General features: G+C 36.9%; 9 protein-coding genes across 10 annotated transcripts; 1 reads left to right on the forward strand and 8 right to left on the reverse strand.

The window, feature by feature from the left end:
- Positions 1-3,010: 3,010 nt before the first annotated feature.
- On the forward strand, positions 3,011-132,320 carry LOC131437897 (neuropeptide-like precursor 1). 2 transcript variants are annotated; one of them, XM_058607550.1, is made up of 5 exons: positions 3,011-3,843; positions 95,131-95,842; positions 103,219-103,458; positions 103,899-104,178; positions 118,246-132,320. In XM_058607550.1, the coding sequence occupies exons 1-5, from the start codon at positions 3,766-3,768 to the stop codon at positions 118,679-118,681; spliced, it is 1,746 nt and encodes a 581-aa protein (XP_058463533.1). In that variant the 5' UTR covers positions 3,011-3,765; the 3' UTR covers positions 118,682-132,320. The 2 variants fall into 2 exon arrangements, with proteins under 2 accessions (XP_058463533.1, XP_058463534.1); XM_058607551.1 differs by having other exon boundaries at positions 103,899-104,188; positions 118,246-118,683.
- Positions 132,321-135,570: 3,250 nt separating this feature from the next.
- LOC131438633 (uncharacterized) lies at positions 135,571-138,818 on the reverse strand. The gene is made up of 2 exons (XM_058608770.1): positions 138,489-138,818; positions 135,571-138,161 (listed from the first exon to the last, which is right to left on the reverse strand). Exons 1-2 carry the CDS (start codon positions 138,540-138,542, stop codon positions 137,685-137,687), a joined length of 531 nt encoding a protein of 176 aa, XP_058464753.1. The 5' UTR covers positions 138,543-138,818; the 3' UTR covers positions 135,571-137,684.
- Positions 138,819-164,294: 25,476 nt separating this feature from the next.
- On the reverse strand, positions 164,295-165,423 carry LOC131436443 (uncharacterized). The gene is made up of 4 exons (XM_058605164.1): positions 165,214-165,423; positions 164,962-165,127; positions 164,520-164,902; positions 164,295-164,456 (listed from the first exon to the last, which is right to left on the reverse strand). The coding sequence occupies exons 1-4, from the start codon at positions 165,391-165,393 to the stop codon at positions 164,355-164,357; spliced, it is 831 nt and encodes a 276-aa protein (XP_058461147.1). The 5' UTR covers positions 165,394-165,423; the 3' UTR covers positions 164,295-164,354.
- Positions 165,424-177,609: 12,186 nt separating this feature from the next.
- On the reverse strand, positions 177,610-178,738 carry LOC131437053 (uncharacterized). Its single transcript, XM_058606102.1, has 4 exons — positions 178,529-178,738; positions 178,277-178,442; positions 177,835-178,217; positions 177,610-177,771 (listed from the first exon to the last, which is right to left on the reverse strand). The coding sequence occupies exons 1-4, from the start codon at positions 178,706-178,708 to the stop codon at positions 177,664-177,666; spliced, it is 837 nt and encodes a 278-aa protein (XP_058462085.1). The 5' UTR covers positions 178,709-178,738; the 3' UTR covers positions 177,610-177,663.
- An 11,980-nt stretch (positions 178,739-190,718) lies between these two features.
- On the reverse strand, positions 190,719-191,970 carry LOC131438941 (uncharacterized). The gene is made up of 4 exons (XM_058609355.1): positions 191,752-191,970; positions 191,511-191,676; positions 191,082-191,452; positions 190,719-191,020 (listed from the first exon to the last, which is right to left on the reverse strand). The coding sequence occupies exons 1-4, from the start codon at positions 191,926-191,928 to the stop codon at positions 190,895-190,897; spliced, it is 840 nt and encodes a 279-aa protein (XP_058465338.1). The 5' UTR covers positions 191,929-191,970; the 3' UTR covers positions 190,719-190,894.
- A 29,940-nt stretch (positions 191,971-221,910) lies between these two features.
- Positions 221,911-233,012, reverse strand: LOC131433856 (uncharacterized). The gene is made up of 2 exons (XM_058600462.1): positions 232,962-233,012; positions 221,911-222,726 (listed from the first exon to the last, which is right to left on the reverse strand). The coding sequence occupies exons 1-2, from the start codon at positions 233,010-233,012 to the stop codon at positions 221,911-221,913; spliced, it is 867 nt and encodes a 288-aa protein (XP_058456445.1).
- A 6,990-nt stretch (positions 233,013-240,002) lies between these two features.
- On the reverse strand, positions 240,003-241,050 carry LOC131438872 (peritrophin-48-like). Its single transcript, XM_058609243.1, has 2 exons — positions 240,689-241,050; positions 240,003-240,631 (listed from the first exon to the last, which is right to left on the reverse strand). Exons 1-2 carry the CDS (start codon positions 241,020-241,022, stop codon positions 240,195-240,197), a joined length of 771 nt encoding a protein of 256 aa, XP_058465226.1. The 5' UTR covers positions 241,023-241,050; the 3' UTR covers positions 240,003-240,194.
- A 24,452-nt stretch (positions 241,051-265,502) lies between these two features.
- LOC131436961 (uncharacterized) lies at positions 265,503-266,436 on the reverse strand. The gene is made up of 2 exons (XM_058605969.1): positions 266,073-266,436; positions 265,503-266,017 (listed from the first exon to the last, which is right to left on the reverse strand). The coding sequence occupies exons 1-2, from the start codon at positions 266,404-266,406 to the stop codon at positions 265,563-265,565; spliced, it is 789 nt and encodes a 262-aa protein (XP_058461952.1). The 5' UTR covers positions 266,407-266,436; the 3' UTR covers positions 265,503-265,562.
- Positions 266,437-276,663: 10,227 nt separating this feature from the next.
- LOC131439067 (uncharacterized) lies at positions 276,664-277,666 on the reverse strand. The gene is made up of 2 exons (XM_058609609.1): positions 277,326-277,666; positions 276,664-277,266 (listed from the first exon to the last, which is right to left on the reverse strand). The coding sequence occupies exons 1-2, from the start codon at positions 277,410-277,412 to the stop codon at positions 276,874-276,876; spliced, it is 480 nt and encodes a 159-aa protein (XP_058465592.1). The 5' UTR covers positions 277,413-277,666; the 3' UTR covers positions 276,664-276,873.
- Positions 277,667-288,358: the final 10,692 nt, after the last annotated feature.

Raw genomic sequence — 288,358 nt, forward strand, 5'->3', positions numbered from 1 at the left:
TCAACCAATAGCCAGCCCTCTTACTTCAAATTGAAATGATAAAAAACCTGAAATAGTTATCAGATCATGAACAGTACATACAAGAAAAATGTTTTTTTCTTTAATGTAATTTATTGCTGCTAATCGTATGAAAACAGTGTTTAGAGTAGATTACCTAATAAATACCGAAATACTATTATGATATTCTAGGAAACTGGTAGTAATATGTTTTATTAAATTGTAATCGTTGAGACCATTTGGTCGAAACATTAAAGTAAACGAAGAAAAACTAATGTATATTGCCTTATGAAATAATCGTATTTATGAAAAAGTATGACGGAATTCGTAAACGATTTTTTTATGGAAATTCTATTGATCACAGATTTTCCAGGTTGTCGTTTGAAAGTAAAAAGGAATCCGATATAAAACATAGGAGCTGTTGTTATTTATTAAAAACCTTCTTTAATCCACCTTGTGGTGTAATGATGCCTTTCTCATATTACTTATGTTTTCAAAAACATCTCTAGATTCTGTCAAGATTTTTTTTTTAAAAACATGAATAAAATCAAAAACTACCATCGCCTTTACAATTTGTAAACATTTATGTCAAGTTAATATAGATTTGAATGTGGCAGCCCTGCACGCTATACAAAATTGAACAAAGCACGCTGTGTGCTAGGCGGGTACGTTTTCTTTTTCTTCCGTACAACCACGTTCCGATGCGTACCGATTTTGCATCATTTTGTATGACAGCTTGATAGTTTTGATACTCATAGCCCTATAATTTCAGAACTGGAAGTCAGATCTGGATAAAATTGCACAGTATCTTTAGGACACTGCGAACTTTAATTTGAATCATGATTATGATTTACTTCTAAGTAGATAAGTATACATAAATAATTATTTTAGATGAACGAATATCTTGACTTCATCTAGAGCTGTTTGAATTCAAACTGATCTGTTAAGTTAAATTCATCATAAAACCGGATAATAGAAAATTGGCAGGAACGCACAACTAAAACTTTTGTAGCTTGAATCAAATATATCATTTGTTGAAATAAAAACAAACTTTACTGGTTTTTAAAGCAACAATACTTACAATATCAATTGAGATTCGGTTTTGTCACAAATCGTTGAGTTTTGCCCAAATTAGATTATTTGCACAAAATTTTTTTCTCTGCGTGTATGAGAGCTATGCCAAAAATGGGTAGCAAGCCATCTGACTTTACATACTCTGTTTTGGATGAAACTTGTTACACCTTTGAATGGACTTTCTTCACGTCTTTGTAATTTAATTCAATGACCGTTAGTAAATCAATTGGAAACAATGAAAACGATGAACAGTGGTAAAAAGTTGTATGTTTTTTGAATAATTCTAAAAATACCCAAAAGAATAAGACTAAAAGAAATCTTTTACATTTTTAGCAATATTTATATTTTAAACTAGTTAGGAAACCCAATATATGACAAATATATTATTTGTGTCTTCCTAAAAATGGATAAACTACATCTGAATCAATTTACAAGCATTTAAAAAAATTCGGGTACGACTACATCAAGAAGTTTTAAAATCATATTCTGTGTCGGACGTTTTTTTCATCAAAAACTTTCAGTTTTTGTATACACCTTTTAACTGTTTTAGCTGTAGCTACGTTATTTAAAAAAACTGTTTTAATCCACCTAGTGATGTAATGCTACCTTTCTCATATAACTCGTTTTCTCCCCGAAATACTACAATTAAAAAATGTTTAGAAAAGAGATTTGAAGATTTTTATTGCATAATACTACTACATTGATATACTACATTTGAATTGAGGTTAGTGAGAATCTATTCAATCATAAATTTAAGAACACTTTTATTTCAGATAATTCTACGCTGAGTTATCGTGTTCACCGCGCAACGTGAAAAGAGGTTTTGGGGAATGCTCTGTTATCGCCTTATTTTCCGATATTAATATATGGAAATTTGACTAAAAATTCTTTTAATGATGCTTTATAATGTAAAAAAAGTTTGAATAAATTTGCTTAAGCTGTTTCTCCGTAATAAATTACAAAAAAAGTGTTTTTTTTTTAATTTAAATTATCTATCACTCTCCCCCTTAATTCTCTCACAGCCGGTTGAACCGATTTCCACAAACTTAGACTCAAATGGAACCTTTTGTTCATATGCACCTTTCACCGTCGGGTGTCTAAAATTTCAAGTCGTCATTTAGAGCGACATTGAACAAAAGGAAATTTTTTTCTAAATTTGGCTCAAAACTGGCTGTTATGCTAAACGAACTTTCTGGTTCTTATTCAAGATTCAAAGGAAAGTAGTTTCAATTTTTTTAGTAATATGGATGAAAATATAAGTGATTGGAAAGAGGCTTCATTACACCACTAGGTGGCCTAAAACTTTTGTTTTCCCAACATATCTAAAACATTTTCAAGAAGATATAAAATTCAATAATTATTTTTCTTCAACAATTTAAAAAAAAATCCAGAAACAACTTTAGAAACCAACCTTTGCATTTCGCAAAGAAACAAACAATCACTTACTAAGAGTGCTAGATTCATTATCTGTTAAAGTCATGTAAGTCACTAATAGCTATTTAAACAAAAAAAATTCCCAGCTAGATTCTCCAAGATAGATCAGATTTTTAATCAAAAATTCCAAAAAGCTAGAACTTCACTACGTGAAGATCTAGTATACCTTAGTCATATTTCTGGTACGGGTCCGGCAGCAACATGCGATTTTTGTTTGAATAGCAGCATCATTCTTTGTGGTACATAATTCCATGGAGCACAACCAAGTGAAAGCTTCGAAACAACGAAGGAAAGCTTTCCATCGTCACCAATACCATCTGTCACCGCGACGATCCTGGGAAACATCGTTCCTGAATGGAAGCACCTCTTCGGGCCGTCGGAAACTCGAACGGTCATGCGCACGCATCGTTTTCATTCATATCGTAGCGGCTGGTCGACACGGGCCCATCGAGCAGTCGAATAGCTATAAAAAGGATTGCACTTGTTCGCCACACTTCAGGCGATTCCTGTCAGGAGACTGAGCAACAAGCGGTAGTGATTACACTGGACTACATCCTGAGATACTATCCTATACCACAACGACCCCGCAGCTTTCCCCGCATCCTAATAAGAGTGACTAGCAAAGTGCAGAAGCGATGCAAGAAGTTTTTCCCGTTTTTCATGAGTGCTAGCGAACCGTGAAGAAGAGAAGGCATTTTAACCCGGCTTAAAGCTAGCGGGAGTGATTGCAAAACGTGACCGAGGATTAATTGTGACAAAATTTATGGTTGATTCAACTGAAAGCACGCTGGGCTAGTGGGAAACGGAAAGCTTCCTCCAAGAAGAAATTTGATTGAATTTTCCTCTCCCAGGGTGGTGTGCGTGCGCCTTTTGACTGCAGGGAAAGAAAAAGTGAGCACACGTAGTGTGTGATTGAATAGGGAAGCACAGCCAAAGGGAAACAAACCCCTTTCAGGACGAAGGGCAACTAGTGTACTGAATATAACCACCGAGTGTGCTTGCGGGGGCGGTGTTATTTTTATCAAAGTCAAAGCACAACATAGAAACCTGTTAACATAGCGCGCTGTCACTAGCTTGAGCATAGTGGCATTTTCTGATTGAAGCATATATCTAGTGGCCACGCTGGTATCTCCGGTGGTGTTTGTGTGATCTGGTGCGAAGGATACGGGGAAGATTATCGCGAAAACGACAACAAGTGGTGCGGACGTTTCCCAGAAAATACCGAAGATAAAAATAGCTACTTGCATCGCAGCCGACAACATGGGGAACTTTGGGATTCTTTTGCCGCCAAAATTGATTCTGAGGATTTCGATGCTGCTCTTCTTGGTCGTTCATGATGTGAGTATCGGTTTTTGTGCACATATACTTGTGACATTTGGGTAGGGTTTGAGTGGTAGCTTTTCTTTAGTAACTTTTAATGGTTAGATAAGTTTTGGAGTTGGTTTGCGAATTTGACTTGGTGCCAACTTGGTGAATGAGCTCTTTATATGAACTTAAGGTTAACAACTTTTCCCTATCAATAGAAACGAGTTCGCAATTTACTTGACTGATTTCTATAAGATTTATTTTGAAGTAGTAATTTTCCTAAAGAGTGGCCCAGCGATTGCTTATGGATGGCTGTTATTTGTTTTTTTTTATTTTCTTTAAATAAATATTTGTTGAAATATGAATGAAATTAAAATTATTAAGATTTAAATTGGGTGTTCAGCCACAAGGAGTGACTTTTTAGCCCTATTATATACATGATTTAGATATTATCATTCCGCAATTCTGTGATTTTTATGTAGGGAAAATTGCAAACCTATTTGTATTGTGTAGCGGGAAAAAAAATTATTAGGTGACATTACATCTAATGGTTCTATTTTTGTGAGTCTCTGTAACTCATTTGTACTAAACCAGGGAGGACGCTTCAAAATCATTTTCAGAATTTTATTCTGAATGCTTTGAAGCGTTTTCTTCGTGGTGGACCAACATCTTGACCAAATTGGTACTGCATAAAGCATGGCTGGTCTGAAAATTTATTTATTAATTAATGATTTGCTTTTTAGACTGAGCTTAGAATTTCTGTTCATAAGAGGATATAAACATTTAATATATTTATTACACTTTGCCTGAATTCCTTCAATGTGATCCTTGAAAGTGAGTTTTTTGTCATACGTTAAACCTAAGTATTTTGCTTGATCAGACTATGTTAACTCCATTTTGTGATTATTGTTTGGTTTAAGAAAAGGAGCTCTTGGTTTATGAGGAAAGATAATTAATTGCGTTTTTGCTGCATTTGGTTTAATTTTCCATTTTGACAGATAATCACTGAAAATATTTAAGCTTCTTTGTAGGTGACTGCAGATCACTCTTAGATTTCTACTTGTGGCTAACAGACTTGTGCGTCACAGAATAGCGATTTCTGACAATCGACGGGTAGATTGGGAAGATCAGAAGTGAATTACAACTCCAGTGTATAACCCAGAAGATTTATTTGCTTTTGTCATGTTCGTTACTCTTACAAGTTGATGAGTAGTTGAATGTTCATGACGAAACCCAAACTGCTCTGGTAAAAAAATTGAATTCTTATTTATATGAGTCATCATTCTCAACAAGCTAATTTTTTCAAAAAGTTTACTGATTGAAGAAAATAAACTAATTGGTCGATAACTTGATGTTTCTGCTGGCTTTTTATCAGGTTTGAGGATGGGAATTACTTTAGCGTTTTTCCATCTTTTTGGGAAGTAAGCTAATGAAAAACACTTGTTGAAAATTTTAACCAGGAGTCTCAATGCAACATCGGGAAGATTTTTAATAAGAATATTAAAAATTCCATCATTACCAGGAGCTTTCATGTTTTTGAGTTTCCTAATAATTGATTTAATTTCGTCAAAATTCGTCTCAATAATGTCATCTTGTAATAACACTTGAGTTGAAATATGATCATATTTCAGTGAGACTTTATTTTCAATGGGACTCACAACGTTTAAATTAAAATTGTGGACACTCTCGAACTGCTGAGCAAGTTTTTGAGTTTTTTCGCCATTTGTAAGAAGTATTTGATTTCCTTCCTTGAGAGCAGGAATTGGTTTCTGAGGTTTCTTAAGAACCTTAAAAGTTTCCAGAAAGGTTTAGAATATGGTTTAATTTGTTCAACTTCTTTAGCGAAATTTTTATTTCGCAAAAGAGTAAATCTATGTTTATTTTCTTTTTGTAAATTCTTAACTGTTTTTCAATACAGGATCACGAGAACGTTGATATTGTCGTCGACGAACATTCTTCAACCGAATGAGCAGTTGAAGATTGTCATCGATGATAGGAGAATTTAATTTAGTTTGAGCTTTGGGAACTGAAAGATTTCTAGCTTCGATAACGTAATCATTCAAATTATCAATTGCTGTGTCGATGTCCGCAGAATTTTCTAAAATAATTTCATGATCCACATGATTTTAATGTGACATCTGTAATCCAATCAGCTCTATGATAGTTGAATATACAGGGTGATTTTTTAAGAGCTTGAGAACTTTTTTAAACAATAAAACGCATAAAATTTGCAAAATCTCATCGGTTCTTTATTTTAAACGTTAGATTGGTACATGACATTTACTTTTTGAAGATAATTTCATTTAAATGTTGACCGCGGCTGCGTCTTAGGTGGTCCATTCGGAAAGTCCAATTTTGGGCAACTTTTTCGAGCATTTCGGCCGGAATAGCCCGAATTTCTTCGGAAATGTTGTCTTCCAAAGCTGGAATAGTTACTGGCTTATTTCTGTAGACTTTAGACTTGACGTAGCCCCACAAAAAATAGTCTAAAGGCGTCAAATCGCATGATCTTGGTGGCCAACTTACCGGTCCATTTCTTGAGATGAATTGTTCTCCGAAGTTTTCCCTCAAAATGGCCATAGAATCGCGAGCTGTGTGGCATGTAGCGCCATCTTGTTGAAACCACATGTCAACCAAGTTCAGTTCTTCCATTTTTGGCAACAAAAAGTTTGTTAGCATCGAACGATAGCGATCGCCATTCACTGTAACGTTGCGTCCAACAGCATCTTTGAAAAAGTACGGTCCAATGATTCCACCAGCGTACAAACCACACCAAACAGTGCATTTTTCGGGATGCATGGGCAGTTCTTGAACGGCTTCTGGTTGCTCTTCACTCCAAATGCGGCAATTTTGCTTATTTACGTAGCCATTCAACCAGAAATGAGCCTCATCGCTGAACAAAATTTGTCGATAAAAAAGCGGATTTTCTGCCAACTTTTCTAGGGCCCATTCACTGATTTGCAAGCGTTGCTCGTTAGTAAGTCTATTCATGATGAAATGTCAGAGCATACTGAGCAAATAATAATGCATGAAAATCATAACCTCAAAAAATCTGAGCAAATACTAATGCATGAAAATCCTAACCTCAAAAAAATCACCTTTTAGAACTAATTGGATTAATTATAGCTTCGTTGGAAAGTCTGAATGATACAGGAAGATGACCTGAGTCAAAGTTAGCATGTGTAATCGGTTCACTACAAATGTGACTTTGATCTGTTAGCACCAGATCAATTGTAGACGGGTTTTTCACGGAAGAGAAACAAGTCGGATTACTGGGATGAAGAACTGTGAAGTAACCAGCTGTGAGTTGATTATGAAGTATTTTACCATTACTGTTATTTTGCCTACAATTCCCTTGGACATGCTTAGCATTTAAGTCCCCTATTACGAAAAATTTCGGTCGATATCTTGTGAGTTTTTGCAATCGTATTTAATGAAATTTAATTTTTCACCGGTGCATTAGAATGACAAATATTCCCCAGAGATGAAATAAATTCCATGAATGGTTTCAACTTCGATTCCCAAGCTTTCAATAACTTTAGTATTGAAAGAAGGTAAAATTCGATGTTTAATTTGCCGTTGGACAAAAATGGCAACTCCACCACCCATTCCAGTAAACCTGTCAAATCGATGAACCACATAATGTGGATTACTTTTCAATTTGACATTTGGTTTAAGAAAAGTTTCTGTCACAACGGCAAAATGAATTTTGTGAACTTTGAGAAAATTATAAAATTCATCTTCACTCGATTTTAAGGATCGAACATTCCAATTTAAAATATTCAAATAATTATTTAACATCACTGTTAAATTTTCAATTCATTATAATATAATTTGCGAATTGCCATCCGATTTAAAATGCTTCAAAAAGTGATGAAGTCGAATTCATTCGGATGATCATTTGAAAAAGTAGGTAGGTAGATCATTCTATTTTCAGTTATTTCGCCTAAATCAACTTCATTTAAAGAAGCGAATGGCATCGAAGGAATATTCGTAGGTAGACTGCCATTAGAAGATGATATGGCCGATCTACCTATTAAAAAATTGTTTTCGTTAGAAGATGAACTGCAAGGCGGTCCTGTGTTTTGATTATTTACATTACAAGAAATAGGTGGTAGATTTCTACCTGATATACTAGCATAACTGACATTAGAAGAAGATGATGACGAGGTCGATCTACCTGTCAATAAATTGTTTTCGTTAGAAGACGAATTGGCAGGCGTACCTGTTTTTTGTTTTAAATTCGAAGAAATCAGTGCCTTAGAAGAATTGAGCGTGGCATTTGTAACGGTTTTTTGATTTTCAGGTATGTTCTGTAAATTTAAGGTCGTTTATTTGACTTGTTGTCTAAGCGAACGAGCGCTTAGAAATTTTTTCCCTGGCAGGACATTTCAAATAATTGGATTTATGATTTCCATCACACTTAGAACATGAAAATTTATCAATGGTTTCATTGATTGGCGATTTACCACAATTCAAACACCGTATATTCATATGACAGTTTTTGGTACCATGGCCGAAGCCTAGACAATGACGACATTGCGTTAAGTTTTGCAATACCATTATGCCGTTTATAATGTTCCCAATGAATTTTAATGTAGGAAATGAAACGTACTTTTTCTAAAGTTTTCAAATTGTTTACATCACTTCGATTGAAGTGTATTAGGAAAAGTTCATGGGAAATTCCACAGCGTGGTTTAGAAGTACAATTCGTTCTTTTTTCATAAGTATTACAAAAACCAAGCAATTTTTTCAGTTCATTTTTAATTTCATCAGTACTTTGATCATTTGATAAGCCTTTCAAGACAGCCTTGAAGGGTCTATTTGTTTTTATGTCATATGAATAAAATTTATGAAGTTTCTCCGACAAATATCGGATAAGACGTTCGTAATCTTCTAATCCTCGACATTCTCCTCTTCGTCCGATTTGAAATGAGATTTTTACTTCCGGGAGAAAAGTAGAAAGCTCAGCACGGAATGCTTTGAAGTCGGAAATCATCACCGTCACTGGAGGCGTAGATTGTTGTTTCTTCCCAGAACGACAAGCGTCCATTTTGGGAATTTTCTTCTATGTCGCTACAATCCGATTCAGGAAGAATACCGTAAATATTGTTAGACGGCATAGGATCAACGGAAAGGAGGTCCGTTCGTTGTCTTTTATTTTTTCATTCAGATTGGATAAGATTGTCAATGTTGTTAGAAAAATTTTGAATACCGGATTGGGATTTCTTCCGTATTGTATTATTTTTAACCTAAGGCTTGTTGCCTTACCGAATGGACGCAGGCATTTTTGAAGAATATAAATTAACTTGGCTAAATTAGTCTTCGAACAAACTCCTAGTTTGGTTAAGTATTGATCAAGATAGATTTTGTGGTAGTCTTAATAAAGACTGATTAGTTCGAAGAATAGTTCCTTGAATAGCTAGCCTAAAGAGAGGCTGATTAATTTCTTATCTTGAAAAAAAAAAACTGATTATATTAGAATATCACTCTTTGTATAGCCTCAGGTAGCCTTGAAAAAGACTGAAGCCTTGAATCAATGAAACTCTAGGTAGCCAGAAAAATTTTCCAGGAACCAAGAGCTATTTGCTGCGGTGCGAACGACTGCTCAACACCGACTGATTTCTATTAGATGATTTTGTAATATCATTGTTGTAGTAAACTTCAAAAAGAAGGAATCTATAATTGTTAGACGGGATGCATTTTTTGCATAATTTTATACTGGGTTGACTGGGTTGAAAAAATATTGCAAAACGAATATAGTTTTTTTATTGCAAAGTTGTTAATGAATGTTATCAAGCACTATTCTCTACATCCTTTTCAGCTGGTACAAACATTTATTCATTTCAAATTCATAATGCTTTCATATTTGCGATCGAAATACTAAATGTTATATAGCATTAGCAGGTTTGTCATTTAAAAGATAATAAATTGTATAGCAGAGGTTAAATTCGCAAGCTATGATTCAACATTCAATTTGGATCAGAAAACTGACTTCCAATTCACGGGATCATAAGTAAAATCCAATCGATAAAATAAACGTACTAATCAAGTTATGAAAATAATGATGAAAAATAAAAAAATAAACAATTTTCAAAAGACGTTTCTAAAAATGCGGGAAAAAATGCTCAATGAACTTAGTTTTATATCTCTTTACCTTCTAGTTAACAAGAAACCGAATCTTACCTACAATACTAAAATTATTTAGTTAAACGGAGAAGCACCAACTTGAAAAGATCCAATCAGGCAAATTAGAATCACCAAGGGAGTTCTCGGGATAGTAGAAGCGCACTTGTTAATATGAACAGCTTAACTGACGGAACTAATCCATTTCTTTATTATTTTGCTTTCGATAGTCATCGTAAGCCGTGCTGCCAGTGAGCAGGACTTTTAAACAACTCTTTCCCCTTTTAAAAGTGTTTCTAATTATCAAAGGTATGAATCAAAACAAAAACCGTTTGCTTATTACAAATCAATTTCTAAGTGATGTGAATAATATAACATATCGAGTTTTGATCTTTCAGAAATATAAGTAATCATGTACAGCCATAGCCGTTTTTTTTCTTTTCGTTCGCCTTAGTCTGTGTTCCGAACCCATTAAGGTTTCTACAATCTTTCTTTTCCTCGTAAAGTTGCTTTAATCTTTTCTGATGTGGTTGTTTCGGAAAATCCCGGTTAAGTCACGTAAAAGTCGAAAAAAAAACGTTTTCTTTCGGCACGTCAGGAAAGACGTGGTACTTCGATAACAAAATAATAAGTGTCTTGGAAGGACCATTAACTTTACGTCTGCTAAGCGGCTTAAGTTGAACTGAATAATGTATAAGCCCTAAGAAAGGTTTCAGTTCACTAACATTTTTGGGGTTGCCTTTGCGTTTGTGACAGTTGATATTTTGTCATTGCAAGGAAATAACTCTTTATTATTAATAATATGCCCAAGATATTCCTATTCCTTCACAGAAAATTTACACTTTTCTCAGTTAACTTTCATGTTTGCCTTCTGCAATCTTTCTAAAACTATAAAAAAAACTTGACTAAAACAATCTTCTAGGTCTTTAACTCATATAAAAACGTCATCTAAATAACAACCAACCCCTTCGAGGCCTTTCAATATCTGATCCATAACTTTTTGAAAAATTGATGCGCTCGAAGACGCTCCTTGAGGTAATCTATTGTAAGTATACAATCCCTTGATTGTGTTAATCACCATAAAATGTTTAGACTTCTAAGATAAACTTAATTGGGTATATGCCCCCTCCAAGTTTGCAAATAAATCTTGCATCACTGGTAGGGGATATAAATTAGTGATATATTTATTGATCGATAATTTACAATCTCTCTCCAGTCTTATATCGATAGTTTTCTTCATAACAATAATGACTAATTGGTGAAATAACTTTTTGTTCCTCTTGTTTGTGTAAAAAATTTATAACTTTTTCTTTCAGGAACATCATATGCTTTTTAAATATCGGTGTGTTTACCTTTAGTATTAAAATTGCTTCAAACCCTTTGATTGGCAATGAAAAATCTTTCTTGAAAACATCTGTAAATTTAGTTTTGATTTCTTCTACCATGGCGAACTTTTGATTATTTACCCTATTAATAACTTTTTCATTTGAATTTGAAAAGAGCACTGGAGCCTGGGCTGAATGAATCCACCACATATACTGTCCTTTTTTTTAAATACTTCAAAGCGAAACAATTTTTTACTATTATATTTACCAAAAGCGCAAGCCGTGTTGGAATAATCTGGTCTTGCCCTATTATTCCATTTGTAATATTTTGAATCATATTTTGCAGTGTTGCCATAAAAGTATTTGATTCGGTTTCTAAACCCTAGTCTATCTATAAGTGGACCTTTCAATGTACTATCACTTGGATTATATTTGTTTTAGACTGAATAGACTTATACGCCCGCAAACGATTCTATACATTCAATGTTAAGAAATGTTACCAAGAGTCGGCATCTTAGCGTCATTACCAAGATCTAAAATTTTACATTTGATCCCGCAATTACCTAACCTAAGTAGCAATAATTTTTTCTGTCGATTCTAATGTCAGATTCTCTTCATTAAGCAGACGTTGCTGTAAAGCCTTATCACTTAACCCTGCTACTATTCTATATCTGATTGCGGCACTTTTGTGATCCCCGAAAGTGCAAAATTCCGCCTGTGATTTGACAGACAGAATAAAGTCTTCAACCGATTTGTCCAATTGTAGTGATCTTTTGTGGAATTTGAATCTTTGCATTAGATTTGATTCCACCTTGTCTAGCCTAGCTTTTAATTTTGTTACTACCACCAAGGGTAATGAAATGTGTTTTTTGCGTTCTCAGCAACACCATTTATCATAGAATAAAAGCCTAATCTCTCCTCCAAATCGGAAAAAGGATGACTCACCACTTTACTAAGGTATTATTCCTCTAATCCAAGTGCAGTCTATATCCGCCAGTAAAAGGAATTGTTCCGCAATTTTTGCGACCTCCGACAACAATTAGTCGTCCACAGTATCAAGGAGAGTTGTTCAATTGTTCAGCTTAATTGTTTCGTATCACAGCACCGAAAATAAAACATAAAAAAGGATAATAATGATAGGTACAGTTACAAGGTTTAATCACACTCAAAATAGCGTTCATTATGTTGAAAGGCTGGAATAGTATCACCTGCACAAAAAAAAAACAAAATTAAGATGAATGAAGGTGACGCTACCGAGAACAAAAGAGCTCTAAATATTCTTTCTGGTTCGAATTCCTCGTCGCCAGTTTTTATATCTTTTGCTTTCTAGTTAACCAGAAACCGAATCTGACCTACAACAATGCTGAAATAATTCAGCTAAACAGAAAAGCACTAACTCGAAAAGATCCAGTCAGCCAAATTAGAATCATCAAGAGAGTTCTCAAGAAAGTAGAAGCGTACTTTTATTATTTTGCTTTCGATAGCCATCGTAGGCCGTGCTGCCAGTAAGCATCGGATCTGTTTTTTCTAGTTCGAAGAGGCGAATGACCTTAAAACATCTACAATCGAAACAAAAAGAAAACATTATTATACAATGAGAGCACTTATTTGAAATACCATTGAACTCCAATACTATCACACCCGTCACAATACGAAGTGTAACAGACGCGTAGCTAATAAAAGACAATTTTATTGACCCAAAATAGACGAAAATGACGAGAAATAAATGTCACTTTTAGCTCCTCTCTCACGAAATCGTTGTTCAGTTAACGACGAAAGCGCAACAGTAGTTTCAAAATTGTGTTCTTCCATTCATTTACCCTTTCAGTCATTTTTGGTATTCTGAACAAACTGATAATGATAGAAAAATAATCACAATGATTTTCACCTGTTGGTGCTCGTATCTACTACATGGAATGAAAAGTCCCGGGCCTTGATAAATCTTTTTTTTTCAAATGGCATCAAAATGTTAGAGGATCGATGGATCAAGTGTATCGCTCTAGATGGAGATTATACTGAAGAATAAAAAAGTTTTTACGGTAAAAAATCGACTTTTTCTTTGTTAGACAAAACTTCTCATTTCATGTAGTATAGTAGTTTTGGTTTCCAAGGAGGTTGATTGATTGTGCGAATTTCTCAAACCAAACTTGCATACTTGTAACAAAACAGTTATAAGGCGGAACACACGAGAGCAAAAAAGGCGGGTGGGTAATGTCAGAGACATAACTGGATGTCGTGAATACGAAAACAACTGACATGTTCCTTAATACTTCCGAATATCAATTAGTTGATTAATTGTATGAATTATGCAAGCATTCCCCTTTTTCACATTTTTCGCAAAAACAAAAAAGGCTTCACTTGATCTCGATTACTGTGAATTTCACACAGCGAAAAGTGCACAAATCTATAAAAACTGTTCTAGATTTGCACTAAACTGAGGATATTTACCTTCGATTTGCGAATAACAAATCCTAATAGTTCTTTAGAACACTTTTAGAGCCCTTAGAACGGCTGATTTTGTGTAATGCTCTCCACCGTTGTTTTTTCACCAATGCTAATGACTGGCAGCTGTGACGTAATCACTCTTGTCGAAAGCGAAACTAGTTGTGCAGACAACACAAAACACATCTGCTCGCAGTGGCGATAGAATCCAAACTGATATCGTTTGTGGCTTTTTCACTAATGGGCGGTCCTAACGGTTATAAAAATAGCCGCATACCGAATTTTAATGTCGATTATTTCATTTCGGATTTGCATAATTTATTGAAAGAAACTATCAGAGTGCTGTAGGGATTCGTTTCTAGCATTCAGAAGGACCAAATTGAGGAACAAACTATGATATTCACCACTTTTCGAAACATTTTTCTCGAACGATTTGTTGTAAAGCAGCAGCTATTTTGTTCTCTTCCTCAGAACGCGTTCTGATTGGCTGGTATTGACATGGGTCAAATGAGACAGGTTTTTCAATAGTACACTATTGAAAAACCTGTCTCATTTGAAATTGAAATACTTCAATGATGTTGCTATACACGTTTCAGTTGAAAAATTTCGATTCTATTGGTAGTTAGATTATATAAATCCTTTAACAGATCACTGAGCTATGAGCTTTAAGAATATGATAAAGGCAAACGCGCCTTATGAATTATCTTCGATACTCGTTTATACCAAACATTTCAGAAAAGTTTAATTTTGAATTATTTGAGATTATGTCACCAAACTGTAAATTCTATCATAAAATTGTGATTATATTTCCGATGGCATGTAGCAAAAATTATGTTGATTCGTTAGGTACAACAATAGATATTCACGATAAAAAACTTATCACTCTCTCAGAGGGTAAATTTTGAAAAGGCACCCCATAGTAAAGTAAGTATTCACGACAAAATTACGGGGTTATTCACATCCTTCCTCAGTGCATCGGTTTTATCGATACACTGAGGAAGGATGTAAATAACATACCGAAATACGTATCTGTATTATAACATTTAATACACTTTTGTGAAAATAGTGACTATTAATGTATTCAACGGAAATCTGGACATCAATATCTATAAAGACTGTCCCAGAAAGTATGGACGCGACCAAAAACCGCTGTCATCTCGCAATGGGTCAGAATCTGTTAATTTTTATGGCTGCGTCCTGTTGTTTACACGCTTCTCTAACCATTTGTGCAGTTGTTTATTCGTTTTCATTAGTTTGTTTTGAAATGCGTGGAATTTCAACATAACAAGGTTGAAAATTGTGTACAAATGGTGCACAGAACGCGGACTGTCACTGAGAAAGATAGCAAAAATTGAAGGAGTAAGTGAAAAAGCCGTGCGAAATGCAATCAGAAAGTTCGGTGAGGATAACACCTTTGAGGATAAACCGAAAACGGGTCGAAAAAAAGGTCCTGCTAACCCTCAGTTGGATAAACGTATACTGAAGGCGTTGGATCAAAAGGAGCGATTCTTGCTGGAAATTTGAACTGCATAATCATGAACGACGAAACCTACGTAAAACTCGATTACAAATCCCTGCCTAGACCACAATATTATACGGTGCGAGAAGGGCAAGTGTTAAACCAGTCCGAGACATCGATTGAAGTCGAAAAATTTGGTAAGAAAGCTATGGTCTGGCAAGCAATTTGTAGCTGCGGTAAAATGTCGAAACCGGTAAAATTTGTAGTCTAATTTTATCGGTATATCGAATAAAATTTGAATATCTAACACTTGTGAATTGCCAGGTTCTCTTTGTTTACTTTTTCTTTCGTGAATTACAGGATTGATTTTATATTTGAAGCTTAACTCTTCGCATAAGTTACAAACCAAAACCATAAACTTTCGATTGATATTGAAAACTTTGAAATTTCAATAACAGCTTCGTAATAATCGAAGGAGAAGACTCTCATTTGCAGTTAGGCCCTTTTTGTCGTGGGACTATCGATTTCGTCATTTAACGACCCAACATTTAATTTTCATAGATTTGATTCTATTTCCGTTATTTTGTTATTTAGAATATGTTGTTGGACATAAGAGTTGATGAAAAAAGTTTTTTCTTTTCTTTATAGATATTTTTCCACTTTCTAGGAAAATCAATTATACCGCACTGTTGTTGAATATCTTCTAGAAAGTAAACTGAGCAACGTACATTTTTTAATAAACAAAATGAGAGAAATGGCAAAAGTTCATGTGGTAGAATTCATCAAAAACTTCCTCTTGTTGTACATTAAACTGAAAGACCAATGGTTCCGGGATTTTCTTTCGAATTAAATTTCATGCTTTTCATCACTGGAAGCAACTTTTGTAGTTTTGGTTATCAAACTGTACAAACTGACCTGACCGAACTGAAAATTCTAATTTCCGTTCCATTCATCATGGTCCGAAAGAGATTCTTGCGTAGATCACTATCCTCTATGCTCTACTGCATCATGTTGTGTTCGTTAACGTGAAACTTGATGCTTCAGAAAAGTTGTGTTCATCTGCATTTTGCATCCGCTGCTGGTTTCCAATAGGATAAATAAGCTAGGGAATTTACGTCGAGTAGATACTGTGTGGTATGGCAAACAGCGTGGGTGGATTCGTTGGTAGTTTCACAATTCACCCCAAAATAGTGTGCAGGTGCAGTTCTGTAGCCGTTGTTGAATGTACAAATCCTACATCAGACGAACGAGCGAAAACAGCCTGACGTTTGCGGATGTTGTGTTTCAATTGGATTGCTCTATCGCATCTGTTGCGGGAATTTGGTTTGTACCTTGGGGACGATGGTGTGAAAAAGGTCTTCAGGCAAAATTTACGCAAAACCGCTCGGAATGTCGTAATGTTTAATTTTAGTGTATTTATCTTTGTTAGTTTCTCAACACAATATTAACTATTGATGCTCGTTTGAACTTCAAATTTAATCGCTAGATTATATTTCAAATTTGACTAACAAAACGAACATCTTCATTATGGTGTAATGCTGAAAACTCTAACATAACTTCTGGAAGAACGTTGTACTCCATCTTCTCAGTTGAATAAATCTTTCGAAGTCGCTGTAGTCATTTATTCTCAAGGAAACACTGAAGTCTGCCTATGTCACTAGCTTTTAAGACGTCAACGTCAACGCCAGTTGGTATTTGTGAAATTCTGAATCTTTGATACGATAAAGTTTGCAAATATAAACACGATTTACAAAGCAAAGTGAAATAGCGTCGATGGTATATTGTTTGTTCGTGTGTGTATCTTACTGTCCTATTGTTTAAATTTCCTAGCCTCAAAGGGGAGAGAGAATTTTGTCAGCAACGCTTTCTCTGAAAACGAACATTAAAATGAAACCATTTACCTATAATATACTGCAATATTTATGCGATGTTAAAGCGCGTGCTATTTCCACACAAAGTTATTATATAAGGTGATTTTTTAAGAGCTTGAGAACTTTTTTAAACAATAAAACGCATAAAATTTGCAAAATCTCATCGGTTCTTTATTTTAAACGTTAGATTGGTACATGACATTTACTTTTTGAAGATAATTTCATTTAAATGTTGACCGCGGCTGCGTCTTAGGTGGTCCATTCGGAAAATCCGCTTTTTTATCGACAAATTTTGTTCAGCGATGAGGCTCATTTCTGGTTGAATGGCTACGTAAATAAGCAAAATTGCCGCATTTGGAGTGAAGAGCAACCAGAAGCCGTTCAAGAACTGCCCATGCATCCCGAAAAATGCACTGTTTGGTGTGGTTTGTACGCTGGTGGAATCATTGGACCGTATTTTTTCAAAGATGCTGTTGGACGCAACGTTACAGTGAATGGCGATCGCTATCGTTCGATGCTAACAAACTTTTTGTTGCCAAAAATGGAAGAACTGAACTTGGTTGACATGTGGTTTCAACAAGATGGCGCTACATGCCACACAGCTCGCGATTCTATGGCCATTTTGAGGGAAAACTTCGGAGAACAATTCATCTCAAGAAATGGACCGGTAAGTTGGCCACCAAGATCATGCGATTTGACGCCTTTAGACTATTTTTTGTGGGGCTACGTCAAGTCTAAAGTCTACAGAAATAAGCCAGTAACTATTCCAGCTTTGGAAGACAACATTTCCGAAGAAATTCGGGCTATTCCGGCCGAAATGCTCGAAAAAGTTGCCCAAAATTGGACTTTCCGAATGGACCACCTAAGACGCAGCCGCGGTCAACATTTAAATGAAATTATCTTCAAAAAGTAAATGTCATGTACCAATCTAACGTTTAAAATAAAGAACCGATGAGATTTTGCAAATTTTATGCGTTTTATTGTTTAAAAAAGTTCTCAAGCTCTTAAAAAATCACCCTTTATTACGCGTATGGTATTGAAACGAAAAAATTTCTCATGGAATGTCCAACATATTAGAGTTCAATGGCAACAGCTTGAGATGGTATTGTCTTGGAAAGATGTGGGATGCTAAATTCTACCTAACTTGTGGTATTGAAGTTTGTGGGTAACCATAATCTGAGCTAGTGATCATACCACAATCACTTTCGCTTCAATGCTTCTAATTGTCTTCTTGATTATGTAAATACTGTGGAGGATTTTCAGCTGCCATTCATTTTAGCGATTACTATTTCTTACATCACCGTCTGTATTGAATTTTTGTGGCCTGGCAAGATCGTCGAAAGGGACTGGGGCCCAAAAGGAGATTATCTTTTTCTGAAATGGACCAGTCTAGAGGACGTGTGGAATCCGGCGACAATAAAGTAGATAAGTGGATCCACCAGGTTCCTGCTTCCATGTTGTAAAAGACCACAATTGCAGAAGTTTCTCTTTACCCTGCTCTCAGTTACCAGAACACGTTTTTGCTAAACTATCACGTCGTTTAACAAAGTGTTTTTATTTGTTCAAGAGAAATATTTCTTTATTTCTTGTTTATTCCTTCGAGTTTTTAAGAATAGTCTAATCTGGAAAAAATATTTTTCTACTTCCATGTTATTTCTCGTTCTTCAAAACGAAAGGTTGTCGAGAGTTCAATTCAAACGCGTTTTCCATCGCTTATCCTCATCTGGTGATTGGTTAGAAAAGCTTTCATTGAAAGTGTTCCGCTTAGTTATTTGTTGTGCTCTTTAGTTCACACGCTTCATTTATTATCGTAAATTTTTTATTTAGTTTTCTAATGCATACTCTAAGTAATCTGGAAGATGGTGAGCCCAATGTGTCCGCGTCTTTTGTCTCGTTTTCGGATATGGCAATCCGTCAGCCATAAATATATTTCACTAGAAAATTGTGCGTATAATTTCATTGATCTAGCACACATATCAGCTCATTAAATTGTCTGTTTTTGTGCTTTGTATGGTATTTGCCTGACCAATTATGAATCTTTCTTAGAGAAATAAGGAGTGTATCCAAAATAAGCTATCTACAAATTTTTCTTTCAAATTATGATAAAAAACGATATTTTATTCAAACTAGAAATTGATCCTTTATTGTACGAGGTTAAACTTGAGCATAATGAAAACCGGATGAAATTTAAGTTATTCCTTCACGAATTGTCGAACTTTTGATCGAACGCTCTTCATCAAGTTCCGGACAAGTGTTGCATCGCATTTTTTGGACGCTTGATCCCAAATTTTTTTTAACTCTTGCATGTTCCCAGCTGCCTTACCAGTCTTCTTGAAGACCCTTTTCCCGATTGCCCAGGGTCGAAGCTGATCGCAATTTGATGGATTGAAATTTTTCTCAACGAAATGTATAACCTTTTCCGCAAGCCAACTGAGAGTGGTTTTGGCATAGTGAGCCGACGCTAAATCCGGCTAAAACAGTAGAGGTGTACTATGATTGCTATATAAAGGCAGTAATCTCTTCTGGAGACACTCAGATCGATAGATTTCTGCATTTTTAGTTCCGGTAGTGTAAAAAATGGTTTACTTTCAACCACAGGAATATATTGAATACAATTTCCGGGCCCTTGTTGCGGCTCGCTTCTTCTGTTCTACACTTTATTTCGAGATTTTCTGCTTCTTGTAGGTCTTCAGATGATTTCGTCTCTTGATACGCTGGATCATTCCGACACTCGTTCCTGCTTTTTTAGCCAAATCACGTATTGAAATTGATTTGTTCTTCATGATTAGGGATACCACTTTCTGGTCCAGTTCCGGGTTGGAAGAACCGGGTTTTCTGCCTCTTCCTGGTAGCTCATCCAAAGAATAGTGTTCTCAAAACTAATTAATGATGGTTTTAACACTGGCATGGTGAATTCCAAACCGCTTCGCCAATTTTCGCATAGTAATACCCTTCTCACTTAGCCATGTGTCTAGTACCTTAATTTTCACTTCCTTTTCAATATGCGACATTTTGAAACGCAGAATTTCAACCACACAAACAAGTAAACAAACGAAAGCTGACAGCCAAGATCACAGCATGCTGTGATCTTAGCATAAAAAACCATCACAAATACATGCGTACAAATGTATGTGAAGAGCTTATTTCCGATACACTCCCAATGAATTGTATAGTCTGAGTAGGATATCAGATCCTTCGAATGCTCAAAGCTGAATTCTTCTTGGTTCAGATGCCTAGGTTGTCTTTTTTAGTTTTTAGATAAAATAGTTAGACTGAACCGTTTAAAACAAAAAAAATCCCTTGAACTCCACCATGAAGAAGTTTTAACTATTTCGTTATAATACCAACGTAATAATGACAGACAGATACTAGTATTTCGACTGCTATTTGCATTCATCCTTAGTATGTCTGTTTAGAAGTCTGTTTGAATAAAACGTACTGTGCTGTTTCTTTTATTTTAGTGTAAGTAAATAAATACAGGTAACTGCTTATGTGCTTCCTATGTGTATTTTATGTGCAAGTTGAAGAGTCAGGAATATTTGATGCCTTGGTTATGATTTAATAAAGACATTGAATTGTTTTATGACCTTTTAGGCGAAATGGCTTTTGGCGAAATGGCATTCGGCGAAGTAACCCATTCGGCGAAATGTCATTCGACGAAATAACCCTTTCGGTGAAATGGCTTTCGGCGAATCGGCTTTCGGCGAATCGGCTTTCGGCGAATCGGCTTTCGGCGAATCGGCTTTCGGCGAATCGGCTTTCGGCGAAATGACTTTCGACGACATGACCCTGATCCAAATAATCTCATTAGGTTTTCTCATCGATGGTTTGACCGATTTCCACAAACTTAGATTCAAAGGTGAAAGGTCTTACGGTCCAATACGAAATTCCTGAATTTCATCCAGATCCAACTTCCGGTTCCGGAGTTATAGGGTAAAGTGTATTAAATATACACCGTCACTTGAAGTGGCGAAACAGAAACCGTAAAAAAATTTCTAAACTCGATTCGGAACTACACCAATCGATAGCCATTAACAGCGATTCCGGCTATTCTGGATCCCGGTTTTCGATTAACGACGGGAGATAATAGCGATAGCCTCAAAAAGGGATTTTACTCACTTTTCACTTGCAGAACCGATATTGCTAATCTCAGGGTCAAATGAAAGGTCTTATGGTCCTACCAAAAATTACTGCATATTTTGAGATTCAACAAAAATTTATACCGTCGTTTAGAGTACGATGGCAAAGTCGTATAAAAACTTCCAAATTTAAATAAAAACTAATAGAGTGTGTACGTCATGCTAGTTGGTGGCCGTACGAACCGACTTCGATTATATCTGTTATCGGGTTCTTGTGCTGCAAGTACCTATAATAGTGAACCCACTTTCTTTTTCTTTAGGATTACCTAAGCGATCAAAGCACTGTTTCATTCTGTAGGTTATACTAGTTAATGCACAAACAATCCCTTGGTTTTCTTCAAAAATCGAAGAGAAATACTTTGATTAGAATACCATAGCATTATATATATATATAACGTAACGGCTCCTTATTTCATCTGAGCTCCTATTTCCATCTCAACCCTTCACGTCATTACGTGAAAACTATTTTACAATCTACCTGCACTAAACTGTTAAATGTTTCCAATGACTATAAAAGCTATTGGCACACTTTCCCATTGGAAGAAATGGCTGTAAATTTTTCAGTGGTCTTTTTTTTATTTAAAATAAACTCACTTTTCAATTTAGGACACATTTTCGTCTCAAGATTTACAGTTCGTCATGTTTCTGAATATCTACTAATCGATTCGTCTCAAAACATGATCACTATTTCGCAAAATTACACTACCATTGAATGCTGGATGACTTCATAATTAGTAATGTCCACTTGCCACTTGTTTAATTAACGATTAAAAACTTCAAAAATTACCCGACAAGTAATAACAGTCTTCAAAAATATGAGATGAAAGTTTTTCACTCAGTTCATTTGATTGCGCTTTGTTTTCATCTCTTTTGGTTTCGCAAAGTTGCCAAGTTATCTCATAATGTTACAAAACAAAAATTGTTTTTCTTCTTCAAATTATCATTAAAAAGTATGAAGTGTGTGTGTGTGTTTCATCGCCTGTGCGCAGAGATGCCAGATATTTTCTTCTAAAATAGGTATTGATTTGCATAAAATGTCTATATCTGTTTTCACTAATAAAATGATGTTAAACGATAGTTCTTTATATCTCCGTAATTCATTGCCCCACTCACTAGAATATTCAACGAGGAAAGAATCCGTGCAATCAAACACTAATAGATACTCAGAGAGAAAAGTTTAATTTTTTTCTTCTCACTTTTTATGAACCTGTACAAATCTGTATTAAATTTAGGAATTCTGTATAAAATCTGTACTTTGATTTAAATCAGTATGCGAACGCAAAAATCTATACAATACAGATAAATCTGTATAAATTGCATCTCTGGCTCTGCATTTTGTTTTTAGAAGGGCTTATGCCTAAATAGTAACAATTCCTTTTTTGTTTTTAGTTCACCAAATTATCTTTATAGTATAATTTTAAATTTAAAACGAAAAATTGCCCAAAATGACGTTGAAATGATTTCAAACTGGTGCTAAGAATATCGTGTGTTGTCTCATAGTTGGCATTAGGCCGTTTTTAGGAAGAATTATGACATTTTGAACCTGTCCTGTCGTTCCTGTCGCCATTGTTAATTGATAGGATGAATAAAGGACCAACGATTGAGATGAAATTAGGAGCAGAGTAGTGAACGAATCATGAGTGTTTTAGCTGTTGTATGAATGTTAGTTAAATTTTCAAGAAATGTAAATCAATTCTCAACTGGAAGCAAGGCGAATGAAGCAGCAATATGAAATAGTTATAGTGTTTTTTGTGGCTAAATCGGGGGTTTGAGGCGGCGTCCTTACAAATGTGATGAGATAGGGAGCCCTTACCCTACAAGTTCTGCTACCTTTGATCTGAAATGGTATGGTAAACCATTTTCAAATTCTGTAGAGGCTTTCACTATTTCTGCGATGTGCTCTGTGAACCGAATTCCCAAAGTCCTCTTCGTCTGTCCAATATATTTTTTTCGCAATGAAAACACGAGATTTAATATATTTCGGTTTTTCTCAAATTGACTGTATGATCTTTTGTAGATCCTAGTACAGTTTTTAATTGGTAGTTATTACTACTGAAATCCAAGCCAAACTTTTTCAGTTTGGCTATGAGCGAATGTGAAACATCTCGGTAGAAATCTATTGAAATTCTCTTTCAATTGCATAGGGTAAAATGAAGAAGATGAAATTATGGTTTCCTTAGACGTAACCGCTGTTTTTGCAAGTGTACCTGCAAAACATTTTATCAATTCATTAGAAGATATGGTACTTGAACAACATGGCAACAGTTTATGGGATAACAAAGTGACAGCTCACCTCAACCTCACCTTTGCATGGATGTAAACTACTTCAAATTCAGAAGGTAATTTTATATACAATAGCGAATTGTTCATAGAAAATCTTAGAAAAACAGGGATTATTACCTAATCGCTGGTGGAGATACATTAATGATATTTTCTGCATCATCAAATGTGATAATTTAACAATTTTTGGAAACTATTAACAACCTTTATAAATTATAACAACCCACTTGGTTGTCCATAGCGATCAATTCAATCTTCGATAAAAAAATGTCGACTGTTGAAAAACCAATCACTTACGACATTATTCAAATCAACAGAAAATTTTTGCGACTTTGGGAATGGTTGGGTTTGCTTACTTGTAAATTATAATACTTTAAACAAATAACTTTTCAAACCCGCGTTTCTCTCAAATATCATATAGGGGAGACCGGGGCTGGTTAACCGAGTTTTGCTTTCAGAATTGCTGTACTCTTTCTGGTGCGGCACGGTTTGCTCTGTCAGCATATATGTGATTTTTTTCTTTCCTAAACAAAAATTATGGAAATAGTTATTAGCCATCAAATGCGGAGAAAATAATCGGCAAACCAATCCCATGAGCTCGGGTAGGTTGGCCGAGTTTAAAAAAAAATGTGAAACACATCAAATGCATCAATGGAAAACGTTTATCAGTGAAAAAAAAAATGACATGCACCATTTTTTGTTATGCAGGTACGTAAAAACTCCATTCCTTAGTTTTTAATCTTTTTAACTATTTTGTACTTAGCTTCGGAAGCATTAGTGAACTTTTTCGATTTCACTTTCACCTTTTCCTCCACCAGCTTACGCGCTTATGCTTGGATTCATTTTACTCCTCCTTCAATGCTCATTTTATTGGAGAATTGGTCAAATTTCGGATCAATTGGCGATTTTCGACCTCTGAATCAGTTCACACACTCGACTTGGAGAGAGGTCTGGCGTTATTAGGATGGACTATACCTACAGCGGATTCTATACTGAAGGACGAGTTTCGAGTTCCGGTTTAGATCAAATGCTAAAAGTTTTGATGGCATTTAATTCATACAATATTATAACCGTCTTTTCTATCTACAATTTCCAACTTCTAATAATTTTAATCTATTATTTCTATTTTTTAATAATTTAAATTTCTTTTCACTTTCATTATTTTATTTTTTCTTATAATCATCAATATTGTTATTATTACATCCAATTCCGTCCGAAAAAAGGGTAATATTTTAGGAATATCCAAGTGTACTTTGCTCTAAGCTAAAATTACAACTCAGTCAACCAACCCCACACAAAACTCGGCCAACCTGCCCCAATGAATCTTTTCGAGAACAATCACGATTAACAAACATAACTTTTCTTTACGTTTAGTCTTAGACTCGTCAGTGCAGAGCAGTTCAAATTGAACTGCTTAATGCAAACCCAAACAGTTCAACTTGATCCGCTAAGCAGACGTAACGTTAACGCTATTTGCGAACCACTTTTTAATTGGCACCGAAGTACCATGTCTTTGCTGACGTGCCGAACGAAAACGTTTATTTCGGTTAATACTGGCCGATTTAGGTATGGCCATTTAGGAGTTAACCTAAGTTTGTGCTTAGGGCGTTTTTACTTTTCTTTACGCTGGAAACCGATATGACATTTTGTAAAGTTTTGAATACCCTTTCCAATGCTTGCACGTTCTCGAAAATCGGATATAAATCCGCGTCACACGTATTACTTTACAAAACAGAAATTTACTCACAAGCACCGAAAAAAGAAAAAAAAACCGTGCTCCTCCATAAACGACAACATAAAAACATCTGAAATTGCGTGGGTACGTGGGTACTCCACCAAAATTGCTATAGATGTCACCACTGCGTATATAATTGTGCATAATTTGATAGATTGAGTTTCCATCTACAAGTTCTTATCGGTTATTGTGTATTTGGAAAGCATTATATTTTGTTACGTTCACTTGTTGGGACCGATATAAAGTAGTCGTCGCCATAACTGATATGATTATTTCATCTCTACTTCCCTAATCGGGAGTGCACCAGCTTTTCATATGAACGTCGCATTGGTTAGATGAGACTATTTTCAAAAGCGTAAAATAAACCAAAAAGAGTTGTAAGAATCTTTTCATATCCAATTTGCAGGAAAAGTTTTTTGCTCATCTCCAATTACCGCAGTCAGTAACAATGACGCCATCACAGCGACAGTAATTAGGGTATACCCAACTTCCAGGCGCTGGTTTTCATTACTGCCGCCCACGGTTCTGAAATTAATGTCTTGGACAGTAAACTTGTCGGCACGCTGCTAGTGGACCATTTGAAAATATTCTTGATAAGAAAATTGTTGGTTGGCTGTGTTAAGGAGCTTTAAGAATGAAATGTTCCAATAGTTTTCGAAACGCTGATTTTTTTTTCTTTTTTCGGTTCCAACTGAAACACCGCCGAAGTCATCTTGTAGCCCTCGATTGACCGCCCGTTGGGTGGCCACCGAACTGTTACCAACTAACGATATGGGTTGTTCGGTCGGCTACTATACTATAGATTCAACTATAGACGCTGCTGCATTGTAACAACAGTGAGAATTTAAAGTCGGCTTGCTACAGACACGGCTCTGGAGTCGGGACATATTTCCAGCAGTCAGTGGCAAGAGCGATAATTAATGACTTCATTTGAGTATGAGAAAATGGTTCCTTTTGGTGTGCGAAATTAAATTCTCTACGTCCGGCACGGTTGCCAGAATCGAACCATAATTGGATTTTTGTTTTGACCATGCGTGTATTCCACAATTTATGGAGAGCGTGAAAGTTAAAGTTAACATAAACCATCAGATGATTTTCTTTGTAAAGTGCCGATTTCGTGATCTGCTAGAGATCTAATATAGAAGAACTAATTATGGGTAGTATTCTGCCTGAACATGGTTGATAATGTTGGTTTGAGGCTTGATTGCCGGATCAGAGATCATCATCATGACTAGAATAGTTGAAGGAGAACGCGTGAATGTCGAGTGTAATCAATTGCGAAAAGCAGCGGTCCCAAAGCAGAAACAAGAAGTAAAATATTAGACATTGGAAAAAAACTTAAATTGACTTCCAATACGAATGAGGCCATTGCCTTTAATGAACATCCACCTATTAAGCAATTCCACAGCAAATGACCGATTTTTTTTGAAATGTTGTTCTTGTATTCTTCGATTTGGCTCAAATTTTGTATAAGCGTTATTTATGGCCAAACCAAGCAATTTGCATCATCAATTTGCTCTTTTTGTTCTAGCCTTACTTTTGAGATGGAACTAAGCAAACATCCCTTATAAATTTTGAATAATATATGTTCCAGAAACGAAGGGTCCGTTCGATTTGGTGTCTTCTGCATTGTTTTAGGTAATTATAAGGACTATGTAAAAAACGTTAGAAGCGCTGAAAAAGAACACTTAAAATTCTAATATCTCTAATTGCTTTTGAATATTATTCATTAAGATGTTCCTTGGTATTTACATACTCTAATGTCACTGCTCTTTATGATTCAAGAACTTAATTTGAGTGTCATGTCTGTTTGTAGGTGCTATGAACTTATGAACGAAGTAAAAATCAGTTTCATTAAGGCTGTACAATGCGCGCTCAGATTTTTCGCGGTAAATTGGATGACTTCTTTAGAATTTTGAATGGGTGGTATTTTACAACTACCCAGAAGGGTCGCCGAGAGAAAAATCGGGCCCGGGGGACTGCAATATTATGGGCCCCTCAACATAAGAACTGAAAAACATTGTGAGCATGGGAATATCATCAAATCAAGGAATTTTTATAATTCACTGGACAAATTTGTTTCGATTTTGAATTTGTAATGTAGAGTGAAAAAGCAATTTTGAATATTCTAATTTCCGGGCCCCCCTGTAAAAGTACGGGCCTGGGAGGATTCCTTCTTTTCTCCCTTCGCTCTCGGAGACCCTGCCACCCAGCTACCCATACTATCTGCCGGGTCTGTATCCGTATCCGAAATGTATAAATTTCTGGAAATTTCGCTCGTTTCTGGATACATTAAACTTCCTAGTAAACGGAACTATTAGGAACCAAACGAAGACACGTACAACATATTAATAGCTAATACTATGTCGAGAAATAAGTTACAAAATTAGACCCTTGATTGGCCACTCGAAAAGAAAGTTTTTGGAACTGGGTGATCCATTGGGAACGACGAAGGAATGGAATCATTTGATTAAATTTTTAGAACCCCCGGGTTATAATAGGTTAAACGCGATCAGTCTAACCTTCACTCTTACGAATCAGTGTGTAGTATCAGATTTACATTAGTACGTAACTGGAAACAGGAATCCAATGATAAAACACTGCAGCATGTGCTGTTGAAAGGATTTAAAAACATAATCGAGTCTAGCAGCAGAAGCGGTCGAAGGGAAGGAAGAGAGCTAGTTAGCAGCGTTAATGGGATATCGTGGTTAGCTTCGAATATAATACTGACGTTAGGACAGTCTGTGCATTTAGCTAATGGCTTTGATAAATGGTACCTATCGAAATTACCTTTTTTGGTGAGTTTTCCTGGAGTATAATTTATTCCAATCACAGTACAATCAGTCATTAAACCTGACCCTGGATAAGCTATCTAGAATTTTGATTAAAGAAATACATTAGTGTTAAAGGCACATAACCATGTGGAAGGAGTTCGTTAACTCGCAGTTCACAAAAAACTGCTACATGAAAACTTAGCAGTTGGCCATCACTTGTGTTGATTGATTGTGTTGTGTTGAGTTCTAATGCAACGCCTTTTTTGCTTGCACTCTCAAACCGCTGTAACTCGAAAACTGTTACTTGTACAAAAGTGGAGTCCAAACTGTAGGGAATCAATAGGGCACTTTTATAAAAAAATACTATTGGAAGACTAACCGAAAAACGTGCTTAATCCACCTAGCAGTGAGATGATACCTTTTTTTATCAATCCGCATGTGTTTTTTTCATGAATATTCTTCGGTTTTAATGACCGTCGTTTTAAGCTGCAATTTGACATTTTAATCACTCATTACTCTATCTAAAAAGGGTACAATCGATTAAACTTTTCATGATATGTCGAAGTAAGTTCCACTTTAGAATTTACGGTAATTTAAGGTACTTCCAGAGCCGGTATTCAGGAACCAGCATAAATTAAACCGATTCGTATGGCCATATGACAAATAAATTGCAATAGTTTTGAGTCCAACTTTCAAGCTTTTCGGGATTATCATCTTCTATATCGGTTTGAATTTTAAAAATTCATTCTCCTGTAATTCCTGAATCGGAAGTCAGCATTGGATAAAATTAATTAATGTTGTGTGGGACTATAAGTTTATTTTAATTTGAATTTTTTTCTGCAATTCGATTTGGCTTTATTTGAGAAAACGATTGAGCTTTGAGAAACGATTCGATACTGGAGCCGGAATTCGAAAATCGGTGTAGCCGAAGTCAGACAAATTCACCTGATTAGTTTACATTTGTTTCAATATGTTTAAAAATCAGTATAGACATCTTTGAGAAATCGTAGTACGAGTTAAATTGTTGGGTGCCTTCCGAATCGAAAACTGAATACCACTAAAACTGAAATAAGTTTATTTGGTTGTCGACTATTCAAATCAGCAAATCTTAGATGATTCTTAGATATCATTTGAATCTTAGATCGGTTCAGCCATCTACGAGGAAAATAAGTTACACAATTTTAATTTCGTTTCACATGTCCTCCTGTAGCTCCGAAACCAGAGGTCGGAACCAAACGTAATTCTGGAACCTTGTTTGGGAGCATACGAAAATTGAGTGAAAATATTTGTCACACACGCATTTGCTGATCTCGACGAACTGATTTAAATGGTATATGGGTGTTTTGCTCTTCCAGCATTTATTGCTGTAAGCAGTTTAAATCAATATAATTATGAAATTGTTCAGAATTCGGAAGTACTACCATCTTTCCAATATGTCATATTCGAACGATTATGTTGCCAAAAACGAACCGTGCTAAAATCAGCCCGAGGCAAAATGTCATGAAAAAGGATGCTGTACACAGTCTTTTTGGTACTTAGAAACAATTGTATGTAACAGTATAAAAATCGTGTTTTACGTTGCTCCCAAGCCTTTCTTTGCCATACAGCGCTCAAAACTCCTACTGCTGGAATATGGGGGAAAAGTCGCTTACACAAAAATTTCGATATCTTCGTTAAAAATGGACGGATTTTAACAATCTAGGGCTTGTTGGATAGCTATTACCGTGCGGAATCTAAGTCTGAAAACATATTTTGTTTTCAAGGTCAATTGTGACAGATACTGTCAAAAAACTGAAAATTTTGACATAAAACTTCGTATAACTCAAAAAGTAAACATCCGATCTCAAAACCATTCAATAGCGTTCTGGGTGACGGGGAGACCTTTCATTTGCGACTAGTTTGATCAAAATCGGTCCAGCCATCTCTGAGATCTCGACCTCTTAGTTGACAACACACATACAGACACACACACATACACACACACAGACATTTGCTCAGTTCGTCGAGCTGAATCGATTGGTATATGACATTTCGAATTTTTCGAAAGTTTGAGCGAATTCTATACCTATTTTGTATATATATATAAAAAACGTGCTTAATCCACCTATCAGTGAGATGATACCTTTTTTTATCAATCCGCATGTGTTTTTTTCATGAATATTCTTCGGTTTTCATGACATTATTTTAATGACCGTCGTTTTAAGCTGCAATTTGACATTTTAATCACTCATTACTCTATCTAAAAAGGTTACAATCGATCAAACTTTTCATGATATGTCGAAGTGAGTTCCACTTTAGATTTTACGGTAATTTAAGGTACTTCCAGAGCCGGTATTCAGGAACCAGCATAAACCAAACCGATTCGTATGGCCATATGACGAATAAATTGCAATAGTTTTGAGTCCAACTTTCAAGCTTTTCGGGATTATCATCTTCTATATCGATTTGAATTTTAAAAATTCAACCTCCTGTAATTCCAGAATCGGAAGTCAGCATTGAATAAAATTAATTAATTTTGTGTGGGACTATAAGTTTATTTTAATTTGAATTTTTTTCTGCAATTCGATTTGGCTTTATTTGAGAAAACGATTGAGCTTTGAGAAACGATTCGATACTGGAGCCGGAATTCGAAAATCGGTGTAGCCGAAGTCAGACAAATTCACCTGATTAGTTTACATTTGTTTCAATATGTTTAAAAATCAGTATAGACATCTTTGAGAAATCGTAGTACGAGTTAAATTGTTGGGTGCCTTCCGAATCGAAAACTGAATACCACTAAAACTGAAATAAGTTTATTTGGTTGTCGACTATTAAAATCAGCAAATCTTAGATGATTCTTAGATATCATTTGAATCTTAGATCGGTTCAGCCATCTACGAGGAAAATAAGTTACACAATTTTAATTTCGTTTCACATATCATCCTGTAGTTCCGGAACCAGAAGTCGGATCCAAACATAATTCAGGAACCTTGTTTAGGAGCATACGAATTTTCATATGAATCTGAGTTTGTAGAAAACGGTTGAGTCATCTTTGAAAATAAGGTAAAAAATTGAGTGAAATTATTTGTCACATACGCATTTGCTGATCTCGACGAACTGATTCAAATGGTATATGGGTGTTTTGCTCTTCCAGCATTTATTGCTGTAAGCAGTTTAAATCAATATAATTATGAAATTGTTCAGAATTCGGAAGTACTACCATCTTTCCAATATGTCATATTCGAACGATTATGTTGCCAAAAACGAACCGTGCTAAAATTGGTCCGAGGCAAAATGTAATGAAAAATAATTCTGTTCACAGTCTTTTTGGTACTTAGAAACTATTGTATGTAACAGTATAAAAAATCGTGTTTTACGTTGCTCCCAAGCCTTTCTTTGCCATACAGCGCTCAGAACTTCTACTGCTGGAATATGGGGGAAAAGTCGCTTACACAAAAAATTCGATATCTCCGTTAAAAATGGACGGATTTTAACAATCTATGGCTTGTTGGATAGCTATTACCGTGCGGAATCTAAGTCTGAAAACATATTCTGTTTTCAAGGTCAATTATGACAGACACTGTCAAAAAACTGAAAATTTTGACATAAAACTTCGGATAACTCAAAAAGTAAACATCCGATCTCAAAACCATTCAATAGCGTTCTGGGTGACGGGGAGACCTTTCATTTGCGACTAGTTTGATCAAAATCGGTCCAGCCATCTCTGAGATCTCGACCTCTTAGTTGACAACACACATACAGACACACACACATACACACACACACACACAGACATTTGCTCAGTTCGTCGAGCTTAATCGATTGGTATATGACATTCGGCCCTCCGGGCCTCGGAAATTTTTTCGAAAGTTTCAGCGAATTCTATACCTATTATTTATATATATAGAAAAAGGTAAAAAGGTAAAACGAAACGATCTCGGTAGATAATATGTTACGTTCAAATTATTTGAAACTCCGCATGCCATGTTCGAAAGTAGAACGCTTATGTGTTGACGGTTGTCAACACGAATAAATTATATATATTATTTATCGAAATCCTGATTCTCGACGACGCCAAGCTTCGTGATATTTTGATGCTATAATAATTCTATCTAGACGTGATATACGTTAGGAACAGTTCAAATTTCAGTTCAGTTCGAGTCAATCGAGTACCGCGAAACATGATATCCAATACAATTATCTTATAAGAATAATCTACAAAATTGGAAATGACCGAAATTTCTAACGAGATACTGGTTTGTTTTTTAACTTATGGTTTTTGTTTTTCTATCTCTAGGCACCCAGTTGCCGAGAGAGAAACATGCAGTTATTTTGATTGAAGATCAATTAGTCCTAAACTGAGAGGCTATGATAATGATAAAATAAGACGATAGTTAACTTATTGGAATTTATATTTGATTGTTTTCGCATTTTATTATGTTTTGAGCTCCTGTCTCATAACTGGCAGTCATAGTACATACCTAGACAGTTCAACTAATTCAATCAAAGGCAACCAAGACGTCCGAACCAAGAAGAATTTAGACTTGGCCATTCGAATGACCCGACACTTACTTAGACTATATACAAAGCATTAAAACAGCATATTTAGTTAGACGACATGTAAGCTAGATCAATAAAATTACATAAAATTACATGAAATATTCGAAAACCAGATGAAGGATGAGGACAAATCGGGCTCATCACCACTTAGACGACCTTGAATATCCATTGGAAAAAATAAATTTAAAATTCAAGTTAGTAATAGAAGCGTGTGCAATAAAGAAAACTACAAGCAACTAAGTGGTACACATTCTTCGGAAGTTCCGCTAGCGAATAAGAATAAACGAAGAGGAACGCACATTAATAGAGCTCATCGCAAGCTATACTTACGAGAAAACCGTTTTTAATCGACCTAGTGGTATAATGATGCCATTCTCATATTATTTATATTACCAAAAACATCACAAGAAGATTGTGTCAAGAATTTTTTTCCAACTTGAATAAAATCAAAAACTTTCTGTGGGTATAAACTACCGTAACCTATTGTAAACAGTAATATAGATTTGAATGTGACAACCCTGCACGCTATACAAAATTGAACAGAGCACGCTGTATGCTAGACTGTGGTGTTTTCTTCTTCCGTACCAGCACGTACCGATGCGTACCGGCACTCAACGCGCTATAATTTCAGTAGTCGGATCTGGATGAAATTGTGTAGTCACTTTTAGGACAGTGAGAGCTTAAATTGGAATCATAATTTGTGAAAATCGGTTTAACCGTTGCGGAGAAATCGAAGTGAGTTCCGTTTTTTAAGTTTTTCTGCACTATTCTCGGTGCTTTCGCAATCGGAAACCGGGGGCTAGTAGTCCCAAAGTAGATTTATATATCGACTAACTAATAAGGTCTGCCAACTAGATGAATTTACCAGTAAGTTTTATAAAAAATTGCACCTCGTTTCGCCATCATATTCATGAAAATGAAAATTTTTCACTTATAGCTTTGAAATACCGGAATCGGAAGGCGGATCTGGATAAGCTTTTCGGGTACTATTTGAAGAATTTCAAGACCTTTTATTTGCATTTTAGTTTGTTAAAAATTGGTTGAGAAATTTCCGAAAAAATTGAGTGCACATTTTCTCATAGATTTGCACATATTACCTTGTAATATCGGAACTACAAGTCAGATAAAGATAAAATTCAATAGCAAGTGATGGGACTATTAGACCTTTCATTTGATTCTAAGTTTGTGGAAATCGGTTCAACCATCTCTGAGAAAAGTGAGTAACAATTTTTTTTTGATTTTGTGGTGCATATCACCCTGCAATTCCGGAATCGGAAGTCGTAGCGGAGTTAAATTCAATAACCGTCTTTGGGACTATAAGACCTTTCATTTGAATCTGAGTTTTGAAAATCGGTTCTGCCATCTCTGAGAAAATTGTGCTGAGAGAAACAAATGCATATTGTCGGTTGCGCCACTTATACCAATATGTCTCCAGGTCCAGAAGTGACAGCTATTTGATCTTCGAACTTGATGCACAACCCAATTGTAGCTTTCAAATGATTCTAAGTTCATTAAAACCGATTATGCCATTTCTGGGAAAATTGTACGGCGTGACAATCTTTGAAAAAGGTACATAAACCTACACATATACATGTTCCGATCTCATCGGTTTGAGTCGAGCTAGGCATCTCCGGAGCTTCGATTAAAAGTAATTTGTAAAACTTTCAGTTTATTTTCACCATTGCAGTGCATATTGTGTTCGAGTTCACAATCGTCACTGAATCAGTGTTCTGTTGAATTTGTTTCCGTAGATATAGGACTGTAAGTGAGTGCCGTGGTGAGCAAGTACAGCGAAGCATGCTTGGTTTCTTCTAGTCAATTGGACTATCTCTTCATGTGTTTTCATATGCAGGGTAGTTAAACTGGCAAAACAATTGGTATGTCGATGCCTTTCACACAGCCCACCTGGATTCGATTCTCAATCCTGCACATAGGATCAGAAAGTTTTTCTGACCCGAAAAGGCGAATGACCATATTGATTTCTCAATATGTATGATTATCAGAGTGTCTGATTGATTTCCTACAACAATTGTGGATTTAACTAAACTTCAGGAATATCTAAAGAATTTTGGTTTCGTTCAAATATTGACTATAATAATTCCGGTTTGATGCAACAAATGTTTTTTTAATAACCAATCCGTTATAAGTTTAAAATATTGTGTATTGGTTTGAAACAAGTATTTTTTGGTTTAATAGGTAGCCAATCTTGCTGTTGCTTCAAACAATCGCGATTTTCCTTCGTGTTGGAAATTATTTTACGATTTTTAAGTTACATAGATTTGAAGAAAGTGCATCTGCCCTTTTGAAAATTCAGTCCGGAGTCGAATTGGTTAATCTGCCTTGCAAAACAAATGGTTTGCTTGTCTGAAGACGTGTGTCAAGTTTCATCTAATGACCTGTCACCTATTTTTGGAATTGCTCTTTTGCCGAACTCACTAACACCAGCACCGTTCAGAGGGAACCCAACTCAATTCCGTAAAAAATTATGTATTTGAAGAAACGAATCTGGGTTTGCTTTCGGGTTTTCAAATAGAACCGACATAAAGAATCGCCACGACCTAACTGACAAATTAAACTTAGCTTTGGAATAAATCTGCATGATGCAGTATCATTCCCAAGTTTGAACCGAGTTTGTCCTAGTGGCCCCTTGCGTAATCTGTGCATGGAGGCTGAACATTATGTAGGCTGACAGATAAACTTGGAAAGAAAAAAAAAATCATTCGCGGTAACTGAAAGCACGTTTTGCACTCACTCCTCGGAAGGGGAAATATATGACACCGTTAAGGGAATTTTCTGTTTTGCGGCACTTGTAACCACTCAAGAAAAGTTTGCAGCACACTATCTCACATCAACATGCGCAAACACGAAAGCCACCACCTTGTCTCTAGGCAACTACGAGAAAGCAGCGCGGATAATTATATTAGTCGAGATTAATCTCCCTTCGTCCGTCTGAGCGTCGTGTTTTTCGCACTTGGTAGCAGTTTGAGATGCAGCAGACAAAGTTTGGTTGAATTGCTTCTCGTTCAAATTAATATTAGGACGGTTTTGAGGGGGTGCGGTAGGCGAAAAGGTTCAAATGATTGCTAAAAGTTTCTTCGACAGAAGATGGATCCTCGAGATTCCAGCGAACCATTAGTATTCATGCAAAAAGTTACTTCCAGGTGGCAGGTGAAATGGTTTACGTTCATTATTCGTTCGCAGTTTATTGTGAAGTGAGCTTTCTAGTAGAGCAGTCTTATTGAAATGAAAATACACTTTGAATAGCAAACAGCGACGAAGTTTCAAGATACGGTTTTAATGATGGTATCGTTCCGTATCGGATTCGAAGAAAATGTTTAGAAAGTATCTGTTGGAGCTAACTTTTCAACCATCTTAACCGTTTATAAGACGAGGGATTTAATTGGTTAGTGAAACTAATCAGCGCAGGATGAGTGCCACTCTTATCTATAATGCCTTTGTTTTGCATTTATACACATATGACTAATTTGCACCTAACGTCATTTTATTGACAACAAAGTATTTTTTTCTCAAAAACGTTGAAGCAAGATCGTTTTCTGGTTCATCACTTCATCGTAATCAGGGTTAGGGGTAAGAATGTTTGAAACCCGACTGGTGAGATTCAAATCTTCATATTTGAATAAAAAATTAGAAGGATCAGCCCCATTGGGTTGCTCGAGCTATTGATGTGGAGCATGACTACTAAAAATTTGAATGACTCATAATTTCTATAAAACAGTTCAATCAGTCGTCATAATACTCAATTATCGATAAAGACTGTCCCAGAAAGTATGGACGCAACCAAAAACCGCTGCCATTTCGCAATGGTTCAGAATCTGTCAATTTTTATGACTGCGTTCTGTTGTTTACACTCTTCTCTAACCACTTGTGCAGTTGTTTATTCGTTTTCATTAGTCTGTTTCGAAATGCGTGGACTTTCAGCAGAACAACGTCGAAAAATTGTGTACAAATGGTGCACAGAACGCGGACTGTCACTGAGAAAGATAGCAAACATGGAAGGAGTAAGTGAAAAAATCGTGCGAAATGCAATCAGGAAGTTCGGAGAGGATAACACCTTTGAGGATAAACCAAAAACGGGTCGAAAAAAAAGTCCTGCTAACCCTCAGTTGGATAAACGTATACTAGAGGCGTTCGAGCAAAAGAAGTAGGTTTCAGTTCGGGATGTGGCCAAAAAAGTGGGCACTTCGAAGTAAAATGTTCTTCGTGCTAAAGAACGTTTGAATCTTCTAACCTATAAGAAGCAGAAACAACCAAAACGTAGTCCGAAACAAGAAGCATCGATCAGGCCGAGGGTTCGAAAGCTGTACAATACGATTCTTGCTGAAAATTTGAACTGCATAATCATGGACGACGAAACCTACGTGAAACTCGATTACAAATCCTTGCGGGACCACAATATTATACGGTGCGATAAGGGCAAGTGTTAAACCAGTCCGACACATCGATTGAAGTCGAAAAATTTGGTATGAAAGCTATGGTCTGGCAAGCAATTTGTAGCTGCGGTAAGATTTCGAAACCCTTCATCACCACTGCTTCAATGATCAGCGAAATATACATCAAGGAATGTTTATAAAAACGACTTCTACCAATGATTCGAAGCCAGAAGGATCCTGTTGTTTTCTGGCTAGATCTTGCTTTTTGCCACTACTCGAAATCAACGGTAGAATGGTATATTACCAAAAATGTTACTTTCGTCCCAAAAGACATGAATCCACCAAATTGCCCACAACTTCGACCAATTGAGGAATTTTGGGCATTGACGAAGGTACATCTTAGGAAACATGTCTCGGCAGCCAAAACCATTCAACAGTTCGAAAAAGATTGGAAAAAAGTGTCAAAACTTGTCGCCAAGAAGTCTATACGGAATTGTTGTAGTCTAATATTATCAGTATATCGAATAAAATTTGAATATCTAACACTTGTGAATTATTTACAGCGAAATCAAAGTGCGTCCATACTTTCTGGGACAGCCTTTAGTTGCATATCGATCTGTACGAGCGTCACAAAGCAAACTATTCTGTTTGCATATTGCTTAAGACGGTCAAGTGAGTCATTCAATTTATAATCAAAATACTCTTATAATTTATTTTCTCGTATATTGCGAAATTGTTCATTCTTCGTTACAGATCAAAACCTTTGACATGATGACAATACTTCACCTACCTGATTCAAACATGATATCATTCTATAAAAGAACTGAATAATATTCAAACATGATCTTTATTAAATGGAATTAAACATGGCTTGTAAGATATTCACCAAAACTATCTAATTTGTGAAGTGCATATCTTATCATATCATTACATAAGTGAATAATATTTTACCGTTTCTCGAGAATTTTGGAAAGAAGTATAGATACTTTTTGTCCACGCTTTGCGAGTGGATATCAATAATTTTGCTTAAAATCTTAAATTCGGTTTATGGTTATTCTTTCAAATCGCTATACAATTTGTATTTTCAAGAAGAGTTTGACAAGTGAGTTATTGAAATTATTGACATATTAATTCCCAAATTAGATTTAGAAATCATAGATGACTGTTGCGACCAGGGCGGGACACGTATTGAATTCTGATAGCAGATCTATACTCGATGTTTCAGTTGGGTGTTGATCAGCTTCAACTGTATAATTTTATTTTATTATTCGAAATCAATGCTACATTATTGTACCTACAATTTTGAGTATTTTATCTAGCCTTGGCGCTTTGGTTTCAAACCGATAATATAAACACTCTCAAACTCAATTTGCTGGTAATGTTTCTAACGATATGTTCCTGATTCAATCAAAGGAGAAAGTATAATGAGAAATATTTGCTAGTGTGATTCGTATAATATAAACTGTCACTGTTCACAACCTTTTGGCGCTACTTTATTTCTAGGGTGACCAAGAGCGATTATTGTGACAACATCCTCCGCCCCGTAACACAGCGTGATAAAGTTGTGTTACAATACTATTATTGTCGCGGTACTTGTGAAGGTCTTGGTGTCTGGTGTAGTAAAGGATGATGTAGAAATTCACATTTTTCTATACCACATCTTCTCGAAAACTGGCACGTCCTACTGTTATGTTGATTCAGACAGCATCTACACAACCTCAGCTCTCCAACTAAATTCCAGCGGCATTCTACGTCGAAGGATTTGAAAGCATCACATTCTCCGACATGGTGATTTCCTCGATGACAAATTAAACAGCTTTTCTCATCAGATGTCAAACCTTCTGTATTACTGGTAGAATCAAAGCATGTGACTTGACTAGCAGCTTCGACTATGGATTGCATATAATTGCTCAACGAAATTAGTGAGATCCGTTTATGTTTTTGTTTTTGACGTGCCCATTCTAGTTTAATATTTCCCGGAAGCTTCTCTTCTAGCTCCTGTAAAAGGGTTGGGTTAGAAAGATGATCATTTTGGTCCATGGCTATAAGATGATCGCATAAATTTTGTATCGATATTCCATAATCAATCAAGCTCTGCAGGTTATCCATGGATGGGGCAGCAACTCTACGAACCTTCTCTAATAATGTGTTAATAATTAGTATTGGGCGACCAAATATCATCTGAAGTGTTTCTATTGCACGAGGAACAAGTTCGGGAAGTAACAGTCTACTGCGAACATAATCTAAAGCTCTTCCTTTCAAACTGTTTTGTAGGCGAACTAAGTTTTCGGCATTTGTAAATCCACAGGCCTTAGTGGACATTTTATACTGACTATAAAATAATGGCCAATCCTCTGGATAGCCGTTGAATGGAGGCAAATCGTTCGTTAACACTTGGCGAGATGCTATTTGTTGCACTGTGAGTGGAGTGTGTTGTTGTTCCAACGTCACGCTTCCGGAAACACTGGCCGCATACTCAAATGGTTCTGGTGGCAAAACCGAATCAGATCGGTTCGATTCATAAACATCTTCTTTTTCTTCTTCCGAATGCCTTATATTATGCAACGGATGATTACCCTGCAGTTGCGATTTCATGATATTATATTTCCTATTTGCAATGGATACTTCTAAAGCTTCCCTATCAGCAATAGCAGTCAAACGAATCCGTCTTATATCTTGCAAATAGTCTAAATAAAGTTTCATTTCTATTGAGGTTAAACACGATTTACCGCACTCGCCTGCTTCGGGTTGAAATAAAGCACTGTTTCGCACAAATCCGTTATCGTCGAGATTGCCTGGATAGTTATTATTCTTTTGTTGGTTGCTCATTCTGCCTCGCATGCGGCTAACACGGTTAATATATCAAAATTTTGAAGTGTTGCGACCAGGGCGGGACACGTATTGAATTCTGATAGCAGATCTATACTCGATGTTTCAGTTGGGTGTTGATCAGCTTCAACTGTATAATTTTATTTTATTATTCGAAATCAATGCTACATTATTGTACCTACAATTTTGAGTATTTTATCTAGCCTTGGCGCTTTGGTTTCAAACCGATAATATAAACACTCTCAAACTCAATTTGCTGGTAATGTTTCTAACGATATGTTCCTGATTCAATCAAAGGAGAAAGTATAATGAGAAATATTTGCTAGTGTGATTCGTATAATATAAACTGTCACTGTTCACAACCTTTTGGCGCTACTTTATTTCTAGGGTGACCAAGAGCGATTATTGTGACAACAATGACTAAAAACGATTTGTTGTTTATTTTTCAATTTATGAATAAATTTGAGCATTGCATTTCTTTGTTTAATCGGTCTCGTCTCCTGCACATAATCGTACCGTTATAATTATGGAAGTGAAATATTGAAAGTTTGCAAAATTCACACAATCAATCAACTACTACGTGTCATTGTTGATATTCGAATATGTGGAAAAATGATGTCAGTTTTATTCGTATTCACGTCATTCAGTTATGTGTCTGACATTACCCTCTCGCCTTTGTTTTATCACCATTTCTCGTTTTTTCGGAGCCGAAGATCCAGGCGAGTATAGTCGATGTCAGTTTGCATTTTCATCAGCTAACTAAATCAATAAACTAAAACAGTTTTCAGGCATATTACGTCGCCGCTTGAAATTTTCAATGCGCATCGCCCTATAATTCCTGAACCGGAAGTCGAATCCGAAACAACTTCAACAATAGCCTATGCGATCGTCAAACCTTCTATGTGATCTAGTTGGTTTGTGAACGGTAGTATTTTATCTTTGAAAAATAAAAATTAGTTTCGTTTAGGAGATTTTAACCACTATTTATGGTATAACAGAAATCGCTTCGTTTGATCACAAACTAACAGGACCTCTAGATACGAGTAGATTTACGCTTAGCTTTCGGGATTTTTTTTATATGTTTTGCAGCGTCATTTCAAATTAAGGTTTAAAAATTTTTCATTCTTCACACAGGAATTCCGGAACCGAGATTCGGATAAAATTGCACAACAATTTATGAGAATATAATACCATTAATTAAAAACTAAGCTTGAGAAAATCGTTTCTGCAAATTCTGAAGAATTAAATCGAGTTCTTTTTTGAAGTTTTTTACCACTGCTCCCAAATTTCCGAAACTGCAAGTCAGACCGGATAAAGTTCAGGAATTTTTCGTGGAATTGTGTGAACTTTCATTAGAATCTAAATTTAAGAAAATCGCTTCTGCCAAATTCAAAACACGTTTCTGTCACATACATGCACACACACGCACAGAGACAGAGAGATTCTGCGATCTCGACGAACTGAGTAGAATGGTATATGACAATCGGTCCTCCGGGTCTCGGATAAAAAGTTTACTGTGATTGTATTGCCTTTATATATTAGAAAAGCAAAAGTAGTAAAAAATATAATTAAAAAAAAATTAGTTTTCATCAAAAACTTGAGATTTTAAAAGTATCTAAAAAGTGTTTTTGCCCTAGGAAACCGAGGTGAATACGTCCCGATTTTTTGAAGCATTCATTCGAAATGTTGTATTTTTGAATAAAACTTAAGTTTTTTGCTTTTCAATTACTTAACAGACGGCTGCCTACAGAAAATAATAAGTGACATTGCTGACAAATCGACATATGAAAAAACATGAGGAATTGAGATCATATTCAAAATTGAACATTTTCGAAGAAATGAAACTTCGAAAGTCAGCTAGAATAGTCTTTCAGTTTATATTTGTTATGAAGTGAAGCGGTGATCTGCTTAGTTTTACCTGGGGGAAGAAAGATTATTCTGAATTTACGAAAAAATACACCCCAGAGGTGCCAATATATTTTGTAAGTTCGCTCAATTTCATTGGCATAACCACAACAAAGGCGAGGCAATCGACATTGTGGTTAGAACGATATAAATAAAACCAGATTGTTTTGACGTCCTGGAGTCTCAACATCTTAGTGTTGCAGTCGGATAAAAGGTATCTACAGTTTTCGTTTCTCGTTGCTTATATAGGGTAAGATTTCCGTACAATGATTTCTGTACAACGCTGTACGCTTACAACGATGAGGTGACAGACATGTTTTGCGCACAGAATGAATATACAGTGAAACGAAACAACTCAAAACTTATCTCATTGCCGTTTCAACCTTCCGAGCGAACAGACGTGCTTTTGTTAACTGCGAAACGCTGAAAACCAGTGCCGTGTGTGATAAAGCGATCGGACAATCGACATTGTACCGTTATTGTATAATAGACAATGGTGCTCGTTCTGCTGAGAGGTTTTCATACATAATACAATAGTGCAGTGTATAGACTTTGAATAGTGAACATTTGGAGTAGTGTCGTGACCCGGTGCTGTGTGCTTTTTTTCCTCTTAGAGGTTTTTTGCACACAGATACAACAACAATTCAACCAACGCGTGGCCCCAGCGGCCGAGTTTTGTAGCACACCGATTAGCCAAGGCCAGGCATTGGTGGCTATTCATTATTAAGCTAAGTATCATTCTCTTTCCCTTTTTTTCTGTCCTTGAAATTATCTGGTGGTATCCCAGATTTCTAACCCGTGCGGATACAATTCCGTGCCATGACAAACCCTGTGAAACAAAACCCTGACCCACCAGATGATAAAATGGAGACAACTGTCGATAGCAAAACTCGCATTAAGAGCTATCCCGACGGACTTGCACTCCCGGCCGGACCGTACACGGTTTATTTCCGGCCCAAATTAAATGGAAAAAAATTAAATTGTCTCCATATATCGCGAGAGCTGACGAAGCGATACTCTACTGTCAAGAGTATTGACAAAGTACGCCCGGACAAGCTTAGGGTCTCGTTAACCAGCTCAAAACAGGCTAACGAGATCGTCCAGGGTGAGCTTTTTACGCGGGAATACCGTGTGTACATCCCAGCTCGTGAAGTCGAAATTGACGGCGTTGTCACCGATGCCAGTTTGACTTGCGATGACGTTCTTAAGTACGGGATGGGTTGCTTTAAAAACCCCCTACTTAAGAACGTAAAGATACTGGATTGCAAGCGATTACATTCAGTGTCGATCGCGGGGGATGGTACCAAATCATACCCCCAATCAGACTCGTATCGGGTGACATTCGCTGGCTCGGCTTTACCTAACTACGTCCTCCTGGACCGAGTTCGCCTCCCTGTTCGTCTCTATGTTCCACGTATCATGAACTGCACCAACTGCAAGCAACTGGGACACACAGCGTCCCATTGCAGCAATAAGCCCCGTTGTGCTAATTGTGGGGAGGCTCATGCGGATGGCTCCTGCGGTAAGGGTACTGCAAAGTGTCTTTACTGTAAGGAGGGTTCGCATGACCTGATGGCATGTCCCGCGTACAAAGTGCGCAAGGATGGTTTGAAACGTTCCCTGAAGGAACACTCCAAGCGTTCCTTTGCTGACATGCTCAAGAGTGCCACCCCCCTAAGCAATCAACGAACATCTATACCTGCTTGTCAACTGACGAGAGCGAGTTTGACGACCCATTAGAAGGTACATCTTCAGCGGCCCCTCATAGCTATAGGAAAAGAGTAAACAAATCCTCTCCTAAGCTCCCTAGTAAGGGTACGAAGTTGTCTTCCGATGGGCCTCCAACATTTATGTTTAGAAGTAGTGGAGACAAAGCTCCGAAGCAAACAGTTCCTGGTCTCGGAAAACTCAATTCTGAGAAGGAATTCCCACCACTTCCCGGGACACCAAAATCCCCAAGTGCCCCTGAAAACCCAACAGAGAACCAGCTGGGTGCTGGGCTCATAAAATTCTCTGATGTTGTGGACTGGATTTTTAACACCTTCAATATTTCTGATCCTCTTAAAAGCCTGTTTATGGCTTTGATACCTACAGTTAGAACTTTTTTGAAGCAGTTGACTGCAAAATGGCCCCTTCCTTCAGCGATCGTATCCTTCGATGGCTAACTCATCCACCGAGGTCACGGATTCAACCACTGTTTTACAGTGGAATTGTAGAAGTATCATCCCAAAAATAGATTCTTTTAAAATTCTTGTTAATAATCTGAAATGTGACGCATTTGCATTGTGCGAAACTTGGCTAACTTCTGATGTTTCCCTGAACTTCCACGATTTTAACATTGTTCGCCTGGATCGAGACGATCCCTACGGAGGAGTATTTTTGGGGATCAAAAAGTGCTATTCCTTCTATCGAATTAACCTCCCATCGATACCAGGTATTGAAGTTGTCGCATGTCACGTCACAATGAAAGGCAAGGACCTTTGCATTGCTTCCATCTACATTCCCCCTAGAGCCTCAGTTGGGTACCACTGGCTCAGCAGTATCATGCAACTTCTTCCCTCACCGACGTTAGTTTTAGGAGACTTTAACTCTCACGGTGCGGGATGGGGTTGTCTTCATGATGACAACAGATCAACCGCGATCTATGATCTTTGCGATAACTTCAATATGACTATTTTGAATACCGGAGAAATGACACGGATTCCCGCACCACCAGCAAGACCAAGCGCGCTGGATTTATCCTTATGCTCGACCTCGCTACGGTTGGATTGCACGTGGAAGGTGATCCCCGATCCCCACGGTAGCGACCATCTACCTATCGTAGTTTCAATCGCCTACGGATTAAGACCATCGGAGACAATCAATGTTTCGTATGACCTCACACGAAATATTGATTGGAAATACTACGCAAATTCGATATCTGAGAAACTAGAATCAACACAAGAACTTCCTCCGGAGGAAGAGTACACGTTGTTGGCTGGCTTGATTCTCGACACCGCGACTCAAGCTCAGACGAAACGTGTACCTGGCGCGAAAACCAACATCCGTCCTCCTAACCTGTGGTGGGACAAAGAGTGCTCATCACTCAACGCGGAAAGATCTTTAGCGTTCAAAAAGTTCAGAAAAAATGGAACACCCGATAATTATCGGAATTACGCGGCGTTAGACAAGCAAATGAAGAACTTAGTCAAAGCAAAGAAACTTGGTTATTGGCGACGGTTTGTTGAAGGATTATCAAAAGAAACATCGATGAGCACTCTTTGGAACACAGCCCGACGAATGCGCAACCAAAACGCCACGAATGAAAGCGAGGAATATTCCAACCGCTGGATATTCGATTTCGCTAAAAAAGTATGCCCAGACTCTGTTCCGGAACAGAAGACCACCCGCGCCGCGACATCAAATACAAACGAAACACCGTTTTCGATGGTAGAGTTCTCACTCGCACTCTTGTCGTGTAACAATAAAGCCCCGGGGCTAGACAGAATTAAATTCAACTTGTTGAAAAATCTCCCTGACCCTGCGAAAAGGCGCTTGTTGAATTTATTTAACAAGTTTCTTACGGGTAATATTGTCCCACATGACTGGAGACAAGTAAGAGTTATCGCCATTCAAAAACCAGGGAAACCTCCGATCCCAATTCGTATCGGCCGATTGCTATGCTTTCCTGTATCAGGAAATTGTTCGAAAAAATGATTCTGTTTCGTCTAGACAATTGGGTCGAGACTAATGTCTTGCTTTCAGATACACAATTTGGTTTCCGCAGGGGCAAAGGAACGAACGATTGTCTTGCGTTGCTCTCAACAGAAATTCAAATGGCATTTGCTCGTAAAGAACAAATGGTGTCAGTTCTCCTCGACATCAAGGGGGCCTTTGACTCAGTTTCCATAAACATCCTATCTGAGAAGTTGCATCAGCATGGTCTTTCACCAATTTTGAATAACTTTTTGTATAATCTATTGTCCGAGAAACACATGTATTTCGCACATGGTGATTTGTCGACAATACGATTCAGTTACATGGGTCTTCCTCAGGGCTCATGCTTAAGCCCCCTTTTATACAATTTTTACGTAAGCAATATTGATGAATGTATCAACACATCTTGCACGCTAAGACAACTTGCCGACGACAGCGTTGTGTCTATTATAGGACGCAAAGCTGCCGATCTCCAAGGACCATTACAAGATACCCTCGACAACTTGTCGACATGGGCTCTTCAAATGGGTATCGAGTTCTCTACGGAGAAAACTGAGCTAGTTGTATTTTCAAGGAAGCGAGAACCAGCACAATTACAGCTTCAACTAGGGGGTGAAACCATAGCTCAGGTCTTCACATTTAAATATCTCGGGGTCTGGTTCGACTCCAAAGGCACCTGGGGATGTCACATTAGATATCTGAAACAAAAATGCCAACGGAGAATCAACTTTCTTCGTACGATAACCGGATCGTGGTGGGGTGCCCATCCAGGAGACCTGATCAGGTTGTACCAAACAACGATATTGTCCGTTATGGAATATGGATGCTTTTGCTTCCGATCCGCGGCGAACACTCATTTCATCAAGCTGGAAAGAATCCAGTATCGTTGCTTGCGTATTTCCTTAGGTTGCATGCAGTCAACTCATACGATGAGTCTCGAAGTGTTGGCGGGCGTCTTACCGTTGAAAAACCGATTCTGGGATCTCTCATATCGATTGCTAATCCGATGCGAAATCTTGAATCCGAAGGTGATTGAAAACTTCGAAAGGCTTGTCGAGCTCAATTCTCAGACCCGTTTTATGTCCTTGTATTTTGATTACATGGCTCAGAATATTAACCCTTCTTCGTTTGTGCCCAACCGTGTCCTATTCTTGGATACTTCTGATTCCACTGTATTTTTCGACACATCCATGAGAGAAGAGATTCGTGGAATTCCGGATCACGTACGCCCTCAAGTGGCCCCCAATATTTTTTATAACAAATTCAGAACAGTCAACTGTGAAAAGATATTCTACACTGACGGATCATACATCAACGAGTCCACAGGCTTCGGCATCTTCAATCAAAACATCACCGCTTCTTACAAACTCAGTGATCCAGCTTCAGTTTACGTCGCAGAACTAGCTGCCATTCAGTACACTCTTGAGATCATTGAAACCTTGCCCAAAGATCATTACTTCATTGTCACGGACAGTCTAAGTTCAATAGAAGCTCTCCGGGCAATGAAGCCAGGAAAGTATCCCCCCTATTTTCTGGGGAAAATATGGGAACACTTGAGAGCTTTATCTGGACGGTCTTATTTAATATCCTTAGTCGGGGTCCCATCGCATTGTTCCATTCCAGGCAATGAACAGGCAGACTCATTGGCTAAAGTGGGCGCATTAGAAGGTGATATTTATGAAAGACCAATATGCTTCAATGAATTTTTCAGAATCTCTCGTCAGAAAACTCTCGAAAGTTGGCAAACTTCATGGAGCAATGACGAACTGGGACGATGGCTACACTCCATTATCCCTAAGGTATCGACGAAACCTTGGTTCAGGGGGATGAACGTGAGTCGCGATTTCAGTCGTGTTATGTCGCGGCTCATGTCAAATCACTACACCTTCAACGCACATCTCCGGCGTATTGGGCTCGCGGAGAGCGGTCTCTGCACCTGTGGCGACGGTTATCAGGACATCGAGCATGTCGTGTGGTCGTGCGTAGAGTATCGCGACGTCAGGTCGGAGCTACTGGAATCCCTTAGGGCCCGAGGTAGACCGTCCAATGTTCCGGTTCGGGATGTGTTGGCGAGTCGGGATAGTTTATATATGCTTCTCATATACCAGTACCTTAAACACATTAATATACAAGTGTAATCCGTAGTTTCCTCTCTCTTGTCGAGGCTAAGAATAATCTTCACCTACAGGTTCGAGACTAACATTCGCCCGATTCTCCAAATCCCTCGCCTGTCCACCATCTCTGTATAAAATAACAAGATCTTTTTGCTGTCACTAACTTCTTCGTTCCCCCTTTCTCCGTTTCTCCACCATCTCGATGTCAACTAATTAGATCTTTATCGTTTTTGGTCATTCGTTCTCATACCCCCTTTTTCATCCCGTTTTCCACAAAATTACTTCTCTATACTTCTTTCATTCTCTTAGGCAAAGGCATCGCCCACGGGAAAACTACTTCAATCGATGAACAACATGCGGGCCACCCGCTGGGTCTCTGTGACCTGGGGGTGTTTCCCGCGGACCCATTGAAACGTATAATCGTCATCTGGAAGAAACTAATGCCATATTTAATCCACCGACCATTGCCGATCGCCAGCTGCAGACTGAATCTGCAGAATCGACCATTGCGACCGGAATTCGCCACTACCCTAATGATAATACCCTAGTTTTAAGTTAGTTTTAATTTAAAATAAGAAAATGCCCTTGGCATCTAAGAGCTTAAGCAGTGTGCCTTCAAATATGTTACTATTGAATAAAAAAAAAAACTTATCTCAATTCCCCAGCTCCTATGATCGATAGTATAGAAATCAAAAAAAATTGCGCATTTAAGTCTATTCCTAGTAACTGATTTATGATAGATATGATCAATGCCTCTCTGAGTTATTAAACTAGTTTTGTGCATGAATGTTCATCGGATGACAGTTTCACTTATATAATTTTATGGTATTAAGGTACTTTTATGACACGTTTATTCTGTAGTACAGGATTTTTTCCTTCATTGTTTAAATGTAATTAGCATTAGGGAAAAATTTATCCTCCATAACATTCACTGACATCAAATAAAAATAGAAAATGGAGGAAATATGAAAGGCTTTTAAAACTGATTTTCGGAACACTAGCACTATTTTTTATGCAAATTTTGTTTGTAAATCATGTCGACTTTTGCAAAATCCGCTTAAATTTTAGGGTGTTCAGTCATAATTCCTTTTTAACCCGCATATTCACGATAAAAATAAGAGCGCATAAACTTTCAACATTGAGCCTCATGAGAGTAAATAAATCTAAGATATTCTTAGTATGTAAGCATCAAAAACGGCATGACCAAACATATTCCGGGATCATGCTATCAACGTAACATCACGAAATTTTCATAAAAAGGATTATGTTCATCATAAAGCTGATTTTAAAACCTTCTTGAAATTGAAATCATTCCGAAATAGATTTGACATAGATATGATGGTTCATTTTGCTTCATAAATCTTATGAAAAATGGTCTACTAGGCTGGAATATAATCTCATAATGGTTTTATTAGGATTTTGAAGAGTTTAAAGTTGTGATTACACAATTGATTCATTGCTGTATTGGATATTCATCGTTTATTATTACCACATTTGCATTCAAAATATGTATACGTGTTATTGAATAGAAAACAGCTTGTTATTGAATAGAAAACAAAATAGAAAACAATTAATAGTGTTGATTTCATGTACAAATATGAATATATTATTTTCCTTATGTGTATATCAAAACTTCACCAAATTTATGAAGATTTCCAAACCAAGAAATGTCTGCTTTTTGAAAATATGCTACTACGTAGATTAAGTGCAGGGGCGGCAAGTTCCATGAAATATTGGGAGGGCACAAAAAATTATTATTACAGATCATTGAACTTTGCAATGTATAAGCATTTTTATATAGGAAACGGATAGGTTAGGGCAAATAAAAAGCAACTAAGTAAAAATAACAAACATTTTCCCTACCATACCAGTAATAACCAATATTCGAAAGTGGTCAAGTATAGCACATTTCATATTGTAGTAAATTGGTTTAAAAATTTAGTAACTTAGTTAAGAAATATGGACGATTACAGGAACGAACTACGGGGATAACAGAAAAAAAAATTTAATATCATAAAATATTTCTAGATAATTTTCTAATATTTATTCCAGTTGCCAAATTATTGGGGGAGCAAATGTACTTTGGCTCAAATAAAAGTCTCTGTAGTCTAATAGGTTGCTGTTTAAATTCATCCCGGCCCGACTGCCGTCTCCAGAACTATAGGGTAAAGTGTGTTTAATCAATTAGTGCGACGCTGCAAAAGGAATCGTTACACCACTAGCCGGATTAAGAGAATTTTTTCCAAATAAAACGAAGGTTGTTTATTATCTGATGCTCAGAAGAGAAAAATATTGTTTCATGAGTTCACCATCGCTCGTCAATGGCGCTGGTAGCAGTAAACAGTGATGTGATTTTGCACAGTACAACGATAAACGACCGTAGTACGGAAATCACCGTTGTATCATGATGCTCGTGTGATACAACCGTGATTCTGGATGACAAACATGTAATTTCAACGTGTACAGTGATTCCGATATCACAAGTCTGTCATAAGCATAAGCCTTGTTGAGAAAATATAATGTTAAATTGGTTAAATTTCAAATTTGATTACATTCGATTTTGAGGTTTTACCTTTATTATAGATATGAAAAATAGGCACAGAATTCGCTCAAAATTCAGAAAAATTCCCGAGGCCCGAAGGGCCGTGTTTCATATACCAATCGATTCAGCTCGACCAACTGAACAAATGCCCGTGTGTGTCTGTATGTGTGTTGTCAACAAAGAGGTCGAGATCTCAGAGATGACTAAATCGATTTTGATCAAACTAGTCGCATATGAAAGGTCTCCCCGCCACCCTGAACGCTATTGAATCGTTTTGAGATCGGATGTTTACTTTTTGAGTTATACGAAGTTTTATGTCAGTATTTTCATCTGCCCCAATTGACCTTGAAAACAGAATATGTTTTTAGACATCGATTTCGCTCGGTTATGGCCATAGATTGTCAAAATCCGTTCATTTTTAACGGAGATATCGTATTTTCGTGAAACGACTTTTCAATACTGTTTGATGCAATTGTTTCTTATCACCTAAAAGACTATGCACAGCACCCTTTTTCATGACGTTTTGTTTTAGCACGGTTTGTTTTTTGGAACGCACTTCGATTCCTCTAAGATGGCTACACTGATTTTCATAAATTTCGAATCTAATGAACATTTAGGGGTTTCTGGTTTGTACGTAAAGTACATATTTAGTTTCGATTTCTTCGCGTTTCGCCTTCGGCTCATCAGTGCTTAAACCAATTCAAATTGAACCGCCATCTCCGCCTAACAGTTCAATTTGAACCGCTAAGCAGACGGAAAGTCCACACTATTAATGTGACCCTTTAAGGATATGACACTAGGTGCCAAATCCTATCTGACGTCTCGTGAAATGGTTAACTATCCATTAGGCGAATTCAACTGACTTCGGCTGCATCGATTTCCGAATTCTGTTTTCGATAGTTTAGGGAACAAAATAAAAATTCAAATGAAAATAAACGTATGGTCCCGAACATTGGAGAATTGAATCCGATTCCGATTTCTAACTTTGAAATTACATGGTGATGAGTTTTTGAAATTCAAACCGTCATAGAAGATGACGATACCAAAAAATCTTCAAAGTTGGGCTCAGAACTATTTCAATTTATTCGTCATACTGATTCATGGATCGAGCGGTTTCTTGAGTGGACCGAGTAGGAAAAAGTCGCAGGGAGCCAAATCAGATGAATTCGGTGGTTGCTATTGCCAATGTTACGAATTTTTAGACTCTAGCTCTAAAAATTCTGACAGGAATTTTTTGCTCACACACTAATATTAGTACAAATGAAGACATACACTAGAAAAGGTCCTAAGTGCAAATGACAGTTTCTCTTTGTCTACTCTCTCTATTTTGATTAGTACGTGTCGATCGGCAATCCCTCTCTCTAACACTTAGAATGATGACTGAAACCATCAACTTTTGATCCGCACTTATGAATTTGTTGAAAAGTACAGGAATAATAAGTAATTGAAAGAGAAATTAAAGTAAAGAAAGAGAAACTGTCATTTGCACTTGGGACCTTTTCTAATGTTTATCAAGAAATGCATCAGGGATGCCAGGTTAAATTTTTAAGCAGGTTTTAAAAAGTATGTGCCACTAAATTGTTGCTGTGACAATTGGGAAAATTATCGCATTTTATCGGGCAAAATGAAAGCTAAATGATCTGAAGACGTAAATTCCCAAAATGTCCATTTAACATTTGATAATGAGTACAATCCTTGAATATCTACGGCGTCAATCAGAAATGTGTAAATTCAGGTATAAATTTGCATAAGTGGCATCACTAGTTTTCATATACTGGACTTATTTGTATGTGTGTACTGCGGGAAACGGACTGTGCAAATATTTATTTCGCAGGAGTCTAATCAAGTATGAAATGCGCAATAAATGGTATTCGTTTCGTTTTTAGCACAATGTTCATGACTAACGATGGCATTGTGTGACGGTGCATTTTCGTGGTGCAAGATCCATGAGTTGTTTGTCCACAAATCTGGTCTTCTTCGGTATGGCCTTGTGGAAGAAATTCATGATACACAACACCCTTGTATTCAATGGAAACTGTGAGCATCACCTTCTTTTTCGACGTGATTTTCTGAAACGTTCGTGCCACTTGTGCATATCTCTTTTGGCATAGTTGTACACCGACCTATGCTTATTAAGTAATTATGCGATATTAAAATATATTTTAATCCGCGGCCTCTAGAAACAGCATTGCAATTTCCAAGTGTCCGCGTTCCACATGTTTAAAATGACTATGTTAGAATGAACCGAATAAAGCTCACAAAATTGCATCACGTCCCACCATGTTTTCGATCCTACTATCATACGATACAAGGCATGCTCTGTATGTTGCTCGAATATTGGAACATCTCTCAACTTCGAAGGAACAGCAGTGGGAAAAACGTCTGTCGTGATAGATTCCATTCCACAGCAAGGGTCAGTTGTTATTTCAAGCTTACCAAAGTTTGGAATTCCTACATTGATGATTGGAATTCACAGTAGAAGACGGTTGCAGTGCGAACCGAATGTTGTCGGTTTAGATTTACTCTTGTTTTGTGAATATCACATACGATATTCATGAGAATAGTTGGGGTGGCCATTCAACGATACTTCGGCCGGTTTCAATTTTGCTTGGTGGCATCGCATCAATTTTATCAAGAATAAGTATAAGGCTATGCTCTGTTAAGATAAATGATTTTTTTTTCCATTAATTGATTGTGTGCGCTCTTAAGAGTGTGAGACTATTGAACGGGTGACGTCAATCGACAAACTGGATAGTGATTGTCTTTATGGAAATGATGTAATATGTATGAAATCCTGTATTACAATGCGCATTTTATTAACATATGTTTGGTAGCAAACTTTATGATAGGGATTGAAATATTCAAACAAAACGGTAAGTGATAGTGTTGGTTGCGGTCTTGTATGATCTCAATAAATGTTAATGTTGATTGGATTTATATTTTTAGCATTACAATTAAGACTGGTTTCACGGAGTCAGTTGGTGAAAATAAGCATTGGAGTAAATCTGGCCCTGTGGACAAAACGAGATATAGATAAAGACTGTCCCAGAAAGTATGGACGCACTTTGATTTCGCTGTAAATAATTCACAAGTGTTTGATATTCAAATTTTATTCGATAATACTTGTGGCTTCGAATCATGGGTAGAAGTCGTTTTTGTAAACATTCCTTGATGTATATTTCGCTGTTCATTGAAGCAGTGGTGATGAAGGGTTTCGAAATCTTACCGCAGCTACAAATTGCTTGCAAGACCATAGCTTTCTTGCCAAATTTTTCGACTTCAATCGATGTCTCGGACTGGTTTAACACTTGCCCTTCTCGCACCGTATAATATTGTGGTCCCGGCAAGGATTGGTAATCGAGTTTCACGTAGGTTTCGTCGTCCATGATTATGCAGTTCAAATTTCCAGCAAGAATCGTATTGTACAGTTTTCGAACCTTCGGCCTGATCGATGCTTCTTGTTTCGGACTACGTTTTGATTGTTTCTGCTTCTTATAGGTTCGAAAATTCAAACGTTCTTTAGCACGAAGAACATTTGACTTCGAAGTGCCCACTTTTTTGGCCACATGCCGAACTGAAACCTCCTTCTTTTGCTCGAACTCCTTCAGTATACGTTTATCCAACTGAAGATTAGCAGACCTTTTCTTAGGCACGTTTACGGTTTACCCTCAACGGTGTTATCCTCACCGAACTTCCTGATTGCATTGCGCAAGGATTTTCACTTACTTCTTCCATTCATGCTATCTTTCTCAGTGACAGCCCACGTTCTGTGCACCATTTGTACACAATTTTTCGACGTTGTTCTGCTGAAAGTCCACGCATTTCGAAACAGACTAATGAAAACGAATAAACAACTGCACAAGTGGTTAGAGAAGAGTGTAAACAACAGGACGCAGCCATAAAAATTGACAGATTCTGAACCATTGCAAAATGGCAGCGGTTTTTGGTTGCGTCCATCCTTTCTGGGACAGTCTTTATATAGTTGGAAATTTTTAGGAGTACCGTCGATCTAGCAAAGACACGAAATAGATTGAAGACTTCTAAGAAGTAGAACAATCCAAAAAGAGGTGAACAACATGCTGAATTCATTCAAAACAAGCGCCCGTAAATTATACGACAAATCACTGTGAGGAAAATTAGCGTTATAAATCCTATGTGAAATTCGATTATAAGACGCATCCGAATGATCAGTTTTACTCGGCCCGATAAAATATAAAGCAATATTCGCAGAAAAGTTTGGTAAAAAAGCAAAAGTTTCAGAATTCAGATTAGCTTTATAAGATAGAAATCAAATATAAAAATGATGCTAGTGTCATAGTATTAATCTAATTCACAACGTGTGCAGTTTTGCGGCCGGGCATTTTTTTTACTTCCGGTAGTCCCGCCATATTGATTGTCTGTGAAGGTGTAGTGTTTAAAGAAAGGTTTCTCAATCAATCAGTTAGTTCTGCGTGCGGGTAATTACTGAAGTCTTGCGTTCACAAAATACCAACAAGAGAACCAGTTGGAAAATTGACTATATGCGTCAGATGCACTGAAAAGTGGCTTTTTTCTCTACAACAATTCAGCAGCAAACAGTTTTCCTCAGAACCAAAATCGAACACGAAGAAATATTGTTGACATTATCTTCCATCAAAATGTTGAACCCGAGTCTGAATATCTCTCCTGTATTTCGATCAGAAGAAGTTTTAATACGAAACAGATTGGAAAATTCACATTCAATCTAAGTTTTTCGATTCGATTGAAGTGCAGAATTGGGTTGTTTGATTTACACCGGCTTACAAATTTACTTTCATTTTTCCCTGCCTCGTGTGTTGGAATATGTTTAATGTGAATTAGTCGTACTGTGGAGTATAGGAGCATCGTTACCATTTAAGAAGTGAACAATCGGAAGGTTATTCAATTAGAGCAATTAGAACGTTTATCGATATTCGTATGTAGAAAAGAAACGTATAAATTTTATTCGTATCCACGTCGTACAATTACGTCTCTGACATTACTCACCCATCTTTTAGCTGTCGTTCGTCCCGCCTTATTGGCAGTAAATGTTTAATGATGCAATATTAAAAGAGATCCTTTTCATTACGGTTGTATTTTGCCTCTCTCTATTGAAAAGTATTAGAATTGCTGGAGAAATAGACTTTTGATCGGAGTCGACTCAGTTCGATGAGATAGGAAAATGTCTGTGCATGTGTGTGTGCGCACCTCTCAAAGACTTTTCTCTTCGTTCATTTTGCTCGGAGATGATTGAACCAATTTCAGCAAACTTAGCCTCATTCGAAAGCTAATACTGGGTCATTTTTTTTATTCAATAATATAATATAATGTTAAGGCATACTGCTTAAGCTCTAAGATGCCAAGGGTATTTTCTAATCTTAATTATCGTCTAACTTAAAACTAGAATAGTATCATTATGTAATGTTGTATCGGGGTCGCGGATTCTCGAGATTCCAGCTTTCATCTGGCGATCGATAGTGGTCGGTGAATTGAATTTAGCATGAGAGTCTTCCAGATGGCGTTGATAATTTTCTATGTTGGCCGCATTCTTCGGTCCGCGTGGGTCCGCGGGAAACACCCCCAGGCTACGAAGGCCCGGCGGGTGGCTCGCATGCTCTTCATCGACTGGAGCGGTCTTCCGTGGGCGGTGATGTTACGGAAGATAATGAAAAAGAAAGTAAATATTGTGGGAAACGGGGTAAAAAGAGGGTGTGGGAACAAAATGTTTGAAAACGACAGAGATTTAATTAGTTGCCATCGAGATGGTGAAGAAACAGGGAAGGGAGAACGAAAAAGTTAGTGACAAAAAAAGATCTTGCTAGTTCCAATGAAGATGGTGGACAGGGACGGGGATCGAGAGAATCGGGCGGATGTTAGTGTCGAACCTGTAGGTGGAGATTATACTTTCTGAGCGAGATGTAACAGATTTCACTTGTATATGAATGTGTTTAAGGTAATGATATATGAGAAGCATATATGAACTCTCCCGACTCGCCAACACATCCCGAACCGGATCCTCAGGCGGTCTACCACGGGCCCTGAGGGATTCCAATAGCTTCGACCTGGCGTCGCGATACTACTGGGTTATTAATCAAGATCGAAGATCAAATGTCACTTCCGCTTCCAGAGATATACTGGTATAAGTGACGTAACCTTTAAAACGAATTTCTTTTCTATTGCTCAGGTTTTCAGATATGGATGAACCGATTACAAAAATTTTAGGTTCGAAGATCATATGACTGAAATTTAATTATTTGTACTGAATATAGTACATGACAAAAAAAAGGTCACTAGGTGAATTAAGAATGCGTCAGATTTAAACGAAAAGAATTATGTTAATGCAGAATCTTATTTAGATCCGGCTTCCGGTTCCAGAAATACAGGGTAGTGGCAACCTGTCATATAGAGCGATAATGCGAAAATCATGATATATTGCACGAGCATTTGAGTATGAGAAAACTCTATTCTAAGTGGGTGGCGCGTTTGCTCACTGTTGACAAAAAATGAGAACGTGTTGATGATGTTTAAGCATTAACTGTTGTGCCATGTTCGAACGTAACAAACCGGAATTTTTGCGTCGATATGTAACAATGGATGAAACATGGATTCATCACTTCATTCCGGAATCAGAACGATCGTCATCTGAGTGGACAGCAACTGGTGAACCTCGTACAAAGCGCCCGAAAGCACAACAGTCGGCTGGAAAGGTTATGGCCTCGGTATTTTGGGATGTGCGTCGTGTAATATGGAGGTTATGTTAGTGTATGTCCTGTTTGTACTTATTCAATATTCAAAGAAAAGCTTGTTGAAGAATCCCTTATTAATATTAAAAAAATTGAGCTATATTTGAAAGGTATCATAATACGACTAGGGGGATTGACACAGGTTTATTTTTAAACAGATATTTCTGACGAAGATTTTGATTTCGTGGGTTTTTTTTGTGGGTACATCATTCTTTTGTTTTATGGGGAGGGTAAGGTTTAACACTTTTGTAAAATTATTTATGTTTTCTCTATTTATAGTAAAACTTTATCTTTTTTTATTTAATACCGTGAAAAGGCTTTCGCCTTTTTTTTCCAAAATTAAAAATTTTATTGCGAAAAAGTGCTTACAGATGTATTATTCAAAGTATTGTCCGTCGCTAGCGACAACTTTCTCCCATTATTCCGACAATTTCCGGATCCTGGCTCGAAAAAAGGAGTCCTCTTTTGACGCTATCCATGAAGCAATCCATTTTTCCAACTCTTCGAAGGATTGAAAATGTTGATCTGCCAGGCCGTGTGCCATCGAACGGAATATGTGGAAGTCAGAAGAGGCGACATCTGTGGAATACGGCGGGTGGGGCAAGACTTCCCATTTTAGCGTTTCCAGGTACTTTTTGACCACTTTTGCGACTTTTGCGTTTTAAGAGCTCGTAGTGAATCACTCCGAGCTGATCCCACCAAATACAAATCATAACCTTAGCGCCGTGAATATTCGGTTTTGCCTTCGACGAAGTAGCATGCCCGGGCTTTCCCCATGATTTTCTGCGTTTCGGATTATCGAATCGAACCGACTTTTCATCACCGGTTACGATTCGATGTAAAAACCCTTTACGATTTTGTCTTTGAAGCAGTTGCTCACATACATATAGACGGCGCTCGATGTCCCTCGGTTTCAACTCGTACGGCACCCAGTTTCCTTCTTTCTGAATCATGCCCAGGGCCTTGAGACGTTTTGAAATGGCTTGCTGACTTATTCCTAACGATTCGGCAAGCTCTTTTTGGGTTTGGCACGAATCTTCATCAAGCAATGCTTCTAGTTGTTCATCTTTGAAGGTTTTTTCTCTTCCACTACCACGTTTGTCTTCGATATCGAAATCACCATTTTTAAAACGTTGAAACCACTCCTGACACGTTCTTTTACTCAGAGCAGCATCAATGTAAGTTTCTAAGAGCATTCGATGCGCTTTAGCTGCATTTTTCTTCGAATTGTAACAGAAAAATAAAACTTCCCGCAAATGGCGAGAATTGGGCACATAAACAGACATTTTCGAGCGTGAATAATACGAAAACAAGAAAAAAACTGAAGAACTGTACACACTCACTTTAAAGGCATTATCATCTATGTATTTTGACCAGCCGCAGCCGGTACAGCCACCTATCGGGAAACGTTGGAAACAAAGTTGTACAAAGTTGTTTCTAAGTATTTAATTATTTTAAAATAATTACTCAAATTGGAAAAAATAGGTAATCATCATGGGTATCTTGGCCTAAATCATCTCTATTTTTCGTCAGTTCGTGTTTGCATCTCATCAGACACAGTCGAAACTCTAGGAAATGGGCAAATACGATTTACAAACGCCTGAAACTTGGCCTACAAGACCAAATTCAATTTGTATTGAATTCGAACGCTGCAAAGTTTGACCAATAGCAAATGAAATTGAAATCTTACTTAAAGAACAAATGCAGCTAGACGTTCATGATGTAAGTGAGATTCAATTCAACAAGGCGCCTCACTCTGTGTGAATTATGTTTAAACGTGAACGAAACGCAGTTGCATTATGCGGATTTTTTCCCCGGTATTCGGAGTGGCGTGCGAGTGGTACGTATGCGACTACATAAGGCAATTCCAGTTTACATCATTTATGGACAAGGCAGGTGACACCCATGTAAAACGCTGATTACCTATGAGAATCAGCCGATTACATGTCAGTTCTGTGAACAACAACGATGAACCTTGCACTGAAACTGCGAAAAGGACCAAAGACAAGGACAACCGTTTAGCAACGGTAGCTAGTGAACCCAGTACTTCTGCTTCAAAAACGCTTTCAGCATCAAATCAGCAAGCAACTGCAATCAATGTCCAACAAAAAGTATCTACAGCAACTAGCAATGAGCACAAGATTACGAACAACAGCGAGAAGCAAATGGAAACCACCTACAATAATACGTTTGACAACAACAACAACACCACCGATTCCGCAATGGATGACGAGACGAGCCACGAACAAAGTGCTTCTCAATCCTCGTTGGAAGGAAATGGAAGCTCCTCTCCCCTTTAGAAAAAGGGTGACAACGAGGTTCATTGTTAAACATAAACTGATTAACAGATTGGAAGATGCGCTGGCACACTAGAGCTTTGCAACCATGGTTGAAATCAACGATTCAGGATTCTGATTGCTTCTCCCACACACCTTATTCGGCCGAATTGGCTCCGGACAATTATTTGTTTCCGAATCTCATTAAGGTAGCGCTTCGCCGTGGTCAGGTCGAAGCAAGACAACTCACTGCTTCCTCTTGCTTTGTCGCCGAAATTTCACCCTAAATTGCAAATTTCTAAAATACTAACCCGATTCACGAAAAATCAAAAACATACGATTGTAGGTAAATGATTTTACTATGCATTTGGCGAAAAATATCAGTTAGAAAGCTTTTCTTTCGCGAGATTTTGTGCGAGTTTTGTTAAAATTTGGTTTTCTTTTTTTCCTTTTCTCGCTATAAACAACTCGCATATGTAGGGATGTGCTACGTTTTCAACAAAGCGTCAAAGCTAGTAGCGATGAAAATCATTACTGATTTCTGGTTCTACTGAAACATGAATAGAAATTATTTTACAAAGTAGTAACACTTACTTACATTTTCTACTCATCTATATTCAACGTTTACGCAGAGAGAACGGACAACGAAAACAAAAGAAATGTTGTTAGCGTCTACCGCATGTAGCATTTTGCACACCCCAATGCATGCGTTGACATTGTGTGCGTGCGAAAGAATAAGGAAAAACTCATTTATTTTTATAACTCGCACGAAATCTTTCGATAAAAATGTTATACAGGCACAATTTATATACGAATCGATAGAAAAATAATTATCTAGAATCGTATGTTCTTGGAATTTCCGTTTTCTTCACCGTTTTCTCACAATTTTGGGTAAAGTGCGTGAAACCCCGGGATAGGCAGCGAACTCCCGTGACCACGGCGAAGCGCTACCTTAAGGCATTAAATTTAAAATTTATTAAAAAGTTTGAAAATCGCTAGAATAAGTATATAGATTTAAAACGGGTCCTCATTGAATGGAACAAGAAAGTGGTTAAAGCATATTTTTTCCATTCCCAAGAAGGTTACTTTGCTTTGAGAAAATTGTTCTGACTCAAATAGTGAGACGAGATTCGAGCTATTCATAACTTATATGTATACATGGTGTCATAGTTTTCTTTTGACACAGCGAAAATTATCTATCAACTTTTCCATGAATCACAAATAGACGCCTGTAACAACAACGGAAATTGTACAGCCGAAAATGAGGTGCGCCTTTCTGTTTGTGTAGTATCTTATCTATTCGCGGATTCGAAAGGGGGAAGCTGCTATCTTTACAATAGAATAATGATAAACGGCGTGTTCGTGACTAGCTAAACGAAATGTGCTTTTATTTATACTAAAACGATCTGTTTTCACTCTTCCCGAGACTAGGTTTATTTGGCGATAGATAATGCTTACGCACGGCACGAATGATGATAGATTTGAGATTCGACGGAAAAATTGAATTTTTCCCGAAGCTTTATTTTCAAAGCATGTTTCCGTGCACACACTTTGTCGCATTATCTTCATATTTTTCAACAGCTGATAAACATTTTTAAACTTGATACCGCCAATCAAAAAAAAACTTTTTGAAAAGTTCAGCAGACGGGCCAATTAATTTCGTTGCCATAATTTTGAGTCAAACATTTAGCTCGACTTTTACTTATTCGGGAAGGCACAGATTCGTTGCTTGACTTGATTCGATTTCGACCGGGATGATGATGATGATAATGACAATAATGGTGATAATGATGATTATTGCTTATTATCAATGAATGACACTGCCATCAGCTCGCGCAGGGAGGTTTTGTTTCGGAAAATGTCACGACCACCGAAAACTTCCTTTGTAATTTAATCACCCTCCTCCGATCCGTTCGCAAAGTGGCACGTTTGTGTTAGATTGCGGTTACTGGAAAAAGCGCCTTTGGTTGATAGAAGTTTTTTTTAGCACCAATGCGAAGAACAGGGAATCATGAGATCCTGTCCATAATAGTGATAACTATCGTATTCTTTTCGATCCGTGTGCTTCATCCGGTGAGGAGCCACTCGGCTCGTTTTGATGGCTTGCCACTTTAGCGAAGTAGGTTTATTTTGTGTGATATCACTTACCCGGTGCTGGATGTTGATTTTATCGATATTCCTCCCTCAACCGGTTTAGTGCGTCACTGGTAGAGCTTCCAGTCATCGACATTTTCACCGTGGATGGGGTCCTCAACACTGACTGGCGGCTGAAAAGTGCCTTTGATCGACTCATTGACGTTCGCCTGTATGGTGAAGACAGAAGAGATGGATGACGCCGAGAACGACACGACGGGTCCTTGAAGTTCTATTGTTCAGTGAGGCTGCACATATTATGCGACGGAATTTTCTCTCTGTTGGTGTTTAAGATGTTAAAATAGCTCTCTAGTCTTTAGAGTTGCTATAACGGTCTGTCGACTTGTGGGGTGTTTTTCAATAGATATCAGCAAGATTTACTCCCTTTTGTGATCATTTTTTCGAATAATATAAATGTCAAATTTAGTTATCGACAGGTGGTGCTCTCTAGGTGCTTGAATAATTATTTTAAATTAGGCTTTGGGATTTGTACTGTTTTCGTACAGTTGTGAAAGAGTTATCCATAAATATCAATTTATACACTTTCACAGATACGTGATTGGAAAGATTTAATATGGCATTTTAACACACATTCCAAAAGTAAAATGAAACGTTACAATCGAGCAATGACACACACTCACACACGCTCCCAAACAGCTATGATATACTTCAGGTCGTAACCTTGTAGCGGTTGAAACTGTTAATTTTGAGATTTGCCTGAGTTAAAAGTTACAATTTCTCCTATTCCGATTTCCTATCGGAAAGTCCGAGATTGCAATACAACTTGAATGACTAATTACTTGAACTGATTTAACAACGATCTTTTGCATATGGAGATGCTTATAATTCGAATACTACACTCGATAGTAATAATGCAATCACTAGATTCTAATTTTCAATGAATAATTTATCTTCGTTTCCAGTGAGTATTTTCAATTAAAATTTTGGGTGAAACAAGTTCAGTGTGTAATGTTCGCACTGTGTAAGAGATAGTAAAATTTTTTGCACTTGTTGCGAAGATGGAGTCGGAAGAACAGCGACAGCGTAAAATAGTTTTGCGCACGTGCCTTGAAAATCCGAAATCTTTCTTATCGTGCCATTGCACAGTGGGAAATCGGGAACCAAGGGAAAAGGCAACAAACAAGAGTGTTTCTTATGTAAAAATATACAAGAAATTCAAATGCCCAGCAGTTTTAGAGTTTTCCGTAGTATTTGTTCTGTAACTTGAAAAGAAATCGAGTGCGGCCTACTGAAATAGATTGATTTTATGTAAAAATGTCTGGAGAATCGAATGGAAGCGTGTACACTAACCGCACGAAACATTCTGGTGACTATTTTACCCCAATTGCTCTATTTCATGGTATCTTATTGTAAATCGTACTTAAATCTCGGTAAAACATATTGGAAGTTTACTCAATCTAGCTTTTATTATGTAAAAAAGTCATTAGAATCGAATGGAAGAACCTACACTGGTCGCACGAAACATTTTGATGACTATTTTACCCCATTTCCTCCATTTTATGGTATTTTATTGTAAATCGTCCTTAAATTTCGGTAAAAGTCATTAGAAGTTTACTTAATCTAGCTTATCTTATGTCTGTAGAATCGAATGCCAGATTTTATACTGGCCGCACGGAACGTTTTGGTGACTGTTTTACCCCAATTCCTCCATGTTATGGTATTTTCTTGTAAATCGGTCTTGAATCATGGTAAAACATATTGGAAGTTCACAAAATCTAGCCTATCTTATAGAAAAAAGTCTGTAGAGTCGACTGCCAGAACTTATACTGGCCGCACGAAACGTTCTGGTGACTATTTTACCCCATTTATCCATTTCATAATATCTTATTGTAAATCGTCCTTAAATCTCGGTAAAATAGTCATCAAAATGTTTCGTGCAGCCAGTGTAGGTTCTTCCATTCGATTCTACTGACTTTTTTTATATAAGATAAGCTAGATTTAGTAAACTTCCAATAAGTTTTACCGAGATTTAAGGATGATTTACAATAAGATATCATGAAATGGTGAAATGGGGTAAAATAGACTCCAAAACGTTTAGTGCGGCCAGTATAAGTTCTGGCATTCGATTCTACAGAATTTTAGAAGCTAGATATAGTGAACTTCCAATAAGTTTTACCATCATTTAAGACCGATTTACAATAAAATACCATTTCATAATGGAGGAAATGGGGTAAAATAGTCATCAAAATGTTTCGATCGGCCAGTCTAGGTTCTTTCATTCGATTCTCCAGACTATTTTTTAAATAAGATAAGCTAGATTCAGCAAACTTGTAAGAAGTTTTATCAAGATTTAAGGATGATTTACAGTAATGATCTCATGAAATGGAGGAATTGAGGTAAAATAGCGACCAAAACGTTTCGAACGTTTTTTACATGAAAGTAGGCTATTCCAGAATACCGCACTCGACTTCTTTTCAAGTTGAAGAGCGAATGTTATAGGAAACTCCAAAACTGCTGAACATTTGGGGTAAAACGAGCAGGATTGCGATTCGTGCGGCCATTGTAAACCATTCCATTGAATTCCTTGGACATTTTTACATAAGATACGCTTTAGTTTGTTGGCCTATCTTAATTAGTTCATGAGTTACAGAATTCTTTGCGGGTTTTCATAGATTTTTTTTTCCACTTTGCATTGGTAGGAAGTTGGGAAATGTACAATCTGTCGTGTCGTGTGGATCTCCGTTTTGTGAAAAGGATCACACGAGGGCGACTAAACCTTTGACGAGACATACTTGAAAGCAGACTTTCAGCTCCTTCTGGGAGTTTTGTATTTTACTGCTTATTATAAGTTTGATTTCCCCTTAGTCGTTAGAAAGCTAACGATGTAAAATTTGGCTAAAAGTACATGATTTGGCATGCAATTTGCTCATGTGGAAAGTGGAATACTCCATTTACGACAACCGGGATGATCAACGGTCAGGTATAAGTAAAAGAATGCCTCCAGAAGCGTCTACCGCCACGTTCAAGATTACACAACGGCGCTACGCGTTTTTGGCTAGATTCAGCCTTATGCCATTACTCGAAAGATTGTGTGGAGTAGTGACATAAGGCTAATGAGGTGAATTTCGTGCTAAATTCTCTTGACGCACAGGATCTACGGCGAATTGAGAAGTACTGGGCCATCGTGAAGCAGGCGTTTCTGCAATATTATAATGAAGAAAAAATAAATTTCCGAATACCCGCACCTTCACTCCACCCATAAAATTTCGAACAACCGGTTTCCCAGGATATTCCTTTTTACCTAAAGTTCCTTCAATTCCAGCATTTTTTAAATAGCTTTAAGATGTTTGCAAAGTATCGTTTTCATAATTCCCCAATATTTCATTGGGTCCATATCTTTTGGCATAAATTTGACTGCGTTGGTTCGGTATCACTTCAAAACGTTTCGAGCGTAGTGGCAGGAGACTAGATCAGACCAAGATTTGCTCTAATTTTCATGTTTCTTACTCTTACATTACAGAAGGTTTCAGGTGTGCATTTCACCGATTAATTTAATACTAGTGCTATACTTTCAAATATATAATAATATGATTTTACCATAGAGAACTGACATTGAATGATAGACAACTTGCTTGTGTTAGTTATTGTGCTTTACGCGACACTATTTTTGGAAAATTAGAAACAATAAAAAAACATTTCATTAATCCACCTAGCGGAACCTGAAACAAAAAGTGCGAATAGCGAAAAAATAAGAGTTTTGTCGGTTACGTAGCTTATACCAATATATCTTCGGGACCGAACCGAAAGTGACAGTAACTTCGAACCTAATTTACAACCTAATAGTAGTTCTCAAACAAGCTGAAGCTCGTAGAAATCTATTATGCCATCTTCGAGATAGTTGTGCGTGGAGAAAAATCTGTGAAAAATGCATACACAAAAATCTTGAAATTTTTGCACTCACCATCCTATAATTCCGAAACCGGAAGTCGCATCCAATTAAAATTCAACAATGGCCATTGAGATCATAAAACTTTTTATGTTGAATGTCGGTTAAGTTATCTACGAGAAATCACGATGAGTCTGTGATGTATAGTAGAATTGACGTGCTATATAGTAGAATTCAATGGTGTTCAAATATTATTCTAGTGAAATTATTCTACTAAACGCTAAAGTGACAAATTAGTTTTATATTGCATTATTTTGACGAAGAGTTTGAAACCAATTGATCAAAAAGCCATTTTTGACTTGGGAACGAAATAGATTCGTTTGCTCATCAACTTACAAAACCTCCAAGTTGGAGCAGATCAGGGCACAGTTTTGTCATATAGCATTCGACGAACTGAGAAAATGTCTCTGTGTGTATGTGTGTGCCTGTATGTATGAATGTATGTAAGTATGTGTGTGTATGTATGTTTGTGTAACCAAAATGTGCACTCGATTTGCTCAAAGATAGCTGGACCGAAATGAAAGGTCTTTTGGTCTTAAAGTCTGATATTGAATTTTACCCGGATCGGACTTCTGGTTCGGGAGTAAGGGGTAAAATGTGTGAAAAAATGCATATATATATATTTCAATGTATTTATTGCATCTACACTAAATTATCTAAACTTCGTCACAGTAGATTCATGATATAAACTTTAAAAGTCGAGATATTCGATGAAGAAGTATGCTATTCCAAGTTTTCAGCAGTTCTCCAATCCGAAAAAAGAATTCTACTCGAGCGGTAAACTTAATGAAACCATTCTAAACATTTCACAGAATATTCTCAAATGAATTTCAAAGACATTTTGTTGTGGATTTTTAAATATTCATCACCATTTCAAAGAAAATTTGGTTTGAAACGGGTAAATTTTATTTAAAAAAAACTTATGTCTGAAACTTACTGTCCGCAGGCCTTAAGTGCAGATTTTTGTCACACACAGACATAGTGCAATCTCAACGAACTGAGTCGAATGGTATATGACAATCGGCGTTCCGGAGCTCGGTTGAAAAGTCGGTTTCCACAGTGATAAATAAAGATGCAGAATCTGTTCAGTTGTGTTTGGTTGCATTCGATCCCTTTCGAAAAATAATGGGCTATCGTCAATTATTGTTGTTTTAAATTTTCTATGTTTTATGAAACGAAAACTTTGGGTTGACGATTTAATGAATGAGTAGCGTGTCTGATAAGCCAGATGTCGTATGATCGAGCCTCGACAAAACGGAATAGTCAAACTTCACGAAAGGAATGTAATACCACGGCTTTGCTTTGAAACGGAAACATTACATTTAAAACGAAGAGAATAATGTCCTAGACTAACAGACAGGACACTCAAATTGGATTCTTCAATCATTTTAACGGTCACTTCGAATATTCCTTTAGTTGGGACAGTACTCGCATATGTCATGATGGCGCCACGTTACCCTATCAAAAACATCCTGTCTGTCATTTAGATTGTGTTTATTTTTTCATTTATCAACAGAGTTGTCATTCAGACAGAATTACCTGCAATGTATTAATTCGTATACGTCCATGCGAATTTCATGCAGGATACAGATTTAATACATAGTGCAATACATTGTCCCGGGTGGGCGGTTCAATGCATAGGGCACAGGTCTTAGAAACCAGTTGTCGTATGTTTGAGCCCCGACCTGGGAGGATTCGTAGTGTCAGTAGAATCGTAGCATGAGCCATGCAATGTTTCTGTACATTCTGAATCGGCTGCGAAGTTTTTTGAAACAGAATGTCAAATTCCACTACAGGAATGTAAAACCAAGGCTTTGCTTTGCTAAAACTATATACAGAATTGTGCCTACTTCTCATCCTACAACGCAATAAAAAAATCGAACCCTTTTTGTTACAATATTTACTTGCTTCTGGTCTGCCGCCACTTATTTCCGGGTGAAAATTATCAAGACAATCAAAAATAATATAGATGAACAATGTTGAAAAAAATAACATCGCTAAAAAAGATAAATACATTATCTACGTAATCTAATAATTTATTGTGACGATTCATTTTCAAATATTATGATGAAATCAGGCATCCCTGCAAGCAGCTGATCGGTGTAGGCAAACGAGGGGGAACCAACTAGTAAAAAAAACTTTTTATAACACGAGGGGTGTACCGATAGTAAATACGACGACACGACCGGGCACTCCGAAGAAAAATCAGCATTAAAACTGTTCGCTAACGATTCACCGCCAGTTACCACAAATCTAGCGACCCCTTGTAAATGATAAAAATAATCTTCTCGAGCAACACTGTTTAAGTTGCTATGGACTAGTTACCAAGGAACCCCAAAACAAATAAACATGTTTTTAAAGCGGTGGAATAGTTCTAATAGTGTTAAACTTTGTCCAAATTAAGCAGAAATGCATTTAAATGAACTCGATTTTCGGAATTTAATCGAAACTATGGATGAAACCAACGAACGAGGACAATGATCTGCTTCCAGCGATTCATCCGTACACTTCAACTGCTAGCTTTTCTGGGCAGTAGGATTCGGTGTAATATACCGGTGTCAAAATTGTGTTGTGTCGGTTGATTGCGCAGAAGTGGAAACAGTATTTCACCGAATAGGCCACTATTCGAGGATTACTAGTGGAATTCCACAAAGAAATAATTTTACCGTACGTTATACAGGTACCGCAGAGCACTAGCCTCGCTCAGCTCGTTGTCGGTCATTTCCATGTCTTCCTTCTCACACAACGGTTTCAAGTCAAGACCTGAATTTTGAACTTGGCTTTATAAAAGACTAACTCATACTCCTCAATTTTTACATTCCGCTCGAGTCAGATAAATCCATTAAAATGTTCCGTACTATAATAACCGATCTGAAATTTATTTTGTTTATATTCATCTTGCCTTCGATATGCAGTAACCAAGGTTATGGTGACTGTTATTCAAAATCAATAAATATATCAACTTGTGCTGCCAGTTTAAAAAAAATCACTAGCGTTTCCGATTTGACATTTCCAGTTACTGAGGGGTAGTTAAATTTACGATACAGTTTTGATAAACGAGTGGCAGGTCGTGTCGTCGGTAAATAGTTCGCGCCAGTCGCGTATACAGGGGGGTGTTTTAGGGGTTCAAACCCCCTCCGAAACTCAAAAAAGTATGATATTATGTAAACTCTTTTTTTTGTATTTGTATGGAAATTGATCAACATGTTCTGAAACACCCCCCGAAATTTTTTTCTGGGTACGCGCCTGGTTCGCGCAGTACAATAAAGGTAGAACTATTGCATCACGCAAAATTTATTACTCAAGAATTTACTCATACTGTCATGTCTGTTAGTCTGTGATAATGCCTTGTAACGTTTCGAGACATTTCCTCCAATTTTCAGTGATTTTAATAATTATTGTTGCACACACAGGCTCAATCGGGAATTTAATACGTCTAAAGACGAATGGTAAAACATCGCGATAACCTTCAATTAGCCTTGACAAGCCCAACACGATGGAGATGTGCGTGAATAATAATAGTAGTCATGCGTTTGGATGTTACACAAAATTAATCCCTCACGTTCAACCTCTAACGATATTTTAGGAATAATTTAATATAATGACATTCGCTTGGATAACCTTCTATTATATGCTTGGCTAAAATTATTCCGACCCAGTAGGCGTTCGACTCGAATGGTGAAATCAGAGCACATCGAAACCATTCACTCTGTAGACATATCACAATGCCACATAAGCCGATTGTTTATCAATGGAAATACATCATTATAATAGAAAAAAAAAACAAATGATTTGATTGAATATTGGAATATTTTCAGCTCGAATCAATATGTGAATGAATGATTGACTTTAAATACATTATACCGCTTTTCGTTCATTGTAGTTGGACTGTAGCAATTGATGATGTGGCAGAACCAAATAAAAATAATAATACCCCTAAGTCCCATACAAATGAACCGCCAATGTTTGGTTCACAGTATGAACAAGTAAGCCTAGCCAATATCTCCCTTTCATTGCGATGGTTTGAAAATGTGGAAGGAGATCGTTTCTGGCAACGCTTTATGCTAGTTGCTACGGTGCAAAACAAACTTGTTTGTTTATGTTTATCGTTGCTGTATTAAACTGCAACAATCAGTCTAAATATCGCCGGCACTAGCACAAAAGATGAAAAATGAACACAAACACCCACGAATCTACAAATATCAATACAATCGAATATATAATCCGCTAGTTCTATTAATCACGATATGAATTACCTTCACAGTACATTGGTGTAATTAGTAATAAACAGAAAACTAGTAGTGAACCATGTCTTGTTTTTGTATATCTTCATTTTACTCCAGTTTTAACTGTAGAAGTCGTTAACCTAGGTGTGAGATCTATTTATTTCGTGCGGCTCCTTCGTTTGAAATATGGAGACGCATGGTATACAACAACAAAAAAAAAACGCCCATTACAATGATTCATGATCAACCACGCGGCTCCTCCTATAACTAATGTGCGAACGCAGAGTGTTAAACATATTTACCAGTTTGTTTCAACCTAAAATATTCATGGTGGCTCAACTATTCCAGATTATTGTTTAACTTACATTTTGCTTGTAATCTTGACTATCAGATAAAAATTGTTTGTCTATTTATTTTTCACTATAACAAACAGTAACTATGGTGAACTTGTTCTTACCCTTCAGCGTTGCTAGTTTTATAGAAAATTCGTTAAAGTACATTGTCACTCTGACAGTGTATCATGACAGTGTACCGCACGATGCAAAATGTGTCCTTGAAAATTTGTCGAAGCATTCCGTATTATAATTTGTATTTGGCAGAACTAACCAGCATTTAAAGGTTCGTCGCTATAGATCTATCTTTAATCTAACCCGTGTGTCTTTATATCGCAAGCTAGCATCCACAAGCTACACCTAATGATTGATTTAGTTTCGTTTCTATAGTTCGCCCGATAAAGATATATGAAATATGCATTCTCTTCAAAGAGATTTTCTGTTCGTATGTTACAATTATGCGAGTTTCTAGGACAATTTTTCTGGCACCTACATAACTTTGTTTATTCTCAACTTCGCCTAAAATGTTATTCAAATCATTCGCTATTTTACAACTGATAATGGGAAGCATTCAGAAAATTTGATGCTAATATTCGAACATTGTAAATTCATTAACACACGGAAGACCGAAATTAGCTCTGCGCCTAATTCGTATTACTGTTTTTGAATTAGTTGATTTTAACAACAAAATTTCCATAATAACTATAAAATTAGTTAAAATTGAGAATTTACTTTGCTGAAAAAAAAACTCTTATTTTTAGAGAATATGTTTAGTTGGCGAATATCCCACACACAAACCAGCAATATTTCAATCCTACACGAAATTCTCGTTGACAACTAATTTTGTTATTAAAATCAGTAAATTTGTTTTTATTTATCTATCACCATCATTAGTGAAGGACAGCACAAAGAAAACAAAAATGAAATTGGTTTTATTAACAAGTTTATTAGCCAAAAACTCATGAGAAGTGTCAAAGCAAAACAATCCATTAAAAAGCTAAAAGGGACAGTCTTGTTGAAGCTACTTGCAATTTGTGTAGATGTTTTTCGCATGTGTTACGATATATCCATATATAAATTTCTAAACCGATATGTAAAAATGACGTAAACTGTCAATGGAAAGTGTATTTATTCAGAATTTGTGCGCATTTGAAGCGATTGTGCGTAATAATGTTTTTACGCGGAACAGTGAAGTGAGTTTGTATCTCCCGAGTGCTCAAAGTTTTCAGTGAGAGAGTCGATTTCGCTAAGTCGAATGAAGAAAACAGCGATTTAGAAGAAAAATTTTCAAAACCGCGACTACCGCGACTGAAATATTTTTCGGTGGTAGTGTGCCATCAAGTGGCTAGTAGCATAAATCAAATAAACATAGATTTCTCGCTGTACGGTGACACTAACAGCACCTCTAGTGACAAACGGGTGTACTTTTTTCCATTAGCTACTGTGGTTGTGTTAAATGCGCAGGTAACTGTTTGCATGCATTTTAGGAGCATTTACGCACCCACTCTCCACCAGACGGTGCTTTTGGTGTCACGGGTTGCTCAACTACATTACTATTACACTGGGAAATCTATGTTTATTTGATTTATGCTAGTAGTCATTACGGTGTTAACGTTTTTTTCGGTGACAATTTATGTTGGTTGAAAACAACGTTTTATTTCTCTAATTCAACTAAAACATGAGTTGAATGGATATGAAGTGTGCTCTAAATTAATTAATCTAAATTAGCAACAGTAAAATATAAAAAATTAGCAACTGTAAAATATAAAATATTTTTAGTTGTCTCAAAAAATAACTAACTTAAATCAGAAAATCAACTAATTTTTTCGCCAAAATGCTGATTTCGGTCTTTCTGTGCATATTCATCGAACATTATAAACTCATTAACAGAATAGAAATCATGAAAATGGGATGTTTTTAATAAGTGGTCTTTGAAAATTATTTAATTTCTAATACAAATTGTTAACCAAATATTATATTTTTTTATTAAAATTTTCCACCAAATATTGAACAGATATTTTCTTGTTTCATTCCTTATAATAAGGTTTTTTACAAAACAAACTGACATTCGATATTAATTTTTCACCGAACAACCTCATTCAGTCGAAAAAATCGTCGATATAAAATATAACACAACAATACACATCACATGGCACACATTTTGGAAAACTGCTGTATTTATCACTCAAAAAATTTCTGGTTTTTAGATTATTGTATTCATAAAAACCACCCAGTGGTGTTATGATGCCTTTCTCATATCACTCATATGTTCATTAATATTACTAGGGGTTTCTTCCTTTGAGTATTAAATAAGAACATAAAAGACGGATGGGTAATGTCAAAGATATAACTACACAGAAAGAAATAATGAAATTTACACGAGATGTAAATCAATAGTATCATGGAATAGACATGGGTTGAATCGAAATTTTGATTGAAAACCTTCATCGATGCAAAACTAAGTTGAATTGCATTGAATTTTCAAAGTATATAGTTGTATCTTTCAATTAACACTTATTTTGCAATTAAATTATATTGAAACGTACAAAATTGTAAAGTAATTTTATGTTTATTTACCTGCTCCAAATATGTGCATGAAAATAGATGTAAATTCACAAAATATTTTTATCTGTGTAGTCAAAAACTGACATACTTCATTATTACTTCAAGAATTTTGGATCTGAATTCTGGAGCTGAAAACTGCACTGATTCCAAAACTTAGTTTTTTATCTGGAACTAAGTACTGAGTCTGGTTCCGAAAATGTATTTTCCTCTCAGATACTGGTTGATACGAAACATTCTAGAAAAAATTAATTTAGAGTTATTTGTGATAACTCATACTACTGAAATTGTTTTCAAAAATTGCTGACCATATCTCCGATGACATGGATCAAAAATTATGTTGTCGTGTAAAGTACAACAAGCGCGGTTCACGATTGAGTTCTACCCATGCTTGTACTGGATACATTTTTGGAAAGGCATCTCATATTGAAGAAAGATGTATTCACGTCAAAAGTTTGCATAACCTTTTCAATTTTTTACAGTTTTGACCCAAGTTTATGTGCATCCTTCGTTTATTCAGAATGACGGTTTAAAATTTTGAACACATCTTACCGTTTTGTTCCGGAACGAAGATCAAAAGCAGTCTGCTTTATAAACGTAGATCCTTTTATTTGAGTCCAAGTTTCTAAAGATCGACTTAGCCGTTGCTGTGAAAATGAAGAGGGCTTCGTTGTTGAGTTTTCGACCACTATTTCCGGTACTTCCTGAAACGGGAACTGGAAACCTATAATTTCAAACAATATTGAGCCAAATTAAAAAAAATTTTAACGTTTATTGCCTTTCTCATATAGAAAGGTTATGCAATCACTTGAAAAACCGACTAGTGAAAATTGGTCCGGAGGGCCAAGTGTCATATACCATTCGACTCAGTTCATCGAGCTGAGCAATGTCTGTGTGTGTGTGTGTGTGTGTGTGTGTGTGTGTGTGTGTGTGTGTGTCAAATAATCTCACTAGGTTTTCTCGGAGATGGCTGAACCGATTTTGACAAACTTAGATTCAAATGAATTTCATCCGGATCCGACTTCCGGTTCCGACTTCCGGTTCCGGAGTTACAGGGTAAGGTATGTTCAATATTGTACACCGTCACTTAAACCGGCGAAACAAAACACGTAAAAAAATGTCTAAACCGGTCTCAAAACTACACAAATCGATAGTCATTATCAGTAGGCAACTAAACAAACCGATTCCGGCTATCCTGGTTCCCGGTATCCGGTTCCGGAAGTACCGGAAATAGTGGTAATATATACCAAAATGAATCTCACTCACTTTTCTCATCGATGGTTTGACCGATTTCCACGAAATTAGATTCAAATGAAAGGTCTTCCGGTTCCATACGGAAATCCTGAATTTCATCCGGATCCGACTTCCGGTCCCGGAGTTATAGAGTAAAGTGTGTTCAATATTGCACACCGTCACTTAAACCGGCGAAACAAAAAACGTAAAAAAATTTCTAAACCGGTCTCAAAACTACACGAATCTATAGTCATTATCAGTAGGCAACTAAGCAAACTGATTCCGGCTATCCTGGTTCCCGGTATTCGGTTCCGGAAGTACCGGAAATAGTGGTCATATATACCAAAATGGATCTCACTCACTTTTCTCAGCGATGGTTTGACCGATTTCCACAAACTTAGATTCAAATGAAAGGTCTCGTGGTCCTATACGGAATTCCTGAATTTCATCCGGATCCGACTTCCGGTTCCGGAGTTATAGGGTAAAGTGTGTTCAATATTGTACACCGTCACTTAAACTGGCGGAACATAAACCGTACAAAATGTTATAAACTGGACTCTAAACCGTTATTCCCAATCTTAGGGTCAATTGAAAGGTCTTATCGTCCTACCAAAAATTACTGCATATTTTCGGATGCAACAAACATTTAAATCGTAATTCAGAGTACGTACTAGTAGAGTTTGTATGTCATGTTAGTTGGTGGCCGTACGAACCGACTTTGATTATACCGGTTTTCGGGTTCCGATGCCGGAAGTGCATATAATAGTGAACCCACTTTGCTTTCTTAAGAATGACCTACGCAATCAAAGCACTATTTTATTCTGTCTGTAATACTAGTTATTGTACAAACAATCTCTTGGTTTCTTTCAAAAATCGAAGAGAAATTTTTTGAATAGAATACCACAATATTATACATGAGAAACATCATTACACCACTAGGTGGATTAAAACAGGTTTTTGCAATTTCATACACACTAACCTGTATTTCAGGAACCGGAAGCCGGAGCTGGATAAGATTCTACATTAACTTATGGAATCATTTAAATCGGTCTAATCGATTATGAAAAAATGCTGGTAGCACTTTTCTGGTTCTTCTGGAACCAGTAACGATGATCTGGTAACCCAAAATCAACGTATTCTGTCATTAACTAACCATGCCTGCCTAATTGAAGAATAATACGATTATTTAAATGAAAAACAAGCTTCTGAAAATGATTTTTTTATATTCATCAGCCTGTAATTTCGGAGCCGGAGGTTGTATCCGGATGAAATTTGGTAGGATTATATGGAATTTGAACCTAAGCTTGTTGAAGTTGGATGAGCGATCCAGAGAATATCAGTGTACTTTTGTATTACATTTCACCCCGCACCTCAGGAACCGGAAGTCGGATCCAGATGAAATTCAATTACAGAACTAGAAGTTTCTATTTTATAGTCGGTGTTGAACAGTCGTTCGCACCGCACACGTATAGCTCTTGGCACCTGGAAATTGTTTCTGGCTACCTAGAGTTTCATTGGTTCAAGGCTTCAGTGTTTTTCAAGGCTATCTGAATAACTAACAGTCTTCCCTTCCGTTGATTCTATGCCGTCTAACAATATTTACGAGATTCTTCTTGAATCCGATTGTACCAATATGAATTCCCAAAATGGACGCTTGTCGTTCTGGGAAGAAACAACAATCTATGCCACCAGTGACGGTGATGATTTCCGACTTCAAAGCATTCCGTACTGAGCTTTCTACTTTTCTCCCGGAAGTAAAAGTCCCATTTCAAATCGGACGAAGAAGAGAATGTCGAGTCTTGGTTAATGGATTGGAAGATTATGAACGTCTTATCCGATATTTGCCCGGGAAACTTCATAAATTTTATTCATATGACATAAAATCAGACAGACCCTTCAAGGCTGTCTTGGAAGGCTTATCAAATGATCAAAGTACTGATGAAATTAAAAATGAACAAAAAGAATTGCTTGGTTTTGCCCCTTCCTAAGTAAAACTTATGAAAAAAGAGCGAATGGTATTTCTAAACCACGCTCTGGAATTTCCCTTGAACTTTACTTAACACACTTCAATCGAAGTGATGTAAACAATTTGAAAACTTTAGAAAAAGTACGTTTCATTTCCCACATTAAAATTCATTGGGGACATTATAAACGGCATAATCGTATTGCAAACTTAACGCAATGTCGTCGTTGCCAAGGCTAAGGCCATGGAACCAAAAATTGGATATACGGTACTTGAATTGTGGTAAATCGCATTCGAAAGACGTTTGTCCAATGAATGAAACCACTGATAAATTTTCATGTTCAAATTGCGATGGAAATCATAAATACAATTATTTGAAATGTCCTGTCAGGGAAAATATTTTAAACGCTCGTACGCTTAGACAACAAGTCAAATCAACGACCTTAAATTTACAGAACATACCTGAAAATCAGAAAACCGTTACAAATGCCACGCCCAATTCTTCTAAGGCACTTATTTTCTCGAATTTAAAACAAAAAACATTTACGCCTTCCAATTCGTCATCTAACGAAAACAATTTATTGACAGGTAGATCGACCTCGTCATCATCTTCTTCTGATGACAGTTACGCTTTGGTAACAGGTAGACAAATAACTCTTAGTTCTTCTAATGTAAATAATCAAAACACAGGAACGCCTTCCAGTTCATCTTCTAACGAACACAATTTATTAATAGGTAGATCGGCCAAATCCTCTTCTTCTAATGGTAGTCTACCTACAAATATTCCTTAAATGCCATTCGCTTCTTTAAATGAAGTTGATTTAAGCGATATAACTGAAAATAAAATGATCTACCTACAAGATCAACTTTTTCAAATGATCATCCGAATGAATTCGACTTCATCACTTTTTGAAGCATTTCAAATCGGATGGCAATTTGCAAATAATATTATAATGAATTTAAAATTTAACAGTGATGTTAAATAATTATTTGAATATTTTGAATTGGAATGCTCGATCTTTAAAACCGAGTGACGATGAATTTTATAATTTTCTTAAAGTTCACAAAATTCATATTGCCATTGTGACAGAAACTTTTCAGTTCCCAAAGCTCAAACTAAATTAAATTCTCCTATGATCGATGACAATCTTCAACTGCTCATTCGATTGAAGAATGTTCGTCGACGACAATATCAACGTTCTCGTGATCCTTAACTATGAAAAACATAGTTAAGAATTTACAAAAAGAGAATAAACATAGATTTACTCTTTTGCGAAATGAAAATTACGCTAAAGAAGTTGAACAAATTAAACCATATTCTAAACATTTCTGGAAACTTTCTAAGGTTCTTGAGAAACCCCAGAAAATAATTCCTGCTCTCAAGGAAGGGAATCAAATATTTCTTACAAATGGCGGAAAAGCTCAAAAACTTGCTCAGCAGCTCGAGAGTGTCCACAATTTAAATTTGAACGTTGTGAGTCCTGTTGAATATGAAGTCTCACTGAAATATGATCATATTTCAACTCAAGTGTCATCACAAGATGACATTATTGAGACGTATTTTGATGAAATTAAGTCAATCATTAGGAAACTTACATTCAGTAATAGCCGTTCAACCGAGAAGGTTGTGTATAGAAGCGTACAGTTTGATAACGCTGGTGAGTTCACGCGTTAAATACGACAACGGTTGAACTACAGGTAGAGACCTGTTGGCAGCAGCCGTTAAAACGTATAGTCGTGCTGCATAAGAGAGCCCTAGTGCTGGGCCAAGCTGGTGAAGGAAACAACAAAGGGCGTTTCCCAAGCTCTACCCAGGCCACAATATACAGCCACAAGTGCTGAGCAGGAGAGTGCAAAGGCACATTGAAGAAGAAGAGTGCAAAGGCACACAGAAGCAGGAGAGTGCAAAAGCACACCGGTGCGAAGGCACTTCGGTGCAGAAGCATATCGGTACGGAGCACAAGGAAGAAGGAGACAAGACAACTCGGTCTTTCCACTGCCATACAACACGCAGGTATACACCGGTGACCTGCGCTGGTTGCAGCTGGCGAAGACAAAAGTAAATCGGAAATCGAGTGGTGCTGGATGTCAGGTAGCAGTAGCATCACATCCAACAATCAGCATCCAACAAGAACATCTAGAGCAACGAGGATCTACACGGCAGTGCAACGGAGATAGACAACAATTTCAAGGTAGAAGTTTTTTCTTTTCCTTTTGATTGAGTACTGTGTAGTGTTGGTTTCATTTTTTATTTTAAAGTTTGATTAAAAATTTTAATGTGATGGATGAATCCATGGACGTAAATCCTAGCATGAATCCTATACCCCCACGAACGAAAAAATATCAGGAGAGCTCTTCTGGGCCTTGGATAGTCTTTTTTAGACGTATATCAAAGCCATTAAACATTTACCAAATTTCTAAAGGTTTGACATCACGATACTCTTCAATCAAAGAGATAATAAAAGTAAATAACGATAAAATTCGTGTTGTGGTAAATAATTTGAAACACGCGAATGATATTGTCTCTTCGGAACATTTCATTAAAGAGTATAAAGTTTACATACCCTCCAAAGATGTCGAAATTGACGGTGTTGTTACCGAAGCGAGTCTTTCGGTAGATGATTTACTCAAGCATGGTGTTGGTCGTTTCAAGAACTCTATGCTTGAGGGTGTGAAAATACTGGAGTGCAAACAACTGTACTCAGTAGTTTATGAAGAGGGAAAAAAAGTTTATCGCCCATCAGACTCGTTTCGAGTGACATTTGCCGGATCTGTGTTGCCGTCCCATGTCTATGTCGATAAAATTCGCCTCCCTGTTCGGCTTTTTGTTCCAAATGTAATGAATTGTACGAACTGCAAAAAATTCGGACACACAGCTACTTACTGTAGCAATAAACCAAAATGTATTAAGTGTGAAGGACCTCATAAAGATAATGATTGCAACAAGGAAATTGAAAAATGTATTTATTGTGGGGAAAGTCCTCATGAGGATATTTCAGTATGCACTGCATTTAAAGTGCACAAAGACAAAATTAAGCTTTCTTTAAAAGCACGGTCTAAGCGCACATATGCAGAAATGCTTAAAACGGTCATTGATGTCCCCCCTTTGGAAACCGAAAACGGGTTTTCAAATCTAGAGGAAACAGAGGACTCTGACTCTGACGAAAATAGTGAAGGTAATTCGTTTATCACTACCCAAGGGTCAGTTAAGAGAAAGAAGTCTTCTTCCAAATTACCAAAAAAGACACCTAAAGTTTCATCTTCAAAAAAAGATCCCCGTGTTAAACAAAAAAAGTCAAAACCAAAGACTGTGCCTCCTGGTTTGTCAAATTCACAAACCAATCCAGGATCTAGCACAGAAAAAGGTAATAATCCTGTGGGCTCCATTTCACAGCCACCAACAGGATTACTGAAGTTTTCGGAAATTGTTGAATGGATTTTCTCAGCATTCAATATATCTGAACCCTTAAAGACCCTCATAATGGCATTCCTTCCAATAGCTAGAAATTTTTTGAAGCAGTTATCAGCTCAATGGCCAATTGTCTCAGGTTTTGTATCTTTTGATGGATAATTTATCACCCGCCGCAAATGATACAATCACTGTCCTGCAGTGGAATTGTCGAAGCATCATGCCAAAACTTGATTCATTTAAAATTTTATTGCATAGTCAAAAATGTGATGTATTTGCTTTATGCGAAACATGGCTTACTTCAAACATAGCTTTAAATTTTAATGATTTTAACATTATACGTCTCGATAGAGACTCTCCGTATGGTGGAGTGCTTTTAGGAATTAAGAAATGTTATTCCTTTTATAGATTAAACATTCCTTCGACTTCTAGTATAGAAGTTGTTGCTTGTCAAATAAACATTAAAGGAAAGGACATTTGCATTGCTTCGGTATATATTCCTCCAAGAGCTCAAGTTGGACAACGACAGCTTAATGAAATTGTCGAAGCCCTTCCTGCTCCACGTTTGATTTTAGGAAATTTCAATTCGCACGGAATTATGTGGGGTTCCGTTTACAATGATAGCAGATCATCTCTAATATATAATATTTGCGACAATTTTAGCATGACGGGACTAAATATGGGTAGCATGACACGGATCCCAAGACCTCCGGCACGTCCAAGTGCATTAGATTTATCTCTTTGTTCGACTTCAATTCGACTAGATTGCACCTGGAAAGTATTTCCTGATTTACATGGTAGCGATCATTTACCAATCATCATCTCAATTAGCAGTAACAAAGGCATTGTTAATTCAGTTAATATTCCATATGATTTGACAAAAAATATTGACTGGATTAAATACCAAAGTAATATTTCAAGTGTCTTAACTTCAATGGAAGAGCTCCCCCCACTTGAAGAATATGACTTCCTCGTTTGTTCGATTCTGGAGGCCGCAGAACAAGCCCAAACCAAACGATTTCTTGGTCCATCGTCTAACAGAAGGCCTCCAAACCCTTGGTGGGACAAAGAGTGTTCAGATGCTAAGCACGCGAAACAAAATGCTTTCAAGACGTTTTTAAAACGAGGAGGAGGAACTCCTCGGAATTTTGAAAATTTCTTGACTTTAGAAACCAAGTACAAGAGCATACTTCGGGCCAAGAAATGTAGCTATTGGAGACATTTTGTCGAAGGTTTGTCAAGAGAAACCTCAATGAGCACTCTTTGGAATACGGCCAGACGAATGAGGAATCGTAACGTGGGCAATGAGAGTGATGAATACTCGAACCGATGGATATTTGACTTTGCTAGGAAAGTTTGCCCAGATTCTGTTCCTACGCAAAGCATTATACGGGAATCTCCTCCAAATAATGGTTTTATTAATAACCCATTTTCAATGATAGAATTTTCTATAGCACTCTTGTCTTGTAACAATAACGCCCCTGGGTTGGACAGAATTAAATTCAACTTGGTGAAGAATCTGCCCGACCTCGCAAAAAGACGTTTGTTGGAATTGTTCAACAAGTTTCTTGAGCAAAATATTGTTCCGCCTGACTGGAGACAAGTGAAAGTTATCGCCATTCAAAAGCCGGGGAAACCAGCTTCCAATCACAACTCATATAGACCCATTGCGATGTTGTCCTGCATCAGAAAATTGTTCGAAAAAATTATTCTACGACGTCTCGACACTTGGGTCGAGACGAACGGTTTGTTGTCAGATACTCAGTTTGGCTTCCGTAGAAATAAAGGGACGAATGATTGCCTTGCATTACTTTCGTCTGACATCTAAATTGCCTTCGCTCAAAAGCAACAAATGGCATCTGTATTTTTAGACATTAAAGGAGCATTTGATTCAGTTTCCATTGATGTTCTTTCAGACAAGCTCCACCAACATGGACTTCCAGCGGTTATAAATAATTATTTGCACAACCTTTTGTCAGAGAAGTGCATGTATTTTTCACATGGCGATTTGGCAACATTCAGAATTAGCTACATGGGTCTCCCGCAAGGCTCATGCCTCAGTCCGCTCCTCTATAATTTTTACGTGAATGACATTGACAGCTGTCTAGTAACCCCATGTACACTAAGGCAATTGGCAGATGATGGCGTGGTTTCAGTTACTGGGCCCAAAGCTATTGATCTGCATAAACCATTGCAAGATACCTTAGATAACTTGTCCGTTTGGGCTGTTCATCTTGGTATCGAATTCTCTGCGGAGAAAACAGAGTTAGTCGTCTTCTCAAGAAAGCATGATCCCGCGCAGCTTCAGCTCCATATGATGGGAAGAATGATCCAACAGGTTTTAACTTTTAAATACCTCGGGGTGTGGTTCGATTCCAAATGCACGTGGGGAGGACACATTAGGTATCTGATAACGAAATGCCAACAAAGAGTAAATTTTCTTCGAACAATAACAGGATCTTGGTGGGGTTCTCATCCGCAAGATCTAATAAAATTGTATCAAACAACGATACTTTCAGTGATGGAATATGGATGCGTTTGTTTTCGTTCCGCTGCAAACTCTCATTTTATCAAACTTGAGCGAATTCAGTACCGTTGTTTGCGAATTGCCTTAGGCTGCATGCACTCGACACATACAATGAGTCTTGAAGTTCTGGCGGGAGTTCTTCCATTAAAAGATCGATTTTGGGAGCTTTCATCACGCCTGCTAATAAGATGTGAGGTGGTGAATCCCATGGTAATTAATAATTTCGAACGACTAGTCGAGCTTCGATCTCAAACAAAATTTATGACAGTATATTTTAACCATATGTCACAGGAAATCAACCCTTCAAGATATATTCCTATCCGTGTCAGCATCCTAAGTGCCCCTGACTCAACTTTATTTTTCGATACATCCATGCAGCGTGAAGTGCGTGGAATCCCGGATCATCTACGCTCGACGGAAATCCCAAAAATATTTTTAAGTAAGTTCAGGCATATTGACTCTGAGAAAATGTTTTACACGGACGGATCGCGAATTGAAGAAGCGACAGGGTTTGGTATGTTCAACAATAATGTTTCGGCCTCATTTAGGCTTCAAGAACCTGCATCTGTTTATATAGCAGAGTTAGCAGCAGTTCATTATAGTTTGAGTGTAATCGTCACATTATCTCCAAACCATTATTTCCTCTTCACAGATAGTCTGAGTGCAATTGAAGCCATTCGCTCAAACATGACTGGCAAGACTGAACCGTTTTTCCTGGGCAAAATAAAACAGTGCCTGAACGACATATTGAACAATAATTATCTAATCACTATAGTCTGGGTCCCGGCACATTGCTCCATTCCTGGCAATGAAAGAGCCGATATTTTAGCCAAACGTGGTGCTATTGAGGGTGAAATTTATGAGAGACCAATTGCTTTCAACGAATTCTATAGCTCGTCTCGCCAAAGAACACTTGCCAGCTGGCAAGCTTCTTGGGATAGAGATGATCTGGGTCGGTGGATGCACTCAATTATTCCGAAAATATCGACAAAGGCATGGTTCAGGGGACTGGATGTGAGTAGAGATTTCATTCGTGTGATGTCCAGACTCATGTCCAATCACTACACGTTAGATGCACATCTCCTTCGAATTGGGCTCTCCGAGACTAATCATTGTGCTTGTGGCGAAGGTTATCGAGATATTGATCATGTCGTTTGGACATGCGTGGAGTATCGTGATGTCAGATCTCAACTAATAAATTCTTTGCGTACCCAAGGTAAACTATCCAATATCCCAGTTCGAGACATTCTTGCTTGTCGTGACCTTTCATACATGAAACTTATTTATCATTTCATAAAGAAAATTGGAGTTTCAATTTAATAAAGGCCCCTTTTAAGACTTAGTTCTGATCCCAGCTGCGTCCATGAGTTCAACCAATAGCTAAATTAGAATAAAAATTATGTAATGATACAAACAAACTCGAAACAGTTTATGAAATTATCAACAAAATGTCTGAAAATAACAGCTTATTTTATAATTTATAGAAGTTAATCGTTTGGTTCAAATAATATTTCCGAGTAGATTTCATAATTAATGACGAGTTACCTAAGATGATATTTAAGCTATAAGAGAATATGTTTTAATAAATTTAAAACGTTGTGACTATGTTAGAATTAAATTAGGATAAGAATGTTATGTAAAAGTGATGCTACGGCGAAGAAAAACTTATGTAAACTGCCTTAAGAAATAAACGTATTTATGGAAAAAAAAAATTAGGAAACTTAAAAACATGAAGGCTCCTGGTACTGATGGAATTTTTAATATTCTTATTAAAAATCTTCCCGATGTTGCCTTGAGACTCCTGGTTAAAATTTTCAACAAGTGTTTTTCTTTAGCTTATTTTCCAAAAATATGGAAAAACGCTAAAGTAATTCCTATCCTCAAACCTGATAAAAACCCACAAGGTTTAATAGCAAAAATGTCTGATTTCCAGTTTCCTATTTATTTGATCAAAATGATTCAAAATTATTTAACTGATCCTACTCTTCAGGTTAGCTATCAGAATTTTAAATCTGAATTGCTACCCGAACGAGCAGGTGTTCCGCAGGGTTCGGGCGTACACTCTTAGAAAAAATGAAATTTACGCTTGACGTAAATTCAAGTAACACATGGATCAATAAGTCCCGAGACTAACAATGGAAACAACATTTTTTTTGCAAAATTTTTTTTATTCATCATCATAATCACCTTTTAGGGGAATACAATGGTTCCAACGTTTTTCCAATCTATACCATGTTTATAAAAAAAAATTATCTTTCGCTTCAAAATAAGCTTCAGTTTCAGCGATGCCCTCCTCATTTGAGCCAAATCTTTTTCCCTGGAGCATTTTTTTAAGATCAGCAAATCATCAAGCAGATCAAAGCCCAACTCGTTCAATTTCGCCATGGTTTTCATCGACTTGTGGCAGGCTGCATTGTTGCTGTTTTTGTTACATCGAAAGCAATTGCGGAACCAATGCTCAATTTTTCATGAAGGATAGTAAATACACTTCCATATGATATTGGTGTCATCTCAGCCATCTCACGGAGCTTCACTTTACGAACTTTCATTATAATTTTTGTCACTTCACTTATATTTCCGGTGTAACGGCTTCCACAGGTCTACCCGAGCGTTCCGCGTCATTTGTGTCGGTACGACCACGTTTAAACTCGGCGAACCACCGACAAATCGTTGCTTTTGATGGACAAGAGTCCGGATAACATTTTTCAATCCATTGTTTCGCTTGCACGGTGTTTTTACCCATTAAAAAATGTTTGATCAAAACACGAAACTCGGTTTATCCATTTTTTAAACAAACTTCCAAACGACTTTACTCCAACCTCGATAACTCAGCTGTTTCTGGTCGGATCGACTTAAAATTTTGACCCGTTTCAAGCAAAGGTTAGTACTCTAGAAAGACGTGGTTACTGGTTTACTACGAGCGCCATCTCTGCTTTAGTCTCGGGACTTATTGATCCATGTGTTATCGAATCACTTTCCTAATTTTTGGATCAAAAATCAGTAAAATCGAAATGAGTTGGTTAGGTCATCAATTAATAAGATCTACGAATTGCAGATGTCGAATTTTGCCCGTTGTCATCTATATCATGGCATGAACATTTTTACGTTCATGAATCAGACAAAAACGTAAATTCAAGTATGCCGTAATTTCTTCGCTGATGATACAATATTACATCTACTTACATGTAATTATAAATTTTGCGTCTGTATCGATGTAAATTTCAGTTAAATTAGCTGTGAAGTTAATTATATGACTTATCTTTACATGCTATGTATTGTGAAAGTAAGTGAATCGCATTGAACATTTTTTAAGCGTGTAGCTTTCATCTTGCATAATATTTTCACTTCTGATCTTCCAAATCTACCCGTTGGTTGTCAGAAATCGCTATTCTGTGACGACACATGCCTGTTAGCCACAGGTAGAAATTTAAGAGTGATCTGCAGTCGCTTACAAAGAAGCTTAAATAATTTCAGTGATTATCTGTCAAAATGGAAAATTAAATCAAATGCAGCAAAAAACGCAATTAATTATCTTTCCTCATAAACCAAGAGCTTCTTTTCTTAAGCCAAACAATAATTACATTCTCAAATTGAATGGCTTGGAAATGACATGGTCTGATCAAGCTAAATACTTAGGTTTAACGTATGACAAAAAATTCACTTGCAAGGATCCAGGCAAAGTGTAATAAATATATTAAATGTTTATATCCTCTTATTGACAGAAATTCTAAGCTCTATCTGAAAACAAATTTGGTAATTTATAAAAAAAAATTCAGACCAGCCATGCTCTATGCAGTACTAATTTGGTCAAGTTGTTGTTTCACCAGGAAGAAACGCTTCAAAGGATTCAGAATAAAATTCTGAAAATGATTTTGAAGCGTCCTCCCTGGTTTAGTACAAATGGGTTACACAGACTCACAAATATAGAACCATTAGATGTATTGTCACATAATATTATAAGCAAATTTCAACAAAAATCGATGCAATCTTCAATTGAATCAATTCGCTCTCTGTATTAGTTAGTAAGTTAGTATATACGTTCCTTTCCTAAACAGACATTTTTCGTTTTGAAGCACTTCGTGTACGCCGCAAATAGGTCGAAGCAACGTTTGCTCCCTCCTGTAGAAAGGTGAGAGCATCGAACGGAAGCCTAGTTCCGTCAATACGACGGTGCCCGCGACCTTCAAATGCAGTAGACACTAATGAGGAAGATCGTTATTTGCCTAGGGCTGGGAGCGCGAAACAACCGGACTAATGGTGAAGTAGTGCCTGAAAAAAATTACCACTTTCATACGGAGGCGTCAGTCGCTTCCGGTCGTCCTGTAACCACTCTTATTTCAACAACTGAAGGACAAATTTAGCATTGAGCTGGTCTTTCCGAGACCAGAGAATGCCCGGGCGTACTAACTATTTTAAGCTGTGTTGGTGATTGCCGAAAATTTGACAGAAGGTGCTATATTGCTATCTATATTGTACACAACATTTTCAATCCGGTAGAAGATGCTACAAGAACTCGAGTCTCTCAATGCATGAACCGTGAGAGAGTTTTTCTACATTTCTTCGATCCAAATCGTACTCTGAGTATTGCACGGCCCTTAAAAAAATTTACAGTTTGATAATGATCGTTGCTGTGTGGAATCCCCCAAGAGAGAATCACAAGTTGACAATTATCGCAGAAAATCCAATCGATGATTCAACTTGATGATTCTCATACTAGGTTACAATATTTCAAAACCATTGTGTGGAGCATTCACAGACATTTTCATAGACACAACTTGTACAAAGGTTATATGCACATAGTTAGAATAAGCGGCAATAGTGAAATGATTCTATCGCAATTATCAACCGACCATACAGAATTGGATCGCGAAACGAGAATAAGCGACCGTTTGTTGCTTCAGAGAGGATCCCCACTGCAGCGTGCTAACCTTTGATTTTCAGAAATGTCATCGAGAGAAATTCGCTCTCGCACTGGTGTCCATTCTATGTTAAATGAGCCATGCCGGGTTTTTGTTGTTGCGATGATATCCGTCTGTCTTTGATGGCACTGATTCAATCGTGTGAAGAGTTGCTAGTGAGCGTTCTTTGATACGATAAAAGCCATCCTTGATTTCAAGTTGTGGTTTTTAATGCAACCCAGGGTACTAAGACTTCTGAATCGAAGAGCTGCAGCTCAATTTTGATTTATACCTACCGACACCGATTTTCTATACAATTTCTTATAATTCACTTTCAAAACACCATCCTATAATGCGTTGTTTAAATTTTACTAGTGTTTTTTTCTGTGTAGTTGAATCTACTGATATTTTATCGCTGGTTGGAATCGATGAAAAAAATCGTCATTTTAACGTTCTTCCAGAATTGTCGTTCAACAAAATAAATTCGAATGTTTTGTATGATAAAAAGCATCATTCGAAAAACATTTTGTGATTTTTTCGTGGAAAAATATTGAGAAATAAGTCGTTGAAGAGGTATTTTCGAGGACACTTCTCAAAAATCATGATTTGCCCTGTGGCACTGTATCTTAGCGCAGACTAATCAGAAGTGAACAAATGAACGCAGCATAGTTAGAGTAGACATTTTTCTAGACCCCAACGTTTCTGTTTATTTTTTTTATATTTTTTAAAATTTTGGTTGTCGGATTTTTTCGTGGAAATTACGACTTTTCACGAAAAAATCCGACATTTTGTAGCTGTTAATCCTCATCAAAGTAACAAACAACGAAAAATAAACGTCTGGTTTTTGCCTTTCTCTATTTAAAGGTATTAGAATTGCTGGAAAAACGACTTTCGAACGGAGCCTCGGAGACCCATAGTGTTATATACCATTCGACGAGATCGGAAAATGGCTATGTGTGTATGTGTGTGCACTTTTCGAAGATATTTTTACCGCTCAATTTTCTCAATGGTTGAACCGATTTTAACAAACTTAGGCTCGTTTGAAAGCTACCGTCGTGCCATTAATCAAGTTCGAAGATCAAATGGCTGTGACTTTTTGTTCCGGAGATATGATGGTATAAATGACGTAACCGACAAAACGTGTTGTTTTTTTACCGCGCAAGTTTCTCGGTAAAAATTTTGAAAATTTCCAATCTTGAAAAAGCACCATAGGAGGAGTACATGAAATTTTCAAAATCGAAAACTTTTTTGATGCTACTGTCGGGCCATTGATCAAGTTCGAAGATCAAATGGCTGTGACTTTTGGTTCCGGAAATATGATTGTATAAATGACGTAACCGACAAAAAGCGTTCTATTTTAACGCGCTCAATTTTCTCAGAGATGGCTGAACCGATTTAGACAAACTTGGGCTCGTTTGAAAGCTACTGTCGGGCCATTGATCAAGTACTAAAATCAAATGGTTGTGACTTTTGGTTCCAGATATATGATGGTATATGTAACGTAACCGACAAAACACGTTAATTTTTACCGCTCTTATATATATATATATATATATATATATATATATATATATATATATATATATATATATATATATATATATATATATATATATATATATATATATATATATATATATATATATATATATATATATATATATATATATATATATATATATATATATATATATATATATATATATATAAGGGTGCCAAATTTTGGGGATCACCTCTATTTTCGTTAAGCTCTAGTGCTCAAAAGTTCAAGCACCTCTAAAAAAGCCTTCATGCAAAATTTGAGCTAAATTGGACATGCGTAAGGGGTGCTGCCCGGTGGTAAAGGTATCTTGAGAAAAGAAATACCATTAACAGGGAATATTATATAGCGTTTTTGGAGTGTTTGAAGGCTGGAATTGCAAAGAAACGACCTCATATGGCAAAGAAAAAAATTTTGTTTCATCAAGACAACGCACCGTGGCACAAGTAAATCAAAGCAACTACATGAATTGAACTTCGAATTGCTCCCACATCCACCATATTCGCCAGATTTGTCTCCCAGCGACCAGAAGCTGTTCGCAAACCTGAAAAAAAATTCACGGTGGTAGGAAATTTCGCACGAATGAAGAGGTTATCGCAGAAACTAAGGCAACAAGGAAAATCGTTCTGCAAAAGTGGTATTGAAATTGGAGATCACGTTTATAAATAAAGTTAATTTTGAACCAAAAAATCGTGTTCTCTTCGTAAGGCCCGGGACTTTTCAGCCTATGTGTTAGAAGAAGACAAATAGAGTTTGCTCGTAACTAATCTAATAGTGATCTAGCAAATAGCAAAATTATTGCTAGAAATAAAAATTTAACTTCTGAGTGATTGTTGATTTAATTTAAAACGGTCATCGCCTTTTTGCATCGATGGCACACTCACTTATAGAGCAATACTTCTCTAACTTCGAAGAAGTCAAAAAATGGATCGTGAATTCCTCTGTAGAAACGAGATTCAGATACGAACGAATATGCTGCGGGCAGTACAAGGTACAATTCAAAAGTTCCAGGATTTCAACATCAACCGCTAGGCAGACGTTAAGTTAATGATATTGGCAAAACACTTCTTTGATATTACACCTAAGTCTAATATCAAAACTGACGTTGATGACAATTAGCAGGGATGGCCGGGATGCTTAGCTACAAGCAACCAAGTGGGTCCACAGGTTGCGGATAGTGGAACGGCTTCCAGATATGAAAGCTAGCTGCGATAGCAGTCCCGGACAAGCAGCGGGGAAGGGATAGGATGTGACGGTTTCATGCGTCCTGCATGTCACAAGCATCTGTGACAAGGCGAGTAGACGCCGCCTTAAAAGCGTCAGCCAATCAAAACCCCCTTGCAATGTGAGCGTCTGTATCCCATGTTAGGGACGGCTCAAACAGCGTCTACCTGGTATACAGCGGCTGAATAAGAAATGCTATTCCTCGGAAGCTATAACTAAGATGCCAGCCCCATCCCAAGGATAGGGAACCATAGGCCACCTACTGTCTCCGAAAATCAAGAACTGTTACAGAAACCAATAGAGAAAGATTACGAACTTATTTAACGGCAACGACTTTTAGCGCAAAACAACGGACAAGAATTGGAACTTGAAATGTACTAACGCTAGCCCAACAAGGTAAATTGGTACAACTTGCCATCGAGGCTCGACGCATGAAGCTCGAGATAATGGGACTAAGAGAAGTCCGTTGGCCAAACTTGGGAGAACACAAGCTACCGTCAGGACATGTACTGCTTTATTCTGGTATACGAGGTGAAAATGGTCCCTATCACTGTGGAGTTGGTTTCCTACTTAGCGTCCAAGCGAATGCGGCGCTCATCAAGTGGGAACCTATCAACGAGAGGATAATCATTGTCAGATTTAGAACGCGGGTCCGCAACCTAACCATAATCCAATGTTATGCGCCAACCGATGCTGCCGAGCTACAAGATAAGGAGAATATTTACAGTGAACTAGATACCGTCGTGGATAAAATTCCAAAGGGTGATATCAATATCTACACCGGCGACTTAAATGCGAAGATCGGCTCCGACAACGTAGACTATGTCATGGTGCGCCATGGTCTTTGAGATATGAGCGACAACGGTGAGCTGTTTGCAGAGTTTTATGGCAATAACGACATGGTGATCGGGGGCTCGCTCTTCCCTCTTGCCCAGCGCATAAAGTCACGTGGGTTTTCCGCGATGGGCATACTGAAAATCAAATCGACCACATCTGCATCAGCCGGAAATGAAGACGGAGCCTTCTTAAAATCCGGAAAAAACGCAGTGCCGACATCGCGTCTAACCACCACCTTCTCTTCGGAGAGATTTGCCTACGTATTTCGCAGGTTATGCGACAGGAGGAGCGGCTCGGGTGACGATTCAACACACGCCGATTAGAAGACGCAGCAGTTAAGAGGTCATTCGTGGAAGAACTGGAGACCAGAGCTGGGGGTATTCCTGAAGGTGGCAGCATAGAGGAACAGTGGACGGCGTTCAAGAATGGCTTTATAGAACCCTGCCAAAACAACCTGGGTGAACTGCGCCCGGATGAAGGAGTAGATCACGGATGATACCTGGCGGAAAATCGAGGGATGGAGAGACGTAACATAAAAGCCCCGAGCGAGAACCAGAAAAGCGAAGCGCCAAGCCCGCCAACAATACTCGGCCCTCTCAAAGGAAGTAAAGCGCTCGTCCCGGCGGGATAAACGAGCGTGGGTGGATTCGCTTGTCGATGAAGGTGAGAAAGCCGCAACAACCGGCGATATCCGTCTCCTCTATGATATCTCACGACGCCTTAGTGGAGCAAGGATTTATAAAAGGGTGCCAGCGAAAGACGCGACTGGTCAGCTGTTAACCGACCCCACTGACCAGTTAAAACGTTTGTTTGAACACTTCGAACAACTTCTTCAAGTTTCGACGGTCAACCAGTCCTCAACATCTCGGCATGAGCCGCCAAGAATGCGACGCATCTCTCTTGTCAGCTCCGCCATCTTTACCGGAGATCAAAGCCGCCATCCAAAGCATGACGAAAATTTCATGTACTCCCCCCTATGGTGCTTTTTCAAGATATATGAAAATTTCACTAAGTGGACTAAGAAGGCTTTTTGCCTTTCTCTATAGAAAAGTATTAGAATTGCTGGAAAAACCGACTTTCGAACGGAGCCTCGGAGACCCATAGTGTTATATGGGAGCGGGTCATTGCGCCGAAAGCCATTTCGCCGAAAGTCGTTTCGCCGAATGCTATTTCGCCGAAAGTCGTTTCGCCGAAAAGGTCATTTCGCCGAAAGTCGTTTCGCCGAAAGGGTCATTTCGCCGAAAGGGTAATTTCGAGTACATCTAATTATTTTTTTGTGTTATTATTCCTCCTGTATAACTGATGTGGCGCAGCCACATAACCGAAGCCAAGATGGCTCGGCGGCATAAGCCGCCGAGGCGACGCCGGCTGAGTTGGCCGCCGACCCGCCGTCGGAAGCGGCGGCCTCTTGCATACAAACCTGTAACCGCCTCGTTTGCCCGGTCTACTCAAAGCTAGGTTTCTTTGCTTTAGTTAGGTCCGAACGAGCGGTAGCGAGGTCGGACAGCACACGAATCAAATCGATGTGGCGAAGCCGCATTAGATATTTTTTTATTTAGTAAACGGAAAATAACACATACATTTGCTTGGTGAATACCTATGGAATTGCTTTGATGATTAGTAGTCAACAAGTTTCTTTGGGAACTCCGTTCTGAGGTTCATGAATCAATCTTTATTCAAGAAGTACAATTGTAGGTCAACAAAACGGGCGTTAACGTTATCATCTTTAATTTGTTTTTATTTTGAATCGATTCCCATTACGATTTTAAGACATTTGCAGGAATCGGCGAAATGACCCTTCCGGCGAAATGGCTTTCGGCGAAATGACATTCGGTGAAGTGGCCCATTCGGCGAAATGACATTCGGCAAAATGACCCTTTCGGCGAAATGACTTTCGGCGAAACGGCTTTCGGCGAAATGGCTTTCGGTGACATGACCCTGATCCGTGTTATATACCATTCGACTCAGCTCGACGAGATCTGAAAATGTCTGTGTGTGTGTATGTATGTGTGCGTGTGTGTGTGTGTGTGTGTGTGTGTGTGTGTGTGTGTGTGTGTGTGTGTGTGTGTGTGTGTGTGTGTGTGTGTGTGTGTGTGTGTATGTGTGCACTTTTCGAAGACATTTGAACGCGCTCAATTTTCTCAGAGATGGCTCAACCGATTTTAACAAACTTGGGCTCGTTTGAAAGCTACTATCGGACCATTGATCAAGTTCGAAGATCAAATGGTTGTGACTTTTGGTTCCGGAGATATGATTGTATAAGTGACGTAACCGACAAAAAGCGTAGTATTTTTACGCGCTCAATTTTCTCAGAGATGGCTGATCCGATTTTAACAAACTTGGGCTCGTTTGAAAGCTACTGTTGGGCCATTGATCAAGTTCGAAGATCAAATGGTTGTAACTTTTGGTTCCAGATATATGATTGTATAAGTGACGTAACCGACAAAACACGTTGATTTTTACCGCTCTTATATATATAATGGCGATGGCGTTGCTGAGCTGAAGATTGATTTTGCTCCCAGATAACAGGGTCTGGTCTATGATAATCTATGACATCGAGTGCGCAGACCGCCGTCTACGCCAAAGACAGTGTAACTACACACTCAGCATTATTTAACTGGTTTTTCAGTTAATGGCTTAGAATTGCATGAAACGTCGAGATTTAATGTCATCAAGAAAAAAAAATTTTTTGAAAAAATCGACTTTTTGGGACTTTTTTGTATGACACTAAATCTCGACGTTTCATGCAGTTTTGAGAGTTTCGGCATCAAAAAAAAAAAAAAATCAATTTTGGAAATTTCATTTCATGCTTTATCAAGGTCAAAAATTTTCAAACCTTAACCGCCCGGCAGAACCCCTTATGCATGTCCGATTTAGCTCAAATTTTGCATGAGGACATTTTTCGTGGTGCTTAAATTTTTGAGCACTAGCGCTTTACGAAATTAGAGGTGATCCCAAAATATTGGCACCCTTATATATAAGAGCGGTAAAAATCAACCTGTTTTGTCGGTTACGTCACTTATACCATCATATCTCGGGAACCAAAACTCACAGCCATTTGATCTTTGAACTTGATCAATGGCCCGACAGTCGCTTTCAGACGAGCCCAAATTTGTTAAAATCGGTTCAGCTATCTCTGAGAAAATTGAGCGCGTTCAAATATCTTCGAAAAGTGCAAACACACAGACATTTTCCGATCTCGTCGAACCAAGTCGACTGGTATATAACACTATGGGTCTCCGAGGCTCCGTTCGAAAGTCGTTTTTTCCAGCAATTCTAATACATTTCTATAGAGGTCAAAATCAGGTTACTTAAGTTTAAACGATTAGTAGCTATGAAACCCAAATAAAAAACATTATTCACGTTTTGTATGCCAAATATATTTGAAAATTTCGGTTCAAATTTTTTATTGTTGTTGCACATACAAATTTTATTTGAATGATACTACCTGCACGGAAAAGCCAGCGATTGCAAAACAACTAAAATATTAGTTGTTTTTCTGATTTTGATTGGTGAAAATTTGGTACAACTAATCGACTGTTGTTTTAACTAATCTGTCATTTTTGATTTATCGTGCTTAGCAACGACACCCAACAAAGACACGCACCACAAATAAGTAATGAAACGTTTCAGTTGAACAAAACCAAACACCCTGAGCGAACAATGAAACGTTTCAATGAGATGTCACTCGTGGAATTGAGCAAAGACACAATTCCAGCAAAAATAACTTGTATGCATGAATGCAAAAAAATGTCTCAGTTGTTTCAACCAATTATTCAGTTATTTGAACTTAAGACGCCAATTGCAATTAATATTTTTTACTGTTAGCCTCTTCGGGGGGCAGCTAATCGTTCACTGCTTCAACAACGAAATTGTACCTAATTAACTGCTTATATCTTTATCACTAAACTCACAAAGGATATAGAAATGAACCAAAAGATTACAATTCTCTAAAGGGAAGGCTCGCTGATAAATCTAATGCTACAAATACACTTTCAAGAAAATACAAATAGTACCACTTCACTTTAGCAGCAAATTTTTAAGCGTTAAGCGGTTTTAATAACATTGACATGAACTGTCCTGTAATACATTACTCTCAGATGATATTAAAACATTTATACTGTAGGAATATCTATTTAACACATGGAAAACTTGTTTTACAATTAACTGTTATATTCTTCTGCATACTTTCACTTACATAAAACGACCACTACGTAACAAACATAAATGACGTTCATTTACCATTGAAAATTTTCAATATCAAACGCTTCTGGTGAAATGAGGAGGATTTTTGTTCTGCGTTTTGTTGTCTTCGTTCTCCGCCAAGTGACAGCATTTGAATGCAACAATTTCTGTTACCTGAATAGTTATGACAAAATCAACAGATATGTTAGTTAAATCATCAACATTTTAGTTGAAACAACCAGGGCGTGAAACAACAATTGCAATATTGCAATTTTGTGATCTGCGGGTTCTCCGTGTGTGCATGCTGATAAATGTGATCAATTTCGATCAAAATCAAAATTTTAATTAATCTTTAAATCCAACCATTAAAACCAGATAAGTTTTCCAGATGTGTAAATAATACCCAATTTCAATTCTCCGAAATTCATTTTTCATTTTAAGCTTATTGATTAATTGATTAATATAAATCGAACATAGCGCAGAAAATCACAACACATTATAAGTAATTCAGTCTAAACTAAATTTAAAAAAATCTCATTTTCCTTCGCTTTATCCCACTATCCGTTTGAGTAACGTTTTCCGTCCCCCGGTTCCAGATGTTTTATTACAAACTACAGTTACTGGACATAGTTTAGTTTCGACTTACTCTTGTTATATTTTAAATACCATGCATCTTTCAATTGATATGATTTTTAAACAATATGCCAAACGTAAAAAATATATCAAATCAACATATATAACGATGCATTAGAATAAAGATTTTCAACGCTAATATTTTTATGAAAACCCATGATGCTATCGGTAGTTACCTTTAAATAAAAAGAAACGCATTCGAAAATTCAAAGATGAATCGAATCGAGATACATAATGCCACCCCTGATCTGCCCTTTGTCGACAGCAGTCAATACGTCAATCTGGCGGTCCCGAAAGTTTCCTTGTAATTTGAGAGGTCACCTCCGAATACGGTTTGGCGCGAAATGCATTTAATGAACATTCCAGTAATTTATTATGTGCAATCACATGGATACGTCCCTGTATAATGATGTAATGTTGAGATCGGTTATACGTGTCCACAATATCCGAAGAATCTTTTGAAAATCGCTAAATATACTGCATCAGTAATAAATGTATTTTCTCTTCTCTGTTTCCTTTCCCCTGCAGGCAAGCTGTCAATATACGGACGGAAGCCGACGATTGAAACCATGCGAATTGGAATCATTGCTGCGGGACCTGACATATCCGGAGGAAGGCTATGAAATGCACGCGGCAGCACTGCGAAATCAACTGAGGAATATCCTTGAGAGGGATCCGACGGACGGGGCATATCAATCGGTGGACGAGTACGGCGGCTATGAGAGCTCGGGCCCTTATGAGGACAAACGATCCTATCGTTCACTGCTACGGGACGGACCGGTGTATGGAAAACGCAATCTTGGTTCGTTGGCTCGGGCTGGTTTGCTCAGAACACCTTCCGATTACCTTAAACGAAGCATTGCGACGCTAGCGAAAAACGGACAGCTTCCATCAAACCGCGAGCCTGACGAGGAAGAGTCGTCCTTGCCGGAGGAGTGGAACGAGGACAAACGGAACGTAGCGTCAGCCTTCCGATCGGGTTACATGATGAACGGAAAGCGCAATATTGCATCACTCGCGAGGAAATATGAACTTCCCGGAAAGCGAAACATTCAGTCATTGCTGCGTACCGGAATGCTCCCGTCGATTGCACCCAAGCGGAACATGCAGTCGCTGGCACGCGATAACTCACTTCCACACTATGCGGGGCTGGCAGGTTCGGAGAATAAACGTAACATTCAAACGTTGGTACGCGATTGGAACCTACCGAAGCAGCAGGCCGGTGGACCGAGCGGAAACGGTAAGTTTTGTTGATCGGTGAATTAGTATTCCATGAATGATGTATTATATCGTTGGGAATTCAGTTGCGTAGCGATTGCTACAATCTGAACTGGCACGATTACAGATGCTGGTGATATTAATTCTTCCTGTTGATATTATTTCTTCCTGGCTTACATAATTGGGAAGCATTTTTTCGTGTACAGTTCGTAATTGTAGTGTGGAACGATTTTGGATTTGGATACAACCGCCAGTGTGCGGAATGTTGAATTAGAAGCATTGCATGACATAATCTAGATTTACACGCGCATAAAAGTACATTGCGTAAACATTAAAAAATAAGAGTCTTGATTTGCCAAGTTGATTCTTTTAAATTCTTTCTCAAACTGAAATGGCCACCTCAAGCCGAACATAACCCAGTGAACGTTTTCGACAGCAGAATAAAATTCTATTCTAGTACATTGGTAGCAAACATGAAACGTCATTTCAGTTTCCCAGACACGTCCTTTCACAGCAGCAGTGAACACAGCAAACCACAAATCCATTGACGTAACGATTCTACCAATTTCTGTAGCAAATTGTTAAACGTCCTGGACCGTAAATTCTACCCACGAGGAAAAAGGCTTTACCGTTTTGTAGATCCTTCTGTACCATCCACGTCCGTTTACGAGCGGAGGACGTTTGTGGAATTTTACGATGCAATCCAGGAGGCACCAACGCTGGATGGTTATCGTACAACTTGCAAAGCTTTCATTCAAGCTTATGCTGGAAGAGGCTGTGGGTTGTTGGAGTAAAATGCATTGTCGATGCAATAAGAGCTCTATATTTTGAATGTTTCTAAGAGTATTATAGAGGTTAATAAAATGGAAATTATTTCTTGCTCGTTTCTCGTCCGTCAGACCTTGAATGCATTGTTGATTATCAACACAATATTTGTCCTCTCTTAGCATGTCGACCAAAAATGCACCAGTCTAACAACAGGAAAACAACATCCAATTTTCGAATTCATTCACGTTTCACTTTTTTACCACATTTTCTGAACCTTCAGTCTCTGCGATGATCTCATCATTTCATGCAAATCTCATTCCAGTAAGCTTCTTCTTCAAATATAAAGACTGTCCCAGAAAGTATTTACGCAACCAAAAACCGCTGCCATTTCGCAATGTCAATGTTCTGTCAAGTTTTATGGCTGCGTCCTGTTGTTTACACTCTTCTCTAACCATTTGTGCCGTTGTTTATTCGTTTTCATTAGTTTGTTTCGGAATGCGTGGACTTTCAGCAGAACAACGTCAAAAAATTGTGTACAAATGGTGCACAAAACGCGGACTGTCACTGAAAAAGATAGCAAAAATGGAAGGAGTAAGTGAAAAAGCCGTGCGAAATGCAATCAGGAAGTTCTGTGAGGATAACACCTTTGAGGATAAACCGAAGCGGGTCGAATAATAGGTTCTGCTAACCCTCAGTTGGATAAACGTATACTGAAGGCGTTCGAGCAAAAGAAGGAGATTTCAGTTCGGGATGTGGGCAAAAAAGTGGGCACTTCGAAGTTAAATGTTCTTCGTGCTAAAGAACGTTTGAATCTTCGAACCAATAAGAAGCAGAAACGACCAAAACCTAGTCCGAAACAAGAAGCATTGATCAAGCCGAGGGTTCGAAAGCTGTACAATACGATTCTTGCTGGAAATTTGAACTGCATAATCATGGACGACGAAACCTACGTGAAACTCGGTTACAAATCCTTGCCGGGGCCACAATATTATACGGTACAAGAAGAACAAGTGTTAAACCAGCCCGAGACAATTCCGGGCCACTTTGTCGAATATATTGGTTGTGTATCTTTAACCGTTTTTATATTAGAACGGTTTACATATCCTAAGTTAGGGTGCTTCTTAAAAAACAGTTTTTATTCAATAACTTTTTCATTTGAATTTTCTCAATAAAGTAATGTTCTAAGAAATTCAGGAGCCTAAAAAGGCGCAACTTTTAGTGGAAGAAGAATTTTTTTAAACCACCTGATTCAATAGTTATGACAGATTTTAACAAAAAATACGCCGTTTTTAAATAACGGTTTCCAAAAATGGGGCAATCCGAAAAAAAAAATTTCGATTGCATTTGATAGCTTGTACTTTTTTATATAATATGAGAAAAAATGGAAAACAGTTATTTTTCTATCTCATTTAAATCAGAATTTCGTGCAAGTGTATTTGTACGTTATCATAAAAAACTGAACGATTATTTGAACTGAGCGAGTGTGGCGTCAGGCTAGTTTTGAGTTTTGTCTTCATGTCAGTTTCATCAGCTTTTTAAATGGAGGCACTTTATCCTGATCAAAAGAAAACTAACGGACTGAACGAGTTAATCGAATGAAACTAAGCCTCAAAGCTTCATTAAAAAAAACCGGACGTTTGGCTGGATGAACTCTTCAGTCACTTTAGTTAATCGTTCAGTCATGACGTCACACACGAGAAACTGTCCGGAAAACCGCATTCGGCCGACATCTTTTTTTCGCTCTTCGGTTATGACTGAGCTGCCGGCGTGCGCATGTATAGGTGCGCCGGACCCGACATAAAATTCATATCTTTGGCAACGATATTCCTCACCGAGCTTTTAGCACCGTAGCAACTGTGTCGGGTCCGGTGTACCTATACATGCGCACGCTGGTAGCTCAGCCATAGCCGAAGTTAACGCCGGAGAGCTCGGATCGGTTGGCTCGGCCGAACGCGGAGTGCCCTTAAGCGTGTATAGGCCGCTTAATAAGTAATTTTGAATGTGTTTACATCACTAGTGCATATGCAATTCCCATAGTAACCAATACACTTGTTTGGTTGCAAACAGAAATTTTCAAATTCCAACGTGTAAGATACTCCTGATTTTGATTACTGTCTTACCACAAAATAATGGAACTTCAACGAAAAGAAATCGTTCAATTCTGGATTAGTGGAACTAGTGAGAAACATGTTTTTGAAAAAATCAAGGAAAAATTTCCATCCGTATGCGCGGGAAATACGCAAAAGATAGTGCGCTTAGAGCGAATACAATTTGTCAAACGTTGGGGAAGAGCTCGCGTTATTACTCGCGATTCGAACAGAATAACGCGAAATGGCTAAAAGGAATATTGAAATTCAAGGTTGGAAATAAACAAAAAGGACGGAAGTCGAAATCTTTTTCCGAAAGCTGCCGAAGAACGAGACTGAATCGTGTACGGAAAATTCAGGAGAATTTCTTGGAAGAGGAACTCATGCTGGCAGCTTCATCAAGTGCGGGAATTTAAGTCAACGACTTGCAGGAAAAATACTAGAAAATCTCTAACCCAAAAGCGTAGAAGTGGTCAAATACAGAAATGTCACGCTACTGACACCTGAAGAGGCGATAGCGTTTATTCGTAGAAACAATTTCAGCAAGTCGCAATATCAAGATGTACGATCTACTAGCCTCAAGCAAGGAGCAGATTTGTATCATTGTTACAATAGAATCGTGGAGGCAAAAAAACTCCGTTACCCATCTGGTTTATAGACATATAGATAAATGTCATACAATACATTCAATAATATTTATATTTTATATATAATAGGAATTTCTGTCAAACCCTCAGAGGCTCGTGTCGTTCTTCAGGATTTAGTAGACCACACTGAAAAACGACTTTTTGAATATATAAACTGCACAATTGAATTGAATCAAGAGCAAAAATTGATTTTAATTATCAAATGGGGAGCTGATGGAAGTTCTAATCATAGCAGGTATCGATATTCATTCGATTGATCCTTCCAAATACCAATTCGGACTCTCTCCGCTTCATGCGTATATTCGCACTATGGAGTTGCTTCTCAAGATTTCTTATCGTTTGTGCTTGGAGAAACCAACGTGGAAAGTTTCAAAGAAAAATAATGCAGTGAGTCATCATGAAAAATCTATCCGTTCGGCTCTTCGAGAGCAATTGGGTCTACGAATCAGTGAACATCGGCCAGGGGGAGGAAATTCAAACAGCGGTAATGTTGCGAGGCGGTTTTTTGAAGGAAGAGAAATAGTTGCTAAAATCACAGGACTGAATCATGGAAAGCTTTTATGTTATACTATCACTAATTAACAGCAAAATGGAGATCGATGTGATGTCTTTCGGAATATATACGAATAGTACACATGAGCTATACCACAAGTTGTATGGTAGGGATGTCCGATACCGAGTCGATACTTTGAGGTATCGATACTTTTAATGTGGAACACATTTTTGTTTTCTATATAGCGGTGCAAACTAGAAACTCAAGATAAATACACGTAGAAATGTGGTCAGGTTTTGAACAATTACAGCTCAGTCAATTTTGTATCAATGATTAATATTATGCCACCATTTGATTGGAAATATTTCTACGTATTGATTTGAATATTCATAGCCATGTATTTTTAATTGTGTATCATTGAAATGTTGATTAATAGCTAGCAGTGTCCTATTTTGTCTGCAAAAAATCTCCGGCATACCGGATTTCCCTGCCATAGTCGACGGTTTGGAAGGAGTAAGCGATATATCAAAGAGAAAGCATTGCTCTGATTGGTCAATCGATGCAAAAGCGCAGCTGCTGGAAGCACGCGAATCTATAAATATAAGCAAAATTATAGCTAACGTTTCAGTCTCACACGTAGCTTGCTAGAGGTAGGTTGTTGCTAGACAGCAAGACAAAAAGTGCCATAAAACGATTTAAAGCTTTAATTTGTATGCTTTGATCTTGTGTCATGCAAGTTCGAATGAAATTCCATGTTATGTCGTTTCGCCTGAGAAATTGACAACTACCCCAGGGTAAATTTGGAGTGCATAAGATTAATTTCCAATTTATATAAGATGAACTCGATTGATAATAAGAAACTCGCTTCAACCAAAATCGCAGAATGGTTGTAATGGTAGAGAAACGCTATAAAAATAACTGCTTGCATACAAATTTGACACAAGCTTGGTGAAGAGAAGCTAAAATATCGATATCCGTATCGTGTACAAACCTATAATTGTATACATTTGGGCTATTGGTTTAATTTTGTCGGCTACAAAACAAATACAAATCACGACAAATAAAGTCTATATTATGGGTTCGCGTGTTCGGTTTTGGTTCCTAATAAAGTTCAATCTAAGCAGACTCTCATGCATTTGCGAATTCAAAAGTGTAACGATTGATTGAACTGTTTGATTGTAGATCATTAGAAATTTTGATTTCCTTGTTCCACATCAAGGTCTCGAACAACCCCATGGGGCTGATCCTTGTAGTTTTTTTTTCAAAAATCGGGTATTTTTGGTATCGATATAGCATCAGAGCGATACTGCTAGTATCGATTCTTTTGGTCTCGATACTTACAGTATCGCAACGGATTAAAGTCAATTCCCATTACGACGGATTTTTTTTTTGTTTCAATGACAGAGGCTTTAACCTTAAGGTCATTCGCCACTTCGGGCCAGAAAAACTTTCTAAGACTATGTTCAGGGTTGGGAATCGAATGTTCAGGTAGGCTGCGTGAAAGGCATCGACTAACCCATCCCGCTATACCCGTCCCCAATTGAACTTTTTTTCTTCGGATTTGACGAGGCGCCAGGCTCGTGCATGGATTGGTATGACGTGGACTAGCCGTTGTTGAAATTTGTTCTCGACAATCTCCCTTCGTCCCACAAGTGCACTGAAAGAAAGTGAAATGAGCGAAACCCATCAACAAAACAGGCACATAAAGGCCATACTCTCAGAAGATTCAAACATTTCAATATTTCACACTCATTGCACTCTCTCTCTCAGTGCACCTGTGGGACGACGCGAGATTGTCGAGTACGAATTTCAACGACAGCTAATCCCCGTCATACCAATACATGCGCGAGCCTGGTGCTTCCGTTCCGTCCGTCCCTGGTCCTGTGGTAATAGTAATAGTAGTTCAATTTAAACCACAAAATTAGCACTGACGAGCCGAAGAAAAAGAATATGTTCTTTTGCACAAACCAACGAAACTCCTAAATGGTCAATAAGAATTGGCTTTTAGTGTAGTATCCGTGTATGGACATAAAGGCCCCCTTCCTTTCAATGGCCACTTATAAGAAACACTTGGAAATTGATTTGTTGGCGCTTTTCACCATGTAATTGCATATAAATGAAATGAAATTTTGGAGATTTCTCTGAGATCCCCATTGAAACTGAGTGTGACAAACACAAACACTATTGATTGGTATATGATATTCGGCTCTACGGAGCTCTGTTCAAAAATCAGTTTTCACAGTGATCGTATAGCCTTTCTTTATGAGAAAGATAAAAAGTTAAAAGGTACATCTTATTATACGTACGACGAATGTTCAAAGAATAGATTGTAAATATTTGTCATGAAATATCCTTTTCGTAACACTCCTTAGTATATTACTAAGCTAGATGTTATATGATAACGTACAAAAATACTTGCACGAAATTTTGATTTAAACGAGATAAAAAAATAACTCTTTTCCAATTTTTTCTCATATTATATAAAAAAGTACAAGCTATCAATTGCAATCGAAATTTTTATTTTTCGGATTGCCCCATTTTTGGAAACCGTTATTTAAAAACGGCGTATTTTGTTGGTAAAATCTGTCTTAACTATTGAACCAGGTAGTATAAAAAAATCTTCTTCCACTAAAAATTGCGCCTTTTTAGGCTCCTGAATTTCTTAGAACATTACTTTATTGAGAAAATTCAAATGAAAAAGTTATTGAATAAAAACTGTTTTTTTAAGAAGCACCCTAACTTAGGATATGTAAACCGTTCTAATATAGAAACGGTTAAAGATACACAACCAATATATTCGACAAAGTTGCTCGAAATTGATTATTCTAAATTATTGTGGAAGGATGAATTGTTCTATCTCATCCAGATTTTGAAAATTTTTTTTAATTCATAGTTTGTTTTAGAACCACCCTAAAATCACTATAGCCAAAAAACGCAGTTTATTAAGTGCTACTAATGTGCCGAAGACTTCAAATCTCTAAGGCCAATAATAAAAGCGTGAACAATTGTTTCCTGCTAATTTTGTTTCCTGGACCACTGTGCATTGTACTCAAAGCAGCACATATAACGTTGATTTCAAAGTATGTGTTACTGACCTTTTGTTCAAATGTAAAAACTGTAGTTTATCATTGATGATACAATGAAAGTAGAACGTTTATAAACTGTCGGGACCAGGACAGCGAAAAGATGCATGATGTTTCATGATTTTTCTTTGATTCAGGCACTTTATTCCTTCTTATGAATGTCATGCCATGCCATGCCATAAAGGGCGCTATGGCTCACCATGTCCCGGAGTACGCAATCCACCCCTGGCTTGTTGTCAGGATGTCATTCTTTTCCCATGTTGTATCATTCTTCTCATTTTAATGCTAAAATATTTCTGTTCTTTTTTTACACTTCACAGAGAAGCGCAACATTCAGTCGCTGAAGAATTCCCAAGGCCACAATGATGGCAGCAGTGGTGGGCGCAAGAAGCGGGAACTGTACTACGACGATGGAACCTTGGATGACAGTACGCCCGAAATTCTTGAACCCGTCTACCAATCCGCCCCGCTGGACTACGAGGAGCTGTTGGAGGCGATGAGTGAGGCATATCCGTACTATACGCCCACTGGCAATCATCTGGAGCAGAAGCGGTTTCTCGGTAAGTCTTTAGTTTGCTGTCGAAAGTGATTGAAACGGAACGAGATGAACTCTTTCGGGGTCGTTCGCTTTTGATGACAGCCAGGGCGACTGTGAGTGAACACTGATCGTCGAAATTTGTGCTCTCAATAACGTTTCATCTTCGACACATCAGAGTGTTGGCAGCTCACATTGTGCAACCTAGCAGTTCGTCAAAAACGTTTCGTATTGAACTGTTAAGTGGCACTACCAGTTTTCTATTAGTTGGCAACGTATCGCTGAGTCGAAGACGAAACATGATTAAGATCAAAACTGTTCATGTGTTTTCATCACTAATTTGATTACTAATTTCAATCGATGCTTAAAAACTTACATCAGCAATCGGCCTTTCGAAACCGAATGACCCCGAATGTTCCCAGGAAATCCAGTGGTTTAATTTTCTCAAACATAAACATTCACAAGGTTCACTAGCGCGTACTGGTATGTTAAATCGCTACCGTGGGTGGCATCACAAGCGTTCAACATGGAGCTTTGATGACTCGTACGACGAGAACAACGAAGACGACGACGTTGATGATGAAAGAGATATGGATTCTGACGAGCAGGAAAATGATGAAGATGCTGAGCGTGGTTACCAGTCGCCTCAAAAGCGCCACATTGCCTCTCTCGCGCGATCCGGGTGGTTACCCTCGTTCCGACCGTCAAGGGCAGCAGGCCGTTTCAGTCGATCCGGAAGGGCGAGGTCTCAAATAGTAGGAAGTTGAAACGCTTTAACGTAGCGTAGATGTTTGTTTCTCTGTAGAAAGAGAGAACCCTTCAGCGTAATGGTTCGATGTTGGGCAAAACCTACAGGAAGGCAGCAAACCGCTTTTTTCGATCCCTTCTGATGTGCTCCTTTGTTTCACACAAAAACACAGCGCTTCGAGATAATCCTTTTGTTCCAGTGTTCATGTGTCGATTCATTAGACTCTCTAGGAGTTTGCTTATCATTCTTTTCCCTTTTAGAGGATGAGATTGGAAAATGTTTTAGAAACCACGCCGAATGCCTGTTAATTAAATGTCTCTTTTTTGCATTACTTCAACGTGTTTCAACCCTATTCGATCCTTAATTGTTCAACCCGGATTGTGTAAATGTTTCCCATTGTTTTCTGTTTTTGATACGACTGCTTGACAGATTCCTTTTCTCCTAATACTCGTCCGTTAGAAAAAAAGGAGCATTCCATTGCATTACTCTATATTTACAATTCTATTGCTGCTGCTACTAGTGTTTAATCTTCGGAAGAAGTACAATTAGAATAAGGAAGCTGTTATTTGTTTATTTGCACTTGAAAAACTTTTCGACTTTCTGGTACAAATAAAATGAAGTCCTCAGAAACTATCTTTAAGGAATCTAGTCGCAGCTACAAACAATAGTGGCCACAAGGTAACTGCGACGGAGATCACCGAAGATTGTTTCTGTGGCTGAATTGGAAGCGGTTTAAACTGTTACTATTGTTACTTTGTTGGAAAATTATTAAATACATTATTGAACGAAAGTCAAATAAATCCAATTGCAATTTTTTCGGTTGGAAATACATATTTGTTACCTTTAGTTTATCAACAATTTATTTCTATTAATTGTTGGCGTTTTGAACGCATATTCGAAAATCAGTGTCAACGTCAAAAATATAAAGAAATAAATACTTTCAATGGAACATTTCACCAAATGCGACAAAATCGTTTATTTTGGCCCGGCTTTAACTTATTTACCTGTTCGGATCAGAACTAATAAAAGTCATTTTCGTTGACTCAAAACAGATGAAAGTGACGAGAAATTAATGTCGCTTGCAAACTTGCAAGCACGAAATCCATGTCCAGTGAATGACATAAACGGAACAGTAGTTTCCAAAGTGTCTTCTTTCTTTCATTTGCCTTCCAATCATTTGCGGCTTTCCGTGAAAATCCTGATATTTTGAGAATCGAAAATGACAGAAAAAGGTTTCACAATGACTTTTACCTGTTGGTGCTCGAATCTGTAGTAGTTTTGGTTTCCAAAGAAATTAAGGGATGTCATTACATCGATTTGTCATATTTTAGTCACTCTTTGTAGCCAAGCGTCATAGATTCTCAATGCATCGATAAAAGAATTAGCATTGAAATTCTCCTGATGTTCCCTGCAGACTTCGGCTTGGCATAGAGAAAAGAGTGACGTTGGCAATTATACACTATCATTTTTTCAATGAAAAACGAAAATGCTTCGTCTCTCTTCGTTTGTTCTGGTGTCGGTCAATTACGAATGAGACAGTAAAATATTTAATATGAGACTGTTGGATTGGATTCTTTCATTGAGAATGCGTGACAATTTTAAGCTCTGGTCCGAGTTGGCAATCCAAAGCATAGACGCTGGTCTCACAAGTCAGTTGTCGTATGTTCGAGCCCTGACATAAAAGGATTCTAAGTGCCAGTAGGATCGTTGCCATGCAATGATTCTGTGCGCTATGAACAAGTTGATAACATTCATGCATAAGAAAGACATGAATGAACAAGTTGAGAAGATCTCACGTTTCTTTCTTTTATTTCAAAATAAATCATATCGTAACAATAACCTCACATATGAAAGCGTATAAAATTGTTGATCATCGAGAAAAACTATCGAAAATCTTCATAAAATACACTCAATACACTCAAAAGACTCAAGACACTCAAGACACTCAATTCACTCAAGACACTCAAGACACTCAAGACACTCAACACACCCAAGACACTCAAGACACTTGAACACTATTCTAACTTACACTCAAGACACTCAAGACACTCAAGACACTCAAGACACTCAAGACACTTAAGACACTCAAGACATTCAAGACACTCAAGACACTCAAGATACTCAAGACACTTAAGACACTCAAGACATTCAAGACACTCAAGACACTCAAGACACTCAAGACACTCAAGACACTCAAGACACTTGAACAGTACTCTAATTTACACTCAAGACACTCAAGACACTCAAGACACTCAAGACACTCAAGACACTCAAGACACTCAAGACACTCAAGACACTCAAGACACTCAAGACACTCAAGACACTCAAGACACTCAAGACACTCAAGACACTCAAGACACTCAAGACACTCAAGACACTCAAGACACTCAAGACACTCAAGACACTCAAGACACTCAAGACACTCAAGACACTCAAGACACTCAAGATACTCAAGACACTCAAAACACTTAAGACACTCAAGACATTCAAGACACTCAAGACACTCAAGACACTTGAACACTACTCTAATTTACACTCAAGACACTCAAGATACTCAAGACACTCAAGACACTCAAGCCACTCAAGACACTCAAGACACTCAAGACACTCAAGACACTCAAGACACTCAAGACACTCAAGACACTCAAGACACTCAAGACACTCAAGACACTCAAGACACTTGAACACTACTCTAATTTACACTCAAGACACTCAAGATACTCAAGACACTCAAGACACTCAAGACACTCAAAACACTTAAGACACTCAAGACATTCAAGACACTCAAGACACTCAAGACACTTGAACACTACTCTAATTTACACTCAAGACACTCAAGATACTCAAGACACTCAAGACACTCAAGCCACTCAAGACACTCAAGACACTCAAGACACTCAAGACACTCAAGACACTCAAGACACTCAAGACACTCAAGACACTCAAGACACTCAAGACACTCAAGACACTCAAGACACTCAAGACACTCAAGACACTCAAGACACTCAAGACACTCAAGACACTCAAGACACTCAAGATACTCAAGACACTCAAGACACTCAAGACACTCAAGCCACTCAAGCCACTCAAGACACTCAAGACACTCAAGACACTCAAGACACTCAAGACACTCAAGACACTCAAGACACTCAAGACACTCAAGACACTCAAGACACTCAAGACACTCAAGACACTCAAGACACTCAAGACACTCAAGACACTCAAGACACTCAAGACACTCAAGACACTCAAGACATTCAAGACACTCAAGACACTCAAGACACTCAAGACATTCAAGACACTCAAGACACTCAAGACACTCAAGACACTCAAGACACTCAAGACACTCAAGACACTCAAGACACTCAAGACACTCAAGACACTCAAGACACTCAAGACACTCAAGACACTCAAGACACTCAAGACACTCAAGACACTCAAGACACTCAAGACACTCAAAACACTCAAGAAACTCAAGACACTCAAGACACTCAAGACACTCAAGATACCTAAGACACTCAAGACACTCAAGACACTCCCGACACTCAAGACATTCAAAAAATTTCGACAGCAGAAATTGAGCGAATTCTGAGATTGATTTATTTTTTATATACATTATTACATGTTATATGTCCCGGGTTGGCGGTTCATTGCGTAGGACGCTGGTCTCACAAGCCAGTTGTCGTATGTTCGAGCCTCGACCTGAAAGGATTTTTAGTGTCAGTAGGATCCATAGTACTAGCCATGCAATGATTCTATACATTAAGAATCGACTGCGAAGTCTGTTGAAACAGAAAGGCCAAATTCCACAAAAGAAATGTAATGGACTTTGCCTTATATGGCAAGCAACACACACGATTTTGTTTATTTTTTCAAGGGGAATATATTAGCAAGGCAAAGCAAGGAAAACAGTCGTTCAATTGCTGCAAAACAATTTCCCACAACAGCTTTAAAAATTAACCTGATTTTTCTTCCAAATATCGCTTTATGAGCCCGAGCTCGAAAGTTACACAAAAATTTTGATATCTCCGTTCAAAGTGAACCGATTTTTACTATCTATGTATTATGTTATTTTCAAGGTCAGTTGTGACAGGTATTTGCAAAAAACAAAAATATTTTGACACAATACTTTGTATAACTCAAAATGTTTCCATTGGATCTGAAAATCAAAAATTCAATTGCGTGTTGGCTGACGAGAAAACGATTCATTTTATTCACGATTTGTCTGAACAAAATCGTCCTGTATTTTACTCTTCTTTGTTCAGTACACACAGACATTTACTCAGTTCGTTGAGCTGAATCGACTATTATGTGACCTAGTTTGTGTAGAAATCAGCCTGAACACTTCTCTAATTTACACCCAAATCTTTAGAAATACACGTATATGTATAGGGGTGTGACCAGATCAATCAGTCAGACCGGAGGTATAAAACTATTTGTCAGACGGTAAGTTAGAAAACCGCATTACTTTGGTAATTCGCATAAAAAATCTCATAAAAAGAGGCTTTCTTTTATAATACGCTGACCTTCCACTTTTCTTTATGTTCAAGTAATGAAGAAATACTTCCCGCAAAAACGATTTTCAGACGCAAATATCGACATGTTTGATGTTATAGTGATTCTACTTAATTTATAAAATACCGGTAATTCGTTATTTATGCAGATAAATACCGATTCTCGATTTTGGCTTGGGTTGGAATGACAAAATGTGGTGTGGTTTTTGTTCACTTGAATCAGCCCTGGTCACATTATCCTAGTTTGTATGCAGTAGAGATTCTGGTACAGATGTGGTACACAAAGATTTTTAAGTTGGATACGGATTTTTGAAAAATGACGTAGCAACTCTCAATGCTACAACCAGAAAAATGCGAATTTATTTGCTTGGAGAGTAATACTTGAATACTTCAAGCAACAAATGAAGTGTATCTTTTAGCTATCAAATTCAGTGAAAAATAGCATAAAGTAAAGGGTGTTTTTTGCTGGTATCTTTTTGGCAACACTGTTTTTGACAGATCACGAGTGAATCGTGTCTTGTGTCATTGCCAAACATGTCCAGTTTGGTCAATGATTTAGTCATGAAAAAATTAAATTATATTGATCGTTCTATCGATTCCAATAACGAATTCATCAATTTGTTCATTTTTTTTTGTTTTTTACCTTTCTCATATAGAGAGGCTATGCAATCGCTGTGAAAACTGACTTTACAACCGAGACCCGGAGGGCCGAGGGTCATATAACATTCGACTCAGTTCGACGAGATCACAAAATGTCTTTGTGTGTATATGTATGTGTGTATGTGGCAAATAATGTCACTCAGTTTACTCAGAGTTTACTGGACCGATTTTCACAAACTCAAAGCACTGATAATAGAGAAGATAATCTCCAAAAACGGAGCTCACTGCGATTTCTCAGCAACGGTTAAACCGATTTTCATAAATGAGGATTCAAATTAAAGCTGTTATTGTTTTAAAAGATACGGTGCAATTCCGTCCAGATCCGACTTCCGGTTCCGAAATTATAGGGTGATGAGTGTCATTTAAAATCATGATGCAAAACGGGTACGCGTGGGTACGTGCGGTACGGAAGAAGAAAACACCACCGGCTTTGATCATCATGCTTTCATAGAATAACAGGGGGTTTAAAATTTCAGATCTTCATTCAAAGTGACGATGCAAAAAAGTCAAAAACTCTAAAGCGAGACTCACTCAATTTTGTCAGAGATGATTTGATCGATTTCCACAAACTTATGCTTAAGGGCTGAGGACAGTACCGCAAAGTGGTAGGTTTTTTGCTATTTTCCCGTTTCAAATTTAATTTTCTTGGAAACGGTGCAGAATGTATAAAATCCCACCTGACAATGTCTTAGAAATTTAGTTGAGAATATTCTGTGAAATTTTCAGAATGATTCATTGAGTTTAGGGGTCGTGTTGTATTTTTTTCTGACCGAAGAACTGCTGAAAATTGGAACGCTCGCAAATGCATACCTCTACTTGTTCATCGAATTCTCGGCTTTGAAGGCTTGTATCATAAATCTACCGTGACAAAGTCTAGATAATTTAGTTTAGATGCGATTAGTACATAAAAACATATATGTTATCGCGATAAAAATAAAGTCTTGTATTTCTCTGTGAAACAAAGTCAGTTTCAATGCATCCGCCATTTTTTTTCGCTTTGGTTTCCTGATAGCATTCTGAAAAAGGAGAGAGAAATAAAATTAGCTCGACAAGGCTACCAAACACATAGACATTCAATCTTTGTGAAAGTTGAATATTTTTTCATTGTTCAATGGAATCCATGTAATAATAAAATGTATGCTGGCAACCCGGTACAGTTTGCTCATATACGAGAGAGTACAAGAGAAATACTATGCGCAAAGGGAATTGAGCGAGCCACGTGGTCGATTTAAAACTCAACACGTGACCCTCTGTCCTCAGACCTAAACTGAAAATTCCTATAGTCTTATAGGTTGCTGTTTAATTTCATCCGGGTCCGACTTCCGGTTCCAGAACTATAGGGTAAAATGTGTTTAATCATTCAGTGTGACGATGCAAAATGATGAAAAATTCTTATTAACTTGGCATAACTGTTTACAAATTGAAAAGGTTATGTTTCTTACCCGAAGGAAGTTTCTTAGTTTATTCAAGATTGGAAAAAAAATTCTTGACCGAATCTTCTAGTGATATTTTTTGAAAATATAAGTAATATGAGACGGTTTTTCTACATCAATATCCCATCAAATACCTCTTAAAAATCACCCTTTATTTGTGAATTGTTTTACGTTTCTTTCGAATATCATGTCCTCACTATTGGGCATCAATATTTCTCACTGATGTCGAACAACAAGTAATAAAGCCATTGTAAACATGCAGGTTAGACCCGTTTTCGACAGTTCAATGGGATCCTGGAAGAATTCGTAGTGTCAGTAGAATCGTAGCACCAGCCATGCAACGGTTCTGTATGCTCTGAATCGGCTGCGAAGTCTTTTGAAACAGAAGGTCAAATTACATTGCAGGAATGTAATACCAAAGGCTTTTTACCCGGCGAACGCCCGCAATTAGGTTAAAGCCGGGTATAAATAATCGATATAAATTAAATTAAATCAATTTATTTTTGGATCGATGATGATTTTCAATCAAACTTTCGATTCAACTCATGTTTATTCCATGTTACTATTGATTTACCTGTTGTGTAAATTTCATTATTTCTTTCTGCGAATGTCTCCAATGAGCTCTGGTTGTAGTTAGCACCAGTGCTGTAAAACTTCATTCAATTCAATTGAAACTGAATGTGGAACACATTGACGATCTCTCGAATGCAGTAAACTTCACTCTCTGACACACACAATGTTTGCTGACGGCCCGAACGGGCAGCATTCAGTCATCAATCGTTTCTCTTCAATCGAGGCTCAGTTTAACCACCGTCAGTTGATCTCTTGAAGTAACAAAATATCTCTTTCAATAGTGTGAGAGCGGCCTTCAAATGAGGTTCATGTAAACATTCCAATTGGTTCAAGATAATAGATGAAAGACAAACCAGATTGCTGAAATATCAATCACAGAATACACATAAATTAATTGTTTCCTCCTTCAGTTTTCATTTTTAATACTTTACTCCATTTATAGCTCTATTCGTTCGAATTTGCTTACTACCAAGAGCGAAGGCAATGAAGGAGCTACACTACTCCGCACTTGAAACTGAGCAAGCAAAACTTCAAATGACTATCAACGATTATTCAACTGACGATGAATTCCGGGAGCTTCACTTGAAAATGGCAGCAAAAGTCAAATGAATTAGTAGGGATATGCTGACGGTCAGCGGCCATAAATTTCGTTTTCATCTTATATTATTCGATTGAAAATGAAATTTTACCGCACTGGTTAGCACTAGTCAAAACGTGCTATGTTAGTAGCTTCCAGGAGAGTATGTATTTACACTTGTGTAGGCGAACATTGAATAGTTGGGGAAAGATTTGAAATAGTCGACGCTCGAATACTTTGTGTTAGTTTCGATTTATCCTGAAATTTGAATTCAATATAATAACCATCGTATGTAAACGCAGTAGCAGCAGCAATATCGAGTAGTCTATCTAGTATAGTATATGTAAAACAACAAACTAGAAAAGTACAACCAACTAGTTCGCAACGCTCGATGCATTCCAATATCGTCATGCCCTCGGAGCAAACAAACAAGTGCTTGCAAGTCGCCGGCAATGTGGAACGGAAACCGTGAGCTTCAGGCGTTCGCCGATTTTCTTCATCTTTCTGTGCTCGTCTAAATCCAAACTGCCAGTACATTGCGGAATATCAAAGATCCCGCTGGTTCTGCGCCGAGATAAACCAGCCTATCCCTTGCATGAAAGCTAGCAAACAGCCCTCTCGGTGCGGAAACAGCAGACTTTTATTTGCATTTTCAGCCAGATAAGATGATGATATCACATACGAGAGCACAACGAGATTTAGATATCACATTAACTACAGTTCAGGAAGAGAGATAACAATCGAACGAACGTCACACTTGTCACTGCTCAGCACTTGTTGAACGCGGTGAAAATAAAATAAATGATCACGCTGTCAACCTTGTGGGTGAAAATTGTAAAACCTAGACTGACGCGAACTGACACCATCCGTTTTTATTAACTTTTTTCCTCACGATTTTTGCCACTTGCCCGACATCCAATACGTTCGAAATGTGTCCGAATCTCGGCCACAGGGAGCAGGTGAAATGGAGTGCTTTTTGTCTTTTCCTTGGGAAGGGATATAAAATGTTTTGTTTTTATTTTACTCCAGCTATTTGAATTTTGTCGCTTTCATGTGCATGTTTTCCATTATGTGTTTTTCTGCTAGCTGTTTTTGATGATTGAAAATGTCACACATATGTTTTATGCAGAGTAACTCGTAAAAATGAATAACCAGTTGATTTGTTGAAACGAAAACGATATCCATGTAGTACACAGTTTAGCTGTTTATTTTCCTTGATTGATTAAAGAATCGTTGAAAAAAAACTCAATTAATTTTATAAGATTCACAGTTTTGAATTTTCACATGGAGTTTTTTGTTGTAAATTCTACCGTGTATATAAAAAGTCATACAAGCATTGTTGAAAACTGTTCCGTAGAGGAATCCAGACGATGAACGTTCTCTTCCCTGTAAATAACACTTCCACAAACCGCCTATTTTCTCGTTATCAAAGAAGAGGAAACAATTGTTATTTATGACTTTAATCTGAACCTAATTTGAAGTGTGATTATGTGTCTCATGCGTGACTTCAGTCTCGCAGCTGACGACCTCGTACATATTTCCATCAGAGCAATCTGCGTATCATACAATCTTTCGACATTCGTGCTGAATGTCCAGCCCGATGCATATGCTGCATGTCGTTAGTTTCGCCGATGATGATTGTGCCCAAATTTGAATACCTTACCAAGTCAAATTTTGAGTACAGGATTTATCCAACGATGATTTGCTGATGTTTTGCAGATGGGTAGCAGCTACTGCACTTTAAAAGTGAAGTATTCCAAGTTTACCTAAAGAAATTCTCTACTCTAGTGGCCTAAAATTGAACTGTTGTTTCTTTGGAATGAAAAACTACCAAGGATCTACAGAAAATATTGTGATTTTATCTTTCTAAAGTTTTCAATTTTGCATAGATGGATCCAAATTCCTCGCGATTCTAAAAAGAAATTGACGACATTTATGCTTTTCTAACTAGTTATTTAGCATTGGTTCAGTTTAATTTTTTTCTTATTCATTTATAGGTTATAACATATAGAAGTGAGGCACTTTAACACCAAAATACCAGCACCTTTACCATCAATGGTACCAAAATTGGAAGTATAAGCAATATGGTTCAGTTTATGTTTTAATACAAAAAAAATCAAACATTCCTGATAATACCCAATTGACAGCAAATTTTTCGGTGGAACGATTGCTAAAAAATCAAATAAAATGAAAACCATCCTAGCTCCATCAATATGACAGTTAAAAGGTTCAAATTTTGTCGAAGACTTTTTCCAGTCCAAGCTCTTTGAAATGTGGCATAACAATATGAATTCCTTTGGGGCAGATTTCACAAGCTGTACTCGTAATAGATGTGTTTTTTTCTAGATCCCTACGAATTCATTTGATTTTTTTCAAATTTTGGTGGTTGTTTAAAGCCTGACCACCCCGGGTTGGCGGTTCAATGCATAGGGCACTGGTCTTACAAGCCAGTTGTCATATGTTCGAGCCCCGACCTGGAAGGATTCGTAGTGTCAGTAGAATCGTAGCACCAGCCATGCAATGGTTCTGTACACTCTGAATCGGCTGCGAAGTCTGTTGAAACAGAAGGACAAATTCCACTACAGGAATGTAATACCAAGGCTTAAAGCCAAAATTGCGCTGTAAAACCTCCCCAAAGTAAAACATAATAAAATAATTGATGAAGTAGTTTTTAAATGACGATGAGCACAGACTTTTATAACGTGCTCTCGAGAAATACGCGTATAAAGTTTATTTATCGTAAAGATGTTCAAGGATTATCAATGTCGCCATCTTGAATTTTGGAACGTCCGGAGACATTTTTTTTATTCAACGATATATTTACTGGGAGTACAAATTAATTCGACCTGTTTTTTTGGGTCATAATTGCATTTATTTCAAATTAAATCGAAGTATCGTTCATCACTAGTTACTACTTTCAATCTCCTCCCAGGCGATTTTTGAATTCCATCTCGGAAAAATGTCTCGTCTTCTAAGGGTGATCCAAGTTTGAAACCAACTTTCGATTTCTGCGAAAGAAGTAAAGGAGCAGGGTCGGTAGAATACGGCGGGTGCGGCCAAATGACCAAGCGTTGTCATGCAGAAGAATAACCTTATAATGTCTTTGCTTGTATTCCAGTCGATCTTTTCGTAATACACGGCTCAAACGCATCAATCGACGGTATATACCTATCGTGCGTTATTAGTATCGCCTGGTTGTAGCAGCTCATAGTACACAACACCTTTTTGATCCCACCAGATGCAAAACATGACCTTCGAACCACGAATATTCGGAATTGGTGTTGATATTTAGGTCGATGGCATAGAACATCCGTTTTCCTACCCCATTATTATAGAATATCCATTTTTATCCTCAGTAGCAGTTCGATTTAAGAAACCTTTTCCTTGATGCTTTTGAATCATCTGCTCGAAAGTTAAAAACCGCCTCTCAATGTCACAGGTCCTTGCCTTGCTGTTAAATCATTCCCATGGATTTAAAATGTACAGAAACTGCTTGTTGTGTCACTTCCAATGATTTTGCAAGCTTCTATTACGTTTGACTCGGATCTTCATCGAGTAATGCCTCCAACTATTTTCTTCGATTTCTTTTTTACTTTGTCCAAATCGAGGCCTGTCTTCAACGATGAAATCTCCATTCTTGAAACGTCAAAACCATTCCTTACATGCTGTATCAGTTTAAACTTTGTCGCCATAAACATCCACCAGCATTTGATGTGATTTAGCTGCACATATATTCAAATTAAAACAAAAAACTAAAAGTTCCCGCATATCCTGCTTAGTTAACACAAAATTGCTCATAGTTGTTACAGTGAAATGCAAGGTTTGAAAAAAAAAAAAACACGAAGGAACATGAATTGAATATAAATGACAGATGCCTAACCTTTTGAAATTATCGATATCAGCTGTTACTGTTCAATATTCCCAACAGCCAGAGCCATCTTTTGAAAACAGACCGAACTCCCAATAATAAGAAACACTGCCTTAGCTCTTCTTGCCCGGTCATATATACCAAAACGGATCTCACTCACTTTTCTCAGCGATGGTTTGACCGATTTTCACAAACATAGATTCAAATAAAATGTCTTCCGGTACCATACGGAATTCCTGAATTTCATTCGGATCCGAGTTCCGGTTCCGTAGTTGTAGGGTAAAGTGTGTTCAATTTTGTACTCCGTCACCTAAGCCGGCGAAACAAAAAAACGTTAAAAATTTCCTAAACTGGTCTCAAAACTACACAAATCGATAGTTATTATTAGTAGGCAACTAAACAAATCGATTCAGGCTATCCTGGTTCCCGGTATCCGGTTCCGGAAGTACCGGAAATAGTGGTCATATATACCAAAATTAATCTCACTCACTTTTCTCAGCGATGGTTTGACCGATTTCCACAAACTTAGATTCAAATGAAAGATCTTCCGGTCCCATACGGGATTCCTGAATTTCATCCGGATCCGACTTCCGGTTCCGGAGTTTTAGGGTAAAGTGTGTTCAATATTGTACACCGTCACTTAAAATATTTTCGGATGCAACAAACATTTAAATCGTAATTTAGAGTGCGTACTAGTAGAGTTTGTGTGTCATGTTAGTTGGTGGACGTACGAACCGACTTTAATTATACCGGTTCTCGGGTTCCGGTGCCGGTAGTGCATATATTAGAGAACCCACATCGTTTGGTTAATTATGACTTACGCAATCAAAGCACTGTTTTATTCTGTATTTTATGCACAAACAATCTCTTGGTTTCTTTCAAAAATCGAAGAGAAAAATTTTGAATAGAATACCACAATATTATATGTACATGAGAAAGGCATCATTACACCACTAGGTGGATTAAAACAGGTTATGCTTCAAAATGAGATAAAAAATGTTTTTTGGGAAAAAAAATTTTTTTTTATTCGAAATTGGTACTACCCCCTTATCAAAAATTAAGGTGTCACTTTAAAAAAAAACTTATATAATCTTGTAAAACTTCTTCGAAGACACGATAGCTCTTAAAAATCAGTGAAAGTCATCACAGACTTTTGACCGTCTTTTCCCAGTTTTGGATCACTGTGCGTCGCAAGAAGTGTGCGTCGAAAGAAGTGTGCGATGAAGGAAGTGTGCGACGGTGGCAATCATCTACACACAGCTTTGTCATCAAACATCGCTTATTTCCTTTCACTCATAGTCAGCTTCCACAGACTCAAGTATTTGAAGTGTGCATTGGTAGTCCTAACCTCATCGACGGTTCGAATCTGATTCCGTCTGCTGGATGTTTTCTTTTTTAATTTCAAGTAAAATCGCCTGAAGGTATGCAAATTCATGTTTTATAAGAAAAACGCACCATAATAAAGGTTCATAATAGTTGAAAAATCTTACAACTTTATATCTAGTTTGGATATAATGTTGATATTAACATAATATGTTACAATTTTGTTATCACCTAGGCCAATTTTAGTTATAATTTTTGTTATTTTAACAGCTAACCAGCCAAATTTAAAATAAATTTTGTTATGTGAGATAAATATCTCAATTTGTTATGAACATCTGATCGGGTTTGCCGCTACACGGGAAACAGTGGGGTAATTTTTTTTATTTAAATCGTTCTGAACGAAAATTACGAAAATTTAAAATATAAATAGTTTTTAGTCGGGTCAATAAAGAAAATGCTAATTTTTATACGAAATAAATATCTCATTTACATAGTGAAAACAATCATTAATCCAAAATGTTCCCGCTAAATGATACTCTTTTTCCCAACTTATCCCCACCTTATTACGTAAATGGGCTTGGGTGTAGTGACTCATATGAGCTCACTCATAAATCCGAAACTCAGGAACTGGGATTCGAATAAAGCCAAAATGGTGCAGCAAACTGCGACGAAAAACGACCATTCGGTTGTATCTAAGTATGTTGCAATCGGTTCAACCATCGCATCGGTGCGTAATTGAAGTGTGTTCCATTTTGATCACTATTTCCGGAATCGGAATTTTAATCTGGGTTTGTGTATAGTGCATCAGATTTGAGGAGTATGTGAGACATAAATTGATACACATTCTCGCGTACATTGCCAATTCTCATAACTAGTCTAGTTATTTTTCATTGCACATTACAAATTGTTAGAAATGTTTTATGAAAATCTTGAGAATGTATCGCATTTGTAGTAGTGAAGTTGTTTTGATTAGTAGATAAATATTTGCTTGAAATTTTCTATACAGTAGTTCGTTAGTAAACGTTTTTCGGCATTTGCTTTTTGAATTATAGCGCATCTCATTAATCGTGTACTTCTATTCTTTATCTTTCATAAAACCAACAACAACAAAAAAAGGTCGAGTTATACCTCCAACCCGAGCGACTACGACAACCAACCGCCGACGTTTGTAGACGATGCGACACTATCGGCGACGGCAGCGGATTACGAGGCGCCCCATCTCCCTATGTTGGCAGTATCAGCAGCAGCAGCAGTTCCTGGGGATCCCCCGGTCTACAATCTACGTGGGGCTCAGCACCGCCCCGAGTTGCCGCGCTACACTGGCGACGCTTTCGGGACTCGACCCCGATTCTACGGAGGCGGACCGCACGAGGAACTTCCGGCGTACTACGGCGGTTCCAGTGAGACCCCGCTGAATCCATTCTTCACCGAGGACGAGTTCTACTGTGCCGCCCGTTTGCGCAAGCTGCTCTACTATCTCAAGAAACAGTACTACCTGGACAATAAATACATACAGTCGGTTTACGGACGGAATGCTTTAAGATACAATTAAGTAGAATAGTGAGTTTGGAACCACCAACAAACAATGGAAGAAGCTGACACAGGACAATAATTTGCACTAGTTAATTAAGGTAATATTGCTGACACTGTATATTGTTTCATTAGTTTGTAAACTAGGAAGGTGGCGTTTCGGATATCAACTCGCCGAGCAAAAAGTGTGAAATCCAAAAAATGTTGTTTAAACTTATATATTATACACACGTATGAACTAAGACAGAACAAGACAAAAAAGGAGCCCCCTTGTAAGTGTTTATAAGCATTTATACACTGTATTGAAATGTAGATTTAGGTAACCATTACAGACAATTTTAAGGTATATTTGTCAAATATCAAACTGTAGTCAACAGTCAAACAGGTTAAGATTTAAAACTACTTGATTTTCGTTATATCTCTGAAAATCTTCCACTACTTGGCTTCCTCCCTGCGGAGTAGGCATAAACTTAACATAACCAATATCTCTATTCCCATATCCCTTTCTTCATATCAAATAGAAAACCAAAAAGTGAAACACTGAACTTTTTATATTTAAGGCAAACAAACATAAAATATCTTCCTTCTTTTAATAACCTTATTATATGAAATTTTATCCATGTATATTTATAGACTTTACAGTATACAGAATCAAATATGAGAGCAGAAGAACTAGAAGAAATGGGGGCGAAACTAGATGCTAACCATTTCACTGGGGCACAACTTCCCAGAAGAAAGGGTCTTAGCTGGGCATGTTCAGTCCCGAGGAACATCCCTAGTACGGGAAAGCCATCCCTTAGTAATCAACCTTCGAAACCCCGAAACGGTTTACGGATGTTCAATCATTTGTTTGCTTTGGTACCGCAACCATTTCACCGTGGCGTTCGCGGTAAATGGTCAGCCAAAAACACAGAGGCAGCTAATAATTCCGAGGGACCATTTCGGCTAGAACCCATGAGATGTCCCTAAAGCATCGTTCACGGGAAAGTGGTCTCTCGCAATCAACACGAAACTTTCCGGTGATGGTACACTGGGTTGGGGTGGACTGCCTAGAGGTGGAATCCGACGACAAACAAAAAAAAAAGAATGAAAAACATCGATCCTCACTTCCCTTTGTGTGAAACTTTTTCTTTATCTAATTCCGAAACTGAGTAGGATTCGAAAAGTATGTTTAGACGTACAGCTGAATTGACGGGCGCAACAGAAAGTTTCGGGAAAAGCATGAGGAATTATGCGGAGAACTGGCAGATGAAGTGATATCAATTTGAAATTAAATTGTCTCGTTAGCCGGTTTCTGTTTGGGTTTTAACAGCGTTTCACCGATATACGGGCATAGTAACAATTGGGGATTTCCAGTTTTTTTTGTCGGTTTTGAGTTGTAGGAAGTCGTACCATTTTCCAAGGATGTCGGCAATTGTTCATTCTGTATGTATGCTGTAAAAGCTCTAGCGTTGGCGAACGGTGGAGCCCAGACGGAATCGATTGAAAAGAAATCGAACAAACTGTAGATCATTGTCGTTTAATTTCCATTTGCACGGTAAACAAACCGTAACGAATATTGGATGCGTAATGCTGCCAGAGGGCATTAGAGGGGTTTGATTGAATTTATCTTTAGTGCCGAAGCGACTTCTATCATCTATCTGTATCCATTAAACTGATCCGCTTTTGGTCCAGCTTTATTGGATTCATTAAGTTAACTTCGTTTCAAGTATTTCCATTGCTTACAATAACCTGTAGCTTAGCGCACCGTGAACGGTATTATCGTCGACATTCGGTCGATGAACAGATCGAATCATAAAAGCAAATCATTTTGCATCTATTCCGATTATTTAGTTCAGTAACGATAAACTCAAATGTTTATTTAACGAACTGTAAGGAGCTGAAATAATGAAACATTTTCATAACGGTTACGATTAATGTCCCATGTCGGAATTGGGTCGGGGTCATTTCGCCGAAAGTGTCAAACCGACGAATTTTACAATTGTCTTACTATTGTATTGGAGTTCGTTTAAAATAAAGAGCAATGGTAGATGATAGTGTTCATTTCTCTGAGTTTAATTAAGAACAAATAGACTCTTCATTTAATTTTTCAGATAGTTTTATAATCTCAGACTGCAATTTTAGGAAAGCTAGTTACTATTTATTTACTTCCATTCTACGGCATGTACCGTGCAGATGATTTCAACATAAGTCATGTCGAACTGATTAAACATGTCCTTTTGCTAACTTATAATTGGGTTTCATGGAATAAAAGTCCAAAGATGACTGGTTTCGTTAAATTTTCTGCTGCACTTATTCACCGGATGATTTTGTCTATATACAGTACCATGTCTAGGTATCAACCGAAAAGCGAGATTCCTTACAGCACGAGGAGGAACATATAAATTTATCCTCGCTAGAATTTCAGAGCAGTCAATATTATTTATTTTTATATCAAAAATAAACATTCTTTGTAAAAAAAGTACGGTGGGATTCCACAGATGGCAAATTAAGCAATCTATCGATATACGGTGGCAAATGCAATGGATCATTCCATCGTAGTTTTCTCAGTGCAAAACTTACGCTTCAATCTGTAGTTTTGGACGTCGTAGCATGGCGCCCAAACTTGTACTGCGTATTCCAATATACTGCGAACTAGAGCGCGGTAAAGTGCCTCCAAAATGTAGAAATCATTGAAATCAGTAGTATTAGAAATTTATGAAACCCAGTATTGCACATTTTTTTCCTTTGATGCAGAAATATGTTCCGAAAAGGTGAGTTTTTTTATTAAAAAATACACCTAAATCAAGGATGGAATCCACTGTTTCAACTAGTACTTGGTCTCGAAGGGTGTATTCGAAACAACGCAGAAAATGCGTATTAATCTGCATACCATTAAACAGAGCAGGATCAGGGAGCCATTTCGCCGAAAGCCATTTCGCCGAAAGCCATTTCGCCGAATGCCATTTGGCTGAATGGGCCACTTCACCGAATGCCATTTCGCCGAAAGCCGTTTCGCCGAAAGAGTCATTTCGCCGAATCCTGAAATCGTCTTAAAATCGTAATTAGAATTGATTTAAAATAAAAAAAATTAAATAAAATAAAGACAAATGGAAGATGATAGCGTAAACGCCCGTTTTGTTGACCTACAATTGTACTTCTTGAATAAAGATTGATTCTTGTATTGATTCATGAACCTCAGAAAGTAGTTCCCAAGAAAACTTGTTGACTATTAGCTACTACCCAAGTAGCACATGTAACTTGTTCATAAAAAAATAAAAACAAAACAGATGCTGCATAATGGTCGCATTACAAACACGACGAAACAAGTCGTATTATGATGGTGACAATGGAGACAAAATAATGTTACTAATTGACATCTCATCATAATAAGTTACAATAAGTTCCAACGTAACATTTCGGTAAACTAACTCTTACGACGTGCTCGCATTAACTGTTTTTAGTCGTCAACTGGTTACCGTAACAAAATGTGACAATGAAAAAATGACACACTACAAGACAAAGCTTAGTAATGATTTCATATCGGTTACCGTATTCGTTGTGATGCAACAAAGAAATACAATTACAGTGTCGGTTGAAAGCTTCCGTACATTATCCCGGACAATAAATAAGAAGAATAAGTAGAAAATTCCTTCAGTTTAAGAAATTGGCTAAAGTCGAATCTACGCTTATACGCAAATTTTTTGGCGGTACATGTGCGAAGCAAACTTGTTTCGTTTTGAAAAGTACATTCGCACTACCAGAGAGAATATTTCTACACTTTGTCACGGCAGTGTATGCATGGAAACACTTATGCCATGATCAGGGAACGAAATATTCATTAAATTTGAAAAAAATGCAATTTTCAATTATTGCGCTTGGTCAACTGTTTTAACTTTGGTATATGAAAAACTAATTTTAATCACAAAAAAGTTCTAACTGAACATATTTCGACTTTTTAGCTGTAAATTTCATATGACGGGAAGAAAAATATGAATATTATTTTGTATGCCGATGTTCTGAAACCCAAAATATCGAAGGCGCGCACGTTTTCAATAAGTACAATGATCACCATAAATATCGAATAGCACTTAGATTTTGAGTAGATATAGTAAGTTAAAAGAATATTGAATTCTATATTTTAGCTCTCATTATTGGATGCCAATTTTTGGTCGTAAATGTTGAATGGGAAAAACACCAACAAATTGCAACTTGACACAAACTTATATTTTCTGTTTCATTGTGACTGATTTGCGCGCTGAATCAAATCGAATATTCTTTACTGAGAAATTGTTTGGCAACCCTTGGTAAGTCGCACAAGCTCCGCCTCTTACGCTTTTCAGGTTACATAGCAGTTATAATGCATGTTGCATAGTCTTCAACTTGTTCCTTGAATCTGTGTCATATAAGTTACTGTCATTGAAGTGTAATAACGTGAGCTACTTGGGTAAGCATCAAAGCAATTGCATAGGTGTATCTACCAGGCAAATGTATGTGGTATTTTCCGTTTATTAAGTGAAAATGAAAAATTATTGAATGCGGCTACGCCAAATCGTTTTGCTTCATGTGCTGTCAGACCTCGCTACCGCTCGTTCGGACCTAAGAAACTTAGCTTTGCGTAGACCGGGCAAACGAGGCGGTTACAGGTTTTTATGCAAGAGGCCGCCGCTTCCGACGGCGGGTTGGCGGCCGACTAAGCTAGCGTCGGTTCGGCGGCTTTGTGCCGCCCAGCCATCTTGGCTTAGGTTATGTGGATGCGCCACATCAGTTATACAGGAGACATAGTATGCAGTAGACATGACCCTTTCAGCAAAATGACCCTTTCGGCGAAATGACTTTTTCGGCGAAATGACCCGCTCCCCATTAAACAAACATCATTGCGCAATACTAATTATGTCTTCTTAAAGTACGATAAAATCGATACTTGAAGTAATGGAACGGAAGCATTTTAGGTCATCAGCATAGAGTAATTTTCCTGATTTTATGCGAGTATACAGGTCGTTGATAAATAAAACGAAAATTAGCGGCCCCAACTGATGACCTTGTGGAACACCGGTTGGCATTTCGAATAGATTTCAGCGTGCGTTAACAATCCTGACAAATGCGACTCGTCCAGAGAGATATGATTGAAATCATCTGGATAACCATGGGTTTTCCAAACTGTTAAATTCCTTCTCTCTCGGGAATTATAATCTATTGTTCCATTTCTATAACATCTATCAATTTAGTGTCAAAGCTATAAACAGCTACTTATGTAAAATTTCGTTGTTCTAACTGTAAACGATTAGCTGTCAAAAAAAAAATTTGTTGTTTCAAACCGCAAAGTAGTGTATGCTTGATTTTAACTAGAGCTTGGTTGTACCAAACAAATGTTAATTGCTTCAAAAAATATTTGTTGTATCACATCGAAATAATTTTGCGCTACTCTACCAATAGTCATCTCATTAGTGGAGTCACCATGTTATTTTACCGATTACTCAACGTTTAATCGACGAATTGTAATAAAATCTAATGCAATATCTTGGCTTCAGCTCTAAGAAGAAATGCCGCAGAAAAAATAGATCGAAAATTGTTCAATACTATTGACATTGAAATATGTTCTACTGCGTGTACAATTTTGAAGCAAAAATTGTCCTGATTGAATGAAACTTTTCCAAAACTAATCAACCCCACCAACAATTTCTTGGCTTCCAAATGAATCAATAGAGACATGAGACATTTTTTGCTTTCATGCATACAAAGATAACATTGCTGGGGGTGTGTCATTGCTCGAGTGATATCTCACTGAAACGTTTCGTTTTTCGCTTAAGGTGTTTGCATTGCTCAACTGTAACGTTTCGTTACTCGTTTGTGGTGTGTGTCTTGGCTGGATGTCATTTCTAAACTGCCAGGACGATAAATAAAAAATGACAGCTTAGTTGAAGCAGTAATCGATTAGTTGTATTAAATTTTAACCAATCAAATTCAGAAAAACAACTTACATTTTAGTTGTTTTGCGATTGCTGGCTTTTGCGTGTAATCACATAAATCAGATCAGTTACTTTTATACGATGTTTCGACCTTTTGGAGAAGAAATATTTCAACGTTGATGTTTTGAAAATCATGGAAAACATTATTAGCTCTTGAGGTGTCGCACAGAGAAACATCCGTTCTTATTTAAAATACCGCTAGACTCGAATGCAATTTACGGTCGTATCTGTGCGATATTTTCAGTTTAAAAATCCTTTCTGGTGGAATAATTCTTTTGGGCGAAATGACCCATTCGATAAAACGACCCATTTGACGAAATGGATTTTGGTGAAATATCCATCGGTTCAATGGTTTGCGACGAAGCTGCTTTGGATGAAATGACAGCGCCTAAATTATAACAACACTCAGATCCCAAAAATTGTGGAAAAATCCTCTTTGGTGGAAGACTTTTTCAGTGAAATAATTCTTTCGGTGAAATGACCCATTCGATAAAACGACCCATTTGACGAAATGGATTTTGGTGAAATATCCATCGGTTCAATGGTTTGCGACGAAGCTGCTTTGGATGAAATGACAGCGCCTAAATTATGACAAAACTCAGATCCCAAAAATTGCCATTGGCATTGCATAATATTGTTTCGTATCCAGGGTATTAGAACCAAAATTTAGACAGAATAAGTCATGAAGCTGGGTTAAAGCTGTTTAATACACATTTTTTCAAATTAATACTACACACCTAGAAAAATTCGTGTGAATTCGTGACTTCGAGAATCGAAAATAACTAATTTATACAGCTTACATAACACATATTTATTGCATTCTGACATATTTTTGAGTGCTGAAACATGTAAATTTACACGCCTGCTTGAAAAACTGGGTTTGCTTGACACGTATTTGAATCATTCTTATGAAATTCAGTTATTTTACGGAATAAGTTCTTATGAATTGAGTCATTGCATTTCTAGATCAATACAAGCAGTTGTTTGAATTATATGCTGCTGTATCGGAAAAACAACGTTGCACAAACAGCGTTGTACAAAGCTAAAATTCACAGATAAAAATATTTTGTGAATTTACATCTATTTTCATGCACATATTTGGAGCAGGTAATTAAACATAAAATTACTTCACAATTCTGTACGTTTCAATACAATTTAATCGCAAAATAAGCGTTAATTGGAAGATACAGTTATACAAAAATTCAATGCAATTCAATGTAGTTTTGCATCGATGAAGGTTTTCAATCAAAATTTCGATTCAACCCATGTTTATTCCATGTTCCTATTGATTTACATCTCGTGTAAATTTCATTATTTCTTTCTGTGAATTGTCTTGAAACAATGAAACATTTTATACATAAAAAGAAATCGGTACAATTTTCAATTGCCAATTGCCTTTCAAGTATAAATTAAATTCGATTACATCCAGACGCATTTCGGAGATAATCACAATATTGATGATATTTCGAAGAGACTAGCAATAAACAAGGTTACTACAAAACTACACAGTTCTATACACAGAAATAAATAATGAATTTTACAGCCGACATCATTCTTCAAACGATACAATTCATAACTACTGGCGGGTGTGCTTTGTGATCTAATGTTTTTCGATTCAAGCCGCGTTGTTGATGTCGATCTTTTGATTTTTATTCCTTTCGTTTTAAAGCCATGTAATTTTCGAATCACTCAACGATTCATTTTTACCGGATTTTTGACAACTTTGCCGAGTGTAATCGTTAGCGTTTCCCCACCAGGCACGCTTTGTTCGAACCCAACTCAAACTAAAAAGGTGTTTCTTTCGAGAAAATAATTTTCAACTTTGCTTCTCTGACCAGATCAATCCCAGGCAAAGCACTTGGTTTCGTCCTGAAGCTGTCCTTTTCTAACTAGTTTGAAGTTGGTTCCACGCAGACGCAGAGTAGGGTCCTTCCTGAACATCGGCAAAGCCTTTGCCATAACCGAAGCCAAATATGTTTTAGCATGTTTGATTTTTATTTAAGAGTAGCTAAAAACTTTTCTTTCTGTCGTATCGGGGGATGTTGAAACTACTGAACTATTAGTTCAGCGGTATCATAATTCGTTGATTGAAAGTCGAGTAAACAATGGGACGATTATTGGTAGGGGAGAGTGTTCGGTTACCGCCACCCTTTTTATTTTAAGCTTATAACTTCTGACTAAGTGCACATTATGCGAACATATATACATCAATGGAAAGCTAAAGTCCCTAGCTAACAACTGATTACGAAACTAAGTTGATTCATTCGATTGAAAAAAAAAACTTATTATCAATTTAGTAAAGTGGAACATTTTGGCCATTTCAAAAAAGGTGTTCGGTTTCCGGCACCCCAAGAGTTTGGGCTAAAAATGGAGAAATATAAGTAAAGACTTCAATTATTCAAAAGAAAACCAGAATTTATTGTTTTCGGAGCCGTTTTGGACAAAAGTATTCATTGTCTGATGGTGACTTTGCCTAGGCTCTCTTGGCCGATGATTTGGATGGTGGCATCTTTGGTGTTGATTTGGCCGGTCTCCACGTTTTTTTTCTTAGCTGCGGTATGAGTAACTAGATGTTTGACCAAAACTTTGGCTTGCTTTGTTTCTTTGCATCTCTGTATATTACTGACAATTTTTCACGACTTGTCGAAAAAAAATAAGAACACCTTTTGGGGTGCCGGTAACTGAAATCGGTAGACATTCTGAAAATGATGAAAAAAAAAACTTTTGTTGCGAAAATTTTGATTGCATCCGGTATTAAATCACGAAATAGATCGATATCACCTCATCAATATTCAATGCACTCAACTTTTCGATTGATGCACTTCAATATATGATACTATGAACAAGGTCAGAAAAAACTTTTGAGTTGATTTTCACGCAATTGAAATTTGTTTTGAGCGCTGTAAAAAGTACAAGCGTCTGTTTGCTTTGGTATTCGGCACAAAAAGAACATGCTGCTATTACACACACATGACATTTGTCGAAATGACGCTATCTACATTCTGTCAAATAATACGGTGGGATGCCGGCAACCGAACACCTTACTCTACAATAACCGTAGTTAATCATACTGCGAGCAGAGCCGAGATTCGTAGCGAGCTTCGGATTGATTTTGAATGTTCTCAAAATCCTCCGCTGCTGGTTTTGGACTATTTGAACTCATGTTACGACAAGTTTCGTAAAAATTTGTATATGAGTCGGGTTTTGTCACTACACAGATAAAATTTATTAAACTCAAAGGTGACTCAAAAGACAAACACTTAAAAATGTAATAATTTGTTCGACGATGACACTATATTATTTCAGATAAATTGACTGTGAAGTTGAAGATATTACATATTTTTACATGCTTTGAATCGTAAATTTAAGTAAAGTACGACGCTCCTTTTATGTGCATCTATAAAGTCGTAAATTTACACGAATTTTTCAAATTGTGCACATATGGCACAATTAAAAAAAAAACAGAATTCATAAACGGACAGGATTTAACAAGAATAATTTCAATATGTGTCTAAAATTTCCCACCTTCCAAGCAGACGTGTTGACTTACATGTTTCAGCACTTAAAAATATATCAAAATGCAGTAAATTTGTGTTTGATTAACTGTAAAAATGACTTTTTCATACACTCAAAAATGTTGGTCTTAGAAGATATAAATTAACACTATTTTTTCTTGGTATGAAGTTAAATTAACAAAAATATTTAACAAACACCAAAGATAGATAGAGTCTTATATATTTCATTATGAGTAAAGGTCTATTTCGTTGAAGATCATTACACCGAAAGGATTTTTTTTGCTGAATCAAAAATTCTCTAAAAATTGTATTGCAATTAATTTACGATTGAAAAAATTTACAGATAAAAATATTGGTGTTCCATCCTGATTTGCTAACCCAGAATCGCACATTCGACTGGAAATCGAATCCAGGCAGGTTGCATAATCATAGGAATAATCGTACGTTTCAAATTGGCAAAAGTTTGAAATAACGGAAGAAAAATCTCTCGTGATTGAACTTACATGATCCTCAGATTGGAAATTACAGGAAAGTTTGTTAGTATCAGCATACTATACGCTTTGATGCATCGACTATCTTCATTTTTCGGTACTTCTCATTTAACTCTGCGCAAGCGAAAAGTTGACTAATGCATTTTCACCACATCGCTTCATACTCGCGTGCTGTCTGACTTCGCTGTTGCTCGCTCGAGTCTGACTATGGTAGAAAAAAACAAGCTTTTAATACCCGGCAAAACAAGGCGATCACAAGTTTGTAAGCAAGAGGCTGTCGTTGCGATGACGATGAGTCGATTGTAATGAAGTATTTCGTTAGCTGAAGCTAGCAGGTCTAAATATAAATATAAATCGACTAATTTCGGAAAACATTGTGTTTTGGCAGATGTCCTAAAAATTCAGGTTATCTTGAGAGAAATATTCGACTATGGGATTTGCAATTTTTTAGACTTCTCTGGGTAGATGATTTCAAGTTCAAGAGGTTAATTTCAACCACAACCACTCGGGTATGTAATGCACATGTACGTTGCTCTATTCGAGTGAATTACATTTCAAAATGTATCCGCTGGAATATAGTTTTGGAAACTTAATTCATCTACTATATTCTCATCTATCTTTTGATTGATGTTGATGAATAGTCAATCTAAGTCGATGACAACTATACGTACAAAATAAAATAATCTAATTACAGTTTCAGGAAAGCGACAAATTTTGACAAAAAGCAGAAGCAGTTTTCTTCACTGCCGCTTCCTACGATTGTAATTTGCTCCTTAAGTTTTATATTGTTACGGTTTTTTACTTTTTCAAGTGAGCTGTTGAATAAGTCAATGACATGCGTATATGGTTGAAATTAAGTGATAAGGTGTCGGTAATGAGTTATCTGAATAAAATAGAATTAATATTAATGCCATTGCAGTTTTCAAGTGATGACTCGACAATACTATCGCTGACTTTCAAACCCGTTGAAGCTTTCTCAACCACGAAACCCGTTTGATGTTTGAAACTTTAAGGACTCTATTTTTAATTTGGATTTTAGAAAGCTTTAACATCAATAGTGGTTGTTTTTCGGATAAGAATAAATCGCTGACTGTGCGATTCTCCATCTCCATGGAAGTTTTCTGAAATATAGGTTACTTAAATAGCTGAAGGATTTACATCTTGTTCACTTTTTATAACTTCTACAGCGTATACGCATCCAGATAGTAGTAAATCAACTAAAAAAGACAGTAAAGAGAACATTTCTATTGTTCAAATTTAAGCACATTGATGAAAAACTCATTATATTCTCAATTGTGCTTGTATATTGTTAAAACGGGAAATAGGTTCCGGTGAAAACGCTACGAGACAAATCTTAACTTAGGGTTCTTCATTGCAAAGCGGAGCTTGACAGGCCTAGCAGCCGATTCATAAATGGATAGGACAATTGCAGGGTGTCAGTGTCACGATCTTCAGAAATAAAAACGAGAATTGACTAAGTCTAATGAATGACTCAGCACGCAACTTTCTAGCAAATTGAAAGGTGTTTCATTGAATTCGTTTAACACAAATACTAAAGCGGATTTCCTATATTTATTGTCGTGTATTTCCCTTTTTCGATTATACAGATTCTTACCTTGATTCTAAAAAATTAACAGTTTCTTTCTGAGCTTAAGTGCGGGGTTGGGAATCGAACCTAGACCGTCTGCGTGAGATGCATCGACTTACACCTCACGCTATATCCGTACCCTTGTTTCTGGTTATGATAATGTGTGATTGTGATTGATATTGTGATTAAAATTGATTACTACAGATCATTAAATTTTGCAATATATAAAACATTCTTATAAACGGAACGGAGATTTTAGAGCAAATAAAAAGCAACCAAGTAAGCAAGTTTACTTTCTCTTCCGAATGTTGTGACACGGTCACAAACATTTTCCTTACTATTCCAGTAATAACCAATATTCGAAAGTGGTAAAGTATACCACATTTCACAGTGTAGTAAGTTAATTTAAAAATTTTAGTAACTTAGTTAAGCAATATGAACGATAACGGAGACGAATTACGGGGATGACAGAAAAGATTGTTATATCATAAGATATTCCTAGCAAATTTTCCAAAATTTATTTATTTCAGCTGCCAAAACATTGGGAGGGCATGGCTACTCGAATAAATCTTTTGGAGGGGCAAAAAGTGCTTAGCCCCCGCCATAGTAGCCGCCCCTGACAATTCTTATTCATCTTCTTAATGAGAGATTTTCTTTTGAAATCAGACACTACTCTTGCGAATACAAATTGTCAACTGTCATACCGGAACCGAATTGTTAAACACTTACGCGGTACTGTGTAATCCACCCTAGGCAGCATCCTGAAAATCGCTGGAAAGTTTCATCAAAATGTTTAGGAGCATAAACTGACTGTATCACAACCAAACACTTTTTGCCCGCAAAAGTGCGATATGAAAATGAACCTTATCAGCTCATCAAAATCAATTAGCTCAATCAGCAAATTCATTTTCCGTGGCTTTCCAACATGACATGTATAGCTTTCCTTCTAGCCACCAACATACAAGGTTCTGGAAAATGGGGAAAAAATCCGTTGGATTCGTGTTAATCAAAATTCGCTGTGTATGACAATTTTACTCTCCTCGTTCCTCATCGATGAATTTACGCTCATAACCGATCTCCGTCGGTGTCGGTTGTATGATTCGAGCTTTATCATTTTCCATTTTAAACCTTGTCCTTCCTTTCCTTACTAGATTTTAAGAGAAATCAATGGACAATACATATTATTCTCAACTAGTGGGAAGACATACTAAAAGGATAGTAAGCAGCCTTTCCACTGTTCCATTGGACAAGTGAAAAGTATGCTACAGTATCCTTGATCAGTTATATTTACGATTGATAGTGTAGAAACTCAGAAACAGCATAGTTATTCGTAGCACTAAGAAATGAAACATGAGATAAAGAAACGGGAAAGTTAAGCTTAACATCAAACTATTCTGATACTGATTACTAAAAAGAAAAATCAAGACAATAAACTAAAAAGTAGCATATTTTCATACAATTCAACAGAACGGAAAACCTAACAAGCTCATTGAGTCAGGTGGATCAAACTGTCAGACAATAATGACAACATAGCTTAAAACCGAAGACAATAACAATAACACTTGTTCCCACGCAAAATCAAACATCAGTTGCCTAGCATCTAATGACGACATTCATGGATACGGTTATTCTTAGTCCCTTCAAATTGTGTACTTGTTGATCTTTTTGGCAGAATCCCCACTTACCGATAGAGTACTGACATAAACAACCCTCCAGGCCCCCAGTATAGGCGTATGCAGAGATATGCTCAATAAGGAAGCCGAAATTGGCTTTGCGAAGCAAATTCTCCGAGGCGAAGTGAATGATGCGGAAGTTGTTCAAATTTTCGTGGTACGTGTGTAGTAGTTACGAGCGAGCCATTGCGATACCAACAAGAAGACCCGTGAAAGAAAAAAAATGGGAGGGGAAGTTTTTCGCGTGACTAGAAAATAAATGACCCGAGCGGAAGCATCTGGATGAGCTTCGCTGGATGTGCAAAATGCTCACGATAAGATGAAAACTTGTGTATCATGATGAAAAAGAATAAAAAAATACATATATTTACTGTATTTACTCTCCCCCTTCTGAACAGAGAATAAAGTCAACATTGAATACAAATAAAGATTGAGATAAAATTGCAGTTATTCTGGGTTGGATTTTCGCTTTGGTCGAGGATGACTGGACCGGACTTCCTCTGTTCTGGAAAGGTAAGTTCATGTTTATTTTTCCATATATGAAAATATTCAAGTAGCTGCGAAACATCTACGATGAAATTATTTCCGGTGAAATTGAGATGACTGTGTTGGAAGAGACGGTTTCGTGTTTGATAACTAGGTAAGATTTGCAAATAGAGCTCTATCATTTCACCCAATAGCCCCATCCTAACGCAATGTTTATGACAAATCTGTATAAAATGTTCAAAACGACGAATGTAATATGTACATGTACTTTTTCTTTTGATTATTATGGTACTCTTAGCAATCCTTCTCTCAAATTATTTACCGATAATAAAAACTAAAGCTATCATCTTTTAATCTGCGCTGAAGAAATTACCGAACAAAATATTTCGAATAATCGAATAAGAAATTGAACAAAGAACATCTCTCATTGTTACATTCGTCGTTTTGAACATTTTCTACAGGAAGGCTCTCCTGAGAATGCCAAGAAGTCAACACCTCTCCTCTGTTTCAATCAGATCAGATCAATCAGATCAGATCAATCTTTCAGATTTGCAAATTGTCTGCTGCGTACCTTTCATACATAATGCTCCTATCCTATTTATTATTATTCAATCACTATGAAAACCTAGGCCCGGAGGGCCGAGTGTCATATACCATTCGACTCAGTTTGTCAAGATCACAAAATGTCTGTATGAGTGTATGTGTATGTATGTAATTATGTATGTATGTGTGTATGTGACAAACAATATCACTCAATTTTCTCTGAAATGGCTGAACCGATTTTCAAAAACTTAGAAACAAATGAAAGGTCTTCAGGTCCCATGCAAAGTTCCTGAGTTTCATTTGGATCCGACTTCCGGCTTCGGAATTACAGGGTGATATGCACCAAAAAAGTATGGGTGTGTAATGTCAGAGACATAACTGGATGTCGTGAATACGATTAAAACTGTCACGATTTCTTTATACTTTCGGACTCGAATTGATAGTTGATCGATTGTGTGAATTGTGAAACTTTCCCCTTTTTCACTACTAGAATTTTGAACGATTTTTTAAGTCTATTATCTCATTCCGGATTTGCATATTTCATTGAAAGAAACTATCAAGATGCTGTGCAGGATTCATTTCTGCCTTTTAGAAGGACCAAATTGTGGAATTGTCTACGATATTTAGCACAGTTCGGAACATTTTTCTAGAACGATTTTCGCACAGCGAAAAGTGCACCAAATTATTTTGTATTTTCACTAAACTGATGTTTTTGCCTTTCTCATATAGCATGGTTATGCAATCACTTGAAAAACCGACTAGTGAAAATTGGGAGGGCCAAGTTTCATATACCATTCGACTCAGTTCATCGAGCTGAGCAATGTCTGTGTGTGTGTGTGTGTGTGTGTGTGTGTGCGTGTGTATGTGTCAAATAATCTCACTAGGTTTTCTCGGAGATGGCTGAACCGATTTTGACAAACTTAGATTCAAATGAAAGGTCTCGTGGTCCCATACGGAATTCCTGAATTTCATCCGGATCCGACTTCCGGTTCCGGAGTTATAGGGTAAAGTGTGTTCAATATTATACACCGTCACTTAAACCGGCGAAACAAAACACGTAAAAAAATTTCTTAACTGGTCTCAAAACTACACAAATCGATAGTCATTATCAGTAGGTAACTAAACAAACCGATTCTGGCTATCCTGGTTCCCGGTATCCGGTTCCGGAAGTACCGGAAATAGTGGTCATATATACCAAAATGGATCTCACTCTCTTTTCTCAGCGATGGTTTGACCGATTTCCACAAACTTAGATTCAAATGAAAGGTCTCGTGGTCCCATACGGAATTCCTGAATTTCATCCGGATCCGACTTCCGGTTCCGGAGTTATAGGGTAAAGTGTGTTCAATATTGTATACCGTCACTTAAACCGGCGAAACAAAAAACGCAAAAAATTTTCTTCACTGGTCTCGAAACTACACAAATCGATAGTCATTATCAGTAGGCAACTAAACAAACCGATTCCGGCTATCCCGGTTCCCGGTATCCGGTTCCGGAAGTACCGGAAATAGTGGTCATATATACCACAATGGATCTCACTCACTTTTCTCAGCGATGGTTTGACCGATTTCCACAAACTTAAATTCAAATGAAAGGTCTCGTGGTCCCATACGGAATTCCTGAATTTCATCCGGATCCGACTTCCGGTTCCGGAGTTATAGGGTAAAGTGTGTTCAATATTGTATACCGTCACTTAAACCGGCGAAACAAAACACGTAAAAAATTTTCTTAACTGGTCTCGAAACTTCACAAATCGATAGTCATTATCAGTAGGCAACTAAACAAATCGATCCCGGCTATCCTGGTTCCCGGTATCCGGTTCCGGAAGTACCGGAAATAGTGGTCATATATACCAAAATGGATCTCACTCACTTTTCTCAGCGATGGTTTGACCGATTTCCACAAACTAAGATTCAAATGAAAGGTCTCGTGGTTGTATACGTAATTTCTGAATTTCATCCGGATCCAACTTCCGATTCCGGAGTTATAGGGTAAAGTGTGTTCAATATTGTACACCGTCACTTAAGCCGGTGAAACAAAAAACGTAAAAAATTTTATAAACTGATCTCAACACTACACAAATCGATAGTCATTATCAGTAGGCAACTAAACAAACCAATTCCGGCTATGCTGGTTCCCGGTATCCGGTTCCGGAAGTACCGGAAATAGTGGTCATATATACCAATATGGATCTCTCTCACTTTTCTCAGCGATGGTTTGACCGATTTCCACAAACTTAGATTCAAATGAAAGGTCTCGTGGTCCCATACGGAATTCCTGAATTTCATCCGGATCCGACTTCCGGTTCCGGAGTTATAGGGTAAAGTGTGTTCAATATTGTATACCGTCACTTAAATCGGCTAAACAAAAAACGTAAAAAATTTTCTTAACTGGTCTCGAAACTTCACAAATCGATAGTCATTATCAGTAGGCAACTAAACAAATCGATCCCGGCTATCCTGGTTCCCGGTATCTGGTTCCGGAAGTACCGGAAATAGTGGTCATATATACCAAAATGGATCTCACTCACTTTTCTCAGCGATGGTTTGACCGATTTCCACAAACTAAGATTCAAATGAAAGGTCTCGTGGTCGTATACGTAATTTCTGAATTTCATCCGGATCCAACTTCCGATTCCGGAGTTATAGGGTAAAGTGTGTTCAATATTGTACACCGTCACTTAAGCCGGTGAAACAAAAAACGTAAAAAATTTTATAAACTGATCTCAACACTACACAAATCGATAGTCATTATCAGTAGGCAACTAAACAAACCAATTCCGGCTATGCTGGTTCCCGGTATCCGGTTCCGGAAGTACAAATAGAATACCACAATATTATATGTACATGAGAAAGGCATCATTACACCACTAGGTGAATTAAAACAGGTTTTTTACATTCGATTTGCAAAGAAGTAATCTTAATAGTTCTTTAGATAACATTTAGAGCCATTAGAACGGCTGATTTTTTATAAGGTTGTCCACTTTTCGTTTTTCGTTTTCTTGCTCTCCAATGCAAACGACCAGAAGCTCTGTTGCATGATGCAATCGCTCTTGTTTGAGTTGAAACTGGCTATGCTTACAAACCGCAACACATCCGCTCGCAGTGCCAAATGATGCCGAACTGGTTTTATGCTACCTCTCGCCTTGACAACCGGAAGGTAAATGAGAACTACGACCTGAGCGTTTGAGGTTTTTAACCACGCACAAAGTGCGCTCTTCGATGCCGCTGTTTGAATGCGTCTTCTCGCCTCGACGTCTGCTTCCATCCAACTCACAAGAAGAAATGATCGATTTTCAACCACGGTTCCCCTTTCATAACATTCAGTTGAAGATATGTGCCTGACTACCTCAAAATCGACGTCCTTGCGCGAAAAACCCAAACGAAAGTAAAGAGTTGTCCGCGTTGTTTTCAAATTTTGAGAAAACTTAATTTTTGAGTTGTTTGTGGTTATCTCACACTGTTCAAAACATTATCCTAAATTCGTGATCATATTTTTGATGAAATAGTGAAAGAATTATATTGCTGCTATTAATACAAGTCGAAATATTCACGATTAAGCTCTACCCATTCTTCCTATGGCTAATTTTGAAAGGCGCCCCACAGTAAAGCAAGTCGTATTCACGACAAAACAAGAATAAAATAGTCACACACGTTTCTCAGAGATGGCTGAATCGATTTTCACAAACTTAGATTCAAATGAAAGGTCTTATGGCCTCATAGAATTTTCTTGAATTTCATTTGGATCCAAATTCCGGTTTCAGAATCACAAGGAAATATGTGCAAATTTATTGAAAAATGTGTAATCAATTTTCTCGGAAATCTCTCAACCGATTTTCACAAACTAAGAAGCAAATGAAAGGTCTTAAAATGTTTTCAAAATTCCACAAAAAGTTGATCCGCCTTACGGTTCCAGTATTACAGTGCATTTAGTGAAAATTTTCAATTTCATGAGTATTTTTTCAGAAGTGATGACGAAACGAGGTGTTCATTTTCATAAAACTTACTGCTAAATTCATCTAGTTGGCAGATCGTGTTAGTTAGTGAATATATAAAACTACTTTGGGACTACTTGTCCCCGGTTTCCTCTTCCGAAAGCACCGATAATAGTAAAGAAAATCTCCAAAAACGGAACTCACTTAGATTTCTCAGCAACGGTTAAGCCGATTTTCACGAATCATGATTCAAATTAAAGCTCTCATTGTCTTTAAATATACTATGCAATTTCATCTTTTTGAATCTTTTTCATGGCGAGTAGATGACCAGAAATAGCTTGATCACTAACGTTCAACCTCTTTACCACTTAGTTTTTTTTAGTTTGTTTAGCAAATCTTACATATTAGCCTTTTTTTCAATTTGTTTTTTGGTTTTTACACTGATGTCCCTAATTACACTCGTTTGAACCAACGTTCACAAGTCGCGTCCGATAGAGCATGTTTGTCGTAAACTTCACCAATTAAGTAAACAAAGTAATGCATCAGCATTTCCCACAAATGCTCTTTACCTGGAAAGAATTTCGACATGTTCACTTCATATATGACACTAACTTTCAATCGACATTACAGCAATGGTTTTTCGGACCGTGATGTTGCTTAATTGGAATATATATTAAAAAATTGGGGCATATGAATTTTGATTTTAACTTTAGAATTATAAAACGGTGTACTGAAAACTTCCTATCTAGTCAATGAAAACCCGGTGAACAACCGAAACTAGGTTAAACCGGGGTTTAAATAAATGACATCAATTTATTGTAAAAATTAGTCAATAATGTCAAAAATTTTAATCCCATTTCCTCATCTCGACAGTAACATAATTTCTTTTCCACGATTCGTTATTGGCTTCCAGTGTGGTAGTTGCAATTGTTTGTGTGGTTTTTGGACTGGAACTGTCCACCGGTTCCGAACCGTCCCCGATGATATGCTCCCTGATAGAAACATTACTGGTTTGATTTTCATCAATGTCACTGTTCGGTTCATCTGATGAACTTTCCACACTTCGCAGCGACTCTAGTCGGGCGAATGTTTCATTAAACAGTTGCTTCGAACGCCACTGGCTACTTCCATCGACGGAGACGCGTGGTGCTTTGTTCGCTCCGTTCCCACCGATCCAGTCGAAAATTGATGGATTATTGTTTCCGGAGTCGCTTATCACGTTCAGCAGTCGGTTGTTGTTATTTTCGACTGGTAGATTGATCGTGATATCACTTCCGTTTGCCACCAGCACAACGATGGCGGCCCCATAAGCGAATTGGGTTATCTGGAATGACGATGAAACACATCCAATCAGAAGTCAACGATTCTAGTACTTTATAAAGGCGTTTTAGTTTACTACACTGGTGCTGTACTAGTGTAGGGCAGGAAAGTATGCCTTGATTTTACCAAAATTCAAGCTAGCGTTGTCAGTGCTGCACTTATGTAGTGCAGTGGAATAAACAGAAACGGCAAAATAACGGTGTTTTATTGTTATTGCGATTACAATGAAAGCATTCCATTCTTTTTGCGTAATATTAGTGCATGAAAAGCTTTGAAACTCTTTTCCATACGTGTTATTCGGTGCAAAATTTAATTCAGTTTCGTCAATTACCGGGAAGTACTGCAGAACAACAACAATAATCACACCCGCCTGAATCTTGATCATTCTAGTAATAAGTAATCTTCGGTTGACCTTCAAATTATTTTTTTTATCTTCTTATCTCTTCAAAATACGAAAACTCAAGAGCATCAAGTGCTGGTTATAGCCGGAAACTGTTTTTTTATTTGGTCATTTGGCAGATAAACACGTAACTGATATAATTCCGTATGATTTATTCATCCGACGATGAATTTGGTAGGACAGAAATGCGGCACCAGTCGTTTGGAAGCCCTTTTGTAGTTTTGAGATGATCAGGAAATACTGTTCTGCATCTGACGCTGCGCTATTCCGAGTTACATTGGATAGCGAACCTCCCACCGGGAAGTAGTCTGTTTATGGAAACAATGTTTTTACATTTTACGTGTAGAAAAAATACAGCTTCCTTGTGGCAGGGTGCTTGAAATAAATATTTACCTGATTTAGCAAGCCACCAGACGGTGTTTTATAATCTGTCAGTAAAATACTATCTTATCAGCATCTGAAAATTACGTAAACAGCAGTATAAGTTTGCCACACGGTGATGTATTTGAATTTTGCTCATGTTTTCATCAGAGATTTCTGCAAACTCAAGATTTCTCTGTGAATGTGGCGTTTACACTATTACTGGTTGCCAACAGGTTGCTACAGAGCTAACCAGCTTTATGTCGCCGGTATGTTAGCACCAGCCATTTGAAAGTACACCAATTACGGTGGGCCCCAAACACTTCGATGTTTTGTTACTCATCGCGACTCTCAAATTGTGAAAATTACTTCCACTTGATGAGTTGATCACTTGTCAGATAATCGACTAAAAGTAATGCAATAAACAAGGTAAACCGTAGAACGATTGCATGACTTATTGTTTGCATTGCATTGCATTTCCTTTTTACGTTGCAATCAGCTAATATCGAAGTTCCGATTTTGATCTCATCAATATGGCGTTGTGACAGGAGTTCGGATCTGACAAACCAGCAACCGACAATGTTTACACTATTGCTGTCAAAGTAGACTCTTATGCTGTCAAACCGTTTATTTGAAGTCAGTTTCGAACCTGTTTCTGTTATATCGGGTTTGAAAAGTGTTTGTTTAATGAAACTACCCTGAGCCAGTTTTCGTTTTATTTATGTCATTTTCGCTTGAGAAAACTGAATCTGATCGAGGGTAGTTTCATCAAACAAACACTTTTCACGAAACTTAGCAACGGAGGTGTGAGAAAACCCAGCTTCAGCAAACCCAGGGATCAGTTTCGAAACCGACTCGATTTTCAGTTCAATGACGTTGAAATTAGGTTCGAAACTGGTTTCAAACAAACGATTTGACAGCAGTTAGAATGGAAACTTGGTTAGGTTTGGCATCAAACGAAAATGTCATTAGAAAAGTTACACATGACGTAAGTCAGAGCATGCCGTGTTTTCTTATGTCGTTTTTCCTTGAAGTCAAAACTAACCCAGTTCCAATCTTAACTGCTGTCAAATCCATATATTGGACAGCAGCAGGCCCGTACCCAGGATTTCGTTTCGGGAGGGGCCCAAAGATAAAAAAAATAATGCTACTGAACATTGTTTATGTACCTCGTTCTCGCTGTGCCTTTTATGGGTGTTTTCAACAGACACTTTAAACTTTTTCACTGGAACTGTTATTGTATTACATTTCTTTACGTTTACTGTCTTGTTGTCTCTGTAACATATGTCTGAGACCTTCTAAATCATTATATATCTGTTTTTGATTTCGGGAGGGGCCAGGGCCCCTCGGGCCCTCCCTCTGGGTACGCGACTGGACAGCAGTTGGGGTCGAATCTTGAATTTTGCTTCAAGCGAAAACGGCATTAGGCAGAGACAGATCATTACACTAAAAAAATAAATCACCTAAGTTTAGTGGGATTATTCACTCAACTGCATTGTATTATATTTTTCTCGTACTTTACATGATGTCTTTAAATAAGATCTGCTAGCCCAGTATAAGCTATGTGATTTACGCTTAATCTTCAAATCATAAATCCAATGCTCGGACTTCAAGTTAAATGATAAATCCAATATTTAACTGACAGATTAGAAAGTTTTACATTCTGTGTTGGAATTTTACATACGTACACACGGTTTGAAATTCGTGTAATACATAAAATTTTCTTTTTAATGTGGAACACATTTTATTTTCTATATAGGTGTGCAAATCAAAAACTCAAGGAAAAATACACGTAGAAATGTGGTCAGGTTTTAAACAGTTACAGCTCAGTCCATAATATATCAATTATTAATATTATTTCATCATTTGATTGGAAATATTTCTAAGTTTCGATTTGAATATATGAAGCCACGTATTTTCAATTATATATGAATGAAATTTTGATTAGTAGCGAGCAGGGTCCTGTTTTGTCTGCTAAAAATCTCCGGCATACCGGATTTCCATGCCATAGACGACGGTTTAGAAGGCGTAAGCGATATATCAAAGGAAAAGCATCAATCGATGCAAAAGGGAAGCTGTTGGAAGAACGCGAATCTATAAAAGAAGTGAAATTATAGCTAACGTTTCAGTCCTACGCGTAGCATGCTAGTGGTAGGTTGTTACTAGACAGCAAGGCAAAAAGTGCCATAAAATAATTTGAAGCTTTAATAGGTATGCACTGATCTTGTGTCATGCTAGCTCGGATGAAATTCCATGTTATGTCGTTTGGCCTGAGACACCTGAGGTATTTCTATTTTATATAAGAGGAACTCGATTAATAATGAGAAAAAGTTTATCGCTCCAACCGAAATCGCAGAATGGTAGAGAAACTTAACGCTATAAAAATAACTACTTGCATACAAAACTTGAACACAAGCTTGGCGAAGAGAAGCTTAAATAGCGAAATCCGTATCGCAAGTATGTACAAAGATATAATTGCATGCATTTGAGATATTGGTGTAATTTTGTCGGTTATAAAACATACAAATCAAGACAAACAATGTTCGGTGTTGGTTCCTTATCAAAGTCAATCTAAACAGACTTTCGTGCAATTGCGGATTTAAAAGTGTGGCGATTGATTGATTGTAGATCATTAGAAATTTTGGTTGCCTTGTTCCACATCAATGGCTGGGACTGATCTTTGTAGTTTTTTTTTCAATATTAGAATACTATGCTGGTTAGTTACAACTTCTGACGCTTATAACAAAAGACCTCCGGTAGTATTCAGATCCTTCAGGAATCGATGGGGCTGAACCGATTCAGGAAATATGAGAGTATCTCAAATTCATGATATATGTTCAACCGGAAACATTTCATGTACCTATCTAATAATATCTAATAATATGTACGTGAAAAGTTGGGTGGATGAGATTAATATGTGTGTTCAGGTAGAAGTAACGGGATTAATTTTTTGAGTGTACATATACGGCCCATAGTTGCATATCTGTACTATATGGTACTTCGGCATGTCGAGAAAAATACGATCAAAATTTTTTTCCGATGCTACCTAATGCTAAATCATGGTATTATGACACGAAATATCGGTAATACACCTTTGCTATTCCAATATTGCAATCAATGAAATTGTTGAAATTTGTACTGAATGGGACTGATATGCTGGTACTTTACATATGGGACATGCATTAGTTGATATTTTTTTCACATTTTACTGAACAAACCCTCAACTTTTATTGCAATTTCTGAGAGTACATTGAGGATGAATTTCATTCCTCAAGCTAACTCAAAATTGGCGAAAATCGATATGGGACTGATATGCGAGTATGAGCAGTATGTATATTACCCTTTAAAATTTAATTTGGCATCAGTTTCGATTTTAAATTGAGATAGAGCAGCTGTAAAGTCAATGCCACGGTTCATTTGTACATGCTTTGGGAAGGGTTATTACTTGAACGGACCTTACCCGGCAGTGCCGGATCTAAAAGTATTTAAGTTAAACGATGAGTTGGGATAGCAAAGAATGAAACAGTTTTCTGTAGTTCTTCTAAGTTTACTGGAACTGTTGTTCTATCTTTACTAACGTTGAACTAAAATATGCCATCCAATATCCTTATTAGATTCGAGTCTTCTATTCAAATTGGGAATTTCTTACAGTACCGTAAAATTTCATGTTTTGTCGTGAATATGACTTATTTTACTATGGGACGCCTTTTCAAAATTTGCTCTGTACAAGAATGGGTAGAACTTAATCGTGAATATCTCTTGTTGTGTTGTGGGTAGCAACATAATTTCTTCTCCATACCATCGAAAATCTGGTCAGCAAATTATGATTAAAATTTTCAGTATTGAAGTTTTATTAAGTGTTTGGTATGAACAAGCATTGAGTATTAAGCATGAATATCAGTGTCAATGTAAGGCGCGCAAAATTTCAATCGCATGAATTGAATGAATCGTCGCACAAAATGTATCGTACAAAACCGACACATAGAAACACGGAAAATTTTCAGTGGTTGAATGTAGTGGGCTTACGACATGTTTTGTTCGCTAATGAGACAGACGATAATTTTTTTTTGTTTCGATTATAGAGTGCATTCTCCTCTTTGAGCCAGAAAATTCGAACCCAGGTGAGCTACGTGAAAGACATCGACTTATCCATCACGCTATACCCGTCCCCAGACGATAACTACAGGGTCCGGCACTCGAAGTGTAACCAATTAAAAAGGCCATAAATTCAGTTTGGAAGATTACTTTTACTTAATTCAAAGTACAAAATGTGTAAAAATAATACAAAATTCAGAATCAATTCACTTTTGCTCGATATGACCACCTTTTGCCTTGACTATGGCCTTGAGACGGTCAAAAAACGAATCGCAAGCTGCCCGAATGTGACTTGCAGGTGTATTTTGGCCCACTCGCGGACAATAACTTTTTTCAGCGCCTCGAGACTGGTGTATCTTTTAGTTCGAACTTTGCTCTCCAAAATTGCCCAAAGAGAATAATCCATTGGATTCGCATCTGGTGAATTCGAGAGCCATTGTGTGGACGTGATGAAGCTCGGAACGTTGTTTTTCAGCCATTCTTGGTTCACTCGAGCTTTGTGAGACGGTGCCGAGTCCTGCTGAAACGTCCATGGTCTGCCACCGAAATGTTTGTCTGCCCACGACTTCAAAGCAACCTCCAGAATACTTTCCCGATAATATGTCGCATTTACCTTGACGCCAGGCTCGATGAAAACGATTGGAGAGCGCCCATCTGCGGTTACAGCGGCCCAAACCATTATCTGTTGCGGGTGCTGCCTCCTGGTGGCCAATCGATGACTCAAATTCTCGTATGAACGGTCGGTCAAGTAAACCCTATCGTTTTGAGAGTTTACGAATTGCTCAATTGGAAAAATTTTCTCGTCAGAAAATACAATGTTCGGAAATTGACCGCTTTCGGCCAAACGAAGCAACTCCTTCGCTCTCTCAAGTCTAACTTGTTGCTGCTTCGGTGTGAGATCATGCGCCTTCTGGATCTTGTAAGGCTTGACCTTCAGATCATTTTTCAGTATGCGGCGGATGCTACGGACGGATATTTTCAGTTCTTTTGCCATTTGATTGGCACTTCGTCGAGGATTTCGTTCAAGTCGCTTCTTCACTTTTTGAACCATCTCACGTGACGTTGCAGTCTTTTGATGACCAACTCCATGACGTTTTGCGATGCTACCAGTATTATTGTAACGAGTTATGGTGCGATAAACAAAAACTTTATTCACTTTAAGGTGTTTGAGCTCACGTACAATCGCTGGTTGTGATTTTCCATCTAAATATAAAGCAATCACACTATTATGTTTTAAATCCATCACTGATTTTTTTTTTGCGTTCACTTTTGGCAAAATGCTTTCTTGCGCTTGTAAACAATACAACTCCGAACTGTCATTTAGCAAATTTCTAGAGAGCTGATGCACGTGCGTCAGCTGCGCGAGCGGTCTGAAGTTGGTTACACTTCGAGTGCCGGACCCTGTATACTCATCATTTATAGTCAAAATGCTCTTAAAACTGATTTTCATGCCTATTGCAACATTGTTCATTGTTACAGATCAAAACCTTTGGCATGATGATAATATTTCATCTCGCTGATTAAAACTTCCAAATCATTTGATAAAAGAACTGAATAATATCCGGACAAGATCTTTTTATATGGAATTACAATTGGTTTGTAAGATGTTCACTAAAAATATCTAGTTTTTGAAGTGCATATCGTATCGGTACGTAAGTGAACAATAATTTACTATTTTTTTGACTTTTCAAAGAATTATAGATACTAATTATCCATGCTTGGCGAGTGGATATCAATAGAATTCTTAAATTCGCAATACAATTTGCATTTTCGAGACGGGTTTGACAAGTAAGTTATTGAGATTAATGTTTTATTAATTCAGTCGGTGTTGAACAGTCGTTCGCACCGCACGCGTATAGCTCTTGGCTCCTGGAATTTTTTTCTGGCTACCTAGAGTTTCATTGATTCAAGGCTTCAGTCTTTTTCAAGGCTACCTGAATCACTAACTAAGTGACTAAGTGATACAAAGAGTGATATTAGAGTGACTAAGTGATACAAAGAGTGATATTAGAGTAACTAAGAAATTAATCAGCCTTTTTTAAGGCTAGCTAGGAGTCTAATCGAAGACTAATTTAGCCTAGTTAATTTAATTTAAAATTTCATTAATTTCAAAAATGCCTGCGTCCAACCGGAAAGGCAACAAGCCTAAGGCTAAAAATAATTCAATACGGAATAAATCACAATCCGTTATTCAACATTTTTCTAATAACATTCACGATCTTATAGAATCTGAATGTAAAAATAAAAGACAACGGACGGATTTCCCTTCCGCTGATCCTATGCCGTCTAACAATATTTACGAGATTCTTCCTGAATCCGATTGTAGCGACATAGAAGAAAATTCTTCAAAAATTCCCAAAATGGACGCTTGTCGTTCTGGGAAGAAACATCAATCTATGCCACCAGTGACGGTGATGATTTCCGACTTCAAAGCATTCCGTACTGAGCTTTCTACTTTTCTCCCGGAAGTAAAAGTCTCATTTCAAATCGGACGAAGAGGAGAATGTCGAGTCTTGGTGGATGGATTGGAAGATTACGAACGTCTTATTCGATATTTGTCCGAAAAACTTCATAAATTTTATTCATATGATATAAAATCAGACAGACCCTTCAAGGCTGTCTTGAAAGGATTATCAAATGATCAAAGTATTGATGAAATTAAAAATGAACTAAAAGAATTGCTTGGTTTTGCCCCTTCCCAAGTAATACTTATGAAAAAAAGAGCGAATGGTACTTCTAAACCACGCTCTGGAATTTCCCATGAACTTTACCTAATACACTTCAATCGAAGTGATGTAAACAATTTGAAAACTTTAGAAAAAGTACGTTTCATTTCCCACATTAAAATTCATTGGGAACATTATAAACGGCATAATCGTATTGCAAACTTAACGCAATGTCGTCGTTGCCAAGGCTTCGGTCATGGAACCAAAAATTGTCATATGGATATACGGTGTTTGAATTGTGGTAAATCGCATTCGAAAGACGATTGTCCAATGAATGAAACCACTGATAAATTTTCATGTTCAAATTGCAATGGAAATCATAAATCCAATTATTTGAAATGTCCTGTCAGAGAAAAAATTTTAAACGCTCGTTCGCTTAGACAACAAGTCAAATCAACGACCTTAAATTTACAGAATATACCTGAAAATTCTTCTAAGGCACCTGCCAATTCGTCTTCTAACGAAAACAATTTATTGACAGGTAGATCGACCTCGTCATCATCTTCTTCTAATGTCAGTTATGCTGGTATATTAGGTAGAAATCTATCACCTATTTCTTCTAATGTAAATAATCAAAACACAGGACCGCCTTGCAGTTCTTCTTCTAACGAAAACAATTTATTAATAGGTAGACCGGCCAAATCATCTTCTTCTAATGGCAGTCTACCTACAAATATTCCTTCAATGCCATTCGCTTCTTTAAATGAAGTCGATTTAGGCGATATAACTGAAAATAAAATGATCTACCTACAAGATCAACTTTTTCAAATGATCATCCAAATGAATTCGACTTCATCACTTTTTGAAGCATTTCAAATCGGATGGAAATTTGCAAATAATATTATAATGAATTTAAAATTTAACAGTGATGTTAAATAATTATTTGAATATTTTAAATTGGAATGCTCGATCTTTGAAATCGAGTGAAGATGAATTTTATAATTTTCTCAAAGTTCACAAAATTCATATTGCCATTGTGACAGAAACTTTTCTTAAACCAAATGTAAAATTGAAAAGTAATCCACATTATGTGGTTCATCGATTTGACAGGTTTACTGGAATTGGTGGTGGAGTTGCCATTTTTGTCCAACGGCAAATTAAACATCGAATTTTACCTTCTTTCAATACTAAAGTTATTGAAAGCTTGGGAATCGAAGTTGAAACCATTCATGGAATTTATTTCATCGCTGGAGCATATTTGCCATTCCAATGCACCGGCGAACAATTAAATTTCTTTAAAGGCGATTTGCAAAAACTTACAAGATATCGATCGAAATTTTTCGTAATAGGGGACTTAAATGCTAAGCATGTCCAGTGGAATTGTAGGCAAAATAACAGTAATGGTAAAATACTTCATAATCAACTCTCAGCTGGTTACTTTACAGTTCTTCATCCCAGTAATCCTACTTGTTTCTCTTCCGTGAAAAACCCGTCTACAATTGATCTGGTTCTAACAGATCAAAGTCACATTTGTAGTGAACCGATTACACATGCTGACTTTGACTCAGATCATCTTCCAGTAACATTCAGACTTTCCAACGAAGCTATAATTAATCCAATTAGTTCTGTTTTCAACTATCATAGAGCTAATTGGTTGGATTACAGATCTCACATTGAAAATCATGTGGATCATGAAACTATTTTAGAAAATTCTGCGGACATCGACACAGCAATTGATAATTTGAATCATTATATTATCGAAGCTAGAAATCTTTCAGTTCCCAAAGCTCAAACTAAATTAAATTCTCCTATCATCGATGACAATCTTCAACTGCTCATTCGGTTGAAGAATGTTCGTCGACGACAATATCAACGTTCTCGTGATCCTGCTATGAAAAACATAGTTAAGGATTTACAAAAAGAAATTAAACATAGATTTACTCTTTTGCGAAATGAAAATTTCGCTAAAGAAGTTGAACAAATTAAACCATATTCTAAACCTTTCTGGAAACTTTCTAAGGTTCTTAAGAAACCTCAGAAACCAATTCCTGCTCTCAAGGAAGGAAATCAAATACTTCTTACAAATGGTGAAAAAGCTCAAAAGCTAGCTCAGCAGTTCGAGAGTGTCCACAATTTTAATTTAAACGTTGTGAGTCCTATTGAAAATGAAGTCTCACTGAAGTATGATCATATTTCAACCCAAGTGTTATCACACGATGACATTTTTGAGACGAATTTTGATGAAATTAAATCAATTATTAGGAAACTCAAAAACATGAAGGCTCCTGGTAATGATGGAATTTTTAATATTCTTATTAAAAATCTTCCCGATGTTGCCTTGAGACTCCTGGTTAAAATTTTCAACAAGTGTTTTTCATTAGCTTACTTCCCAAAAAGATGGAAAAACGCTAAAGTAATTCCTATCCTAAAACCTGATAAAAACCCAGCAGAAACATCAAGTTATCGCCCAATTAGCTTACTTTCTTCTATCAGTAAACTTTTTGAAAAAATTATCTTGTTAAGAATGATGACTCATATAAATGAGAATTCAATTTTTTTACCAGAACAGTTTGGATTTCGTCATGAACATTCAACTACTCATCAACTTGTCAGAGTAACGAACATGATAAAAGCAAATAAATCTTCTGGGTTATCCACTGGAGTTGCTCTTCTAGACATAGAAAAAGCATTCGACAGTGTTTGGCACAAAGGTTTAATAGCAAAAATGTCTGATTTCCAGTTTCCTATTTATTTGATCAAAATGATTCAAAATTATTTAACTGATCGTACTCTTCAGGTTAGCTATCAGAATTGTAAATCTGAAATGCTACCCGTACGAGCCGGTGTTCCGCAGGGTTCGAGTGTAGCTCCAATCTTGTATAATATTTTCACTTCTGATCTACCAAATCTACCCGTTGGTTGTCAGAAATCGCTATTCTGTGACGACACAAGTCTGTTAGCCACAGGTAGAAATCTAAGAGTGATCTGCAGTCGCCTACAAAGAAGTTTAAATATTTTCAGTGATTATCTGTCAAAATGGAAAATTAAACCAAATGCAGCAAAAACGCAATTAATTATCTTTCCTCACAAGCCAAGAGCTTCTTTTCTAAAACCAAACAATAATCACATTCTCAAATTGAATGGCTTGGAATTGACATGGTCTGATCAAGCTAAATACTTAGGTTTAACGTATGACAAAAAACTCACTTTCAAGGATCACATTGAAGGAATCCAGGCAAAGTGTAATAAATATATTAAATGTTTATATCCTCTTATAAACAGAAATTCTAAGCTCTGTCTAAAAAACAAATTGTTAATTTATAAACAAATTTTCAGACCAGCCATGCTTTATGCGGTACCAATTTGGTCAAGCTGTTGTTCCACCAGGAAGAAAACGCTTCAAAGGATTCAGAATAAAATTCTGAAAATGATTCTGAAGCGTCCTCCCTGGTTTAGTACAAATGAGTTACACAGACTCACAAATATAGAACCATTAGATGTAATGTCACATAATATTATAAGCAAATTCCGACAAAAATCGATGCAATCTTCAATTGAATCGATTCGCTCTCTGTATTAGTTAGTAAGTTAGTATATAAGTTCCTTTTCCCCATTACACAATACAAGTAGGTTTAGAATTTTCCCTACACAAAAATCTCAGAATTGCGGAAGCAAATGATGTCTTCATGGTAATAACCAAATCATATATATATATATAATAGGGCTGAAAAGTCACCACTTGTGGCTGAACACCCAATTTAAATCTTAATAATTTAATTTTAACTCATATTCCAATAAATAGTTATTTAAAAAAAAAAAAAAAAAAAAAAAAAAAAAAAAAAAAAAAAAAAAAAAAAATAAAAAAAAAAAAAAAAAAAAAAAAATGTTTTATTAATTCCAAACTTAAATTTAGCTTAAACTTAAATTTGTATCTTTTGATGTAAAAGATCATTAGAGTGGTCCATGTTTGAATTTAAATCTAGATTCTAACTTTCTTAATTGAATTTTAAAATCATTGCACTTCGCAGTAAAGTTGTAGAAGATTTTGTTTTGAGCAACTTTGCTGAAAATGCCATCTGCGTACCTCTTCATTTGATTGAGTTATATTAATTTTTCGTAGTAAACGCAGGGTGGCTCTTTAAAAACTGTTTTGTGAACAGTTTAACGAGAAAATCGTCTTCCAAAGCTATTGTCGGGTCATTGATAAAGTTCAAAGATCAAATGTCTGTGATTTCTGGTTTCGGAGATGTGATGGTGTAGGGAAAGTAACCGACAAAACGCTTTTTTTTTACCGCACAAGTTTCTCGGAGATGGTTGAACCGATTTCAACAAGCCTTTGAAAACTATTGTTAGGCAAGTTCGAAAATCAAATGACTGCGACTTCTGGTTCCGGAGATATGATCATATAAGTGACGTAACCGACGAAACGCGTTGTTTTTTTTACCGCGTAAGTTTCACGGAGATGGCCAAACCTATTTTAACAAGCTTAGGCTCGCTTGAAAGCTACTATTGGGTCAATACGTTGTTTTTTACCGCTCAAATATATATATATATATATATATATATATATATATATATATATATATATATATATATATATATATATATATATATATATATATATATATATATATATATATATATATATATATATATATATATATATATATATATATATATATATATATATATATATATATATATAAAAGGGTGCCAATCTTTTGGGATCATCTCTAATTTCGTAAAGCTCTAGTGCTCAAAAGTTTAAGTCCTCATGCAAAACTTGAGCTAAATCGGACATGGGTAAGGGGTAAGACATGCCCCAGCGGTTAAAGTTTGAAAATTTTCGATCTTGAACAAGCACCATGAGGGGGAGTACGTGAAGTTTCCGAAATCGAAAATTTTTTGGATGCCAAAAATCTTAAAACTGCATGAGACGTCAAGATTTAGTGTTATCTGAAACAAATTTTTTTTTTGAAAAAAACGACTTTCTAAGGCTTAGAAAAAATTTGATGTTTTTTCTAAGTCGCAGAAAGCCGATTTTTTGATAAAATTTTTTTCGGCATGGCGCTAAATCTCGACGTTTTATGCAATTCTAAAACTTTTGGCATCAAAGTTCTTTTTTCGATTTCGGAACTTTCATGTAACAGTTGATTTCATTAAAGGGTTATACTATGTTCACACTATGAGTTAAAACAAGTTTCATGTTTTAAGCGAAACAACATGTTTTACTTTTGCGTTATTTCATATTTAGAAACGTCACATTAAAACATGTTTTCCCGAAATAACATTACATAATTGTCAGTAAAACAGAATCCTGCTAGCATTTTTCTTCTCTTTTTACTATGTCAATTGACATTCCATCAAAGTAGCCATGTAATCATAATAAAACAAAACTGAAAACTGGTACCAATGTTGCCAGGTATACCGATTTATCGGAATTTATACAGGTTTTTGACCTCAATACCGCAATACAGATATGTACTCCCAAAATACCGATAATTCACTTTATGATAAGTACCGATTTTGGTTTTTAGCTTGAATAGACATGAGAAAAAAGTTTGTCGTGGGACCTTTTTTTGCTCACATCTTGGTGACTTTTTCTACTACTTATGTAGAAGAGATTCTGATACTGATATGGTACAGATAGATTTTTGCGCCGAATACAGATTTTTGGAAAAATGACCTGGCAACGCAGATTCGTACAACCATTTTTGTTTTTGAATTAATAGATGACTTTTTTGGTCATTTGTTGTTCAAAAATATTTATGGTCGTTAAGTGGTGAGATAACTAAGTCCTCACAAGTTCCTATCTCATGCCTCCCCGTGTATCTATGATGACATCGCGTCAATAGAACGGCGTCGACTGGGTGCTATCGCCTTCTGCGTTAGTAACAGAATGAGAGAGTGCGAAATGGCTTGTAGTTTGAAGCACATCCTAAAGTGCAATATTTATCATAGTATATTGCAACATGTGGTTCTTTTTTTTTTATTTAAAAAGATATTTTATTCAGGCCTATTTGCGTACAAGCTTTACGTGGCCGATTTAGCTGAGTTTTTAAATAAAAGATTTTTTTTTGTATTGGATCTCGTTGTCACCCTTTTTCTAGGGGGAGAGGAGCTTCCATTTTCCTCCTGCGAGGATAGAGGGGCACTTCGTTCGTGGTTCGTCTCGTCATCCATTGCCGCATCGGTGGTATTGTTGTTGATTTCGTTGCTGGTTGCTGTAGATGCGCTTTGTTGTACATTGTTTGCAGTTGCTGGTTGGTTGGATGGTAAGCTGTTAACTGCAGCTGGTGTACTTTGTTCTATAGGGGATACGTTGGATGGTTTCGTTGAAGAGGATGCTTCACTGTTGTTGGTGACTGTCACAGGTGTACTGGGGTTGCTTGGGGTTGATGTGAAGGAAGCACCGTTGTCCTTTGGTATAGTTGTCTCCTTGTCCGGTTTATCACATGGCTTACCGTAGTGAACAGCTTTTTGGCAATATTGACATGTGGCCATCTGATTGTCATAGGTAACAAGTGATTTGCACGGTATTCTTGTATCCTGACCGAATGTCACATAAGAAGGTATAGGCTTCTTCAAGCGCATGCGTAACAAACGTACGCCATTTAGAATACCGGGGAAAAAATTCCTCCACTTTTCATCTTCGATAGAGAGAATCTCTCCGTATTGGGACATAGTTTTGCGAATATAAGAACCGTTGACGCTTGAGGGATATTATATTATATTATATTATATTATATTATATTATATTATATTATATTATATTATATTATATTATATTATATTATATTATATTATATTATATTATATTATATTATATTATATTATATTATATAATATTATATTATATTATATTACATTATATTATATTATACTAGCTGAATTACCCGGCGTTGCTCGGAAATGTTTCGTGAAGGGAAGACTGAAAAAAATTCTCGAAGTTGTCCTGCTTAGTGAAATACTCTGATTGTAGTGAAACATAACTTAGACGGAAACCCGATTGAACAATACTCCGTTCATGTTCAGATTGCGAATGATTAGCGCCCCATCTCAGATCTCACAATAATCATAATTTTCATGATACTCTCCACAAATTGGGTCAGTTAGAAACATTTGTTAGAAACATTCAAAACATCTTTCTCTTTATAAATACCTTCTTAGTAACCTCCGAGTTTCATATGTATATGTGCTTGCAACGTACTTCCGTACTTCCTCGTCACATTCGATCTACAATACTTTTGGCTTCCATGGCTATTAACACTTGCTCTTTATAAAAAATTTTATGACGTCATTATTTCCACGAAATTGCTCAAAATTTTCCATCTGATAATGATTATTTTATATCGAAAGGCTGTTTAACACCATGACTACATTCGTACTATAGAATAACTTTTTTATATAATTTATTTTACCCCGGCTTTAACGATTTTGTTCGTTCACCGGGAAGGAAAACCTATAGAATGATTATTCAGTTAATACAAATGTTGTAAACTTATTTCCATCACCTTGAGTCGACAGTTTTCTCAATTTACATAAAAATTCGTCAATTCAGGTCAATGTTGAGAATACTTATTCCTCCTCCTTCTTGTGAATATTTTTGCTAGAAATATACTGTACTCGTAAAGAAGTACCAATTTGTCGTACAGCCCGATCAATTTTTCCTTACACACTCTCTCATTCTCAAAATAACCTTATAAACTATTTTGATTTAACTTCCTTTTTGTCAGTGAACTTACTACAGATCTCCTCCATGATTACCCTGAGTAGTGTAGAAAGTATCTGTGCTTTTCAAAAACATATCGATTCCCTCCTTTGGTACATGTGTCAAACTTGGTGGCGATTTGTTTAGTTGTTTCATAGTTATGCTTAGACTTAAATACACTCGCGTTTATAAGCAGACAAAGATTAGTTTCCCTAAGTTCTTTGAATTTCCCGGCAAAATAGAACCAGATCTTTTGGAATTATTTAAAGAAAATTGCGTTGCATTCGAATTAACAACAGCAATACTATCTACCACGACCTTGAAATTCTTGCCTTTCTCTTGTTTTACAAAAAATGGGAGATGAAATTTTTTTTCAAAAACCCCTCTAAAGGTCGATTTTCTTCAAATTATATAAATTTCGTCATTTACTCCCTCCCCTCATGTTAAGGGCACTTGCTACACACTTTCCCTGCTGAAAATGTACTAATGATCATCTCTGAAGAGCAAGAAGTATCTATGCCAAATTTGATAGCAATCCGTTCAGTAACAGTCACAAACATTTCATCCCCCTTTTTAAAGGCACCTGTTACATCCATCCCCCATTAAATCATATCTGCGGTATGCAAAATGTTTCTAAGGTCCTCAAAAAATATCGATTTTCGTCAAGTTCTATTAATTTTTTCATGATTCCTTTTTGTTAATGACACTTGCTACGTTCCTTCCCCCCATAAAAATTCGCTTATGACCATCTCAGAAGAGCAAGAAGTATCTATGCCAAGTTTGGTGGCAATCCATTCAGTAGTTTCGGAGTCATGCCGTTTTAAACATTACACCCCCTATTTAAAGGCACTCGCTACATCCACCCCCCATATAGTCATATCTAAGGTATGCAAAATGTTTCTACGGTCTTCAAAACGTATAGATTCTTGTCAAGTTATGTGAATTTTTCCATGACCTCCCCTTGTTTATGACACTTGCTACGCTCCCTTCTCTTTAAAAATACTCTTTAAACCATCTCTAAATAGCAAGAACTACATGTGCCAAGTTTGATAGTAATCTGCTCAGTAGTTCCGGAGTTATGCCATTACAAACATTACACCCCCCTTTTTAAAAACACTTGCTACATCCACCCCATATAATCATATCTAATATATGCAAACTGTTTCTATGGTAATGAAAAAGTATCGAATCTCGTCAAATTAGACAAATTTTCTCATGACCCCCCCCCTATTAAGGACACTTACTACGCTCCCTCCCCCCATAGAAATACGCTTATGAAGAAGCAAGAAGTATCTATGCCAAGTTTGGTGGCAATCCGTTCAGTAGTTTCGGAATTTTGCCGTTTTAAACATTACGCCCCCTATTTAAAGGCACTCGCTACATCCACCCCCCATATAGTCATATCTAAGGTATGCAAAATGGTTCTACAGTCTTCAAAACATATCGATTCTTGTCAAGTTATATGAATTTTTCCATGACCCCCCCCTTGTTTATGACACTTGCTACTCTCCCTCCCATATAAATATATTCACTAAACCATCTCTGAAATACAAGAAGTACCTGTGCCAAGTTTGGTGGCAATCCGTTCAGTAGTTCCGAAGTTATCGCGTTACAAACATACAAAATTACATCCATTTATATATATATATATATATATATATATATATATATATATATATATATATATATATATATATATATATATATATATATATATATATATATATATATATATATATATATATATATATATATATATATATATATATATATATATATATATATATATATATATATATATATATATATATATATATATATATATATATATATATATATATATATATATATATATATATATATATATATATATATATATATATATATATATATATATATATATATATATATGTTACGAAATACCGGATCCGGAACAGCAACGTCAACAGTAAAGAACCCATAGTTCAACATAGCGACAGCCAAGAGTCCGCCGACCAACGCAGCAAGGAAAATGCTGACACGGAGTAAACCCGGCATAGCAACCGTTCCAGCCGCCAACCACACGACATCGAAGACAACGTGGCCGATCGACGATATCGAACTTTGCTGAATTGTCAAATCCAAATTAACAAAAGGTTTAGCGATAGGAATTTTTAGTCAGTCTTGAGTGAGATACGTAAGCGAATCCATGTAACCGAAAATTAAGTGAAATAAAGTTTTTTTTTATTCAAACCGCGATAGTACACGGCATAATTGGCGCAGTCTGTAAGCCAAGTGGTAAAAAACGAAACAAAAAGTGTTAGTGAAGTGAATATTCAAGAACATCTTTTATCGTGAAAAAAGTGGTACGATTCGACGTCCAACGGGGAACACGGAGGACACCGACATTCCAGCGTTAGCTATTTCGGAGAGGACATCCGGAATTTGAGATATCGGAAAGGATCGAGCCCGCCACCTGGAACCATCCCATAATCGCTACACACTCAAAGAGCAGACTCCCTGATGAAAAGAATCATCTTGTAAGTAACCTTCACCTTATTATTATTATTAAGAAGTGAAAACGAGTGCCTAAGAGTGGCTTAAAAACAGTGAAAACTAGAAACGAGATAGTAGGCAAATAGTGAGGGTATATCATTAGTAGCTGAACTCTGTGTGACTAGAAGTGTAAAAATTCACAAAATAAACTGCAGAACATATCACTAGCAATTAAAGACCGTGATATTCGAAAATTAAAAATTCCAAAAACTAGTGCAAGGTTCGACGCAAATAGAATTATGGTGGAACCAATTGACACGCAAGAGCTGGTCGAACAAGTCAAGCGACTGACCGAAAACCAAGCTCAACTAATTCAAACGATAAGTTCTTTAAAGAGCAAAGAGAATGACCCATTCTTTAGCTACACTACACCTGACCCGATCAGGAATATTCCAAATTTTAGCGGTAATAAGAAGGAAGTCTTAGCCTGGGTGCAAGACACCGAACAAACGCTACAACTTTTTGAACAATACAAAAATGATATATGTTATGGACAAATAGTCCGTAGTGTAAAAAATAAAATCACGGGAGAAGCAAGAGAAATCTTGATAGCTTCCGGTAACCCCACAACGTGGGAGGAAATTAGAGAAGCGCTGCTAACTGCGTACGGTGACCGTCGCGATATAACAAGTTATATCCAGTCACTCTTTTATGTCAAGCAGGGCAAGAAAAATTTGTCTGAATATTATAATAAAATCCGAGCAATAGATACTGCTATTAAATCAGCAGCCGCCAATATGGACGACTACAAATCATCCACAAAAGCAATCAATTCTTTCATAAACCTCATAACACTAACACGGTTCATTGACGGGTTGAACGAGGAAATATCAATGCACGTGAGAAGTTGCAGACCTGAAACATTAGAACATGCTTTCGAAACTACGCAACAGTACTCTAATGCGGCATATAGATTTAGACTCGACAAAAAAGCACATAATCCGACACCTTATTCCACTCAACAGAATAGCGGACAAAATAAATACACAAAACTAAATACAGGGAATTCTAACCCACGTCAGCACGATAAGACCCCATCAGGTAAATTTAAAAACCGTTCACAAAATGACGAGGACATATCTATGCGGACTCATGTTTCCAAAATGCATATTAACAACCACGGACAAAAACAAATAGACACGGAACTCGACTCCGATGACGAACTAGAACAAGAATACCATAACAAAAACACAAGAGACACTACGCTCGATTCCGAAGACGACGAATATTTAATTTCAGAAGAGATAAATTTTCAGCTTGCCCAAGAAAGAAATCGAAACAAATGATGAGCCAGAATAGCTTCATACCATATATTTCAATCATGACCTCTAAAGGAGAGTTAAAGTTTTTAGTCGACACAGGAGCGAACAAAAATTATATCTCTCCGGCTCACGTCAACATTGAAGACTGTAAAGATGAACCACCTTCTACAGTAACAAATATCAAGGGCGAATATAAGATTAACAAATCAGCCTCAATAGATATTTTCCAAATCAGGAAAAAATTAAAATTTTACGTTTTCAACTTCCATAAATTTTTTGATGGCCTTATTGGTTACGAGTCTCTACGCGAAATTAAAGCGACACTTAATACATCCACCAATACCTTGAAAATAGGAAAGAAATTAATTAAAATGAAAAAAATGTTCCCAGGAGAACAAAAATTGAACTTAACTGAACACAAATTTCAATTCATCCAGATACCCGTGAGACGAAATGGTTCATTCATAATCGATCAGGAAATCGTTCTCAAACATTTTTCAATACTACCAGGACTATACGAAGAAATGAACGGAAAGGCAATTTTGGCAATTCGGAAAAACACCGACGAAAGATCTGTCGAAATAAATTCTAATGAGCTCGAACTAGGGAAAGACTATTACGAAATTGAGAAAATCCCCCTAAAAAATACGACGACCAAGTACGAAATAAGGGACGAACACCTAAACGAAATAGAAAAGATTGCTCTGAAAGAAGCAATTGATAAAAACAAGGAAGTTTTGTACTGCAACGACGACAACCTCACTTTTACCCACAAAATAAAACACAAAATTAGAACCACCGACAACATACCGATCCATACCAAATCCTACAGATACCCCAAAGCTTTTGAAGAAATAGTGAGACATCAAGTAGATAAACTTTTGAAAGACGGTATTGTAAGAGAATCTATCTCTCCATATACGTCACCAGTTTGGGTAGTACCCAAGAAAGCAGACTCTTCAGGACAAAAAAAATTTCGACTGGTAATAGACTATCGTAAACTGAACGAAAAAACAATCAGTGATAGATATCCTATACCGGAGATTACCGATATATTAGATAAGCTGGGAAGAACAAATTATTTTTCTACTATAGATCTCGCATCAGGCTTTCACCAAATTCAGCTCGATGACGAAGACATTGAAAAAACGGCATTTTCAGTAAACTCTGGTAAATACGAGTTTACGCGTATGCCACTCGGGTTGAAAAACGCCCCTGCGACTTTTCAACGCGTAATGGACTGCATATTGAGAGAAGAAATTGGGAAATGTTGTCTGGTATATATGGACGACATCATTGTATTTTCACCCTCTCTAGAACAACATAAAATCGACCTGGACAAAATTTTGAGAAAATTAAAAGATGCTAATCTAAAAATACAGCTTGATAAATGCGAATTTTTCCGCAAAGAGGTCCAATTTCTAGGACATACAGTTTCGGAAGATGGCGTAAGACCGAATCAGGACAAAATCGAGACAATTAAAAATTGGCCACTACCGAAAACAGAAAAAGAAGTGAGACAATTTCTCGGAATTTTGGGATATTATAGGAGATTTATTAAAGATTTTGCTAAACTAGTGAAACCGCTTACTACCTTACTACGTAAAGACCAGGATTTTATCATTGGGCCAGAAACAGAACTCTGCTTCGAAAAATGTAAGCAAATCTTAATGAGAGATCCAGTGTTGATTCATCCGGACTTCTCTAAAGAATTTAACTTAACTACTGACGCTAGTGACTTTGCGATAGGAGCCGTACTTTCTCAAGGACCTATCGGAAAAGATCGTCCAGTAGCTTATGCGTCAAGAACTCTAAACAGGTCAGAAGAAAACTATTCAACAACTGAAAAAGAGTTCCTGGCAATGTATTGGGCCGTTAAACATTTCGAACACTATCTCTGGGGGAGGAAATTCAAACTAATTACAGATCACCAACCGCTAACTTACTCTCTTTCAAACACAAACAAACGCATTTTTAGAGGTAAACTAGAACTTGAAGGATACGACTACGAGTTAATTTATAAACCAGGCAAAAACAATGTTGTCGCGGATGCACTTTCAAGAATAAAGACAAACGAGATTAACGCGAACCCACAACACGAGACCAGTAATGAAGAAACAGAGAGTGAGGGAACAACCATACATTCCGCCGACTCTAGTGATGATTACTACATTTGGTGTACAGAAAAACCAATTAACACATTCAAGACACAACTCATCCTGAAAATTTCAAACATTGATTCCGAAGTGTCAGAGCAAATATTTCCGAATCGTCGACGTATCACAATCCTCAAACCAAATTACACCGAAATAGATATAGTACAATTATTCAAAAGATATCTCAACCCCAGAGGAATAAATTGCTTACGCGTACCCATAGGATTGAGACAACTGGTTCAGGAAACTTACAAGAAACATTTCGAATCTAATCACATCTACAAAGTTCTAATTTCAGAAATTTTACTGGAGGACGTCAGGCTGGAAGCAGAGCAGGATAAACTAGTAAGAGTTACACATGAATACGCACATCGGGGCATAAAAGAAAACAAAGCCCAAATACTACAAAGGTATTATTTTCCCCAACTCGATCGAAAGGTTAGAGCCCTAATAGATAGTTGCGGCGTTTGCAAGAAAAGCAAATACGATAGAAACCCGCCACAATTAATACAGAAAAGCATTTTCGGGGAGAAACCCTTCGAACGAGTTCACATAGATATTTTTTTCATGAAAGGACTAAAGTGGTTGACGATAGTGGACTCCTTCTCAAAATTCGCTAACATAATTCCTTTAGAAACTAGAACAATAGTTGACTTAAAAAGAGCACTTAGTGAACATATCAGAATATTTGGCAGACCACTAACTATCGTCAGCGACCAGGAACCAGCATGCATATCCATAGACTTTACAGGGTTTCTGAACGATCTTGGCATTTCCATCCACCATGCCAGTAACTCTCAATCAAACGGAATAATCGAAAGATTTCATTCTACAATAATTGAGTTATATCGAACATTAAAGCATAAATTTCCAAACGAACCAATTATTGAAGTAATGAATCTTTTAACCGACATTTACAATAACACTATACATTCAGCTACAAAAAGGAAGCCTAGAGAAATCATCTTCAACGTTTCAAACTCCACGAACGTAGAAGAATTACAAGAGGCAGCAGACAATATTCAATCAGCAGTCAAAACGCAACTACAACAAAACAAACAAAGACATGAAAAGAAACACGAAAATAAGCAAACACCACTCGAACTTAAACCTGACGAAACAAAATACGTTAGAATATCACAGAGACAGACAAAGGACAAAGACCCATTCAAATTAGTAAAAACAAAGACCGACAATCTACTCACTTTCAGAGACACAAACAATATAAAAATCCACAAGAACCGACTGAAAAAGTAACCTCACACTACTACTCTAATTTCAGAATTTTCTTGACTCACTACGTATCGTCTACAATCTACAAAGATGTGACAAATAACAATGGACTTATAGCCTTTAAACTTGACACAGTTAGAATTAGATTAGGATACGAACGAATCGTTAAAAAAATCGATCTAGGCAACATCGAACTAAACATCAACCATATTGAGAAAATAACCCTATCCCTCAAAACTAGAGATCACTTACACGAAACACTTTCAAGAAAAATTAAAATTGCTAGAGAGAAACTTAAAAGCCTTAAGCCCCACAGACAGAAACGCGGATTAATCAACGCATTAGGAACAATGGTTAAATACATAGCAGGTAATCCCGACGAAGAAGATTTAAAAACCATACAACTAAGCCTAGAAATGTTACAGGATCATGAAAACAAAATTGTAAATAACCAAATGAAACAAATCAATATCAATACTAGTTTCCAAAACAGAATAAATAATGTCACAAATGTCATTAGGAAAATTAGTTCTCAAATAACATTAATAAACAACACACTTAGAGAAGATACTATTACAGAACACATTAACTTAATATTCAGCATAGATTCTCTCATCCATACACTAGAAGACATAGAAGAACAAGTTGAATTTTCTAAACAAGATCTATTGAATAAAAATATACTATCGTTAGAAGAGAAAGAATACATCTTCCATAGACTAGTACAGCAGGACATGAACCTTAAATTCATAGACGAGATTTTTCAATTCAGTTCAGCAAGTTCAACAATCATCAAGGACAACATCGTTATTCTGATAAAGATACCAATACTGGACAGCAACCCCTATGAGCTACTAGAACTACAGGCTACCAGCATAAATCAAACAAGAATCAGCACAAAAATCCAATTTGCAGCTAAAAGACAGAACCACATATTGCCACAACTACAAAAATGTAAAATTTGCGACAATTCAACACCGCTGGAAGACGAATGCATCTATAGAATTCTAACACACCAGAAACCAAGATGTCCTATAAGAAAAACAGATCAAACGACTAAAATAAAAGAAATCAGAAGAGGCGTCATATTAATCGATACAAACATTCATCTAAAAGTCTCTAGCTCCTGCGGCGACTCCACAGTCATAACGGAACCGACCGTCATCGAGACAGAGAACTGCACCATAAACGTACTAAACTATACTTTCCACAAAGAAGACGAATTCTCAGCAAAAGAAGAATACCTGGTGCCAACTTACAACAAACACCCAGAAACAACCAATAACATACAAGAGAAAAGTGAAGACCTCAGTATACAAAATCTGGAACTCCTAGAAGAGATCAACCTAAAATCTTACCAACACAGAAAAACCACCATCGTCGGAAGTACAATCGTCACCATAGTAATCATTAGCCTTCTCATCCTGGTAATCGCTACCACGAAGAACAGAAAACTCACTGAAGATAAACAAACCACAAGAAAATCTGCGGATCCCGAAATTTCGGAGATCAGAATCGAAAAAACCGAACCGAAGACGATACATTTCAAAAAGCTTCCAACAATACAGCTTCCAAACAGTCGACCGAGGACGATCGACGCTCTTAGAGGGGAGGTGTTACGAAATACCGGATCCGGAACAGCAACGTCAACAGTAAAGAACCCATAGTTCAACATAGCGACAGCCGAGAGTCCGCCGACCAACGCAGCAAGGAAAATGCTGACACGGAGTAAACCCGGCATAGCAACCGTTCCAGCCGCCAACCACACGACATCGAAGACAACGTGGCCGATCGACGATATCGAACTTTGCTGAATTGTCAAATCCAAATTAACAAAAGGTTTAGCGATAGGAATTTTTAGTCAGTCTTGAGTGAGATACGTAAGCGAATCCATGTAACCGAAAATTAAGTGAAATAAAGTTTTTTTTTATTCAAACCGCGATAGTACACGGCATAATTTATATATATATATATATATATATATATATATATATATATATATATATATATATATATATATATATATATATATATATATATATATATATATATATATATATATATATATATATATATATATATATATATATATATATATATATATATATATATATATATATAGATTATATTATATTATATTATATTATATTATAGGTATATGTATTGTGTTATATTGTATTATGTTATATTATATTGTGCTATATTATAAGTCGTGTGCAAACGAAGATTTTTAACGGATTTTCAGTTGTATGCTTTACACAGCTTTTTAAAAAAAGTTTGTACTAGCTTGGATATCTGTTTTCTGTAGTTATATTATATTATATTGTTATAATAATAATAATAATAATAATTATTATTATTATTGTTATTATTATTATTATTATTATTATTATTATTATTATTATTATTATTATTATTATTATTATTATTATTATTATTATTAGTATTATTATTATTATTATTATTATTATTATTATTATTATTATTATTATTATTATTATTATTATTATTATTATTATTATTATTATTATTATTATTATTATTATTATTATTATTTTTAATATTATTATTTCTATTAAATGTCCAGTGCTTGATTGGAAAAATGATGCCTACTATGTGATATAAATACTGAAGAATGCTTTTGTGAGCTACTCGAATCAATCTGAATCAATTGGTGTCAAAAATAAGCCAAAGTTGGTGTCACAAAAAAAAGACCCGGGTTGGCGGTTCAATGCATTTCACTAGAGGAATGAAATACCAAGGCTTTGCTAGTGTCACAAATTATTTAATAAAAAGATAAAAAATATTCGTATGAGACTGTTTTGAAGAAAGAGAAACCACTAGGTGGATTAAGAAGGGTTTTTTAGATTAGCATCAGTCTGCTCATACAAAAAGGCAACGCAAATGTCAAGCGCTTGGTTTGAGAGATGATGCCGATTATCTGACATATTTTTTATTTCTTTCAAGAATCGAAAAAAATGAAGAAAATTATTCTAAAGTATACCACAGTGTTATATATGATATCATAGTATGATTGATATGAGAATGGTACCATTACACCACTAGGTGTATTAAGACAGGTTTTTCTTTTATCCACACATTTTTTCAGAAAGTGACCAATGATCTAGTTCAACATTTTTATTACAGTTATATTACCCAAGCACGCTCTTGTAAGCTACCCGAATCAATCTGAATGAATGTTTTCTATTTAAAAAAGTTTTAAAATAACTTTTTGATTTTCTGGCGAAAGGTATTATCTCATCATTTGGTGGATTTAGGAGAAAAATTTTCACTCGGACCACCTTCCATCTCGTTACTCTTTAACCGAGGCTCGGATTCGGATGGAATTCATCAGCAGACTAAGGTACTATGAGCCCTTGCATTCTAATCTAGGTTTGATCTAGTGTTGTTGGAAAAAATCGAGTGTGATTTTTTTCATTTAATTGAACATTATACGCCGTTGCTCCGGAACCAGATATCTGATACGAATAAATTTCTTTTTCAGGCCCAAGAACTAAAAGATCTTTCATTCAAAGCTTATGAAAATTAGTCCAGCAATCTTTTACATTTGCGTTACATACACCCAGACATTTTTCAATATCGACGAACTGATTCGAATGGTTTTTGACACTTGGGCGACTCGGCCTTGGTAGAAAGACGGTTTTCACAGTGGATACTCAGCGTTTCTCTATGATAAAATCAAAAATACGAAAAAAGTATAACAATTGAATAATAGATTTTCATTTATTATGACGGTAACGCAAATTCAGATTCAGGGCTTAAATGTCGCCACCACCGCCACCACCCGGTGCTGTGATACATTTCAGTGTGGTTGTGTCGAAAATTAGTCCATTGGGGCACTCTTGAATTGCATACGTAAGCTACAATATTTAAATAGTTATAGTTATGTGTTTTTTTGGTGATATTTTTCCTCTACAACTTACCACGTTATTAGAGCCTAATGTGCATTGATAGTAACGCTTGCTAGTTGTTGGTTCACCAGGAATGGCAAATCTTCCGGATTTCGGACAACTAAACTCACACTTCTTCGTCTTCGCATTGAAGGCAACATTAGTTCCGGTGCACTCGAAAGTCATTGCGCCGACCGTGCTAGAGCAGAATACGTACAGCTTCGGTGTCGGAGTGTAGGAGAACCATTGATTTTGCGATGTTGCGGTGGCACAGTTCACCGCGAAACAGCTGTTGGAAGATGTCGATCGTACGCAATCCTGCTCCGTGTGGTTGTAGACATCGGTGGAAGCACACGGAATAGCGTACGCATTTTTTGCGGCGTCGCAGTATATGTACTCGTGACAATTGGTAGGATCTGTTGTAGGTAGGTGGCTTTAAAATTCGATGTTTGGTGAAATATTAAACGATACTTACTGGGATATATTCCTTCTGCTGGACAGAGCTCACTGGATTTGATACAGGGACCTGTTGGCGCTGCACTACATTCACCAGAATTCCCGTTGCAAAAAGGTTGAGAAGAATTCAACGAGTCGCATCGATACCTTGAAGTTTCTATCGCAGTACCATCCCACTGACAAACCTGTGATGGAATAGACCAGTTTGATTTTGTTTTTTAATTTTATTTTCCAAGTCAATGAAGTATCCGTTTTAGTACATTTCACTTACCTGAACTGTAGAGCAATCGGCACAACCAAATCGTTTTCCAGTGTCGCATGCGATGTTTGCAACGAGTGGATTTACAGAACGTATGCTTCTCAATTTAGCCACATCTACAGCAGCATCGATCTGGATCAGTGAAAAAAGTACAAGAAGGCCTACCGTCGCCAAACGGTATAAGTTAGTCATCTTTTCAGAGAAATCCGAATACGAACCAAGTTCACGGTGAACTGAAATTTGTCTACCCGCACGGACATTTTTATACCAGTAAATGCCACATATGTTATCAGTGTTGATCCAAACTCGTGTCAGCATAAAACAATCTTGGGTTGAGTACTCTTCGCAAATTAAACAAAATTAAATATTTCTGAAAAATACAAATAGAGATCTTACTGGCTGGAATTGATGTATGTAGGGTTACCACCTTCTGTGATACAGGGCCTAAGCAAGATTTTTCCAATCTTCAAAAGTCCCATTACTAAGTTACCGAACTTGTTCTGTGCCAGTGTAGTGTGATAGGAGTCTAATAATTTTTATGATGAACTAGATTTTGTCGTGAATATGACTTACTTTACTATGGGCGCCCTTTCAAAATTTACCCCGTATAAGAATGGGTATAAATTAATCGTGAATATCTCTTGTTGTACTTAACCCAACAACATAATTTTTTCCACAAGCTATCAGTAATATGATCAGGAACTTGTGATTAAATTTTCAACAGTGTGAGATAACTATTGATAACTCAAAAACTTCATTGCTCAGTAGGCTGTGCGCTAGAGCGGACGGAAAAAAATTCGTTTTTTTCGTCTAATATTTCGAAGAATGAAAATTTGATTTTCAGTCGTTTTCTTGGACATTTTAGTACCTGTGTCAGTTGTGATCTAACATTAAAGTGAAGTGATACCGTTAGTCGATACAAACTATAAACAGATTAATTGTGCCACTCGCCCCGGGCGCAACATTTTTAGGGGGGCGGCAAACCAATCCTTGGAACCTTTTTTTTGCTCACCCAAGTCATCTTTTATTGTCGGCTGTTCGGCCATCCATTGAAGTTGATCATCAATGTCAACTTCCCTCTCTGAGCAGCTTAGATAGCCGTGTAGTGTCGGTAGCGGCTTCCCAACTGGCTAAAAATAACACTACGGTCCATCTGCCGTTGGTATAAGTCCACCAAACAGGTAAGCCGTGTGGCATCCGGCGGAATTATTTTCAACCAAGAATTGATCCTGTTCCATGTTGTAAAAGGCCACAAAAATAGGAACTCCTATGTCAAGGTGTATTTCCGTGCCGATGACTGAATGGCTGCAGAAGGTTAAACAATGCAGTCGTGAACGGAATATCTTGAGGTTTTCCCTTACCGTGTTAAGCGAAGCTCTGGCACAGTGGACGACTTCTTTCTTCGCAACTCGTGGGATTTAAATGATTAAAGCATTTAAAATAATCCTTACATGGTTCGCTACAGGCGGTTATAAGCCAATATATTTGGTTTCTTCTAGTTGTTGTACGGTAAGTGTTGGAGATGGAATGTTCATTACTTTAATTGATAATGGTTGGAGTAGCACAAATCAATCTCCAGCATAAACGTATAAACTTCTATAGCTTTGGTTCAAGAACCATATTTCCGAAAGGGAATCTTCTACGTTGGAAAATTGTTAAACCAAGTCTTTGTTGCCTTCAACAAAAACGGTATGACTAATCCACGTGAAATGCCTCGAGCATGCATACTTGCAAATAGTGCTCTCGATGTTTCTGTCATATCGGAGCTCACAACTGCTGTCACAGTTGGTATGGCTATTGATGGTAAAGACACACGGAGAACCCTTCGATCATAAAATTGCGATATCGCAGTTTTTGATTTTTGCGATAGTTGATTTAACTAATTTCTTTTTGATTCAACCAATATGGATTTGATATTCATATATTCAAGTAGTTGAAAAAAATGTTGTTTTGAATGCTGTCAAATGCCGGAGATAGTTGAAAGCAAAACAATAATCGCAATGCAAAATCAACCACCTTTTTAGTTGAAATCTGTTCGCGTCGCTTCAAAATGTTAATGAAAACAACATCGATGATTAAAGCGTTTGGTGAAATTGTGTGCATTCGATTTGAGAAATTTACGATTCCATAACAAGTCTTTATCTAACAGCGGTGTTGTGATAAAGTTAACCTTGTTTAAGATGAAAAAGATTTAATGACGAGTTAGAAAATGTTAATGAATGATCATCTCGTAAACTTTCAGGTATCCGCAAAAATTTTATGCTTCAAATTCGATCATTGATTTATTTCCAGCAGACTGTTTTACTTCCAGCTGTTTGATACCGATGATGATGTTCATGCATTAGCAATAAAACGCTTTTTGACATGAATTTAATTTATAAAAGTAACAGGAGCGAAGGGGTTCAAACACACAGAACGCGCTGCGATTAAATGGCGCCGTCGCAAAATTCCATTTCCCAGCGGTTGATGCCCCCAAGCTCACATAAATTGACTAAAATTATCAGTGCATAACTTTAGTTCAACCGTTTGAAGGCATCATCTTTCAATACTCATTTTAGGTAAATTTAATAATTTCGCTAATTTACTCGCCCCTCCGGGCACTTTTGCTGATTAAAAACGTGTTTCTACATCAATCATTTCCGATCAAATTAGAAGTATTTTTCTTAGAATTTAGATCTTTACTGATCTCGACTTGACATGATCATGATCATACAAAAATCAAAATCACTTAGAGATCAGATCAGTTCTGATTTCGTAATGATAATTTATTCCTTGGTTAAGATCACTTGAAATCAGCAGTGATCGGTGGTTTTCCCAGCCCTATTGATATTACATGTCAATATAAAATACTGTTTATATTTTAACAACGATATTTATTTCATGAATCTCAACATACCGAACTTATTTCAAATAGATCATGACGTGTATCTGTAAGTATATTTCGATTATTTTCGCAAATCAATAACATTGTTCGAGTCGATTCAACTATTTGCAATGTCTAAAACAAATAAAACCGATTTATTTTTCAACTAACAGAATTTTGTTTCAATAACAACGCCAGTTATTTTAACTTAAATATTTATTGTAATTGAAAAGTATGTGTCCTTACTAATTGACAGTTTTTTTTACAACCAATTAAATTAGTTGTTTCAACCATCGTTTCTTCTAATCGAAAAACAAAAATGACAGTTTAGTTAAAACAACAATCGATTAGTTGTACCAAATTTTAACCAATCGAATTCAGAAAATCAACTAATATTCTGGTTGAAATGGGATTGCTGGTGGTTCCGTGCAGGAAATATGTCTATTGTTCGGCATATTTGCCGCATAACGCCAAGCGATGACTTCGAAAAGGTTGTATTATACTGCTGCAAAAGTGATTTACCTCTTATAATCGCCAGTGACATAAATGCTCACCATATCATTTGGGGCAGCACAGATATAAATTCGAGAGGCTCTGATATGATGGAATTTGTGAGCAGTACAAACTTGCACATAGTCAATGCAGGAAATCGTCCAACTTTTGCGAGATCTGGAAGAGAGGAGGTTTTGGACGTAAATCTCTGCTCTGATAGAATTGCGCATGAGTTGGTGAATTGGCTCGTCTCCGATGTGCTCGAACCTTCGTTGTCTGATCATGAGTACATCTTTTTTTATCATTCAAACGTTAAATTTGATATTATCACATATCGTAATCCCAAATCTACAAACTGGGACCTCTATGAAGAGGGCTTGGCGACTAGATTTTACGGGTACCAACCAATAATTGAAACCCCAATTGATTTGGAAAATATTGTCGACGAGACAAACTCATTCATAGTTGCAGCATATGAAGAGACTTGTCCACTTCGGATTGTGCGAGCTACTAGAGGAACTCCTTGGTGGAATGCTGAACTTGCTAGACTAAAGAAAACTATGCAGAAGAGCTTGAAACTACCGACGCAGAGATGGGTCGGAGGCATTCGTATCGGCTCGAAGGGCTTACAAAAATGCTCTTCGATCGTCTGAGCTAAGTGGTTGGAAAAGCTTTAGCACAAATGTCTCTAGTCTCAACGAGGCTATCAGATAAAATAAGTTACTTTCGAAGTCTAATGTCTTTAATGTCATTTTCTTAAGAACTTCAGGACATTTCAAATAATTGGATTTATGATTTCCATTGAAATTTGAACATGAAAATTTATCAGTGGTTTCATTCATTGAACAAACGTCTTTCGAATGCGATTTACCACAATTCAAACACCGTATATCCAATTTTTGGTTCCATGACCGAAGCCTTGGCAACGACGACATTGCGGTAAATTTTCAATACGATTATGCCGTTTATAATGTTCCCAATGAATTTTAATGTGGGAAATGAAACGTACTTTTTCTAAAGTTTTCAAATTGTATACATCACTTCGATTGAAGTGTATTAGGTAAAGTTCATGGGAAATTCCAGAGTGTGGTTTAGAAGTACCATTCGCTCTTTTTTTTTCATAAGTATTACTTGGGAAGGGGAAAAACCAAGCAATTCTTTTAGTTCATTTTTAATTTCATCAGTACTTTGATCATTTGATAAGCCATTCAAGACAGCCTTGAAGGGTCTGTCTGATTTTATATCATATGAATAAAATTTATGAAGTTTCTCGGACAAATATCGAATAAGACGTTCGTAATCTTCCAATCCATCAACCAAGACTCGACATTCTCCTCTTCGTCCGATTTGAAATGAGACTTTTACTTCCGGGAGAAAAGTAGTAGCTTTGAAGATTGATGTTTCTTCCCAGAACGACAAGTGTCCATTTTGAGAATTTTTGAAGAATTTTCTTCTATGTCGCTACAATTGGATTAAGGAAGAATCTCGTAAATACTGTTAGACGGCATAGAACCAACGGAAGAGAAATCCGTCCGTTGTCTTTTATTTTTACATTCAGATTCTATAAGATCGTGAATGTTATTGAAAAAATGTTGAATAACGGATTGTGATTTATTCCGTATTGAATTATTTTTAGCCTTAGGCTTGTTGCCTTTCCGGTTGGACGCAGGCATTTTTGAAATGAATGAAAATTTAAATTAAATTAACTAGGCTAAATTAATCTTCGATTAGACTCCTAGTTTAGAAAAGTCTTGATAAAGACTGATTAGTTCGAAGAATAGTTCTTTGAATAGTTAGCCTTAAAAAAGGCTGATTAATTTCTTAGTCACTCCAATATCACTCTTTGTATCACTTAGTCACTCAAATATCACTCTTTGTATAGCCTTGGGAAAGGCTGACAAATTGGTAGTCTTTAAAAAGACTGTTAGCCTTGAATCAATGAAACTCTAGGTAGCCAGAAAAAATTTCCAGGAGCCAAGAGCTATACGCGTGCGGTGCGAACGACTGTTCAACACCGACTGGATCGTGAATATCTCTTGTTGTGTTGTGGGCAACAACATAATTTCTTCTCCATGCCATCGAAAAATGGGTCAGCAAATTATGATTAAAATTTTCAGTATTATGGGATAACCACAGATAATTCAAAATTGAAGTTTTCTTAAGTGTTTGGTATGAACAAGCATTGAGTATTAAGCATGGATATCAGTGTCAATGTAAGGCGCGCAAAATTTCAATCGCATGAATTGAATGAATCGTCGCACAAAATGTATCGTACAAAACCGACACATAGAAACACGGAAAATTTTCAGTGGTTGAATGTAGTGGGCTTACGACATGTTTTGTTCGCTAGTGAGACAGACGATAATTTTTTTGTTTCGATTATAGAGTGCATTCACCTCTTTGAGCCAGAAAATTCGAACCCAGGTGAGCTACGTGAAAGACATCGACTTATCCATCACGGTATACCCGTCCCCAGACGATAACTATATTCATCATTTGTAGTCAAAATGCTCTTATAACTGATTTTCATGCCTATTGCAATATAATAAATATTATGATTAAACATTAGTATGTAAAACAAGAGTAACTAAAACACCTACTATTAATAACGAATCGTATGAACAACAAAGATGAAAGGCCAAAGGGTCAAAACACTTGTACTATAAAATGTTGATGTAATACACAAAAATAGGATTAATAAACAGATATTTATGCAACAAAACCTTACAGATTACAGATCAAAACCTTTGGCACGATGACAATATTTCATCTCGCTGATTAAAACGTCCAAATCATTTGATAAAAGAACTGAATAATATTCGGTCAAGATCTTTTTATATGGAATTACAATTGGTTTGTAGGATGTTCCTCAAAAATATCTAGTTTTTAAAGTGCATATCGTATCAGTAACTTCTTAAAGAATTATAGATACTAATTATCCATGCTTGGTGAGTGGATATCAATAGAATTCTTAAATTTGCAATACAATTTGCATTTTCGAGACGGGTTTGACAAGTAAGTTATTGAAATTAATGTTTTAATAATTCCAAACTTAAATTTAGCTTAAACTTAAATTTGTATCTTTTGATGTAAAAGATCATTAGAGTGGTCCATGTTTGAATTTAAATCTAGATTCTAACTTTCTTAATTGAATTTTAAAATCATTGCACTTCGCAGTAAAGTTGTAGAAGATTTTGTTTTGAGCAACTTTGCTGAAAATGCCATCTGCGTACCTCTTCAATTGATTGAGTTATATTAATTTTTCGTAGTAAACGCAGGGTGCCTCTTTAAAAACTGTTTTGTGAATGGTTTAACGAGAAAATCGTCTTCCAAAGCTATTAGTCATTGATAAAGTTCAAAGATCAAATGTCTGTGATTTGTGGTTTCTGAGATGTGATGGTGTAGGGGACGTAACCGACAAAACGCGTTGTTTTTTTTTATCGCACAAGTTTCTCGGAGATGGTTGAACCGATTTTAACAAGCCTGGGCTCGTTTGAAAGCTACTATTGGGTCATTGATTAAGTTCAAATATCAAATGACGTTGTTTTTTATCGCTCCAATATATATAAGGGTGCCAATCTTTTGGGATCACCTCTAATTTCGTAAAGCTCTAATGCTCAAAAGTTTAAGCAGCTCGAAAAAAGTCCTCATGCAAAATTTGAGCTAAATCGAACATGGGTAAGAGGTAAGACATGCCCCAGCGGTTAAAGTTTTAAAATTTTCGATCTTGAAAAAGTACCATGAGGGGGAGTACATGAAATTTCCGAAATCGAAAATTTTTTTGATGCCTAAATCTTAAAATTGCATGAGACGTCAAGATTTAGTGTTATCTAAAACAATTTTTTTTTGAAAAAAATCGACTTTCTAAGGCTTAGAAAAAATTTGATGTTTTTTCTAAGTCGCAGAAAGCCGATTTTTTGATAAAATTTTTTTCGGCATGGCGCTAAATCTCGACGTTTTATGCAATTCTAAAACTTTTGGCATCAAAATTCTTTTTTCGATTTCGGAACTTTCATGTAACAGTTGATTTCATTTAAGGGTTGTACTATGTTCACACTATGAGTTAAAACAAGTTTCATGTTTTAAGCCAGGGGTTCCCAAACTATTTTGGGTGATGGACCCCTTTACTTAAATTAACTTAGGCCTCAGACCCCCATCAACAAATTCCTTTGAAAATTCAATTTCTTGCTTTTTTAATATTGATGTAAAATACTAACTAATTTCTGTGGATGGTCAAATAAACACAACTTTTTTAGCAAAAATATTCCAAATAACAACTTATATCAAACCTTAGGGGGTCGATTTCTAGACCTCGTCGACCCCCATAGTCAGTTTTCGTTTTCGTCGACCCCCGCGAAAAGGATATCGACCCCAAGGGGTTTATATCGACCACTTTGGGAACCCCTGTTTTAAGCGAAACAACATGTTTTACTTTTGCGTTATTTCATATTCAGAAACGTCACATTAAAACATGTTTTCCCGAAATAATATGACATAATTGTCAGTAAAGCAGAATCCTGCTAGCATTTTTCTTCCCTTTTTACCTTTTTTTATATATATAAAAAATAGGTATAGAATTCGCTCAAACTTTCGAAAAATTTTCCGAGGCCCGGAAGGCCGAATGTCATATACCAATCGATTCAGCTCGACGAACTGAGCAAATGTCCGTGTGTGTGTATGTGTGTGTGTCTGTATGTGTGTTGTCAACAAAGAGGTCGAGATCTCAGAGATGGCTGGACCGATTTTGATCAAACTAGTCGCAAATGAAAGGTCTCCCCGTCACCCAAAACGCTATTGAATGGTTTTAAGATCGGATGTTTACTTTTTGAGTTATACGAAGTTTTATGTCAGTATCTGTCACATTTGACCTTGAAAACAGAATATATTTTCAGACTTAGATTCCGCACGGTAATAGCTATCCAACAAGCCCTAGATTGTTAACATCCGTCCATTTTTGACGGAGATATAGCAATTTTTGTGTAAGCGACTTTTACCCCTATTCCAGCAGTAGAAGTTTTGAGCGCTGTATGGCAAATAAATGCTTGGGAGCAACTTAAAACACGATTTTTATACTGTTACATACAATTGTTTCTAAGTACCAAAAAGACTGTGTACAGCATCCTTTTTCATGACATTTTACCTCGGACCGATTTTAGCACGGTTCGTTTTTGGCAACATAATCGTTAGAATATATTAATATAATGTCATGAAAACTGAAAAACCGAAGAATATTCATGCAAACAACACATGCGGAATGATAAAAAAAAGGTATCATCTCACTGCTAGGTGGAATAATCACGTTTTACTATGTCAATTGACATTCCATCAAAGTAGCCATGTAATAATAATAATACAAAACTGAAAACTGGTACCAACGTTGCCAGGTATACCGATTTCTCGGAATTTATACAGATTTTTGACCTCTATACCGCAATACAGATATGTACTCCCAAAATAAGGATAATTCACTGTATGATAAGTACCGATTTTGGTTTTTAGCTTGAATAGACATGAGAAAAGGTTGTCGTGGGACCTTTTTTGCTCACATCTTGGTGACATTTTTTACTACTTATGTAGAAGAGATTCTGATATTGATATGGTACAGATAGATTTTTGCGCCGAATACAGATTTTTGGAAAAATGACCTGGCAACGCAGACTCGTACAACCATTTTTGTTTTTGAAGAAAAAGATGACTTTTTTAGTCATTTGCTGCTCAAAAATATTTATGGTCGTTAAGTGGTGAGATAACTAAATCCTCACAAGTTCTTATCTCATGCCTCCCCGTGTGATGACATTTCGTGAATAGAACGGCGTCGACTGGGTGCTATCGCCTTCTGCGTTAGTAGCAGAATGAGAGGGTGCAAAATGGCTTGTAGTTTGAAGCCCATCCTAAAGTCCCATATTTCTAATAGTATATTGCAACATGTGGTTCTGTTGTTTGTTATATATTTGCATTATTTGTTATATATTTGATTGAATTTTATTACATTGTATTATATTATTATTATTATTATTATTATTATTATTATTATTATTATTATTATTATTATTATTATTATTATTATTGTTATTATTATTATGTTTTTTATTATTATTATTATTATGATTATTACAATTATTATTATTAAAAAAGAAATATTATATTTGCTGCAGTACTGCGACGAAAGAAGAGCATAACTTACACTGCGACATCAACTGCTACACAGTGTATCATAGCATATTATTTCATATACTACCTTCTTATATTATATTTTATTGTGTTATATTATGTTGTATGGTATTATATTGCATTGCATTATATCATATTATATTGTATTATATTATATTATATTATATTGTAGGTATATGTATTGTGTTATATTGTATTATGTTATAGTATATTGTTTGAATATATTGTGTAATGTTATATTATATTGTGCTATATTATATTATTTTATATTATGTTATATCACAGAGAACAGATATCCGACAGACATTCATACGTGCAAAGTCGTGTGCAATCGGAGATTTTTAACGGATTTTCATTTGTATGCTTTACACAGGTTTTTAAAAAATGTTTGTACTAGCTTGGATATCTGTTTTCTGTAGTTATATTATATTATATTGTTATTATTATTATTATTATTATTATTATTATTATTATTATTATTATTATTATTATTATTATTATTATTATTATTATTATTATTATTAATATTAATATTATTATTATTATTATTATTATTATTATTATTATTAAATGTCAAGTGCTTGTTTGGAAAAATGATGCCTACTATGAGATATAAATACTGAAGAATTCTTTTGTGAACTACTCGAATCAATCTGAATCCATTGGTGTCAAAAATAAGCCCAAGTTAGTGTCACAAAAAAGACCTGGGTTGACGGTTCAATGCATTTTACTAGAGAAATGTAATACCAAGGCTTTGCTAGTGTCACAAATTATTTAATAAAAAGATAAAACATATTTTTGTGAGACTGTTTTGAGAAAAGAGAAAGGCATTATCACACCACTAGGTGGATTAAGAAGGCTTTTTTAGATCAGCATCAGTGTGCCCATACAAAAAGGCAACGCAAATGTCAAGTGCTTGGTTTGAGAAATGATGCCGATTATCTGATATATTTTTTATATTTTTCAAGAATCGAAGAAAATGAAGAAAATTATTCTGAAGTATACCACAGTTTTATATATGATAGTATGATTGATATGAGAAAGGTATCATTACACCACTAGGTGGATTAAGACAGGTTTTTCTTTTATCTACACATTTTTCCAGAAAGTGACCTAGTTCAAAATTTTTATTACAGTTATGTTACCCAAGCACGCTCTTGTAAGCTACCCGAATCATTCTGAATGAATGTTTTCGATTAAAAAAAGGCGGGTGGGTAATGTCAGAGACATAACTGGATGTCGTGCATACGAAAACAACTGACATATTCCTTAACATTTCGGAGTATCAATTAGTTGATCAATTGTATGAATTATGCAAGCATTCCCTTTTTTCGCATTTTTCGCATTTTTCGCAAAAACAAAGAAGGCTTCACTTGATCTCGATTACTGTGAATTTCACACAGCGATAAAGTCATAAATATAATCAAACTCTTCTAGATTTGCACAAAACTGAGGATAATTACCTTAGATTTGCCTCAACCGTTGTCCTCTTTTCGTTGTTTTTCACCAATGCAAACAACTGGCAGCTGTGACGTAATCGCTCTTGTCGGAAGTGAAACTAGCTTTGCAAACGACACACAATACATCTGCTCGCAGTGGCGATAGAATCCAAACTGATCCAATTTTTGTTGAGAAGTTTATTTTTACGTGATTTCGTTTGTAGCTTTTTCACTAATGGGCGGTCCTAACGGATATAAAAATAGGAGCATATAGAATTTTGATTTCGATTATTTCATTTCGGATTTGCGCTTCATTGAAAGAAACTATCAAGATGCTGTACGGAATACATTCCTGCCTTTCAAAAGGACCAAATTGTGGAACTCACTACGATATTAAGCACTGTTCGGAACATTTTTTTCGAACAATTTGTTGTACAGCAGCAGATATCTTGTTCTCTTCCTCAGAACGCGTTCTGATTTGCTGGTTTTGACATGGGTCATATGAGACAGGTTTTTCAATAGTGAACTATTGAAATACTTCAATAATGTTGCTATAAACGTTTAAGTTGAAAAGATTCGATTCTATTGGTAGTTAGGTTATATAATTCCTTTCACAGATCACTGAGCTATGAGCTTTCAAAATACGAGAAAGGCAAACGCGCCTTATGAATTATCCTCTTTGATACTCGTTTATACCAAACATTTCAGAAAAGGTAAAGTTTAAATTGTTTGAGATTATGTCACACAACGAAAATTTTATCATAAAATTGTGATCATATTTCCGATGGCATGTAGCAAAAATTATGTTGATTCGTTAGATACAACAAGAGATATTCACGATCAAAAGCTTATCACTCTCTCAGAGGGTAAATGTTGAAAAGGCGTCCCATAGTAAAGTAAGTCGTATTCACGACAAAAAGTTTTAAAATAACTTTTTTGATTTTCTTGCGAAAGGTATTATCTCATCATTTGGTGGATTTAGGAGAAAAATTTTCACTCGGACCACATTCCATCTCGTTACTCTTTAACCGAGGCTCGGATTCGGATGAAATTCATCAGCAGACTAAGGGACTATGAGCCCTTGAATTCTAATCTAGGTTTGATCTAGTGTTGTTGGAAAAAATCGAGTGTGATTTTTTTCATTTAATTGAACATTATACGCCGTTGCTCCGGAACCAGATATCTGATACGAATAAATTTCAGTTGAAGGCCCAAGAACTAAAAGGTCTTTCATTCAAAGCTTATGAAAATTAGTCCAGCAATCTCTGAGATAATTGAATGCACATTTGCGTTACATACACCCAGACATTTTTCAATATCGACGAACTGATTCGAATGGTTTTTGACACTTGGGCGACCCGGCCTTGGTAGAAAGACGGTTTTCACAGTGGATACCCAGACTTTCTCTATGAGAAAATCAAAAATACGAAAACAGTATAACAATTGAATAATACATTTTCATTTATTCTGACGGTAACGCAAATTCAAATTCAGGGCTTAAATGTCGCCACCATCGCCGCCACCCGTAGACGGTGCTGTGATACATTTCAGTGTGGTTGTGTCGAAAATTAGTCCATTGGGGCACTCTTGAATTGCATACGTAAGCTACAATATTTAAATAGTTATAGTTATGTGTTTTTTTGGTGATATTTTTCCTCTACAACTTACCACGTTATTAGAGCCTAATGTGCATTGATAGTAACGCTTGCTAGTTGTTGGTTCACCAGGAATGGCAAATCTTCCGGATTTCGGACAACTAAACTCACACTTCTTCGTCTTCGCATTGAAGGCAACATTAGTTCCGGTGCACTCGAAAGTCATTGCGCCGACCGTGCTAGAGCAGAATACGTACAGCTTCGGTGTCGGAGTGTAGGAGAACCATTGATTTTGCGATGTTGCGGTGGCACAGTTCACCGCGAAACAGCTGTTGGAAGATGTCGATCGTACGCAATCCTGCTCCGTGTGGTTGTAGACATCGGTGGAAGCACACTGAATAGCGTACGCATTTTTTGCGGCGTCGCAGTATATGTACTCGTGACAATTGGTAGGATCTGTTGTAGGTAGGTGGCTTTAGAATTCGATGTTTGGTGAAATATTAGACGATACTTACTGGGATATATTCCTTCTGCTGGACAGAGCTCACTGGATTTGATACAGGGACCTGTTGGCGCTGCACTACATTCACCAGAATTCCCGTTGCAAAAAGGTTGAGAAGAATTCAACGAGTCGCATCGATACCTTGAAGTTTCTATCGCAGTACCATCCCACTGACAAACCTGTGATGGAATAGACCAGTTTGATTTTGTTTTTTAATTTTATTTTCCAAGTCAATGAAGTATCCGTTTTAGTACATTTCACTTACCTGAACTGTAGAGCAATCGGCACAACCAAATCGTTTTCCAGTGTCGCATGCGCTGTTTGCAATGAGTGGATTTACAGAACGTATGCTTCTCAATTTAGCCACATCTATAGCAGCATCGATCTGGATCAGTGAAATAAGTACAAAAAGGCCTACCGTTGCCAATCGGTATAAGATAGCCATCTTTTCAGAGAAATCCGAATACGAACCAAGTTCACGGTGAACTGAAATTTGCCTACCCGCACGGACATTTTTATACCAGTAAATGCCACATATGTTATCAGTGTTGATCCAAACTCGTGTCAGCATAAAACAATCTTGGGTTGAGTACTCTTCGCAAATTAAACAAAATTAAACATTTCTGAAAAATACAAATAGAGATCTTACTGGCTGGAATTGATGTATGTAGGGTTACCATCTTCTGTGATACAGGGCCTAAGCAAGATTAATCCATTACTAAGTTAACGAACTTGTTCTGTGCCAGTGTAGTGTGATAGGAGTCTAATAATTTTTATGATGAACAAGATTTTGTCGTGAATATGACTTACTTTACTATGGGCGCCTTTTCAAAATTTACCCCGTATAAGAATGAGTGAAAATTAATCGTGAATATCTCTTTTTGTACTTAACCCAACAACATATTTTTTCCACAAGCTATCAGTAATATGATTAGGTATTTGTAATTAAATTTTCAACAGTGTGAGATAACCATAGATAACTCAAAAACTTCATTGCTCAGTAGGCTATGCGCTAGAGCGGACGGAAAAAAATTCGTTTTTTTCGTCTAATATTTCGAAGAATGAAAATTTGTTTTTCAGTCGTTCTCGTGGACATTTTAGTGCCCGTGTCAGTTGTGATCGAACATTGAAGTGAAGTGATACCGACGACACGACCTGCCACTTGTCTATCGAAACTGTATCGCAAATTTAACTACCCCTCAGTAACTGGTAATGTCAAAACGAAATTTCTTGAAAAAAAACTTGAAACTGGCAACACAAGTTGATGAATTATTGATTCGGAATAACAGTTATCATAACCTTGGTTACTGTTTTTTAAACAGGTTTAAGAATATAAACAAAAAAAATTTTGATGCCATTTTACAAGTCGAATATTTTACCGAGGAAGTTTTTGGCCGCTGACAGAGCCCAGAGGCAATTGTAGTGGAAAATCCTGTATTAAGTAATAATTAGTTTTCAAAATGTACTGCACCGTTTCTTGCACTTTTCTACCAGTACAGTTTCTATCAGCTGTCATATAAAATTGAAATATGATACCATAATCGCAGTTAAACCAGATTCAAGCCGAGATGGATGAATTTTGGTCTTAGCTAATCTTTCAATGAAGACTACAGCGCAACGAAAACAAATATATTCAATATATGTCGAAATCAAAATCTATATCCCTGTAGCTAAAGTTTGAATTGAATCAATATCACAGTTCATGACTACCAAGAGCCGGTTAGAGCAAGCCCGACCGGTCGGAACATCTTTAATAAAGCTTTCCTATCCATGGTGGAAGATTCCGAAAATTTTTGGAGAGAACAAAATCTGAAAGCCAAATGACGAATGTTATGTTGTAAACAAAAGTCAAGAAAAGAAAGCAAACTGTAATGAGTCAATTATATTAAAAACGTAAACCAGATATACCGAATCCATTACACCGATTCCTTGCTTATTATTATTTACATGAGATATTGTTTGTTTTTGTATGTGGAGTGTTTCGAACAATACTTCCGATGTTTTCGGAACCGAAAACCAAGAGCCCCGAGGTTTATTTGTTTGACTTCCAACTAACAAGAAATTTAAATAGTATTCAAAATAATTTTGCAGGTTTAGAACCTTTCTTGCGTCGTCCTTGATATGAAGGTAGCCATTTTCTTCGCGTGAAATTAATTTGAGTTCCAAAATCTAAAATAATTTAGTCTTATGTAATAAATAATAAGAATATATTGTATAATATGAACATGCGTATTATTTGTATTTGATGCGTATGTGATTTTAAAGCATCAAATTATCCTTAAGTTTACAGACATTCCATTTTCACGCTAAGAGTCAATGAGTGCTCTTATTAGTCAAGCCTTATATATTTCGAACTCTGACATTTGCTTGATACTAATTTCAATTAAATGGTTTTTAGAATGACTCGCCTTCCTCGTTAGTGATATCTGAGTGTGCTCTACAGTGATGGCATATTCCTGGATAGAAAAAACAGTCTTTTCATTAAAAACTCAAGAATTTCAGTATTCTATTTCGGTTCGAACTGATTCTCACATTGTTCTCTGGAAAAACAACTTTTTCTTAGCTCTGAAATTGTGTACGGGTCAGAAACTCAAAATCACGATTCCGATACATTTAAAGACTATTTTTTTTTATTTTAACAAGGACACCTTGGTAACTAATTCATAGCAATTAGAACTGTTGCTCAAAAAAAATATTTTTACATTAGTTAGGGGTCACTCAATTTATGGTAACCGGTGGTCAATCGTTTACGAGCACTTTTAATGACGACTTTCCTTCGGAGTGTCAGGTCATGTCGTTGGTGATACTGTTAGTCGATACAAACTATAAACAGATTAATTGTGCCACTCGCCCCGGGCGCAACATTTTTAGGGGGGTGGCAAACCAATCCTTGGAACCTTTTTTTTGCTCACCCAAGTCATTTTTTCTTGTCGGCTGTTCGGCCATCCATTGAAGTTGATCATCAATGTCAACTTCCCTCTCTGAACAGCCTAGATAGCCGTGTAGTGTCGGTAGCGGTTTCCCAACTAGCTAAGAATAGTTCTGGTTTTTGTACGATAAGTGATGGAGATGGAGTGTTCATTACTTTAATTTATAATGGTTAGAGTAGCACAAACCAATCTCCAGCATAAACGTACAGCAACTATGAATCTATCCAGACTTTTGCAAGAAGGTAAAGCTTCTATAGCTTTGGTTCAAGAACCATATTTCCAAAGGGGAAACTTCTACGTTGGAAAATTATTAAACCCAGTCTTTGTTGCCTTCAACAAAAACGCTATGACTAATCCACGTGAAATGCCTCGAGCATGCATACTTGCAAATAGTGCTCTCGATGTTTCTCTTATATCGGAGCTCACAACTCGGGATATTTGTGCTGTCACAGTTGGTATGACTATTGATGACAAAGACAGCTCGAACCTTCGTTGTCTGATCATAAGTACATCTTTTTGCCTTTCTCATATAGAAAGGCTATGCAATCACTGTGAAAATCGACTTTTTAACCGAGGCCCGGAGGGCCGAATGTCATATACCATTCGACTCAGCTCGACGAACTGAGCAAATGTATGTGTGTGTGAGTGTGTGTGTCCGTACGTGTGTGTGTGTGAGTGTGTGTATGTGTGTGTATGTAACAAAAATATGCACTCACTTTTCTCAGAGATGGCCAAACCGATTTTCACAAACAAAGATTCAAATGAAAGGTCTCATAGTTCCATAGCCCGTATTGAATTTCATTCCGATCCGACTTCCGGTTCCGGAGATATAGGATGATATGTACCAAAACAGTGAAAAAAATATGCACTCACTTTTTTCAGAGATGGCTGAACCGATTTTCACAAACTAAGATTCAAATAAAAGGTATTATAGTCTCATAGCTTGCTATTGAATTTCGTTTCAATGTGACTTCCGGTTCCGGAGTTATATGGTAATATGTGAAAATTTTAATAAAAGCTAACACTCAATTATCTCTGGAACAACTCAACCGATTTTCGCAAATTTAGATTCAAATGAAAGGTCTTATAATATCCTAAAAATTTGTGGAACATTTTATCAGGATCCGCCTTCCGGTTCCGGAACTAAAGCGTGATAAGTGGAAAATTACCAATTTTATTAGTATTTTTCCACGAACGATGGTTAAAAACAGGTACAAATCCCATAAAACTGTCTGATAAATTCTTCTAGTTTGCAGAGCTTGTTAGTTTGTGGGCATGAAAAGTTAATTCGGCACTACTGGTCCCCTCTTTTCCTGTTCCGAGAGCACCGAACGTGGAGAAGAGAAACTCCTAAAATTAAATTTACTTCGATTTCTCTGCGATGCTTGAACCGATTTTCACAAATCTTGATTTGAATTAAAGTTCATACTGTCTTTAAACCTACTGTGAAATTTCATCCGGATTCGACTTCCGGTTCCGCAGTTACAGGGCAATGAGTGTCAAAGTTTTCAAATCGCCATATAGAGTGACAATATGTACAACACCGAAAGAAGAAGAAAACACAAAACGAACAAGGCGTGCTTTGTTCTATTTCGTACACGTCGTGTAGTGATGTCAATAATAATAATAATAATAATAATAATAATAATAATAATAATAATAATAATAATAATAATAATAATAATATTAATAATAATAATAATAATAATAATAATAAAAATAATAATAATAATAATAATAATAATAATAATAATCCTACTACATGTCTTATGCTGCCGATTCATGCTGTTTAGCACGCAGTAGTAACAGAAACGCAGGTTCGTTTCGTTAGATTTAGTTTAATTGGTTTAAACGAAATAGAGCATGAGATAGTAAGTATAAGTTTAACTACGTTCAAAACTGTTCCAATTTGTAGGTCATATTTGTTGGTAGCAAACGAACCAACTTCGGCTATTCCGTTCATCTGAATCCGGTTTCGGGAGAATTGGAAATAGTGATTAGAAACTGCAAAAAGGATCTCACTCACTTTTCTTGGAGATGGCCGAATAGATTTTCACAAACTTATAGGTTCAAAAGAAAAGTCTTACAGTTTCATACGGAATTCCTTAATTTGTTGTGGATACTACTTTCGGTTCCGGAACTACAGGTTAAACAGGATTTATAGAGTTTGTGAGATTAGATCCGAACAAATTATCCTATTCCTATTCAATAAACAGTTGTTTTTGCGAATTTCACGGTTATATTTATGATGTAATGGGTAATATGATAAAGGCATCATTACACCACTAGGTGGATTAAAATAGGTTTTTTATCATTCAAACGTTAAATTTTATATTATCACATATCGTAATCCCAAATCTACAAACTTGGACCTCTATGAAGAGGGCTTGGCGACTAGATTTTACGGGTACCAACCAACAATTGAAACCCGAATTGATTTGTAAAATATTGTCGACGAGGCAAACTCACTCTTAGTTGCAGCATATGAAGAGACTTGTCCACTTCGGATTGGGCAGTTGAGAGTTTTGCTCCGTACAAATCTCCTGGAAAGGATGGAGTTTTCTCAGTTTTACTGCAGAAAGGGTATAAACATTTCAAACATGTTTTGAAAAAAATACTTACTTGCGACAGGATATATTCCAAGAGCTTGGCAGGAAATAATTGTCAAATTTATTCATAAAGGCGGTCGCGACACTTTGAGGAAGCGAAGAGTTTCAGGCATATCAGTCTTAGCTCATTTCTTCTTAAAACAGTGGAACGCATAGTCGATCACTATATCAGGAATGTTAGTCTGGGCGTGCATCCGCTACATGGAATGCAAACGAACTTACCAGCGTGGAAAGTCCACTACAACCCTGTTACATGATGTTGTGTACAACTTTGAAAAGCTTTTCACAAAAGCAATCTTGCTTGGGAGTTTTCCTAGATATTGAAGGTGCCTTTGATAACGTGTCTTTCAATTCAATTCTGGAAGCAGCCCGTGGTCATGGCCTACCTTTATGTATCACAATTTGGATACACGCAATGCTTAGAAATCGACTTTTTTGTTCATCGCTTCGGCAAGCAGAGATTAGAAAGCTAAGTGTCTGTGGGTGTCCTCAAGGTGGTGTACTATCCCCACTTTTATGGAATCTGGTCACTGATGGTTTGTTAAGGAAACTAAATAACCTTGGATTTTCGACTTATGGTTTTGCCGACGATTATCATATATTGATGACCGGTATAAGCATTAACACTCTCTTTGATTCAATGCAGCAAGCCCTGCGATCTGTTGAACAATGGTGTTGTCAGGTTGGATTATCTGTACATCCGGGCAAAACATCAATGGTGCTTTTCACGCATCGTAGGATAATCACAGGAGCTCGTCCGTTACAGTTCCTCGGTTCAGAGGTCACTGTGGTTGATCAAGTTAAATACGTCGGAGTTATTCTTGATTCAAAACTGAATTGGTCAGCTCACATTGACTTCAGGATTAAAAGAGCTTGCATGGCTTTCGGCCAATGCAGACGAGCTTTTGGAAAATCATGGGGACTCAAACCCAGATACATTCATTGGATCTACACAACTATTGTCAGACCAATTTCAGCATATGGATGTCTTGTATGGTGGCAGAAAGGAGAAGTTGCGACAGTTAAGTCAAGGCTAAATAATCTCCAAAGGATGGTCCTAATGGCGATAACAGGAGCATTCACGACAACTCCTATTGCTGCTCTAGAGGCGCTACTGTGCATTAAACCACTACATGTGTCCCTAAAAGAAGAAGCATTATCTTGTGCATACCGTCTTAAGGTTACAGGGCTTAGGAACAGTAACCCTTTAGATTATGCTACCAGCCACACTCGCTTGTGGTCTCAAATGGTTACGTGGGATGAGTATTTACTCGCTCCTAGTGACCTAACTCTCACATTCAGTTTTCCTTTCAAAACATTTAATGTGAGCTATCCTCTTCGTGAGGAATGGTTGTCTGGTTGTCTGGAACGACAACTTGATGAACACATAGTTTGTTATACGGACGGTTCTCTGTTGAATGGTCGTGCTGGTGCTGGTGTCTACTGTCGTGAAATGAGGCTGGAACAGTCTTATTCACTTGGTAGATACTGTACTGTGTTCCAAGCAGAAATCTATGCGATTCTGTGTGGAGTACAATCGGCACTTCAGCAGAGGATCTGTGGTAAACGAATTTATTTTTGTTCCGACAGTCAGGCAGCCTTAAAAGCACTCAGTTCGAATGACTCACGGTCGAATCTAGTGATCGCATGTCGAACTCAAATTGAAGACCTCAGCATTTCAAATGCTATTTACTTCTTATGGGTACCCGGCCATTTTGGTATTACTGGAAATGATTGGGCTGATGAGTTGGCGAGTGCTGGTGCAACGAATGATTTCGTTGGTCCTGAACCAGCTTTACCACTTTCATCTAGTTGGATAAAGCACAAGATTCGTTCTTGGACTGTATCCAAACATGCCAGCTACTGGCGCAGCTTGCAAACTTGCGCTCAGACAAAAGCATTCTTTCCAGATTTGATCTGAAAAATGTCAGTGTGTCTACTGCATTTTTCCAAGCATCATTGCAGTATTCTGGTCAGAGCTCTGACTGGACATTGCAAACTCAATTATCACATGGCTACTATTCAACGTGCTGAGTGTTGTTCGTGTGATTTGTGTAAATGCGATTATGGTACTTCATATCATCTGATATGTAACTGTCCCACATTGACGCAACTACGTATCCGGGTTTTTGGTTCTCCTTACCTGGTTGAGTCTGTGTATGCGGAGCTACAATTAAAGGATATTCTCTTGTTTCTCACCCAATGTGGTAAGGAGCTATAATCAGAAGGGCTCATCGTTCTTCCTGAAGTGAATGAATCCTTTCTGTACTCACCTTAAATAGGTTTTTAACAGATTGTTTGGCATCCTTTATGGGGTGCCGAATTTACTTCTGCTCATACATACTGCGAATCGTTCTGCATTCTTCCGGAAATGTAGAATGGTATCGCTTTTGTAAAATCTCTAAATCATCTCGGGGGTTGGAGGTTTTATTAACTGTGCATCGTTAATCAGTAAGAACGCACATAGTAACAAACCTAAACAGGTTTTACAGCAGACTATTCGGGACCTTGTAGAGGTTCAGAATTTACTTCTTTGTGTTTTTGTGTCGTCAATTTTTCTCATCCTCCTAGTCCAAACCTTACCATCTCCTTTCAATTCTTCCCTCTTATATATCGGGAAAATGATGCTAAAAACAAATTGATGGCAAGGCAAAAATCTCCAAATATTCAGGGGAACGTGCATTTGAGCCAATTTGTTCTGATTTCATCTTAATGTCATTCGCACTATAAGGACTACGTAATACAAAAACTCAGTGAAAATCTTCTTATCATCCGACGATTGGTGTAGATTAAATTTATTCGTTTTATGGCATGCGGTTATATGTACGAACATCATACACACTACAAAATGAATAGGAATTTTCATATGGCTGCTGTGATGACTAATTTTGAAACGAGTATCATCTACAGTTTGAAATCATTCAATTTACAAGTGTATGCGTCTCAAACCAATTTTCAATGATTTTCATACAAATCATTTTTTTTTACAGATGGGATATTGAATGGCCGACTTATTAAAACCATCTGAAAATCGCCAAAACCATTCAGTTTGTGGCCGGTAATTCCTTTCAGTGTACATACACGGAGATATTTGCTCTCACACTGGAGTTCATTCCATGTTAAATAAATCGCGCCAGTTCCATATTCGTGTGGCGATTTCAGGCTCTCTTCGATGGGAAAGATTGAATCGGTCGAAGAAGTGAGATTGAGCATTTGTTGTTACGACGGAAACAATTTTTGCTAATATTTAAAGATTGCTCTGGAAAGCACGCGCACAGAAGGAAAGGTTCAATCTATCCAAAAAAATCCCACTATAGTTAAGCAAGTAATTCTAAATTTTTCTATTTAACTAAAGGAGGGGGGGAGGGGGTTAGGATCTAAACGATGAGAAAAGACTGGTGGGTATTGTCAGAGACATGACTGGATGTCGTGAATACGAATAAAACTGATCGATTGTGTAAATTGTACACGCATTTCCTTTCTTCACTAATAGAATTTAAAACGATGCACCTACGCTAAAGTACGGATAAGCTAAAACAAACATCTGACACATAATTAAATATTACGAAGTAATGCAAACGACCACTAGCAGGTTAAAGTAATGTCTGTTGTTTGAAACTGAACCAATTTTAGTTGAGAGCTCTCTTTTTAAGTGATTTCGTTTGTAGCTTTTTCACAAATTGGAGGTCCCCATGGCAATAAAAAGTGTTTCGTACTTGACTTCTTAATTTACATAGAAACATTCAATATATTTATATAAACAATTTTCAAACAAATGTGGATTTTGAGCGGAGAGTTGCCCGTCATAATTGAATGTGTTAGTAACGGCGAATGAATGAATGAATCTGATGCTTTTGGTAAGAAATAGAAAAAATCAATTAATTCTTTGATGATCTGTGGCAATGAATAGGCCTTGAATTGTCACGACCAAGAGGATCGGCATTTAAATCTGAGATGGCTCTTGGCGTGTACACGCGCTAAACTCGTCCAAAATTTGAATCGGAATTCATAGTGATTTCCAATTGGATTCCAAATAAGATGAAACAATCCTTTTCAGGCGGAATCAACAGGTGCATTTGGAACTCACAATGAATTCCGACTGAAATTCCGGACAACTTAACTGAGCAGCGCTCCCATGACGACTGACGACTTCAGCTGGCAGGCTTCTGGTGTGTTTTTGCTATATGCCCGGTTGGAACTGGCGCTCGCTTCATTCCAGCATAAGGTCTTCGATGTTGCTTCGACAAGTGTTGCTCAGAAAATGATGAGAAGGTTAAATATTAATCTTTTATATCTAGGCAGCAGCAGATATTTAGATCTCTTCATCAGAACGCGTTCGGGTTAGCTGGTGCAGGAATGGGTCAAATCAGACAGGGTTTTCAATAGTCTACTATTTTTTTTTTATAAAATTTTTTTATTCAGGCCAATTTGCGTACAAGCTTTACGTGGCCGAATGAGCCATGTTTTTATTAGATAAAATAATTTTTTTACCGTTGGATCTCGTTGTCACCCTTTTTCTAGGGAGAGAGGGGCTTCAATTTTTATCTTGCGATGAGTGAGGGGTACTTTGTTCGTGGCTCGTCTCGTCCTCCATTGTCGCATCGGTGGTATCGTTGTTGGTTTCCGTTTTTCTTCGTTTTCCTTGTAATTCGCATTCTTGGGTTGGTTGTTAGTTGCTATAGACGCGCCTTGTTGTGCATTAATTGCAGTTGCTGGTGGGTTTGATGGTACAACAGGAGTACTGCGCTCACTAGTTTCCGTTGTTGGGCGGTTGTCCTTATTTTTGTTTGAAGATGTCCTTTTTGCAGTTTCAGTGCAAGGTTTGCCGTAGTGTGCAGGTTGTTCACAAAACTGACATGTAACCAGTTGATTTTCATACGTAATCAGCGTTTTACACGGATGTATCCCGTCTTGATCACAAATGATGTAAGATGGAATTGCTTTACGTAGTTGCATACGTATCACTCGCATGGCATTCCGGATACCCGGAAAAATATTCCGCCATACTTCCCTTTCGATGGAAAGAACTTCACCGTACTGCGACATACTTTTCCGAACATACCCATCGCTGGTCTGCGGAGGAAGGTCATGCACGCGTACTTCTATGGCATTGTCCACCATGTACAGGGATTTCATATTTAACATTGTCAAGATCAACACTGTGCACCTCGTTATTAACCGAAGCAAATGCAATTGCATCTCTTTCACGTTTGAACATAATGTAGACACAGTTAGACGCCTTGTTAAATTGAATCTCACTTACATCATTAACGTTTAGATGCATTCGTTCCTTAAGCAAAATTTCAATTTCGGTTGCTGCTGGTCTAATTTTGCAGCGCTTGAAATCAATACAAATTGAATTTGGCCTTGTAGGCCACGTTTCAGGCTTTGTTAAATCGTATTTTCCCATTTCGTACACTCTATTGTTCGCTGCACTGTATTGTCTTTGTTTCTGTCGTCGCGACCGTAAAAGAATTTTCGACTGCGTCGGATGCGATGCGAGCACGAACTGTTTACATTTTTTCGTTTATAAAATAAATGGAAACGATTAATTACTCCAGGGAGTCCGTAGAGTCTAACATTTTCAAAAAATCATATTTTTTCTATATAATTTATTATAACGAAACATTTTAAGAATGTTTTGTCAATTTTTGCAGTCAATCGAAGTAGAAATCTTGGGCCTGTGTACCGAGCTCTTGCTTCTTCGTAGAATGAAATAGCCATAGATAAAGGTCCATAATTTCCAGAGTTTCGTTCCAATAGGCTTGAAAATTTCACAAAAAATTCTTGAAATGTTTTACTATAAGAAAATAGAAAGAAAATAATAAATGATTTTTCAAAAGTGTTAGACCCAACCCTAAATTTGATGATCTTTTGTCGTGAATACGACTTACTTTACTATGGGGTTCCTTTTCAAAATTTACCGTTTGAGAGAGGGATAAGTTTTTGATCGTGAATATCTCTTGTTGTATCTAACGAATCAACATTATTTTTGCTACATGCCATCGGAAATATGATCACAATTTTATGATAAAATTTTCAGTTGTGTGACATAATCTCAAATAATTCAAAATTAAACTTTTCTGAAATGTTTGGTATAAACGAGTATCAAAGTTTGCCTTTCTTGTATTTTCAAAGCTCATAGCTCAGTGATCTGTGAAAGGATGTATATAATCTAACTACCAATAGAATCGAAATTTGACAACTTAAACGTGTACAGTAAAAGCATTGAAGTATTTCAATAGTACACTATTGAAAAACCTATCTCATTTGACCCATGTAAACACCAGCAAATCAGAACGCGTTCTGAGGAAGAGAACAAAATATCTGCTGCTGTACAACAAATCGTTCGAGAAAAATGTTCCGAACAGTGTTTAATATTGTAGTGAGTTCCACAATTTGGTCCTTCTGAAAGGCAGAAATGAATCCCGTACAGCTTTCCTGATAGTTTCTTTCAATGAGATGCAAACCCGAAATGAAAAAATCAAAATTAAAATTCTATATGCTGCTATTTTTATAGCCGCTAGGGACGCCCATTAGTGAAAAAGGTACAAAAGAAATCACGTAAAAAGAAACCTCTTAACAAAAATTGGATCAGTTCGGATTCTATCGCCACTGCGAGCAGATGAATATTGTGTCGTTTGCAAAGCTAGTTTCGCTTCCGACAAGAGCGAATACGTCACAGCTACCAAATGTTTGCATTGGTGAAAAAACAACGGTGGAGAGCATTACACAAAATCAACCGTTCTAATGGCTCTGTTAAGGAACATGTCAGTTGTTTTCGTATTCACGACATCCAGTTATGTCTCTGACATTACCCACCCGCCTTTTTTAGACATCAAATTTGAAATTTAACATCAAATCAGCATTTGTCGACCTCTTTTTTTTTCAATTAAAAATCCATGAAAAGATCGAGTTTGTTTGCCACATTATTCCATTTATTTGAGTTAGGTGAAAATGCTGGGTATTATGTAATTCTTTAAGCTTTTACAATAATATTCAGAATATACAGCCAGCGGGTTTATTAAAGAGGAAAAGCACTTGTTATTTTTGATTTTCCGTGTATCAATATCGAGCAGAATCAAACTCTGATCACGCATCATTTTGGTTTTCAGGTGTATTTTGGGATGTACTGGTGGCTGGTGGTCTTGGAGAACACCTGGAATGCTCTTCGTCGAAGATTAGATTACCCGGACATACTTGAATAGTGTATGAAAGCTGTAATGTTGAAATAGTCATTATCGGTAGTTTGGCTGAAAAACGCGTCAATCCAGCTTACCACATTATTTGCACCTAAAGTGCATTGATAGAAACTGTTATCTTTGCCTTCAACGGGGAACCTGCCTTGACCACGACAAACGAATTCACATTTTCTCGTTCTTGGATTGAAACTGTCAGACCCGGAGCACTCGAATGTCATTGGACCGGCGGAACTAGAGCAAAATACGTACAGCTTCGGGGCTGGGGTGTAGACGAACCATTGGTTCTGTGCAGGAGCGGCAGAACAATTCAGCTGAAAGCAGCTGTTGGGCGTAGTCGCCCGTACACAGTTCTGAGATGTGTGATTATAAACTTCACTGGGTGCACACGATACAACGTAAGCTTTTCCGCCACCGACACAGTATATGTACTCCCTACAGTTGGTGGGATCTGTTGAAATGTAACTTTTTGTTCAATGTTTTTTTATAATCCATCAATTGATACTTACTAGGGTATATTCCTTCCGCCGGGCATAACTCACTTGGCTTATCACAATCTCCTTCCGGTTGATCACTGCAAATGCCCGAATTACCGTTACAGTACGGCTGAGAAGCGTTTATAGAATCGCAGCGGTACTTCGATGACTCGATTCCGGTACCATCCTTCAGGCAAACCTGCGGGAGAGAAGTTTTGGTTCCATTTTACTGTAACTGGGTCAGTTTAGTACGTATCTGCTAGCACGTGGTTACCTGGACCGAAGAACAATCTGCGCAACCGATGCGTTTTCCAGGTTCGCAGTTCGTGTTTCTTGCGAGAGAATTTACTGACCGAACGCTTCTTAACTTGGACACATCCACGCTTTCGTTGAGCTGAATTAATGCAAAAATGAAAAGAACTGCCACTACTGATAAATATATTGAGGCCATGTTTTACGAGGTGCACCGCGATCACGGGGCGGGATCGTAGAAAACTAGTGAATATCCTCAATGCCACTTAGATATTTATATACACTCTGTTGTTATCAATTTTCTTGTTGGTCAATCTAAGCCGATCATTAGTCAACTTCTAAAAATCGTTTTATCTTCAACGTAAGGAATTATATGGTTCTTTGCAAGAAAGTATTGTTTGGTTTATTTTTACCCTTCTTATAGAAAACTGCTATTGGAACCATGCAATTATGTTGGTATGTCGATTTTGTTTTCCTTTTGGTTTTAGGTTCTTTTTGTAAATAAATTATTAGCTGAGGAACATTATTAAAAATTAATTAGTCGATGCCTTTCACGATCCCCAATACCCGCACGTAGGGTAAGAATGCTTTTCTGGCCCGAAAAGGCGAATGACCTTAAGGTTAAAACCTCTATAAATCAAACAAACAAAAAATCAACGTTTATTTTAGAGGGAAAATGAAAAGTTTGTTTATTCGAAATAATAGGCATTGTTAGCTGCACATTTTCTAATCATTCTGGCAATTTGTGGATTTCTCGCCGAAATGAATCTAATTTGATTTGGGTCGCCAAATAGCGAGTCGTCACACACAAGTCCCTATCTCATGCCTCCACGATGACCGGAGTCGACTGGGTGCTACACGGAAAGAAATCATTCGACGTTGTCACGAAAGCAATTCTATAAGAAATCGAAGGTCGATATTTTATTGTATTTTTCTATTTGACTCAAATTTTGCATGCTTTATGATCAAAAGAGACAATTTGCATAATAAGTTTGCCATGATTACTCAGTCTTACGTTTTATATGAAATATTTTTATTCAGACTAATGCGCGTACTGGATCTCGTATTGGATCTCGCTGTCACCCTTTTTCAAGGGGGAGAGGAGCTTTTATTTCTATTCAGCGAGGATTGAGGGGCTGGTCTCGTCATTCATTGCCGCATCGGTGGTATTGTTGTTGTTTTCCGTATTCTCTTTGTTTACCTTGTAATTCGCAGTCTAGAGTTTTACTTTTGAGAAGGGACTAAGCAGAAATCCCTTGAAAATTTTCAATAATGTATATTTCAGAAATGGTGGATCCAATCGGTTTGGTATTTGTTGCATTGTTTTAGGTAATTATAAGAATTATATAAAAAAATTAGAATTTTAAATATCTTCAAAAATGTATTTTTATTTTTCGTTTTGATACACCGTAACCTTCATTTACGAACTAAGTGGGGGTTCGCAAATGGAGGTAGTTCGTGAAAAAAAGTTCACTTTATTTGGATTCGGTTCGTAAAAAATCTACGTTATTTTGAATTTACTTCGTAAAAAAAGTTTTGTATAATGAATGTCGTTTAAAAATCCAAGCGACTTCCGGACTATTGATAATCCTTACAATTAGCGAATTTTCGGAATGGAATTGTTGAACTGATGCTAGAAATTTGGAAGCAATAACAAATACAATATTTTATCGCGTACGCTAAGAAAACTGTAACTTGTGTAACACTGAAAATAAAAATATTTTGAGACCACTTAACACACATTGACTTAAAGAAAAAGAGGTGTGTTTGAGGTCGCTTTTAAGTATTAGATTAAGACTTTCAGTTGTTCAATAGAATATTGAAATCATACAATACAACAATAATAATGTAAAATTATAATTCAAGGTACTCGAACAATCTTTTTAGACATCTACTTGTTATGGTTGTTTCGAAATTTTTCATATTAAATTACAATATTAAAAAAAACTATGAACTAATGGTCTCCATTTAGAGCTTGAGCTTGAGCTTGAGCGACCACTTCTGGTTGCTACTCCGTTACTGATCGGAATTAGCTGAAATTGTACAGGGAGTTTAAAGATGATCCGACCTGGGACTGAAAAATCATCCTTCAATGTACATCTTCTGGTAATCTCAGAAATCATTGATCAGTACCGGCGCCAGCCTGGCCCGAACGTAGATCGTCTAAGGAATGGGAAGGGATGTTAGTCCAACACTTGTTGTTACTAGAGGCCGTATATTTTACTGCGCACTCCACAAGTGTCACGGGAGAAGGATATTTGTTAGTAAAAATTTCAGTACTGGTATTATTCGCGCGCGACTCAGTATGTTCCGGTTTCAAGATGCTCGGATGCACCACTAAACTCACTGACTTCCCGAGTGAACGTTTCAACAATATCCTATATTGAAGTCCCGGGAAGTCTTGATTCACAGCTCTTATTCGAGGAAACTGAAGAAAAATTAGCAATACTATCGCGTAAAGAATAAAAACTTCCCTATTCTTTATAAATGAAACTAGGCTCAACTGGTTATATTGGTTGATCTGGACAGTCGACTACCGAGAAAAATATTAATTTACTGTTTGAAATATTAATATCAAGTGTTTTTTACTATGTATTCAATATACCGATATATGTTATCTCTGTTATTAACTTTGTAACATAAACGGATTTGCGCAATGGTTGATTTTTATCATTCATTTTATAATCCTGAAAGACAATCAATAACATGGAAGAAGAAATCATTCCTGATAAAACTTTTCTCCGAAGCTAGACGGAACTTGATAAGTTGAATGAAGAGATAATTTAGTAAAATAGAGTAATCAGAAGTGAAATATTGAAAATATCTGATAACTGAAAGGAAAAAGAAACTCCTGCAATTGTCGCCTTTTATGACATGGAAGCAGGAACCCAGTGGATCTATTCTTGGTTCATTATTTTCCGCCGGATTCCACACGGCATCTAGGCTGGTACTGTCCGGAGAGAGGTAACAGGTACTATTAATCTCCTAGTGGACCCCAGCCCCTGATGAACTAATGGTCTCCCTTTAGAGTGAAAAAACAATTGCAAAAACCGTGTTCTGAAACACATATAATCATATCTTAATGGTCTTTAAAGTATATCGATACTCCAAACTCACCATATTAATATTTGAAACGCGCTTAAAAATCATTTTTCGGTATCTAATTATCAAATCCGATCCGAAAGTACCCATATTGTTTTCGGGTTTTAAGGAATATCTATAAACCGGAAGTCGCCATCTTGGAATTCAGAACCACATCAAACATCGTTTTCTGACATCTACTCGTCAAATCCTTTTTTAGCCTTTCTCATATAGAAAGGCTGTGCAATCACTGCGAAAACCGACTTTTTAATTTAATGTCATATACCATTCGACTCAGCTCAAAGAACTGAGCAAATGTCTCTGTGTGTGTGTGTGTGAGGTACAAATCTCCAAATATCAAGGGGAACGTGTCATTCGAGCCAAATTGTTCTGATTCCTGTGTGTGTGTGTGTTTGTATGTGTTTATGTGTGTGTATGTATGTGTATATATAACAAAAATATGCACTCACTTTTCTCGGAGACGGCTGAACCGATTTTCACAAACTAAGACTCAAATGAAAGGTTCCATGATCTCGTAGCCTGCTATTGAATTTCATTCAGATCCGACTTCCGGTTCCGGAGATATAGGATGACATGTACCAAAAAATGGAAAAACATGCACTCACTTTTTTCAGAGATGGTTTAGCCGATTTTCACAAACTTAGATTCAAATAAAAGGAAAGTCTCATAGCCTGCTATTGAATTTCATTTGGACCCGACTTCCGGTTCCGGAGTTACATGGTAATATGTGAAAATTAGAGAAAAAGTGTGACCTCATTTTTATCTGAAACTGAAATGGCTCAACCGATTTTCACAAACTAAAATTCAATTGAAAGGTCTAATAGTTTCCTAAAAATTTCTCGATCATTTTATACGGATCCAACTTCCGGTTCTGGAACTGAAGCGTGATAGGTAGAAAATTACCAATTTCACAAACGATGGTCAAAATCAGGTACAAATCCCACAAAACTGTCTGATAAATTCTTCTAGTTTACAGAGCTTGTTAGTTTGTAGGCATAAAAACTCAATTCGGCACTACTGGTCCCCCCTTTTCCTGTTCCGGAAGCACCGAAAGTGGTGAAGAAAAATTTCAAAAATGGAACTCACTTCGATTTCTCTGTGATGCGATGCCGATTTTCACAAATCATGATTTTAATTGAATCATATTATCTTTAAAAATACTGTGAAATTTCATCCGGATACGACTTTCGGTTCCGCAGTTACAGGGCGATAAGTGTCGAAGTTTTCAAACTGACATATAAAATGACAATATGAACAACACCGAAAGAAGAAGAAAACACAAAACGAACAATGCGTGTTTGGTTCTATTTCGTACACGCTATGAAGGAATCGAGACGGGTACGGATGTCTGCTACTAGTGTGTAATATTGGTAAAAGACGGTGCTGCGGTTGATAAATAGTTTAGCTATTCTATGATAAGTGCGACCGAAAGAATAAACAAATGTCATTGAATTCAAATATATTGAAAATATATGCAATTTTCACAGCCAGTAGTGCAGTAATACCGGTCCAGTTGTGTAGTGATGTCAATAATAAGAATAATAAGAATGATAATAATAATAATAATAATAATAATAATAATAATAATAATAATAATAATAATAATAATAATAATAATAATAATAATAATAATAATAATAATAATAATAATAATAATAATAATAATAATAATAATAATAATAATAATAATAATAATAATAATAATAATAAAAATAATAATAATAATAATATACCTCCTACATGTTTTATGCTGCTGATTCATGCTGTTTAGCTTGACTTCCATGTGCAGAAGTAACATAAACGCAGGTTCGCTTCGTTTGTTAGATTTCGTCTAATTGGTTTAATAAAAATAAAGCATGAGATAGTAAGTCTGGGTTTAACTAGGTTCAAAACTGTTCCAATTTGTAGGTCGTATTTGTTGCTGGCAAAAAAAAACAACTTCGGCTATACCGGTCATCTGAATCCGGTTTCGGAAGAATTGGAAATGGTGTTTAAAAACTGCAAAAGCATCTCACTCGCTTTCCTTCAAGATGGCCACATCGATTTTCACAAACTTATAAGTTCAAAGGAAAAGTCTCACAGTTTCATACGGAATTCCTAAATTCGTTGTGGATACTACATCCGGTTCCGTAACTACAGGATAAACAGGATTTGTAGAGTTTGTTAGATTAGGTCCGAACAAACTTTTCTATTTCTATTCCATAAACAGTTGTTTCAGCGAATTCCTCAGTAATTTTTTTTTGTTTCGATTATAGAGGTTTTAACCTTAAGGTCATTCGCCTCTTCGGATCAGAAAAACTTTCTGACCCTATGTGCGGGGTTGGGAATCGAACCCAGGCGGGCTGCGTGAAAGGCATGAACTTACCCATCACACTATGTATACCCGTCCCCAATTCCTCAGTAATATTTATGATGTTATGAGTAATATGAAAAAAGGCATCATTACACCACTAGGTGGATTAAAACAGGTTTTCTACATAATTCTTATAATTACCTGAAACATTGCAGAAGATACCAAATCGATCGAACCAACCGTTTCTGTGATGTATATTATTGAAAATTTTCAAGTCCTACTCAAAAGCAACACAGCATAAAATTATGAAATTTACAGGTGACACAAATCCACATATGACTCAATTCATAAGGACAAATTCGTAAAATGACTGAATTTTTCCAGAATGATTTGAATATGTATCAAACACACCCCGTCTTCCAAGCAGGCGTGTTATTTTACATGTTTTAGCACTCATAAGTAATGTAGTAGTCTTAATGCATTAAATATGTGTTAGATTTACTGTAAAAATGAGTTATTTTTGACAACGCAATCCCGCACATCAAGTAATAATGTACGGGATTGTATTGTAAATTAAAGGAAACACATAAAGCAAATACCAATACCAGCACTACTCAAACTGTTTACTCTCATTCTGAGGAATATATAAAGGGTGATTTTTTAAGAGCTTGAGAACTTTTTTAAACAATAAAACGCATAAAATTTGCAAAATTTCATCGGTTCTTTATTTTAAACGTTAGATTGGTACATGACATTTACTTTTTGAAGATAATTTCATTTAAATGTTGACCGCGGCTGCGTCTTAGGTGGTCCATTCGGAAAGTCCAATTTTGGGCAACTTTTTCGAGCATTTCGGCCGGAATAGCCCGAATTTCTTCGGAAATGTTGTCTTCCAAAGCTGGAATAGTTACTGGCTTATTTCTGTAGACTTTAGACTTGACGTAGCCCCACAAAAAATAGTCTAAAGGCGTCAAATCGCATGATCTTGGTGGCCAACTTACCGGTCCATTTCTTGAGATGAATTGTTCTCCGAAGTTTTCCCTCAAAATGGCCATAGAATCGCGAGCTGTGTGGCATGTAGCGCCATCTTGTTGAAACCACATGTCTACCAAGTTCAGTTCTTCCATTTTTGGCAACAAAAAGTTTGTTAGCATCGAACGATAGCGATCGCCATTCACTGTAACGTTGCGTCCAACAGCATCTTTGAAAAAATACGGTCCAATGATTCCACCAGCGTACAAACCACACCAAACAGTGCATTTTTCGGGATGCATGGGCAGTTCTTGAACGGCTTCTGGTTGCTCTTCACTCCAAATGCGGCAATTTTGCTTATTTACGTAGCCATTCAACCAGAAATGAGCCTCATCGCTGAACAAAATTTGTCGATAAAAAAGCGGATTTTCCGAATGGACCACCTAAGACGCAGCCGCGGTCAACATTTAAATGAAATTATCTTCAAAAAGTAAATGTCATGTACCAATCTAACGTTTAAAATAAAGAACCGATGAGATTTTGCAAATTTTATGCGTTTTATTGTTTAAAAAAGTTCTCAAGCTCTTAAAAAATCACCCTTTACTTAATATTGGAGCTATTCGAAACCAACGAATGAATTCGAATAAATTCAGAACACATAACAAATGTTACATGGGGCGATTTTAATGTTGTTTGTTCGAGAGGATTATTAAAAATTAGTGAAAATCGCTGATTGCTGTTCGATACTCTACTATTTAAAGGTTAAATGCCAAAGTAAAAACCCGTTTTAATCCACTTAGTGGTGTAATAATACCTTTCTCATATTACTCATTCGGATTTATTGTAGCAAAATCTACATATACTGTTTACCCTGTAGTTCTGGAACTGGAAGTAGTGCACGGAAAGAAATCCGTTCCTGCTGTTAAGATTAGAAAATCATGAAACCAATCATTTTAACTTATCATGAAATCATGAGCAATAACTCTTCTCCCACGAAAATTAATCATGGTACGAATGGTGAAAAATGCATTTCTTTCAAAGCTCGTAACTCTAATTTTCTACCCGGATATCATTTTGAACCCTCTGCCTCAAGTGATGTGATAGATTAATAGATTAATGGTAAAGCAAAAAGCAAGACCTACTGAAAATGTTTACTTGACCCTGAAGCATGTTATGTAATATTCGTGTTGTTTTACCCAACGCAAGTAAACACGTTATCTCTTGCTTCGTCGTGTTTCAAAAACAGAATTTTTTAATTTTAAAAGAAGTTCGTCGTGCTTTTCACTGAGTTTATGTTGCAAAAATGATCATCGTTGCAAAAATCACACATAACGCCTGAATTTATGTTGCAAAAATTACCATCGTAGTAGAAACACGCCTTAAGTTATACCCAACAATGTCAAATGCGTTACGTTTAAATTTAGCGAAATCAGTCCGAATGGATCATGTTCCGATAAATTTTAATCATGGTGTATTATCATAACATGAAAATATACTATTTTCCCCAAAACATGACTCGTTTTGCTCATTTCTAGAATCGGAATTTTGCCCGTGTAGTTAAAGAGATGTTTCCTCTCTGTCACTTCGTTACCTCAGGTGACGGTATAACATTATTAGCGCTTAATTCAGTAGTTCTGAAGCCGGAAGTCGGATCCAGATGAAATTGAGGAATTTTATATGAAATCGTATAACCTGATACTTGAATTTAGATTCGTGAATATCTATTTTGGAGAATTTTAACACTAGCGAAAGTGCTTCCGGAATCGGAAATCGATAACCAGCAGAACTGGAGTTAATTTGATTGGCCGTCTACTAACAACGGAATAGTTTATAGAGCCCAGTTTAGAATGTTTTACGTATTTCGTTTTGCTGTTTAAAGCGACGATATAAAATTTTCAACACTCTTCACCCTGTTGTTCCGGAACCGAAAGTTGTATCCGGATGAAATTCTACAATTTTGTTTTGGATCATAAGACCTAAGTTTGCGAAAATTACTCACTATCCTCAGATATGGATAGTGAGTAAGTAATCAAAAATTGATATTTTACACTAGTCACCCTATAATTCCGGTAGCGGTAGTCGGATGAATTTGAAATTCTGGGATTTTCCGTGAAAACCGACTTTTTCACCGAGGGCCGAATGTCATATACCATTCAGGTCAACTCGACGAATTGAGCAAATGTCTGTGCGTGTGTGTGCGCATGTATGTCTGTATGTAACAAAAAAAAAACGTGATTAATCCACCTAGCAGTGAGATGATACCTTTTTTATCAATACGCATGTGTTTTTGCATGGATATTCTTAGGTGTTTTAGTTCTCATGACATTATTTTAATTATCGTCGTTTTAAACGGCAAATTGAGATTTTAATCACTCATTACCCTGTAATGCCGAAACTGCAAAACATATCGAATTTCAATCTTAGCGTGTGACAATCGATTGAACATTCCATGAGATGTCGAAGTAAGTTCCACTTTAGAGTTTTTCGTCATTATTTATGGTACTTCCAGAGCCGGTATTCAGGAATTAGCATAGCCCAAAATGATTCGAATGGCTATTAATTATTACGCCAAACAATTTACATGAAATTTATAAACTCTTCATCTGTAATTCCAGAATCGGATAAAATTCACCAATTTTGTATGGGACCTTAAGTCCTGTAATATTTGTTTTTGAAGTTCGATTTGGTCTTTTTTGAGAAAATGATTGAGCTTTGAGAATCGATTCGATACTGGAACCGGAATTCTAAAATCGGTGTAGCCGAAATCACTTAAATTCACCTGAGGAGTGTGTAGACATCTTTGAGAAATTGTAGTGCGAATTAAAATTTGAGGATACATTCCGAATCCTAAAACGAATACCGCTCAAACTGAAATAAATTTATTTGGTAATCGACTATCCAAATCTACAAACCCGATAAACCTGATTAATTTATGTGAAATGGACATTTTTATACCAATCACCCTGCATTTTCTAAACCAGAAGGCGGATCTGACTAAAAAATAAGAGGTTTTATAGGATTTTAAGACCTCTCATTTGAATCATAGACGATTCTTAGATTTCATTTGAATCTTAGATCGGTTCAGCCATCTACGAGAAAAATTAATTGCATTATTTTAATTTCGTTTCACATATCATCCTGTGGTTCCGCAATCGGAAATCGGATCCAAACGTAATTCAGGAACCTTGTTTGGGAGTATACGACTTTTCATATGAATCTGAGTTTGTAGAAAACGGTTTAACCATCTCCGAGAAAATTGAGTGAAATTATTTGTCACACACGCATTTGCTGATCTCGACGAACTGAGTCGTATGGCATATGGAAGTCATGTTCTTCCAGCATTTATTGCTGTAAATAGTTTAAATCAAAATAATTATGGAATTACTTCCAACTCGATAATGCTGGTATCATCTGGTTTACATATGCCATATTCGAAAGATTATGTTGCCAAAAATGAACCGTGCTAAAATTGGTCCAAGGCAAATTGTCATAAAAAAGGATGCTGTACACAGTCTTTTTGGTACTTAGGAACAATTATATGTAACAGTATAAAAAATCGTGTTTCATGTTGCTCCCAAGCATTGCTTTTTCATACAGCGCTCAAAATTCCCTCTACTGGAATAAGGCTTACACAAAAATATCGATATCTCCGTTAAAAATGGACGGATTTTAACAATCTATGGCTTGTTGGATAGGTATTACCGAGCGAAATATAAGTCTGGAAACATATTCTGTTTTCAAGGTCAAATGTGACAGATACTGTCAAAAACTGAAAATTTTGACATAAAACTTCGTATAACTCAAAAAGTAAACATCCGATCTCAAAACCATTCAATAGCGTTCTGGGTGACGGGGAGACCTTTCATTTGCGACTAGTTTGATCAAAATCGGTCGAGCCATCTCTGAGATCTCGACCTCTTAGTTGACAACACACATACAGACACACACACATACACATATGACATTCGGCCCTCCGGGCCTCGGAAAATTTTTCGAAAGTTTGAGCGAATTCTATACCTATTTTTGATATATATAAAAAAAGGTAAAAACGCTCGATTTTCTCGGAGAATGGACCGATTTTCACTAACTAAGATTCAAATGAAAGTTCTCTTGGTCCCATAGGTTGCTATTCAATTTTACCATGATTGGACTTCGGGTTCGGGAGTAACGGGGTAAAATGTGCAAAAAATGAAGAAGAAGTGATCAACTAAGATTCAAAATTAAGGCCTTATAGACCTATAGCGTAGGTTCAAATGAAAGAAAGGTTTTACAACCCCATATCACTCCCGACCCCCGTCTGTCTACCATCTCTATCGAAAATAACAAGATCTTTTTGCTGTCACTAACCTTCTCGCTCCTCCTTCCCTCGTCTCTACACCATCTCGTTGTCAACTAACTAGATCTTTTGTCGTTTTTAGTCATTTCGTTCCCTCCTTTTTTACTCCGTTTTCCATAAAATTTACTTCTTTATGTTTCTTTCATTCTCTTCGGCAATATCACCATCATCGCCTACGGAAAGCCGCCTCAGCCGATGACCAACATGCGGCCACCCGCCGGGTCTTCGTAGCCTGGGGGTGGTTCCCGCAGACCCATAGATATGTATCATCGTTGCCTGGAGGACTCTCGAGTTATATTCAATCCATCGGCCACTGCCGATCGACAGCTGCAGACTGAATCTGACAGAATCAACCATTGCGACCGGAATACGACATTACCTAATGATATTATCCTAGTTTTAAGTTAGTCGTAATTAAAATTAGAAAATGCCCTTGGCATCTTAGAGCTTAAGCGATGTGCCTTTAGAAAAATTGTTTTATTGAATAAAAAAAACCATATCACACTACCAAATTTAATTCAGATACCATTTCCGGTTCCAGACTTACAGACTGATAAGTATAACAATTTCATTTCTAGGGCGTTCTTTATAGGCAGTTTTGACCATCACCTAACTCTCAAAACCTCTATCTCACGGTGTAATCTACAGGATCAACAGCCCCATAATATTTCTCAAACTGTTTTTTCGTTTCTGTTTCTGATTTCGGGAGGTGAGGACCGCTCGGTCCGCCCGCTGAGTACGTGGCTGTCGGCTACATTTACAATATTGAAACCGTTGAATTTGGTGAAATAACATTTCAATTTACTGAGCACTCTCATATCAAGAAAAGAACTAATGATTCCATCATGGATGGAATAGAACAATTATTTCACATCCAAGTTTTAGTGAGCAGAAGATACAGGAAGAAGCTTCCGTTACTGGAATAAAAGTTCTGGATCTTCTTGCAATAATATTTATGCTCATTTTCCTTCAAAATTAAATACAAGTATTCGTTTCGATAAGGTATGTCATCGTGCTAATTTTGATAAGTGTATTCCATGTCGTTGTAGAATCATTTCATAATTTTGACACTTACAGTAGATGTTACAAATAAGTGACTTTTCAATATATTAACATTGGCATGAAAAAACTCTTGAAACACTTACAAAACAATAACGCATGTAATGCTTCGTAACGCCTAAAACTTATTCAAAGTAATGAATGTAACGCTTACTAATGTCTTTAATTTACAAAAAAGTAATATATGTAACACTTCATAACGCCTGTTACTCACAAAAGAATAACGCGCGTAACACCTACAACCCACAAAAAAAACTAACGCATGTAACAATTCGTCACGTCGCAAAATTTAAACAGAGTAACACACGTCACGTTTCGTAACGCCTATAATTTACAAAAATTAACGTTTCGTAACGCCTGTAAGTTACAAACGAGTAACGCTTCATAAATTCTATAATGCATTAAAAATAACGCATGTAACGGTTCGTAACGCCCATAGCTCACCGAAAAGTAACGCTTCGTAACGCCTTTAACTTGCAAAAAGTAACGCTTCATAATGCTCTCTAACGTCTATAACTCATAAAAAGTAACGCATGTAATGCTTCGTAACGCCTATAGCTTACAAAAAAATAATGCATGTAATGCTTCATAATGCCTTCAACTTACAAAAGAGTAACGATTTATGACGCTCTGTAACGTCTATAACTTATTAAAATGTAACGCATGTAATACTTTGTAACGCCTATGACTCATAAAATAGTAATACATGTAACGATTCGTAACGCCTATAACTTACTAAAAGCTGCGCATGCATCGTTTTGTAACGGCTATGACTCACAAATAAAGTAACGCTTCACGCTTCATAAATTCTATAATTCATTAAAAATAACGCATGTAACGGTTCGAAACGCCTATAGCTCACCAAAAAGTAACACTTCGTAACGCCTTTAACTTACAAATAAATAACGCTTCATAATGCTTTCTAACGTCTATAACTCAAAAAAAGTAACGCCTTCAACTTACAAAATAGAAGCGATTTGTGACGCTCTGTAACGTCTATAACTTACTAAAAAGTAAGGCATGTAATGCTTTGTAACGCCTATGACTCATAAAATAGTAACACATGTAACGATTCGTAACGCCAATAACTTACTAAAAGTTACGCATGTAACGCTTCGTAATGCTTATAACTCATGAAAGATAACGCATATAACGCTTTGTAATGCATGTAACTTACTAAAAAATAATTACGAAGTAGTTATAACTAACAAAAAAGTAACGAATATAACGCTTCTTAATGCCAATAACTTACAAAAAAGTAACGCATGCAACGCTTCGCAACTCATATAACTGTCAAATAAGTAACGCATGTAATGCATCGTAACACCTATAACTTACAAAAGAGCAACGACGCGTCGTAACTTAACGTCGTTTATCGCAGGAATCTAACTCTTATGGCGGTTTTTAACATTCATATTTCCACAAAATTTGATTTGTAACCCTTAACTTAAGAAAATTGTCGTATGCAACGCTTTCTAGCTTCTTTAACTTAATGTAACGCTTCCCATCTCACGATAATATCGAAAGAAATGCTTCGTCACATTTTTTTTATATTGAGGACGGCCAACCCCGCAGTTTCTGGCCCAAAGAGGCGAATGACTTTTAGTAAAAGTTTTGTCATTTTCCAGTGGACCAATCGAGAGTAATGAAGAATCTCAATAAACACTACCGGCTCTTTTGGTAAGAATCATATCTGTCAAACTGTTTTAGCTTCGGAAGTGAAATAGTGAAAAGTAAGTCTGAGGTCAGAAAAACGGTACGTAATTTCCTGATGGTGAATGTGTTTCAGTACCTATTTGTATTTTCAATGTGGACTAGAAATTGTATTTCAGCTCCCTAACAAAGATCACATATAATTGAACGGTAAAAAAAAATAAATTGTTGGACGAAAAAATTGTATTATTTAAAGTTAGCTCTCTTAATTTTTGTGCAAAATGACTCTCGATGTGGCCGGGTGGCCAAGAAAGTCTCTCATGTTTCGTTACGTTACCAGGACACTAGAGTAGAAAAAACGGCTCCGCCATAGAAATCGACTTACCTTCACAAAAATAACATTCACCTCATTTTTATCGCGACAACATATATGTTTTATGCACTCATCGCATCTAAATTAAATATTCCTAGACATTGTCAAGACAGATTTTTGATCCATGCTCTTGAAGGCGAAATATTCAATGAACAATTTGATAGTTGCCGTTTTCAGCTATGCAACTCCTCCTTCAGAAAAAGACATTCCCGATCGCTAAAGCCAATGAATCATTCTGAAATTTTCACGGGTTTTCGATTAACATTACCAAACATAGTAATGCTCTACAGCTCGCGATGTTCATATATATATATTCACGAATTATTTGTAAATTTCACCGATCCTGATGGACAAGTCAGTATAATGACAACAGGAAAAAGTTTACCGCAACTTTAACGTAGATTGAATGTCAATAAAATTCTACCGACATCCGAAAATATGATTTGGTGTGTGACCTTTCATGATAAAGTGACCCAAGTAGCATGTTAAGTTGCTGTCCTGTATATTTCTACTGATTGTGCAATTTATCAGGTTAGTTTATATAATTATTCTAGTAACTGTTGTGTTATGGAAAAAGCGCAATTTTTCTGTGTTGTGCAACATACTTTCAAGTTCATCCGTTATTACGAACATTTATTCACAACGATTGTGCAACTGATACAAAAACTCATGCGCGATCCCATCGAAAAGGTTGTAATAAAATCAGCGGAGAAACAATTGTGAAACTCGTGCAATCTACTACGTAATGTAAATAAGAAATGAAATGACGTTTACAAAAACATAACAAACATATATTCTAAGTTTCACATTTGATTTTCAATACAATTGCTCTCAACACAAACATGGATCTTGTAAAATAATCTGCACATGAAAAATGATAATGCACATATTTAGAATTGATCTTTTGTGATTTTGTAAATGAAAAATCGACAACGAACTGCATTTTTATGGTGAAACATGTATTCGTACGTCCGAAATTTTCAAGCTCCTTTAAATTAACGTGTTTTGATGATTGTACACAAATTTCTGTGAAAATAACAGTCTATTATTATTAGTTAGAATCATCGGAATGGTGTTTAAAATACGTGTATCCAAATATTCTTCAAAATTCTCAGACGATTTTGATCAAACTAATGTGTAATTAAACCTGAAAAATCTCGAAATGATTTTTTCTTGAATATTTTCCAATATGGCATCGATTGTAACAGTGAATTGAATAGAAAATGGTTCACCCAACGCACAGTGGTTTGAATCGACAAAAACGTGAACTTAATTCTCTAGCCGTTAAACCGTCGATCCGATACACATAGTTCCTTTGGAGAACTCATTCACAAAAATATACCTCGTAATTTGATCACAATAAAAAATGTGCAAAGCCTACTACGATAAAAGTTCATTTCAACAACTTTTTTCCCTTAAGAGATAGAAAAACGATGTCTTCTACAAAGTTTTAGAACTTCTAACGAGAAAAAACTTTGCCGAAGTAGCTACAGGTCTAACGCAAAAAGTTTCGGATATATGAAGCATTTTCGTTTGAAACCATTTAAAATCAATTTTTTTGTACATAACTTCTTTCGCAATTATTTTCAGTGTCTACTATGTTCGAGACAATTACTAAAAACATAAAATTACACATTTTCGTTGAAGATTGTGTACGGTTTAGCCTTTTCCTTAAAAAGTTATTTAACATTTAAACTTTTATATGCACTAACTTTAACTACTAATAGGAAGCAGGGTCGCAAACCAAAAGGCACATACACATACTTTTTGGAAAGCTTAAATCAAGTAATATAAAGTTACGAAGTGTGTTGGGTGGCTTTTTAAATTGTGTGAATGAGACAACAAAATATAGAGAGCTTTTTTGACCATTTTCTTAGAAAAAACATTTACTAAAACGATTATTTTTGGTTTATTAAAAGTAGGTGCTTTGTAGGAAATGTTCAAAAATTGGAATCGGTCGTTAGTGTAGCTTTGGTGCAATGGTGTTATGATTGAATATAATTTCATGATGCATTCTTGTATGCAATTGATCAAACTAAAGAAGCATGTTAACGTTCTCATTAAATTTCGAAAAGTTGTACTTATTCTTTTAATAGAATATTCCTTATCCGTTCTCTTAATTCCAATCCAATTCATTTCAAGGGTGATATCTTACACCATTACCAGTACGCCCAAAAACATCGATTAAATTCAAGTCTTCTGCGATTAAAACGAAAATGCTTCATATATCCGAAACTTTTTGCGTTAGACCTATAGCTCCTTCGGCAAAGTTTTTTCTCGTTAGAAGTTCTAAAACTTTGTAGAAGACATCGTTTTTCTATCTCTTAAGGGAAAAAAGTTGTTGAAATGAACTTTTATCGTAGTAGGCTTTGCACATTTTTTATTGTGATCAAATTACGAGGTATATTTTTGTGAATGAGTTCTCCAAAGGAACTATGTGTATCGGATCAACGGTTTAACGGCTAGAGAATTAAGTTCACGTTTTTGTCGATTCAAACCACTGTGCAACGTAATGACATATATTCGCCCTTATTCTGAATAACGTCGTATCGATTTTACGATCGAAATTCATTTGTATTCCTAATAACGCTAGCAAAATCAAAGGTAGCTAGGATTCGATCGAACCACATTCGATCGAAAAATCAATACGTCGTTATTCAGAATAAGGGTAATTATCTAAATAACAGGAAACATTAACATGTTAATATTTCGGAAAGAAATTCTCTACGTTTTTGTTTTTTATCAGTTTTAATCTTCTAGTTGAGTTAAACAACAATACGGTGTAGTCATTTATCTTAAAGGGCCCGACTTTAGTGATACGCACTGTAGGTATTATTTTTTGGCAAGTCCGTGTGCTGGAGTTGCATAAAGAAGTTGCACAAGCGGTAATATATAACTATGGGAGTAACTATGATGAAATTAACTTTTCGTTCAATATCTTTGGAAAGTGATGTCAGGTCTGCTTTTTTTTCGCGAGATGAAAACCGAATACAAATTATCTGATTGATTTTTGTTTTCATTGTGTATATAACGCTGTATTCATGCAACTTTTATGATAATAATCTCATGTCTGCAAGTTTTACGTTCAATTCAAACATCATGCACAACTTTTTTGTTAGTTTTGAATTTTATATCAATGTTTTTCTAAAACTGAAGAAAACTGCGCAAACTGATCTATAAATTCATGAGGCAGCCAAAACAATGCGGACTCTGCAGAAATATATTTTTTACAGCAAGGTTATCAATTCGGCTTAGCATTTTTTGCCTTGCGGAGAGCATCAATCATTTCACTAATTTTTCTTCCACAAGAGATTTATGGCAATTTCGACGTATATTGTGTCCGGTACAATTATGACAGCCGGTTTGAAAGTTTTTGATAAGTTGCACAATTGTTATAGTTACTTCCGTTTTACATGATGTGACATTTTTTGTAGAGCTTCTAGTGAAACATTAACAAGTTGGTGATTTACTGTACAATTGTTTTAGATGTACTTAAAGTGGTTCTACAGTGATTTTTTCGGTAGTATTGTAAAACTTAACAGTGATACGTTGCACAACCAATTTTAATTTATATTTCTAAACATATCTAACATAAATAACATTTCTAAATCAATTGTAAAACATCTTCAAAGTTCAATAAGTTACATTTGCTACTTGGGGAGAGCATATCTATTCTGATCCTCCACGCTGTATCGTTCTCAGTAGATGTCAATTTATATAATTCTTGCTAAGTGTGTACGAGGATGCCGAAGAAATCTAAAGAGAATGGAAGTTATTTGAGATATTCATCGGTATTAAAATATGACTAAATGATGCTAGGTAAAATGAACTACGCTCTTTGTGAATACTATTTCCTCACTGACAGGTGGTTTACACTGTACTCATATGTTATCGGCCACCGGAGGATTTGTGGAAACACGGTATAAACCAGCAGTTAGTAAATATAGTTAATATTCTCCATCTCAGAGAGATTACTTTTGTTATATACCTATAATAGTGAAGAATTTTTGAAGCCTCTTGCTTGCGATGGGATTAAATCCCGGTGATGGATTCTAGTGGACGACATCGAATTTCAGTGCTGTTTTTATTTCCTAGCATACCTTGGTCAAATGGTCAAAAGCATTCTGAGATTGCATCATATTATCAACTTGTACTTCAAAATTCAAATCCAAGTTGATCAAAATGTCATCAGTTACGCTTTCTATTATTTTTAGCATTAGAACTTTCTTATTTTGCGTATTTTCGAAAAAAGGTTCGTGAAGCGTCTAACTAAAAAAAACTAAGCGTAAACAAAAGTAAGTATAAATAAAACTAGTTTTTTCATTGGTGATCAGAGAACGGTTTGTTCAAATATCCCTGTACGAATTAGGTCATCGAACTCGAACAAATTGGGTGTGAATTGTTCATAAATATTAACACGGCTTCCTTATTGATCACCCGACAGAGCTTTAGAGGTTGTTTGTTTTGTAAGTTAGCATCACTGTGACATAATAGTGGTTATTTTTAATTCACTCAAGTGTTTTGAATATTCATTCGATTCGTATTGCATCGTTTATTCTCTTCAACTTTTGTTGCGTTGCGGTATTTCGTAGAGAATGAATGTTTTTGTTAGTTTTCATTTCGGAAACACATATACATTGAGCTCTATTTTAATGCCAGGGTTATATAAATATAAAAAAACATGCAATACATATAAAAAATGATGCTTACAGTACATAACAATACGCCTCGCGCAGCTACCTTGCTACATTTTCGTCTGTTAAGCCAGTTTAAAATAACAAAACAGTTAGTGAAAGAGTTGAAATGGGAAAATTTATTGAAACAACCCATTAGGAAATAACAAATATCTTGTTTCATTGGGGATTTCGCCACGGACTAAGTACCGACCTGATGAACTTGCGTTGTATATTTCCAATCTTAAAATTTCACGGATGAGGCAGACAAACAACAGGAGCGTTTTTCGGATCTGTGATTTTCCTTTTGTAATTTAAGGTATAGCCCAATTGTTGACTAGCTTTTGCGATTACAGTAATGCAATGATTGTTGAAATTGTGTTTTAGGTCAATAAACCAAAGCCACAAATCCGATCAGCTCTTTGCAGCTACCGAAATATAATTGGTTTATTGATACGATCAAAAGACATAGCTATTTATATTATTGAATAAAAAGAAAACCCTTCCTAATCCACCTAGTGGTGTGATAATGCCTTTCTCTTGCCATTTTTATAGTCTCTTAATTACATTTAAGAGATTATACCCTCATCCAATAGTATTCTGCCGATCCACGCATAATTGAGTAATACCTTATAATAAAAAACGTGCTTAATCCACCTATCAGTGAGATGATACCTTTTTTTATCAATCCGCATGTGTTTTTTTTATTCATATTCTTCGGTTTTCATGACATTATTTTAATGACCGTCGTTTTAAGCTGCAATTTGACATTTTAATCACTCATTACTCTATCTAAAAAGGTTACAATCGATTAAACTTTTCATGATATGTCGAAGTGAGTTCCACTTTAGAATTTACGATAATTTAAGGTACTTCCAGAGCCGGTATTCAGGAACCAGCATAAACCAAACCGATTCGTATGGCCATATGACGAATAAATTGCAATAGTTTTGAGTCCAACTTTCAAGCTTTTCGGGATTATCATCTTCTATATCGGTTTGAATTTTAAAAATTCATCCTTCTGTAATTCCAGAATCGGAAGTCAGCATTGAATAAAATTAATTAATTTTGTGTGGGACTATAAGTTTATTTTAATTTGAATTTTTTTCTGAAATTCGATTTGGCTTTATTTGAGAAAACGATTGAGATTTGAGAAACGATTCGATACTGGAGCCGGAATTCGAAAATCGGTGTAGCCGAAGTCAGACAAATTCACCTGATTAGTTTACATTTGTTTCAATATGTTTAAAAATCAGTATAGACATCTTTGAGAAATCGTAGTACGAGTTAAATTGTTGGGTGCCTTCCGAATCGAAAACTGAATACCACTAAAACTGAAATAAGTTTATTTGGTTGTCGACTATTCAAATCAGCAAATCTTAGATGATTCTTAGATATCATTTGAATCTTAGATCGGTTCAGCCATCTACGAGGAAAATAAGTTACACAATTTTAATTTCGTTTCACATATCATCCTGTAGTTCCGGAACCAGAAGTCGGATCCAAACATAATTCAGGAACCTTGTTTAGGAGCATACGAATTTTCATATGAATCTGAGTTTGTAGAAAACGGTTGAGTCATCTTCGAAAATAAGGTAAAAAATTGAGTGAAATTATTTGTCACATACGCATTTGCTGATCTCGACGAACTGATTCAAATGGTATATGGGTGTTTTGTTCTTCCAGCATTTATTGCTGTAAGCAGTTTAAATCAATATAATTATGAAATTGTTCAGAATTCGGAAGTACTGCCATCTTTCCAATATGTAATATTCGAACGATTATGTTGCCAAAAACGAACCGTGCTAAAATTGGTCCGAGGCAAAATGTCATGAAAAATAATGCTGTTTACAGTCTTTTTGGTACTTAGAAACTATTGTATGTAACAGTATAAAAAATCGTGTTTTACGTTGCTCCCAAGCCCTTCTTTGCCACACAGCGCTCAGAACTTCTACTGCTGGAATATGGGGGGAAAGTCGCTTACACAAAAAATTCGATATCTCGGTTAAAAATGGACGGATTTTAACAATCTATGGCTTGTTGGATAGCTATTACCGTGCGGAATCTGAGTCTGAAAACATATTCTGTTTTCAAGGTCCATTGTGACAGATACTGTAAAATTTTGACATAAAACTTCGTATAACTCAAAAAGTAAACATCCGATCTCAAAACCATTCAATAGCATTCTGGGTGACGGGGAGACCTTTCATTTGCGACTAGTTTGATCAAAATCGGTCCAGCCATCTCTGAGATCTCGACCTCTTAGTTGACAACACACATACAGTCACACACACATACACACACAGACATTTGCTCAGTTCGTCGAGCTGAATCGATTGGTATATGACATTCGGCCTCGGAAATTTTTTCGAAAGTTTGAGCGAATTCTATACCTATTTCTTATACAGGGTGATTTTTTAAGAGCTTGAGAACTTTTTTAAACAATAAAACGCATAAAATTTGCAAAATCTCATCGGTTCTTCATTTTAAACGTTAGATTGGTACATGACATTTACTTTTTGAAGATAATTTCATTTAAATGTTGACCGCGGCTGCGTCTTAGGTGGTCCATTCGGAAAGTCCAATTTTGGGCAACTTTTTCGAGCATTTCGGCCGGAATAGCCCGAATTTCTTCGGAAATGTTGTCTTCCAAAGCTGGAATAGTTACTGGCTTATTTCTGTAGACTTTAGACTTGACGTAGCCCCACAAAAAATAGTCTAAAGGCGTCAAATCGCATGATCTTGGTGGCCAACTTACCGGTCCATTTCTTGAGATGAATTGTTCTCCGAAGTTTTCCCTCAAAATGGCCATAGAATCGCGAGCTGTGTGGCATGTAGCGCCATCTTGTTGAAACCACATGTCAACCAAGTTCAGTTCTTCCATTTTTGGCAACAAAAAGTTTGTTAGCATCGAACGATAGCGATCGCCATTCACTGTAACGTTGCGTCCAACAGCATCTTTGAAAAAATACGGTCCAATGATTCCACCAGCGTACAAACCACACCAAACAGTGCATTTTTCGGGATGCATGGGCAGTTCTTGAACGGCTTCTGGTTGCTCTTCACTCCAAATGCGGCAATTTTGCTTATTTACGTAGCCATTCAACCAGAAATGAGCCTCATCGCTGAACAAAATTTGTCGATAAAAAAGCGGATTTTCTGCCAACTTTTCTAGGGCCCATTCACTGATTTGCAAGCGTTGCTCGTTAGTAAGTCTATTCATGATGAAATGTCAGAGCATACTGAGCAAATAATAATGCATGAAAATCATAACCTCAAAAAATCTGAGCAAATACTAATGCATGAAAATCCTAACCTCAAAAAAATCACCTTTTATATACAAAAAAAGGTAAAAAGAACCGAAATTTTCATTTTAAAATTCCCGCGCTTGTCCAATCGGTAAACTTTTATTCTCTCAACGTTGGCAACACTTTTATACACATTCTGTCAAATTTTGACGCATATCGTACGATTAGTTTTTGTTTGGCGTCTATACAAAGAAGTTGAAAAATTTTCGTGTGGCGATTTTTATAATGGATGAAAATTTAGAACAACGTGCGTGTATTAAATTTTGTGTTGCAAATGGATTTAGGTATTCTGAAACGTTGAAAATGTTAGAAAAGGCCTTCGGTGAATCGTGTTTAGGAAAACCTTAGGCATACGAGTGATATAAACGCTTCAAAGGTGGTTGTACAAGCTTGGATCATGATGAGATCCCTGGCCGCCCAAAAAACATCTGTTACTGAAGAAAACATTGAATCGGCGAAGCAAATCGTGTTGCAAAATCGTTCTGTACCGATAAGAGAGATTGCTGTGTTGTTGGGCATCTCTTATGGATCAGCCGAACACATTTTAACTGATGTTTTGGGTTTGAAATGCGTCGCTTTTCGGCTGGTGCCAAAAAACGATTACACCACGATAATTCGCCGGCTCAAACAGCGTTGGTTGTGTCGCAGTTTTTGGCCAAAAACTCAACCAGTATCATCAACCAAGCACCGTACTCTCCAGATATGGCCCCGTGTGACTTTTTCCTCTTCATCAGACTCAAATTGCCATTGCGGGAAACGCGTTTTGAGACCATAGAGACCATAAAAGAGAATTCGCTGCGTGAACTAAAGGCCATACCTTCGGCGGCCTATAAAACTTGTATGGAAAATTGGATCAAGCGTTGGCATGCATGTATTGCCGCAGGAGGAGAGTACTTTGAAGGCGACAATAAAGAAATTTATTAAAAATTGAAATTGTGCGTTTTTACCTTTTTTTAAATATATAAAAAATAGGTATAGAATTCGCTCAAACTTCCGAAAAAATTTCCGAGGCCCGGAGGGCCGAATGTCATATACCAATCGATTCAGCTCGACGAACTGAGCAAATGTCTGTCTGTGTGTGTGTGTATGTGTGTGTGTCTGTATGTGTGTTGTCAACTAAGAGGTCGAGGTTTCAGAGATGGCTGGACCGATTTTGATCAAACTGGTCGCAAATGAAAGGTCTTCCCGTCACCCTGAACGCTATTGAATGGTTTTGAGATCGGATGTTTACTTTTTGAGTTATACGAAGTTTTATGTCAAAATTTTCAATTTTTTGATAGTATCTGTCACAATTGACCTTGAAAACAGAATATATTTCCAGATTTGGATTCCGCACGGTAATAGCTATCCAACAAGCCATATATTGTTAAAATCGGTCTATTTTTAACGGAGATATCGAAATTTGTGTGTAAGCGATTTTTTCCCTATTCCAGCAGTAGATGTTTTGAGCGTCATCTGGCAAAGAAATGCTTGGGAGCAACATAAAACACGATTTTTTATACTGTTACATACATTTGTTTCTAAGTACCCAAAAGACTGTGTATAGCATGATATTTTGTCTCGGACCGATTTTAGCACGGTTCGTTTTTGGCAACATAATCGTTCGAATATGCCACTTGTGAACCAGATGATGGCAGAATTTTCGAGTTGAAAGCAATTCCATCGTTATATTTAAACTACTTACAGCAATAAATGCTGGAAGAACATAACACCCGTATACCATTCGAATCAGTTCGTCGAGATCAGCAAATGCGTGTGTGACAAAAAATTTCACTCAATTTTCTTCGGAGATGACTCAACCGTTTTCTACAAACTCAGATTCATACAAAAAGTCGTATGCTCCTAAACAAGGTTCTTGAATTATGTTTGGATCCGATTTCTGGTTCTGGAACTACAGGATGATATGTGAAACGAAATGAAAATTGTGGACCCATTTTTCTCGTAGATGGCTGAACCGATCTAAAATTCAAATGAAAAGTTTTAAGATTCTATAAAACATCTTGTTTTTCAGTCAGATTCAACTTCCGGTTTCGGAGATACAGGGTTATCAGTTTAAAAATGTCTTTTCCACATAAATAATCAGGTTTATCGGGTTTGCAGATTTGGATAGTCGATAGCCAAATAAACTTATTTCATTATTGATTGTATTCAGTTTTCGTTTCGGAAGGCACCCAAAAATTTAATTCGCACTACGATTCCTCAAAGATGTCTACATTGATTTTCAAATATTTTGAAACAAATGTAAACTATACAGCTACTCAGGTGAATTTGTCTGACTTCGGCTACACCGAATTTCGAGTTTCGGTTCCAGTATCGAATCGTTTCTCAAAGCTCAATCGTTTTCTCAAAAAAAAAACCAAATTGAATTTCAGAAACAAAAGTTCAAATTAAAATAAATATAATTTTATCCAATTTTGACTTCCGATTCTGGGGTTGTAGGATGATGAATTTTTAAAATTCAAAGCGATATAGAAGATGACAATCCCGAAAAGCTTTAAAGTTGGACTCAAAAATATTGCGTCATATGGCCATACAAATCGGTTTGGGTTATGCTGGTTTCTGAATACCAGCTCTGAAAGAATGAGTGATTAAAATCTCAAATTGCCACATTAGAATAATGTCATGAAAACTGAAGCACCGAAGAATATTCATGCAAAAAACACATGCGGATTGATAAAAAAAGGTATCATCTCACTGTTATTAGGATTAAACGAGTTTTTTAATAAAATTCCGGTTCTTTTTTGATCATAAGGTATATGTAGAAATTTCATAAAATATTGGACGGTTATGTGTAGAACGGCCGTGTTGCAAGCTTATCAAATAACCTAAGAGCAGCTTTCAGCAGTGTTTAAGACTTTCGAGTTGGACTTAGGCCGGCCTTCCGAATGCTCATGCGTGCAAAAATGCTACAGAGAGCGCACCGAAAATGTGTCGCATATTTATCCTGTCAGCGTGAGAGCCCACTTTTTTTTCCATAAATATGTTTATTTCATATACACTATACATAAGTTTTTCTTCACCGTGGCATCCACAATACATAGTACTTTAAACCTAATACATTTCGAATATCATATTAGTATGTTGGTATTCATTAGTTAATCTAAACACTGTTTTTATCAAGCGAGTTGCTATTATAAATTACATTAAATAAAATACATTTATTTTGTACATGATCTTATAACTATTTCAGGTTTGTTTGTATCAGTTCATCACTTCAATTCAATATCATATAGTTGGCTATTGGTTGAACTCATGGAAGAGAAAACAGTCTAACATAAAATAAAATTTAAATTGGAACTCCAATGGACTTAATGAAATTATGAAGAAATTTCATGTGAGGAATGTTACGACAAGCAAGAATGTCGCGAACTGGGACATTGTATAGTCTACCTTGGGTACACAAGAAATTTATTAGTTGAGATCTGACATCACGATACTCCACGCATGTCCAAACGACATGATCAATATTGCGATAACCTTCGCCACAAGCACAATGATTAGTCTCGGAAAGTCCAATTCGAAGGAAATGTGCGTCTAACGTGTAGTGATTGGACATGAGTCTGGACATCATACGAATGAAGTCCCTACTCACATCCAGTCCTCTGAACTATGCCTTTGTCGATATTTTCGGAATAATTGAGTGCATCCGCAGACCCAGATCATCTTCATCCCAAGAAGCTTTCCAGCAAGTGTTCTTTGGTGAGACGCGCTTTCACCCTCAATAGCCCCAGGTTGGGCTAAACTATCGGCTCTTCCATTGCCTTTCATGAAATATTTTCTCAGAGTCAATATGCCTGAACTTACTTGTAAATATTTTTGGGATTTCCATCGAGCGTAGGTGTTCCGGGATTCCACGCACTTCGTGCTGCATGGATGTGTCGAAAAATAAAGTTGAGTCAGGAACATTAAGGAGGCTGACACAGATAGGAATATATCTTGTAGGGTCTATTTCCTGTGACATATGGTTAAAATATACTGTCATGCATCTTGTTTGAGATTTAAGCTCAATTAGCCTTTCGAAGTTGTTAATAACCAGGGGATTCAGAACTTCACATCTTATTAGCAGTCGCGATGAAAGCTCCCAAAAACGATCTGTCAATGGAAGAACTCCCACCAGAACTTCAAGACTCATTGTTTGTGTCGAATGCATGCAGCTTAAAGCAATTTGCAAACAATGATATTGACTTCACACCAGTTTGATAATATGAGAGTTTGCAGCGGAACGAAACCAAACGCATCCATATTCCATCACTAAAAGTATCGTTGTCTGATACAATTTTATTAGATCTTCCGGATGAGCACTCCACCAAGATCCTGTTATTGTTCTAAGAAAATTTACTTTTTGTTGGCATTTTGTTATCAGATAAATAATGTGTTCTCCCCACTTAGTTTTTTAATCAAACCACACCCCAAGGTATTTGAAAGTCAAAACGTGTTGGATTATTCTTTCCATCATATGAAGCTGACGCTGCGCGGGGTCATGCTTTCTTGAAAAGACGACCAGTTCTGTTTTCTCCGCAAAGAATTCGATACCCAGATGAACAGCCCAAACGGATAAGTTATCTAAGGTATTCTGCAATGAATTTTGCAGATCAATAGCTCTGGGTCCAGTAACTGAAACCACGCCATTATCTGCCAATTGTCTTATTGTACATGGGGTTACTAGACAGCTGTCAATGTCATTTACGTAAAAATTATAGAGGAGCGGACTGAGGCATGAGCCTTGCGGGAGACCCATGTAACTATTTCTGAGTGTTGCCAAATCGCCATGTGAAAAATGCATGTGTTTCTCTGACAAAAGGTTGTGCAAATAATTATTTATAACCGCTGGGAGTCCATTTTGGTGAAGCTTGTCTGAAAGAACATCAATGGAAACTGAATCAAATGCTCCTTTAATGTCTAAAAATACAGATGCCATTTGTTGCTTTTGAGCGAAGGCAATTTGGATGTCAGACGAAAGTAATGCAACAAACCGTTCATCTCGATCCAAGTGTCGAGATGTCGAAGAATAATTTTTTCTAACAATTTTCTGATGCAGGGCATCATTGCAATGGGTCCATATGAGTTGAGACTGGCAGCTGGTAGACCAATATTTTGCTCAAGAAACTTGTTGTACAATTCCAACAAACGTCTTTTTGCAAGGTCGGGCAGATTCTTCATCAAGTTGAATTTATTTCTGTCCAACCCAGGAGCGTTATTGTTACATGACATGAGTGCTATGGAAAATTTCATCATTGAAACGGGGCTATCAATGGAACCATTATTTGGAGCAGACTCCCTAATAATGCTATGCGAAAGGAACAGAATCTGGACAAACTTTCATCGCAAAATCAAATTTTCATCGGTTCGAGTATTCTTCACTCCCATTTCCTACGTTACGATTCCTCATTCGTCTGGCCGTATTCCAAAGAGTGCTCATTGAGGACATACCTTCGACAAAATGTCTCCAATAGCTACATTTCTCGGCCCGAAGTGTGCTCTTGTATTTGTTTTCTGAAGTCAAGAAATTTTCTAAATACTGAGAAGTTTCTCCTCCTCGTTTTAAAAACGTATTGAAAGCATTTTGTTTCGCGTATTTAGCATCTGAGCACTTTTTGTCCCTCCAAGGGTTTGGAGGCCTTCTGTTAGACGATGGACCAAGAAATCGTTTGGTTTGGGCTTGTTCTGCGGCCTCAAGAATCGAACAAACGAGGAAGTCATATTCTTCAAGTGGGGGAGCTCTTCCATTGAGTTCAAGGTACTTGAGATACTACTTAGGTATTTAATCCAGTCAATATTTTTTGTCAAATCATATGGAATATTAACTGAATTAGCAATGCCTTTGTTACTGCTAATTGAGATGATGATTGGTAAATGATCGCTACCGGAAATGTTTTCCAGGTACAATCTAGTCGAATTGAAGTCGAGCAAAGAGCTAAATCTAATGCACTTGAACGTGTAGGAGGTCTTGGGATCCGTGTCATGCCACCCATATTTAATACCGTCATGCTAAAATTGTCGCAAATATTATATATAAAGAATGATCAGTTATCTTTGTTAACGGAACCCCACATCATTCCGTGCGAATTGAAATCTCCTAAAATCAAACGTGGAGCAGGGAGGGCTTCGACCATTTCATTTAGCTGTCGTTGTTCAACTTGAGCAATGCAAATGTCCTTTCCTTTAATGTTTATTTGACAAGCAACCACTTCTAGGCTAGAAGTCGAAGGAATATTTAATCTATAAAACGAATAGCTTTTCTTAATTCCTAAAAGCATTTCACCATACGGAGAGTCTCTATCGAGACGTATAATGTTAAAGTCATTAAAATTTATGGCTATGTATGATGTAAGCCATGTTTCGCACAAAGCAAATACATCACATTTTTGGCTATGCAACAAAACATTAAATGAATCAAGTTTTGGCATGATGCTTCGACAATTCCACTGCACGACAGTGATTGAATGAAAAAAAAAATGCAGCGCATACTGCAAGATCATGAGGACCGTCACCACCGTCAATTTCCTCCTCCTTCGATGGAATGTAAACTCTAAAGTCAACAGCAAATAATTTCCAAATGCAGCAAAAACGCAATTAATTATCTTTCCTCACAAGCCAAGAGCTACTTTTCTTAAACCAAACAATAATCACATTCTCAAATTGAATGGCTTGGAATTGACATGGTCTGATCAAGCTAAATACTTAGGTTTAACGTATGACAAAAAACTCACTTTCAAGGATCACATTGAAGGAATCCAGGCAAAGTGTAATAAATATATTAAATGTTTATATCCTCTTATAAACAGAAATTCTAAGCTCTGTCTAAAAAACAAATTGTTTATTTATAAACAAATTTTCAGACCTGCCATGCTTTATGCGGTACCAATTTGGTCAAGCTGTTGTTCCACCAGGAAGAAAACGCTTCAAAGGATTCAGAATAAAATTCTGAAAATGATTCTGAAGCGTCTTCCCTGGTTTAGTACAAATGAGTTACACAGACTCACAAATATAGAACCATTAGATGTAATGTCACAAAATATTATAAGAAAATTCCGACCAAAAACGATGCAATCTTCAATTGAATCGATTCGCTTTCTGTATTAGTTAGTAAGTTAGTATATAAGTTCCTTTTCCCCATCACACAATACAAGTAGGTTTAGAATTTTCCCTACACAAAAATCTCAGAATTGCGGAACCAAATAATGTCCTCATGGTAATAACCAAATCATATATATAATAGGGCTGAAAAGTCACCACTTGTGGCTGAACACCCAATTTAAATCTTAATTATTTTAATTTTAACTCATATTCCAATAAATAGTTATTTAAAAAAAACAGCAAATAATTTACAGGTTACAATATCGTTCGCCTGTTTCAAATCGTTAACAACAACTCGAATTTCATCTCTATTAACGTTAGAGATTTCTACAACTTCAGAAAAATTTGATGTCAAATCCTTTGTAATTCGTATCAAATTTAATACATTTTCTTTTTTTCGAAAATAGCCTATTCATGGCCTAGTGGTATCCTCTGGATAATATTTAGCCCTTGGAGTATTTAAGATCTTACTAGTATCTGGAATCGGATTTGGATGATCTTCCATGAGATCATCCATTACATTAACTGTTTTTTTTGTAAATTAATAGTATCAAAATGAAAACTCATTCATAGTAAAATTTCAGTTATAAGAGAAATTAAAAAAACTAAATTAAATTAAATCTACCTTGTTGCTGCGTTGTCTCTGTTACTGGGCCACAGTAAGAGCAAATTCAGCAGCTAGAAGATCTATATGGAAGATTTATAATAGAGCAGAAACTGGAACAAACGTATCCCCAGTAAGCCGTTCTAATTTTATTTATTCGACCAGTTCTTCTGTCAAATTTAAAACTGGTCTACGATGCCGTTCTATTTATTGTATATTTGAAACACGAGTAAAACACTGCTGGGGCTGCCAGCTTTGCTTGTTATAAAATTCAGGCTTAAATTTTGTATCTGACATAAACTATGCATCTAGAACTAGAACACTACTGAATATGCCCCAAAAGCTACTGTTTTAATTATTTTCCCGTACCTAGAGCGTGCCGCACAGTGCAAGTTGTTGGTGAGAGTTGGCCATCGTAAGGTCTTCTAATCCTACACAGAATTCCGGAATTTTGTCCGGATCCGATTTCTGTTGCTTGAATTAGAAGTTGATGAGTGTTTAAAATTTCGAGCCGTCACTTTAGAGCGACGATGCAAAATATGGGAAATAAACGAACCGGAAATAATTGAAAAGTCCAAAACGAATTTTACTCATTTTTTCCCGAGATGGTTTAATCGGTTTTCTCAAAATTTCATTCAAATGACCTATGATTAATTGACGAAAGACATACTTTACAGTTGATTTATTCTTTATTTAATCAATCGAACTTTGATAAACCTCAGAAACTCTTGTTAGTTCAACAGTTTACGTCTAGCATTACCTACGGGAGTGACACATAATTTTTTCTTGTCGTCAAACTCCTGCGATGCTAAAGGACAAGAACGTTCGATATAGGTCAATTTTCCGTTCAACCAGTAGCACTGATAGTACATGTTGGGGTTGGTCGATTTGGCATAGGTACCCTCTCTGAGACATTTGTAAACACACTTGCCGGTACTGCTGTCGAAAGTAGATCCATCACCGCAGGAGAACATGATTATTGAAGCGTCTGTATCTGCATCGTCGTCTTCCTCGTACCAGCAGTAATAGAAAAATTTATTGTTCGAAGGATACACCTTTAGAATTGGTCCGTCAGTTGTGCAATTCAGTGGCTTGCAACCCGTGCTAGCTCGTTGGCACATTTCCGCTTTGCTGTTGTAGGTGTAACCCGATTGACACTTGTAGAAGTCTCCGGTTTGTTCCGCTCCTTCACAGTAGTAGTATCCGGTGCACGAATGAGGATCCGGATATTTACCTACACCTGTACATCGAAAATTCAACTCCGGTGATGCCTGCGAACAAGTTTCCTGACTGTCGTCCGGAACCATTGAACAGCCGCCTTCAGACGAGTTGCAGTATGGGGTAGACTTTGGACAAGTTTGGGTTGGATTCTGTACGTTTTCTGATCCGATGCACACCTTAATCGTTCGGCAACCTACACAAACGGTTATCTGTCCATTTCCACAGGTAGCAGGATTAGGGTATAGAATGTCGTTTTCATCGGTTTTCCTCAGAACTCCCGGAGCAAACTCGCTACTAATGACATCCTGAGCTGTTGTGTTGACCACCTGTGTTTTGGATAAGATGAATTTTGCTTTTCGTGAGTACAATTTTTACAACTTACAAGTATCAACAAGAGTCCTTTAAATAGAAGTTTGGCGATGCACGACATCTTTTTCGATCTATGATTTCTGCTGAACTGCCGGTGTTGGAGAGAACCCTTCGTTTATATAGAAACTTAGAATTACGAATGGTCGTCGATATTGTGATTTAGTTATGTAGGACGATGTGCAACTATCACTCTGAATAAATTTAAATATTTACTTTTCAGTTCACTAGCCCCGAACAGTTTGTATTGTCGGTCCGTTGACCGTTATATGTGACTATCGAAATGGCAAAATATTACACTCCGTCGTTAATTGCGGTTTCGTTCTGTGCTCAATAGCACAGAAAGTTTCTTCTCTGATACTTTATTTTCAATCACAACGGTGATCATCATTCGCAGTGATTACATATTATAACATGCGATGGAATAGTTCTTGTGCAAGAATTTACGTTTATTTAAAGCAAACGACGTCAGTTGTTTGTGGGTTTATTTTTCAAGCCGCGAACCCTTTTCCCCATGAAAAATGCCACGAAATATTCGTAAATTCTCGTGAGAAACACTAGAATTACTCAAATCATAGTATAAACCCTCTTCGTACAATCGATGATTTTTATATTAAATACAGATCATTAAAATATTAACGAAATTTGTACCACAGAACAGATTAGATCATATAAGAATTGCAGTTTCTTAAAGCTTGCTTCAGATAGAATTGGAACAAAGAAAATTGTCTGTATTTCAGTTATTTATTATTGAATTCAAGATCTTTTTTTATACAAATGTAGCGTTTTATTCATACTTTTAAGAAAAAATACGGATAAAATTATTCGTCACGGTTTTAAAGGAATTCTCAAATTTTTCCTATAACACGGCTCATTAGGCGGCGCACACCTTCTTCGTCCATTTTTTAGCTATCTTATTCCACCAGGTCGTCATCTGATTGATGTTTTTGACAACCTTTCCCTTTGCTTTGAGTCTCCTCTTCATGATTGCCCAGTATTTCTCAATAGGGCGGAACTGGGGGCAGTTGGGTGGGTTAAGGTTTTTCGGAACAAACTGGACCCCTTTCTCTGCATACCATTCTTGAACGACTTTGCTGTAATGACAGCTTGCCAAATCTGACCAAAACATTACAGAATGGTCGTGGTAACAATTTTTGTTACGCTAGCTTGTTTGTGACTAGTTGACAACCAGATATTTGAGTGATTGTTACTAACATCTAACCACTTGCATGACTCAAAAAGCGCAGTTTCTACTAGTTGTTAAATCGGCTAAAAATATGTTGTCGTTACGTTGTAATGCCATACTGAAATAACTTATCTTTTCATAACTTGAAAATAACTTGTTTCCAAGTAAACTAGTTGAAACTTAGTCACCATCGACATTATAAACATTGAATGAATCCAGAATACTTTTATATCATCAATAAAAAAGCAGAAGAGTACTTTAAGTCACAAACTTGATACAAGGTACAAATTTCACAACGATTCAAAAATTGTCGAGCGGAATTCAATTTTACTTAACTGTTTTTTATGCGCCTTCAATCAAAATCTGTTTATAAAGATAGAAAAAATAAACAAAAAAATAACCCTATGTTCAGAATGCTCAAAATTATTCCAAGTAGAGTGATTTCTCATCATTTTAAATTCATATATCATGAGAACTATAATATTATCACAATCGATGTTCAATCCCTATATTATTTTTTTCGTGTTTATGACAGTGCATAGAACAAAAATGACTATTCTGGCTTTCACTATTTTCGGCAAAAAGTAGTTTTGAATAAAGTAATATCCTGGTTTTATTTACGTTTCATATACTTCTTGAGACTCCATATTGTGTTCGCCATATTCAAGCCAGCAGAGGTTGTTTTGTTTGCATTTTAGTTATCATAACGTTGGGAAAACTTACCGATAACTATCTGAATTAATGAAGAAATTATATTTATAATCTTATAATATCTGAGTTATTGCTATATCAATTCACAGTAACGATTCACATATACGTTAACGTATTTATAATGGTTTCGCAACGGAAAATAAACCTTTTTTCAACTAGTAGCTAAAAACATAGCTGTGATTAAAGATATGTTAGAATCAAGTAACGATAACTTACAAATGATAGTTAGTTTAATGTTTACGTTATAAAGAAACATTGCTGTCACCTTGTTTTAACCAGTATAACATAAAAAACATGTTCGTGCTCTCGTTGCAACACAGTTGGGTTAAGGGGTATCAAAACTTTTTATGGGTTGCTACTATTGACGTCAAATAAACTTATTTTCAACTAGTGGCTAGAAGCATTGTTGTGATTAAAAATATGTTTGTATTAAGTAACGATAGCTTATAAATTATATTTAATTCAATATGACACAAAGATGTTATGATTGGAAACCTAAATAACTATTTCGTAACTAGTTATGTTATGATGAAACATTGCTGTCGCCATGTTTTAACCAGTATAACATAAAACACATATTCGTGCTCTTGTTGCAACATAGTTTGGACTTTGTCGTATCAGAACTAGTTGCGGATTGCTACTTGGGTATAGTTCCGATGTCATTGTCTTATTTGTAACGAAAACTTTCGTTTTTTGTCACAGCTGCAAATGCCTTGCCAAATCACAAATTTTCTTGCAAATTTATCGGCAAAATAAAATTTAATTTTTGCTGGAACATCCCCCCGAGCCGTTGCCAAGTTAAATTTTTGACGTGGGATTGGCCTGAAGTCAGCCTTGACATAGGTTTCATCGTCCATCAGAAGACACCCGTCGAACTTGGTCAGCACCTGGTCGTATAGTTTCCGAGCAGGAATTTTGACCACACTATTCTGTTTTATGGTCCGATTTGGCTGTTTGCTAGCTCGATACGACTTGATTCCTTCCCGAAGTCGAGTTCTCCTAACGGTACTATGGGCAGCACCGAATTTTCTGGCCAAATCACGGTCCGACAGATTAGGATTCCTCAAAATCTTACCACGCAGTTTCCGGTCGACAGTTCCACTCCGACGATTGGCTTGAGGCTTCCGAATCGTCGTCAATGTTTCCTTATACCGCGCCATGCGGTATTCCTGGGCAATTTCAGCTGTTTAGCTAGTCTAGATGCAGACCACAATGGATTTTCCAAATAACTGTGTACAATTTTTTCGCTTCTTTCGACTTCCATGTTGATTGTTTACAAAGTACAGTCGATTTGTGGAATGTCAATAATCATACGTGAAGATGATAAAATTCCCGACACGTAGGCGCCAAGAACTTCCAAATCCGTCCACCAGGAGCGCCACAATATGAGCAAAAGTTTGTTTCAATTCTAAATGAAGGAAGCTTTAATTTCAAAATTTCAGCTTCAGCAGTTGTGTTTGTGTGACTATATTTAGCTACTCAAAGTAGTTAATTATTTTGTTTGGTATGCCAAATGGGTCAACGTGGATATTGTAACTACTTTTGTTGGAAGGATTCTTTATCAATGTTGAAGTGATTTTGTCAATTTTAATCGCTGAAACACAAATTCGTCTTCAATTATTCTATAAGAGTATCGAAACAGTGAGTGTCAACAGTCTCACTGGCTGTATGTTAAGGTTTGCCGTTCAGAAGATCTTCTTCGAAATATTTAAAAATTCCTTCGAGATAAATCAATTCTTTTTTGAATATATAGGCTGGATTGCCTTTCCATTCAGTTTTCGGCGTTTTCGGTTGGAGTAAAACCCAACCCAGCTCCGATTGCAAATGTTTAGGGTTCAAACTGAGCAAATTCTGAAATTCACTGCAGAAAAGGTTGTAAGATCAGGATCGTCTTGTCCCGATTTTTGTGAAACTTTACACAAATATTCTGTCCAACAAGTCTTTTTTCGGTAGCAATTTGACGCAAGATTGATTTTTTAAACCCTTTCAAGCCAGAAACTGTTATAGGAAATCGATAGAGAAAAATATTTAGACTTCAAATTAAAAAATGGCTTCTAAATATTTTTCGTTGTAGTCGTTTTGCACTGAAGATGAAGATATAACCTTGGAAACGTTGGTCGTTAACGGAAAATGAATGTTTTGACGAGAAACCAATTGTCCAAAAAGCTGTCTTTTGATTGGAAACAACAACATTGATTGGTCGCACCCACATCAAATAATATTTAAACTGGAAAACTAGTTGAACACGTTTTCAAGAATTAAAAAAAGTTTTTCTAGAAGCTGAAAATTAACCAAAAATTCTAAAAAGATTAGCCCCATGGGGTTGTTCGAGCCATTTGATGTGAAACAAGGCAACAAAAATTTCTAATGATCGACATTTTCAATTAAAAAGTTCAATCAATCGTCACACTTTTGAATCCGCAATTGCACGAGAGTCTGCTTAGATTGATTTTTATTAGTAATCAACACCGACCACGAGAACCCAGAATATAGACTCTTTTTGTCTTGATTTGTATTTGTTTTGTATCCGCCGAAATTACATCAATATCCCAAATGTATGCAATTATATCTTTGTGCATACTTGCGAAGCGGTTCTCGATATTCGAGCTTCTCTTCGCCAAGCTTGTGTTCAAGTTTTGCACGCATGCAGTTATTCTTATAGCATTACTACTATTCTGTGTTTTCGGGTGAAGCGATAAATTTTTCTCTCAGGCGAAAACGACAATAAATGGTAGTTCATCCGAACTCGCGTGACACAAGATCAGAGCAATCCATTAAAGCTTCAAATCGTTTTATAGCGCTTTCTGTCTTGTTATCTAGCAAGAACCTATATCTGGCATACTACACGAAGGACTGATACGTTAGATATAATTTCGCTTATATTTATAGATTCGCGTGCTTTCAAACGGCATCGCTTTTGCATCGATTGATCAATCAGAGCGATGCTTTCCCATTGATATATAGCTTACTCCTTCAAAACCGTCGTATAAGGAGTGTATCGAAAATAAGCTATCCACATACATTTGTGTTGTACGCATGTATTTGTGACGGTTTTTAATGCTCAGATCACAGCATGCAGTGCGTTTGGCTGTCAGCTTTCGTTTGTTTACTTGTTTGTGCAGTTGAAATTCTGCGTTTTCAAAATGTCGCGTATTGAAAAGGAAGTGAAAATTAAAGTTCTGGACACATGGCTAAGTGAGAAGGGTATTACTATGCGAAAATTGGCGTATCAAGAGACGGAATCACCTAAAGACCTACAAGAAGCAGAAAATTCCGGAACAAAGTGTAAAGCAGAAGAAGCAAGCAGCAACAAGGGCCCGGAAAATGTATTCGCGTCTTTTGCAGGGTCCGGATGCATGCGTTTTGATGGACGATGAGACTTACATAAAAGAGGACTCAAAAACCCTTCCAGTTCCACAATACTTTACTGTCGTCGTTGGGTAGGATGTGAGCGATGCGGACAGATTGATTCAATTGGAGAAACTCGGTCGAAAGGTACTGGTATGGCAAGCAATATGTGGTTTGAAGTCAACAATTTTTTACACTACCGGAACTATAAATGCAGAAATCTATCGATCTGAGTGTTTCCAGAAGAGATTGCTGCCTTTATATAAGAAGCATAGTACACCTCCACTGTTTTGGCTGGATTTAGCGTCGGCTCACTATGCCAAAACCACTTTCAATTGGCTTGCGGAAAAGGGTATACATTTCGTTGAGAAAAAATATCAATCCACAAAATTGGCCTCTGCTTCGACCCATCGAACGTTACTGGGCAATCGTGAAGAGGGTCTTCAAGAAGACTGGTTAGGCAGCTGGGAACATGCAGGAGTTCAAAAAAATTGGGCTCAAGCGTCCAAAAAATGCGATGCAACACTTGTCCGGAACTTGATGATGAGCGTTCGATCAAAAGTTCGAATACTCGTGAAGGAATAACTTAAATTTCATCCGGTTTTCTTTTAGCTCAAGTTTAACCTCGTACAATAAAGGATCAATTTTTAGTTTGAATAAAATATATAAAGAAAAATTTGTGGATAGCTTATTTTCGATACACTCCTTATGCTAGGGAAATCCGGTAAGCCGGAGATTTTTAACAGGCAAAATAGGAAACTGCTAGCTACTAATCAAAATTTCAATAATATATAATTGAAAATACTTGGCTTTGAACATTCAAATCGATACGTAGAAACGTTTTCAATCAATTGGTGGAACAATATTACTGATTGAAACTAGACTAGCTCAAAAGTTGACCAGATTTCTACTTGTATTCACCCTTCAATTTCTAATTTGCACCCCTATATAGAAAACAAAGATGTGTTCTACATTGAAACAGGAGTTGGTAATGCCAGAGACATAACTGCGAGATTGACGCAGGACTGCATTCGAGATGTGTATAGATATTAATTGATTTAACCGTTTAAAATTTTGTAGAGCTGAGAAGAAAAGTTTTTTTTTTTCGAAGATTGCGTTTGTATTCGAGGAGGTACGGCGGCGATTCAAGAGAGTTTTCTAAATAAGTTCTTTTCGTTACTTTTGGGGTCCTGGCCGTTAGTGGTTTTGGAATCCTGGAAAAGACTATTTGGTTACGGATGATTACGTTTGTATTCCAGGAAGTAGGGCACCATTCCAAATCATTTGCAAGCTTGATCCTAGTTGATCGTACCACAAGTCGTACAATCGTTCATATGATTCAATATTACATGAATCTTAATATTTGAGTGAAAGAAACTATCAAAATACTGGACCATATTCATTTCTGGCATTCAAAAGGACCAAATTGTGGAATCCCCCCATTTTTCTCGAATACGATGCTGCCAAATGCTAGTTAACGTTCGTTTGATGCAAATTTCGCACAACGAAAAGTGCGCAAGCTAATCAAATTATTCTAGATTTGCATTAAACTTATGATTTTTACCTTTGATTTGCAAAGAAATTATCTCAATAGTTCTATAGATATCATTTAGAGCCATAAGAACGGCTGATTTTGTGTAATGTTCCCCATCGTTGTCTACTTTTCGTTTTCTTTTCCTCCAAAGAAACGACCAGAATCTGGATGACGTAATAGTGAAACACACTGCGAATGTCCAACAGCAGATATAGTGGTTTTCAGCTGGACATAGAATGCGACGGAATCGTCGCAGAATAACGAAATAATGAGCGTGAAAACCACAGATGCCAGGTTTGCAGATTGGTATGTAAATTTGCAATTTCGTTTGTTAACAGACTTTGCAATTAAGCAGACTTTTTTATAAGGAATCGTCAAATTTAATGACTTTTGCTATTGCTGTAGGGTTTTTGTTTGGTTTTTCTCGTCATACTTTTAAATATTGAGCTCGCATAGGAGTATTTATAGTACGCAAACGCCCAAAATTTTAGCTGGCATCTCTGCCAGAATGTTGGACAGTTGTTTTAACCCCTTCACTGTCTGTTGTATTGAAATTAACTAGCATTAGAACCACAAGAAAAATCAATCGGCTGGTTGATTGAGGTCAATTGCAGTTTCAACTGGTAAAATACCTTATCGACAAGTGTTATTTCGTTGATCATTGAAAGCATCAACAATTGTATATCTGTCAAAGACGACCAACTTTTTAGAGTGGACGATCTACGATTTTTTGTAATAGTTTATTTTTGAAGTGTTTAAAATGTTTCTAAAAAAAGCTCGAAGTTTTGAAGACCAAGGCGTCGATCAATACAAATTTTGAATGAAAAGGAAATATACTAAGCACAAAATAACCATTATGTCAAATAAATAGCACACGATTTAAAAAATCCGTGCAAGTTGTAACCGATGGCAGATCACATACGCATTATCAAAATGAATTCATTCTGATTAAAGTTTAATTGAAAATTACTCAGCTAATAGATTTTTTTCATTGTAACGGTAAATTTAAAAAACATTTTTTCTGGCTTGTCGTCTCGAAGGGTTTGAATTGTTGTGAATGACAGTTTCGCTATCTTTGCGACATTTTGTCGCTATCTTATAGCATCGCAATCTTTTCTAGCCAACAGTGAAAATTATAATATGCTCACAGAATAACTTGTTGTTTCTCTGTGTTTAGGCTTGATGACCGGAAACTCATTTTAGCCCTTGACTGTAGCACCAGTTGAATTTTTTATTTTTTTTATTTCGATTATAGAGGTTTTAACCTTAAGGTCATTCGCCTCTTCCAGTTGAATAATACCGGGTGTAATTCCACTGTCTTGGCGTAGATGGCAGCCTGCGCACCCGATGTGTCTCCGTTGATGGATTATCATAGACTGAAGCTAGCAAACGTGCTACAGGGTCTATTTATAGAGTCGGTGTTTCGTGTTTGGATCTATTTTTCACTATTTAAACAATGTTTATAGAACTAATATGGTATTAATAGCAATCTTACACCTTATTTCATTAGTTTCGTGGAAAATTTAGAGAAAATACTCAAACAGGGATTAAGATATTATGAAAACAAATCTGTAGTAATTTCGTTACACGTTACACATTCTTTTACAGCGGTTGGTTTACCTAAGCACCCACTTTCTGTGGAACAAATTTCACGGTGTTTCGTGCAGTGAATCAAAAGTTATTCCAGATGGAAGTCGAGAGGAGAGAAAAAATTCCCACTGTGATAATCATACGTGGTCCGCAATAAAAATCGCTAAAACGTTGAAAATCGACAAATCAACTGTATATGACGTTTCAGGGAGCGAAAGAGTGTAGATCGAGTGCCTCAATGTGAGCGTGGCACAAGGAGATGTTTCTGCGAAGTTTAAGTTTGCTATTATGTACAAATTTGACATAAGCTGATGATTTTAAAAGGGATATGCAGCTGCGGACCAAAGACCAAAGTGTTCGTGACGAATGAGACGATGGATTCGAAGCTGTACAAGGAAGAATGCATAAAAACCGCGTATTACCTTTCTTTAAAGCCCATTAAGGTTCCGTGAAGTTTTGAGCAGATTTGGTGAGTTGCAACTACAGCCGGGAAGTCATCCAGTGGCACCGCGATAATAACGAAGATTTCATCGATAAAAACATAAATCCGCCCAACTGCCCGAAGCTCTAGCCCATCGAGAGATTTTGGGCAATAACGAAGCGGAACCTTAAGAAAAGTGTAAAAACGGCTAGGGACGCGATTCGGATGACTAAAATGTGGAACAAATATGCCAAGAAAGTTGACTCCGGAGGTGTGCAACGTTTGATGGGAGGAATCAAGAAAAAGTGCGCATTTTCATTATAAACGAAGAGAATTGATTTGTATTTAAACTTTTATTCTTGAAATTACAGTAAATTATCTTTGTTTTGAAGTATTACTTTTATTTGTACGTCAATTCGTTACCGAGATACAGATGATTGTATTATTCCTGTCGGTAAACATAAGAATACATTGTGTTGTTTTACTTAAATTTGGTGAGTTTTCAATGATTGTTTTTTTAAGAAAATGATTGAAAAAAATGTAGCTTTGCGGTAAATTTGAGGAAATTTTGGAGTACAATAAAAGTATTGTATACTCAACTTACTTTTACCGAATTTATATAAATCGGATATTCATGACAATTAAGTTAAGCAACCACATATGTTTGTAGATTTGAAGAGAGAACCAATTGAAAAGAGTGATTTTTTTCAAAGTTGCATTCACCGAATAATCCGTTAGAGTTTACATGGTTGACAAAGCTGTTTGGTAGCTTTTAACAGATCGGTATGGCATTTGAAATCCTGAAAAAATCTGTTCAGTTCGAATTCTGTGTAGCAAAGGGATTTGGCAAAGGGATTTTTTGAGGTACTAAAACTTTTGAGCACTACCGCTTTACGAAATTAGAGTAAACTCCAAATCATTGGAACCCAAGATGGAAGTTTTACTTAAGTTTTGATAATTTGCTTAGAGTAGACAAATTCTAATGAAAAATTTTGGAAGCTGCCTGGAACCTCAATTCAACTTAGCAAAGCAAAGTCTTGGCATTATATTCCTTTTGTGGAATTTGGCTTTTCTGTTTCAACAGACTTCGCAGCCGATTCCTAGCGTCATTGCATGGCTAGTACTATGGATCCAACTTACACTAAGAATTCTTCCCGGTCGGGGCTCGAACAAACGACAACTGGCTTGTAAGACCAGCGCCCTATGCGTTGATCCGCCAACCCGGGACAGTCAACAACGGAAGAAATTTTCATAGACGTAAATAAAAATTTTTAAAAATCGACTGAGCTGTTTGAGAAAATGAAAAGAATTCTGTTTTCGAGTTTTTGACCAAATTTATGCGAAATATTAAGTTTTTTTTTGCATTATCGCTGTATAGGACTGTCTGCAATTTCTTCCACCTTACCCTGTACTTCCACAGCACTTCTATCACGGCCGGAGTACCACAGGGATCCATCCTGGGTCCGCTTCTGTGGAATATAATGTACGATGGCGTACTGAGGTTGAGGCTCCTCCGGGCGTCAAGATACTCGGGTTCGCGGACGATATCACGTTGGCAGTCTACGGAGAATCCATCGAAGAGGTCGAACTGAGAGCATCACACTCTATCAGCATGGTGGAAGACTGGTTGCGTAGCAGGAAACTGCAACTAGCGCATCATAAAACAGAGATGATGGTGGTGAACATCAAAAAATCAGAGCAAGAGACGTCGGCACATGCATAATCCTCTCCAAGAGATCAGTGAAGCTGGACGACAAGCTCAGTTTCGGCAAGCACGTTGAATATGCCTATAAACGTGCTTCAATGGGTTAGCGGCGCTCTCGCGAATGATGGCCAACAGCTCGCCGCACAGTGATGCCTCTCCATACAAAAGTTGGCAAAAACCATAAATACGTCGATAAACGTCAGCTGGATGATTTTTTGTTAATAATTTGAGGTCTCTGAATATACTTCAATCTTGATAATGTATTAAAACATATTCGATCCACCTAAAAGTGACATGATGCACCGTTCGCTACGGACCGGAAAATGACTACTTTTTGAATAAATTAACTTGTATTTTTTTTAGTTATTTCGTGATTGATTAGGAGCTTTCACTAATGTTTCAAATAATGATTAAACCTGTGTAGAAAATGTATACACTAAGAAAAAAACTTTTTCCTTATATCTTGAAAACATCAGTTTTTTTTCCAGAAGGGCATATCTTAATATTTTTATTTTCTGGTATGTTGTAACATACAACTAATCTAGTTTATTGTACTATGATTAAAGATGGGAGAGTAACAATCAAAAAAGTGTTTTTTTCTTCTGTTTTTAACAATAATATTAAGTTTTGAAAAATGCTCTGCATTTTGCATTTTTTAAGTTTTTCGACTTTATGAAAGAACACGTACAAAATAAAATTTGGTTGAATATTACCACTTTACTAATAATAGTGGATTTTTATTATGTTGAAGTATCTTATTAAACTATGTAAAATGAAAAATGACGAAAAAATGACACTGAGCAAACATGCATAAAGTGGTTTTCGTGGTTCAAATTTGGAAATTTTTTATATGGACTACCAGAAAGTTCCGGACAAGCGAAAAAGTGCATGTGGTGGGATCAACTGGGCGCTATTTATTATGAGCTACTCAAAGCTTTGCATGAAAAACGGACGCAATATGAAGATCTTCATGGCATAGTATTTTTGCTTCATGACAATGCAAGACTCCATGTTTCGAAAGATGTAAAAGCTTTTATTTTGTAATTGCTGCAATGATAAGTTCTGCCCCAGCCCCAAATTTTGTTTTAGACATTGTTCCATACGGTTGCCATTTGCTCCAATCCATGGCGCGTAACTTGTCAGGTCAGTTTCAAAAACTACGACACAACCAAAAATTGGATCAATTCATTTGTCGAATCTAAGGAAAAGGAATTTTTCAAACGTGGTCTTCTTTCGTGGTCTTACCAGAAAGATGACAGAAGGTGGTACATAACGATGGACTATACGTTGAAAAACGGTACTGCAATGATACTCTAAATAAAAATCATGAAACTTAGCAGAAAAAACGATACTAATTTTTTCCCACGCCTGATATATTATAAATAGATATATATATATAACGACATTTATATAGGTGTTTTATGTTATGCATGTTATAAATGTCCTGATTTTATTTATCATATAGCCGTTTATTTAAATTCTACTTGCACCGACTTCATTTACAAAAGTATAGCCCTTGTATTTGTGATTTTTATTGTCGACCCCGCAAACAATTGAAAATAACCTTTAAAGTGCAGAGATGTGCAGGATCGCATAGTGGTTTTTGAACAGTAGAGAAAAAATGCTATAAAATTAAATACTACTGAACAGTGGCAGTCCTTTCCTACCTATATAGAACTCTAATCGCCAAACAACATCATTGCGTCATATATTTTGTATGGAAGGATGAAAAGAAAGTTTAAAATATCCTATCTTTGAGAGGATATGGAGAGATTATTTCTTATTCAAAAATGTTTATACTTGAAACTGTATTCTTCACTTATCTGAGAACTCAAAAAAATTAATACAGTCCAGGAAAATATAAGTTTATTTTTTGGATTTCTGCCACCTTGGCATCACTGTGCGCCGGTGCGTTCCAGCACACGCAGGTTACCGGCAGGGGTGACAGCTTCGATCCTCAGGTACGGAAGCCCGGTATGGGCGTCGACACTCCGGGTGGAACGCAACGCAACATTGCACTATGGTTTGAAACGGGAAATTAGCGTGACAAAAATATTTTCACTATTAAATATTAGTTTTTTGTAGTTGGTGTCTTCACAAAAGTTGTTTGTTATCAAATGGCGCTCCTTTTGATAAAAAATATTACTAGGGTGGTCCTTATTTAGATTGAAATCTGAAATCTAACTTTCATAATTGAGCTCAAAAATGATTTTATTGTACAAAAAAGTTGTAGGAAATTTTATTTTGAGCAACTTTGCTGAAAAAAGCACCTCTCTAGCTTTTCATTTGACCGAGTTACATCAATTGTCCCGGGTAAGAGTAGGGTGGCTCCCGAAAAATCGATTTTTTTGTTCTAACTTTTTGTGAAACGTTCTATGGAAAAGTTGTCTTCAGAAGAATTGTTGAAATAAATATTGCGCATAATTTTGCTGAGTAAAGCTTTTTCATATGAGCTACCAGTAAAAAGTTATGATTGTTTTTTCATCAAAAACTAGTCAACCTTCAAATATCAAAATTCATTAGATGCCAGATCGATGAAAATGTATCCTATGCGGCTACTGAAAGTTCATAATATAAATAAACATTTAAGAGAAAATTGGGAGGGTGTTTTTCTTTTAACTCATTTAAATTAGTCTTAAAAATACCTTGAAAAAACTAAAAAACATTGCATAACTCTTAAACGCCTTAACGTATCAACATACTTCCTTCAGCAAAATTATAGCATCAAGTTAGCCCTACAAGTTCCATACATTGTTCATTCGAGAAATGAGACACACAAAAGCTACAGCCGAAAATAGATTTTTTGCTCTCGAATGGACAATGTATGAAACACTTGTAGGGCTAACTTGATACTATTATTTTGCTGAAGGAAGTATGTTGATACGTTAGGGCGTTTAAGAGTTTTGCAATGTTTTTGAGTTTTTTCAAGGTATTTTTAAGACTAATTTAAATGAGTTAAAAGAAAAACACCCTCCCAATTTTCTCTTAAATGTTTATTTATATTATGAACTTTCAGTAGCCGCATAGGATACATTTTTATCGATCTGGCATCTAATGAATTTTGATATTTGAAGGTTGACTAGTTTTTGATGAAAAAACAATCATAACTTTTTACTGGTAGCTCATATGAAAAAGCTTTACGCAGCAAAATTATGCGCAATATTTATTTCAACAACTCTTCTGAAGACAACTTTTCTATAGAACGTTTCACAAAAAAGTTAGAACAAAATAATCGATTTTTCGGGAGCCACCCTACTCTTACCCGGGACAATTGATGTAGCTCGGTCAAATGAAAAGCTAGAGAGGTGCTTTTCTCAGCAAAGTTGCTCAAAATAAAATTTCCTACAACTTTATTGTACAATAAAATCATTTTTGAGCTCAATTAAGAAAGTTAGATTTCAGATTTCAATCTAAATAAGGACCACCCTAGTAATATTTTTTATCAAAAGGAGCGCCATTTGATAACAAACAACTTTTGTGAAGACACCAACTACAAAAAACTAATATTTAATAGTGAAAATATTTTTGTCGCGCTAATTTCCCGTTTCAAACCATAGTGCATTGCTGGAGAGCACGCACAGACTGATGTGTCTTCCCATGATCACGCGTACCGTACGGTATCTGGAGACGCAGCCTGTGTGGTGGCGTGCAGGACGTGGAGTGCTACGATATGCGGAGGGACAGGAATGCCCGTAAGACTGCCAACGCAGCTTCCCTACGCGAGTGGCAAAGGAAATGGGACAGCTCAACCAAGGGCAGGTGGCTACATCGGCTCATTTTAAGAGTCTCCGGATGAATCGACAGACCCCACGGCGAAATAAACTTTGGCCTGACGGAAGAACACGTCCTGTTTGCCTGTCTCCGCTTTGCGACACAAACGAATGGTCTACTGGATGTATATGGCAGAGAAACTACACCAGAGAACCTAGTCCATAAGATGTGCCATAGTGAGGAGAACTGGAACGCAGTGTCGACCGCGACTTTCCAGATCGCGGGCATCTTGCAGTGGAATTGGAGCGCGGACAAACCGGCAGCCGCGACCGCCGGCCGCTAAAGAGGGATCTGCGAACAAGCGACGATTCGGGAGTTTTTCCGTTGTCTGGGAACTCTCCGTCGGTGTAGTCTAAATCCTTCTCCGGGGATTAGACGAGTAGATTGCGACGTAACCGCGATATGGATCGTCGGGGCGCCAGTGAACCGGAAACCATCCTCCAACCGGAATCACTGGAGCGACCCAGGCATCCTGCCATTCGAACCGTTCACGGGTATCGGAAGCAACGGTTACGGGAGAACTTCCATCGTCGGAGAATTTTTCGCCGATATATGCTAGATCATTCGTCGGGGCACCAGTGAGCCGGAAGCTATGCTCCAACCGGAATCACCGGATCGACATCGGCACTCCTTCGAGTGTCCCGTGTGGCGAAACACGAGATTCGCTGTTGGGAGAAACTCTTTCGTCGGAGAGCTATCCGTCGGTGTAGTTTAGATCCTTTGACAGGGATTAGATGAGTAGATTGCAACGTAGCTCCGGAAGTCATCCTCCAATCGGAATCACTGGACCGACCCAGGCATCCTGTCGTTCGAACCGTTCATGGATTTCGGGACCGTCGGTCCCGGGGAAACTTCCATCGTCGGGGAACTTTGCCGTCGGTGCTGGGTAGATCCATCGTCGGGGATTAGCCGAGTAGTTCGTGACGTAGGTCGTCGAGGCGTCAGCGAATCGGAAGCCAATCTCCTACCGGAATCGTCGGACCGACCTCGACATCCTCCTGGTCGATCTCTTGTAGCGAAACGAGTGGCTCAAAGTCGAGAGATAAATGGTCCAAAAGTAGGAGAGAACGACGCAGACGTCCATGGCGATGCATCAGGCCGGGTAGTGTGTTTTGAGCACCGATAGCCTTCCACCCCGAAGTAATACCTAACGGTAGTTGCGGAGAGATAGGGTTGGAGATCCAAGATGTTTTAGTGGATAGTTCCAATTATACAGTGGTTGCCCTGTGGAGAGTCCTACATTCTGTGCGTGAATGCATTTCACCTTGTTAAAAAAAACCCTGTATTTCCGGAACCGTCTGTTAGCTCTGCATGAAATTCAACATCTACTTATGGAAACATAATACTTTTCATTTGAATCTGAGTTTGTGAAGATCGTTCTAACCTTCTAGTTTCTGAGAAGTTGAAGTAATTTCCGGTTTGGATCACACGAGAACTTTACCGGTATTTCAGGAATCAAGAAAGATGATCCGGTATACCCAAAGTAAACGTATTTGGTCATGCACTACCCATACTTGCCTAATTGCAGAATTATACGGTTATTTGAATGTATTTGGCTCGATTTTTTCGTGTCATGCACAGTTCGGATAAATCTTGTGATTTTACATCTCATAAGATGCACATAAATGGAGCGTCGTATTTCACACAAATTTACATTCAAGAACATGTAAATTTGTGTGATTACATTACTTGAAATCGAATGAAATAAAGAAAACAAAAGATCGATAAAAACAGAGCGACTTGAACCGAGTAACATTTGATCACAAAGCACTTAGGTTAATCGACTGAACCATAGAATATTTGATACAAACAAATCCATACAGCGGCACTTGATAGCCGAGTGCAAATTACATTCGGAACCTGTAAAATTCTGTACGAGTGGAATATAGCGTCATTTGAAAAATTAAGTAGTTATGAATTGCATCGTTTGGAGAATTATATCACCTGTAAAAATCATATTTTTTTTCTGTGTGTATAAAAACACGCTCCCGAAAATTGTTACACTTATCAGCCTGTAATTTCGGAAGCGGAAGTCGTATCCGGATCAAACGCGGTAGCGTATATGGGATTGCATTTGATTTGAACCTAAGGTTGTGAAATTTGGATGAGCAGTCTTTGAGAAAATCGAGTGAACTTTTTCAATTCATTTTGAACATTTTACCCCGTCATTGTGGAACCAGAAATCGGATCCATATAAAATTCAATTGCCGGCTATGGAACTATGGAGTCTGAGTTGAAGAAAATCTGTGAAAAAAATCTTTTTTCATTTTTTCGCACATTTCACCCCGTTACTCCCGAACCGGAGGTTCGATCCGAATAAAATTCAATAGCAGACTATGGGACCCAGAGAACTACAGCAAGGTAATAGATTCTCTTGTCTCTTGTTTAATATTACTTTGGAAGGTGTGATTCGAAGAGCAGGAATGGACACGATCTTCCGAAAGTCTGACCAGCTATTCGTGCAGCTTCACTGACGACTTTAATATTCAATCATAGAGAAGATAAACATCGGACTGAAAGCCGGAAATTGGCGTATCGGACTGACAATTAATGCGTCGAAAACAAAATACATGAGAGGAAGAGCATTACGCCTTCCTCCGCTCCCTATTGAGCTAAAGTTGTACGACTGTGATTGGCTTCGCATGTCATTGAGATGCCGAACTGTAATCCGGTGAAAATGGTTCTTGAATCTGATCCGGCCAACCGAGAATAGTATGTCTCAGTCTAACAATGATCTGTACCCGGAGAGAAATGAATTAAAAAAAATTGCATGGCTAGTACTACGATCCTACTGACACTAAGAACCCTTCCAGGTTGAAACTCGAACATACTACAACTGGATTGTAAGAACAGCGCTCTATGCATTGAACTGCCAAATCGGGTTGCAACACATATTTGTTTCAAACAAACAAGCTCTAGTTCTCAATTCAGATTTAATCGATGATATTTTGGTTTGAAACAAACACATTGCTGGAAGAAACAAGAGATAGTTCTTGGGTTCGTTCTGTTGTTATCAAGTTTAACGATCTTTTCGAACTGTGTGTTTTGTAGAGGCCGATTCAAATGACTTGATTTTTACTTGTGTTCATGCGTACTATATCTACTTTATTTTTTCGTGGTCAATCTATGAGTTGATACAAAGCAATCATCTCGTGTCCAGAATTAAACGCAATACGACAGCGTCTGATTGAATATCCTACCAGCAGGGCATCTCTTCAGATTAGCCACCGGCCGACCATTGACGATTGCGCACTGATAATAGGTAGCCGGGTCGTTAGAGTTGGCAAAATTTCCTTGTCCGGGACAGCTATACACACAGGATTTAGTTCTCATGTCGAATGTTGCACGGTTGGGGCATTGATATATATTCGTTGAAGTGACCTGCCCGTTTACCACTGTACACAGCGCGTAGTACTGACGTGAATTTCCATAGTAAACGAAGCCAGTGGTGACGCCGCATTGAATCCTAACGCAGGTATTAGCATTTCCAGCTCGACACATGTGCGTTGCGAGGTTAAAGTTGGTTCCCGCTGGACATTTGTAGACATCCGATACATTTCCCACTTTGAGGCAGACGTGATAAATGGTGCAGTCGGGATCTGAGATCGGTACATTTTACTCAATCATTACCTTTAAATATGTTTACTGGTACTAACCTGGAAGAACCCCGACCGAGGAGCATGTGATAGGGCCAGGTTCAGATGTGCAACTAGGGGCTGGTGTATCGAGACAGCTAGATTGTCCTTCACCAGGGTTGCAGTAAGGAAACTCGCTGTCGCATGGAATCGTCGCTGCTGGGTTGCCACAAAAAGCAAGTGTATTGCAATCTGAGCAATAAAACATTTTATTTTCTCCCGGGTTACAAGTATCCAAAGCTGGGACTTCTTCCGGCGAGCTGACGACTTTGACACCCGGAACGTCAAGCTGAGCTTGCGTCACGACGACGGCACGGGCAAGCGAAAGAAACAGCGAAATAATCAGGCCTTTCATCGTGACCACGAACCGTTACTGAGCATCCCACTCTGAATGGCATCGTCATTTTATAGTTCAAGATATGCAGTTTCGTAGAAACCAAGTAATGAAATGATCCCTATGGTGTTCGGTATGATTACTGGGATCAAGATAAAAGTGACTTCAAAGTAATCAGTGTCAGCTGGAGAAGTTGTGCAGGAAAACGTGTACACACGTAGTTCTTGGGAACAGTATACTAACAGTTATTCAGTTAGTGTGAATTATATAAATGGTATTAATTGTCCTTAAATTCAGTACAACACTTTTCACGTTTTGTGTTCGTTCATGACTAACTAAACTGAATTGTTATTTACCAGAAACTATTTCTAGATTCGGAGGCGTTATGTGAAGGAACAAAATACAAAATAAACTATTCAATATCTTCTCGAAACTCAACATTGGGTTGGTGGAATGTGATCCCCTAGTTCTAAGAAACGTTTACTTAGTATTTGGAAACGATCCTAACATCGTACTGTTTGACGTACGTGTTCATAACTTAGGGGATTTAATTCTGCCCGGGCTAACGTTGGCCAGATAACAGATTGTACAGTTAAACACGAAGAAGTTCGAACCGTAAATTTGCAAATATATTTAATATTAAAGGCACGAAAATATGGATATATTACATAATTTTTTCTACAACCCCTAAGAATAGACTTAGAGTTTCCATTAGCCCAGATAGTGTCTCGGCTATCAGCATATTTGTAATTACGTATTTAGTCCTAATTTCAACAAAATAATATTCGAAGCTTGTCAAAACCACAGAAAACACATTTTCATCCAATTATCGAATTTCATTCGGTGGTTCGTTGAACATTGAACGGCTTTAACTTCTCAACTGTCAGAAGGGGGGAAATGACTGCATCGGGTAAGCCGATCCTAATTCTTGCCATTTGACATACAGTTTCCGGACTCCAAAGGGAAGGTCCTTAATTAATTCGAGTTTCCTTCGTTTGTGGAAAGGTCGGAGAGCAGACCGCGTCGAGTAGTGTTTACTATATTCATTGATTTTGGTACGAAACATGTAGTGTTAGTTTTCGTAAAGTGTACTAACGTTTTACTTCCTTTGTAGCTCGACATTAAATTACATTTTAGTTATTTATTTGCTGAAAGTGTTCTGCTTGTGCTTGATAAAACAAATTCAGAAAGGTAGGTAAAATTATATATTGAAATGGTAAATGAAACAGTTGGTTAATTTGGTTCTCGTTGAACAGAAACCTGTTCGACAGATGGTATATTTCGGGCGCAACGTTCCGACTGAGCCGTGGTGATTCGATCCACAAACGAACCGCCGGGAGTTAACCCAAACGCCGGACCGGCACTCGGCGAGTTCGCAGTGTCCCGTAGACGCACGCCATCACACTCTACGTCAATCAAGTTTAACCGACCACTCGAGTCATCCCTGGCGCATGCGGCAAACATTGAGGGCGCTCTGTTTGCATGCTGAATGTTCGCTGGACACTAAACTCTGCCACATCAATATCAGCCCTGCCCGAACGTCGCCAACGCCGCTACTGCCGTAGTCGTTATTACACTGCTGAAGCAAACCCTGCGCGCAGGTATGTTAATATTAGTGTAATGGCCATACACGTGTTTAGTTGAGAACCATACTGTCATTCAGTAAAAACCATTCAAGCGAAGAGGTTGTGTTTCGATTATACTGGCTCGTGAGTTGACGGCTGCAGGTAGTTAAAACTGCTGGTGCTAATCACCAAGGCAATATTCGGGGCGTTTCCCGACTGGAACGCTAGCAACGAAGACGATCCCGTTCATACGCACATAGGTAGAGTAACAGAGGTGCCATCGCATAAAGGTGCGAAGACGAAGGGGTGCAAAGGCACAGAGGTACTACAGCAACCCAGTGCTGATCTACCAGGTACCAGAATTTGTACGCTGCGTAGGATCGAAAGAGACGACATATATCGTGAGGTGCTACACTACAAGCATCACATTAAATCGAAATCAAAAGCTATAGCGCTAGTCGCGTACAACCGTAGTAGGTTCAAGAGGGATCAGCGAATAAACGTCGGAGTAGTCTAGATCCTTCGTCGGGGACTAGACGAGTAGATCGTGGCGTAATACCGCTAGGATCGTCGGGGCGCCAGTGAACCGGAAGCTATCCTCCAACCGGAATTACTAGATCGACCCAGGCATCCTCTCGGTCGGGCGTTGACGGGTATCGAAAGCGTCGATTTCGGGAGAACCTCCTTCGTCGGGGAACTATTCGTCGATGTAGGCTAGATCCTTCGGCGGGGGCTAGTCGAGTAGTCGCCACAACACCGATTCGAGTCGTCGAGGCGCCAGCGAACCGGAAGTCGTGCTCCAACCGGAATCGTGGGACTGACCTCGGCACTCCATCGGGTGTCTCGTGTGGTGTTAGAGAGGACTCGGTGTCGGGAGAATCTCCTTCGCCGGGGAACTCTCCGTCGGAGTAGTCTAGATCCTTTGTCGGGGACTAGATGAGTAGATCGTCGCGTGGTACCGTTAGGATCGTCTGAGCGCCAGTGAACCGGAAGTCAAGCTCCAACCGGAATCATTGGATCGATTTAGGCAAGTTACATTTGTTTGATTGATTTCGAAGTTTTTAAAAAAATACAAACGCGTGTTGCTTCGACGAGACCTGCGAACTTAATGAATGTCGTTCGTTTTATTTAGCGTAATTGAACCTAACTTCTGGAATCTAACTGCTGACCAAGCTACTCGTGACCGGGTGTCGCTGATGTTGTAGTCGTCCGGTGTTGCTGATCGGGTTATTATCGACTGCGTTCAAAACCGCTTGCAAGGCAGATTCCGAATTGTACATGCATTTAGGTTGTGTTGAATTCCGTTCGGTTAACTCGTCCCTCCTTAAGATATCAAACCGTCCCGGTTTGTTGCTAGGTTGTATGGTACTTGTTGAACTAGAGTTGCTGATGTTTGAGTTTTTACTTGTTCCTAATGGTCAATGGTTAATCCTTCGGGATTTTGGTTTTTTGGTTTGAAGACCATTATTTTCTGGAGAGATTTCTTCTTCATAGTTAGCATAACTATTACTCCGAATATGATGCAAACGCTGGACAAGGTTAGTGAAGTGTATGTTTGTGCTTCTTGCTTAGAAGAAAAATCCTCTAGAAAGTGTCTATTTTTGATGTGTAGTTCTTCGAGTTTAATGATGGGCTCGAAGTGGGTCTCTTTTATGGTTAGCCCGTCCAGAGGCAATACGATTGGTGATTCGATTATGGTTAATTCGGTATTTTCGAATTTAGAGCCATTGATGGCAACGGAACAGTTATGATACTCAATCAGGAATGTTCCAGTTAGTTTTCGGGTTGATAATCCACATGTTGTCTGGAGGTTTGTTGCTGTTATGTTTTTTAAGATGATGTGGTTTCTTGAGATTGATTTTATTTCGGTTGGTTTAGTAACGTCGGTGAATGTACAATTAGCGGAGAAGCCTTGAAGTACTTTTGAAAAGCAGGTATCTCCTGTGACATCTAGTAGGTTGTCCGGTGAACAAATGTTGTTGGTTAGTATTTGGCGGCATTTCCTGATGATGAAGTACGTAGTAGATTTCTTCTGCATGGCTAGAGTCGACGGTAGCTTGATGACTTTATTCCCTACTACTAATGGTTCTAAAATGAAGTTATTATACATTGAATTTTCTATAAATGGGATTGATACAATGAATATGATTTTGGTTTTGTTATAATATGCTGATAGTTCTAAATAATCGTAAGTTTCCTCTTCGTTAGATAAGAATATTCCCCTTTCTTCTAATTTCATAGTGGCGAATTCAATTTCTTTTGTAGAGAGGATATGTTTAGAGATGATTTTTAGTTTGGCAAATTTGACGGCTTCGGCTATGTCTTCTAGATGAGTTTTAAGTTGATCAAGATTGAAATTAATTCTAAAGGTTTCCTGGATAAGTATAAAGTTTTTCTTAACTTCATTTTCGTAACGTGCTACGATAATATTTCTTTTTGTTTGATTGAGTTGGCTGTCTAATTCGAGAATTATTTTATTGATCCTATTCTGTAGTTGTATATTGATTTGCAGTTGCTCATTATTTTCGTTAATCAGTATTTTGTTACTAACTTGAAGGTTTCGGATGGTCTGTGATATTTCGATAAGGTCGTTGTTGTCTAGATTACCCGTTATTCCCTTTATACCTGTGCCCACAAAATTTAGTAGTCCACGTTTGGTTCTAATTTTTGGATAAAGGCTTTCAAAAATCTGTACTTGACTGCTAAATTTTGAGTGTAAGGTAATTGTCATTGTGCTGAAATTTCTCAAAGTTTTCGAGTCCTTTGATGTTGGTGAGAAGTTTCCTGAAAATGGGTTCGTACCTTTCGAGGTCAATTATGTGAAAGAGTTGATGTTCTCCCAGTTTCAAGAAGCTTCTTCCGTCTTGTAAGGTGAGGAGTCCGGGATTTTTGTCCAGGTTGGTGATGCGGATGGATTGGGAACTTGTGGTTGGTGAGGCGTGAATAAAGCACAGGGTGAGGATAAGGATTGCTTGGTTTGGATTCATCTGAAATTAAAAGAACGGGTATATTATTTGTTAGATTCCTTGTGATGGCCGTGTGGTTTACGCTTCTCCTGTGGGTAAGAGAAATTTACAGTTAATATATGCGTTTCATATTTTCTTTGTGTAATCTACGATTCGAGTCATCGATGAAAGTTTTAATTCTATCTTCATTGACTCGTACCTTAGAGTACTTCTCATCGGTTTTATTTCTAACACCTTGTTTTCTTACATAAACCTGCTGATTGGTTTCGAGAGTTGGTTGTTCTTCTCGCCGGTTATTTTGTTGGTTGCAGTCTTTCTGTTGGGTCTTCTGAAGTTGAAGAATAACCTCGTCATACAGTTTACTTCTTTTGGCTGTTATTTCTTCCATGTTCAGTGGTCTTTCCTCGTTATCTCGGATTGCGTAAAAGATTTCGCGGGGTTTTAATTTTGTGGCCGAATGTATAGTTTCGTTATACAGCGTGCATGAAATTCTGTAGATTTCTTTGGGTGACAGATCTTCATGTCTTCTTTTAACACATCTGAAAATTTCTGAGAGGGTAGAGTGGAATCGTTCGACGATTCCATTTGTTTTGCTATGGTTCACTGGTGTGAAGTGTATTTGAATATCGAGGTCGTTTAGTAGACCTCGAATTTCTGCTGATTTAATGGCCGGTTCATTGTCACTAATTATGAGATTTGGTTTGCCGTAAAGGCTAAAAATTTTGAGGATAGCTTTCCTGATGTCTTGTATGCTTCGAGATTTTATAGGAATTATAATGCCGAATCTAGAGAATTTGTCAACTACTGTCAAAAATACGTCCAGTTGAGATATGAAGATGTCCGTATGAATGATTTCAAATGGTCTTTTTGGAACAGGTGTTTGGTGGATAGTTATTTTGCATGGGTGTCGGTCGTATTTATTCTTGTTGCAAGTTTCGCATACTTTGATATATTTGGGGATCTTCTGTTTCATTTTTGGGAAATAGAAGTTCCGTGATAGTATCATATTGTTCTCCCAGATTCCTCTGTGGGCTGAATTGTGTGTTTGTTCGATTTTTTCATTCTGTTCTTTCAATGTTTTTAGGTCTGTCAGGAGAGTTTGCGAAATGGTTACCCGGAGGGTTTTATTTTGGCTAAAGTAGTTCTTATAGACAATTTGGATCGTAGGTATGATTCGTTCTGGACAGAGGATGCAATTTAGCTTCCATATATTCTTTAAAAATTCTCAAAATGGTTGGTACCCCGAAGTTGATCTTAGTTATGGTTCTCCTGAAAACTCGGGGAAAAACCTCCTCTAGTATATCGCATTCGGGTACACCAATTTTAAGCACAATTTGGTTGGAAAAACAGTTGATTGGTTTCAGTGTCATTCCAACAAATTCGCTGTCGTCTGTGTCGGCTGAATGCATGGTGGCTTCATCGGAGTTGCTTTCGTCGTTGATTTCTTCATCTGTTTCGTTTGCATTTATCTCTGTAGGGAGTCTTGACAATGCATCGGCCACAACATTCTGTTTACCTGGGCGATAGCGAATGTCATAGTCATATTCTTCTAGTTGAAGCCTCCATCGAATCAGTTTGCTACTTGGGTGTTTTAGATTAAGTCCGTAGGTTAAAGGTTGGTGATCTGTATAAAGTACAAACCTTTTGCTAAACAAATATGGGCGGAAATACTTGCAGGCCCAAACGATGGCTAGCAGTTCTTTCTCAATTGCAGATAGGTTTTCCTCAGACTTGGTCAGAGTCCTTGATGCGTAGGCAACTGGCCTATCGCTGCCAATTTGTCCTTGTGAGAGGACAGCACCTATTGCATGATTCGATGCGTCTGTGGTGAGTATAAACTGTTTGTCAAAGTCTGGGTATTGTAGAATTGTGCTGCTTGTTAGAATTTGTTTGCAATTTTCAAATGCTTCTAAGAATTCTTTGGAGTGAGTTACTATCTCGCCCTTCCTGAGTGATTTTGTTAGGGGTTTTGCAATCTTCGCAAAATCACGTATAAATTTCCGGTAGTAGCCTAATACACCGAGGAATCCTCTTAGTTCTTTTTCGTTATTGGGGATTGGCCAGTTCTGAATAGCTTCAATTTTGCTTGGGTTAGGTTTTACTCCATCTGGTGTAACGACGTGCCTTAGAACGCTGCTTCTTTTTGTAAAAATTCGCTCTTATCGAATTGGATTTTCATGTTGAATTTCTTAAGGCTTTCAAATATTTTAGTAAAATTTTCGATGTGTTCCTGTAAGCTTGTAGAGAACACGATGATGTCGTCCATATAGACGAGACATCTAATGCCTATGTGTTCTCTTAAAATATTATCCATCACACGTTGAAAGGTTGATGGTGCGTTTCTGAGCCCGAATGGCCTTCTAAGGAATTCGTTGTGCCCATGTTCTACGCTAAATGCTGTTTTAGGAATATCTTCGGGGTGAACTTCTATCTGGTGGAAGCCCGATGCGAGATCTAATGTAGTGAAATATGAGCATCGACCTAGCTTGTCGAGTATGTCGCTAATGTTTGGAATAGGGTAGCTATCCGCGATAGTTTTGTCGTTGAGCTTTCTATAATCAATGACTAATCTCCATTTTTGTTGGCCGGATGCATCTAATTTTTTTGGTACCACCCATACTGGTGAGGACCATGGACTATCTGAGGGTCTAATAATGCCTTGGGACAGCATTTTTTCGATTTGAGTTTGAACTTCTTTTTTGTGGCAAAAGGGGTACCGGTATGATTTTGAATGGACAGGGAGATCGTCCTATGTTTTAATACGATGTTTAATTGCGTTCGTGAAGCTAAGATTTTGGTTCTCCAGGTGGAATATATCTTTAAATTTTCTGATGAGATCGGTTATTTTTTCTTTTTCTTCTACATTGAGATGGTTTAGTCTTAATTGGTCATAAAGTTTTGGGTTGAATGGGATCTCGTTTTCCTCAGGTGTGTCAATTTTTGTGGTTTCAAAATTGTTAATGTCGGTAAATATCACGCGGTTCGGGCTGATTCTTGTTTCGACGTTGCTTTGGTTTTGCACCAGTACGAATGTTTTGTTGGATTTTGCTGTGTACAATCCGGGTAATACAACAACTTCGTTGGTCAAAGGGAGTGGGTGTTCAACATAAAACTCTCCGTCTTGTACTGGTGTAGGAAGTTTCGTTATAAGTTGTTCGTTAGCGTTAAGCTTTAATGAGTAAGAATCGGGGTATTTTCGAAGCATTTCAAGTTTACCATATGGTAGTTGTAGTTCGTTGGATTCGGTGATGATATTGACCTTGAGTTGTTGCAAGGACTCGTAGCCTATTAAGCCATCGAAAAATGTGTGAAATTCAAATATATAAAATGTAAGTTTTTTTGTGTCGGGAATTTGTTGGAAAGGATTAAATTTGACATAACGGTTGACGGTATGAACTCCGTTGATGTTTCTAACCCTCGTAGGAGGTGCACAACCACAATTTTCTATATTCACGTGTCTCGGACTAATGTAGTTTTTGTTAGCCCCGGTGTCGATTAAAAACTTCAATGGACCTTTGGATGTTTCGATCGCGATGAAGGGAAGTTATTTAAGTTTTTTGAGAGGAATCTTGAATTATCTGAAAATTTAATTTATCTGTTGGTTCTGTGCTTTGGCTTGATGGTTCGTGGTCGATTTGGTCTTCGTAAAAGGGGTTCTGGTCAGGTTGATATTGATCGTTTATAGGATAGGATTCAGTAGCAGCAGGATATTGTTGTTCATGCTGATCTTGCATGGATTCTTCGTGAAAATTGGAACGATTCATATAGTTAATGTTCTTACTTCTTATGGAAGGGTCGACTTCCATAGGCATGGGAGCTTGTTGTTGGGGTTGGCGAAATTGGAAAGGTGGTCTTGGTGGAAATTGGTTAGTACGTGGTTGAAAATGGTTCGGTCGGGTCTGAAAATGATTTTGTGGGGAGCTGTAAGGGTTCGGTTGGAATGGTTTGGAGTAGTGTGGGTGATGCTGTTGAGGAGTTTGCGGGAATTGGGAATGAGGAAATGTTGGTTTAGGGCGGAATGTCGGGTAGTTCTGAGAGAAGCCGAAACTATGAGGTTTTGGAAGGGATCTTATTGGTATTCTCGGTGGTTGGAACGTTGTTCTTAGAGGAAGTGTTGGAAGGGGTATTGGTGCTTTATAGAGGGTTCGTCCGTGATTATAATTATTTTCCTCGAGGCATAGTCTTAATGCTTCTTTGAGCGTGGTTGGGGTTTGTGCTCTGATTATTGGACCTAAGGGGTCCTTTAATCCTCCGAGAAAGACTTTCAGCCCCATTTCTTGATAGAGTTTTGTTTTCGCGGATTTTACCTGTTCATTATTGTTGTTTAAATTTAAAAGGTTTATAAGCAGAGATATTATATGGGAAATTTTTCCGTAGAATTCCTCTATAGTAGAGGTTTGTTCTAACCGGAATAAATCTCTACTAAGGCAAACTTCATCTCGTCGATCACTGTAATGCGTGATGAGGTTTGTTTTAATTTCGGTCCAGTCGAGGCTGGTGGCGTAAAGTTCAAGTACGTTGTCAGCGTCGCCGTGTATTTTAGAACGTATGGCTTGCATCCATACGTGGTAAACCGGTGTTCCTATGGCGTTGTCGAGCAGTGGTAAAAGACTCTCGATACTTTTTGAAAAACTGTGTAATTTGATGGGGTTACCATCGAAGGACGGTAAATCTTTAATAATTTGTGGTGTTTGAAGGTTTTTTAAAATCCCTTCTATGTTAGGTGATTGTGTATTTGCCATCCTGATATGTGCTCTGGCCTCATTGGCCGCTGTTTGAGTTGCCTGTACCGCTTCGGCAGCTCCAATGGCTTCAATCTGTAGTTGACTTATCTGGTCGTCTTTTTCGGCCAGTAATCTTTGTAGTTCATTAATTTGGGATTGAAAATGTTCCATATTATTTTTTTTATTTTTAATTTAACTAGATAATCACTATTTTTTGTCGTTTTATTTTTCCACCGATTAACTGATTTGTATTATGTTAGTTTTTTTCTTATCTTATGTGATATTAAGACCTCCGCTTACCAGGGTAGGGGCTCGGGTCTCTGAATTAGTATGGCTCATTGTTTGTGTAGAAGGACAAAATTCTTTTTGTTTCAGTTGAATTTTTATCTTTCGGTTTATGGGTTAAAATAATGATTAAAATTTCTTACCTTAATTTCTATAATCTAACCGATGTTCCCTCGGTTTTTGGCGGTGACAGTTCTAGGCGCTTCCTCTAATCCATGATGAGCCGTCGCAGATGGCTTATGTCGGGAATTCGCACTTTTCACTTCACTGCACTTAAACCTATCCTACCGACTGCGCCAGTTACATTTGTTTGATTGATTTCGAAGTTTTTAAAAAAATACAAACGCGTGTTGCTTCGACGAGACCTGCGAACTTAATGAATGTCGTTCGTTTTATTTAGCGTAATTGAACCTAACTTCTGGAATCTAACTGCTGACCAAGCTACTCGTGACCGGGTGTCGCTGATGTTGTAGTCGTCCGGTGTTGCTGATCGGGTTATTATCGACTGCGTTCAAAACCGCTTGTAAGGCAGATTCCGAATTGTACATGCATTTAGGTTGTGTTGAATACCGTTCGGTTAACTGGCATCTTCTCAGTCGGGTCGTAGACGTGTACCGTAAGCGTCGGTTTGGGAGGACTTCCCTCGTCGGGGAACCCTCCATCGGTGTAGACTAGATCTTTTGGCGGAGACTAGTCGAAAACGATACCAAAGGACTGCCAATTGGAAATCGTTGAATGAGCTTCACGTCGTTCTTTACGACAGAGGAACAGAGACAGCAGCAACAAGGTAGAATTAATTTAGTTTAATATTTTTATTTCTCTTTTTCATATTATTAATTTACAAAAAAAAACAGTTAATGTAATGAATGATCTCATGGAAGATCATCCAAATCCGATTCCGGATACTAGTAAGACCTTAAATACTCCAAGCGCTAAACATTATTCAGAGGGTATCACTGGGCCATGGATAGTCTATTTTCGAAAAAAAGAAAAGGTATTAAGTTTGGTGCGAATTACGAAGGATTTGACTTTAAATTTTTCTGAAATTGTATAAATCTTTGAAGTTAATAGAGATAAAATTCGAGTTGTTGTTAACGATTTGAAACAGGCGAACGAAATTGTAACCTGTAAATTATTTGCTGTTGAATATAAAGTTTCAGTGGTGTCACTGAAGCAAGTCTGACAGTCGATGATGTACCTAAAAATGGAGTTGGTCGTTTCAAAAACTCCATGCTTGAGGAAGTTAAGATACTCGAGTGTACTCAGCATCTATTGTCGATGGAAATAAGTCTTATCGTCCCTCAGATTTGTTTCGAGTATCATTTGCCGGATCTGCCATGTCTATAGAGATAAAATTCGTCTTCCTGTTCGGCTTTCCGTACCACATGTTATTAATTGCACGAACTGTAAAAAATTCGGACATACAGCTACTTATTGTAGTAATAAATCTAAATGTATAAAATGTTAAGGGCCTCATAAGAATAATCTTTGCGATAAAGATATTGAAAAATGTGTTTATTGTGGGGAGAGTCCTCATGATCTCTCAGTTGAGCTGCATTCAAGTTGGGTAAAGACAAAATTAAGCTTTCTTTAAAAGCACGGTCTAAGCGCACATATGCAGAAATGTTTAAAACAATTATTGATGCCCCCCCACTCGAAACAGAGAACGGTTTTTCAAATGTAGAGCCAGAGGAATCTGACTCTGATGAAAATAGTGAAGTCACTCCTCAAGGTTAAGGGGAGGAAGTCCTCCTCCAAATTACCAAAAAAGACACCTAAAATTATACCTTCAAAACAGATCCCCGTGTTGAATCTAAAAAGCCAAATTTAAAAGCAAAAACTGTGCCTCCTGGTTTGTCAAATTCACCAACCAATCCATGAACTAGCACAAGAAAATACAATAATCCAGTGGGCTCCGTTTTACATTCACCAACAGGATTACTGAAGTTTTCAGAAATTGTGGAATGGATTTCCGCAGCATTCAATATTTCTGAACCTCTAAAGACCACCATGACGGTATTCCTTCCAATAGCTAGAACTTGTTTGAAATAGTTATCAGCCTAATGGCCAGTTCTCTCAGGTTTTGTATCATTTGATGGATAATTTATCATCCGTCGCAAATGATTCAATCACTGTCCTGCAGTGGAATTGTCGAAGCATCATGCCAAAACTTGATTCATTTAAAGTTTTGTTGCATAGTCAAAAATGTGATGTATTTGCTTTGTGTGAAACATGGCTTAAATTTTAATGACTTTAACATTATACGTCTCGATAGAGACTCCCCGTATGGTGGAGTGCTTTTAGGAATTAAGAAATGTTATTCCTTTCATAGATTACACATTCCTTCGACTTCTAGTATAGAAGTGGTTGCTTGTCAAATAAACATTAAAGGAAAGGACATTTGCATTGCTTCAGTTTATATTCCTTCAAGAGCTCAAGTTGGACAGCGACAGCTTAATGAAATTGTCGAAGCCCTTCCTGCTCCACGTTTGATTTTAGTAGATTTCAATTCGCAAGGAATTATATGGGGTTTCCTTTACAATGATAGCAGATCATCTTTAATATATAATATTTGCGACAATTTTAACATGACGGTATTAAATATGGGTAGCATGACACGGATCCCAAGACCTCCTGCACGTCCAAGTGCATTAGATTTATCTCTTTGCTCGACTTCAATTCGACTAGATTGCACCTGAAAAAAAGAATTTCCTGATATACACGGTAGCGGTCATTTTCCAATCATCATCTCTATGAGCAGTAATAAATGCATTGATAATTCAGTAAATATTCCATATGATTTGACAAAAAAAATATTGACTGGATTAAATACCAAAGTAATATGTCAAGTTTCTTAAATTCAATGGAAGAGCTCCCCCCACTTGAAGAATATGACTTCCTCGTTTGTTCGATTCTGGAGGCCGCAGAACAAGCACAAACCAAACGATTTCTTGGTCCATCGTCTAACAGAAGGCCTCCAAACCCTTGGTGGGAAAAAGAGTGCTCAGATGCTAAACACGCGAAACAAAATGCTTTCTAAACGTTTTTAAAACGAGGATGAGGAACTCCTCAGAATTTTGAAAAATTCTTGACTTTAGAAACCAAGTACAAGAGCATACTTCGGGCCAAGAAATGTAGCTATTGGAGACATTTTGTCGAAGGTTTGTCAAGAGAAACCTCAATGAGCACTCTTTGGAATACAGCCAGACGAATGAGGAATCGTAACGTAGAAAATGAGAGTGAGGAATACTCGAACCGATGGATATTTGATTTTGCGAGGAAAGTTTGTCCTTATTCTGTTCCTACGCAGAGTATTATTAGGGAGTCTTCTTCAAACAATGGTACCATTGATAGCCCCTTTTCAATGATGGAATTTTCCATAGCACTCATGTTTTGTAACAATAACGCTCCTGCGTTGGACAGAATTTAATTCAACTTGGTGAAGAATCTGCCCGACCTCGCAAAAAGACGTTTGTTGGAATTGTTCAACAAGTTTCTTGAGCAAAATACTGTTCCACGTGACTGGAGGCAAGTGAAAGTTATCGCCATTCAAAAGCCGGGGAAACCAGCTTCCAATCACAACTCATATATACACATTGCAATGTTGTTCTGTATCAGAAAATTGTTCGAAAAAATTATTCTTCGACGTCTCGACACTTGGGTCGAGACGAACGGTTTGTTATCAGATACTTAGGTTGGCTTCCATCGAAATAAAGGGACGAATGATTACCTTGCATTACTTTCGTCTGACATCCAAATTGCCTTCGCTCAAAAACAACAAATGGCATCTGTATCTTTAGACATAAAAGTAGCATTTGATTCAGTTTCCATTGATGTTCTTTCAGACAAGCTTCATCAACATGGATTTCCAGCGATTACGAATAATTATTTGCACAACCATTTGTCAGAGAAGCGCATGCATTTTTCACATAGCGATTTGGCAACATTCAGAATTAGCTACATGGGTCTCCCGTAAAGCTCATACCTCAGTCCGCTCCCCTATTATTTTTACGTGAATGACATTGACAGCTGTCTAGTAACCACATGTACACTAAGGCAATTGGCAGATGATGGCGTGGTTTTAGTTACTGAATCCAAAGCTATTAATCTGCAAAAAAATTGCAAGATACCTTAGATAACTTGCCCGTTTGGGCTGCTCATCTGAGTATAGAATTCTCTGCGGATAAAACATATTTGGTCGTCTGTTCAAGAAAGCATGATCCCGCGCAGCTTCAGCTTCATATGATGGGAAGAATGATCCAACAGGTTTTGACTTTCGAATATCTCGGGGTTTGGTTTGATTCCAAATGCACGTGAGGAGGATACATTAGGTATCTGATAACAAAATGCCAACAAAGAGTAAATTTTCTTCGAACAATAACAGGATCTTGGTAGGGTGCTCATCCGGAAGATCTAATAAAATTGTATCAGACAACGATACTTTCAGTAATGGAATATGAATGCGTTTGCTTTCGTTCCGATGCAAACTCTCATATTATAAAACTGGAGCGAAGTCAATATCATTGTTTGCGAATTGCTTTAAGCTGCATGCATTCGACACAAACAATAAGTCTTGAAGTTCTGGTGGGGGTTCTTCCATTGACAGATCGTTTTTGGGAGCTTTCATCGCGACTGCTAATAAGATGTGAGGTACTGAATCCCCTGGTTTTTAATAACTTCGAAAGGCTAATTGAGCTTCAATCTCAAACAAGATTCATGACAGTATATTTTAACCATATGTCACAGGAAATAGACCCTACAAGATATATTCCCATCCGTGCCAGCCTCCTCAATGTTCCTGACTCGACTTTATTTTTCGACACATCCATGCAGCGCGAAGTGCGTGGAATCCCGGAACACCTACGCTCGAAGAAAACCCAAAAATATTTTCAAAGTAAGTTCAGGCATATTGATTCTGAGAAAATATTTTACATGGACGGATCACGAATTGAAGAGGCTACTGGGTTTGGTATATTCAACAATAATGTTTCGGCTTCATTTAGGCTTCAAGAACCTGCATGCATCTTTTTATATAGCAGAGTTAGAAGCAGTTCATTATAGTTTGAGTGTAATCGTGACAATATCTCCAAACCATTATTTTCTCTTCACAGATAGCCTGAGTGCAAATGAAGCCATTCGCTCAAACGCTTCTGGCATAAATGAACCGTTTTTCTTGGGCAAAATAAAGCAGTGCCTGAACGTCATATTGAATACTAATTATCAAATCACAATATTTTGGGTCCCGGTTCATTGTTCCATTCCAGGCAATGAAAGAGCCGATATTGTAGACAAACGTGATGCTATCGAGGGTGAAATTTATGAGAGACCAATTGCTTTAAACGAATTCTATAGCGCGTCCCGCCAAAGAACACTTGCCAGCTGGCAAGCTTCTTAGGATAAAGATGATCTGGTTCGGTGGATGCACTCAATTATTCCTAAAATATCGACAAAGGCATGGTTCAGGGGACTGGGTGTGAGTAGGGACTTCATTCGTGTGATGTTCAGACTCATGTCCAAACACTACAGGTTAGATGCACATCTCCTTCGAATTGGACTTTCGACACTAATCATTGTGCTTGTGGCGAAGGTTATCGCGATATTGATCATGTCGTTTGGACATGCGTGGAGTATCGTGATGTCAGATCTCAACTAATAAATTCCTTGCGTACCCAAGGTAGACTATCCAATGTCCCAGTTCGCGACATTCTTGCTTGTCGTGACCTTTCTTACACGAAACTTCTTTATCATTTCATCAAGTCCATTGGAGTTCCAATTTAAATTTTGTTTAATGTTAGACTGTTTTCTCTTCCATGAGTTCAACCAATAGCCAGCTATCTTACATTGAATAAAAGTGATGAACTGATACAAACAAACCTAAATAGTTATAAGATCATGTACAAAATAAATGTATTTCATTTAATGTAATTTATAATAGCAAATCGCTTGATAAAAACAGTGTTTAGATTAACTAATGAATACCAACATACTAATATGATATTCGAAATGTATTAGGTTTAAAGTACTATGTATTGTGGATGCCAAAGCGAAGAAAAACCTATGCTTGTTGCGTATGAAAAAAACTTATTTATGGAAATCAATTAAGAAAAGAGCACGGAAAATTTTAAAATCAACCATATTTATTCTTTGTTATTTCAATGTGACTTAACATAAAAGTATTTGTTTAATTCACATAAAGTCTTGTAATTATTTCTTGTTCAAAATTTACGCATTTTTAGGTGTAACACAAATTTGTTGGGTGGCATCAAAACTTTTTCCATCTGGACACTTGACTATATCGGAAACCCATTTTCCGCCTGAGACGTAACACCGGAAATATATGTTCTTATCGTTCGTGTTAGCAAAATTTCCCACCTTAGAACACTTATACGCACACTTAGAACCGTCGAAAGTAGCACCGGCTGAGCATTTGTACATGAGTATTTGTGAAAGAGCCGGTCCAGCTTCGTAAATACAGTAACCATAATAGATCTTGCTGTTACCGTAAGGTCCATATCCAGATGCGGCAGGGCATTTGATCACCAAACAATCTGATGCCGATGAACTTTTCTTACATGCGCTAGTAAGGGGATTGAATACGTATCCAGCAGGACATAAGTACGGATCGGATATTGCACCTGCCCCCGAACAATAGTGATAAGTTCTGCACTGTTGTGGATCTGAAACATCATCGTTAAGTATGTTGTCTAGTCAAGAATCGTTTATATTTGTTACCTGGAAAAGTTCCTTCTCCGGTGCAAGTTATACCTGGGGTTCCAATTGCGCAACCTGTAGCTGGAACGGAAGAGCATTGGCCATTGTTGCAGTAGGGTGTGGCTTTCGTAATACTGCAATCCGCTTCAATTAATGTGTTTCCGATGCAAATACCGACAGTCGTACAATCGTCATCACATGCAATACCGTACTTATTATTGCAGTCTATGGTTCGCAGATTGGCTGCTTTGGGTTGAGACTCGACCGCCTTGGTTTGACCAGCTCCGGGTATGTCGGAACTGACCAGGTGAGCCGAAAAAGCCACCATTATTAACACTAGTTTCGCCAACATTCTACCAGCTTTGAAAAATATCCACACTGAGCCCTTCATTAGTTTTCAGAGCTTTTATACATGCCAAACAAAGTTTTATCTGAGATTTGGCCCTTCGTTTATCTTAAAAACAAAACTGATAGGCGTAGGTATAACTGTCCAAAATTATCTGGATATGAGTAAACGAGTAACAAGCAAACAAACCTTCAAAACGTGGCTTTGAAAAATGAGCGGCCTTAGGAAAAGTAGTTTCAGCTTTTATGAGGAAATTGTGAAACCAGCTTCCATCGTATCATACACAATGTGCAGTGAATCATAGTCAAACATACATATGTAAACGATCTCCCATTCTCGTATGAACGACTGAATGAAACAATCGTAAGTAAAACGTTCATGCAAAATCCCGGCTAAGTAAAAAAAAGTCATGATGCGGTACTTTTCAAAATATTTTCTCTCGATACTTGAACGTAAACGAGTTCGTATGGCTATCACCAAAATTAACACCAAACTGTCTGAGAAAATTTACATCGTACAGACATTTAAAAGTCAAATTTTCAGACACCTCAAAATAAAACTAAATTAAACAGCCGGTTGCATATATTTAGTGCCCAAGTAACGATTTGAATTCTTTTTGGATTTAAGTAAAATTTTTAAGGGTTTCATTACAGATTTAACAATTACCACCTATTTTATGACAGTTTCTTTGTCGTGAATACGGCTTACTTTACTATGGGGCGCCTTTTCAAAATTTACCCCCTGAGAGAGTGATAAGTTTTTGATCGTGAACATCTCTTGTTGCATCTAACGTATTATCATAATGTTTGCTACATGCCATTTTTATGATAACATTTTTAGTTGTGTGACATAATCTCAAACAATTCAACCTTTTCTGAAATGTTTGGTATCAACGAATATCAAAGAGGAAAACACATGACAATTCTTTGCCTTTCTCGTAGTTCGAAAGTTCCTAGCTCAGTGATCTGTGGAAGGATTTATATAATCTAACTATCAATAGATTTGAAAATTTTCAACTTGAACGTACATTGCAACAACATTGAGGCTTTTCAATAGTACACTATTGAAAAACCTGTCTGATTTGATCCATTTCAGCACCAGCCAATCAGAACGCGTTCTGAGAAAGAGAACAAAATATGTGCTGCCCCAGTGATATAAAAGCTGATTTTCACACGAGAGTAACATAGGCCCGGCCACACAGTGAAACCACACCAGAAGCCTGCCAGCTGAAGTTATCAGTGTACACGCAAAGAACCATCTCGGATCTTAATGCAGATCCTGTTGGTCGTGACAATTCAAAGCACTTTTCAGTGCTACAGATCATCATACAGAATTAATTGAATTTTCTCTTTCGTACCGAAAGCATCAGATTTATCAAAATGAAAGTAGACAAAGTTTGCACAGTCACTAACACATTCAAATTAACATTAATTAGTTAACATTTTATTTGATACGTATGACATAGATCTATTTATTCATGTATGCAGTGCAACCAGTTTATCAAAGTGATTTGCACGATTGAGTTTCATACAATCTTTTTTAACATTGACTTATTTCAAGTGAATGTTAAGCCTGACTTTTTGGATGATATATCAGTTTTGATCAATTTTTCACCAACGTTTGATGAAAAATTGCTCACATTTTATAAATGTAGATATAAAATTCCCTAATAAAAAAGTTAGCAAAACTGCTTGAATGCACTTGTATTAGATTGCGCTACACAAAATAAATAAAACTAAATATTTTCTGTTACAAAAGCAGTTTTCCGATAAAATAAAAGTTTTAAGACAACATTCCATATCCATTGCCGTTCGCGGGTTAAATTAAAGGTTTCTTTTTTTGCGGGTTTACTTATAGAAGGTACGTAAACCTCTATATTGCAATAATTTCTGCAAGAGGAAATCCATATAGGAATGTGTTTATTGTTAATCGAATGTGTCAGTGGAAGTAAGCTGAAACTGAAATAATTTTTCTTGAGCAGTTTTAGGGAAAACGGAAGAGTTTTAGACTAAGATTGTCGCTTTTCCTGAATTGCAATTTTAAGCAGTATGAACCCATTGGTTTATTATTCAACCATTTGGAAGATTTATTGAGTAAAATCAGGAAAGGAAGCGCCGGAATTTGTTTTTACGCACACATTGTTGGCATTACTTATACGTTTGCGAAGAGTCTTGCTTCTTAAAATAATTTGCACCGTCACTAACACATTCAATTACGAACGGCATTGCGAAAGTGAGAGTGATGATGTTGAACACATCTTTATACTAGTATGGGACGTGTGAAAATATGCCATGCGAAACAGGGTTGCCATATATACAGATTAATCTTTATACTAATAATAATAATAATAATAATAATAATAATAATAATAATAATAATAATAATAATAATAATTATAATAATAATAATAATTATTATTATTATTATTATTATTATTATTATTATTAAAATTACTCTTGCATACCGAAGATCGTCGATACATTTTAGACTAGGCCATTGAAATTGTCTCGTACAGAAATTTCGAGAAGAATCAGATATCTTCGAACTTCATAGCTTCAATAAAAATAAACTACAAATTGGTCGTTCCTAGCCTCCTGTATTAGCAAATTAAAAAGGAATTGTTTCAAATTTGGAATATATAATTGTAGAATATGTTAGTGGCTGTTTAATGTAACTAATCTGTACTTTAATGTAGGTGCATCGCTTCAAAATCTATTAGTGAAAAAGGGGAAAGCTTGCACAATTCATACAATCCATCAACTAATTAATATTCGGAAAAGTGATGGGAGAGTGCCAGTTTTTTCGTATTCACGACATCCTGTTATGTCTCTGACATTACCCACCCGACTTTTTTAATTTTATAATCTAATTTTGAAGGCACACTGCTTAAGCTCTAATTCTTTCCTAATTTTTGTTAAATATTTATTTAAAACTAGGATAATTTGAATAATAGTGATGATGTCGCATTTGTGTAATGATGATCTACATACTCTGGGGGATCCTGCCACCAGGTTATGTTCGGAAATAGTTCGACGAGGTTGGAACTTATCCAAGTGACGCTGGCACATATCGATGGTGGCCACATCCTTCTGTCCGTGTTTATCCGCTGGAAATATGGCAGTTTTATCCAATGCTTCCTATTCCATGCAATTAAGTTGAGTTTAGTGATCTAATAAAATCTTTTTGAAAGATCATTTCCTTTGCAAGAATTTAGCCTTATTTTTGGTTTGATAATTGCATTGTAGCTAATCAAAAGTAAAAAAAATCATGTTGTCTTAAAACACTGCCCACAAACTGAAAGTCGTTTTCAAAACATCTTCATTAAAACCATGTTGGTAATGAAATCTTTCCATAAAACTTTTAATATCTGCTTTTCGAAATCTTTTTGCCTTTCTCGTATAGAAAGGTTATGTAATCACTGTAAAAAACGACTTTTGAACCGAAGCCCGGAGAGCCGAGTGTCATATACCATTCGACTCAGTTCGTCGAGTACGCAGAATGTCTGTATGTGTGTAATTTTCCAAATTTCATCCGGATCCGACTTCCGGAGTGATTACAACAATAACTGCAACTCGATTGGAATTGAATGAATAAACCTTTTATCGATGTTTCAAAGTCATCGAACTATGCATCCTGTTAAATTCAGCCAGAATATTGGTGGTAGAATATTAATTTACCGTTGATTTCAAGTAGTGACAAGAAGCAAGATCTGGCCAGAAAACAACAGGATCCTTGTGGCTTTGAATCATGGGTAGAAGTCGTTTTTGTAAGCATTCCTTGATGTATATTTTGCTGTTCTTTGAAGCAGTGGTGATGAAGGGTTTCGAAATCTTACCGCATCTACAAATTGCTTGCCAGACCATAGCTTTCTTACCAAATTTTTCGACTTCAATTGATGTCTTGGACTGGCTTAACACTTGCGATTCTCGCACCGTATACTATTGTGGTCCCGGCAAGGATTTGTAGTCGAGTTTCACGTAGGTTTCGTCGTCCATGATTATGCAGTTCAAATTTCCAGCAAGAATCGTATTGTTTCGGACTACGTTTTGGTTGTTTTTGTTTCTTATAGGCTCGAAGATTCAAACGTTCTTTAGCATGAAGAACATTTGGCTTCGAAGTGCCCACGTTTTTGGCCACATCCCGAAATGAAACCTCCTTCTTTTGCTCGAACGCCTTCAGTATACGTTTATCCAACTAAGGGTTTGCAGGACCTTTTTTTTGACCCGTTTTCGGTTTATCCCTACCGAACTTCCTGATTGCATTTTGCACGGCTTTTTCACTTACTCCTTTCATTTTTGCTATCTTTCTCAGTGACAGTCCGCGTTTTGCGCACCATTTGTACACAAGTTTTTGACGTTGTTCTGCTGAAAGTCCACGCATTTCGAAACAAACTAATGAAAACGAATAAACAACTGCATAAGTGGTTAGAGAAGAGTGTAAACAACAGGACGCAGCCATAAAAATTGACAGATTCTGAACCATTGCGAAATGGCAGCGGTTTTTGGTTTTGTCCATACTTTCTGGGACAGTCTTTAAACAGTAGAACCAACGTAACTACGTCAAAACACACGTAGAATCAAAGAGGTGTGCCAGTTGACTACCTACTGTTTACAACCTACGTACGTACCGGCGCATTGCTTACCTAAATACAATATGTTTTTTTCAAAGTGTTGTGAACCTCTTCCTGGTTTTGTGTGTTCCGGAAATTTTTTCAAATTAACAGAAACCATAATTGGAAAATTAGAAGCTCAAAAGTGCAAGGTGAAATTGAATACCACGTTAAGCATTTGTGATCGCTGTCGTAGGCGGGCTTTTAAGGAAAGTCATACTTCGGAAACAGAAGGGCAGTCAACAACGGAACCACAACCATCCACATCGCAATATGATTTAGAGGAAGTACCTTCAGCAGCTTCAATCAACTCAGCATCTTCTGAAGCATCAGTCGCGGCGGAGTATTGAAGAGCACACGACATTGAACTCTTCAACAAAGACATCGCAGGAATCTACGTGTCTCCGATATCAACGAAGAAAATCTGGAATGTTTATTATCCTCGAGAAAAATATTTGGATATTTCAAGAGGTATAAAAGAGCAAATATTCGGGTTCGGATGAAGAAGATCCAGAATTACTCAAAACGAGACTCCAACAAACGACAACTGGCTTGTAAGACCAACGTCTTATGTATTGAACCGCCAACCCGGGTTTAATGTAATGTAATGTAATGTAATGAAAGTAAATTTCTGCTAGATCCCGCAAATTTTTATTCAGTTTTATTGAGATTAAACATGAATTATCAAATTTCAGTAAACTAACACGTAATTTTACACGATTTTACGTGAAACAGTATTGACTCAAGACTTACGTCAAAGTGTGGAATGTTCTGAAGGTAAATTTCAAATGGAAAAACCTTTTTTGGGTGTAAACTAACATAACCTCTTCAATTTGTAAATAGTTTTGTCAAATTAATAATTTTTTTCCTTATTTTGCATCGATAATCGGATAATGAGCTCAAAATGCCTATTTCCGGTACTTTCGGAACCGAGAACTGGAAACCGGTATAGTCCAAGTCGGTTCTTTAAGTAAGTAGCTAATATAGTCGATTAATTGAATCAGTATGGAGCTAAACCTAGAACAATTTTACCTTTTTTTGCATCGTCGCAATTTTAAACACAATTGTCTCTATGAAAGCATGCTGAAATTCAATAGCAACTTATGAGACTATGACATTTTTTATTTGAGTCTAAGCTTGTGATAATCGGTCAAGCCATCTCTGAGCAAAATGGTTTATTTATATAAACTTTCCTTGCAATTACTTCAGCGTATTTTCTACAATTTCTTCTGATAAGGCGGAAAGATGAAGGAAGACAGTAAAAAGAAATGATTTGCAATGACATTACAGGGTCCGGCACTCGAAGTGTAACCAATTTAAAAGGCCATAAATTCAGTTTGGAAAATTACTTTTACTTAATTCAAAGTACAAAATGTGTAAAAATAATACAAAATTCAGAATCAATTCACTTTTGCTCGATATGACCACCTTTTGCCTTGACTATGGCCTTGAGACGGTCAAAAAACGAATCGCAAGCTGCCGAATGTGACTTTCCCGATAATATGTCGCATTTACCTTGACGCCAGGCTCGATGAAAACGATTGGAGAGCGCCCATCTGCGGTTACAGCGGCCCAAACCATTATCTGTTGCGGGTGCTGCCTCCTGGTGGCTCGTATGAACGGTCGGTCAAGTAAACCCTATCGTTTTGAGAGTTTACGAATTGCTCAATTGGAAAAATTTTCTCGTCAGAAAATACAATGTTCGGAAATTGACCGCTTTCGGCCATACGAAGCAACTCCTTCGCTCTCTCAAGTCAAGATTTTTTTTTCGCGTGCACTTTTGGCAAAATGCTTTCTTGCCCTTGTAAACAATACAACTCCGAACTGTCATTTAGCAAATTTCTAGAGAGCTGATGCCCGTGCGTCAGCTGCGCGAGCGGTCTGAAGTTGGTTACACTTCCATTTCGTAGCGATTTGATTTCTTATAATATAGATTTAAATGTGGCAACTCTGCACGCTATACGAAATTGGACAAAGCAGGATGGTGGTGTTTCCTTCTTCCATACCAGCACGTAGCGGTTTTGCATCGTCATTTTGTATGACGGTTTGTAAATTTTGGCATGTTGAAATTATTAGTAATGATGACATGTATGCGAATCTTTTTTTTTAAAGAACTTACTTGATTTCTGTGCCTGTCTATGACAAGACGAAACTAACGTTTGCAAGGAGAATCAGAAAAATCAGTGTCTAAAACTGACTGAGTTGCTGAAAACTACCCAAAAACGCCACATCAACGTCAGAGCACACCAACAAAGCATCCCAGCAAAGGATAATCTCTCTCGTTACAATCTGAAAAACGTGAAGATCCAGAAAACTCTCAAAAATTTGTGCCACAAACGAATGATGTATTGTAATTCAAAATCAATATTTTGTAAATCCCACCCTCCTCACAATCCTTTACTAACTCTAGGGGAGTATGTCGCGTCCCTTCTTCTCCTATAACAACAAGACAATCGGCCACGTTTAGCTAAAGCAAATGAGCCAAATAAAATTTTATTATAAAAAAAGAGTGTCTAAAATATGATAAATCGAAGTAATTACACCTCGAAACCTGTTTGGAAACCAAAACTAATATAAATTCGAACACCAACAGGCAAAACTCATTGTTAATCGTTTTCTGTCATTATCGATTTCCAAAGCTTCGGTTGAATATCAACACTGCATACTATAAGATTTTCACAGAAAACCGTAAATGACTGAATGGGCAAAATGAATGGTAGAACACAATTTTGAAACTAATGTTCCGCTTATGTCGTTGACTAGACACGGATCTCGTTCTCATAATTTGCAAGCACAGCTGAGAGTGGTATTTATTTTTCGTCATTTTCGTATATATCAATGTCAAAGTCAATGGAAATAACTTTTTTTAGCTATGGATTTGACTTAATTTTGCATGGATTTTTCTATCTCTGCTGATCCAATAAATATTGAAATCTACAGTAATAATATTTGGATAGCCAAAATCCACATCATCAATTTGTCAGCAGAACATTTTCAATGATTGCATCACTGACAAATCGCCATAAATGGCGACAAAGCGAGCGGGCGAAATGAACTCATCATCACTCGATTCAATGGTGGCGCAAACTTGTTGTACCATAGTTGAACAATTATTCTATTTTGTGGGCATCTCTTTTAGAATGGAATATGATAGATTGTGCTATCACTTGCTAAAGCCCCTCATCGCAATGGAGCGTAACACGAACTTTTCGTTTTATCGTTCACGCTATTAATGATGTGGATTTCGGAGAATTTTTACTATCCTAATAGGATTAACAAAATATATGACAAACGATAAGATAAATGCACGTATTGTTTATTCGGATAAAGTATTGAAATTTTGCATGTCCAAAACCTACGCATCTTTTGGCGAAACACAAATTTGTAGGGAGGCATCAAAGCTTTTTCCACTCGGACACTTCACAAGCTCGGAAACCCATTTTCCGCTTGAGACGTAACACTGGTAATATGTGTTCTTATCGTTCGTGTTAGCAAAATTTCCCACCTTAGAACACTTATACACACAATTAGAACCATCGAAAGTAGCACCGGTTGAGCACTTGTACATGAGTATTTGTGAAAGTGCTGGTCCAGTTTCGTAAATACAGTAACCATAGTAGGTCTTGCTGGTACCGTAGCTTCCATACCCAGTCGCGGCAGGGCATTTGATCACCAAACAATCTGATGCCGATGAACTTTTCTTACATATGCCAGTAAGGGGATTGAAAACGTATCCAGTAGGACAAAAGTACGGATCCGATGTCTCACCTGTTCCGGAACAATAGTGATAAGTTCTGCACTGCTGTGGGTCTGAAAGATCATCAATAGGTTGGTTTCCTAGTCAAGAATCAATCAAATTTGTTACCTGGATAAGTCCCTTCTCCTGTGCAAGTTATACCTGGAGTATCAATTGGGCAATCTGTGGCAGGAACGGACGAGCATTGGCCATTGTTGCAGTAAGGTGTGGCTTTCGTAATACTGCAATCCGCACTAATTAATGTGTTTCCGATGCAAATACCGACAGTCGTACAATCGTCATCACATGTAATATCGGACTTACTAGTAGTACAGTCTACGGTTCGCAGATTGGGTGTTTCAGACAGAGACCTGGCCCTCTTGGTTTGACGGACTCCGGGGATGTCGGAACTGACCAGTTGAACCGAAACAGCCAGCGTTAATAATACCAATTTGGCCAACATTCTACCAGCTTTAGAAACAATCTGCACTGAACTCTTCACCAGTTTTTCAGAGCATTTATACATGCCAGACAAAGTTTTATCTGGATTTTGGCATTTCGTTTATCTTAAAAAAACTCTTAAGCGTAAATATAACTATCCGAAATTATCTGATGACAAATGAATAAACAAGTAAATGAACCATAAAAATATTTCTTGGAAAAAAGCATTGTCCACCTTTATGAGGAGGGTGTGATACCAGTTTTCGTCATATCACAGACGGTGTGCAACCAATCACATTCATTGGCATTAAAAATGCCTTACCTTCACTATACGGGGCCGGGTGTCAATTAAAAGTTTCAAAAATAACCGCGTAACCTTTTTTCGTCATAATTTTGAGCGTTAATAACTCGGTCATTTATTAATGGATTGATATAATTTAACAACCAATCGATTCGGAAACTTTTAACTTAAACATATATGACAACGTCGTTTCAGTATTTCAATAGCATACTATTGAAAAAATGGTTAGAATCGACCTATGTTTTCATCCACCAATCCCAGTTGTACAAAATGACGTCAACTTCTTGTTCGGCATAGGAGGCTTTGCGTTATGCATAAAAAACACCGCATCGTTATGCGTAGTATGAAGAGAAATCTATAAGGGCATGTCCAGGAGTGTTCTAGTTCTAGATGCATAATTTATGTCAGTTACAAAATTTAAATCTGGATTTTACAACAAGAAAAACTGGCCGCCCCAGCAGTGTTTTACTCGTGTTTTAAATATACAAAAAATAGAACGGCATCGTAGACCAGTTTTAAATTTGACAGTAGAACTGGTCGAATAAATAAAACTAGAACGGCTTGCTGGGGATACGTTTGTTCCAGTTTCTGTTCTATTATAGATCTTCCATATAGAATCTCTAGCTGCTGAATTTGCTCTAAATACATGCTGCACAATATTTTTTGCCTAGTTGATGATTACCTGCGAATGAAACAAATAGCTCGTCCAGTGAGCTGATGACTGGATTGTATATGCGTTCACTTGCTGGATTGTCGCTTTTGCATTATGTGTTGGTGAAATTTCCTGTTGTCTGCGCAACACCGTGTTCGCTTGAGTATCTTATATATCATCTAGCTATTGAAGAACCGAATCAGCGTGGTTACCAATTCTTTTGAAATATCCCATGTATTTAGCAAATTTTTGGTCGATTTTGCTAAAAAAAATGCCTTACACTTCGCTTCCCGAGGCTGGGTGTCAATTTAAAACATGCAAAACTAATCGCGTAACATTTTTCTGTGATAATTTTGAACGCTTATAACTCAGTCATTTGTTGATGGATTTACATAATTCAACAACCAATCGATTCGGAAACATTTAACTAAAACTTATGAAAATGACGTCATTTGAATATTTCAATTGCATATCATTGAAAAATTGGTTCGAAATGAGTATTTTATTTTGGTTATCTGGTAACTATCAGGCCAGTTTAGAATTATCGGCGATAGATTTTTCGGATCTAATGTGCAGCGCTTGTTCCTCGATGATTTGTTAATGGATTTTCCTAATTTAAATGATTCCAAAGCTTCAATATTGTTAGCTTCGAAATGTTTTAATTTGGCAACGGATCGGTTTGCATACTTAAATCTCCATTACCATACGAACAAAACGGTGGCGTGATGATGATAATCATAGATATTTCTTTTTCATTGTATGTGACTGAACAAGTTGTTGTCCCACCAGGAATTAAACGCTTCAAAAGATTCAAAATTAAATTCTGAAACTTATCTAAAAGCGGTCTCCTCGGTTTGGTAGTATAAATGAGTTCCACAGTATACAGAATTATTAGATGCAATATCATATAGTATTAAAGATAAGCTCAAGGTAAGTTTACCTGCATGTGCATGGATTTTACATGTATCGTTTGAATAGGAACCCTCGTAGAATTTGGTTAACTGCCAGTTTCAGTTCAATTATTATTTGCTTCAAAACAATAAACGTCGGATGGCTACACACGTTGTAACTATGACAATATTCATTCATGTGTTAATAACATCAAGTTACAATATGAACAAAATTTCGGAATTTTGTTGCGTATCCATTTCGTAAATGCCAAAGCCAAAATCAATGTAAGTAACTAAATATTTTATGTGGACTGTTTCACATGTTTTCTTCCTCGTATTGTTGCTATATTATTTACCGACACTATCCGAAGATAATTGACGATTTTTAAGAATGATTAATAAAATTACACTATTACTGAGTTTACTGGTACAACATTTTTCGATAAAATAAATAAAATCTTCTCTTGGATCGATTAACTGTTTATAAAATTAATGTACGTTTCTCGAAAATTATTATCATAAAATAAAATAGTTTTGTTTGTTCAGGTTTAAATCTTTAGGTTGTTTGTATCTAAAATTGAGCTTTCAAGTAACTTTGAATTCATCATAATTGACTTCTAGTTAAAGGACCTTATTCAAAACTTAACAATGTAAAAATTTGTGGAAAGGGATCAAAATTAAATAGAATCAATCAAATAGAAAGAATCTAATTGGCAATTTTATCATTTGCTAACAATCTAAGCGCTTAAACTAGAGCAAGTTTGTAATTAGTCAATTGAATAAGTTTTAAGTTTAGTGTATCATCATCATTATCATCTTTATTTTTGTATTAATTATGAAGACCCTAGAAACGTTTCATTTTTAATGTTATTGTGCTTGGTCGCGACTTAAATACAAGCCTCTAATTTTTAATGCGGCGGACACGTCCTGCGTAGAAAAAAAACCGCTAAAAAACGCTTAACTTCAGAAATCCGCGTAAAAAACCGCAAAATGTATGGAACAACCAGATCTGTAACCTCAAAAAAAATTTTTTTCGGAGAAAATCGACTGAAAAATTGAAAGTTTTCCGGAATCGTTTTTTTATGCCAAATGTTTTAGAAACGCATGAAACGTCGAGATATGATGTAATCTAAAAAAAAAACCTGATTTAATCCCCCTAGTGGTGTAATGATGCCTTTCTCATATCAATCATACTGTCATATATAGAACTGTGGTATTCTTCAAAATGATTTTCTTCGATTCTTGAAAGAACAACTGAAATCGGTTTGTTTGATCGTCTACTGAAAGAAACTATCAATTGGAGAAGGTTTTTGCTGCATGATGAGCTTCAAATCCGCGGCTTCGATATCGTAGCACTGCAGGAACTTTGTTAGACGGGACAGAAGGTGTGGAAATGTGGGCATCGAGCGGCTACCTTCTACCAGAGCTGTGGCACAACCAGCGTTCTAGGAACGGGATTTATAGTGTACGGCAAGATGCGTCAGCGCGTGATTAGGTGGTAGCCAATCAGTGATAGGATGTGCGTATTGAAGATCAAGGGCCGTTTCTTCAATCATAGCATCATCAACGTGCACTGCCCACATGAGACGCGCAGCTGGAACGAATCTACGACAGCTGTCCACGGCGGGATGTAAAACTCGTCATCGGCGACATGAATGCTCAGGTAGGCCGGGAGGCATTGTACAGGCCCGTGATCGGGCTGGAGAGCCTGCACGCGGTACCAAACGACAACGATCAACGATGCGTAAACTTTGCAGCTTCCCGAGGAATGGTAGTTCAAAGCACCTTCTTCCCCCGCAAAGTGATACCTGATCAACACACGGAAAATCAAATCGACCACGTTCTCATCGACGGGCGATTCGTCTCCGACGTCATCAATGTCCGCACTTACCGCAGTGCCAACATTGATTCTGACCACTACCTTGTCGCGGTTTGTATGCGCTCAAAACTATCGACGGTGCACAATACTTGTCGCACAGGAACGCCTGGACTCAATCTCGAGCAGCTACGTAGCGTTCGTACTGCAGAGGAATACGCGCAACAACTGGAGGTAGTGTTACCAACGGAAGAGCAGCTTGGCGCGGCGACTCTTGAAGACGGCTGGAGGAACATAAGGTCCGCCGTGAGTAGCACTGCTGCAACCGTTCTAGGTACGAGGTTATCGAAACGAGGAAATGACTAGTTTGAGGGCGAATGTCAGCAGTTGGTCGAAGAGAAGAATGCAGCAAGGGCGAGGATGCTGCAACACCGCACGAGAGCGAACGCGGAACGATACAGACAGGCACGGAACAAACAGAACACGGTTTTCCGGAGGTAAAAGCGCCACCAGGAAGACCAAAATTGCGAAGCGATGGACCAGCTGTACCGCGCAAATGATACACGGAAATTCTATGAGAAGTTGAACCGCTCATGTAGAGGTTTCACGCCACAGGCCGAAATGTGCAGAGATACCAGTGGTAACCTTCTCACGAACGAACATGAGGTGATCGACAGGTGGAAGCAGTACTATGACGAGTATCTGAATGGCGAAGCACAAGATACAGAGAACGACACAGGAATCAATCTGGGTGCACGCTCAACCGACGACAGATTCTCAGCACCTGATCTTTCGGAGATAAGTGAGGAGACCGGCAAGCTGAGGAACAACAAAGCCGCGGACGTAACGCATGTAACACTTTCTAACGCTTGTAATATACAATAGAGTAACGCATGTAACGCCTACAATTCACAATAAACTAGGGCATGTAACGCTTCGTAGTGCTAAAAAATTTATACAGAGTGTCATGTCACGTTTCAAAACGCCTGTAATTTACAAAAGAAGACGCTTCGTAACGACTCAAATTTACTAAAAGTTAACGCATGTAACGCATCGTAATGCTTGTAACTTAAAAACGAGTAACGCTTGTAACGATACTTAAAGTCTATGACTCATAAAAAGTATATAACACTTCGTATCGCTAATAGTTCGAAAAAGGTAACGCAAACAACGTTCCGTAACGCCTAAAAGTTATAAAAAGTAACGCATGTAACGCTTGTAATTTACAGACGAGTAACACTTCGTAACGTCACCAATAAGTAACAAATGTAACGATTCACAACGCTTTTAACAAACAATCAAGTAACGCTTTGTAACGCATATGACTCAAGAAAAGTAGCACATATAACGCTTCGTAACGTATATAGTTTACAAAAAAGTAACGTATGTAACGCTTCGTAATGCCTATTACTTACAAAAAAGTAACACATGTATCGTTTCGTAACGCCTCACAAAAAAGTAGCGCTTCGTAACGCCTATAATTCACGAACAAGTAATTTATGTATTGCTTAGTAACGCTTTTAACTTACAAAACGTGTTTAATCCACCTAGCAGTGAGATGATACCTTTTTTTACCAATCTGCATGTGTTTTTTGCATGAATATTCTTCGGTGTTTCAGTTTTCATGACATTATTCTAATGTCCGTCGTTTTAAGTGGCAATTTGAGATTTTAATCACTCACTAGTCTGTAATGTCGAAACTGCAAATCGGATCGAATTTAAATCTAGAAGTGTGATAATCTATTAAAGATGCCATGATATGTAAGTTCCACTTTAGAGTTTACGGTAATTTAAGGTATTTCCAGAGCCGGTATTCAGGAACCAGCATAACCCAAACCGATTCGTATGGCCATATGACGAATAAATTACAACAGTTTTGAGTCCAACTTTGAAGCTCAATCCCATCTTCTATATCGGTTTGAATTTTAAAAATTCATCATCATGTAATTCGAGAACCGGAAGTCATAATTGGATAAAATCAATTAATTTTGTATATAAGTTTATTTTAATTTGAATTTTTGTTTCTGATATTTGATTAGGCTTTTTTTGAGAAAACGATTGAGCTTTGAGAAACGATTTTATACTGGAACCGGAATTCTAAAATCGGTATGGCCGAAGTCAGATAAATTCTCCTGAATAGCTGTATAGTTTACATTTGTTTCAAAATATTTGAAAATCAGTGAAGACATCTTTGAGAAATCACAGCACGAATTAATTTTTTAGGTGCCTTCTGAATCGACAAAAAGTTAATTTTTTTTATCGGCTATCCAAATCTGCTAACCCGATAAACCTGATTAATTTATGTGGAATAGACATTTTTATACCAATCACCCTGTATCCCCGAAACCGGATGTTGGATCTGGCTGAAGAGCAAAATGTTTTATAAAATCTTGAAACTTTTCATTTGAATCTTAGATGATTCTTAAAATTCATTTGAATCTTAGATCGGTTCAGCCATCTACGAGTAGAATGAGTTACACAATTTTGATTTCGTTTCATATATCATCCCGTGGTTCCGGAACCAGAGGTCGGAACCAAACATAATTCAGGAACTTTGTTTGGGAGCATACGACTTTTCGTATGAATCTGAATTTGTAGAAAAGAAATTTTCCGAGAAAATTGAGTGAAATTATTTGTCACACACGCATTTGCTGATCTCGACGAACTGATTCGAATGGTATATGGATATTATGTTCTTCCAGCATTTATCCAGTAAGTAGTTTAAAACAATATAATTAAAAAAAAATCTGCCATCATCTGGTTTATATATGTCATATTCGAACGATTATGTTGCCAAAAACGAGCCGTGCTAAAATCGATCCGAGGCTAAATGTCATGGGAAAGGATGCTGTACACAGTCTTTTTGGTACTTAGAAACAATTGTATGTAACAGAATAAAAAATCGTGTTTTCCGTTGCTTCCAACCATTGCTTTGTCACACAGCGCTCAAAACTCCTACTGCTGGAATAGGGGGAAAAGTCGTTTACACAAAAATTTCGATATCTCCGGTAAAAATGGACGGATTTCAACAATCTATGGCTTGTTGGATAGGTATTATCGTGCGGAATCTAAGTCTGAAAACATATTCTGTTTTCAAGGTCAATTGTGACAGATACTGTCAAAAAACTGAAAATTTTGACATAAAACTTCGAATAACTCAAAAAGTAAACATCCGATCTCAAAACCATTCAATAGCGTTTTGGGTGACGGGGATACCTTTCATTTGCAACTAGTTTGATCAAAATCGGCCCAGCCATCTCTGAGATCTCGACCTCTTAGTTGACAACACACATACAGACACACACACATACACACACAGACATTTGCTCAGTTCGTCGAGCTGAATCGATTGGTGTATGTCAATCGGCCCTCCGGGCCTCGGAAAAATTTTCGAAAGTATGAGCGAATTCTATACCTATTTTTTATATATATAAAAAAAGGTAAAAAAGTAACGTATTTTACGCTTCGTAACACTTTTAACTTACAAAATATTAACCTTTGGAACGCTTCGTAACATGTATAACTAACAAAAAAGTATCGCTTGTAACGCTTCGTAACGCCTATAATTTACAAATAGTAACGTATGTAATGCTTAGTAACTATTATAACTCACTAAAAAGTGATGCATGTAACGCTCCGTAATGCCTACAACTGACAGAAAAAGTAACGCAAACAACGTTTCGTAACACCTATAACTTACAAAAGAGCGATGTATATAATGTCTACGTGCAACGTCGTTTGACCTATAACTACTTTAAAAGTAATGCATCGTAATTCGTGTACTGCGAAAATCTAACCCTTTTAGCGGTTTTTAACATTCATAATTTCCACAAAATAACTCATATGATTTGTAACCCTTAATTTAGGAAAATTATCGTATACAACGCTTTCTACCTTCTTTTACATTCACGATAATATTGAGTCATAATGTCAAATGTAACATTTTTCCATATTGGGGACAGGTATAGCGAGATGGTTAAGTCGATGCCTTTTTACGCAGTTAAGTCGATGCCGCCTGAGTTAGATTCCCAACCCCGCACATAGGGTCAAAAAGTTATTCTAACTCGAAGAGGCGAATGACCATAAGGTTAAAACCTCTATAATCGGAACAAAAAAAAATCATAGTACCTTTACTCAGGCGTTGACTCAGATAGGCTCAAAAATCTCCGTAACGTAACTAATATTTTATGTATTTTATGTATTTTATGTATTTTATGTATTTTATGTATTTTATGTATTTTATGTATTTTATGTATTTTATGTATTTTATGTATTTTATGTATTTTATGTATTTTATGTATTTTATGTATTTTATGTATTTTATGTATTTTATGTATTTTATGTATTTTATGTATTTTATGTATTTTATGTATTTTATGTATTTTATGTATTTTATGTATTTTATGTATTTAATGTATTTTATGTATTTTATGTATTTAATGTATTTAATGTATTTTATGTATTTTATGTATTTTATGTATTTTATGTATTTTATGTATTTTATGTATTTTATGTATTTTATGTATTTTATGTATTTTATGTATTTAATGTATTTTATGTATTTTATGTATTTTATGTATTTTATGTATTTTATGTATTTTATGTATTTTATGTATTTTATGTATTTTATGTATTTTATGTATTTTATGTATTTTATGTATTTTATGTATTTTATGTATTTTATGTATTTTATGTATTTTATGTATTTTATGTATTTTATGTATTTTATGTATTTTATGTATTTTATGTATTTTATGTATTTTATGTATTTTATGTATTTTATGTATTTTATGTATTTTATGTATTTTATGTATTTTATGTATTTTATGTATTTTATGTATTTTATGTATTTTATGTATTTTATGTATTTTATGTATTTTATGTATTTTATGTATTTTATGTATTTTATGTATTTTATGTATTTTATGTATTTTATGTATTTTATGTATTTTATGTATTTTATGTATTTTATGTATTTAATGTATTTTATGTATTTTATGTATTTTATGTATTTTATGTATTTTATGTATTTTATGTATTTTATGTATTTTACGTATTTTATGTATTTTATGTATTTTATGTATTTTATGTATTTTATGTATTTTATGTATCTTATGTATTTTATGTATTTTATGTATTTTATGTATTTTATGTATTTTATGTATTTTATGTATTTTATGTATTTTATGTATTTTATGTATTTTATGTATTTTATGTATTTTATGTATTTTATGTATTTTATGTATTTTATGTATTTTATGTATTTTATGTATTTTATGTATTCTATGTATTCAATGTATTTTATGTATTCTATGTATTTTATGTATTCTATGTATTTTATGTATTCTATATATTATATGTATATTATGTATTTTATGTATTTTATGTACTTTATGTATTTTATGTATTTTATGTATTTTATGTATTTTATGTATTTTGTGTATTTTGTGTATTTTATGTATTTTATGTATTTTATGTATTTTATGTTTTTTATGTATTTTATGTATTTTATGTATTTTAATATTTTATGTATTTTATGTATTTTATGTACTTTATGTATTTTATGTACTTTATGTATTTTATGTACTCTATGTATTTTATATACTTTATGTACTTTATTTTATGTATTTTATGTACTCTATGTATTTTATATACTTTATGTACTTTATGTATTTTATGTATTTTATGTATTCTATGTATTTTATGTATTCTATATATTATATGTATATTATGTATTTTATGTATTTTATGTACTTTATGTATTTTATGTATTTTATGTATTTTATGTATTTTGTGTATTTTGTGTATTTTATGTATTTTATGTATTTTATGTATTTTATGTATATTATGTTTTTTATGTATTTTATGTATTTTATGTATTTTAATATTTTATGTATTTTATGTATTTTATGTACTTTATGTATTTTATGTACTTTATGTATTTTATGTACTTTATGTATTTTATATACTTTATGTACTTTATTTTATGTATTTTATGTACTCTATGTATTTTATATACTTTATGTACTTTATGTATTTTATGTATTTTATGTACTGTATGTATTTTATGTAGTATTATTGTCATTTATTTTTCTTTGTTTTTCTTCATTTTATGTGGTTTTGACTCTGTTTTTCTTCGTAGGGCCTGCCGCTGCGTACTTTATTGGCAGTGCAGTTTTGACCATCACGTAACTCTCAAAACCTCTATCTCACAGTGTAATCTACAGGATCAACAGCTTCATAATATTCCTCAAACTTGTTTTTCGTTTCTGTTTCTGATTTTGAGAGGGCCAGGACCCCTCGGGTCCTCCCTCTGGGTCCGGGACTGCATTAGGAATATTTACCGTGGAGAGATCCAGTAAACTTGCTACCATATTTAGATAGATGCCAAATATTGGAAATCGACTCGTTACAGCGACGTTGTTAATAGCTAATTTGGTCAACGAAAAGGTTGATGATCCTGAATTACGCTATATCCTTAATTTTCGAGTACCGAATAGATCACTGCGTAACACAAACCTACTTCAGCACATATTCCATAGGACAGGCGTTCGGATACAACAAACCAATTACTGCATGCATAATAACATTCACTGTAGTAGAAGAGTTGTTTGAGTTTGGAGAGTTTTTAGTATGGTACATAATATGTTTTTAAGAAACAACAGTAGTGTGTTGTCAATAAGATAAGAAGAAAAAATATTTTAATCAGTATGTTTCATTTTTCACAGTAGTTACTTCGGTCTGTGGTTTCCAAGTCTCCTTCGTGGTACTACGAAACTGGGAAACACAAATCTGCCTGGTTGCATTGAACAGTTTACCCGTGAGACATTTCAAAAGTTGAGAGTTCCATCGATTGCCGGATATGGAGCACCGGAAGTAAGTTGACTTATCTTGTGTATTTTCAAAATTGCCTTCCGTGGTGCACTCATACTCGCATTTAGAACCATTGAAACTCGTATTATTAGGACACTTGTACATGTATATGTTTGTGACACTTGCTGGAAAATTCGAATAAACACAGTAGGCATAGATGGTCTTACTGGTACCATATGTTCCGAATCCACTGGCAGCAGGGCATTTGACCACTTCACAATCTGACGGGGAGTCGCCGATTTTACACAAACCGGTGAGGTAATTGAAAACATATCCCTCCGGACATTCGTATACATCGGACTGATAGTTTTTCTTTTCACAGTAATGATAAATTCCGCACGATCTCGGATCTGAAAGAGTAGAGGATGGAGAGTAAATTAATGATTGAAGAGTTATACAAGTCTGATACCTGGGAATACTCCTTCTTCTGTACAAAACATGCTCTGAGGTTGAAATGAGCAATATTCATTAGGAACGGAAGAGCATTGACCGTCATTACAGTAAGGTGTAGCCGGCGTTACGCTGCAATCCACATAAATCCGATTACTACTTCCAAGGCAAACCACTGCATGGTTGCAATTGTCGCATCCAAAGCGAAATTGATCATCGCAATCGATAAAATCAACACGCGCAGGTTGAATAATTTCCGTGCTATGCTTACGAACTCCTGGTAGTTCTGAAACCCCTAGACTAGCCTGAAACACTACCACTAGTATAAGAACTTTGGAGAACATTATCCTCTACTTTGAATACGATTCTCACTGAACCGATCAGCAGGCTGTGATACATTATATATATACGAAAAATGGATTTCAATAAATGTTAATTAGTTTATTGACTTGGGACTAGAAAAAAAAACCTACCCGTAAATGCGTATGCCAAATAATCATATGGGCCACATAATCAGTTATCAAGCTGGGATGGTCCCACTCCCAAACATTTTATTTACTTTCGTTTGTTTTACGCTGGGTTGTCACTTCTTATCTCTCTATCGAGGAAGTAATGCAGTTTTTGGTAATTGACCTATTGACTAGAATTAGAGTCATTTAGATTTGGCAATTGTGATTTATACATGAAATAAACTCGAGTTTATAGACAGCTTATTCAACTGACACACATGTGATTTGCGTATTTCTGCTGTATTAGTTTAGTATTGGATTGGATTGATTGTATGAATTTCGCAACTTTCACTGCTTCGCTTCTAGAATTGTAATGGTGCACGAGATACTAAAGATTTATTCATTGGCGACAAATACTTTCTACCACACAATTAAATAACACGTAACAAATGAGAATAAAAAAAATATAGCCACAGACACAATTTGAATGAATGAATGTTTCAGTGGAAGAAACTAACGAAATGCTGTACGGGATTCATTTCTGGATATTCTGAAGAGCCAAATTGTGGAATTCTCTACGATTTTAAACACTGTTCGAAGCATTTCTCTAATGCGAAGAAGTTAAAGTTTTATCCACACTCGCTTGAAGTGAAAAAAGCAGAAAGCTAATCAAATTATTCTAGAGACTTGCACTAAACTGATGATTTTTCTTTCCGATTTGCAAAGAAACATTCGTTTAGATAACATTTGGAGCCTTTAGAATGAACGTTTTGCACAATATTCGTTGTCCTATTTTCGTTGTATTTCGCTCCAATGCAAACGACCAACACCAGGGTGACGCGAAATGACCTATTCGGCGAAACGACTTTCAGTGAAATGGCTTTCGGCGATATGACCCGCTCCTAACCTTTCATACCTATCCATACCTATATCAACGAGAAAGGCGTCATGAGTTTTCTTCTTTGAAACTCGTTGATACCAACTACTTCAGAAAACTTTATTTTGTATGTAATGTGATTATGTTATATAACTGAAAATGTTATCATAAATTGATGATCATATTTCCAATGGCATGTATTAAAAATTTTGTTGATACGCTAGATTCAACAAAAGATATTCACGATCAAAAACGTTTCACTCTATCAGAGGATAAATTTTGAATATTGAAATATGTGACGTGAAACTATCATCAGCTTGGATTCACTCGGTGAAAAATGGACCATTATATCTCCGAAACAGCCAATTGATCTTCTCACATCCAAAACTCAATAGTATCTCTCAATAATGCAGAAGCGTGTTAAAATCGGATCAGTGAGCGGAAAAAACTGACGAAAAATAGCGTTTTGTCGTTTAAGTCACATACCTATACCACCTGAGGAGAGTGTTCGGTTACCGGCACCCTTTTATTTTAGGCTTATAATTTCGGACTAAGTGCACTTTATGCGGACATATATACATCAATGGAAAACTAAAGTCCCTAGCTAATAACAGATTAAGATACTAAGTTGATTCATTTGATTGAAAACACATTTTTATCCATTTAGTAAAGTGATAAATTTTGGCCATTTCAAAAATGGTGTTCGGTTACCGGCACCCCAAGAAATGGAAAAATATGAGTAAAGACTACAATTATTTAAAGAAAAACCTGTTTTAATCCACCTAGTGGTATAATGATGCCTTTCTCATATTAGTTATATTTCCAAAACTATCACTAGAAGATTCTGTGAAGAATTTTTTTTTCAATCTTGAATAAAATAAGAAACTTTTTTTTGTATAAACTAACATAAACTTTTCAATTTGTAAACAGTTATATCAAGTCAATATGATTTTTTCTTTATTTTGCATCGTCGCACTAAATGATTTAACATACTTTACCCGTAGGTCTTGAAACGGGAAATCGGACCCAGATGACATTAAACAGCAGCCTATGAGACTATAGGAACTTTTGTTTGAGCCTGTTTGTGAAAATTGATCAATTCAACTCTGAGAAAATTGAGTGAGTCTCGTTTTAAACATTTTGACCACTATTTCCGTTACTTCTGGAACCGAGATCTTGGAACCAGTATAGCCGAAGTCGGTTCGTTTAGTAAGTAACTAATATAACCTACAAATTGAATCAGTTTTTAACCAAATGTACAAGAATTCTACTCTTTTTTGCATCGTCGCTTTAAATGACGGTGTGAAATTGAATAGCAATCTGTGGGACTACGAGATTTTTTATTTTATCAGTGACAATATTTGACACATATTCATACACAGACCCATAACACATGGATCAATAAGTCCCGAGACTAAAGCAGAGATGGCGCTCGTAGTAAACCAGTAACCACGTCTTTCTAGAGTACTAACCTTTGCTTGAAACAGGTCAAAATTTTAAGTCAATCCGACCAAAAACAGCTGAGTTATCGAGGTTGGAGTAAAGTCGTTTTGTAGTTTGTTTAAAAAATGGAAAAAAACCGAGTTTCGTGTTTTGATAAAACATTGTTTTTTAATGGGTAAATACACCGTGCAAGCGAAACAATAGATTGAAAAATATTATCCGGACTCTTGTCCATCAAAAGCAACGATTTGTCGGTGGTTCGCCGAGTTTAAACGTGGTCGTACCGACACAAATGACGCGGAACGCTCGGGTAGACCTGTGGAAGCCGTTACACCGGAAAATGTGAGTGAAGTGACAAAAATTATAATGAAAGATCGTAAAGTGAAGCTCCGTGAGATTGCTGAGATGACACAGATATCATATGGAAGTGTATTTACTATCCTTCATGAAAAATTGAGCATGAAAAAGGTTTTTTCCAAGTGGGTGCCGCGATTGCTTTTTCATCAAGACAATGCACCCTGCCACAAGTCGATGAAAACAATGGCGAAATTGAACGAATTGGGCTTTGATCTGCTTCCCCACCCCCATATTCGCCAGATTTAGCCCCCAGTGACTACTGCTCCAGGGAAAAAGATTTGGCTCAAATGAGGCGGTCATCGCTGAAACTGAAGCTTATTTTGAAGCGAAAGAAAATTTTTTTTATAAACATGGTATTGAAAAATTGGAGAAACGTTGGAACAATTGTATCACCCTAAAAGGTGATTATGTTGATGAATAAAAAAAAAAATTTGCAAAAAAAATGTTGTTTCCATTGTTAGTCTCGGGACTTATTGATCCATGTGTTACGTTGCTCAGCTCGATGAACTGTGTCAAATTATATAGAGATATTAAGATCTACACAAACAATCCGCAGCTTAGATATTGCTACTGCTTACTTGTCTATTGTGATCTGTTCGGAAATATTTTCAGTCATCCACGGACTTCAGTGAATCGTGAATATGAAGCGTGAAGATTAAGTTTTTTAATTTACTTTGTTATTCTACTAGATTTTACGGTCTGAACTGCAGGTAGTTTTTGGATGACGTAGTTCCTTTACAATTGCATGTGGTGTCACGAGTACGGACCGAACACAAAAAGTTAATTAACGCAGCTCCTTTAGTTAGTAGATCTTAAAGCCTGAGCTCCAGGTAGTTTTCGGGTGACCCAGAGTATTGTTATGCTGGTAGAGGCTTGAACTCCAGGAAGCTTTTGAATGACGTAGAATATTCACAATAAGTAAATGATTTTTATGTGGTATCACGAACGTGAACCGTGTACAAGAATCTTGATAGTTGGTAGACCTTAGGGCTTATACTCCAAGTAGTTTTTGGATGAACAAGCACTACCTCATAACTCATCACAATGATCCAATTAATTGAATGTGATACCACGTGTATGGACCTTGAAAAAGAAACTCACCAATGTCATTGGTTTTGTTGGTAGACTTCAAGGCATATATTCCAAGGAGGACAAGAGCTTCCACAGATATCACCACAGTATGTCAACATGCTGAATATAGTACTACGAGTACATACAGCACTCAAAAGTTATGCAAAAGTAACCAGTCATGCGTTCATATACTGATATGTTTTTTCCAGAGAATTTTTGAATGCCCCCGATCATAAATAGTATCCATTAAATCAAACAATTCCGTAATGTATATTTCATAAAGTTCAATTCACTGAAGCATGTTGGATTGTTTTGTACACGTATAAAGATATATTTCCTCCTTTCTGCAAAAACGTTTTTTTTACGCGACCACCCTTTAAACTAAATAAAAAATCGCGTCGACTCGGTGAACTAACAAATATGTTACGTAAATCAAATTCGCGTAAATAAAGTTCACGTAAATCGAGGTTTTAGTGTACTGGCACAAGATATCGTTCTTGGATCCAGATTAGGGAACAAAACCTGATTACTGGATCTGAACCCGTAATGTGATAAGTACAGGTCTGGTTTAACATTTGCACTTGCATTTCTATGGTTCGTTTGTAGACACGTAAAATTTTACCTGACATCTCTGCCAGGAGTAGGATTGTTGTTTCAACTGATATTGATAGTTTTTTGATATCAAGCATTAGAGCGGAATGAAAAATAAATCGGTTGAGAGCAATAACAGTTTCAACAAGTAATATTCTCTGACGACAAGTGTCATTTGTTTGTTCATACAAAGCATCGCAAAACTCGACCGAATTTTTAGAGTAGGCGATCTACAATTTATCAAAATAGTTTACTTTTAAAATTAAAATCGATACTGTTTGGCATAAAGCACGAGGTTTTGAAGACAAAGACAATGTTGCTCGAATATCGAAAATGCATCATCGTTCGCTTTCCTTCGCCTTTGTTCGATAATCGCTCTGGTATTCGTACTTGTTCGTATATTCGTGAGCGAACGAAGCCGATGCTGTATCGCTGCTGGCACGAAGATCTATTACTTACAGTTGTTAAAACAAAATTAAACAAATCCCCAAAAGGCTTGTGGTGAATGAGGCACGAGTATTCATGCAGTGATAATCGTCGGAACTCAATTCGCGATTATCTTTCGTGCTGTCTTTGGAACAAGCAAATTATAACGTTTTCCTCTGTATTAGTACCATAGTCTTATGTGTACGTGATGAACCATATCTCAGCACTCTCTCATTGCTGCTACCTAACGAGATATGATGATTTTATAAAATGAAGAATGCTTCGCAAAGAATGGAATCCAACAATCATCGCAGTGACGCTATTCGAACCAATTCAAGGAGTAAAGTAAATGAACGAATGACAAACGAATGTATAAAACGAACTTGCACGATGTATACCAGCAACGAAAAATGTCTTAGTTGATTCGGGTTCTCCACGATTATTGGTTATTCATTTTCTCAGTTATCTCTTTTGTACGGTGAATAGTTCAACGTTATTCGAGACGGGTGTGAGTAATATAAGAAAGTTCGCACTGACGATGGATGAATGAATTAGTAGCACGAAGAATATGTACAACATTGGACGTCGATTAATACAACGTGTTGTATAATTGTTCTAATTATAAAAAAATTTGTCACGATCAATTCAAAAAAATATTTTTTATCGTTATCTTTGCCAGTGAAAATCAATCAATCTGGCAGGCCTGTAACCGGTACCATAATGTAGAAACTTACACTAGTGGCGAGATTTTTCTATGTGTGAGTGCAGTTGTCATATTTTCTAGAAAAACAGAAATATGTCAGGAAGAAGAATATAAATATCGGCCGTTGCAGGATCATCTATCGAATCACGTCCAGTTGCAATTACTGAGCCGAAAATTTTATTTAATATTTATCATGAGAGAAGTACTTGATAACTTGTAAATTTATGCTACATACCCAAAAACACCACATAGTACACAGCAAAAAAAACAAATAATTGTAACAATTTCAATGTGATTATCAATCGATGTGAAAAAATTTAGACGTACTGAACATCAAATGTAATAATTTTCTGGTTTCAAGAAATATTGCAGATAAACCACACGTTATCACATCGTATTGAGTACATTACATCACCCTAATTGAATACTGTATATAATTCTGATATGAAATTATCTTTTCGTGCAATATTACAACTTTTAGAACGACACCGAGATTGTTGTGATAGTTATTATATCGTAATCGCTGCACATAAATAGCCCGGGTTGTCGGTTCAATGCATAGAACGCTGGTTTCACAATCCGATTGTCGTATGTTCGAGACCCGACCTGGAAGGATTCTTAGTGTCAATAGGATCGTTGTACTAGCCATGCAATGATTCTGTACGCTAAGAATCGGCTGCGAAGTCTGTTGAAACAGAAAGGCAAATTCCACAAAAGGAATGTTATGCCAAAACTTTGCTTGACTTTGCACATCAATAGTGAGTAGTGATTTTCAGCAATTTTAATATAATATCACATGTTGTTGGTGTTGTTCTGAAGGTTGCAATATTACACGAAAAGATGCCTAATTTCCTATCAGAATCGTATGAGTATTAAGTCAAGCTGATATGATCTACTCAATACGTTGTTTCGAGCTTGAGCTTGAGCGACCTGGTTGCTACTCCATTACTGATCGGGATTAGCTGAAATTGTACAGGGAGTTTCTAGATGATCCGACCTGGGACTGGTAAATCATTCTTCAATGTACATCTTCTGGTAATCCCAGAATTCATTGATCAGTACCGGCGCCGGCCAGGCCCGAACGTAGATCGTCTAAGGAATGGGAAGGGATGTTAGTCCAACACTTGTTGTTACTAGAGGTCGTATATACTACTGCGCACTCCACAAGTGTCACGGAAGAAGGAAAATAATTGTTAATAAAAAATTACAGTATCGGTATTATTCACGTGCGATTCAGTATGATCCGTTTTCAAGATGCTCGGATGCACCACTAAACTCACTGACTTCCCGAGTGAACGTTTCAACAATATCCTATATTGAAGTCCCGGGAAGTTTGGTTTACAGCGCGTCTTCAATCTGTATTATTTCCGCTCTATTGTTTTATTTCTTTATTAAAATTATTAATTGGTTATATTGGTTGATCTGGGCAGCCGATTACCGAGAAAAATTCTAATTTATTGTTTGAAATATTAATATCAACTGTTTTTTACTATGTAACACATGTTTATAAAAAAATTTATCTTTCGCTTCAAAAGTTTCAGTTTCAGCGATGACCTCCTCATTTGAGCCAAATCTTTTTCCCTGGAGCATTTTTTTTTAAGATCAGCAAAGAGCCAGTAGTCACTGGGGGCTAAATCTGGCGAGTATGGGGGGTGGGGAAGCAGATCAAAGCCCAATTCGTTCAATTTCGCCATTGTTTTCATCGACTTATGGCAGGGTGCATTGTCTTGATGCAAAAGGATTTTTTTTTCTCAGCATGTGCGGTCGTTTTTTGCGATTTCCTCCTTCAAACGCACCAGTAAGTCAATATAATAATCACTGTTGATCTATTTACCTTTTTCGAGGTAGTCAATGAAAATCCCAAAAAACTGACGCCATGACTTTGCCAGCTGACTGCTGCGTTTTCGGACGCTTCGGACGGCTTTCGCCAGCTGTGCGCCACTAAGATGACTGCCGCTTCGACTCTGGAGTGTAGTGATGTATCCATGTTTCGTCCATGGTCACGTAACGACGCAAGAAATCTTTTTTGTTGCGAGTAAATAGCGATAAACTGCTTTCTGAATCATCGACTAGTTGCTGTTTTTGTTCCATCAAAAGCAATCGCGGCACCCACTTGGAAAAAAACCTTTTTCATTCAATTTATAATCCTGAAAGACAATCAATAACATGGAAGAAGAAAACATTACACATAAAACTTTTCTCCGAAGTTAGACGGAAATTGATAGGTTGAATGAGTAAGTAAAGTAAAGTAAAGTAATAGTAGGTAATAGTAAAATGGTGTAATCAGAAGTGAAACATTGAAAATATCTGATAACTGAAAGGAAAAAGAAACTACTGCAATTGTCGCCTTTTACGACATGGAAGCAGGAACCCAGTGGATCTATTCTTAGTTTATTTTTTCCGCCGGATTCCACACGGTATCTAGGCTGCTACTGTCCGGAGAAAGATAATAGGTACTATCAATCTCCTAGTGGACCCCAGCCCCTTGTTCTACTCAATACGTTGTTTCGATGTAATAAAGTGTACTTTATTTGCAATATTATAATGCTATATTTCAAAACTACTTACAATTGAAGAATTCGCTACTTTCTGTTTTTAAGATAGAATTTTTCACAGTGAAAATTCACGTAGATTGCGGAAGCCTGTAAATTCACGTAGGCGGAAGTCCATATTAGGAGTATGCTGAACTCTAAAAAGTCTGAGTGTGGAGTTCCATACTTGGAAGTGCGGGGTTTTCATTTCCCTTCAACATAAAGGTACAGGGCCGACTAACCGAAACCTCGGATAAAAGGGACTGATTTGATTTAAGAAATCCACGAATAGCATTCTAATCAACCGGTTTGTTAAGCAATTACCCCCACTTGAAAGTACGCGCGATCCTAACGAACAAGCAGTTTCTAGAATGCATTTTTCAGCTTATATGCAGCGAGAAGGTTCACGCGGAACTTGTTCTGTACTTTCAAGATGCCGAAACTTCAACGCATGCTTTTCAGCATCGAGAAAGTTCACTAGTAAACTTTAAAAAAATTTTAACAGTTCCGTGGGTACTTTCAAGTACCAAGAAAGTGGATGTTTTCAGATATAGTGGAATTTTTGATTGAATGGGGCTTTAGTTTTGGAATGACTGAGTGGAGACATATATTGGAGAAGCCAAATGAATGAGGAACTCACTTTGAAAAAAGATACGCTCATAGATTACTTGGGGTTTGTTTTTAGTTGAATTAAACCAAATCTGTGTTACGGTTCAAGTAGCACAGAAGTTCTGATATATCACCCGTAACTATATCAACCCGTTGATAATATAATGGAGTCTCCAAGAAGTCTGGTTGTTATATACTCGTAGTTGTGTAACTTATACTTTGCATAACATCTTGACTGACACAAACAGTATATCTTGCGGTTCTCATCCAGAACAAACAACTGATAAGTTATATCCCACTTGCTGAGATGAATTTTGTACAGTAAAAGTCTATTCATATTCTACGATTCCAGGTATTTCAAAAAATATTTATTTAGTGTCAACGTTTGGGAAATATATGTTTTCTGCGAATTGAAATCAAGGTCAATGTCGGCAGTGGTTTTTGTTGGTTTAGCAGATTATCGGACAGGCAATATTTGGAGAGAAAGGAATGGTGAATTTTACAGGTGACGTCAATCTACAAACGATACAAATCATAACAACTTAATTGGCAAATGGCGGAAAATTCAATTCGTGCAGAATTCTACAGTCTTTTAATGTAATTTGCACTCGCCTATCCAGTGCCGCTGTATGGGTTTATATGTAGCAATTATTGTATGCATTTTTTCAAATTTATTTTTTTATGATTATACATGATCTTGAATACAAATTTGTGTGAAATACGACGCTCTATGCAATAAGATGCAAACAAGGCCTTGTACACTGAAAATCATTTTTAGCTATTTTTTGAGGAGAAATCACTTATTGTAGAGCTCTTATAGAAGCAACCCAAATTTAGGTCGTTATCTACTCAAACTTTGACTTGATCATGAAAAATGGGTAACGTGCTTTGATATGGTATAACATTTTGGGTAAACTTACATTTACCTAAATTTTGAGGTCATCACTCGTTACCTAAAATTGGGGAGATGCACTTTAGTTTATTTTGGGTAGGTTTTGGGCCAAGATTAGGTAGCGGCTTGTAAAATTGTATACCTCAAAAGTCTATACTGAGAAAAAAAGTATAGTATCCGTAACCCGATTTTCGTGGTCATTTCAACTATACGCTCAAATAGTAACCGCGTCTATGACACCACACTAGTTACCAACTGTATTGTATAAAGTACTAGATAACAACTTGACTGAACTATTTGTATTTATGACTTGTCTGGCATGGTTGTCATCTAGAAAATAAGAGGAAAGAGTTAAAATCAAAATTGCCTTCTCACAGAGCGACTGCCGAAGAGATCTGTCACAGTGCTCCAGCATCGTTATGGGTGATTTTCTCTAGGTACAATTCTGTATTCCATAGTTGTGTATAAAACAAAAAGTGCACTCAATTTCCTAAGAGATGTCTGACATAGGTTCTGTTTTCACTTGTGAAACCTGTAATTGAGCTTTAGGTCAATGTCGACGAAGTTTGAAGCGGCCTTCACACAAACGGTTTGATTGTATGTATGGTGGAAACTAGGTTCGGTTCCACATCAAACGAAAACTAAATCTATCATGATAAATGTAAATTGCAGTTATATGTTTTATGGTCTACGTTTGCTGTTGGAGTGTTAGATTAAGAAGTATTAAAAATAATAATTTCAGGAATGTGCTTCAACAGAAGACAAAGTAACAAGAAATACAATTTGAAACCACCTTGATATTCTTCCTGACTCTGATTGTAGCGACATAGAAGAAAATTCTTCGAAAATTCACAAAATGGACGCTTGTCGTTCTGGGAAGGAACTACAATCTATGCCACCAGTGACGGTGATGTTTTCCGACTTCAAAGCATTCCGTACTGAGCTTTCTACTTTTCTCCCGGAATTAAAAGTTTCATTTCAAATCGGACGAAGAGGAGAATGTCAAGTCTTGGTTGATGGATTGGAAGATTACGAACGTCTTATCCGAAATTCCGCTAAAAAAAATTTTGCTAAGGTAGTTGAACAAATTAAACCATATTCTA

The sequence above is a fragment of the Malaya genurostris genome, chromosome 3 (assembly GCF_030247185.1).
Source record: "Malaya genurostris strain Urasoe2022 chromosome 3, Malgen_1.1, whole genome shotgun sequence".
NCBI classification, from domain to species: Eukaryota; Metazoa; Arthropoda; class Insecta; order Diptera; family Culicidae; genus Malaya; species Malaya genurostris.

Excerpts from the sequence above, each read along its gene's own strand:
- LOC131438633 (XM_058608770.1), bottom strand. The coding sequence starts at position 138,542 with ATGATCAAGATTCAGGCGGGTGTGATTATTGTTGTTGTTCTGCAGTAC. Across the intron at positions 138,162-138,488 it reads TTGTTCTGCAGTACTTCCCG|ATAACCCAATTCGCTTATGG; the intron begins GTAATTGACGAA and ends TCGTCATTCCAG.
- LOC131439067 (XM_058609609.1), bottom strand. The coding sequence starts at position 277,412 with ATGACGGTCAATGCTCTTCCGTTCCTAATGAATATTGCTCATTTCAAC. Across the intron at positions 277,267-277,325 it reads AGAAGAAGGAGTATTCCCAG|ATCCGAGATCGTGCGGAATT; the intron begins GTATCAGACTTG and ends CTACTCTTTCAG.
- LOC131437897 (XM_058607550.1), top strand. The coding sequence starts at position 3,766 with ATGGGGAACTTTGGGATTCTTTTGCCGCCAAAATTGATTCTGAGGATT. Across the intron at positions 103,459-103,898 it reads GGAGCAGAAGCGGTTTCTCG|GTTCACTAGCGCGTACTGGT; the intron begins GTAAGTCTTTAG and ends AACATTCACAAG. Across the intron at positions 104,179-118,245 it reads AGTCGATCCGGAAGGGCGAG|GTCGAGTTATACCTCCAACC; the intron begins GTCTCAAATAGT and ends CAACAAAAAAAG.
- LOC131436961 (XM_058605969.1), bottom strand. The coding sequence starts at position 266,406 with ATGTTGGCCAAATTGGTATTATTAACGCTGGCTGTTTCGGTTCAACTG. Across the intron at positions 266,018-266,072 it reads AGGAGAAGGGACTTATCCAG|ACCCACAGCAGTGCAGAACT; the intron begins GTAACAAATTTG and ends ATGATCTTTCAG.
- LOC131433856 (XM_058600462.1), bottom strand. The coding sequence starts at position 233,012 with ATGGATCCCTGTGGTACTCCGGCCGTGATAGAAGTGCTGTGGAAGTAC. Across the intron at positions 222,727-232,961 it reads AAGTGCTGTGGAAGTACAGG|GTGGTCAACACAACAGCTCA; the intron begins GTAAGGTGGAAG and ends TCCAAAACACAG.
- LOC131438872 (XM_058609243.1), bottom strand. The coding sequence starts at position 241,022 with ATGAAAGGCCTGATTATTTCGCTGTTTCTTTCGCTTGCCCGTGCCGTC. Across the intron at positions 240,632-240,688 it reads CTCGGTCGGGGTTCTTCCAG|ATCCCGACTGCACCATTTAT; the intron begins GTTAGTACCAGT and ends TACCGATCTCAG.
- LOC131437053 (XM_058606102.1), bottom strand. The coding sequence starts at position 178,708 with ATGGCTATCTTATACCGATTGGCAACGGTAGGCCTTTTTGTACTTATT. Across the intron at positions 178,443-178,528 it reads CCGATTGCTCTACAGTTCAG|GTTTGTCAGTGGGATGGTAC; the intron begins GTAAGTGAAATG and ends ATTCCATCACAG. Across the intron at positions 178,218-178,276 it reads AGCAGAAGGAATATATCCCA|ATCCTACCAATTGTCACGAG; the intron begins GTAAGTATCGTC and ends TACCTACAACAG.
- LOC131438941 (XM_058609355.1), bottom strand. The coding sequence starts at position 191,928 with ATGGCCTCAATATATTTATCAGTAGTGGCAGTTCTTTTCATTTTTGCA. Across the intron at positions 191,677-191,751 it reads CAGATTGTTCTTCGGTCCAG|GTTTGCCTGAAGGATGGTAC; the intron begins GTAACCACGTGC and ends TCTCTCCCGCAG. Across the intron at positions 191,021-191,081 it reads CTTTAGGTGCAAATAATGTG|CTTTCATACACTATTCAAGT; the intron begins GTAAGCTGGATT and ends TCAACATTACAG.
- LOC131436443 (XM_058605164.1), bottom strand. The coding sequence starts at position 165,393 with ATGACTAACTTATACCGTTTGGCGACGGTAGGCCTTCTTGTACTTTTT. Across the intron at positions 165,128-165,213 it reads CCGATTGCTCTACAGTTCAG|GTTTGTCAGTGGGATGGTAC; the intron begins GTAAGTGAAATG and ends ATTCCATCACAG. Across the intron at positions 164,903-164,961 it reads AGCAGAAGGAATATATCCCA|ATCCTACCAATTGTCACGAG; the intron begins GTAAGTATCGTT and ends TACCTACAACAG.